This window comes from Haliotis cracherodii, unplaced genomic scaffold (assembly GCF_022045235.1).
Source record: "Haliotis cracherodii isolate W230 unplaced genomic scaffold, xgHalCrac1.p SCAF_10, whole genome shotgun sequence".
In the NCBI taxonomy this organism is placed as follows: Eukaryota; Metazoa; Mollusca; class Gastropoda; order Lepetellida; family Haliotidae; genus Haliotis; species Haliotis cracherodii.
Window position 1 is genome coordinate 18,237,523 of NW_027266265.1, and position 288,358 is coordinate 18,525,880.

At 41.4% G+C, this 288,358-nt stretch overlaps 9 protein-coding genes, 1 long non-coding RNA gene and 1 pseudogene across 15 annotated transcripts; 5 read left to right on the forward strand and 6 right to left on the reverse strand.

Moving 5' to 3' along the window:
- The first annotated feature begins 3,795 nt into the window (after positions 1–3,795).
- On the forward strand, positions 3,796–38,881 carry LOC139454158 (membrane-bound transcription factor site-1 protease-like). Its single transcript, XM_071235694.1, has 29 exons — positions 3,796–3,897; positions 6,282–6,822; positions 7,882–8,033; positions 10,679–10,784; positions 11,207–11,349; positions 13,278–13,346; positions 14,740–14,905; positions 15,332–15,441; positions 15,970–16,086; positions 17,037–17,104; positions 17,509–17,611; positions 18,829–18,905; positions 19,881–19,955; positions 20,627–20,791; positions 20,951–21,047; positions 21,475–21,522; positions 21,810–21,992; positions 22,222–22,298; positions 24,742–24,837; positions 25,259–25,338; positions 25,657–25,692; positions 26,828–26,984; positions 28,092–28,172; positions 28,558–28,601; positions 29,065–29,142; positions 30,078–30,224; positions 30,508–30,630; positions 31,706–31,832; positions 32,987–38,881. The coding sequence occupies exons 2-29, from the start codon at positions 6,627–6,629 to the stop codon at positions 33,306–33,308; spliced, it is 3,243 nt and encodes a 1,080-aa protein (XP_071091795.1). The 5' UTR covers positions 3,796–3,897; positions 6,282–6,626; the 3' UTR covers positions 33,309–38,881.
- Positions 38,882–40,126: 1,245 nt separating this feature from the next.
- On the reverse strand, positions 40,127–126,018 carry LOC139454159 (sodium-dependent dopamine transporter-like). Of its 4 annotated transcripts, none has more exons than XM_071235698.1 (15): positions 125,956–126,018; positions 92,093–92,480; positions 83,625–83,756; positions 81,696–81,933; positions 74,373–74,511; positions 70,149–70,283; positions 55,189–55,292; positions 53,534–53,658; positions 52,276–52,388; positions 50,604–50,741; positions 49,856–49,955; positions 49,542–49,642; positions 46,522–46,701; positions 44,952–45,026; positions 40,127–43,725 (listed from the first exon to the last, which is right to left on the reverse strand). In XM_071235698.1, the coding sequence occupies exons 2-15, from the start codon at positions 92,424–92,426 to the stop codon at positions 43,702–43,704; spliced, it is 1,938 nt and encodes a 645-aa protein (XP_071091799.1). In that variant the 5' UTR covers positions 92,427–92,480; positions 125,956–126,018; the 3' UTR covers positions 40,127–43,701. The 4 variants fall into 4 exon arrangements, with proteins under 4 accessions (XP_071091799.1, XP_071091796.1, XP_071091798.1 ...); XM_071235695.1 differs by lacking the exon at positions 125,956–126,018 and adding an exon at positions 116,753–118,487; XM_071235697.1 differs by lacking the exon at positions 125,956–126,018 and adding an exon at positions 94,508–94,773.
- Positions 63,630–70,092, forward strand: LOC139454160 (uncharacterized). 2 transcript variants are annotated; one of them, XR_011652444.1, is made up of 4 exons: positions 63,630–63,762; positions 66,686–67,194; positions 68,316–68,377; positions 69,113–70,092. It is a non-coding gene; the product is annotated as an uncharacterized lncRNA (long non-coding RNA). The 2 variants fall into 2 exon arrangements; XR_011652445.1 differs by lacking the exons at positions 63,630–63,762; positions 66,686–67,194 and adding an exon at positions 68,060–68,150.
- A 5,866-nt stretch (positions 126,019–131,884) lies between the features above and the next one.
- Positions 131,885–143,382, reverse strand: LOC139454162 (uncharacterized). 2 transcript variants are annotated; one of them, XM_071235700.1, is made up of 10 exons: positions 142,879–143,382; positions 142,006–142,232; positions 141,042–141,177; positions 138,019–138,123; positions 137,311–137,563; positions 135,789–136,047; positions 135,322–135,457; positions 134,255–134,395; positions 133,321–133,484; positions 131,885–132,915 (listed from the first exon to the last, which is right to left on the reverse strand). In XM_071235700.1, the coding sequence occupies exons 1-10, from the start codon at positions 143,317–143,319 to the stop codon at positions 132,774–132,776; spliced, it is 2,004 nt and encodes a 667-aa protein (XP_071091801.1). In that variant the 5' UTR covers positions 143,320–143,382; the 3' UTR covers positions 131,885–132,773. The 2 variants fall into 2 exon arrangements, with proteins under 2 accessions (XP_071091801.1, XP_071091800.1); XM_071235699.1 differs by having other exon boundaries at positions 141,015–141,177.
- Positions 143,383–146,064: 2,682 nt separating this feature from the next.
- Positions 146,065–150,776, forward strand: LOC139453389 (uncharacterized; annotated as a pseudogene).
- Positions 150,777–152,920: 2,144 nt separating this feature from the next.
- On the reverse strand, positions 152,921–171,819 carry LOC139447718 (flap endonuclease 1-like). The gene is made up of 13 exons (XM_071229179.1): positions 171,651–171,819; positions 168,766–168,868; positions 167,712–167,814; positions 166,454–166,517; positions 164,006–164,115; positions 161,247–161,383; positions 160,846–160,912; positions 160,079–160,210; positions 158,476–158,508; positions 157,552–157,605; positions 156,489–156,553; positions 154,588–154,708; positions 152,921–153,657 (listed from the first exon to the last, which is right to left on the reverse strand). The coding sequence occupies exons 1-13, from the start codon at positions 171,805–171,807 to the stop codon at positions 153,595–153,597; spliced, it is 1,209 nt and encodes a 402-aa protein (XP_071085280.1). The 5' UTR covers positions 171,808–171,819; the 3' UTR covers positions 152,921–153,594.
- A 214-nt stretch (positions 171,820–172,033) lies between these two features.
- On the forward strand, positions 172,034–195,383 carry LOC139447722 (probable ATP-dependent RNA helicase DDX27). The gene is made up of 21 exons (XM_071229194.1): positions 172,034–172,126; positions 174,384–174,464; positions 178,067–178,183; positions 178,833–178,935; positions 180,676–180,743; positions 181,591–181,683; positions 183,081–183,186; positions 183,560–183,733; positions 184,758–184,908; positions 185,540–185,639; positions 185,894–186,035; positions 187,360–187,496; positions 188,001–188,099; positions 189,501–189,583; positions 189,894–189,988; positions 191,092–191,298; positions 191,832–191,899; positions 192,735–192,852; positions 193,006–193,102; positions 194,654–194,767; positions 195,312–195,383. The coding sequence occupies exons 1-21, from the start codon at positions 172,034–172,036 to the stop codon at positions 195,319–195,321; spliced, it is 2,256 nt and encodes a 751-aa protein (XP_071085295.1). The 3' UTR covers positions 195,322–195,383.
- A 199-nt stretch (positions 195,384–195,582) lies between these two features.
- On the reverse strand, positions 195,583–196,938 carry LOC139453400 (uncharacterized). The gene has a single exon (XM_071235084.1). It carries the CDS (start codon positions 196,936–196,938, stop codon positions 195,583–195,585), a length of 1,356 nt encoding a protein of 451 aa, XP_071091185.1.
- Positions 196,939–213,271: 16,333 nt separating this feature from the next.
- LOC139454163 (serine/threonine-protein kinase H1 homolog) lies at positions 213,272–243,611 on the reverse strand. The gene is made up of 2 exons (XM_071235701.1): positions 242,421–243,611; positions 213,272–218,583 (listed from the first exon to the last, which is right to left on the reverse strand). The coding sequence occupies exons 1-2, from the start codon at positions 243,306–243,308 to the stop codon at positions 218,203–218,205; spliced, it is 1,269 nt and encodes a 422-aa protein (XP_071091802.1). The 5' UTR covers positions 243,309–243,611; the 3' UTR covers positions 213,272–218,202.
- Positions 243,612–261,403: 17,792 nt separating this feature from the next.
- Positions 261,404–276,710, reverse strand: LOC139447731 (WD repeat-containing protein 89-like). Its single transcript, XM_071229203.1, has 13 exons — positions 276,449–276,710; positions 274,259–274,350; positions 273,256–273,340; positions 272,601–272,650; positions 270,750–270,858; positions 269,409–269,472; positions 269,141–269,272; positions 268,254–268,340; positions 268,041–268,085; positions 266,086–266,168; positions 265,471–265,579; positions 262,724–262,810; positions 261,404–262,214 (listed from the first exon to the last, which is right to left on the reverse strand). Exons 1-13 carry the CDS (start codon positions 276,601–276,603, stop codon positions 262,161–262,163), a joined length of 1,152 nt encoding a protein of 383 aa, XP_071085304.1. The 5' UTR covers positions 276,604–276,710; the 3' UTR covers positions 261,404–262,160.
- Positions 276,711–284,956: 8,246 nt separating this feature from the next.
- Positions 284,957–287,256, forward strand: LOC139447743 (uncharacterized). Its single transcript, XM_071229210.1, has 3 exons — positions 284,957–285,250; positions 286,239–286,406; positions 286,943–287,256. The coding sequence occupies exons 1-3, from the start codon at positions 285,034–285,036 to the stop codon at positions 287,158–287,160; spliced, it is 603 nt and encodes a 200-aa protein (XP_071085311.1). The 5' UTR covers positions 284,957–285,033; the 3' UTR covers positions 287,161–287,256.
- Positions 287,257–288,358: the final 1,102 nt, after the last annotated feature.

Consider the following 288,358-nt stretch of genomic DNA (forward strand, 5'->3'; position numbering starts at 1 on the left):
TCGTATTGATGGAATGCGCTGAAACCACAATTAATGCCAATGTTTTGCCAATCATGGTATGTCATACATAATATACTGATATGGTTACGCCACGTGTTCACGTGTTATGGTCCAATTTAGTCACTCGGTCTGATAAGCTATTGGGGTGCGTTTTAATTCGTATACTCAAACATGGCATGACTGTTATGTCAGCCGTGAGATACAGATCTCGACAGAGTTAATTAGTGAATAATCAACGAGCTACGACGAACTATGGTTTATCTGTCACGGAGAATAAAATACCGGAATTTAGGCACGAGTACCGTAAACATATAATACTAGGCCATGAACACAAATATAATGTTCTATTTATTACCGAAGTGGATGTCTACATACAGAGAGGAATTTTAGTGTTTATCTCACAGGGCCACGTATAGCCATACTATACTGACTGTACTGATTACACTTTTAGTGTCATCAGTACATTCAGTATAGTATGGCTATACGTGGCCCTGTGGTTTATCTATAAGGACAGCAGCGGAACAACAATTTGTCGAAAGGCGTCAAAAATTAAGCTATGACGTCGTTTCTAGTGTGACGTCATTCCGACCTAACATCACAATAAGATTCGAATGACGTCAACAATTCCGCCCGTTCTGACGGAAAAAATACACTGATGTCTCGTGACGTGATATGCCCCTTGAGCACATATGGTTTTTATGAACCCTGATATTTACCCCGATAATAAATAAATATTATTACCTACGACGCCATATTCGAATCATGCTGTGCCGTGAGGTCGGAATGACGTCACACTAGAATCGACGTCATAGCTGAAGATTGTTGAGGTTCCGCTGATGTTGCGACTTGCTTTCCTTACAGGTAAACACTACAATTCGTCTCTGTATGTTGACACCTTCTTCGTTGATAAATAGAACATTATATTCCTGTTCATAACATACCATGACGTGAACATAGTATTATATGAACACGAACATAATATTCTCTATTCATTACCCACGTGGTGTAGATACAGGTGGTAAGATACTAAATCCGTACGTCACACGTGTGTCGTACGGCCGACCACTGCGCCGGAATGTGTTATGTCACACCGGGACTACTTTTCCCATTCATAAAAAAATCGTGAGACGTCCTTCATTTTGCAACTACACGGCAGAACTGATGCAATATCATGAGGGTATGAGATATTTACAAACACTTTATTAAACCACACAAGATAGTCACACGCATCAAATTCGGTTTGCATTCTATATAAGTTATGCATAGAGCTTCCACAGACATTATATAATCGAGCTATAGGCTATCCATTTACATTGTACATGATACGACTACCGATCAAAAGATCGAGGGTCCCCATGAGCGTGACGCACCCGACCACTTTCGCAACTTTCAATTTGATTTAATTTAAAAGGATAAGCGTGGTGAAATGAAGTCAGTTTAAACTATCTGGACAGACATACAGACTTGCTTGGATGATCCTGTTGTGCAATGAGTGTCCCCTGCGAAGCGTACTTTGTGGCGTTGTTTGTTCACGACTGCACGACCAGATCACTCAAAGTGAACCTTTCCGATACAAATCATTCGAAAACTCCGTAGAAGTGTGCCTGAATTCTGATTATGTGGCTCAAAATATCCCAAATGTGAACAATAACATTCCTTATCTCTAGCGTAAAACGCTGTGAATAGATCACGGTTGTCTTTTATTATTCCGGCGGTGACCTTGCCCTTCGTTCGAAGCTGTCACTGAGATACAAGCCGACTTGAGTGTGTTGATTTTCACGTCTTCAGTATAGGGTGGTACAGTTAACATGAATGTCTTTGGCGAACACTCTGATTTCCCTCTTCCAAAATGGTACTGACATGAAACAAATTCAGCTGATAGATCAAGGAAACCGTACCGTTTTCAATGCACAGACGGGACCCCGGCAGTGCGAGTGACCGACTGTTGGTCAGATATTCAAAGTGCGGTGCTAATGTGACTTTTCAAAGTTTCTTATAGGTGTCCTGCGTACTGACAACATGGCGCTTGAATTACCATAAGTTGAAGAAGTTCTTCGAAAAGCATCTTGAGCGTCGGTGCTGTTGTGTTTGCAAACACAACCGGGCAAACATATCGGGGTTCATAAAACCCATATGTGCCCTAGGGCCATTTATCACGTCCCGAGGCAACCGTGAATTGTTTCCGTCATCCGATGGTATTGTTCACGTCATGCGAATCTTATTGTGATGTGAGGTCGGAATGATGTCACGCTAGAATCGACGTCATAGCTTAAGATTTTTGACGTCCTTCGACAAATTGTTGTTCCGCTGATGTTGCCACTTGCTGTGTTTATAGGTAAACACTAAAATTCGTCTCTGTATGTAGACATCTCCTTCGGTAATAAATAGAACATTATATTTGTGTTCATGTCATCCATGTCATACTCCTCGCTCTCGAATTTAGAGTGAGTGAGTGAGTTGGGTTTAACGCCGCTTTTAACATTATTCCAGTTATATCGCGGCGTGTCAGCTTAATGTGGGTGGAAAGCTGGAAGTGATGCAGGTCTCCGACGTTTACCACTTCGGTGAAACCCACGAGCACGGGTATGGTGCTGACAAACCTATAAACATAATCGGGGCGAACCGGGATTCGAACCCACAATCAAATAGGTTTCTGGCTTGCCCAAGGGACGCAACTCTGCACAGCGAATCGCGGCGCCTTACATACCACAATTCTACCCTACATTAACATCTAGTCTCTGAAATAATATTGTTACAGAGAACAAATACAGTTGTTAAATTACAGGTATAAACTATTAATAGATTATGAAGATTAAAAAGATAAAAGATTAAAGAGGGGCCCAGAGACTTTCTTAATTTTCAGATACTGCAGTAATCTAGACTTGCCAAATATTATAGAATTGTATGGGCTGTATTGGATATATTTGTTTCAGGGTCTGTACGACAGACTAATTCTACCCTTGTGTGTAATACTCCTATAGCTGGTTATTGTCCCTGAAGTGGGATAGAAGGTCAAGGTTATCACTTGAACCGTATGTAAAAGTGGGTATTTCACTCGTTGACACTTGTGACAAGCCGATAGTCTACGAATTATTTTGCCGAGTGACGGATAGAGGCGAGTCATGGTAGCTGTGGACGTATTGCCGCTTTTGTTTACGTTTGATTAGCTGTTGTAAACTTTACAGCTTCTAAGTGATATTTCCTACCTGTTGTAACGTCACAACATTCGTAGATTCGATCAAAGACGTATGGATATTGTATATACGTCTTTGATTCGACATTTAGCAATTGCGATGTCACATATGATAGAAACATATATTTGTAGAATTGATCATTCCCATTTTAAAGGTCTGATAACATTATCGATTGGTTGTCTTCTTTTCATAATTCAACTAATTTTTACAACGACTCTTCATTTCTTGGAAGCGTACATACCATCCTACTACCATAAATGCGGTTTCAATAGTAACAATTGTCTTCTGTTGGCGACCACATGGAATATAACAGCTCAGGAGTCGATTTCACGTACGGCACTAATTGAACTCAGTCAAGCGAAACTGACCCCTGTTATAAATATGAAATTGTGGTACAATGAAGTGATTGTCTAGTATCTAGGATATAATCTAACGTGTTTTTGTGGGGTCAACGATATACATAATTTTCTCTGGGTAAAGTGTCAGAAAGAACAACGACCGCCTACAACTCTACAATTCATATTCCGCAAACGTACCTGGATAACTTTTTAATTCTCAGCCAATGGGAAAGTGTCTTACATCCAAGGTTCGGATGAAAATAAAAATATGGAAGAAGAGTTAGTTGAATAGAGCATGAGAAATGTAGCAATAATTGTCTTTGTTTACAATTTACGACCGAACACTGGTGCTCAGTTTACTTCAGGTTTGTCCGGAATTGCATTTCTTCGTCAGTGTTGGATAAAAATTACAATTGAATACCCCGCACGTAAAGAAAGAGGATTGATTGATTTTGATAGCGGTGGAGCACATTTTTAGGAAAGGATTTTAGGTCACTCCCAGATTCATTCAGATCATAAGAACATTTGTTGATTTTGATAGCTTGCTTGTATCATTTTCTGTATGTCTTTTCATTTTGGATTATTTATGTAGCAGCGTAGTACAGATTAACACTGACAAACTCGCAGAGTGCTGGACAATGACATTCAATTATCATGATTATGATTATTATTGGGAAGCATGTGTTCTTATGGTCCTCCTTTTGTCAATGATTGTTATCATACGAAATAGTTTTTGTTTATTTTATGTCAGTATTCAGCATTTAGTGCTGAGGCCTTGAATGCTTTTCATATTAAGGTTATTTTTGTGTACCACTTGGTAATTTCCTCAGATCAGGGTATTGCTAGGTTATCATGGTTATGTGCCAGACTTATGTCAAAAGTTACAAAAATTCAATTTGTAATATTTCTGTTGGTTGGTAGTGTAGGTTTTTCAGATTCGTCATTCAATGAAAATTCATGCCATTTTCCTTTAGACAGTTAGGCTGAAGGGGCTGTTGTCCACACGGGTACTACGGATATATACCCGAGGTATGTTTCTGTGTACAGAAATATTGCCCTAGCTAAAATCAGAATACAGCAATGTACCCAGTACCCTACACAGCCTATGGGTCCATATTCGTCAACCCATAACCGTTGTTCCTGTTCGCCTGATTATGATGCATTCTGGTCATACTGTGCATCAAGGAATATACCCTGTGTATGCTTGTTTCTTACATAACACGCTGGCACAGTAGAATGGATGTTGTCTGAAATCTTTCTACAAATGTCTAAAAGTTGGTTGGTAGTTATCAAAACAATGTCGCAGAATAACAAGAAGAGAAAATCATCAATATCCCAAGTGGCAAATACTTGTCGTAGATAACTATATGAAATTGTTTTGTCATGAAAATACAAAAAATAATTTGTTAAAAATGAATGAGACATTAATTAGTACTTGATCATTATGAATAAATCTTTGTTCACATTGGAATAATTGTGTCAAGTTTGACATAATAAATAGCAGACCCGTGAAAACCAGGGATAGAATAGGTCTTTAGTAACCCATACTTGCCGTAAAAGGCGACAATGCTTGTCGTAAAAGGCAACTAACAGGATCAGGTGGTCAGGCTTGCTGACTTGGTTGATGCATGTCATCATATCCCAATTGCGTGGATCGATGTTCATGATGTAAATCTCTGGATTGTCTGGTCCAGACACGATTATTTACAGATATATCGTCGGAATATGGCTGAGTGCGGCGTAAAACAACAACCCAAACCAAACTGATAAATAGCAGTTAAAGTTAATCACAGCAGGAGCAATCATCTCATTCCAAGTACGAGCATTCTCTAGGAGACTGGGGTAGCCTAGTTTTAAAGCATTCGGTCGTCACTCTGAATGCCTAGGTTCGATTCCCCACATGGGTATAATGGTTGATGCCCATTCTGGTGTCCCCCGCCTTGATGTTGATATTGCTTGAATATTGCTAAGCAGCCTAAAACTATACTCATTCTAGGAGACCTCTCCCCACAAAAGAGCGATCTTCTAGGAACAACATTCTGATAAAATGAGTATCATGTTCTCCCAGTGGAGGTGTTCTTGACAGAGCATTTTCAGGCTGTGGGACAATGTGAGGCTAAGTGCACAGGAATTCAAGGAACCGGTTAAGCGCTCTGCGCAATGCGGAATAAACCCGTCCTAGGGTACATTGCTGTATTTTGATTTTGGCTAGGGTACATTACTGTACACAGAAACGTATCTGGGGTACATATCTGTAGTACCTGTGTCAACAACAACCGCTTCAGCGACAGACATTCACCATAAAATGAACTTAATTGTCAAAGCATAAATCTGATGTTTCTTCATGAAACTAATTTGTAGACAATATCAGCGGTAGAAACTAACATGTTTAGTCCACTAGTCCTTATAATGGTAACATATAGCAAAACCCTTAAAAATTACAAATTTCTACTAGTCCTTAGGATACCTTTACTATTGGCCAGTTTGGCAAGGACTACAAGACTAGTGCCAATTTCTACCGCTGAATATTGGCACCTGTGAAATAACCGATACTGAATATGTCACAATGTGCATTGTTGCAAACCAGACCAGAATAGGTCTTCCACAACCCATGCTTGCCGTAAAAGGCGACCAGTTTTCAAAGTTATTTCCAACACAAAAGGAATCTCTAGATTGGGATGTTATCAACACTGACAGATACCCAGTAGAGATAATAATGGTAATGAATATTTTCTTTCTTCTTTTTCAGATCTATTGATTATTGTTTGAAAATGGCATCTCAACTTTCACCATGGTGACATAGGGGATTTAAGCTCCAATATTCTACAAATTACAGAATGTAGTGGGTCATATTTCAAGATGACCACCAAGTGAAAGGGACAGTTGTGTGTATGTGTGCATTACATCAAGCACACTAGAAGCTCTTCAACTCAAAGCAAGTTAGTAAAGGGTACCACGCAGGTATGATCGAATTGTAATCATGCTTCAGTGAATTGGATAGAAAAGTTTGGCATGAAATTCAGAGGAAAATTAAAACTTGCCCAAGCTTGGTGACGATGTAGAGAGTGATGTGTCTTGTTTGGATTGGATTGAAATGGTGAAGCCAGCCATGAGTGTCCGCAACCCGGGCCTGGTGCTGCTGCTGCTGACGGCAGTGTTGCAGCTGATGCAGGACTCGGAGTGTAACTTACTGGAGAAGGTCACCCAGGCCTCCACCAAGTGTAACATGTCATCCTCCATGCCGCTTCACAGAGTACATGCAGAGTTCAGCAGTGCCATTGTTGATAATGGTAAGATATGATCAGCCATTAGGCCAAAGAAATACTTGTGTTTCAGGTGTTACGTGTCAACTCCCAAAATTGAAACAAAAAGCATGCTAAGTTGACCCATAAATCTGTATGCAAAAGAATTCCGCGTGAAACGAAAAATGGTATACAATTAACAACTGCATTATGAAATTAACTAGGTTTACAAACAGGCTTATTTAGGAAAGCTACGGCAATGATAATATGCGGAAACATCACAAGTGAAACAATTCAAATTTTAGTGTAGGTTTGGGATTTATGAGAGGCCAATATTGAGGCCCAAGTCTGCAGCAAATGTCAGTAAGAATTCCGAAGTTTGAATTTTAAAAATTCCACATTTATGCTGTAAACATGTTTAGGTAATGTTACTTATGTTTTGGCTGTATAGACTAGTCCCTGCTGTATTCCGTGTCCACAAAATACAAATTTTGCAGTTAATTTTTCCTAATTTCTGGTTAGTTTTGCACCTGTTTGACTTTTGGCAGGCATTTGCTAGAACAGCTTATTGAAGCTAATCAGACCACTAGTGTAAACATACAGACATGCTCTTTTGATAAGAAATAATACAAAAGTCAACTTCACTTCAAAATGACATAAATATCTGTTCACACGTTTAAGATCAGCTTTCTACTCACATGTTGAAATTCTGCAGTGTATTTGACGAATTGTGCGGCATATAAATGCAAAATTCGGCACAAGTTCTGCACAACATGTTGTTTTCTGCAAGATAGGTACATTTCTGCACCAAGTGGGCATTTCTGCCAAATATTCCGCGACCATGGAGTCACGGAATATGGAGGGACTGATAGAAGAGACTTGCATTTCACTGACAACAGGACCACTGAACACGCTAAAGAGGCAGAGTCTTAACAGCTTTTCTTTACATCACTGCATTGAATATGGTGAACATGGTGAATGCTCAGGCAAACAATGATGAAACATTTTAAAAAATCACAGTTCTGTCCCAATCTGCCTGCCAAGGGCACTTACTGTCCCATGTTGCTCAACTATACAGTCACTCATGTATACAACTTGATGTTTCAGAATATATTGTATCTTTCAATGGGTACTTCAAGAGCTCTGCCAGGAGAAGGTTTATAACAGCCGCTCTACAGGAATCTGGAATAACATCATGGAAGATAATTCCTCGCATCAATCCAGCAAATGAACATCCCAGTGATTTTGATGTTGTCATGGTAGGTAACAGAACAAACACAATTCAAATTATCTCTATCGCTTTATCGTTTATCAACCCCAGGTATTCAACATTTGTCTTTCAAAGCTAAAAATAAGTTCTTCAAATCAACTCCACAATCAACCATTTGCTCTCTGTTCTTATCGGAAGGATGTGGGTTCGATCCCCGGCTGCGTCATACCGAAAGACGTTAAAAGGTGGTACTTGTTTATTACCCTGCCTGGCACTTGGCATTAAGGGGCTAAAGCAAGTACTGGTTGGTTCAGGTTCAGTGTACATAAGTCTGTCACGCATGTGCATACACATTACTATGTAAGTGCAATAATTTTGGACGCGATGAAACCTCACCTCACCTCACCTCACCTCACCTCACCTCACCTCACCTCACCTCCAGCTGACACGATGTCATCTGGCCGAAGTATTCTATGGTGGAAATGTCCATGGCCATGCACGCACACATGCACGCACACATGCACGCACGCATAAGTGAAATAATCTTGGACGTGACGTTAAACTCCATTTCACCCCACCTCTAAAACTAAAAGGCATTCTTTCGTGAAACTTTGCACACACAAAGAACCTGTTGTCACCTCGTGCCATTTGTTATTTAGGGATTTTAATATTTTTTCTTTTCCGTTTACATGGCAACAAATTTGACTTTGACTCTGTTCCTAGTGGTGTGTTTGTCCGGACCATATCTGCAAAACAAATAGGAATTCTTTTTATGAAACTTTGCACACACAAAGACCAGGTTATCAATTGGTGCCTTTTACTATTTAGGGATTTTTAGAATTTCCACTGCAAGGAGTTTGACTTTGACTTTGATCAGACCTTAAGATTGTCTGGATAGCTATTCACGAGTCAAGGTAACCAAAGTAACAGAAGGGAAATGTTTAGTGTAAACATTTGTATCTTTATTTCTATTAAGCTGCAATATGTAACATTTCATGGGTTTAATGGGAAAGGTGAGCTTCAGTAACTCTTGATAACTACAGTTGGTAATGCAGCAGATTACAGCATAAGCCATGTACCTCTCACTTATATCTTTGCGACAAAGGACCAAACATACAAGCTCAAAGTGCTCAAAGTACAGACAGACAGATTAGATAAGAATACTATTATCAAGTTGGACAGATCCCCATCCTTAGAAATTGGCACTAGTCCTGTAGTCTTTGCCATACTGCCCAATAGTTAAGGTATCTTAAGGACTAGTAGAAAATTTCCATTTTACGGGTTTTGCATTATGTTTCCACTATTGAAATAAATATGTCAGTTTATACCACTGGATCTCTCTTGTAGGACTTGCTGTAACAATCAGATGATTTGTTCTTTTGAATTGGGGGGTGGGGGGGAGTCATCATGTGAAGACTTGTTTTTTAATGTATCATATTGTTAAACAGCCAGTGAGCATGGTATTTTGCTTGCAGAGTTTCACAATCATCAATGATAAGCCAGGAAAGTCCACAGCAGCTATGTTTTTAGCTAGTCATGTGAATTCTCGTATCTGATTCTGATTATTTGTTCTTTTAAGTATATGCCTTGATTTATCATGGTTAAGACAAACACTTTGGTTCATGGTTCAAAGCACCACCCTAGAATTATCCCTGTTCTTACTCTTAAACTTATTTTTCTGGCAGCCAAGGGCTGTATTTTACAAAGCATATTGTCACAATCTGGTTAATTAAGAGGTATGAGGTAAGCACAGGGCTTGAAAAGGCCTTTAATTTTAGAGTGTTTCTTGAAAAGGTCTTAAATTGACAACATGATTTGAAAAGACCTTGAATAAGACCCTAACTAAACACAAGTTTGTTTTTATTACTATTTATATGCGAAATACAAAAGTGCTGATGAAAGTTTGTGAATGTATACAGTAATGCCTCTTCTCGAGGCAAGGGAGTTAACTGACTTTAAAAGTCCAGTTTCCACCCTTGCTGAACAAGGTTGGAATTATTGGGCTCGATCGTAGCACCACTAGTGGCTATTACCAGTTATGTCCCTTCTAAGCCTCTCCTATGGATCAATCAGATTCCACTTCTTGTATCACTTGTGTTTGCTTGACACAAAATGGTGGCGCCCAGTCAGGACAATCTGGTCGATAATCAAGCTCTATATTGTGATAAAATGGGTCTTACATCAAGAAATGTATCAAATCTCGTGAGCACCTTGATTAAAAACATGAAAAAATTTGGAAAATATCTGCTGACAACGATTTGCACAGCGCACATGCTTTACAAATCCTGCTATCGACCGAAATCTGCACGACAGTTTACGAACCGGATTTTGATTTCGGTGCGCGATTTTGATTGGGCTGTGCATAGACTCGTTAGCCCAGCCAAAATGTAACTCCATAATACCAGCCTAGTTCAGCAAGGGTGGAAACTGGACTTTTAAAGTCAGTTTACTCTCTTGCCTTGGGAAGATGACAGTAATGCTGCTTGAGAATGAGTAATTTAAGCTTCTCAGCTGATGTTGCATGCCTTGTTTGCATGATGATTGCTTGAATTACAAGTGTTCTACCAAATGAATGGTATTGCGATCCAGGATCATATTAGCCTTGAATTTGACTTGAAAAAGCCTTAAAAAGGCCTTTATTTTGTTGAAGACAAACCCTGAAGTATTACATTGACCTTGTTTGTATTTTTTCAGCTGAAAGACCAGAACGGAGAAGGTGTTGAAGCCTTGACAGACCACCCACTTGTTAAAACTGTCACGCCTCACAAGAAAGTCACACGCACACTTAAGTTTCTTCCAGGTTAGATCTTGACAATATTATTACTTATTTTGTACTTCTTAACTAATCACTTAAAAGATCCTTGTGCCCTTTTGTCGTATCAGATACAAAATTTAGAATAATTTCAGTTACAGCCTTATAGCAGGGTTCACTCTAGGAATTTTCTGACATGGGCCCTTTATGTGAATATTTCAAATATTACAGAGGTACGCCCATACAGCACAAAGTTAAAATGCCCAATTGTATTTGAATTTGGACCTTTTTTCAAATCTGGGGCCTAAAAGCACAAATTCCTGTCATTGAGTTTGTATATAATTGAAGAGTACCTGTGACACGTTGTCGGGACTAGTCACTTTGTCCCGACAAAATGTCTGGAGTGAGTTGTGGACTAGCAGCATTTAGGTCACGGACTCGCAGTCATACTATTCCACGTCCTTTTCCAGTTGAGGACGATGCGCACAGTGCCAGTGCAGCAGAGCCCAAGCCAGGCTCCCCGTGTAATGGCAGCAGGAAGGGTCAGGCCAACAAGGACTGGTCCCAGTCCTTCCACTCCTCTCGGCCACACAACAGGAAGAGCTTGTCACTGGTGAGTAGAGAGATCTACCGCATCAAAACTACCGCAGATTTAAAGTGTCACTGCATCAGAACGCTATGCAGATGTAAAATATGTTGTTAAACATGGCGACTACTGGGGGCATTGATACATTTTGCTAATCTGTACAATTTGGACCAAGCTCTTTTCACAATAGCACTAAAAAGAGGAATTTTCTGCATATTTGTATCACATTGAATGTTATTTGTAAACCAGCAGTGGCCATTGCCATGGCTTTCATACTTCTCTAGGAGGTAATTATTTTTTAAATATCATAATCATGAGGTTATAACAGAAGAACCTTGAAGATATTACACCACATGGGAAAGCCAGCTCCATTGCAACAATGCAGACAGTACTATTGTAAGTGGAACTGTTGTACTATTGTAAACAGGAGACAGCCGTAAATTACTGGGCCTAGTAAATAAAAGTTTCATCATAGGTTCATGTCTAATGAAATTTAGGTATATATGACCTATTGTTAAGTTTTATAGGGCATGGGAGGCCCAGTTATCTTAAGCCCAGCAATTCGCTGTCCAGAGTTGTGTCCCTTGGGCACACTACTAACCTTTGATCATGGGTTTGAATCCCAGCTCACCCTGATCGTGTGTCTAGGTTTATCAGCACCATACCCTTGCTCGTGGGTTTCACCATAGTGTATCACTTCGAGATTTGCTCCCACATTAAGCTGACATGCTGGGATATACCTGGCATACTGTCACTGTCAGTGTTCGCTGTAGGTCTTTTGCTAGTGCGTTTTTTTATTAAATTTTAGACATTTTTGCAACATGCACTGTTGTCTGTTCATGGTGAATCAAGGGGTATCGAGTATAGCTGTGTCGATGGGTATGCGCATATTTATTTCACCATACTCCAAGACTTCACCGTGAACGCCTAACACCAGAAATTCCATGTGAACAAATCATTACTGATGTATGCAATTAAATCCTGTTATTACACTTATATTATATATCTGTTATGACTGTTCCCTATGTGAAATATATCCGACAATAGCAATCAGCTGTTCCAGAATGCTTCGCTTATGGGTATTACTATTTTACACAGTAAAAGCTGCAACTAAACTGACCCAAAATTGGAACATTGTTCCCGATAAATTATAGTTTCAGATACAATCTTTGTTTACGGTAGAAAGAACTAAGATCTGATTTATTTGATATTGTCTTGCAGAACAGGAAATAGTGTTTTAAGTTGTAGTTAACCTTAATCTAGATTGCAGCCCGTGTATATGCCACAAACTAGAGATCTTGTCATTTTAGTGGTTACATTCAAGAAGCAAGAACGTTGGCAAAAACAAAATACAGTAAACTACGGTTATAACAAACTCAAAGGGACCTCTGATATTAGTTTGTTATAACCATAGTTCGTTATGAGCATGTGTAGAGCATATGTACAGCAAATGGCTGGGAACACAACATAAGTTTGTTATATCAATAAGCGTTATAAGCGTGTTCGTTATAAATGTAGTTAACTGTAGATTTGTATCATGTGATCTCAATAATATGGACCATGACAGCTGGACAGTCACAAAAAGTAGCAATGATGACTAGAGAAGTCTTAGGTGCAGATGGCAGACATGGCAGACATGTAAACCTGCTAGCCAATCACTGTTCGGAGTTGTGAGCACCATCAGGTCAAGATCTATTCTTAAAATTTTGGAATTCCAAATTAAGATTCATTTTCGTCTGTAAAGTTTGATGTGTTTCTTATATTTTTGTGATACACTGATATCAGCAAAAGAAAATTCATTGCATGCAAATCACTCATGCAAAATAACTTGTGCATATTTTGTTGATTTTTATGCGTGTAATGCACACATTTTTGTGTTAACACTAACATTGACTGTTCAAAGCGGTGTTAACCCCAACTCACTCTCTCACTAAATGTTTTCTCTAAAATGACAGGGTGCAGCATATTGGCATGGGCCAACACGGCACAGGTCGAGGAACTTGATGAGATCGGTGCCAAAGCAGGTGGGTTAACCAGTGTGAATGGCTGTGAATGCAACTTTCACTCCAAACTGGGGCTGGGACGATACACCAACTGTGTGATCCGATCCATATCACGATACCTTGCTCACGATCTGATACATGTGACGATACTTGCATGTGCTCTTATCTCTGGTGTGTAAGCCATCTTTTTCATAGACAGGATGGCCAAATACCTGGCACACTAATGATTAAAAGTTGGCAGTGTCAAGCATGGCGCAATGGTTCAAAATATTTACTATTAATTAACGTAAGGTGTAACTTTTATTAAAGAATGCGTTTAAGGTAAGAATCGATTCTTTATACTTTGTGTGAGATTGTGATTGATGCTTGTATCAAGAAGTAAAAAATCGCGATTCACTGATGCATCGGTGAATCGCCTCACTACTACTCCAATCCCATATGAGTATTTGTGCAGTCGCAGATCTTAGTTATCACTATCGCTAAACAAAGATCTGTGAACATCCCATTACGGGTCATATCAGAACAACCTTACATCCGACCAATCAAAGCATCGCTAACCAGATCATGAAAGAGACAGTTAGAATGTGTTTTCTAATCATACAACCTCGAAATTCTTAACAGGGGTTTTTCCGAACGACAGTTACGGCCCGTATGACTGATTCTGTCAAAATTATCGTCTATCTCTCGCTTCCCAGGGATAAACATTGGAATGGAGGAGGTGAAAGCACTGCCATACAATCTCAACAATATATTAGACATTCAGGAATGTTCGTTCGTTCGTTCGTTCGTTCAGTTTTCAAAATTTTAATCGAGAACTGTGTCAACATATTTTTCAAGCGTAGTCTGAATTGGAACTTGCCAGGTTGAAACGAGAGCCGTAAAGCTTGAGAAAGCTGCTTTGTAATTAGCTGATGTCGACTTCTTGTAAGTCATTTCAGTGGTTGGTCAAAGTTCACGAAAGGTCGTACTGACATGACCCATAATGGGATGCCATCAGATCTTTGTATAGTGGCAACGATAACTAAGATCTGATTTTAATGAGATTGAGTTTTTGTGTTTATAATGTTTAATTCTACACTGTAAATAGGGAACGTGTTTGTTAATTCCTGTCTCAGTGGCAGCTGCTGGTGTTGTTCAAGAGCACCTGGCTGTTATACTGGAGACACAGTTGAAACTGTAGTACAGTATATTAGAGCAGTGACTGAATTGTGATTTGCTTGAATATGCATTGAAAACATGGTGACAGGTGTGAAAAAAGGATTTACTCTGTAAATTTGAAGAAAGATAAGTTTGATGCTATTGTATTCCCTTTTTTGTACGTTTTTGTTCTACAGTTGAAAAATTGTAATGATATGTATTGTGTTTCACATAATCTGTATATACATATCCCCTCATTTGCGTGATTGTGTTGCAGATTGTAAGTGCTCTCCAGTCCGAGATTCTGTGGAACATGGGATTCACTGGCGCCGGCGTCAGGGTTGCTATATTTGACACTGGTTTGGCATCAGATCATCCTCACTTTAAAAAAGGGAAGGTCAAGGACAGATCAAACTGGACAAATGAGAAGACATTAGATGATGGTAAGAGATGTACATGAGAAAAAATAATTTAGAACTGAATATTTCAATACAGTGATCTCTCGCTACAACACTGCCTTTAGGGTCCAAATAATTGATGAGCGTTATAGTATACCAGATGGTATATTAAATTGCGTACTTCAGTTCGGATTAGTTGACTGGTATTCCCGGTGTTAGAGATCATGGTGATCAGCTGATAATGTTTTTTTGAGATGGGGAAAACATTGTGTCATTGGCAAACTTGAGTTTATTAAAAATCTAAGTAAATTTTGGGAGCCATGCTTTACTGCACGCTTTATTGAAGAAGGCAATAGCAAGGGAACACTATAATATATGTTGTGATAGATCTTATGACTTTTCAAGCATCTTTAGCATTATGAAAGACTGTTGTTATACTTAAGTGTGAATGTTGTGATGCCATGTTTCCAGGCCTAGGACATGGAACGTTTGTGGCGGGTGTTATTGCCAGCTCTCAGGAATGTCTTGGCTTCGCTCCAGATGCAGATATCTACGTTTTCAGAGTTTTTACTAATAATCAGGTATGGAGTTTTCAAACATTTTCCTTTGGTATTCAGTAGCAGAAGTTCAAACAGAACACAGCTTTACTTTAACCATTATAGCAATATGAAGATAAATAGTGACTGTTTTGAAGATTTTTACTTTCAGTTTGTTTCAATACTAAGCCTGAGTGTCAATATTGGTTCTGAGTTATATACTTGACATGCTGAAGTAATTTTCATTTGCGCACACTTCTAAGCTCCTATTTAGTCCAGGGCGTGGGTGGAGCAATCATCTAGGGCTCCATAATATACCGTTCAGAGTTGTGTCCCTTAGAGAGAATGCTGTTCAGAGTTGTGTCCCTTAGAGAGAATGCTGTTCAGAGTTGTGTCCCTAAGAGGGGGAAAAGGAGACTAAGATCCCAGCTTGTAGGCCTTCGTTTGTCAGCACCTTACCCATGTTTCAGCAAGGTTGTAATTGTCACTTGAGATTTCCTTAGCAATTAATTTGACAGGGGTTTGGGGTGTTTGAATCATTCCCGTTATTGTGTTCTATGACTGTGGTTGCAGGTCTCGTACACCTCATGGTTTCTGGATGCCTTTAACTATGCCATACTGAAGAAGATCAACGTCCTCAATCTCAGCATCGGCGGACCAGACTTCATGGATCATCCCTTTGTTGACAAGGTGATTAGAACTGGTGGTGCTGAACAAACTCATTAAACACACCTTGGACGGAGTAGTGGGTTACAACTCATGATGAGGTCCATCTTTAAAAACACAGGGCTTGTGGTTTTAGTAGAGATAGCATTTGTGTACCACATGAGCTGAGAAAGATCCTAACTACTGCCATGGACATGGTTCTTCATCTGTAACATTTGTTTGTTGGTTGTTTAACGCCGCACTCAGCAATATTCCAGCTGTATGACGGCGGTCTGTAAATAATCGAGTCTGGACCAGACAATCCAGTGATTGACATCATGAGCATCGATCCACGCAGTTGGGATACAATGACATGCATCAACCCAGTCAGCTCATCTGTAACAGTGTAGGTTGTATGATGGACATTGAACAACACATTTTGGCATCTGAAATCCTGTTATCAAAAGATATATGCAGTGATAGAAATGGTATCACTAGTCCTATAGTCCTTGCCAAACTGCCTTATAGCTAAAGTATCATAAGGACATAATTTGCGAGTTTTAAGCTTTTTCCTGTATGTTATTATTATTATAAGGACTAGTGGACTAGACCCATAAAGATCCAGGGTAAAATAGGTCTTCAGCAACCCATGCTTGCTGTAACAGGCAGCCATTCTTATTGTAAAAGGCGACTAATTGGATCAGGTGGTCAAGCTCACTGACTTGGTTTGATGCATGTCATTGTATCCCAATTGCGGTTGTTGAAGTTCATGATATCAGTCACTGGATTGTCTAGTCGAGGCTCGATAAGTTACAGACTGCCATCATATAGCTGGAAATTGCAGAATGTGCCAAATTGTCGCTGTATATCATGTACGACTCAGATCTATGATGGGTCAATTCTGGTCATTTTCTGAAAACTTTCTTCTCATGAAAGTGTTTTTTGCACTTGCTTAGAAAGGCTGTAAGTATGTAACTGATTGTCTGATTGTGCAGGTGTGGGAGCTGACGGCAAACAAAGTCATCATGGTGTCAGCTATAGGAAATGACGGCCCCCTGTATGGGTAAGTAGTCATGTAACACTACAGGCGTGATCAGGTTAACAGTGCAGTGTAACATAGTTGTCAGTTGACAAGGTGATTTCTGATTGGGATTTTAATAAGTCTAATGCATTTATGTTTTTGTATCTGAGGACACCACCTTAAAATATTTACTTTATGTTTTGCAAAGAGATATTAAATATAGCATGATTCAACCATATTCTTTGTATTCCAAATATTGTTTTGTCAAGATGGTCAAGATGAGTATTGCTTCTAGTTATATGTAGACTGCTCCAGTGCAGTGGTGGGGATGATTCTGTAGTGTAAGACAGATTGTGTATTTCATCAGTGGAGGAAGATTTTCATTTGTGTTTAATTCTATGTACAATGCTGATGTATATTACAAGCTGTATGTATTACTTGTGCAGAACGTTGAACAACCCGGCTGACCAGATGGATGTGATCGGTGTAGGGGGTATCAACTTCGACCACCAGATTGCACGCTTCTCATCCCGCGGCATGACCACATGGGTAGGTCATCTTCCTCTTTTCTATGTTCTGTTTGTGCACTGGGGGTCTACGGTGTACAGGATACTCTGTGTTGTGTCCCCTAACTGCTGTAACCTGCTGGTCACAGGTACCAGATATTCCCCAGCCATCATCCTAGGTCAGTCGGTACAATCAGTAGCCATATTTGTGGATTACAACACAGTTATAAACATCTGGGCTTCGCCCTACATTTGACCACCTCTGTGGTCTTGTGGTAGAGTGTATGCCCAGAGAGCAGAAGTTGGGGTTTGATTCCCGGCCACGTCATGATGGTAAAAGGTGTTACTTGTTGTTTCCCTGCCTTGTGTTTGGCATTAAGGGGCTAAAAAAAGGACTGATCAGCTTGGAGTCAGTATACTGTGTCTGAGTTGGTTGTTCATGTTGAACTGCGGCATGGTATCTCAGTGGACTGCAAATTGGTATTAGACCAGACTAGTACAAGCAACCTCTCACACACATGCATGCACATCACTATGTAAGTGCAATAATCTTTAACGAGATGTTAAACCCCATTTCACCTCACTTCACCTCACTTCACCTCCTACATCCAGCTCACACAATGTCATATGGCTGAAGTCCATGTTGGTTAAACAGCAAGATGGTTACGATGATGTCATGGCCATTTCTTGCCCAGAGTGCATAGGTCACAAATCTGGGATAAGTGGATGGGTGACCACCGTTCAATTCAATTAGATTGCACACTGATCAGTTTTAACAGGGTGATCATGTCATGCACTTTGAGCAAAGCAGTGTGGTCGTCAGTACAGGTTCCACAAGAACTTCTTGTACCCAGGTACATATTTGTACCAGTTGTACCCAGGTTCACAGATATACTGGTTGTACCAGTTGTACCCAGGTACACAGATATACTGGTTGTACCAAGGTACATAGTTGAACCAGTTGTACCAAGGTACACAGATATACTGGTTGTACCCAGGTACACAGATATACTGGCTGTACCCACATATACTGGCTGTACCCACATATACTGGTTGTACCCAGGTACACAATTGTACCGGTGTATATGAATGTGCCCAATTGAAAGTTTTCACACAAATAGGTTCCTTTGATTAGAAAAATATGTGCCCCAAGAATGTGGCGAGGAACATTTCTAGTCTGTAAAGCCATGGTGGCTATAAGGTAGAGAGTAGTGTTGATTGTTGTTGTGTAGACTCACCACTGATTGTGTTTTACTTCAGGAACTCCCTGCTGGCTATGGGCGCATGAAGCCTGATATTGTCACCTATGGATCGGCCGTGCGGGGATCAGCTCTCAAGTAGGTCGACAAATGTCATACTGTTGAATAAATTAGGAACGGTTGTGTAGTTCTTCTTGAATGCCTTTAAATTCTCACATCTAAATCAAATGACACATGATGAAGTTCCTGACTGTTAATGGCAAGGTCCTGTTGATTTAGGATGAGTAGCAGAAGAGAACTGACTGTTTAGGAGACATGTCAAGCTGGGATGCTTGTTCTCTCATATATATTTTGATTAATATCTTTGGTAATACATTTATGAATTGAAGAACTATACAATGTTACTTCGTCATCCTGTTTATTTGTTTAGAATACAACAAATATCTAGCATTGTCCATCTCATTAAATGTATATGGTTTCCAGATTGCAGGTGTCTTGTATCATTGCAGTTAATGGGGGATTTTGTTAGTTTGTTGTTTAACACCGCACTGAGCTATATGACGGCGGGCTGTAAATAATCAAGTCTGAACCAGACAATCCAGTGATTGACATTTTGTATATCCACCTATGGAATTGGGATAAGATAGCATACATAAACCAAGTCAGTGAGCCTGACCACCAAATTCTGTTAGTCGCCTCTTACTAGAAATGGTTACTGGAGACCCAGTTCTAACCTTGTTGTTGTTGGTTTGTTGTTTGACGCCGCACTCAGCAATATTCCAGCTATATGATGGCGGTCTGTAATTAATCGAGTCTGGACCAGACAATCCAGTGATTAATATCATGAGCATCGATCCACGCAATTGGGATCGATGACATGCATCAACCAAGTCAGCAAGCCTGACCACCCGATCCCGTTAGTCGCCTTATACGACAAGCATAGGTTGCTGAAGACCTATTCTACCCCGGAATCTTCACGGGTTGAGCTTAATGAGGGACTATCAATATCAAGCTGAGATCTAAATGTTGGTGTCATTGTCTCTCTGTATTTGGGGTAATCATCCACCAATACATTGATCCGATTAACCTACACCTGTTTCTACACTTTCCTAGGGGCGGATGTAGATCTCTGTCTGGGACAAGTGTGGCGTCACCTGTTGTAGCAGGGGCAGTAACTCTTCTTGCCAGGTCAGTCATAGAAAATTTGAAGGTGTTGTAGTGTGCTTTATTATTTCACTTCATGAGAAATATGGTATGTTAGAAGTATCTGATGTAACTCCTAAACAATTAATGTTCTTATGCATTAATTGTTAGGATGTGTATACTGCGTCCTTAGATATAGTATAATAAAACTTTGAACGTGATATAAGGCTTAAAAAACCCCAAAAGAATTAGTACTCAGGCAATGGATTTTGAAAATATAGTGCGGGCAGGCGGGGTATTTTTGTGGGGGGGGGGGGGGGGGGCTGTTCAAATTAGTTTGTAACCAAGTAGACAGTTGTGTACAATCAACCTGGGGAAAGGGTCTCCCTACATAAATGTATTCCTTGATAAGTAAAATACTGGAATACAATTTGGATTTGGAATATTTAAGGATTTATTTTTTATTATTATTTTTTTAAAAAAGGAAACGAAAAAACGTGTGGCGAACTTATGATAACATGGACGGTGCCTGAGAACCAAGACTATTAGTTTTTTAGCCTAAGCCATGATAACAGGTTTGAAAAGGATGGCTAATTTGGTGAAAACTGTCTCAGTTACGACAACTTGTGCCCAATCCTTTCAATTTATACATATACATATTGAACTGATTAAATGCCATGTAACACTATCAACATGTTGTTTATTACAATACTCAGCGCTGTCCTGGACCGGGCAGATGTTGTCAACCCAGCCAGCATGAAGCAGGCCCTGATGGCTTCTGCTCGGAGACTGCCCGATTTCAACATGTTTGAGCAGGGCTATGGCAAACTGGATCTCCTCCGCGCCTACCAGACCCTCACTACCTACAAACCACAGGCCAGGTACCCACATGTCTAATGTAGGGATATCAAGTCAAGAATTATTGACATTAATGACATTATTCTTGATAAATAAACAATGACGTATGATAAAGGTAAATATTTATGTGTTATATTATGTTTAATTTAATATGTATGTTTGACAGTAGACGACTGTTTCAGTTTGAGTCCGAGCTACATCGACCTGACGGAGTGCCCCTACATGTGGCCCTACTGTACACAGCCCATCTACTATGGAGGCATGCCGGTCATTGTCAACGTGAGTGGCACTCCGAGTTCCTTTTGATGTAACACAGATGATGATTTTTTGTCATAAAAATATTCTGATGTTTATTAAAAAAAAATGATTCAGTGATTTGGCTTCTCCATCCCATTAGTGAGGGAGCATTAATCAATGTTGCCGTTTGTACATCACCTAGCTTATGATCTGAAGATAAAGGAACAAACTAACAGTCTATGGTGTGTTCAGGACAAAATGGAGCACAATTTATTTCTTTGTCTCAGTTGTAGAATGCACCATTCAAATAAACACTGATAATTGGCAACAAGTGGGTTACTGGAATCAGGTGCAAGTTCTTTCATGTCAACATATTCCTGAAGAAATGACACATCAGTAAGAATGATTGAATCACATTTTGTTTTAGTTTTATTTGAAATGAGTTCAACATTCAGACCTTTTTTTCCAGGTGACAATCTTGAATGGAATGGGAGTTTCAGGAAAGATTATTGATAAGGTAAACATGTTATTATTACACATAACTCCCTCTGCCTTTTACCATTTCAAGTTAATTTTTCCCACATGTAACCTTGTACAGTTATGGAGCAGTTGGGTAGACTAGTGGTGAAAGAGAATGATGGTCACGGCGAAGTCCCATTCCCTACATGGGTTCAATGTGAGAAGCTTATATGTCTGTTGTCCCCAGCTGGGATATTGCTGGAATAGTGCTACAAGCTGTGTAAAACTGACCTCACTCTCTGTATATTTATGCATCTGTTGTAACAACCGTTTGACTTGTTGCAGCCTAAGTGGGAACCGTACACGCCTCAGTTTGGCAGCCACATCGAAGTGGCGTTCTCCTACTCGCCCGTGCTGTGGCCGTGGTCGGGGTTCCTTGCAGTGTCTGTAACTGTGTCCAAGAATGCAGCAACGTGGGAAGGCATTGCACAGGGACAGATAACTCTTACAGTGGAGTCGCCTGCCGAGGTAATAGATTCATGTCAAACATTACTTCACATGATATGGTGTGCACGAAAACTAACAACAATATGGTGCCAATGAAAACTGTACATCAGATATTGATTATATTCAATGCATGTTTGCAAGTACTGATAAAATAATTGATTGACAAAAGCAGAGATCTGTCAAATTATGACTTATGTTGGTATTGTTCATTTTACAGGATGTGATCAGTTTTATGTTTCATCGATTTCAGAGTGAAGAAAAAGATGTGAGGCAATCTACTGTAAAACTCCCAATCAGGGTCAAAATCATTCCAACTCCCCCACGAAGGTGAGTATTCACTGCCAAGATCCCCTCATCATGGTGTTGATTCCCAGGCTGCCCCAGATAGTATCCCTGATTAGTCCTCACTATTTCTATGCTTGTTGGTTTGCTCCAAAGTGATAAATGCCTGCAACACCTTGGGTTACCTCCCACATTAAGCTGACAATAGTGGGCGCAGGTCGCCTGGTCACCTAATACGCCGATAATTGCTGTGCAGAGTTACATCACTCGGGCACGTCAGAAACCTATGATTGTGGGTTCGAATCCTGGTTCGCCCCAATTATGTTTCATCGGCACCATACCAGTGCTTGTGGATTTCACCAGTGGTAAATGTCTGACACCTAAGGGTTTTCCTCTCCCATTAAGGTGACAATCTGTGATATAAGTGGATTTCAGTTCACAACAGCGTTAAACCCATCAAACTGACTCACTCACTCACTGAGCTTGCACAAATGCACACAATAGCCATCCAATACAATTGCATGATTGATACAAGTAATTATACTTCCAGTACTCAGCTTGCATGCCATCTGTATAGATCTGTGAGTATCTTATGGTACAGGACTTCCTTTCCTCAGTCTCACTACTGTAGCAGGAAGTGAAGGTGCCAATCTCATTAAAATCAGATCTTAGTTTTTGCTACTGCTAAAAAAAGATCTGAAGACATCCCATTACGGGTCACGTCAGAACGACGTTTCGCGAATTTTGACCGACCAATGAAATGACCGACAAGAAATCGATATTAGCCAATCAGAAGGCAGCTTTCTCGAGCTTTACGACACTAGTTTTAAACTGGAGACTACGCTTCGAAACATATTTTGGCGTATTCTCGATTAAAAAAATTAAAACTGATAGGAAGAATATTCTGGAATGGCTTATAGATGGCCTAGATTGTATGGATATAATCATAAAACCCGTAATTGTCGTTCGGAATACTCTGTGTTAAATATTTCGTGGTTGCATGATTAGAAAACACATTCCGACTGTCACTTTCATGATCTGGTAAGCGAGGCTCTGATTGGTTGGATGAAAGGTCGTTCTGACGTGACTCTTAATGGGATGTTCTCAGATCTTTGTTTAGCGACAGCGAGAACTAAGATGTGATTTTAATGAGATTGTGAAGGTGAGAAGTTGTCAAACACGTGCTGAGGGTGTGACTCGGTTATTCCACAAATCAGAGAGTAATATGAAAGAGTAAGAATGAAAAGGAATAATAATTAAAATAAATCAGTAGAATGTAATCAATATGTTTTACTTTTATAATAGGTGTGTACAATGTACAGGAAGATGATAATTATTCCAAGTGTAATAAGATTATGATTCTCTTACAAATGATAAATGCATATGATAAATAGATATTACGTTTTGTTTGTTTGTTGGTAGGTAGGTACTGGTTTACATGATAATTATTGTGTGACACATTTAGTATGTTACGCAATGTAAAACAGACTACACATGTAATGGTATGCCTAACCTGTAGTTGAAATCGGGGAATCTTCTCGACCACAGTGCCACCACTTTCCAGAATAATATCTAACTATAAACTGTACTTTTATAACAATGAGTAATACAGCTATACTATTTACATAATGTGATATTACTCCTACATTTTACACAGAATTAATCACAAAACATTTGAAACATAACCTATTCCGTAAACAGAACTTACACTCTTGTCATTCATACAAGAATAAAGAGACAGAAAAGTTGTATGTTAGTAATTACAACAGCTTACAATTTATAAGCCTAGTTTACTGCAATTACTTCAATAGATTATATAGAGATTAGATAATATTAAACACTTTTAGTTTACAAATAGTACAGGATTAATATACTGCAACAAATATATACAAATATATATAAAAGGTAAACATAGTAAACTCACCTGATTTAAATGGTTTGCTGTCAACTTGTCTGTGCAGAGACAAGACTGCAGACTGAGTACATGCTGTGAGACAAAGGGTTAACTTGGCGGGTCAGCTTGGCCAATCAGTTGAGCACGTCGTGGCTTGGGCTTGTGAAAGGCTTGAAACATAAAGGACACATGAACTACATTTCAAGTATCCTAACCAATAATTATACATTAAAGATAATCACAGAATAGGAAACACTAAATAACAGACACTGAATAATAATAAAATCAATATGTACAAGAGTTATCTCTACCATACTACTCTGGAATAATAATAATAATCATAATCAAAATCATAAAAATGTGTACATACATATATTACGCTAGCCTCCATACATTCTGTGCATGCTCAAAGTGCTACATTATTACACCGGTCATTGGATCAGTGTGCACTAGATTTTTATTCTCAGCTCATAAATCATGTAAATACTTGCTTGCGGTATATAGGTCCTGGGTATTGTAATATGAGATATGATGCACTGGATTTTCAAGGTGGACGTGGCAATCAGTCTCTTGACATGCTTGTGTGTATTTCAGTAAACGTATTCTGTGGGATCAGTACCACAATCTCCGCTATCCTCCGGGCTACTTCCCTCGAGACAATCTCAGGATGAAGAACGATCCTCTCGACTGGTAAAACATCAACATTCATGCTTAGAAAATCTTCTTCTTTTTAACTTGTCTTATGTGATAATGTGACGTAAATTTCTGTTTAATAATAAGATTTGTCTTGTATAGTAGATATTAAAAGCGAAGTATATATTTTACGTATCTGATTCCTTTACAGTAACGCTCCAAGTAGCTTGCTGCTGCCTCTTGACTATACCATGTAAAGATCACTTTAGATAAAGGCTTTTGCTGCTGTGTTGTATTTTTTTTTTCAACCTCTGACCACTGGTAGTGATGTTCAGGACAATATTCTTTTAGGGTTATGCCTCCAAGCCTAGGTTGTCAGTATTATTCTGATCAGCACGCACTATGTCGCTATTTGAGACAGGTCCCAACACCGGGTGTTTTACTAGATTTGCCATTGATTTATTTCCTGTTTGTGCAGGAATGGGGATCACATTCACACCAACTTCAAGGATATGTACCAGCATCTCAGGAGCAGTGGATACTTTGTAGAGGTTCTTGGTGAGGAGGAATGTCTGCACATCATATTCCATCTGTTTCAGATCGAAAAAAACAAATCTCCATCCTGCATGATAGCATTTTACTCTTGCTCTAATTACTCCAAGATGAAAATACTAACGAGTTCTTATCTATGGTACAAAAGACCTTCCAGAGAACTTTTGTTTTCACCATATTTGTATGACTTTATCTTGAGAGTGAAAGTTTTTGCCAAGCACTTGCCATCAGTGTGATATTTTAATTAAATACTTGGAAACCCTGTACTTTTCATTGGCTACATATTAAATACATTTGATTATATTTTCTTTGCTTGTGTTTCAGGTTCTCCATTTACATGCTTTGATGCTAGTCAGTATGGTGAGTGTCATTGGTTATTACATACTCAGTGTGAAAGACTGGGTTTCCTCAAGTTGAGAAAAGTGATGTTTTCCTTGCCATGATTGCAGTGAACATAACACTTGATATTTTGCTGCAGTGAACATAACACTTTGACTGAAATATTGTCACACAAGATCTACCTCCCTGCAAGCTGTCTCCCTTTATCGCAAGTGTCTGGCTTCTTGTCATTTGTGGGGGCACGGGTGGCCTAGTCGTCTAAGGCACCGCGATTCGCTGTGCAGAGTTGCGTCCCTTGGACACATCAGAAACCTATGATCGTGGGTTCGAATCCCGGTTAGCCCCGATTATGTTTCTAGGTTTGTCAGCACCATACCCGTGCTCGTGGGTTTCACCGAAGTGGTAAACGTCGGAGACCTGCATCACTTCGGGCTTTCCTCCCACATTAAGCTGACACGCCGTGATATAACTGGAATACTGTTAAAAGCGGCGTAAAAACCCAACTCACTCACTCACTCTTGTCATTTGTTATTATTCTCTTAAATAAGTTTCATTATAAAGTGTAAATTTCTCATTTAATTCGTCAATCGAGACTGTTTGTTATACAAAGAGCCATTTTTGTTACTTGACCGGTGTGTATTCCTGGGGGAAAGAGGGCTTTGCCACTCTTGAAAATATCTCCTCTCCCCTCCTCACATGATGAGAGAAACATGATATTTCACTCGACATGAAATATCCTCTATATAGAATCATGAGACTGTAATTGATAATGATGAGCTCAATAAGTAGCCCTTTTGAATAATGTGTAATATTTATTCAGAGGAGATGCTTCAGTTGATTCATCCCTGGTGTCCTGAGTTTAGTTTGTATTGTGGAGTGGGGCTCTTTGGTTGCAAGGAAGGGGGATCAGGTGGCAAACATGGCTGCTGAGAGAAGAAAGTTTTACAATATTGATCCTGCTTATTTAGCACCAGTCAAGGACTATAGACAATATTATCAATTATTGTGTGATCATTGTATCAGCCATTTGTTTACCTGCCGAGTATTATGTCGCTATGCCGTGATACAGCTTAGTTGTCAGACTCTGACTTGAGCCAGTATCTACTGTACCTTGATGTCCCAGATTGGTGAGCTGTGTCTTTCATTTGTTTGCCAGGAACTCTGTTGATTGTTGATGCTGAGGAGGAGTATTTCCCAGAAGAGGTGACCAAGTTGAAGCGGGACATCGATCAGGGGCTGTCTGTCATCGTGTTCGCCGACTGGTACAACGTCTCCGTCATGAAGAAGGTTAAATTCTACGATGAAAATACCAGGTATGTGTTCCAGTAATAACACATACTTCATTTTGCTGATGATGGAAGGACAGTATGTGACATTCTATGCATGTTTGATAAGACAGGGAAATAAACACTCACCCATTTTACATCATACGTTCCTGTAGAGATTCCAGGGCAGAATAGGATCCTAGTTTTCCCATGCAAGGGATTAATGAAGATCGGGTGGATACATTGTGTGTCATCATGCCCTGAATCTGTTATGTGAAGGTCATGCAGTTGAGTTTGTGTTGAGTATGTTGTAGTACTTGTGTGAAGGACACCTGGCTGATTGTGTGTCATCATGCCCTGAATCTGTTATGTGAAGGTCATGCAGTTGAGTTTGTGTTGAGTATGTTGTAGTACTTGTGTGAAGGACACCTGGCTGATTGTGTGTCATCGTGCCCTGAATCTGTTATGTGAAGGTCATGCAGTTGAGTTTGTGTTGAGTATGTTGTAGTACTTGTGTGAAGGACACCTGGCTGATTGTGTGTCATCGTGCCCTGAATCTGTTATAGGAAGGTCATGCAGTGGAGTTTGTGTTGAGTATGTTGTAGTACTTGTGTGAAGGACACCTGGCTGATTGTGTGTCATCATGCCCTGAATCTGTTATGTGAAGGTCATGCAGTTGAGTTTGTGTTGAGTATGTTGTAGTACTTGTGTGAAGGACACCTGGCTGATTGTGTGTCATCGTGCCCTGAATCTGTTATGTGAAGGTCATGCAGTTGAGTTTGTGTTGAGTATGTTGTAGTACTTGTGTGAAGGACACCTGGCTGATTGTGTGTCATCGTGCCCTGAATCTGTTATGTGAAGGTCATGCAGTTGAGTTTGTGTTGAGTATGTTGTAGTACTTGTGTGAAGGACACCTGGCTGATTGTGTGTCATCGTGCCCTGAATCTGTTATAGGAAGGTCATGCAGTGGAGTTGGTGTTGAGTATGTTGTAGTATTTGGGTGAAGGACACCTGGCTGATTGTGTGTCATCATGCCCTGAATCTGTTATGTGAAGGTCATGCAGTGGAGTTTGTGTTGAGTATGTTGTAGTACTTGTGTGAAGGACACCTGTGATGACCACCTGTTGACATAGCTTTATATTTGGGATGTTACAGACAGTGGTGGATGCCAGACACTGGTGGAGCTAATATTCCAGCCATTAACGACCTCCTGTCACCCCTTGGAATGGCATTCAGGTATGAAGCTTTGTATGGTATAAGTGTGTATTCTTGCAGGCAACTTTGATAACATTCAAACTCTTTCAGGTTATGCTTCCTTGTTAAATGGATGTAAGAAGGTTTGTGCTGTAAGATAACTGACTACATTCATCACTATATTTGATTAATGATGGCTTGTATAAATTGGAAAGACCAGGACTGTGAAAAATATATTATATATAAGATATTATTGGAAATCGAAAAGATCCTTGAATCCTTTCCCCGTGGCAACATAGCGCTTCAGAATGCTTGGGAAAGGCACTGTATCCAAGATATGAGGCTACTTCAAGTTTTTGCAAGAGTCAAGTTATGTCACATTTGAGTAACTTTGTTGTATCTGTTCATATTTCTCTCCCTCCTCTAGTGATCAAGTGTACGAAGGAGACTTTACAGTAGGAGATCACGACAGTAAGTAAATCAGTGTGATATACTGGTGTTGACAGTTAAGGAAGGGAGATAACTCTTACACTCGTAATTCAGTCCCTGATCTTGACCAGACTGACTGGACCTACTCAGAATCAGAGCGGATCACCCCAGGTTAGAATTGGTCCCTCGCAGCCTAGGCTGGTCATAACCAGGGGCTTAATGGATCAGGTGACTTGGATCAACATGCCCAGATTGCGTGGAATGTTATTCACAATATACAGACTTAAGTGTCTGGTCCAGACTTTTTTATTTACAGGCTGCAAATTATATAGCTGAAATATGAGAGTGGTGTGAAACAACAAACACACATGCACACAGTCACACAGACAAAAAGGGGATCAGTTACACTTCAGGTGCTATACAAGTTATGCTAACTTTCATCTCCTAATGGAATTTCAACATGATCTAGTTCTTGCTATTGATGAAAATGATGTTCTATTTCCAGTGTACTACGCGTCGGGCACCAGTATAGCCAAATTCCCTGAGGAAGGGGTTCTAGTTCTCCAGTCTTTGAAAAATCAAGGTAAGAGTTACACACTTGCTTTAAACCATTCATTGCTCAAGGAATGTATTTTTAGAAAAACAACAGCTTTTACTTCAGATTACCATATACATGTTCACTTATGTTTTCTCGGGTGTAGAATGTTGGCAATAATTGTTAGACTTGCTAACAAAACAGCAACATCGGTGCATCAGTGAATTGATTCCTCCAATCTATTGAAGTCATTATCCATGATAATGTGTGTAGGTTACGAGGTGTTGAAGAAGTGTCCATGTTGATGTTGTTTTCACTCTATATGAAGGTTGCGAGGTGTTGGTGTTTACACTCTATATGAAGGTTGTGAGGTGTTGATGTTTACACTGTGTGTGTGAAGGTTACGATGCGTTGATGTTTACACTGTGTGTAGGTTACGAAGTGTTGATGTTTACACTCTGTGTGTGTGTAGGTTACGAGGTGTTGAAGAAGTGCCCATGTTGATGTTATTTCACTCTGTGTGTGAAGGTTACGAGGTGTTGATGTTTACACTGTGTGTAGGTTACGAGGTGTTGATGTTTACACTGTGTGTGTGAAGGTTACGATGTGTTGATGTTTACACTGTGTGTAGGTTACGAGGTGTTGATGTTTACACTGTGTGTGTGTAGGTTACGAGGTGTTGAAGAAGTGTCCATGTTGATGTTATTTCACTCTGTGTGTGAAGGTTACGAGGTGTTGATGTTTACACTGTGTGTGTGTAGGTTACGAGGTGTTGATGTTTACACTCTGTGTGTGTAGGTTACGAGGTGTTGATGTTTACACTGTGTGTGTGTAGGTTACGAGGTGTTGATGTTTACACTCTGTGTGTGTAGGTTACGAGGTGTTGATGTTTACACTCTGTGTGTGTAGGTTACGAGGTGTTGATGTTTACACTCTGTGTGTGTAGGTTACGAGGTGTTGATGTTTACACTCTGTGTGTGTAGGTTACGAGGTGTTGAAGGGAGACACCAAGATGACGGACAGTGTGCCGGTGCTGGGGCTACATCAGACAAAGATTCCTGCAGGGAGTGGCGGCCGGGTGGTGCTGTACGGAGACTCCAACTGCCTGGATACAAGCCACATGCAGAAAGGTGGGCAGGAATAGACTCACAGTACAAGTCAACAAGCAGATATTTTATTCCTCCACTACTTTAATAAGATGTATTTTTGTGCTGGACTATTGTATCTTGAGTTGTGTCAAGGCACCGACATTGTACCTCTAGTGGGTTTCATCACAAATATAGCTGTGATATTGCTAAATGCTGCATTTGGTTTGTCTGGCCCAGACTGTTAACAAGCTGCTGTGACAGCTGTCGTATAGCTAAAACTCTGACTGATCTGGTTAGGTGATATTTGAGGGTGTGTTTGTTTCAGACTGTTTCTGGATGCTGAGTGCTCTGCTGGAGTATACGGCCTACAACACGTTGCTGCCAATCTTCTCCAACCAGGAGAAGGTCTCTTTGTCTGTGGCTATTGATCTTCCAGAGAGGATGGAAGGTTAGTGATAAAATCATATGGACATTGTCCTTCCTCTTTCATTATTTACTGATTCACAAGATTTATTGTGCTGACTTATGGAATTGGTGCAATCTCATTAAAATCAGACCTTAGTTCTCGCTACCGCTAAACAAAGATCTGATGACATCCAAACACGGGTCACGTCAGACCGGCCTTTTGCAAACTGTTACTGACCAATGGACTGAGTGACAAGAAGTCGACATCAGCCCATTTGAATGCAGCCTTCTCGTGCTTTACGGCACTAGTTTCAAACTGGTGACTACACTTCAAACATTTTTTGACAAATTCTTGATTAAAAATTTGAAAACTGAACAAAAGAACATTCTGGAATGGCTAATAGATGGCTAAGAATGTATGGATTTTTCAGTCATGAGCCCGTAACTGTCGTTTGGAATACCCCGTGTTAAATTTTTTGCATTATTAGAAAACATATTCTGACTGTCACTTTCATGATCTGGTAAGTGGCGCTCTGATTGGTCTGTAATGGGATGTCCTCAGCAGATTTGATTTTAATGAGATAAGAGAACGTCAGGGCTGTAGTTGTCCTGGGTATCCCTTGCTTTTGTTATGAAGCAACTTATATGTGGACTGGGTTGGGTGTGGATTAGAATGTGCTAAAATAAAGGATGAATAAACTCTTGCCTTGCTGATGTAGTGTGTCTTCATGTATAGAATGGACTTAAATAAAGGAACTCTTTGTTGCCCCAAAGTTTAAAAGTTGACAAACAAAATAGTGAATGAGTGAGCATGGTTTACGTCGCTTTTAGTAATCTTCCAGCAATATCACGGTGGGGAAGCCAGAAATGGGCTTCACACGTTGTAACCATGTAGGGAATCGAACCCAGACCATAGGCGTGATGAGCAAACACTGTAACCACTAGGCCCTCAAACAAAATAAATTCTTACACTCAGTTGACTCTGTCTTGTGTAAAAGGAATTAGAAAATACTGCCAGATTAAATATTGTTTTCAAATTTTAAAAGTAATAATGAATGCTATAATTTCATTATCTGTTTATGCTCCCACTAAGTTGCTGAAATGACATCTCTCCCCAGGGAATCATCTACACCGGTACTCAAAGGTGCTGGAGGGACACCTGGGTACTGCTCGTCATCGTCCCCTGCCAACATGTCCACATCTTGTGTGGGCTCAACCTCATCCGCTCAATAAGTCAGCACCATCGTAAGTAACACAGGCTAGTAACCCACCTCTTGTGGGCCCAGCCTCATCTGCTGAATAGATCAGCGCGATCGTAAGTAACACAGGCTAGTAACCCACGTCTTGCTGGCTCAGCCTCATCTGCTGAATAGATCAGCACCATCGTAAGTAACACAGGCTAGTATCCAACGTCTTGCTGGCTCAGCCTCATCTGCTCAATAAGTCAGCACTATCGTAAGTAACACAGGCTTATAACCCACATCTTGTGTGCTGGGCCTCATCCGCTCAATAAGTCAGCACCATCGTAAGTAATACCGGCTTGTAACCCACGTCTTGAGGCTCAGCCACTTCCGCTTAATAAGTCAGAACCATTGTAAGTAACGCAGGCTCGTAACCTATGTCTCGCTGGCTCAGCCTCATTTGCTAAATAAGTCAGCACCATCGTAAGTAATACCGGCTTGTAACCCATGTCTTGAGGCTCAGCCACATCCGCTTAATAAGTCAGCACCATCGTAAGTAACACAGGCTAGTAACCCACGTCTTTCTGGCTCAGCCTCATCTGCTCAATAAGACAGCACATCGTAAGTAACGCAGGCTAGTAACCCACGCCTTGTGTGCTGTCATTGTGACTGACTTACTGGGGCAGTTCTTTACTGACCTTTCTCATCTAATGATGATATGATTTGAACGCATGTGCTGCGTAGGATGTTTCTGAAGATCAAGTTGTGCATCCATACGCCCATGTCACCTCTCTTTTTGAGGAACTATTTTACTCGGCGATATAGCTGGTTGTTGTATGGCTGTCAGTGTAAACATGAAGTCACACGTACTAAATAAAATTGTGTTTAGATCTTGGCCTACATCCTTTGAGGTAAGAAATTGTGGTAAATTTTTTATAAGAATTGACCTTCTCCGACCAGCTCCGACGTTCATACAGTTTGGCCCTCACTCTATGAAGGTTCATACTCCAATGAACTCACACAAAGTGAAGGTCAATTCTTAATTGAGGATCAGCCACACATGCCTGATGTAACTGGAATATATATGGTGACATCATCATTTGAATGTTAACCATGAAATAATATATGCATTAAAACAAGCATCTTCCAAATGACAGGGAACTGTATGCTCCACACTGACATAGGAGAGTATCCAACAATCACTTCCATCTGTTTCAGGAACCTATATCAACATCAGAAACTGATGTTCATTGAGCTGGAACCCCCTCTGCCCCCAGTGAAGGGGAAAGACAATCTACTGAACCCGATCGTGGGGATCAAAGACAAACCCGGGTTTATAGCGGACCCCCAGTATGGAGGACCGCATGTTGTACAGGACACATCTAATGTGTTCCCAGTATTAGCTTTTCTCAGCACTGGACTTGTAGTGCTCTTCTTGTTGAATCAATATTACCGAAGTCGCTCTCGGCCAAAACGGAAGCGTCCTCGACCTCGCAAGCTGCAGCAGCTTATATATGGAGCCAAAGTGCCAGGAGTATGATGAAGTAGGGGGTGTGTCAAAAGCTTGCATCAAATTTTTTCGTGGGAATTTTGGAGCGACAATCTCCAATGGCACTTGGTGGAAAAGATGAGTACAAAATATGCTCCCTTCTTCAAAAGTAAAATGCGAACTTTTGACATGACCCCTACAGCCCTGTGCCAGAGGTTGACATGGAAACCATGTTGTTATTGTTGGATGAATTCACAGGAATGCCAGAACAGTGGAACTAGTTCCTTCTCACATTGGTGAAGTAACAGACTCAATTTGACAAATCAAACCTTTTCTGAACCTCCCTGTTCCTGCCATGTTGTACTGCCATCACCTGTGTTCCTGGCTGCAGACTTAACTTTCAACACTAACAAAGGACGTCTTGTTGGATGTGGCTTGTTTCTCCTTGTGTTGGGAAGGCCCGATTCAGAAGAGGTAAAATGATTATTGTGTGATAGGCAGGATGGCATTTGTGTCATGGCAAGATCACATTTGTGTCATAGCAAGGGTAAGGATTATATTTTTGAGTTCTTGGATTACATGGTAAGTTCTTTGCAATATGGCAAAATCATACTTTGAACATGGTGGAGTGCATTTTGTAGTGTTGGCATTATCTTATTGATACAGAATGTGGTTTATGGTGTGGGAAAATGATAGCGTGAAAGTTTCGTCTACAAGACACTGAAGGCACAGAAAACTGGCTGCATTGAGGACATCACTCCGCTAAACATTCACACATTGTTGATAGCAATATTTTTTAAATGCTATGTTTTGGAATGTATGGGAGTTATATCCTATAGTACAGGATATGACTGCGGTCAGTTCCTGTGGCTTGGGGCTCCATGACCATGAGATCCTACTCATCGTCATCTAAGTGTCAAGGCAGAAGAGGCGAGCAAGTCACTGTTGCTGATGGTTAAGTAATCCTGCTATTGAAGGTCATCCTGACCTGGCCGGAAGACATCAGAATCCGGTGAACATCGAAACTCTCAGTGACTGCTGTTTCATGTTGTCGAAGGTCACATTTTGAAAAGCTTTATCTTGCTTGCATCATCATAAGATCCCATTTAGATCATGTAGTGTTGATACAAATAAACAGGCCATTTTCAGAGGAACTAGGACACACACACATGCAGGAACTTCAGCCAAGTGTTTGGACTCAAGTCACAGGTAGTTAGATTGAGTTGTGTTGAATACAAAACGTGATGTGTGCCTCCAAAGATGAATAATTGAACTGTTGTCATTGGAGCTTGGATGAATAGGGAACCCCATCACTGGACACATTGTGAGACCATCAACTTACCCTGTGTTTGTGTATGCAATAAGTATTGTATTCAATCATGTGCACAAGACATTTCTGACAAGGTATGAGGTGACGACAGTGTCACAGCTATTACAAATGTGATATCTTATTTATAGGTGTTGTGTACGGCAACATGTATTGTACATAGTCCACATGGGATAGCAAGACAAACATAGAATTCATGTTCATGTGATCGTGTGTTGTGGATGTTGTGGGGAATATGGTGACAATTTAATACCTTAGTGAGATTATGGCTTGCTATTTTAGTTTGAAAATTTGAATGTGATTTTCAGTTAGTACAGGGTCATAAAACCATTCTCGTTATATTGCTGCTAATGTGGGACGTATAGAGGAGTATGGAGATATTGCCATTATGCTGTGTACAGAGACAGGAACTGTTTTGCCCATTGGTTCATTGAATAAGTTACTTAACACATATTTTACTGTTCATGGGGACACTTGTTAGGATTTTTGAAGGAAAAGAAGAGATCTTTTTGTGAAATATTATTTTGTCAGTTGCTAGGATTTTAACATGTATAATAACGTGTAAATGATAGTCTCTGACCCAATCCAAAATGGCTACTAAGTGTTTCTATTTTTAACTGTTGAATCAAGTACTTCAGATTAAGCGGAACTAGAAAAGTGTTTTCTGTGGTAACATCATATAGTTCCGTTCTTAAAATACAGATTAATATTTTGCACATTGTGTTAGCTAACCTTGACATGGTCAATGCAAGCTCATGTCATGGGCTTAGTCAGTCATCAGTCTGTCCATCAAGGTATTAACGCTCACCTTTAAGAAACATAATATAATCTTTTCAGAAAATGTTCTACATATTGTAAGGATTCATTTTGGTTACTGAGCGATAATTTCAACTCCATCAATTTAGGCCTCCTAAAACGTCAATATTATATACCAAAAAGTTTATCAGTCTAATTGTACCATAAGACAATATTCATTATGAAATCAATAGTAACATATGAAACAGGTGAGACTACAATTTGTGTCATGTAAGGCGTTTATGTCAGTCTAAAAAGGTTTACGAATTGGATGTCCAATTTCATTATGCGCTTTTGATTGGACTATGCATAGACTCATTAGTTCTGCCAAAATATGACTTCAGAATTCTAGCCCAGTTGGGCAAGAATGGAAACTGAACATTTATAGTTAGTCAACTCCCTTGCCTTGGGAAGATAAGCAGCGTTCTTCCCTATCAGAACATAGCTGCAATACTGGTATAAGCATCCTGACAACCCTGTTGTACAGCGAACATCTTCCTGGGGAGAATCATCTTGGTTCATTGTGCTGTATGAATGTTGAGAACATGTTCATTGCATATTTATTGAAATAAGGTACGCAACTGAGGGTAGTTTCATGTTTTTTTGCAATAATTTATTCTTTCCAGTGTGTTGAATATTTTGTGCCTACGTGATTGAAACAGATTTCCTAATTGACCATGTTGAACTTTTTGTATTTGAGTAGCACAGCGGTAACTAACATTTCTTCTTGAGATATTTTGACCTGGTTGTTTCTTTTGGGCATGAAACTTAAGATTGGCCAGTGGTATGCTTTGGCCAGACACTCTTTTCTTGTCTGAATGTTTCTTATTAAAAAAAATAATAACCAGTGCTATGTTTTGATTAAAAATGTGGTTTGTTTTTTTATCTTTTCTTTACATTTTTGTTATAACATGTATTTTTAGATTTTGGGGGGAATATGACCCCAACATCACAACAAGTTACATCTGCATCTTGCCTCCAAGAAACTAAGAAAACAGGGGAAACACTTCTGTCCTGCCTGACATATTTCATTAAAAATGTTAATCTATCGAAGCAAAAGTAGGCTTAAGAGGTTTCGTTTTCAAAAGATCTTCTCTGAGAAAATGTCTTGAGTGTTTGTTATTACGGACATGAAACTGGTCACGCCAGATGCATGACGTCAGTGTGAGCTGTGTCCAGTTAAAGTATGCCGATAATGTGTTTGGCTGCTCATTGGTGTATTCCAAGATCTTATATAAGCAGGCTTTGGTTATGTATTTAAGAAATGGAAAGGTTAAAATAAACCCAATTCTGAAATTTAAGATTTTTGTGAAATAGAGCAATGAGACTATTGCTTATATTGGCATGCTTTAGACCTCTGTTTGTGTCCTGTACTTTTTTTTATAAACTACTGATGTAATATTTACACATTTGTGTGACGTTATTAACATAATTATTGAATGAATACTAATATTTGAAGTTTAGAGATGCGACCGGTAACTGAGTTTCTTCCAGAGGCGACACCTGGGATGGATAGTTATCGGTCACTGCTTCAAAACATGCAGTTTCTTCCTGTGAAATGATAAGCCTTACGATTTAAATTCTTTTCGCAAGCAATTTTTTTTACAGGATATTCATGTCCAGCGATAAAAACCTGAGGACATTTTTTTTCTGCTCAAGTTATGTTTTTCTGGTAGAAATTATTATTTATTTATTTTTCAAACTCCCAGGTCCCACCCCTCGCCTGTATGATGAGTACTATTGCATGAGTGGAAGTTTTACTGCAGACAATAAAACACATTCAGGCAACACAAGGCCACAACAAATGAATTATGATGTTCTGAATCTATTAATCTCCTTTAATCAGTTAATGTGCAGAGAAGATTTAATGGATTTTTTGTCCTCGAAAACAAGTGTCATTTGAAAAAAACAGATGTTCCCTTATCCCTATGCTTACTTAAGGAAAATAGTATCTTTAGAATACAATGTTAAAATGAATTTGTTGTGGCCCGATTGTTCTGTGCTGCTTTGAAACAATGCTACCACAGTATTTTTTACAGGAATTGCTTGTAAGAAGATATTTCTTGATGTATGATAAGTGTTAATGGAAAAACATGGAATATGATACAAAGAAAATAACAGGTTTCCTTAACATTATGAGAAATGATTGTATCTCTCTATGCTTTAAGGACCATGTTTGTATAGTCCTCAGAAGTGTCCATGTCCATGCAAGATGTAGGCTCTCTATATCACATTCTAGTTTAATTTTGCATTTTATTAATTTTTATATGTATACACATTTTGTTACCCTCTTTTTGGGGCATATTTTAAGTTGCAAAGTAAGTATTTGTCTTTACAACAATGTCAGAATTTTTTATGAAACATAAAATAATAATCATTTTATCTGATAGGAAATTATGACATTTTTGTTCTTTCTCATGAATAATATATTAAATTGGTGAATATTAGAAAGTAATTACTTGATATATGATATTCTTTAAATATGAATCAGTGCAGAAAATGAAATTTTGTATATTAATGTATGTCTCTTTCTATGATGTAATAATAGAGGATGGTTTATTTCTGCAAGAAGACAATCAGTTTATGTAATATGTGATGCTTACCTACCATTGACAATACCTACTTTGACAATGCACTAGAGATGTACTGTTGTTTTTTTAAATTTTCTGCAAGACATAACTCAAAGGAAGAAGTACCTTAAAAATATTGAATTTTTTATCAAATTCAAAATGTCAAACTCTTTACACAATTTATCTTGAGGTGTCCCATTATTTTCATTTAAAAAATGCAGCAGTTGAAACTTTGAGGTGTGGCTGTCTTGTTTAACCTAGCAGCAATCTATTCTTGTCTGTCTTGACAAGAGGTTTGTTGTGTAGAACAATCTGTAAAGCTGCATTGTACATATCATTATTATTAATAATAATTCAGTTAATGGTACACAAATTCCTTTGCCTCTATAAGGATGCAAACAGTCATTGGATTTAGGGGGCACGGGGCCATGATCGTCTAGGTGCTGCAATTCGCTATGCAGAGTTGCGTCCCTTGGGCACACCAGAATCCTATGATCGTGGGTTTGAATCCTGGTTATGTTTCTAGGTTTTTAGCATCATACCCATGCATCACCTTGGGCTTTCATCCCACATTAAGTTGACACGCCTTGATATAACTGGAATATTGTTCAAAGCGGCGTTAATCAAACTTGCTCACTCACTCACTCACTCACTCATTGGGCTTAGTCCCTGTAGACTTCAGAAAATAAACAGTTGATATATTCACCTATATTACATGGGGCATTAAAAGTAATATGTCCTTATCACTTTGTATTGTCTAGAGACAGGTTACTAAAATGATTTTAGCTGTTAGAATTTACAGTGGTTAAGTATCCCCAGACTGCCGTGTGACAAAGTAAGATGAATGAATATGTTGATGAAATTGTATTATGTGTGAAGTCCATTTGAACAAATGAACATGTGAGAATGTTTATACCAAGGGTCAAAATAAACTGGATCAGCTGAAGTTTGTCTCTCTGATTTGTCACTGATGTTAACACGGTCCACCAGGAATGATGTGTGAGTCACTGATGTTCACACTGTCCACCAGGATTTGATGTGTGAGACATGGATGTACACTGTCCACCAGAATCTGATGTGTGAGTCACTGATGTTCACACTGTCCACCAGGATCTGATGTGTGAGTCACTGATGTTCACACTGTCCACCAGGATCTGATTGTGAGACACTGTCCACCAGGATCTGATGTGTGAGTCACTGATGTTCACACTGTCCACCAGGATCTGATGTGTGAGTCACTGATGTTCACACTGTCCACCAGGATTTGATGTGTGAGACACGGATGTTCACTGTCCACCAGGATCTGATGTGTTAGTCACAGATGTTCACATTGTCCTCCAGGATCTGATGTGTTAGTCACCGATGTTCACACTTTCCACCAGGATCTGATTGTGAGACACTGTCCACCAGGATCTGATGTGTGAGTCACCGATGTTCGCACTGTCCACCAGGATTTGATGTGTGAGTCACCGATGTTCACACTATCCACCAGGATCTGATGTGTGAGACACTGTCCTCCAGGACCTGATGTGTGAGTTTCTGATGAAGTTTTTCTCTCTGATTTGTCACTGATGTTCACACTGTCCACCAGGAATGATGTGTGAGTCACCGATGTTCACACTGTCCACCAGGATTTGATGTGTGAGTCACCGATGTTCACACTGTCCACCAGGATCTGATTGTGAGACACTGTCCACCAGGATCTGATGTGTGAGTCACCGATGTTCACACTGTCCACCAGGATCTGATGTGTGAGTCACTGATGTTCACACTGTCCACCAGGATTTGATGTGTGAGACACGGATGTTCACTGACCACCAGGATCTGAAGTGTGAGTTTCTGCTGAAGTTTTTCTCTCTGATTTGTCACTGATGTTCACACTTTCCCCCAGGAATGATGTGTGAGTCACCGATGTTCACACTGTCCACCAGGATCTGATGTGTGAGTCACCGATGGTCACACTGTCCACCAGGATCTGATTGTGAGACACGGATGTTCACTGTCCACCAGGATCTGATGAGTGAGGCACCGATGTTCACACTGTCCACCAGGATCTGATGTGTGAGTCACTGATGTTCACACTGTCCACCAGGATCTGATGTGTGAGTCACTGATGTTCACACTGTCCACCAGGATTTGATGTGTGAGACACGGTTGTTCACACTGTCGACCAGGATCTGATGTGTGAGTCACCGATGTTCATACTGTCCACCAGGATCTGATGTGTTAGTCACCGATGTCCACACTGTCCACCAGGATCTGATTGTGAGACACTGTCCACCAGGATCTGATTGTGAGACACTGTCCACCAGGATCTGATTGTGAGACACTGTCCACCAGGATCTGATGTGTGAGTCACCGATGTTCACACTGTCCACCAGGATCTGATGTGTGATACACTGTCCTCCAAGATCTGATGTGTGAGTTTCTGATGTTCACACTGTCCTCCGGGATCTGATGTGTGAGACATTGTCCATCAGGATCTGATGTGTAAGACACGGGTGTTCACTGTTTAAAAATATAGATCCTTCTCTAAGCCATTTAAAGCTCAGAGCTATCTTTGTGTTGGCGAACTTTCGTGAGTTGTGGTTAACGCTGCTGTGAAGAAATCCCAAAGTGACGCAGATTGTAGACATTCATAATTCACCACTCAGATGCAGCCACGAGCATGGGTTCAGGTGCTGTCAACCTAAGAACCCTATTGAGGGCCAATCTGGGATTCAAACCCACGTTCACGTTCAAGAGACGGAACAATGCACAGTAAATAGCGACAAACCGCTGGGATTCATGTTCAAAATGATGAATCAGAGGGACATGCCATATGGAATGGCTTGTTCGATTGGTTGTGGCAAAATCAAGAAACGAACAGAACAAAGTTTACTACTTTCGTATTTATTTCTAACTACTATACAAAATACCCACACGTTACATTGTACCAACACAATCATCTCTCCCAACAAGATGGCCAGGGGCAATATTATTCTATCCTAAAATATACAGGCAGCTTCGACGAATTCTTGAAGAATATTTCACAATCTCTAGCTGCTGACCGAGCCTTCCTGAAAAGAAACATATCCTAACAATGTCGCCCTCTTCCTTAACAACGGTACGTTTTCTAAAACGGAAAAGAAAGTATAGATTTCTCAATAGACTAAACTGCAACAACGAGAATACATTGCATATTATACAACACTTATCAAATTGTACTCTACGTCAACTATTATTTACACCTGAACAAAAGCTCCATCTTTCATTTTCATATATCCCGAACTTCGATGTATGTTAGATATACCAACATCTGACATTGAACTGTCGAAACCGCCGATATCTACTACAACTGCTGGAACAAGAACATTGCCCTGGATGGCCGCGAGCACTGGGTCATAAATGATGCAAAGAAGCAGAGGATGAGCACTTGGAACGATCTCATTACAATCAGATCTTAGTTCCCGCTATGACCCTGGACCGAAAGTAACTTAGGCATATGCTATGGCTAAACAAAGATCTGAGGAAATCAGAACGACCGTTCAGGAATGTGGCCGTCGAAATGTATTTCTTTAAATCATGCAACCTCGAAAAGATTAACATGAGGTATTCCGAACGACAGTTTCGGGCTAAAAGACAGATTCCGAATGCATGACCCCGTCTATCTTTCGCTTCAATTGGATAAAAAAATGTAAAAATAAAATTTCCTAGCCCGTGGGAAGTACTGATAGATTTTATAAGACGTTCCAGAATGTCCTTTTGTTCAGTTTTCAAATTTTGAATCGAGAACTTTGTCAAAACATTTTTCAAGCCTAGTCTGAAATGGAAACCACCATTTTGAAACTAGTGCCGTAACGTTGCTTTCTTATTGGCTAATGTTGATCATCTCGTTAGTCATTTCATTGGTCGGTCATCGGTCGGTCATCGGTCGGCCAAAGTTCGCGAAAGGTCGTTCTGGCGTGACCAGTAATGGGATGTCCTCAGATCTTTGCTCTAGCGGTAGCGAATACTATCATCTGATTTCAATGAGATTACATTTGAAAGAGCAGTCAAATATAATTATTGCCATTGAACAGTCAGAAAACATATCATCATATAAGATATTTCGATTTCTATATTTCAATACGAGTATGCCACTTTAGTGTGAAAATTAACGCAGGATAGATTTTAAATGTACTTCTAATTTATATCGATATTAAATAGGCGCGTTCCAGGTGTATATGTATAATATGCGCACATCATGGATCCCGGGACACAAGACGCTCAACCGGATGTAAACTACAATATTCGTATGAAAACATCATTGAAACATCAAGTGTTAACATTTTGGTCAAATGTATGAAAATTACAAACATACATATTATTATGAAAGGTATCCAAATCTAGACTGTTATCTACTTAAACACATTGTTCACAACACTTTCTTTGAAACGATGTATAACAATATCACAATGTAAGTACTTTTTACCAAAACAGGTTCTGTATAACCGTTAGTACCAGTACCTTAAAAGGACAATGGGAACCCTGCAAGAATCAACTCATTTGGCCAGACTCGTTATTTCGAATCAGTGCATACTTTTGTTAATCATATACCCAGTTCATAGATCACATATATATGTTATTAATAATGTTATCATATAAACCCGTGGTGATTCTCAAGTTAACTCACGATACCACCACCTTATACAAATCGCGGTGATTCTCAAGTTAACTCTCTAACTTCTATATATTTAAGAGCGCCACTTGTTGTATTTACCTCTGAAGTAAGGCTAATCCACTGAGATACTCCCCACCCGTTTACGTATACATTATATCAATCTACACAAATTAAGACATCACATCACTGTGGTGATACTGGCGCTGTGGGCATGGGATGTAGGAACATTATTTAGCTACCTACCTCACAACCCCAGAGAACACCTACTCCGTGGTAGAATAAAGCTTTAGAAACCAAGGACTATGCCTAAATATCGAATGTTTACATAGCTAGGCATTCTCTGCGTTTCACTGCTTTATGGTGTTCCATGTTTTATGCTTTATGTTGTTGTTTCCGAACAGATATTCCTTATTTTTTTTATCCACTCGGTTTATTCCGTTTCCTAAATAATAACAGCAACCGCGAAGTGATAATGCATTATTTCATCACAAACCGTAAACCCACTTTATAGTTGGTACAACCCGAGAGCTTTTAATGTTAATAAGTTTCATACCGAGCAGCATGTCTATATAAAGGTGACAACTGCCAACAGATTGTGTACTTTTGTAATCACGCGAACGAGTGAAACTAGTAAATCCGATTACAATATGGATTCCTCGCAAAGATAACCGGGACCGAGACGAGCCGAATGGCTGTGAACGGTTCGAAGGAGGGGAAATACGTCACAATATATGATGTGTAGTTTCATCGTTACTTCTAAATGTATTCACAGATTGCGACATATACTCTACCTCACAGCCTACCGCCCTATACGTGTATGCTAGACTATATTCAAATATCAATATTCATCTAGGAATCTAGTCCATCGTTGTGGTCCACATTTGGCCTGTCACTTCCCTAGTTGCACAAATGAGACTTGTACTCGTGGTCCGTCGCCCATCACGCGACAACTCCTTGTTTTTTTGTTTGACAACTTCCCTAGCTAAATGCCCTCTGTTCATGAGCCACACTATGCTTGTCTCCAACCATGGGCAGGTAGACTTCTATAGTTACTATCGCCGTCACGTGGTCCCTCCTGAAGAATGGCGTCTCGAATGGCGTCTCTGGTCTTCATACTGACAGCCAGTGTTCCCTCTGAATAAAATAGTTTATAATTAGAACCAGGGATTACTGTAAACCTGAAAATTTATTTCCTTAGTCTGGCCTTAGTCTGTCGCCCCGATCCTAGAGAATAAATTAAGAAAGGAAGCCAACTCAAGCCTAGTTTGCCTTAGTCTGTCTCCCCGATCCTGGAGAAGAAATCAAGAAAGGAAGCCAACTCAAGTCTAGATTGACTTAGCTCTAGATTAGGCATTGTTCTGGGCTCTATTATATTTTATATTTTGTAGATATATTCTTTTCAATAAGATAACTTTATATCTTGGACAAATGTTAGTCTAGCTTTGCCTGTATGGTGTCATATTCCCGAGGCAAGAGAGTTAACTGACTATAAAAGTCCAGTTTCCACTCTTGCCGAACTTGGCTGGTATTATGGAGTTACATTTTTACTGGACTGACGAGTCTATGCATAGTCCAATCAAAATCGCGCACCGAAATCGAAATCCAGTTCGTAAACTGTTGCGCAGATTTCGGTCGATTGCAGTATTTGCAAAGAACTCGTTGTCAACAGATATTTTCCAAACCTTTTCATGTTTTTAATAAAGGTGCCCGCGTGATTTGATGCACTTCGCGATGTAAGACCCGTTTTATCACAACATAGATCTTGATTATCGATCAGATCGTCTTGACTGGGCGCCACCGTTTTGTTTGAAACAAATGCAAGTGATGGAATCTGATTGGTCCATAGGCGAGGCTTAAATGGGACATAACTCGTAATAACCACTGGTGGCTCTACGTTCGAGCCCAGGAATTCCAGCCAAGTTCGGCAAGGGTGGAAACTGGATTTTTAAAGTCAGTAAACTACCTTGTCTCGGGAAGATGGTATGATGTGAGTTAACATTAAATATGATACTATTGATATAACTTATGTACAAATACTGGGAACGGGTTTGTAGATGTAATTTCTTGTGATGAACTTAAACAAGTCCATGGTAAGCTGGTGACCCTGGGTACAGTGAAGTCCCGTTCACCAGGACCCCGTTAGTTCGGAAACCCCGTCTTCTGAACGATCACTTTCTGTACAGTGTCAACACTTGTCAAAGAAACATACAACAAGTATGTTCCCTTGATTCGTTAAAACGGTGAAAAGTGAAATCGTCCTGATTAACGAATTTCCACATTAATGAATCATGGGTGCAAAACAGTATTACACAGTGAATTAAGTTCTCTGATAGCCGTTCACTATTCTTCTCTCTACTTACCTGGAACCGCTTCACTTGCTTTTTCTGCCGTATTTGTTCATGTTCGCTTTCAGGCGATATACACAAGGCAAATCGCTGAAAAACGTAAAATATCCACTGAAAGTAAACGTTATAGTACAGCGTGCCTTATGTAAACCAACATCGCCTAGCCTCTTAACCTACACCCACAAAGCATTCCTAGCCTACGACCAATGTAACTCTACACTTAGGCTTAGAACGCTTGTTGAATTCAAGCATTTTCTGGGACATTTAATTTGTTTCGATAAAATCCCAGGCATCGAATGTTCTGTTCCTAACCAATTACCAATTATAAGTATATTCATCCACCCTTGCTAACAAATTATAAGTATATTCATTCACCCTTGCTAACAAAGTATAAGTATATTCATCCACCCTTGCTAACAAATTATAAGTATATTCATTCACCCTTGCTAACAAATTATAAGTATATTCATCCACCCTTGCTAACAAATTATAAGTATATTCATTCACCCTTGCTAACAAAGTATAAGTATATTCATCCACCCTTGCTAACAAATTATAAGTATATTCATTCACCCTTGCTAACAAATTATAAGTATATTCATCCACCCTTGCTAACGAATTATAAGTATATTCATCCACCCCTGCTAACAAATTATAAGTATATTCATTCACCCTTGCTAACAAATTATAAGTATATTCATCCACCCATGTCATCAATTATAAGTATATTCACCCACCCTTGCTAACAAATTATAAGTATATTCATCCACCCCTGCTTACCATTTATAAATATATTCATCCAGCCCTGCTAACAAATTATAAGAATATTCATCCACCCCTGCTAACAAATTATAAGTATATTCATCCATCCCTGCTTATCAATTTTAAGTATATTCATCCAGCCCTGCTAACCAAGTATAAATATATTCATCCATCCCTGCTTACCATTTATAAATATATTCATCCAGCCCTGCTAACCAAGTATAAGTATATTCATCCATCCCTGCTTACCATTTATAAATATATTCATCCAGCCCTGCTAACCAAGTATAAATATATTCATCCATCCCTGCTTACCATTTATAAATATATTCATCCAGCCCTGCTAACCAAGTATAAATATATTCATCCACCCCTGCTAACCAAGTATAAGTATATTCATCCATCCCTGCTTACCATTTATAAATATATTCATCCAGCCCTGCTAACCAAGTATAAATATATTCATCCACCCCTGCTAACCAAGTATAAGTATATTCATCCATCCCTGCTGACCATTTATAAATATATTCATCCACCCCTGCTAACCAAGTATAAGTATATTCATTCAACCCTGCTTACCATTTATAAATATATTCATCCACCCCTGCTAACCAAGTATAAGTATATTCATTCAACCCTGCTTACCATTTATAAATATATTCATCCACCCCTGCTAACCAAGTATAAGTATATTCATTCAACCCTTGCTAACATATTGTAAGTATATTCATCCAACCCCTCATAATCAATTGTAAGTATATTTGCTTAACCCCTGCTAACCAAATGTAAGTTTCCTATTCAAGTGTAATGGTTGGATACGTACCTCCTTTAGTGTTCCCTTGGTTATGGCTAGCTTATAGATAGCATAGCCGGGTATCATACACATTGAGGACAGGGCTATCATCCACCCGATGACGTTAGCGTATTCCGGGTACACATAGCGCCCGGTGGCAGTCATGTACTCCAATGGGGTATAGGAAGCGAAACTCGATATCACTATTATCTGAATAGGAACAACATAGTTTATTAACACTTTATGTCAGTCAATACTTTGCTGAGACACTCAATCCAAAGTGATACAATCTATCCAACTACAAACAACATCAGTAGAATGGGGGGAGTTACAATAGAGTTCTAGACATTGTAGTTCAAGTTCAGTTTATTCTCAGAAAGCCCCACCAACGTCGTTACATGACAGAAATTCATATTAATTCATATATGATAATTATATCAAGATGACAGGGGTACTGTACAAATATATAGAGAGATTTACAATGACATAATAATCCTGTTTATCCACTATTCTCAAGGTTTTGTACTTCTGGTCAGATGAAGAGTAGCTTCAAGGCTATCCGTTTGGGACAGATCTAGAGATTAGGTAATTCTGTCTATTGACCAGCAGTACAACTGGACAATGGCAAATAGTGTAAGGTTACTCCTAGGTCATGAATAATACTATCAGCTGACATGGACTAGAACAGAGCAAGGGCAGATAGTTAAGTAAATTTCTAGAGACTGTATAAAACTACCCACAAGGAGTAGAACTGGGCAATGACAGATAGTTAAGTATGTTACTACAGACTGTATAAAACTACCCACAAGGAGTAGAGCTGGGCAATGACAGATAGTTTAGTAAGTTACTAGAGACTGTATAAAACTACCCACAAGGAGTAGAACTGGGCAATGACAGATAGTTTAGTAAGTTTCTAGAGACTGTATAAAACTACCCACAAGGAGTAGAGCTGGGCAATGACAGATAGTTAAGTAAGTTACTAGAGACTGTATAAAACTACCCACAAGGAGTAGAACAGAGCAAGCACAGATAGTTAAGTAAGTTACTACAGACTGTATAAAACTACCCGCAAGGAGTAGAGCTGGGCAATGACAGATAGTTTAGTAAGTTTCTAGAGACTGTATAAAACTGCCCACAAGGAGTAGAACTGGGCAATGACAGATAGTTTAGTAAGTTTCTAGAGACTGTATAAAACTACACACAAGGAGTAGAACTGGGCAATGACAGATAGTTTAGTAAGTTTCTAGAGACTGTATAAAACTACCCACAAGGAGTAGAGCTGGGCAATGACAGATAGTTTAGTAAGTTTCTAGAGACTGTATAAAACTACACACAAGGAGTAGAACTGGGCAATGACAGATAGTTTAGTAAGTTTCTAGAGACTGTATAAAACTACCCACAAGGAGTAGAGCTGGGCAATGACAGATAGTTTAGTAAGTTTCTAGAGACTGTATAAAACTACCCACAAGGAGTAGAGCTGGGCAATGACAGATAGTTTAGTAAGTTTCTAGAGACTGTATAAAACTACCCACAAGGAGTAGAGCTGGGCAATGACAGATAGTTAAGTAAGTTACTACAGACTGTATAAAACTACCCACAAGGAGTAGAACAGAGCAAGCACAGATAGTTAAGTAAGTTACTAGAGACTGTATAAAACTACCCGCAAGGAGTAGAGCTGGGCAATGACAGATAGTTAAGTAAGTTACTACAGACTGTATAAAACTACCCACAAGGAGTAGAACTGGGCAATGACAGATAGTTAAGTAAGTTACTACAGACTGTATAAAACTACCCACAAGGAGTAGAACTGGGCAATGACAGATAGTTAAGTAAGTTACTACAGACTGTATAAAACTACCCACAAGGAGTAGTGCTGGGCAATGACAGATAGTTAAGTAAGTTACTACAGACTGTATAAAACTACCCGCAAGGAGTAGAGCTGGGCAATGACAGATAGTTAAGTAAGTTACTACAGACTATATAAAACTACCCACAAGGAGTAGAGCTGGGCAATGACAGATAGTTAAGTAAGTTACTACAGACTGTATAAAACTACCCGCAAGGAGTAGAGCTGGGCAATGACAGATAGTTTAGTAAGTTTCTAGAGACTGTATAAAACTACACACAAGGAGTAGAACTGGGCAATGACAGATAGTTTAGTAAGTTTCTAGAGACTGTATAAAACTACCCACAAGGAGTAGAGCTGGGCAATGACAGATAGTTTAGTAAGTTTCTAGAGACTGTATAAAACTACCCACAAGGAGTAGAACTGGGCAATGACAGATAGTTAAGTAAGTTACTACAGACTGTATAAAACTACCCACAAGGAGTAGAACTGGGCAATGACAGATAGTTAAGTAAGTTACTACAGACTGTATAAAACTACCCACAAGGAGTAGAGCTGGGCAATGACAGATAGTTAAGTAAGTTACTACAGACTATATAAAACTACCCACAAGGAGTAGAGCTGGGCAATGACAGATAGTTAAGTAAGTTACTACAGACTGTATAAAACTACCCACAAGGAGTAGAGCTGGGCAATGACAGATAGTTTAGTAAGTTTCTAGAGACTGTATAAAACTACCCACAAGGAGTAGAACTGGGCAATGACAGATAGTTTAGTAAGTTTCTAGAGACTGTATAAAACTACCCACAAGGAGTAGAGCTGGGCAATGACAGATAGTTTAGTAAGTTTCTAGAGACTGTATAAAACTACCCACAAGGAGTAGAGCTGGGCAATGACAGATAGTTAAGTAAGTTACTACAGACTGTATAAAACTACCCACAAGGAGTAGAACTGGGCAATGACAGATAGTTAAGTAAGTTACTACAGACTGTATAAAACTACCCACAAGGAGTAGTGCTGGGCAATGACAGATAGTTAAGTAAGTTACTACAGACTGTATAAAACTACCCACAAGGAGTAGAGCTGGACAATGACAGATAGTTAAGTAAGTTACTACAGACTAAATAAAACTACCCACAAGGAGTAGAGCTGGGCAATGACAGATAGTTAAGTAAGTTACTACAGACTGTATAAAACTACCCACAAGGAGTAGAGCTGGGCTGATGAACTTCCAGCAGATCCTCCAGTACAGGTTTGGTCTGCTCCCCGTCATCGCCTCTATGTCGTCACAGAATTGCTTCATGCCTGCATGTTACATGTAAATGTTAGATGGTACGCACGGACGCACGGACATTACAATAATTTTAACAATGAGGAATTTTTGTTTCCAGCTGCTGATGTTTATAAAAATATCTTGCTGTTTCCATATAAAAATGATCGTTATATCCATACAGAAAGGCAAGGTAGGTAACATCTTGATTACATATTCTGAATCGGGTGAACCAGGCATGGACCTACCGTAGAACCAAGAGACAGCTATCACCTGGCACAACACTGTGAACACAATAGAAGTCCCGGCCGCAAAACGATCCAGCATCGTGAACACGTACATTCCTCCCTGAACACAAGACCAGACAGTCAACATTGATATTGGGGACTCCCACACGACACAAGTAATATAGACAATAGGTGAGTGAGTGAGTGAGTGAGTGAGTGAGTGAGTGAGTGAGCGAGCTTTTAGCAATACTCCCCGGCGGGACACACCAGAAATGGTCTTCACACATTGTAGCCATGCGGAGAATCGGAACCGGGTCCTCGGCGTTACGAGCGAACGCTTTAACCACTAGGTTACTCGTCCGCCCAAACATTGCTAAGGCTCAATGGTTGCATGTTTTTTATTCGGAAAAAAATGTATGTATAAAGTTATTGAAAGGTCCCTAATTTTTGCGGACCTCTACCTGCACGTGGGATGGCAGTTCACACCGTTCAGACAAGGAGCGATGCATGTCAGTATGGACCAATGAAAAGACGGTCTACAGACCTCTTGGGACTCCGGGTTAGAACTAGTCCCCAGCAACCTATGCTGGTCGTAAGAGACAACCAAATAGATCAGATGGTCAGGATCGATGGATGGGTTGGATGGATCACTGGATTGTCTGGTCCAGACTCGATTATTTACAGTCCGCCATCATATAGCTAGACTATTGCTGAATGCGGCGTTAAACAACAAACAAACAGAAATGAATGTGGGTCTATATGGACTGACCTCTGTTAGGCAGGGTAGTGCGAACATGAAGGCTGACCCCACCACCCCCAGGGTCAACAGTTCCCGGAAGTACTTGTACTTGATCAGATGACGCAACTCGTCCCTCAGCCCCGTCAGGGGAGACTCGAGACCCCCAAACTGAAACACAAGATGATTACATGTCACTGTCAAGACGTTCGCAATAATATTATATCACATTGTCAAAATGTCTTTCAACTTGTTCATTTACCTTACAGCATGACTCCCCATTTATCTAATATGGACTAGCAGATTATACATTAATAAAGGCTAAATACACTTAGTCTAGCAAATTGTCCATTTTGAATAGAATTTTTAAACACAAAATCAAATAATTGTACTAACAATGAATACTACATTCCTGTCGCTTTGTCGAAAACCACTTTTCAATTTGTGTCTGAGGAATGTTTTAAATATTTATTAAAAGAACTGTTTATATGCCGTGACAAGTCAAGAACATTACCAGCGCCTCGAATCTCATTTAACAACCAGGCAGGTTTTACAATACATGTTATCGTCATTATATGGCTGTAATTGTTGAGCAGCGATGCTAGGTTACAGACAACACAAATAATACAACAACAGTGGCCCATCTTCATAATCTATTAATGGTGACAAGTCACGCAATGCCGACTGGGAATATAAGGAAGACGAAAAGTATTCAGAGAAGCAGCTGAGAACAAATGTTGTACATACAGAGGGTAACTACTATTATGTCGAATATGTTTATGTTGGATTTATAGAATAACCAACGAGGTACGAGTGATTACGGAAAATATGTCACGAGTGAAATTAATGTTTTAAGTTCCTTTAATGTTGGATAAAATGTTTATGCTGGATGATTCGTTTATGTTAGATAGAATATTTATGTTGGATACAATGTTTATGTTGAATAAAATGTTTATGTTGGAAAGAATGTTTATTTTACGTGGAATGTTTATGTTGGATGATTTATTTATGTTGGGTAAAATGTTTATGTTGTATAGAATGTTTATGTTAGAATGTTAATGTTGCAGAGAATGTTTATGTTAGATAGAATGTTTATGTTGGGTTGAATTTGTTTAGAGTAGATAGAATGTTTATGTTCGATATAATGTGTATGTTGGGTAGAATGTTAGATAGAATGTCTATGTTGGATGATTTGTTAATGTTAGATAGAGTGTTTGGTAGAATGTTTATGTTGGGTTGAATATCAATGTTGGATTATTTGTATAGGTAAGATAAAATGTTCATGTACAGAATGTTTCTGTTGCATAGAATGTTTCTGTTGCATAGAATGTTTATGTTGCATCGAATGTGTATGCCTAATAGAATGTTTATGTTGTGTAGAATGTTAATGTTAGGTAGAATATTAATCTTGCATAGAATGTCTATGTTAGAAAAAATGTTTATGTTAGATAGAATGTTTATGTTGGGTAGAATGTTTATGTCTGGTAGAATGTTTATGCTGGGTAAAATGTTTCAGTTAGATAGAATGCATATGTTGTATAGAATGTTGGCTAGATGTATCGCCTGCTACGACACTAAGGATACAGGGACCTCCCCCGGAATCAGCACGGGGTTCAAGCCCAGTATAACAATGAAGACGTATAGCAATGTAGACGTGTCGGTTGTTACTACACTAAGGACAGTACGGATGTAGGCGTGTCCTCACCGCGCTGTCCACGCCCAGGGTCAGCAGCATGAAGAAGAAGATGATGGCCCATCCCGTGGACCCGGTCAGTGTCGCTATGGCCTCTGGGTACACGATGAACACGAGGCCAGGACCTGGAGGTACAAGCATTATAGTCTTACAAACACTTGAATATTCACAATGTATAAAAGAAATGGGTGAAAAAGGATCAAATTACATAATTTTAGTTATTTAAAGTATATATAGAAATGGTTTGCACTGATATTATCGAGAGCGGTTATTTTCTGGAGTTGACGTTATATATTTACGTAAGTCTATGTATGTCATACTGAAGTTGCGAAACGTCATTATTTGTTTATTGCCCGAGCGAAACGAGTAGGATTCATAAATTTATGTGATAACATCACTGAATTTCACTCTTCATAACAGGTTGTAGTGAGTGAAGGCAAGGTGTTTCTTTTCTTAAACACTGTGTCGAAAAGCTAACAGAGTGTACATGACGTCAACAACAGTAGGACATGACGTCATCTCATGGTTAATATGAACTATAAACAGAGACGTAATTTCTTCTTTTTATTCTCAATTTTATTTTTCAATTTGAGAATAGTAAGATGTCATATCTATTCATGACCTCGTATTACCCTATAGAATATACCGTGTGATTGCAAACACCATACTATGCTATGAGAACATACGAGTGACTGTAGGCTCGTCAATATGGTCCTTCGCGAGCTGATCTTTACAATGCACGGTACAAGGCTCCCTGCTATTTCAATGGGATCCTAAACGAGTATTTTAATAATCGCTTGCACGTTTGTAGTATATGCTGGTCCGGATAAGAAAACAGAAAATAGGGAGCTCTGAAAATATTCTTTACCTGTGTCTTCAGTTTTTCTCATTGAAAGGTTATCTAATTACTTTAATACGAACATCGTAATGGTAACGTAGTGTAATACAACATTATACATACATTTACTAAGCTCTATGGATTTCATAGTTAATGTCACAACGTGCTGTCGTCTGTCGCCGTAGCCGAGGTATAGAATTATAGAATGGGATCTCGAGGCCATCCTGAGACACATGTTTTCGGACAAAATTTAAAATAATTTACCCGAGAGTAAAAATAAAACAGTTTTGTTATTTCTAAATATACATAAATCATTACCAACTATCCATTCGTGAAAATAATGAAATTTTTAAACAAACGAGTGACGTCACATATGTGTTTTAAACATGCAGCTAAGCCTCCACATCCAAGAGGCAGAGATGACGTCCCCACCTTCAGTCGCCACCTCGGAGATGTCCTTCTGTGTCCTCAGGGACATGTAGCCGAGGTAGGAGAAGATGACGAAGCCGGAGAAAAGGCTGGTGAAGCTGTTGACGGCCACGGTGATGAGGCAGTCGCTGGAACAAACCAATGTACTTTGTAAGTCACTGTGACGTGTGTGTCATCTGCATAATGGCGACCCAGAGAGATTACTGTACAGCCTCCCAGTACACCTGATTTGTCGTAAGCACCGACTTGGAGTGACGGTTGGTTGTGTGACCTACTCGTATGTCATCGTGCCCCAGCGGCGTGGCAGTCTGCTCATACTATCAATCACTGATTTCGAGTGCTAGGCAACCACAACATAGCTGGTATATTGTTGAGTGCAGCATCAAACCTTATTCCGTCACATCTTCACGTTTGTTTCATATCCCTTTACTCAAACTGATACCCTGGATCCAGCACGAAGTCATTTCAATGATGCACTGACTGGGTACCCGTGAAGACCCGGGTTAGAATACGTCTTCGGCAACCCATGCTTTTCGTAAGAGGCCACAAACGGGATCGGGATGTCAGGCTCGCTGACTTTCTTAATGGAAGTCATCGTACCCCAATTGCGATGGTCATGATATCCTTCAGTAGCTTGTCTAATCCAGACTTGATTTACAGAGCGTCGTCATATAGCGGGAATATTGCTGAGGGCGACGTTAAACAACAAATAAACACACTGATTTGGTGGCGGATGTATCGAAGAACAATCAGATGCACGTCAAAGGCATAATTCATACATTCAGAATTCCCTCATAGAACTGTCTATCTACTCAGAGGTGTCTATGGCTCTATATGTTCTGCTGCACCATGACAACATAATTAATTATGGGTGACGGGTCAGCGGGTGCGCCACGTTGCCAAAGTCACCGACATATATAATACAACCAGCAATGCTTAAACTGTGGTTTGATATGCTACAAAGAGCACAGGAAATCAAAATAATTAAATAAATCTGGACAGTGTGTTTGTTGTTTTACGCCAAAGTCAGAAATACCCCGTCTATCTCACGGCGTATTGTACAGGTCTGAACAGGGATAACTAGTGGTCGATATAATGAGTCTCACGCACTCTAGGTTCTACGATAAAATAACCTCACCAAACCCGACCACCCGACATAAACTGAGGAGCAACAGAAACTACACCCTTCAGTTGATTGGATCACTTGTTTGATTTTCAGGTGAAATATCTAAAGTAAGTGAAATCTTTTCCAAATCATGAACATTTTTTGGCGCTTAGACAACACTCAAAGAATACCCCTACATGGTTTTATATGTTTTAAATATGATTTGATTGAAAACTATCAAAAATACAAAATATAATTCGCATAATACACAACTGCTGGTGGGTATCTCAGACATCTTATCTAAGAAAATGTATAAAGTTGTTTGTTTTTTCGGCACATTTCAAGCATGATAGCGGTCTAGCCCCAGTTTTCATTGTACCACTATATCTGTACACAAACCTACCCAGCCACAGATTAACTGTTGCAGGAATGAGTGAGGTTACATAGGCAGAATCAAACACATTGTCTATTGTCATGATTAAAAGTAGTTAAAGTGTGTTGACCTTGCCGAGAGTTATCGTGACTGTGGGTTAAGAAAGAGATAAAACCTTACCGATAGCAGTTGTTGTTGAACTTGTTGTAACTGGAGTAGGCGATGTGTGTGCCAAACCCTGCTCCCACGGAGAAAAATATCTGCACTGCAGCGTCGATCCACACCTGGAACATATTGGCAGTAAAAATAATGAGTTAGTCAGCTGAGTTTAACGCCGTGTTGAGTGAGTAAGTGAGCTGGGTTTAACGCAGCTTTTAACAGTATTCCAGTTATATCGCGGCTTTGTCAGCAGAGGTCGGATGAAAGCACAGATTGATGCAGGTCTTAGACGTTTACCACTTTGGTAAAACCCATGAGCACGGGTATGGTGCTGACAAACCAAGAAACATAATCGGGACGAACCGGGAATCAAACTCACGATCATAGGTTTCTGGCTTGCCTAAGGAAGTTCTGCGAACTGCGGCATCGTAGATGAATGGGCCACTCGTGCCCCAAACGCCGTTTTGAACAGCATGTCAGTTATATTAAATGTGACGCAGACCTTAAAAGCGTACCACATTGGTCAAAGCCACGAGCACAGATAAACTAAGACTCCTAATCAGCACTAATCTAGTATCTGAACACAGGATCCTGGCACGCCCAAGGGACGCAACACTTTACCGCGAATTGCGGCGCCATAAACAACAGGTGTGCATTTTGTAAATAAGAAATCAGGTACGACAAGGATCCGCTAACCATAGGATCAACTCCCCGCTTCGTCCCGATTATGTTGGGCCGGTAATGACGGTTAACGTCACGTCGTGATATTACTGAAACGACGTTCAAAATGGCGGCGGTGGCTCGTTGCTAATGCATTCAATCCCTGCTTTGCCTGACACAAACTGGTCGCCCCGATATAGTTGCAATAGTGCTTACCGCGGCGTAAAACAACACTCACCTCCCATTCTTTTTCATGTACAGAGTGGGTGATTCACACCTAAGCAATATTCCAGTCATATTTTGGTGGAAGGGATTGGGACTTTAACCCAGCAAGTGGAACCGGAACCTTTCATACCTCTGCACACTTAAAAACATATCTATTAATGAATAGTCAGCCATGCGATCAACCTTCGTAAACACAGGAAGTGTGGCTTATGTATTGACACCACGCAGCTGGTGCACATTATAGCTGGGATCAACCTTACTCTCAGGTAAAGCAAATCTTGTAACAGATCTCATTCAGTCATGTCACCCATACCAGATTCCCGTGAGAGCACATGTCATGCAAAATACCCTGCTGGGCCGTCATACCTGTATAGCAACTGCGTTAAGTAGAAGGCTTTAAATTACGTGCCAGATCTATAAATTTCAAGTGGCCTTGACCTTCTCAAACCTTTACCTTCGATACAATGACGAATGCTAGAGGGTCCTAGACGCTACAGAGTGCAGTTATCTGAATAATATAGCATGTCAAGGTTCTAAGTCGTGCAGCCATACATTATTCTTGTTGTGACCCGTTGCCTCTCGATATACAATCTGTTACACGTTGTGCATATGCAGCGCAGTATGCATAGGTAAGTATAGAGTCTCACTGCATTGTGTGCCGTATTCAGCACCGGCTGTTTATGTCATACACATTTGTGAATAGAAATCGGACCACACAAGGAAAGGTATTGTACAGATAATTAATATTTTAATATGTTTCCTTTCCGTTTCATTATATTATGTTATATAAGATCTACACAATGGTCAGTTTGTGCTATGATAATACCCGTGCTATGGCACATTTGAGACTCAATCATTATAACTGCGTGTTAAGTACATTCGCAATGCCTGTATTCATGCTTCTGAATGACGCCGTGAGGTCACCTTAATCTTGTCATATCTATGAATGTTTATGCATATGTGTATGTATATGTGTATGTATATGTGTTTGTTTATGTGTTTGTGTGTGTGAATGAGTATGTATAGTTATGGTCATTATTTAATTATTGTTATTGATTATTACAAGCACTTTATTCATTCCTGACCCTTCACCACATCCAACTACGAGCTCACATGTAGGGACAATGAACCTGAATATTACAACGCTACCATGGACGACGGTGAACTTGCTTATTCCAAAACTGAGCTGCGTGACAAAGAACAAAGTTATGGCTTCACGCACCTGTAATTGTGAACTAATTAGTGGAATAACAATATGTTAAAATACTGAACACTAGTTTAAACAATTTGATGACGCATTCATATTTCAAACATGCATATAGACAATGCACTGTCACAAGACAGACAATGATATGTACCGACAAAGGCACTTTGGCATGGGCATGCATGCATGCACAAAAACATGCACATGGGCCTATAGAGGTATGCATGTCACGCACGCACATTGTCGCAAGCGAAACCAAGATACACGGCATATACTTGATAGTATAGCGTTGTCTCAACCCCCGAATCCCTTCTCTGGTGTGTATTCTATATATGGGTTTATATACAATGATGTTTACAATATATTATTCACAACACAATTTCCTTGTCGAAAACGTCTCGATAACCTCACAGTCGTTGTGTTATGAATGGCGACTTTCCTGGTCCCAGTATCTGCGACTGACCTGGTTTCTCTCCACAACAATTGAATTTTGGAGTAAAGCCTGGATCGGTGGCGGGGTGGGGGTGGGGTGGGGTGGTGTGTGTGTGTGGGATGGGGGGGGGGGAGGGTGGCGGGGGTGGTACAAGTGGTGACATTGGTAGTCAGGCGTCGTGTCTGTCTACACATTACTCTTGAACAAATATGCTAATACACGCTTCAAAAAAAAAGAAACGCATAGTTATAAGGATATGTATTGAGCGGATGTAACAGTCTCTACACAGAATATGCGTGAACCCAATCAAATGAAATTAGACACAGTGATCGACAAAAGCATTGTCGTCATTGTCAGCATTCATTCAGTTCAGTCATTGCATATGTGTAGCCACAAGGGGGCGTTTGCTGTAAGATTGCGCTGGAAAACCACTAACTGTGATCTACCCGTGTAGGATATGGCTCCCCACACCATGACACTCCCTCCCCCAAATCGGTCCACCTGTCGAACGCAATTCGGCGCAAAACGTTCATGTCAACGTCGGTCTACACGTTGTCTTCCATCCCGTCGTTGAAGAAGAAAACGTGACTCATCGCTGAACCAAACGCGTCGCCAGTTCCTGAAATCTCATGTCTGTACTCTGTTGCACCGCCGGACACGTCGTTGACGGTGTGGACGTCGCAAGACATGTCCAACTTTTGGTCGTCTCGCTCGAATTCCCACTTCCCTCAGACGATGTCTGATGGTTTGGTCGGAAATTCTTCGCATACCAGGCACTTGTCCTGCAGTGTCCGTTGCTGTAGCAAATCGATTCCGAAGGTGATGCAACCGGATGTGCCGATCCTGAGCAGGGGTGGTCACTCTTGGTCTTCCACTTCTGGGATGATCTTGAGTCGAATTAGTGCGGGTATATCGATCCCATAGTCGAGATATGGTGCTTTGGTGAACGTTGAAGTGTCTTGCAACGGCACTCCCCTGCTTCCAAAACGTCCAATGGCGATATTTCGGTCAACTGCAGTTAATCTTGGCATTTTTCGATCTCCGTCCACGTCAGAAAATTCGTAATAAACTGATGAATTTTGTACGGTCTTTTATAGTCAAGTGTCTCTACTCTTGTTTCCAACATTTTGCACGTGCATTGTGCTGAAAACTTTTTTCTGAAAGCAATTTCCTTGCATCCTTTGCATTTTTGCTGATAAACGTTTACAAAAAACATTTTGAGATGTGTTTGCGCGCAATGCACAACAAACATGGCATGATTAACGGGAATCAAACATAAGAATTGTCTTTATGACGATTCCTTGGAAAAAAAATCCAATTGGAATTCTCAAAACACATATGCGTTTCTTTTTTTGAAGAGTGTATTTCTGCTAGATGTAACTTTCTGTTAGGAATGGAAATGTTTGGTTTCCCTACATCGTACAGTGATGGAATAGTGATTCCATTCTTCTCTGTAGGACTTGTAAAAAACAGAATAGGTCCCCACTGCCCCATATTTGTGTTAAGTTTGTTTGTTTTGTTTGTTTGTTGTTTAACGCCGCACTCAGCAATATTCCAGCTCTATGACGGCGGTCTGTAAATAATCGAATCTGGACCAGACAATCCAGTGATTGACATCATGAGCATCCATCTACACAATTGGGATGCGATGACACACATCAACCAAGTCAGCGAGCCTGACCACCCTATCCCGTTAATCTCCTCTTACGACAAGCATAGTCGCTTTTTACAGCAAGCATAGCTTGCTGAAGACCTATTCTACCCGGATCTTTACGGGTAGTTTTGTTTAAGAGCCAACTGTTGAGGACTGGGTGGTTACAAAGTCTGACCTTGGCTGATTGTGTGGCATGATATCCCGACGTCTTTGATCGCGATGTCAACTACTTGGTCAAGTTCATCCAGGTCGCCGTGATTCTTATTTGAGAATTGATGTCTGTGAACTGAAACAACGCCCACTCTCTCACTCATTAATCACTGTTTCAGATGACATGACCCGGGCGGGGAAGCAGCAGATGACGGAATCTACTGGTGTTTTTCACTGAAAGTGTTCTTATGATAATGGACATTTTTTTCATTTCTTGACAAATGAGCGAGACAGACATTTCCCATTTGATGTGCACCAGTGGAAGTCGCTTTAAGGGCGAGTCTTTGTGTGAGGATGGAGACGAGGTGGACCAGGTGGACGGTGGGGGCACTCCAACACTCTCACTTGAGTGTCGGGATCTGGGGGTGAAGGAGCTGCAGCATATGCTGTGTGTGTCGGGGGTGGACTACGACCAGATGGCCAGGCTGGTGGAGAACGTGCTCACGAGGAGCCAGTGACAGTCGAGGGAGCCAGAAACCATCAAAGGAGCCAGGGACAATAAAGTGACCATGACCTTGAACTTCTCTCCACCAACAAACTTGGTCCGCTCAATTACTTCACACAGACAACAGTTTGCACACCAGTACTGTTATATGTTGCAATGAGGCAGTACCCTGTGGATGATGTGAGATGCAATGAGGCAGTACCCTGTGGATGATGTGAGATGCAATGAGGCAGTACCCTGTGGATGATGTGAGATGCAATGAGGCAGTACCCTGTGGATGATGTGAGATGCAGTGATGCAGTACCCTGTGGATGATGTGAGATGCAATGAGGCAGTACCCTGTGGATGATGTGAGATGCAATGAGGCAGTACCCTGTGGATGATGTGAGATGCAATGAGGCAGTGCCCTGTGGATGATGTGAGATGCAATGAGGCAGTACCCTGTGGATGATGAGAGATGCAATGAGGCAGTGCCCTGTGGATGATGTGAGATGCAATGAGGCAGTACCCTGTGGATGATGTGAGATGCAATGAGGCAGTGCCCTGTGGATGATGTGAGATGCAATGAGGCAGTACCCTGTGGATGATGAGAGATGCAATGAGGCAGTACCCTGTGGATGATGAGAGATGCAATGAGGCAGTACCATGTGGATGATGAGAGATGCAATGAGGCAGTACCATGTGGATGATGTGAGATGCAATGAGGCAGTACCCTGTGGATGATGAGAGATGCAATGAGGCAGTACCCCGTGGATGATGTGAAATGCAATGAGGCAGTACCCTGTGGATGATGTGAAATGCAATGAGGCAGTACCCTGTGGATGATGTGAGATGCAATGAGGCAGTGCCCTGTGGATGATGTGAGATGCAATGAGGCAGTCCAAGGGAGCTGATTTGAGTAACAATGTGCTGATACAGGCAAGAGTAACAAGAGCAGTGATTCTTGTTGCCAGGTAGAACTGAGAGAGAAACAGGTCTTCAAAACACACATTAAACCGAGTTTGGGGTAATAAATTCCCATGCATCTTCCCTAAGCAAGTGAGTTAACTGACCATAAAAGTCCTGTTTCCATTGACTTTTATAGTCAGTTAAAGCCCTTGGTCCGTGAGACCCATGAGCAACTAATACTAACACTAAACCGTGTCTCGTGCATAAACAATTGGGACTCGATTGTCCAACAGATATATGCCAAAGTCTCGGACAATTCGACAAGAAGCGGTAATTTCTCGGAACATATCCCATATCCACAAAAACACAGCGACGTCATTGTGTATATACTGTAGCATCCAGCTGCTGAAGGAGCTACTCACACTGATGGGGATGACGAGATAGAGTTTAACCACTCGGCGCCAGGGCAGTGTTGACCCATTTAGTCAACATGACATGCCGGGTTCGAAATGGATATCAAACTTTGTGTTCAGGACATTTTTGTTTGTTTACGACATTGTGCCTTACCGCTGTATTTAATATCTTCATTTTTATTTTGATACGTGGTGTAAGTTGTCAGTGTTACAAACATGGAGTGTGAAATAAAACTGTACAACTGAAAAGGAACTATCCATCGGTATGCAAGTCTTTGTTCATTCGTCATACAAATACTGGTATTAATACACACGGTATAGAGAATGAAACTTTTCTTTTAATCTCTATTTTTCTAACTCAAACATAACATCGGGTTGACGTAATATAGTCTTTAAAGTGTCTCATGAACTTCTATCAAATCTGTATCAAAGACATGTTGATACACACGAAAGAAGTCTCAAATATTCGACATGTATCGTTATTTAATGTTTATTTGGTCTTTAAAACTTAGTGCCCTTTGAGTGTTCCTATATGGGTGACAATTGCTTAGATAATATGCTCATGATGTCAATTGTTTTTAATAATTGGGTTGACGAACAGGTACATATTTTTCAGTGTTAGAAAGTTCATTTGTAAAATCCGAAGTCCCATAAAAATATTAAATCATAACTTCAACCAACATTTTGTTTAAATGATTGCTCAAACTACATATACTTGCGAGCTTATCGACAATCACATTTACTAACATTACGCAATATTTAGCAGCCAAACTGCAGGGCACAGTAAAGTATACACGTGCAAATTGGACGATTACAAACATTATCAAAACGTTAATAGGCTGAAACACTGAAACTTTGGCCCAAAACACAGCTATGATACCCGCACACGCGACACAAGAAATAAAGACGAAGAGTTGATTGATTTGAAGATGGTTGTTACGGCAAATGTGATATTGAAATATGCTTCTTCGATCCTAATCTGTTCGTTTTGCTTAGATATATTCCAGAGATGGTAATTTAGAATATTTGTTATATATTATGATACGATGTTCATTGTTATATCTACATCGGTCTTATGCAGGTAACTGTCCACTTTCAATGTATCGGCTATTCATCTGAACACATGTGACCACACTGAATGAGTGAGTATGGTTTTACGCCGCTTTTAGCAATATTCCAGCAACATCACGGCGGGGGACACCAGAAATGGGCTTCACACATTGTACCCATGTCGGGAATCGAACCCGGGTCTTCGGCGTGGCGTGTGACCACACTGGAGCTGCAGTTCCTGCAGTCCTACTGAACTTTTACTGTTTTTTCGGTGTAGCGTTGCAGTTACCCTATACTATATCCGCTGACAGTGCACAAATGGTCAACATGTATCAACAGTATCTATAGTTTCATAACGGGCATCTGTTCAGTAATATAAGTAACAACATTTGATCGTGGGATCGAATCCCGGTTCGCCCCGATTATGTTTCTAGGTTTGTCAGCACCATCCCCGTGCTCGTGAGTTTCACCGAAGTGGTAAACGTCTGAGACCTGCATCACTTCAGACTTTCCTCCCACATCAAGCCGACACGTCGTGATATGTGGAATACTGTTCCAAACTGTGTTAAACCCAACTCACTCACTCTTTATATAACTAAAGGATGATGTCATATTACAAACCGAATCAGTCTTCAAGGGAACTGAGTGAATGAGTGAGTTGGGTTTAACGCCGCTTTTAACAGTATTCCAGTAATATCACGGCGTGTCAGCTTAATGGGGGAGGAAAGCCCGAAGTGATGCAGGTCTCAGACGTTTACCACTTCGTTGAAACCCACGAGCACGGGTATGGTGCTGTTAACCTAGAAACATAATTGGAGCGAAGCGGAATTCGAACCCACAATCATAGGTTTCTGGCACCCCTAAGGGACGCAACTCTGCACTGCGAATCGCGGCGCCTTAGACAACTGGGCCACCCGTGCCCACTCAGGGGAACTGAATCAAGTTGAATGGATATCATAACAACACGAGTTATTTATATGGCGTTATAAATAGAGTTGTCACGTGAACAAACAATGTAACCGCCATCACGATAATTTGCACAACACAAATACACATACAGCTATCCTATATTTTTCAGAGAGACAACTTCATTGTATCGGCTTAAACTAGACCACAGGGACAGGTTCAGGAAAAAAGGTTTCGGAATCGTGAGCTTATATGAATACTTGAAGACATTTGAGGTTATGATGGAAGTCGACTTTATATTGAATATCCCACCATGAACAAAGCGACATGAGTGAATGCATACAGATCACGTGACATACTCCATCCGCCATGATACTAGGTTTGATGTTTAGCGCGAAAAGAGCTGTTGACGATTAATACATTCACAGGGAGTTATACAAGTTGTGACACTTTTTTTGTGTTGCATTGAGGAGGGTGGACAACGTGCTGTGTTTGTACCGAGTTTAGGTATGTATCGTCCTAAGGTTTGCCGATCTAACTAGATAAGTCTTATTTTATTATCAAGGTCGAGTAAATTGAAAGGATCTAACTAGATAAGTCTTATTTTATTATCAAGGTCGAGTAAATTGAAAGGATCTAATATGCTTACAAACAGAAGCAAGTTTCTGCAAAAAAACTACAACACTGGACTATTCGCATACAATTATAGACTGTGTGTAGAGTATTGTATTCTCCATGTTGAACAGTTTCCGTTCAGTTTCGTTTTAGGTGTAGAATAAATACCGTTGTGTATAAAATTGATATGGAATATGTTATCAGTACAACGAATCCGTCATCACGATATTTTATGTTACATAGATTTGATAATCATATTGAGGACTCTACACATACTTTGCAAACATGCTTTTACGGTGGGGCAGGACACGCTCACCTTTTCGCGAACACCTGGTATCATCCCCTTTTTATAGTTATTCATAAACACATGCTCATGATAAAGTCGGAACAATACATTCGACTCTGCTTTTAGCAGAGATTTTTTATTGATTATGGAAAGTGTTTTGTCGCTGATATTTCATAATATGTGAAATTAACTGATACTTATAGCGAGGTGAAGGAATGGCATCTTCATCGGCATGGAACCGATAAACAAGGTGTCACATTTGGTCCTTTTCTCGGGTTATTGCTGGCATGCATACCGACACAAAGGAAGATGAATAATGCATACACTAGCGCTACGAATGACTCCAATACGTTCGAGTAGAATTACAAGAGTCGAATCACGGGAGAATTACACTTAATGTGCAGAGGTTTATATCTTTAGGGATTCACATGTAGACACTGAACATTGATGTACACATTGTTTGGAAATGGTTGTGAAAATTCAATGGACGTTTGTTTTGAAACTCTTGTGAAACAAGAAAGAAGTGAGCAAAGCTCACATACCCCCGTTATCCCCGCTGGTCAACAACAAATAGTAAATACTTTGTTAATTAATGAAATAGTACATACTTCTAACTGATTTTAACTTCAATGTTTTAAAAACTAAGATTGAGTCCCCCCCCCCCCCCCGCCCCCCAAATCTCCCATGTTACCAGTGTTCACTACGAGGAAGTAGATCACCATGTACACCTTTGAATAAAAATTTGATTGAGGAGTTACATAAGAAGAATTATCAAAAGGACCAAAAATTGTTGATATAAAAACACATAAATAATGGAACAATATCATTTAAGAAAATCAATAAATTAATAATTTCCATCTAGCCTTAACAGATATGGTAAAGAATTCATAAATTCAAACTATCACAAAGCACAGATACTTATGATGATCTACATGTGTTGAAACAATTTTTGAAAATATATAAGCTATACAAAACCAGTCATCAAACTTTCTAAATTCCATCATGAGCAAAAGAGAAAACTTTCAGAATCTTATAAAAGATAAAAAACAATCATAGTGGTTAATGTAGCAAGTTTGCTGAAGCTAGGATACATAATATTGTAAACATGGATCGTACAAAAACTCTACCCAAAATTTATGTTTCAACATGATTCCATGGAAACGGCAAAAATTAAAAAAATCAGAATCTTAAAACTAGCAAACGGCACAAGTACTCATTGTGGTTAATGTGTGTAGAAAGTTTGGTGAAGCTAGGGTGCATAGTTAAAAAGATATAGGCCGTACAAAACACCCACCCTAAAAGTTTAAGTTTCTTAATGTTTCCATGGAAACGGTAAAAATTAAAAAGTTCAGAATCTTCAAACTAGCAAAATGGCACAAGTACTCATTGTGGTAAATGTGTGTAGCAAGTTTGATGAAGCTAGGGTGCATGGTTAAAAAGTTATGGGCTGTACAAAAGTTCGGACGGAAGGACGGACGGACGGAACGCTATATATACCCCCGATTTACATCGTAAACGGGGGTATAATGATGTTTGCTTTCGTTCACAATATGTGAAAGGGCAGAAAATTAGCTCATTTTTACATTATGTTATACATATTTAACCCTGATGTCGACTGACCGGATTCACATACATCTGGTTCATAAAATTACGCAATATGAAACTGATGACATTTTCTTTTTAGTTCCTTGGAATATAAGTAAAGTTTCCTAGGGGTATTAACATAGGTCTACTGGTATATTGGCAGCCATATCAAGCTTATCTCATTTGACCTCACTCTGGTAATATTTTAAAAGTTGATTTTTGTTTGGGTATTCATGTTATCTAAAGAGAATGCCTGTGACGTTTACACTTTGTTAATTGTACTGTGTTGGATTGCAACCAATACATTGTATAGTTTTCGTATTACTGTTTTAGTGTAAACAGTTCTCAGATTGGTGATACAGTTATGAAATTGCCAAACACATCAACGTTTCTTACTTACACTTATAGTATTGGACTAAGTGAACGTATTTGGTGTATGTACTTTTCTTTGCATGATTTGAAAGAACATCAACAATAAAAACATGTTTGCCATTTTCTTTATTGAATGGTATCATGTCAAATTGTAATACATGGTTTCCTTCATGATTAGTTTGAATGAAGATGTGTTGTCATTTACAGATGTTCACATATGTGAAAACGACATTCACTTGTTGTACAGCATTTACCCTTTGATCAAAAAGATTTTCTTATTTTGCCTTTCCAAAACCGCAGGAACGAGCTACAGGATGACAGCTTAAGGCTTTTCGTTCAATAATTTGGGTTACTTGCATTGATCAAGCTGAGCATTTTGAATAATGTATGAATGAGTGATGTCGTTTCATTATCACAGCTTTTCGCGACCACCTGGTGCCATCACTGATTTTCATCATTCATATACTTTTCACAGCTATTTGCCCTGTACGCTAAATGGAATCTGTTTGGATAGACTGGTTGTTTTCTTGCATTGCCAATGTATATATACCCATCTTTATCTCTTCCTTTCAGAATACTATGTATGGACAAAAAGACAAAATGCATTTTAAACAACCTTCTGTGGAGTGTACAACTATGTTGTAAAGATGAGTGACCTTCACACCATCGTGGATGTCGATGGGGAAGCAGTGAGAGCACACAGACCCAACTCTCAACCCAACACAGAACCTGTCCGACCATTGCCAACCACCCCTGCTCCACAGTCTGAGCCCGGCGCTGCCACAGTGCCGGCACATGGTTTCCAGAAATACTTTGAGGATAAATCAGTATTGTGCCCTTCAGGGTCTTCACATGAAGATATTGACGTCATAAGGGGACTATTGGAGCAGTCCCGGTCTACCATCGCTTGATAGACATTCAACATGTGAAAGAAAATGACACCGTGCATTGACAAATTCCCCCATCTTCTTTAGTTGATGGATCCTTACTGTGCTACCAACTTTCAAGAAACTAAAAATTACCAATACTTACACCAGATTGTGCTATTGAACTTAAGGATCCTCATTTCAAGGTTTAAAGAGGTATGTGTTTTGTAACATTTTGTTAATGTTTATGCCATTGTCAAGCTAGTAACTCACCCCGTCTTTGTCTGACAAGCTTATAATTTCACAAGGACAGTGTTCACGTTCAGTATACATACAGTCTAATCACAACAGCTATGTTCACAGTTGCTGAACAACTCTTCCATGTCCTGGCGGGGTTTCCTTCCCCATTTGTTTCGTCATTCTCTCGTCACGTGGAGACGTGTCTCGCTGTCAGAACGGAAATGCTACTATTAATCTGTAACTTTTCTCATTGCCAATTTGTAAACAGAGCAGTTTATTTCACGTCATGTATTCTGTATCAGATTACGTTTGGGCAATCAAGGTTTGGAGGTATTGAGTACTCAGTACTGGATCTGGCAAAATGGACCACTATTTGGTTAAATAGGGGCTAAATATAGACACATGATATTTGCATGGATCTCCTGGTATCCTAATTGCGACAGTACGAACGATAGGTGGATCGACATGCAACACGTGATATTAACAAAACGTAATGTTTCAACTTTTGAAAGACCTTGTTTATGGTGGGAAGATTCATTTAGTGAGCTTCTACCCACCTGCATGCTACCACCACGTGATGTTTGCAAACAACTTTAGTGACCTCTGGCCTTTGCCCATGAAAAAGTATAGTTCTTAAGGGATAGCCCATTTTTTTATGAAATACACATCTCAAGCTCCAAACCAAATATCTCATTTCAGTTTGCTTATACCTGTTACTAATAAACTTGTTCATAAATACAATTGTGACAAATTGTAGAATTGAACGAGAATATCACTACGCGCTGTAGTGCAGCTTCTGCGCGGAAGAATACAATCGCGAATGAAAACAGGCTCAATCGTTTCATTCACTTGGACGCCACTGTATCCTGAATCTTAGAAAGATATAGACAAATGTTCATCTGGAATGACAGCAGATCATTTAAGACCTACAGGTAACATATGGCAACATCAATAAAATTTCTGAATCCTCGTATTTATTTTTTATTCTGTTTGGCAAAATGGCGACACCGAGGATATGAACATGTAATACTTACATTTGTAGCAGTTTGCTAAAGGGTCAAATCGAGTTCATTGTTGGTCAATATTTTTCTTTTCAGGACGCTACAATCAGACCACGTTTTAAGGGTTGCCACGCACGGATGATAACGCTTCCTTCCAGGTAAGGCATCAACACGGAAATATTCAGGCGTCTCAAATTTCCTCCATGACTTATGCCTACTTGGAGAAATGTTTCGACGATTTAATCGAGTTAATAATAAAATATACCTTTTGCCTCTAAACGCACAATCATCCATTTTTGCTGAATGTAGTGATGTTTATACAGATATTTCTTTCCTATTTATGTTAAGTTGTTTATCCTAGTTTAAATCTAGGCCAAATGACTAACGATGTTAACTGTTAGATCAAATTCGCGTGATGCCTTCGGTATCGAGTGTATCCTCTCTCATATTATATGTGTATGTATTGGTACTGAGTCTTTGAATGGCATTTAGAAGTGGTACACATTAGGAAGGGAATTTATGGATGTCAATTTCAGGTGATGAAGGATCAAGCATATACTCCTAAACGTGACGTTCCTCATAATACAGAAGTTGATATCCATAAATTCTCTTCCTTATGTATAAGTACTTACATGGATAATGTCTGTTGTCTATGAATGTGTAGGAAGAAACATATTACACTGTCAGGTGTTTTTAAAACTTACACAAATAATTATGATTTTAATATATTCATTTTTAAAAACATTGACAACACACTTGGCATATAATTTACCTATAAATCATCCAATGTAGTATGGTAAGAAGCCTTAACGTGTAGCAAAAGAGAGCTGTGACCTATATAAGTAAGACATGCTAAGTTATAAACATTAAGTGAATAACATCTTTTTGTTAAGATGGCGGGAGAAGCAGCCCCCATAGCACAGGAAACACGTTCAGATGAGGAAGGCCAAATGTGTGTTAGCAGTTCAAAGAACCTTGGCAGAATGGAAGATCATTTTGAGTGGGCACACACAGAGATGCGCCAAGCACACAAGATGCCCTCAGACCAGACCAACCAGCACCCAGAAGATATAGGGGGACCCTTTGCTATTGTGTCAAGTGGCCAGATCCGACGGGAACCACCTATATCTAGGTCATATTTCATTCACCAATCAAAGGCCTGCAATGAAGCTCACATGGCCATGGCAGAGGAGCGGGATTATGTGCAGGAAGATACAGTCATTGCTTCCCCAAAGGAAGAAGACGTAAATACTTTTTCAATTTCCATATCTGGAACACACTTGCCAGACAACAACAAGGAATATCTACACTTCGTATTCATCCCACCCCTTCAACAGCGCTTCGACTGTGGGCTAAGGTCACTTGGTAGGAGATAAGTAATATAAGAAAGACATGGAAGGACAGGCACATCCAGACTCTGTGTCCAAATTTGACAATGCTTTAAATTTGTTTGAATACCTAATAATTAAATTGTGTTAGCATATTTTATTGGGCTTGTGTGAAGCCAAAGTTACTGTGATCACGGGATAACTGGGAGATTAAGAGCAATTATGACATGGACCATATGCTTATGGTTTTACAGATTTTAAGTGTGTACAGAACAGACACTTGTAAAACCAGATCAAAGACTAATGTGTTATTTTTAATTGGTATTAAATGAAACTGATGTACATCGCATGCAGCTTGCATGAAACCATTTCAATTATTTAAGAACACCAAGACTGCATTTGAAATTTGATTTTGCTTAATCTTTGCTTAAGAACATCAAAATCTTATTTTGTTCATCTTCAGATTATTAAATAGTAGTACATTTTCTATCTTGAAAGAAAAAGGGAGGGGTTTTGTCTTATGTGTTTCACAATTCAATAGATACGAAGATCTATCTGCCACTGATCTTATTATACCAATGGTGCATTGTTCGCTACTGACCTGTGGGTCCCCAAGTCGACTGAGGTTGGGGGTGATGAAGTAGGTGATGCCCTCCTTGGCTCCAGGGAGGAGGGAGCCTCTGACTAGCAGGATGGCCATGATTATATAGGGCATGGTTGCCGTCACCCATACCACCTGGGGAGAAAAAAACATAGAGCATCACAAACTCATGTGTAAAGACCATGTAGAGAAAATATTATTGTTTCAGTTTTAAAATGTATTATTTACAATTTATTCATTTGGCAAACATTACGCCCCCCCCCCCCCCCTCTCATATTGATGTAAATGTGTGTATACATGAGCATATGCTGATTGTGCATGTTTACATGTATCTGTATCGAGTCCATGTGCCTTAATGATCACTTCTCGGATATGGTGCTTTTACTGACGCTTTTGTCGGTCATTTCACACCCTGTACATTGTAAAGGAATCTGAACTTATTTTTAAAAAATGGATCAATTCATTGAAGCCAAACACCTGTAAAGGTGATGCTGGTTACGGGAGGGGAGGGGGTATCATAATGATGAAACGTTAGTATTAGTGTTTTGGTTAGTGCGGTGGGGGTTATTATTGGTGTTGGTGTTGGTTGTATAGTTTTGTTGATTTGTTTGTTGTTTAACGCCGCAGTCAACACTATTCCAGCTATATGGCGGCAGTCTGTAAATAATCGAGTCTGGACCTAACAATCCAGTGATTGACATCATGAGCACCGATGTACCTAACTGGGATACGATGATGTGCATCAAACAAGTCAGCGAGCCTGACCACCCGGTCCCGTTAGTTGCCGCTTGCAAGCACGGGTTGCTGAAGACCAATTGTAAACCGGATCTTTACAGGGGTGTATACATAAGGGTGTCTACTAGCATACTCTTTCTGCTGTTGAATGAGTCTCATACAACTGAGTAAAAAACAACATCGTTCCACTCTAATATTTTTTACAGCCCCTTTACTGATCATTGGCATCATTGTTCAACTACGTGAAAAAATAACAAATATATCGCCTGTAATTGTTTCTGTATTGCAAGTTAAGGTATAACACATATTGCATGTTTGAATGGATTCATTATAGCTGTTTTCACAACACGTCACGCCGAAGACCCGGGTTCGATTCCCGACATGGGTACAATGTGTGAAGCACATTTCTGGTGTCCCCCCGCCGTGATATTGCTGGAATATTGCTAAAAGCGGCGTAAAACCATACTCACTCACTGTTTTCAAAATGTTATGGAACGTTATGTGAAACCTTCTTTTTACAAAGGATATATGTACGTTCATCAGTGGAGAAGAAAAGGAACATTTGGTCTATATATGATCATTTCTATGACAAGCTCACAGGCTTATAATCAGCTGTAAGTATAATCAGCTGATTGACGCTGTGCTTAACACAATGTACATCTCCATCGTACCTTCAGTCGTGTACTGGACCATGTAAGACTGACATACGGTCACACAACACAGAAATATGTCAGGTGGATTACTGGACCATGTAAGACTGACATACGGTCACACAACACAGAAATATGTCAGGTGCATTACTGGACCATGTAAGACTGGCATACGGTCACACAACACAGAAATATGTCAGGTGTATTACTGGACCATGTAAGACTGACATATGGTCACACAACACAGAAATATGTCAGGTGCATTACTGGACCATGTAAGACTGACATACGGTCACACAACACAGAAATATGTCAGGTGCATTACCACAATGTACACAGTAATGTTTTTCAGTCAGTTGCATTTGCCTTTTATTCACGGTTGCCTTATCAATTTAATCTACGTTTCTATCATATCTGTGAACATATTGTTTCTGTTATGCATTTGTTTATGTGTATATATTCGGTCGAGGGTTGATCATTGTTCATCACAAACTCCTTGTTAATCGAATGCGCTGAAGGCAGTGTTTTTCATTACTGTAGAAAACATTCTACACTTATTTGAATACGTCAGTACTTGTATACATATTTGTTTAAATATATTGGATACAACAGGAACTGTTCCGATGTTAAAATATACTTAAAGATACTTTGTCATCAATGTCATCAATGTCATTACTACATAAGTATACATACTTTAATGATGTTATGTGTATTACAAAAGTTATCATATAATGTTAAAATGTGTGTATAATGATACATTGTATTATAGTAGAAAGTGATGGTTAATGAAAGCACGCTGCCTTATACCTGGATGTGATGAAGTGTGAACGATGGGAAACAGGCATGTTGTTCAGTGAAACTGTTGATAACCAATGGAATGCTAGATAGCAACCTGTTCTTATCATAATTGAATGAATGACGCTTGTAAACAATTCCACAGGTCTGTTTTGAAGAGAGATATTCAAATAATTGTTTACACAAACAGGAAACAAACCCATTATATGCTATTTGGTGTACGCCTGGATTTGTAACAGCTGATGAGATGTAGGTGCCAGACTTAGCCTCGAATCGCCTTGCATGGCGTTTTGACGATCACTCGGCGATAATGAATCAGTGATTAAAATTAAACATGACACTGCATGTTTCAAACTGGTGTGTTGACATGTGTATTGCTATCTGCTTCTTCCTGATTAGTGTTAGTGTTTTTACATTCATTTCGTTTTTAGTTTCAACAAAATCAGTAAATGCACCATCGTGTGACCGTATGTATGTGTGTACTTATTCATTAAAGGTGCATGGCTTATAATTCCTTGTCTGAGTTTCTTTCATGTTGGCCATTCAATATTGTTATTTCGAGATTGTTTAGAGATCTGTTCTTCCATGACAAAACCCTCGGATGTTTGGTAAGAAAAGGTTCCCAGAGCCTCATGTTTGTCGAGATTGTTCAGAGATATGTTCTTCCATGACAAAACCCTCGGATGTTTGGTAAGATAAGGTTCCCAGAGCCTCATGTTTGTCGAGATTGTTTACAGATATGTTCTTCCATGACAAAACCCTCGGATTTTTGGTAAGATAAGGTTCTCAGAGCCTCATGTTTGTCGAGATTGTTTAGAGATATGTTCTTCCATGACAAAACCCTCGGATGTTTGGTAAGATAAGGTTCCCAGAGCCTCATGTTTGTCGAGATTGTTTAGAGATATGTTCTTCCATGACAAAACCCTCGGATGTTTGGTAAGATAAGGTTCCCAGAGCCTCCTGTTTGTCGAGTGGACACCGGGTGTCCAGGCTGCGTGACGTGGCTGATTTGGTGTCACCATCGCCCCTGATGACATTGTTTCCCAGCAATGCCACGTTTCATAAAATCGACCTCATGAGGATAAGGATTAGAATAGGGCCCCAGGTCTATAATGCTTGGTGTTATAATATAGTAGGATTGAGTGGTTATATATACTGAGTGGTACATGTGAGACCTTGGCCCTGTTCACAAAGCGATCTAAACGCTTAGACGATCGTAACTACCATACTTTAACATAGACTTACGACAGTCGTAGTGCTACGGTCGCTTTGTGGAACGGGGCCATAGCTTACCCTGTGTTATCTTCATCAGATAAAAGGGGCGGTCGGGTAGCCTGGTGGTTTAAGCGTTCGCTTGTCACACCGACGACCCGGGTTCGATTCCCGACATGGGTAAAATGTGTGACGCCAATTTCTGGTGTCCCCCACTGTGATGTTCCTGGATATTGCTAAAAGCGGCGTAAAACCATACTCACTCATCAGACAACGTGGGACGTTGCTGATATCAGTCACTGGTTTGTCTGGTCCAGATTTTATCATTACAGGCCGCTGTGCCAAATAGCCGGAATATGGCTAACTCGAACGTTTAAAAGCATGTACTTTTCACATACCTGTATATATGGTTATATTTAAGAGTTGTTTGTACAGTTAACTATTTTGTCGAATTGACCAGAGGTCTTTATCTTCTACATCTTTCTTTGTCAAAACGGCTCAATATGTTAATTGTAACTATCACTTATATTTTGAACCATCCTCTATCGAGTTATGAATTGGAATTTGACTAAAAACGTGTCTTTATTTTAATGTTTGTACAATACAAACACTTCGTTGTTGCCCTGCCTAGTTCGGCATTAAGGGGATAAAACAAGGAATGGCTAGGAGTCAGTATTCACCTGAACTGATAAACAATTCCGTAACTATTTAAAATGGTTAATGTCAACCATTTGTCTCACAGAAAGGGAAGGGGGGAAAACAACAATACAACCTTCTACAATGGTTCCCATAATTAACCAGAATTGACATGTTCAAGAAAAACAATACGTACCTTGCCTGTGCTCTTCACCCCCTTCCACAGGCAGAAGTACAGGAGGGTGAAGGTCAGCAGAGTGCACAGTGCCAGCTGCCATCTCACCGGACCAAGGTCATCTATACCAGAACTCTTGTGGAGATTCAGGACACCCCGTCTGTGGGAAACAGAACGCTACATGACCAGGATGCTCGTAAACCGAATACTTAATAACTAATCCGAGGCATAGTGAATACGCATTTAGTTCTATTTATAGACATCAGCACAATATATAGCAACACTCACAATCTTCAGTCACATGACGCGACTGTAGGTCCAAATGTACGCTTATATATATGTGTTTATCGTGATGCAGGGATGTGAATCAGTGATTTTGGCCTTTAACATATTACGTCATATCAGTCATTATACCACACACACAAGTTCACAAGTCCATATCTCCTGGGTTTAAGTTTTATATATGACTGTTGACACATTCAACCCGCACAAGCAACATGAACAAATCGATATAACACAGTGACATATATGAGAATAGAAATATCAGCTTTCGCACAGGTAACTGCCGTGTAGGAACTGAATTAATGCATTTGGCTCGAAGATGGTCGCAATAGAGGCTGACGTCCGAGGTTCGATCCCCGGCCGCATCATACCAAAAGACGTTAAAAGATGGTACTTGTTCTTACCCTGTCTGGCGCTGCGGCTGTTAAACTGCGGCATGGTATCTCAGTGGGCTAGCACGTCGCTATTTATGTGCAATAATCTTGACGTTAAACTCTATTTCACCTCATCTCCTAACAACCGGTCAGTCTTGGTACATATTCTATAAGCGACCCATGCTTGCCGTAAAAGGAGACTAACGGGATCGGGTGGTCAGGCTCGCTGACTTGGTTTATGCACGGTCATCGATCCCAATTGCGTGGATCGATGCTCATGATATCGATCACTGGGTTGTCTGGTCCAGACCCGATTATTTACAGACCGCCGTCACATAGCTGGAATATTGCTGAGTGCGGCATCAAACAACAAACCAACCAACCAACAACATATTCTATATCTATCCTACATATGTATGTGGATAATGGATAGTGCTACTTTTTGTTAGCAAAAAATCTTGTAAACACATGTTAAATAGTCTTACAAAGAACATTTGACACCAAACCAAGAGCCATATGTGGTTTTATTGTTATCTTAAAAGCATCAAACAACCGCCCTGATCCCACAACCAGCGTGCATGCATATTGAAATCCCAGCTAAAGGCCGAGCTGTAACTGTGACGTCATCATAGAGAGACATCCACCATTTTGTTTCGTTTACAGTGCATAAATCTTCATGACAATGAAGTCATTTTCCGTTATTCTCTGTATTGAAGACGCAGAAATGGGTATTGTGTGGGCGTACGACTGCACAAGTTCATCAAACAAACGTACAAAGTGTCATTTCTAGAAATTTTCAAGCGAAAGGGCCGATTTAACGAGGAGGAAAGTTTGGAAAAGCGATGTCAGCGAGGAAGAAAATGGAACCCGCCTGAACATGCTGTTTTGTGTTTCTTGCTTTTAGAGGCATCTGTCTATGAGAGAGTCCACACATACTAAACGAACTTGGTTACGAAAATAAATTTCGCATTTATTGCTACATATAATCCATGACTGACTCCCCTCGTACAACAATTACAAAGGACCATGCACATTGATCATATTACATGTTAAGGTTATATTTTTGGCACAATTTTAGTGTACATAAATTCACATATTCAGTTCCTGGTCTTGTGTACTTGAAACCCTTGTCTGATTCTGCGGAAAGGTCTCTCTTATTGGATTCACAAAATATGCAGGATGAACTTTTCTACATTTTTAGGGTGCCAACCCCTCGTCTCCTGAATCCCAAATACCATCTAATTTTTTACTCTGTGACTCATTTGCTCACCCCTGAAACCGGAATACTACTGAACACAATCTCAAAAGCATTGAGAAAAGGTGCGATTTCAAGTACAATTACTGAAAAAATATCGAAAAAAGTAAATATATGAAGGATACTTTTGAGTACACCATCAATATTTATATAAATATTGAATCTGCATACCATGTAGTAAAATTACTGAGTCCCGCGTACCACATCGCTGAGTACCGAATACCCTCTAAATAGACCCCTGAATCCCGCGTCCCAAAAGGGGATTGGCAGCCTCATTTTTGTACATTACATAAACCTTTCTATATGAAAACAGGGTAGATGATATACATGAAGATGTCTTGGTCATGAAAAATGAAAAATAAAAAAAATACCAAGTACAAATTGCCTCGGGAATGATTTTAGATAAATGTTAACGTGAAAAAAGTATTTGTGTGTCAGTTTTATTTGATACATGTTTATTATCGATTATCATTAATCAGAGGCGGATCCAGTTTTTCTCAAACGAACTGCTTTTACCCTCGGTGAGGAGGGAAGTTTTTACTGGTTGTGGATTTCAAAAGGAGGGGGGTTCGGGGTGGGGATGGTTTACTGCCCCGAATCTCGCCTCTGGATCCAACACTGACGATTATTTCAGTCATTTCCAGCCAAATTCTGGGATAAGTCATTGTTTGACAAAAACTGTTTTAGGTGACATAATCCTGAATTTGGTTACATTTTGAGAGAAATTTTGACAGGTATTTATAGTGTGATATTGTCATTTCATTTGTTTGTTGTTAAATATATTTATTTCATTCTTCGTTTGTGTCTCTCTCTAATATAGGGTAGTCCATGTTATACTGGTGAATGTTTTTTTTGTATTACAAGACGAGTAGAGTCACAGTGCTTGTAGTGAGCTGAATGTACATGTATGCCACTAATATCCTTCTATTTATCTTGTTTGCAAGTCAACTCTCCACTTTGACGCCACGTCACGCGATGACAACTATGCTCATTAACTCTCGGTAGTTTCCGGAGGACGAGTAGGTTTTAACGGGCTTTTTTGTCACAAATATCGAGTTTTATCTTTCAAGATACTTGTTTTAATATGCTTTGTAAATGATTTAATCCCATATTGATAGTTTTCTGTACATCTCCTATAACGCCGCACTCAGCAACATTCTAAAAAAAGAAGACAGCCTGTAAAGAGTCGAGTAAGGACCAGACAATCCTGTGATTGGATGCAGCTACTGGTGATAACTACCCCATGTCTACATCGTCTGAAGGCCTCCATGTTTTGTTTGTTTACAATTACTGGATATAATCAGGCGTAGGTAACCAGTACTTGTACACAACACGGCAGTGTCCCAGACACGCCAGTTGATGGAGCTCCACCATCTATGACTGATGCTATCAGAGAAGCTCTGTTGACTTGTGAGAGACTTTGTACTGAATCAACAGACAGTCGATATCTCTGCATAGATTCACTCTCGTCAGTAAAGAACTTGATGTAAGATAACATTATTTCTGTCAAAACCGAATTAAAAACTATAATGGATTTCATTGTGACCATGAAACATGCACGAATGTATTTCTACAATGTTAAGAAAGTACAACACACGAAAACGTAGTATTGTATTTATTATTTCAAATTCAAAATGACATACTTCCGTTTGTTTCTCAGTGAGTAACAAACTGATTAACGCTGATCTTTTAATGTTCTGTATGATCAGGGTTGACATTACTGATAGACTATGATTTCACAGGTTTGTTTGAGAGAAAACGTGTTTAACAGACAACCAAAGACAACGTGAGTATTAATAATTATGAATTGAACTCCTAATATTTGGGCTACAAAAGTCAAAACTCTTTTATACAGCCTTGGATTTGGATATATATGGGAGAACCAATATGTTATTTGCCCCGAATCATTTACTTCCGAATGTGAAGATCGGTTAAAATTTGCTTACGAACAGGGCTGGCATTGGTCTTTAGCAAATAGTTCTAAAATGTTCCACTATACACTTTTCAAAAATTCATTTAGTCTAGAGTTGTATTTGTCTGCTATCACTATCAACAAATTTCGTGTTGCACTAGCCCAGTTTCGCTGTAGCTCCCACACTCTCCATATTGAGACTGGTAGATACGTTAATACTCCACGAGAGCAGAGATTGTGCAATAGTTGCAACCAAAGATATGTCGAGAATGAATATCATTTTTTATTAATTTGTAACGCTTATGATGAACTTCGTCTTCAGTATTTACCACAGAAGTATTTTGTACATCCTACTCTTGCTAAATTCAATATGCTTATGGCGGTAAACAATGAAACTGTAATTAGAAATGTTGCAACTTTTATATACCATGATATGAATGTTAGACTCCAAACACTAAGCATATAAATGTTAATGATGGACCGAATATTGTACCATGGGCCGCTGGCTCCTAATACTTTATTTCAACAGTCGGGGGGTCGGGTGGCCCAGTCGTCTAAGGCGCAGAGTTGCAGTCCCTTGGGCACGCCAGAAACCTATAATTGTGGGTTCGAATCCCGGTTCGCCGCGATTATGTTACTAGGTTTGTCAGCACCATACCCGTTCTCGTGGGTTACACCGAAGTGACATGCCGTGATATAACCGGAATGCTGTTAAAAGCGTCGTTAAACCCAACTGACTCACTCACTCACTATTTCAACAGTCAAACTAATCTCTAGGTTTGACAGTCCTTGACAAATATATGTCTGACACTATATCCTACTCCGTTTTTTCAAACGATTTTTTGTATTGTAATAACGTTGTGGCTTGACTGGCGGGATAGAAACATTGATCGTGACGAAAGTGGAGACTTCTATTGCTCGGGAGAAACATTCGAGGCACTTTTAGCTTGACCAAGGTCTGAATTTAAATCACTCGTCTCGATTAGTCACCGGATGTGCTACCCATTCCTGTGATACCGGATTCGTGTCAGACTACGTGGATGTGAGCGCTGTTACATATGTTACATGTGATATCAGGGGGATGTTATCAGCCTTTGATATCAACCACACAAATGGTAATCACCTACCCAAATCTCATATGGAGTAATTTATGGCGTTTTGTGGCCGCACTCATCAATATTCCAGCTATATGATGGCGGTCTGTAAATAATCGAGTCTGGACCAGACAATCCAGTGATTGACATTATGAGCTTCGATCAACGCAAATGGGATACGATGACATGCGTCAACCAAGTCAGCGAACCTGACCACCTGATCCCGTTAGTTGCATCTTACCAGAAGCATCTATAGCGTAGTTTACAAGTTCGTGTGATTAGAATCAGTTGCTGTATTTTACGCTTCTTTCAGTATATCAAAGATTGTAAGCTGCATGTGAGAACAAAGCAGGCGATAAAGTTCTTGTATTAGACATTGATCACTTTGGTGACCATATCAGGGAGATTCTTGGATTCGAACATTGGATCATGGCACGCCAAAGGGCCGCAACTCTGCAAAACGACTCGCTGCTTCTTTGACGACAGGGCAGTTCCTGCCTCTAGATGTCATGAGAAAACGTGTGAACTAGACAGATATACACAGATGATGGATCACATCGTATTTATATTCTCGTGTATCAATCCTTTTAAGCATGCATACTATTTGCGACGTGGTCCCCACTATTATTTGTTCGTGTTATGTTTAACACCGCACTCCGTAATAATCAGCTATATGACGGCGGTCTCTTAGTAATCGAGTCTGGACCAGACAATCCAGTGACTGACAGCATGATCATCGATCCACATAACTGAAATCCGATGATATGCACTCAACCACGTCACCTCGCCTGATCGCCTAATCCATTTAGACATCTCTAGCAAGCATGGGTTATTAGAGACGTCCACTATAAGTGACCGAGTGAGGATGGATCTACTCTACTTTAAGCATGACGACGGGGGACACCAGAAATGGCCTTCGCACATCATACCCATGTCGGGAATCGAACCCGGGCCTTCGGCGTGACGAGCAAATGCTTTAACCACTAGGCTACCCGACCGTCCCTCTCTCCACTAAAAACCGTAATACCTAGTCATATAGCCCCCTTGAATAATTACACTATTTCACAGGCCAAGCATCTTAAAAGCAGTCGATGAATCTAAAGTTGCAAATATGAAATGTCCTTCCATCCTTGAACTTGAAAAGCAACATGTACTGTAGATCAAAAGAATCCATTTTGTCATTCTTTGGTGGTGTCAGACGAACTGTTAATTGTTTCCCGATAGAAGAATTAGCATCTTTCACCAACTGAATTGTCATTTCCTCATCTATTACATGTGATTACAGTGTACCCCCGGTTGTTTAACGCCTGGGGTGTGCGTGTCAGTGAGCCTCTTATAAACAAACGCACTGTTTAGCAAGCATAGGTGGAGTTCCATTGTTCTATCCGGCATCCTCACGTTTTTTCTTCAGCTGTTAAAGGTATTCATCGAGCGCTCATTCCAAGCGCTGCTTCATCCCCAAACGAAGCTTATACATTATTGGGCTATTTTCGGCGCATGAAAGTTTTCTACACATTAGTTGTAACTAGTAGTTATAACGCTTGAGTTCTGTGCAGACAGGAAATTCAACGGTGACGTATTTTGGTCACGTGTTACTTGAGGTATTCCTGTCTGTGGGTATCGCTCGATGTCTTTCTTTAATTGATAAAGTTATTTGACCATAACCTTTGAAATATACACTGTCACTGTCATCGGGTTCACCAAACGAAAGAGACAGGATATAAGATACTAATACTGTAAAGAAAATCTATTCCTCATATCCTAATCCCGAAGAGATGTCATAAAATGTATTGTCAGACAGCCTTTTAGTTTAGATCAAGCTTCACCTTTCCCTGTACTTAGAACGCTTTTCAAGCTGTTCCACCCTTTGGCGTCTACATTTCACAACAATCACGTATGCTCTGCCGGCGTAAATTTCAAAGAAAGTCATACACCTCTTGTTTAGAATGATCACAGCAGTCAAATCCTTATTAAAGCTTTCAAATGTTGTTGTTTTTGTAGACATGTGGAGTACACTTGACATGCCTTTGCATGTGTTTGTGACATGTGCCACCGCGGGGCAGGATAAGCTCACCTTTTCGCAAACACTTGGTATCATCACTTTTTTTCGTGATTCATAAGCACATGCTTTTAAAAATAGTCGGAATAGTACAATGGACTTTTTACTAGATATTTTTCATGATTATGGAAAGGGTTTAGTTGCTTACATATAAAACAGATTACAGAAGGTCAATGGAGTAGCCTATGGTTAAAGCAATGGTTCGACGTACCGAAAATCCGGGTTCGATAACCCACAGAAGTGCGCTGTGTAAAGCCGTGATATGGCTGGGGTATTTATAAAACAGCACAAAACAATACTCACCGACTACAATATATTACAACAGTCAGATATATAATATGTTATAATCTCTTTATAATTTGACTTACTCAAAGAACTCCATAGTAGAGGAGACGGACGTGTTGTCGTTGTAGGACCTATTGTTGTGGGTTTCGTTATTGGACCACTCCACCTCCCAACAGTCGGGGCTGTTCCAGTCGTTGTTGCAGGTCGTCCAGGGCAACGTCCACGTGAAGGAGGAGAACAGGTAGAAGAAGCTCCAGCCGATGATGATGTTGTAGTAGAAGGCAACGATGTAAGCCATGAAGCAGGAGGCAAACCCTATACCTGCAACCAGACAGAGAACATTAACACTGAGCTACTTCAAAGCTAGTATGGAACATTGGTGGCATAATGATATGCGAGGGGCACGGGTGGCCCAGTCGTCTAAGGCGCCGCGATTCGCTGTGCAGAGTTGCGTCCATTGGGCACCCTAGAAACCTATGATTGTTGGATCGAATTCCGGTTCGCCCTTGTTTCTAGGTTTGTCAGCACCATACCTGTGCTCGTGGATTACACCGAGGTGATAAACGTCTGAGACATGTATCTCTACGGGCTTTCCTCCCACATTAAGCTGACACGCCGTGATATAACTGGAATACTGTTCAAAGCGGCGTTAAACCAAACTCACTCACTCAATGATACGACGCAACTGGCTGGCTGTGAAGAGTTGCGTCCCATAGTGGTGCAGGGATCCGGTGATCATGTGTACCCGGTTTCTACCATTTATAATCCTTTGTTTCTCAGTACCATAGCATGCTGGGATTCACAAACTTGGACATTCCAAGACTTGTGTAACCTTTGGCTTCAAAGTAAAATGGCGTCATATACATGAAATATTGTTCAAACCGAACCCACCAGCTTTTTGCATGTTTATGTTCGTCTAATACAGACATAACTAACAGCCTCTGGCCGTTAGAATCAATCCTTCACGTGGGGACTTTTACCACTTATGTCATATGACTGTTCCATATTAATACACAATGCCATTTAGAAAGTGATCAAATGTAACAAACGTAATATTTGAGATACCACTTTCTTAGTGAAGTACAAATGTTAGTACTTTATCGGGTTCAGTCCAATCCGGGATTCGACAGACTCGGAGTAGAGCAGCGAATCGACAGCACACAAAGTCAGAGATCTAACCCACTCAGCTTCCGCAAAAATGGCAGTCCGACAACTGGTAGTCTAGATCACGTACTTTGTGTACCCCTCTGACAAGTGGAAATTGGCACGACTCCCATGGCCGAAAGCTATGAATACACAATGCCAAAGTACAAGAATTTGTACGTTACTAAAAATGTGTTATCCCAAATATAACATTGGTTATATAGCATATTATTCCAAAAATCCTTCTATGTATAACGAATATGGAGGGTTTGGCGACCCATGGTACGTTAGATGCAATCTACACATGCGCGGCGAAGTCGGACACTGATAAACATTGCTGCCTCCAATACAATTAGTACAACTGCCATCACTACCACTACTCAATACAATTAGTACAACTGCCATCACTACCACTACTCAATACAATTAGTACAACTGCCATCACTACCACTACTCAATACAATTAGTACAACTGCCATCACTACCACTACTAATATCACTTCTATGTGCTACTTCTATCTCAACTAAACCGGGGTAGAATAGGTCTTCAGCCACCCTTGCATGCCGTATGAGGCGACTATGCTTATGGTAAGAGGCGACTAACGGGATAGGCTGGTCAGACTCGCTGACTTGGTTGATGCATGTCATCGTATCCCAATTGCGTGGATCGATGATCGATGTCATCGTATCCCAATTCTGTGGATCGATGTTTTAACAACCCGAGCTTTCCCCAAGACGTTGCTCATGATACTAATCACTTGTTTGTCTGGTCCTGACTCGATTATGTACAGGTCACTTGAATATTGTTAAGTATGGCGTTGAACAACACACAAAAAACAAACAATAATTGGTGCTGCCAGAAAACGTACCTTTAAACATGGGCGATATCTTCCACACTGTGATAGGCCCCTGTCTGTTGAACTGCCCCATACACATCTCCATCAGGAACACCGGCATAGCTCCCAGAAGCAGGACAGAGAAATAAGGGGCCAGGAACGCTCCTTTAAAAGAACAAATACACCATGTACAAACACGAAATACAACTAAACTGACGTCCAAAAGAAACTTTACCAACTGAAAATATAAATTTCAGACAAAGTATAATTTTTTTTACGATGAAGTCTATCTAAAACACATATCCTAAATACAACAATAGTGTATGCAAAAAATGTTAATCGTCTGTTACATTTAGCGAGATAACACGAGAAAAAGTGAAAAACACGTGCACCACGGACAACTGCAAATGCACGTGCGGGTAAGGGTATAAAACGATTGCAACGGCAGGTCAGACACCTACAGTGATAAAAAAACACAAAAGAAATGCCACGACTCACAGTCAAACAACGTGAACGAGCCTTGGGTATGCCCATATTGCACGAACCTTCGGTTGCTCCCGTGTTGCAGTTACCAACTTGATGCAACGTTACAGACAAACAGGACGGACCGCTGACAGGCCAAGAACAGGCAGACCCAGGGTGACCACGCCCCATGATGACCGGTACTTGCGTACCTTTCACCTCCGAAATCGCTTCCTAACAGTGACGTCATCGGCGACAAATGCCTTAGGTCACAGGGTTAGTCGACAGACAGTGGCCAGGAGACTCAGGGCTCATGGAATCAGGGCTTTTAGACCATACAGAGGACAGCAATTGACAGCGCAACATCGTCGTCTGCGATTGAGATGGGCCCGGACTGTACGACGTTGGCAACGACGTGACTGGCAGAGGGTTGTCTTCACTAACGAAAGTCGATTCTGTATGTTTAGGGCTGATGGAAGACACCGTGTTTACCGCCGAAGGGGTGAACGAACAGTGGCGTGTTGCGTGCAGGAGGTCGTACCATATGGTGGAGGGAGTGTCATGGTGTGGGGAGGGATCTGTGGGCAGGAGAGGAAACCGCTGGTCATCGTTGAGGGAAACTTGACAGCTCAGCGTTACATGGATAACATTCTTCGTCCAATTGTCCTACCATTTCTCCAACAGCAGCCACGTGGTGTCATTTATCAGCATGACAAAGTTAGAGCCCATACAGCCAGAATTGTCACTTACTTCCTCGCAGCCAACAACGTCAACGCCCTGCCGTGGCCTGCACGCTCACCCGACATGTCCCCCATAGAATACCTCTGTGACTTGGTGGATCGTCGTGTTCGACAACGACCACACTCTCAAGCCAACCGACAAGAACTGATCTTGGCCCTCCAAGAAGAATGGCGTCAAATCCCACGTGACCTAATCAGACGTCTTTTTCTGTGCGTCGAAGAGTTCTTGCGTGTATTGAGGCATTTGGTGGTCACACACGCTACTAATGACTTGTTATTGAACGTGAGCGATTGTTTATGTACTCTGCCTATTGTCCATGATTCTGAAAGCTCGCGTTTTGTACCACACCCAACTTTGGGGGGCTCTGACGTCATTCTCGGTCGCGGTATGATTGTCATTTTCAGTGTTGATTATGTTGATATATTGATCTTCTCAATACACTTTACTTAATGCATGTATGTTTTGTTGTTTTTTAGCAAGAGTGATTTCAAACTCTGGTAAAGTTTCTTTTGGACGTCAGCTTATAAGCGTTTTGAACGAACGGGATATAGAGCGAACGCGTTGTTGTACTCCTGTATGAAAGAGGCTTAGGGGATGCCCCGTGGCTTGTGCGTTATATAATGACGTAGGTTGATTCTACCCTTAAGTACCATTTGTGAACCGTGTCGAGATATGACTTACTCATTTACCTCCAGGAACTATTTTCACTCATAGACTGATAACGGCAGCTTGGTTTCTGGTGCCAAGATGGGGATGGCAGGGCCGTACGTTTTTCGAATATTAGTATTTTAATTCCACAGGATACAACTGTCCTTCAGTACAGTTGATGTTGCCCCGGTGTCATGACGTGTAAGTACCGTTACAACCACTATATATGATAGGTATTGTGTTTCTCCATAGTATGTGTTAAACATTGGTTGATATAGTTCACAATGTGACGAAGATGACTGAATGTGACGAGTACTAAGTGACGGTAAGATATGTGGATGAACAACTTCTTTACTCAATTAGGGGCTTGATAATGGTGTTAGAACCTACATCGAAACGTCACTGTAACCAAGAAGTTGTATATTCATATATCGTATCCTCACTTAACGCTAACACACGCGACAACATGTTGAAGGGAAAACAACGTTTAACGAATTCCCTCATAAATCTGAATCAATTAAACAGTGAGTTTGAGTACACACGTATGCAGCTGAAATATCCCTAAATCACACACGTCAAGCATTAAGATATGAAGATAAAATATGTATAAATAGTTTTGGTTCATACTCTATGGGCGAGAGTGCCAAAACGTATTAACGCATATTGAAGTACAACTCTTTGCTGTATCCATAGTTTGGGCATTCATAACAACTGTATCAGCCCATCAGGTGTGTATAAATCATAATCAAGCAGTCGAAGGCTGTGTCTGTAATCATGTGTGTATCTGATCAAAGGTGATATTCTGGTAACGATTCAGCGTTTTTACCATAACTCATTGTCTTATGAAAGGAGACCGGAAACAGAGGTGTGTTCTTTCCCTGTGTTGCATCCGGGCATGTGCAGGGCGTCCAATCAACCAAGATCCAGAAGCGCAAACCGTTCACTCACATCTCTTAACTGTAATGACAGGTGCTTCGCATAAAAAACATCACGCGTTTAGAATTGTTTCCACTCCCTTTCACATGCTGTCCGTTTTTTGTTCTCAGTACAAGCAACAAACAGGTTAATGAGTCGTTCTTGTATTGGAAGAGCGGAAAGGAACAGTGTTGTATATCCCGACTGACAGAACTCCAACACTCCCTGTGGATTATGGTTCGTGTCAGGTTCCATAGTACCGGGTGGGCACCTACACTGAGGTGCCATCACGTCGAGGATTGACGCTCGTAAGCTCGACCACTGTCGGTACCTGACCCGAGTAATTCAGCAGACTGCTAGAATCTAAGCGGGTTTTAGGCTGAACACGCGAATACAAAAACAACGTGACAATTCAATTGCCCTACAAATAGTTTGATCAATAATTATTCAATTTTCAGCAGTCTGGCTCCGACGTTTTATAGATTTGACCGTCAAAGGAAATTGATATACACATGACAAACATGCTCTGAACTGTGTCCCATATTGAAGAAAGGGGTATTAATTATTATCATGTCGACATACCACACCTTACACCATGTCGGCATACCGCTACTACACCCTACACCATGTCGGCATACCACTACCAGACCTTACACCATGTCGGCATACCGCTACTACACCCTACACCATGTCAGCATACCACTAGCACACCCTACACCATGTCAGCATACCACACCCTACACCATGTCGGCATACCGCTATTACATCCTACACCATGTCGGCATACCACTAGCACACCCTACACCATGTCAGCATACCACACCCTACACCATGTCGGCATACCGCTACTACACCCTACACCATGTCGGCATACCGCTACTACACCCTACACCATGTCGGCATACCGCTACTACACCCTACACCATGTCGGCATACCACTAGCACACCCTACACCACGTCAGCATACCACACCCTACACCATGTCGGCATATCACTAGCACACCCTACACCATGTCGGCATACCGCTACTACACCCTACACCATGTCGGCATACCACTAGCACACCCTACACCACGTCAGCATACCACACCCTACACCATGTCGGCATATCACTAGCACACCATACACCATGTCGGCATACCGCTACTACACCCTACACCATGTCGGCATACCACTACCAGACCTTACACCATGTCGGCCTACCACACCCTACACCATGTCAGCATACCACTAGCACACCCTACACCATGTCAGCATACCACACCCTACACCATGTCGGCATACCGCTACTACATCCTACACCATGTCAGCATACCACACCCTAAACCATGTCGGCATACCACACCCTACACCATGTCGGCATACCGCTACTACACCCTACACCATGTCAGCATACCACACCCTAAACCATGTCGGCATACCACACCTTACACCATGTCGGCATACCACACCCTACACCATGTCGGCATACCACTAGCACACCTTACACCATGTCGGCATACCACTACCACACCCTACACCATGTCGGCATACCACACCCTACACCATGTCGGCATACGACTACCACACCCTACACCATGTCGGCATACCACTACCACACCCTACACCATGTCAGCATACGACTACCACACCCTACACTATGTCAGCATATCACTAGCACACCCAACACCATGTCGGCATACCACTACCACACCCTACACCATGTCAGCATACGACTACCACACCCTACACTATGTCAGCATATCACTAGCACACCCTACACCATGTCGGCATACGACTACCACACCCTACACCATGTCAGCATATCACTAGCACACCCTACACCATGTCGGCATACCACTACCACACCCTACACCATGTCAGCATACCACTAGCACACCCTACACCATGTCGGTATACCACTAGCACACCCTACACCATGTCGGCATACCACACCCTACACCATGTCGGCATACCACACCTTACACCATGTCGGCATATCACTAGCACACCCTACACCATGTCGGCATACCACTACCACACCCTACACCATGTCAGCATACCACTAGCACACCCTACACCATGTCAGCATACCACACCCTACACCATGTCGGCATACCACTAGCACACCATACACCATGTCAGCATACCATACCCTACACCATGTCGGCATACCACACCCTACACCATGTCCGCAAACCACTACCACACCCTACACCATGTCGGCATACCACACCTTACACCATGTCGGCATACCACTAGCACACCCTACACCATGTCCGCAAACCACTACCACACCCTACACCATGTCAGCATATCACTAGCACACCCTACACCATGTCAGCATACCACTAGCACATCCTACACCATGTCGGCATACCACTACCACACCCTACACCACGTCGGCATACCACACCTTACACCATGTCAGCATATCACTAGCACACCCTACACCATGTCAGCATACCGCTAGCACACCCTACACCATGTCGGCATACCTCACCCTACACCATGTCGGCATACCACTAGCACACCCTACACCATGTCGGCATACCTCACCCTACACCATGTCGGCATATCACTAGCACACCTTACACCATATCGGCATACCACTAGCACACCCTACACCATGTCGGCATACCTCACCCTACACCATGTCAGCATACCACTAGCACACCCTACACCATGTCGGCATACGACTACCACACCCTACACCATGTCGGCATACCACACCCTACACCATGTCGGCATACCACTAGCACACTCTACACCATGTCGGCATACCTCACCCTACACCATGTCATCCTACATCACATATTATAAATCACTGGTTTGTCTGATCCAGACTCGATTATTAACCGTCCATCGTCATTCAGCTGGATTTTAATCCACTTTATTATTGTGCACTAAAACACGTGCATGTCATCCATACTCATCCTTGTGATAACCAGAGGCTCATAGTATCAATACATGTCTCCATCAACTGCATACATGGTGATGATGCTGTTCTTTATCCTTTGAAAGTCTTGTTTTCAGTTGTGAAAACTGTGCTCACCCGCACTGTCACATGTGTAACGATTCCAGGAGGCAATTCTAATCGATAAATTACTCCCCCGGATCACAGTACCAACTGAGAATAGGAAGTGATGATGAGGTGACAGCGTAGGTGGCTTCGTCGTCGCCAGGGTTACGTCAGTTCATTGAAATTGTTTCTAGTAGTAGATTGCCACTTGTAGTGTCAGAACATGACGGTGTGAGTTGAACAATATTTAGTAGCCTAGGTGTATAATTTACATATACACCATTGGTTAGTGTGTCTCCCTGCAAATACTCATCTTTGCATTGTACGGGTTCTTGCCGTAGTTAAAGGAACACAGACATTGTGGATATTAGAAAGTAAACACTTCTTATAAAGTGAGTGAGTGAGTATAGTTTTACGCCGCAATATCACGGCGGGGACACCAGAAATGGGCTTTACACATTGTACCCATGTGGGGAAACGAACCCGGGTCTTCGGCGTGACGAGCGAACGCTTTAAACACTAGGCTACCCGACCGCTATATAAAATGTATACTAGTATGGAGCTCTGAAAACTCTGAATGAGTCTTCATGTCTGTCTGGTTTTGTTCGATACAGACTGCTTCCGTAGTCTTGTGGCGGAGACATCTGCCCGGAGAGCGGACGGTCCGGGGTTCGATCCCCGTCCGTGTCATACCAAAAGACGGTATAAGATGGTACTTGTTCTTACCCTGCCTGGCACTTGGCATTAAGGAACTAAAAGGACTGGTCGGCTCGGAGTCAGTATACTGTGTCTGAGTGTGATATTGTTAAACTGCGGCCACACAGCCACACACACTCATGCATGCACGTCGCTATATACGTGCAATAATCTTGAATGCGACGTTAAACCCTATTTCACCTCACCTCATATTGATCGGTACAAAATCAGATTTTTAAGAAAATATTTGTCATAATCTGAAGATAAATGTTGGCGGATAACTGAACATCACACAGATCGTGGAGGTTTACTATTTTGCTAAGCAAGATATGTATGGGACAAACAGTGTCATACTCGCGAATTGTGGATTCGAACTAACGATCAGCAGATCCTGTAACGGATGAGGGACGCAACTCTGTACATCATGTCTTTGACAATGAAAGAGGGATTGTGACCTTTGAATGTGTTAAGAGTGTGCGAGTGAGTGGGTTGGGCGTTAAACAATGATGCACTAAAGTCTTATATGTGGCATGTGATAAACTAAATATGTGTTGTCAGTTCTACCAACTGTACAAGCTATTTCTTCTTTTGAATGGATGCCAGTTACATTTGATAAGAGTAAGTGAGTGAGTTTTTGTTGGGTAAGTAAATGGGTTATGACGTGGATTTTGGACAGTATTTTATTGTACCCTGTTAGATAAAAGCGACAAAGCCCTTTCAATATTCATAAAGAAATATCTGCATGAAGCAGAGTCGGTTGTACGATTCCGACTATATCATGAGCTCTATCAAATAGTGATGATACCAGGTGTTCGCGAAGAGGTGAACGTATCCTGCCCCACCGGTGGCACCCGTCACAAACACTTGCAAAGGCACGCCAATATTTCATCCGAAAAAAAACACGGGAACATGTGGCACAAGCCAAAACAGGTTTAGAGACATCCGTGAATCCAGGCAACACATCTAGGGACGTATATATGCCGCATTACTAGATAGTATATAATAGATAATACTACGTAACCATGATTCGCTCATCCGAAAATATCTATCAAAAGGTTTGTGCTTACCGTCCTTCCCAATGACTCTTTAAAATGATACAATCGTTCATGTTACATTCTAATTCATGTGAAGGGTCTTTTGTGTAATCAGTGAAGTCTGTTATTCTCATTAAAGCGGAATTTCATTATGTAGTCAAGAAATTCGCCACTGCCTGCGTCGCGGTGCGGTGCGGTGCGGTGCGGTGCGGTGCGGTGCGTTGCGTTGCGTTGCGGTGCGAGCTTTTCTTGATATTGATACTTTAATTATATTATAATAGGTTATAATAGTCTTTCCCGAAGGCACATATCTATTACGTTTACTGTTATCGCATGTATAGGGGTCAAACAACTGATCGAACTACCGATGCATCACAATTTTCTTCCTATTTCAGCCTTTCTCTAGCATACCCTCTCAACTAAACCAACCATTGTAGCGACAGCCAATGTCACTTCATTGTTTGTATACAGGTACCACGAAAGACAACACAAAAAACCGTACATGCGGTAATAAACTGTAATAATACTTTTTCTTTGAACGACACATATTGATATATAATCATTAGGATAGCTTTCATTGGCATATTCTTCAACAGTTCAACAGTGAACGTTCGTACTCTTAATACGAGATCAAAATAGGGAAGCAGCCTAGAAAAACAAATACACTACACGATATACTGATTTGTAAGAAATGGCTCAAGTATACATGGGCTCAGATATCAGGATCGGGGCCGTCAATGTTATTACCATGTGTTGTAAGACTGCACTTCAGGTAAATAACCTATACTCTGTATAAGAAACTGTCTGTTGTTCCAGAGAGTACTCTGGACCCCGTGGCTAGATACCCGGACCTGATGATTTCACGACTGTGTAAGTTTATTGGCTCGGGACATTGTTAGGCGACACCCTAATGATCCAATGGGGCAAACAAAAGTGGACCAGGGACATTAGAGGTTTGATTTCAATAAAGTAAATTGCATTAAATATGTAATTTTAATACTTACCCCCTCCGTTTTTATAGCACAGGTAAGGAAACCTCCAAACATTGGCCAAGTCGACAGCATAGCCAATAATAGACAACAGAAAATCCATCTTTTTGCCCCAAGTTTCCCGAGGCTCACCGCTCTCAGGGTCATACTCAATCTTTTTGTCACCATCCGGTTGTAACGACTTCTCCGGGGGTGGAATATCGTCCCCCACCGCCTCCTTGTACGTGGGTAGGGTGGGGTCGTGCCCCTCCTCTGGGCTGTGGGCCCCCTCATACTGGTCCATATCCTTCCCCTCCAGAGGGGGTCCGGCGGGTACCGCTACTGATGTATCGTTGGGTGTGTTTTGCATACTGTCCTCCTCGTCTTGTGGACTCAGTTCCCGGATGTCAAGACCTTCCTCGTCCTACAAGAGACACCATATCATATCATCGAAAGTGTGTCATAAAACTATTTGATTACACCAACCGTAAAAAATCAATCCAAATGGTGACCAACTTCTAATTCTGCGTGTGAATATGAACATTAAATCACCACCCTGACACTTTCGTTAACCGCTGTGTCAAAGTAAATAGAGCGTCCAGTCGCAATTGTCACCGATATCAAGAAATCCATGTCCGTATTGATTCGAAACATTTTTTTACACTATAATGTTTTAACGCCTGTTTTTTATCGTACAATATGGTATTATAAGAAACCAAACAGTTGTGTCAGCCAGTCAGATTCAATCAGTCAGAGAACGAAGAGTGGACTTATTTCCCGTCAGGAATTACATCCCCTTAATTCCATAGCAAATATTGATACGGCAATGTATTAAAGAAGATTTACTAATCACCCTATTCCGCGTGTGTATTTCCACTAGATACACACGGAAGCTGGGGCTTGGTTCGTTAATGTATAAATGACAAGAATATAGATGTTTCCGAACATTGACACCAACTTTCATTAACAGACAAATAACCAATAACATGTCGCGGACAGAGGCGGTGTGGGAAACATACATACTGTCACACATGGAGTTGAATAGAATTACTAGTAGACCGAACCCAGTACAGACAAGCGTACATTCATACGTCGAAACTGAAAACTGATTGCGAAAACGATGAAAATTATCACAAATCTTCAAATGTTTAGATGTTCAAATTTCTAAAAACTGGCCTTACTAAAATGAGTAAAAAAAGTACGATGTTTTTAATTTGAAGAGAAAATCTAATTATGATCAAATCCGTTTCCTACAAAAACCTCTAACTTCTGCCTTTTGACACACTTAGACCAAACTTAGTTGAATGAAAAATAATATCCCAGCCATATAAACACATCTGATGATTTTCTTACTCATTATAAAGATCTTTCTCATATTTCGAATGAGCGCCCGATCTGACGGAAGGCATCCGAATGTTTCACTTGCTAGTTTCATCAATTCAGACACCATATACACCCACTGTTTTATGGTCTCTGGTCAGTTATAAGAGATTTGGGGATTGATTCAGAATCAATCTTCCCGTACTGTTTCTTCTACTACAACAACGTATACCACCACTACTATACGTGATGTAACCGCTACGTTACACTACCACTACTACAACAACGTATACCACCACTACTCTACGTGATGTAACCGCCACGTTACACTACCACTACTTCAACAGTCAGTTACTTCTCCCGCCATTGTGCATTCAAATACCCTCATGGCGTCTACAGGGCGGTCGGGTAGCCTAGTGGTTAAAGCCGAAGACCCGGGTTCGATTCCCGACATGGGTACAATGTGTAAAGCCCATTTCTGGTGTCCCCTGCCGTGATGTTGCTGGAATATTGCTAAAAGCGGCGTAAAACCTCACTCACTCACTCATGGCGTCTTCTACCATTCATGTAACAGAGATAGTACCAATCTATACTAGCTACTCCTCCTCCTACTACTTCTACTATTACTACTACTACTACTACTACTACTACTACTGATACTGTTTCTAACACGAAGTCTTCAGATCTATGTTTAAACTACAATCGACTGTAAGTATCTCTCAGCTTAACTAGAAACAACGCGTCATACTCTGAATACTGAGACCTAAATACGTATCCTTACTTGATTCCTGATAACTATTGCGACTCAATTCCGTTTTTCGTTTAGAAGTTGGAGGACCCGGAGGACATGAAACTACGAAGTCCAACCATTGCTATGATCTACGGGTGCGGCAGAGAACAGCGTTGTAAAGGAATACTGAAGAAGTCATAACCCTTCGACACGGTAATGCAATCTCTTTTGTCATGTCTCTATTCACAATACAAACAAATCACGATGACAAAATCTTTCTCATGCTTAATATGTAATAAAATATCCGTGTAGTTTTTGCACAAGCGAACATGTCAATCAGCGACATTGATAACAAATGATATGAAGTGTAACCTGAGCCAGAAGCTTGGATACAGCGTTACCTCGGCAGTGTCAGCTCAGTGAATCGGCTCCACGTTATCCACAATCAATTACTGAGAGTCGAGCAATATCAAATCATAGTATCCTCCGTCACTTGAACGTGTTTGTAGACAGAGCAAAGGCATAGTTTCATACGCTCTTTAAAAATCCTTGAAAACGAAAGTCATTAATTAAGTTTTTCAACCGATGTTTTCCTCAGATATTCACTGTGTGTCACTCGGAGACACCGGGTGTCCTACAACACAGATCATACACCATGTTATCCATACGTGTGTTACATCCTCCGGGGTTCTTAGGGAATGACCACAGAACCAAAGGAGACCAATGTCCACACTGACCAACGACGCTCCTGAGACCTTAACTCTCGAGCCACTGATTCCAAACAGAAAGTCTTCTTCGAATGAGTTTGTTTTAATTCCTTAAACCATCCAAAATGTATTCTCCATCCCGGCACTTGTCAGTAATCAAACAACTCGTAGGATTGTCCAGAAATTGACTTTTATTGAAAAGGTTCCCGACCCCGAACCTTCCAAAACGGCTGAATTGATTGTTTTGTGTGGACCCATTTGCTGGAAACGGTATCTGGTCGACAACAAGTCATCCGTGAAAATATCAACTTCTCTCCATGCAGTGTCCACACGAGTAATAACTTTACTATTGAGTGGGGCCCCTTGCCCGGAGCTGGCGTTTGGTGCCGCCAACCGCATTCAAGCAATTGAACTTATGTCGGATTTCAATTAAAGCAAGTGATCCGTTAGCTAGTGGACGTCTGTGGCCCAGGCCCGCCCTGATTGGAGAAATTTCCATATAAAGAGACCCTTCATAGCCATTGTTATTATAATAGCATTTCATTACCATCTGCGAGACGTTTGCTTTTTTCGCTTAGTAAAACATGTAGGAATTTTTGTGATTGTGCTTTTTGATTATCAGATGACATTTTCCCTTCTAATGGAATCTGAATCAGAGCTTGTTTGGGTCTTTCAATGTGGTTAATGCTAACTTTCTTACAAAGATACCATCGTATGATTCCATTTGTCTCTTTGGTAATTTGATAATTCAAATGTATATATTTTTATTGCTGAATTAAACAGGGTGTTTAAAGTAAAACACATAGTATATGATTAATGTTCTGAATCGCATCAGTATTCTCATTGACACAGTGCTCATTCCAAATCTCCTTCAGAGATTAAAAACAATTACAAGAAACGTGTTTCATACGTTAAACATCTCGTAATTGAATTTGAAGACACAACTGAAAAGTTCAAAGTCCTTGACAATAAACGTTTACGATCTTAAAAGTAATTTCCGGCGTCAAAAAGCTGTGGTATTACTAAGTACACGGTCGCCTTTTCTCACAGGTGGACGAAGAGTTGGGGAGTAAATATTCGAAAATATTAATGTCAAAACCATACAACCTGACTGCATGTGAAGATGTCCTTATCATTCCTCTGTGTTTAAAACTACCTCTTAAATCGCTTCAAGTACGAACGCGGAGTGAAAATTGACGGTGAGAGGTATTAGATTGCAAGCCATGCATCCGCACAAAGAAGTCTTAATGTTGGCCAAGAAGAGCGTCAAAATTTAGTCACCACTTTAGAAGTACTTGTGTAGTGCACGTATTGAGGCAAGGCATAATGGCCTCCCTCTTCTTAAAGACCATTCTATTTGCTCGTTGGCGTGCGATGCTCAGGTGCCGATCGGCTGAGCACGAATCAGCCACATTCGATAATTTCCGTCGGCTGTTTGAATAAGCTTCTTGCCAATTAGTGGAGCCAGTTGACCGCTGAACATAACGTCAAATATGATTCCGATATCACACTGGTGATAGCCTGTTGACCCGCAGTGCAAGTACAGGGGATTGTTCCTGTTGTAGTAACATCGATGCTGGACAGGAACATATTGATGTTTGTTAAGCCTATGAGACAAGGGGTTTGGGCGATCGTGTCATTCTTATGCAATGGACATTTACGGCAATGTTTCTTGCAAACGTTATGGAAAAAATGGTTTTATACTAGTGAGGAGAGTTTAACGCAACGTTTAGTTATATTCCGGCTTACAGGTATCAGAGTGATCATACATCGCAACAGCTTGGGAACGGACCCGTGTCTTTGGCGATGAGTGAACGCGTTAGCCTATAGGCTACTCCAACCTCCCTTGAAACTAATGATATATCTCCGAAAATGTTGTTATTTTTACAAAATATTTTTAATAAATAATATTTTGAATGTGTTTTTGGTTGCATATTTAATTAATTGAAAATCACGTATCACGTGAACCGTGAAGATCCGGGGTAGGACAGGTCTTCAGCAAACCATGCTTGCGCTAAAAGGCGACTATGCTTGTCGTAAGAGGCGACTAACGGGATCGGGTGGTGAGGCATGTCACCGTATCCCAATTGCGTGGATCGATGGTCATGATGTCAATCACTTGCTTGTCTGGTCCAACCTTGATTATTTACAGACCGCCGTCATATATTGGTCAGTGCGACATTAAACAATAAACAAACTTTTCTCTTATTTATTTCGTACATTTCTTTATTTTCATGTTATTAGTATTATTATTATTCTACATGCGAAAGAGGTTTTACGCCCCTTCACCAGTATTCCAGCAACATCACAGCGGGTAACACCAGAAATGGGCTTCACACATTGTACCCATGTGGGGAATCGAACCCGAGTCTTCAGCGTGACGAGCGAACGCTTTAACCACTGGGCTACCCGACCGCCCTATTCTACAAGGTGTCACGACGTATAAAAGGTAAAAGAGTGAAGTACAGGTAAAAGGTGGGTTTTGTTAAAGGCCGTTTCCAACAGCATTAGAGAACCGAACCCGCTAACAGGAATTACAGAGCATCTGGCAATGAATAAAGTTCGTTCCGAGTCTATGAGTAGGGGCGTACAACGGTCGTAAATTAGTGATAGATAATCTGTAAATCCGAGTTTTGAACAGGATATTTAGAATATTTCAATGCGAAACGTCCATAGCCGATATCCATGTAATCGTCGAAAGTAGTTCGGGACAAGCGAACTGTCGACATTTGCCCGTGGTGCTGATAAGGAGTTTACATGGTCAGAGTGAGTGAGTGAGTATGGTTTTACGCCGCTCTTAGCAATATTGCAGCAATATCACGGCAGGGGGCACCAGAAATAGGCTTCACACATAGTACCCATGTCAGGAATCGAACCCGGATCTTCGGCGTGACGAGCGAACGCTTCAACCATTAGGCTACCCGACCGCCCCTTACATGGTCAGAAGTTATATATCGAGTTGATGTAGTTAAATGACAGGACGAGGAAGGATAAGGAAAGATAGGTAAGGAGTCATTTGAACCCACAGAAAGTGTCAAATCTTGATGTTACAGAACACTTGGTATACTAGTATTGGTATGAACATTATCTATGTTGAAATGGCAGCTACCTTTTCTTTCTTACACTTGACAGTTCAGGACTTCTGGGATGATCATGTTCCTAGGAATGGCGTTAATTAGTAACCAAGCTGACTTTTCGAACATCAAGATAAACCCTCACAATGAGCGAATCTGGGATCCAAGATGAATTTGATATCATGTGTTTGAATTGCGGTCTATAAATCACCTAAAATCAGCTAGTGACAAAGACATGCTCATTTTCAATATTAGAAAAACGATCAAAGAAAACCACTAAAAGGAGCCATTTCGACTCATTTGGCATTGCCTATATGTGTTATCAATCGAAAACATGAAAGTGATGAAACGTGCAAAATGTAATTCTATTTCCCATTTATTATTTTTACGCATCCGTGACAAAATTTATGTCCGATGCAATTCCTTGTTTGACTTGTACCATATCGTCCGCTGTTTTTTTTCCAGGTGAACAATTGACTTACCTTTGCATGTGTTTGTGACGGGTGTCACCTGTGGGGCAGGATACGATCACCTTTTCGCGAACACCTGGTATCATCCCTATTTGATAGTGATTTATAAACACACGCTCGTGATATTGTCGGAATCTTACAATCGACTCTGCTTTTAGGAGAGAATTCTTATGAATATTGAAAGGGTTTTGTCGCACTTGTTTACAACCCGGCAACTTTCATAACGATTTCTAAAAGGGATTTCTTAAATTATGCAGATCCAGCGTGTCAAAACGGGCCTTAATCAAACTCTGCATGTCGTTTACCTGTGCATCATGTTTCTGTATGATTTGATAACCAGTGAAAGATGAGGGGTATCCGCCTCATCAACTCGATCGTCAACATCTAACGATATAAAGATGATGCGTTTTTTACACGTTTTTACTCTCAAATTGCATAATCCTTATCAAAATGTGTTATACGGATAACCATCTAGCAGGTGTGTCTTAACATAATTTTTAAAAATGATGAGTCTTATTGGTAATCGTTTATATAAGACAGTTCATTATACGAAACAGAGGACAACGCAGATGTGTTCCTCATAAAACTTGACTCATTAAAATTGACTCAAAAGTTTGACTTTAATTAGATTTTCACATGATGCGAATTATATTGCCATACACACTGGAGCTGACAAATAACTTTGTGATAATTTTAGGCACAAGGGTCCAGTCTTATTGTCGATAATGAGAGTTGGGAAGGAGAATATACATCAGTATCTGTACGGGGTTTCCCTGTTGAATGATCTTGTTAGCTATGAGAAGCTATGAGGTTGTCCGCAACATTTTCAGTTCGTAAATTCTTGTGGTTGTATATCCCGCTTATGACCAATGTATGGAATTTATCATTATGTAATACGCATATTAATTGTATGAAATATTATATTGTGAAATAACATATCTTTGTGATATAAGTGATAATTATCTAAAGGTCTTTAAGATAAAACTCTGCGAACAGAGCGAACACTGCGAGCAGAGCGAACAACGCGAACAACGCGAACAGTGCGAATAAAATCACTTGTGCTGGTCATGCATCATGTACGTGTACGCTGATCATTTGGTGGGCTAGATTTAACAAGGAGTAATGACAATTCGTACACGTGATGATCGATTTATTTATAATGAACTAAGCCTACATTACATTTAACAATACGTATGTGTCCATCTAATAACGGGGGTTGTGGGGTAGCCTAGTGGTTAAAGCGTTCGCTCGTCACGCTGAAGGCCCGGGTTCTGTTCCCGTGTTAAGCCAAAGCGGCGTAAAATCCAACTCACTTACTCTCGCATCTAATTACATGCACAGAAACTTGAAACTTATGTGGTGTAACCAATCTGTAAGTCTGCACAACGCCTGTCGTTAAAACACACGACGTTCTACTAAATAAATGTATTGAAAAACGACTATCACCATCTCCTCACAGCGAGTATGTGGAAACGTAAACACACGTTTCTTATATTAAGAAGGTCAGCACCTGTTCAACCTAGTGTGATGATTAGTTGCTTGTTGTAACACTGCGACGTGCGTGGGTGGAAGATGCTTCAACGCAACTCTAGCCGTTATAGGCATTAGCTGGCTAAACACCACCACAGTCTCTCTACAACATCGTCGACGCATTCCTGTGGTATTTGATACTTGTGGATAGTAACGCAGTACCTAGCAGACAAGAATTCCTTCCATATATATCACAGAGAGAGAGAGAGAGAGAGAGAGAGAGAGAGAGAGAGAGAGAGAGAGAGATACGCTCTTAGTACAACGACACACTGTAAGTACAAAAATGTACTCTAAGTGATGATAAGCTTACTACGAAGATACACCCTCTTAGTAGAAATATACACTCTTCGTACAGGACAGATTCTCATTACAGAGGTTCATTCTCATTACAAAGAGAGGGACAGAGAGAGAGACACACACACATAAAGAGAGAGAGAGAGACAGAGAGAGAGACACACTCGCAGTACAAAGGTACACTCTTACTATGGAGATGAACTTTTTACGAACTTACACTCTTAGTAGAAATATAGACGCTTTAACTACTAAAATGGAACGGATGAGTGAGTTTGGTTTTACGCCGCTTTTAGCAATATTCCAGCAATATCACGGCGGGGGGCACCAGAAATGGGCTTCACACATTGTACCCATGTGGGGAATCGAACCCGGGGCTTCGGCGTGACGAGCGAACGCTTTAACCACTAGGCTACCCCACCACCTTCTGAAATGGAGGAGGGACTGAGTTAGTGCAAACTTCAAAACGTCAAAACTGGATAAGTTTGGAATGTCTGGAGATATTCTATCGGGCCTCACGATAAAACTGTGATAAAACTAATATAAATGGATCCCTGAAGATCAGTGATGATACCAGATGTTCGCCAAGGGGTCGACATGTCCTGCCTCACCGCCACACACATAAAACAAATCATTAAAAAATAAGTGACATTCAAAGAAAAAGAATATTATCAAGACTATCCGCCGATTATTCGTTTGGGGATTTGGGAAAATACCCGTGAAAATTCTATGAATGGACCGATGAAAATCATTGATGACCCCGGGTGTTCGCGAAAAGGGTAAACATGCCTACCTAGCACTCACATAATTTGCACAAACAAAAGTAAGTATTTATTGCCTGACGCCACATAGCAGTACTCCCGCCAAGCGACGGCGGCCTGTGATCAAACCAGACAATCAAGTGATCGATGAATCAGAAAATCCAGTGACACGATAGTGTATTTACTGATTTTGTTGAAACTAATGAGAACAATATGTTAATTTTGAATTACGTCTGCTGTTTATAAGCGCACAGATTCTGCTATTTATAATAGGTACAGAAACACAAGGAATGTATAAAAATAAAATGTATATTCGTTTAGCACCACAGTGACGGGGACGAGTGGGTGGGATGGGCGTTGAGCAGTTTCAGTGTCTCGGCCTGAACACTGCGTGAAAACGCCGTGACGAGATCTCAGCACGGGATAGCATCGCGAATGTCAACCACAAAACTGCTGTAATTACCTAACCAGAACCTTGACGGTGGAGCCTTGTTCAAAAGGTTGTTTGTTTGATGTGTCTTTCAAGGCAATGTGAATTAAATGTATCTAAAGTATCAAAACAACTGAGAAATGTAGACGCCATATGCATGAACTAATGGTATATGGCTCGACATGAAGCGGAAATTCAATATTGGAAAACTGAAGCCACCCCCTTGTCGTACAGAGTGGTACTTATCTGCCTTTTACTAACTTTAAAGTTGCCATCTTGTGAAAAGATACCTGATAATACAGGATTAATCCTGTAAGATTCATCGAAACGCTGCCATAAGAAAGCTATACCACTGGTAAAGACATGTCCTTTGTGATATCAGGACTTCTTGTTACCGTATCTGGCGCTCGGCATTCAAGAGCTAAAGCAAGGACTGGTCGGCTCGGAGTCAGTATACTGTGTCTGACTGGGGTATTCATGTTAAAACTGCGGCATGGTATCTCAGTGGGCTAGCACTATAAATCGGCATCAGTCCGGACTAGTACAAGCAGCCACACAAACACACACACGTACATGCACGTCGCTATATAAGTGCAATAATCTTGGACGCGACGTTAAACCCCATTTCATCTCACCTCACCTTGTGATATTAGGGCAACATATTAGGGCAACAAATAACCAGTCGAAACAGATTAAAGTTAGGCGAATGTTCAAAACAGCTGTGACAATTATATGAATGGACCATCAGTGATGACTTCAGGTGTTCGCGAATAAGATAAGCATGTCCTGCACGTGAATAAACACAAATATAGTGATGTAACTTGCATACGCTCTTACTACAAGCCCACCCCAACTATCGTCAACACCAGAGGCTATGGGCATAACACACAGTGTATCTGTCTTAACAAGGGATGACATATCGCTGCTTTGTTACTGACAATAGTACAATGGAGTGTCACCAACAAAATTAAGGATTGACATTACTACTGACAGCACAGGATTGATGTTATTGATAATAGTCCGATTAATGTCATTGACTGTACAAGACTGATTTTATTGATGACTGTACAAATGTGATGTTATTGATAATAGTCCAGGATCGATGCTATTGATAATAGTACAAGATTGACCTTATTGATAATATGGACATAACATAACCCTATGGCCACGACATACTCCTATGGCCACAACATACCCCTATGGACACGACATACCTCTGTGGCCATGGCGTACCCCTATGGCCATGACATACCTCTTAGGCCATGACATACCCCTATGGCCACAACTTACCCCTATGGACACGACATAGCCCTATGGCCATGACATACCTCTATGGCCACGACATACCTCTGTGGCCATGACGTACCCCTATGGCCATGACATACCTCTGTGGCCATGACGTACCCCTATGGCCATGACATACCTCTGTGGCCATGACATACCTCTATGGCCACAACATACCCCTATGGACACGACATACCTCTATGATCACGACATACTCCTATGGCCATGACATACCTCTGTGGCCATGACATACCTCTATGGCCACAACATACCCCTATGGACACGACATACCTCTGTGGCCATGACATACCTCTATCGCCACAACATACCCCTATGGCCATGACATACCTCTATGATCACGACATACCTCTGTGGCCATGACATACCTCTATGATCACGACATACTCCTATGGCCATGACATACCTCTGTGGCCATGATATACCTATATGGCCATGACGTACCTCTATGATCATGACATACCTCTGTGGCCATGACATACCTCTATGATCGGGACATACCTCTATGGCCACAACATACCCCTATGGACACGAAATACCTCTATGGCCTTGACATACCTCTATGGCCTTGACATACCCCTATGAACACGACATATTTCTATGGCCTTGACATACCTCTATGGCCACAACATACCCATATGGACACGACATACCTCTATGATCTCGACATAACTCTATGCACACGACATACCTCTACGGCCTTGACGTACTTCTATGGCCACAACATACCCCTATGGACACGACATACCTCTATGATCTCGACATACCTCTATGGCCTTGACATACCTCTATGACAATGACATACCTGTATAGCCATGATATACCTCTGTGGCCATGACATACCTCTATGATCACGACATACCTCTATGGCCTTGACATACCTTTATGGCAATGACATACCTCTATGGCCATGATATACCTCTATGGCCATGACATACCTCTTTGATCGGGACATACCTCTATGGCCATGACGTACCTCTATTATCACGACATACCTCTATGGCCTTGACATACCTCTATGGCAATGACGTACCCCTATGGCCATGACATACCTCTATGACTATGACGTACCCCTATGGACACGACATACCTCTGGGGCCATGACATACCTCTGTGACTATGACGTACCCCTATGGACATGACATATCTCTGTGGCCATGACCCACCCCTATGATCACAACATACCCCTATGGACACGACATACCCCTATGGACACGACATACCTCTATTGCCATGACATACTCCTATGGCCACAACATACCCCTATGGACACGACATACCTCTATTGCCATGACATACTCCTATGGCCACAACATACCCCTATGGACACGACATACCTCTGTGGCCATGACATACCTCTATGATCACGACATACTCCTATGGCCATGACATACCTCTGTGGCCATGATATACCTCTATGGCCATGACGTACCTCTATGATCATGACATACCTCTGTGGCCATGACATACCTCTGTGACCATGACATACCTCTATGATCGGGACATACCTCTATGGTCACAACATACCCCTATGGACACGACATACCTCTGTGGCCATGACATACCTCTATGACTATGACGTACCCTTATGGACATGACATATCTCTGTGGCCATGACCCACCCCTATGGCCACAACATACCCCTATGGACACGACATACCTCTATTGCCATGACATACCCTTATGGCCACGACATGGATTATTATGGAAACGTCTGCCAGTGATAGCAGATGCCGGCGGGGCAGACTGACAGGCCAAATGATTCTCAATGTTGAGACATGCGGGCGTGTACAGGGCTTCTATCGGAGGAACTGTTATTTATACAGCTACCGTTTTAGAACATCATAACATTAAGAAGGTCGTGTTTCCTGCTTGTTTGTATGAGAGCATGTTTGTAAACTCTTCTTTATGGTAGATTTCATTTCAGCAATGAGGAAGATTATTTTGGTTGCGTACAGCATTTATCATGTGTAGACTCTTAACCGTCCTCTCATGCAAGAACACTGCTCGTTTGAATGCAGTCTTCATATTATCGATTCCCCAGTCCTCTCTCTCTCTCTCTCTCTCTCTCTCTCTCTCTCTCTCTCCCTCTCTCTCTTTATGTGTGTGTGTCTCTCTCTGTGTCCCTCTCTTTGTAATGAGAATGAACCTCTGTACTGAGAATCCATCTTTGTACGAAGAATGTATATTTCTACTAAGAGGATGTATCGTCGTAGTAAGCTTATCATCACTTAGAGTACATTTTTGTACTTCGAGTGTGTCGTTGTACTAAGAGCGTATCTCTCTCTGACTCAAATGTCTCGGAAGTGCCTCTCTGTTCACTAGATACTCGTTGCTCTTCCCCTGACACCGCAGCATCTCTCCTGTCTCTCACTTCTCTGTCTCTCTTTTCTCTGCCACTCTGACTCCAGTCTGTGTGTTTCTGTGTGTGTGTCTCTCTCTCTCACTCTCTCTCTCTCTCTCTCTCTCTCTCTCTCTCTCTCTCGAAAATGATTCAATGTATGTAAACAACTACTTTGTCAAGTAATTAGTTACAGAGTTTATCCTCGCACAAATACATCTTTACATTTTCTTGAAGTAGCTCAAGACTGGTATGAACAAATATATAGAGGAGGTTGATTGAGGCGGTTTTAATACATCTAATAAGAACATGCTAGAATGTTGTCAAGCTAAATTATCGATCTTTAGCTGCATTGTAGCAATTAATGACCTAATTATACAGCCGAGGCATTTTATATCCAAAAGTTACCATTTCTACAGTTCTTGCGAGGCAAAGCTTGTTTGTATTTTGTCCCTTGACATATGACATTGTTGTCACCGGATGGCGCTATGACCCAGAATGCATTGTTCACATGTTTCAATGACGTCACTGAGATAGTGTCAGGTGCTCGTTAGAGGACATCTTTTGTGAAGTAAAGACACAATTTCCAGAGCCAGGAAACAGGACTTGGGGGCTTTGTATGCTTACTTAAAGGACTCAGTTTAAGCTGTGAGCGTTTTACACCTGATTCTTATCAAAACCTTTTATTTTGGTAATGAACCACTTTAGGATTAGGGAGCATGGGTGATCTAGTTGTCAAAACGCCGGTATTCGCTCTGCAGAGTTGCATCCCTTAGGCGAGACAGAATCCTATGAATATTGGTTCGAATCCTACGTTGGCCGTGTTTCAGAAAGTTGTAAACATCTAAGACCTGTATTATTTAGGCTTTCCTCACTCGTTAGGCTTGTACGTAGTGATCAAACCGAAATCCTGTTCAAGGCGTTATAGAACCCGACTCATTCAGTCTTACAGATAGTGTGGGTTTTCTTCATACATTAAACTAGCGGTTCACAACAAAACTGAAATATTGTTCAAAGCTGCCTAAAAAACTTACATATTTAAATACAGTGTCATAGACGTTTTCAATTTCCCCTTTCCCCTCTTTCTTATCATCTTTCCCCATTTCTTTTCAAATTCCCTCTATTTCGCGTTTCTTAAATATGATAAACCATAACAATTATTTCCAGAGGTTTTGGCAAAGATACGTTATAAACCATACATGCCGAATTTCCGAGTGCATCTGTACTGAACAACTGGCTCAACAGATCGTATCATCATTATGAGAGAGCATTATTTATGTACCTTTGGACAAGCAGTGTCAGATATTCTACGAGGAGTAATATGTTCGTTATCTAATCACCCTGTCCCTAATGCCATTGCCAAATCTGTCGGACTTGAATGAAATAATTCTGGCATTGACAACTTGTACAGCACACAGAGTATCTCGCACAAGGAAATGCAGAGATGGGATCTAAGATGTTCCAATTATGTGCAACCGTCTGTCACATATGTTTCACGTTCTAATAATTCTCGTTTCCATAAATAAGTGTGTGGCCCTTATTACAAAATGAAAGAGACTTGACTGATGACAACGTTCTCTTCTCCAGACAGGCTCCTCTTTCATGCACAAGCAGTTTTTTTGGGGGGACAGCGAGTTTGTGAACTGATGCGCCGAACTAGATATTGTCAATCTCTTTCACAGATACCAGAACTTCTATATAATTCTCACCCCTTCTCACCTTCAGCAGCCTATGTTAATCCCCTTTTCAGGTGAAATTAAGAGACATTGCTTAATATTGGGAATATGGGCAGGTATAGAGTATATTGAAAAACCGAAGCCATGCTGGGACAGAGGGGAATAACTCTACACACAGACCCACGATGTGCGAAATACCCAGTCAGTGTTTCTCACTGGCGGTCTGGTGATCTGTACTGTCGGGTGTGAATGAATTTGGTTTTTAGTAACATTCCTGCAATAACACGGCAAGGGACACTGGAATTCTGCTACCCGCGAGGTCCAGCTATCTAACGCGCCCCGTGCAGAGTGGCTCTCTTTAATGCCAGAATCAGCAAGTGGTTGGTTCGAATCCATTATTGCCCTGCTAATGATCCCTGGTGTGTCCTCACCACTGCTCGAGGGTTTCACCAAATAAAAGCGACAAAACCCTTTCCATATTCATAGGACGGAGAAATGCATAATATGTTATAGGATACTGCACACACACACAGATGTACAACATGCGTTTGTTGAAAATGCGAGAACGCCCATGCAATCTGTCGTCACATCTTGAGAGACTATATTAATCACGATGTTTATCGCTGCTGCTGAAATGGCGTTTGTCAGTCTGAATGATAACATTGATACAAAAGCGTTTCTGCATCAGTTGATAAGAGATCTAGCGGCATCAAATCTGTCAGCACGCTTCTAACATGAACTGAATGTTTTCCACACATCCACGTCATGCCACGTCAGAAATGCTGAGGGACTAACCCGGTGACCTTGTCAGGATGCCGGTCGGCCTGTAACTGCTTAGGGACAAACTGATTAGCTTGTCTAAGTTAAACTGATGATAGTGCTAGTCGTCCTGGAACGTTTTGTGGAAAATCTGGTCGGGTGCCAGTTACCCAGAAAAGTTGAAATAAACATCTGATAGGGTTGTCGTTTCCCAGAAAGACTGTAACGAACATCTGGCGGGTTGTCGGTTCCTAGAAAGGCTGTAACAAACATCTGGTGGGGTTGTCGGTTCCTAGTAAGACTGTAACGGAACATCTGGTGGGGTTGTAGGTTCCCAGAAAGGCTGTAACGAACATCTGGTGGGGTTGTAGGTTCCCAGAAAGGCTGTAACGAACATCTGGTGGGGTTGTAGGTTCCCAGAAAGGCTGTAACGAACATCTGGTGGGGTTGTAGGTTCCCAGAAAGGATGTAACGAACATCTGGTAGGGTTGTAGGTTCCCAGAAAGGATGTAACGAACATCTGGTGGGGTTGTAGGTTCCCAGAAAGGCTGTGACGAACATCTGGTAGGGTTGTAGGTTGCCAGAAAGGATGTAACGAACATCTGGTGGGGTTGTAGGTTCCCAGAAAGGCTGTAACGAACATCTGGTGGGGTTGTCGGTTCCTAGAAAGGATGTAACGAACATCTGGTGGGGTTGTAGGTTCCCAGAAAGGCTGTAACGAACATCTGGTAGGGTTCCCGGTGCCCAGAAAGGCTGTAACGAACATCTGGTGGGGTTGTAGGTTCCCAGAAAGGATGTAACGAACATCTGGTGGGGTTGTCGGTTCCTAGAAAGGATGTAACGAACATCTGGTAGGGTTGTAGGTTCCCAGAAAGGCTGTAACGAACATCTGGTAGGGTTGTAGGTTCCCAGAAAGGATGTAACGAACATCTGGTGGGGTTGTCGGTTCCTAGAAAGGATGTAACGAACATCTGGTAGGGTTCCCGGTGCCCAGAAAGGATGTAACGAATATCTGGTGTGGTTGTAGGTTCCCAGAAAGGCTGTAACGGACATCTGGTGGGGTTGTCGGTTCCTAGAAAGGATGTAACGAACATCTGGTGGGGTTATAGGTTCCAAGAAAGGCTGTGACGAACATCTGGTAGGGTTGTAGGTTCCCAGAAAGGATGTAACGAACATCTGGTGGGGTTTTAGGTTCCCAGAAAGGCTGTGACGAACATCTGGTGGGGTTGTAGGTTCCCAGAAAGGCTGTGACGAACATTTGGTAGGGTTGTAGGTTCCCAGAAAGGCTGTGACGAACATCTGGTGGGGTTGTCGGTTCCTAGAAAGGCTCAGACGAACATCTGGTGGGGTTGTCGGTTCCTAGAAAGGCTCAGACGAACATCTGCTAGGGTTGTCGGTGCCCAGAAAGGCTGTAACGAACATTTGGTAGGGTTCCCGGTGCCCAGAAAGGCTGTAACGAAGATCTTGTGGGGTTGTCGTTTCCCAGAAACACTGTGACGAACATCTGGTGGGGTTGTCAGTTCCCAAAAAGGCTGTAACGAACATTTGGTAGGGTTGTCGGTTCCAAGAAAGGTCGTAATGACTGACAGTGTTGTCAGTTGCCCTGATACGTTGCAGAGGAAATCTAATAAGGTTGTCAGTTGACTTGGAAATTGATGTCTGGAGAACCTGTTGTAATTTGCCCTGATTCATGGAAGGAGAAGCCTGATCAGCTTGTCAGCGGAATTGAAACGTTGTAGGGAAATACACTAGTGCGATTCTCTGCGAAAAAAACCCTGATAAAATTGTGGTTGGTATTAAGATGTACCAGAGAAACATTGATCAGGCTGAAAGGTTGGCCTGATATATACTCAACAACATAAGTTCCTGTGACACCAATATTTTCGTGTATTTTTAAAACAAGTAAAGTTTGGCTTTAAATATTGTAGTACATTTATGGAATCAAGTCACAAAAACGCAACTGCTACAGAAAAGCATGCATTCCATGCAAAAGTTCACTTTTATGCGAGCCCCATGCATTTCGCTACCCAAGAATGGATATAAAAACGTGCGTTAACGGGATTCCATATGCATTGTTTAGCATCGTACTGACAACAACCACTCAGAAAAAAACAAAATTACGCAATTATTCAACATTACGAAACCATTTGGTGTTTATGGCAACGTTGGCAACAGACAAATGCAGTCAGAGACCATCTTCGGAGTGACAGGCCACATGCAACCAATAATCGACAAGGCAACTGGATCCGAAAAGACACCTCCAGCCAGCAACAGTGAAAGCAAGAAGCATCCGTGGCCTTCGACGAATATCTCCACAAACCGTACGTCGTCGCCTCAGATGTGCAGGGATTGTCGGCAGAAGACCCGCCAGACGTCCCATTTTGACAGGAAACCACCGTCAAGCACTTCCACAGTGGTGCAGACAGCGTCTACGCTGGACGGCCATGCAGTGGGGACAAGTTCTATTCACTGACGAGTCTCGTTTTCACCTCAGCCACAGCGATGGACGGATTCGAGCGTGCAGGCGACGAGGTGAACGTTACGTCAATCATTGTGTCATGGAAGAAGACCAGTTATGGTATTGGGTGGGATTACAGAAAGACAGAGGACCCGTTTGATAGTGGCAGAGGGAAATCTCAATGGACAGCGCTACCGCGACGAGATCATCGGCCCTGTTGTTCTACCGTTTTCGCGTCGTCATGGCCCAGGCATTACCTTTTAACATGACAACGCCCGGCCTCATATTGCTCGACTTGCTCAGGATTCAACAAAACACCGTGAATGTCATCCAGGACAGGAGTCTTTTATCTGTTGCAAACGGAAATTGTTTCAGATTTGGTAAAAAACATAACTTTGCATTAAATCTTATTCAATGTCACAGGAACTTTTGTTGTTCAGTATAGTAGAGGGAATATTGATGAGGATAACAGTTCTCCTGCAACGTTTCATAGGGAAAGTCTGGTGGGGGTTTCGATTTCATTCAAAGCAAAAACTGCACTGGTTGATATCCAGGTATCTCCCGCCTACTTATGTTTAGTTGGGTGATGTTTAATAGTTGAGTTACATGAGATGATAGCATTATTATGATGGAAATTAGAATGAAATCGCGACCCCCATATTCCCTGAGACGTCACGCACACGTCACCTGCTGTAAGAACCGTATTAGTATGATGCATGAAATATCGCCTGTGATTTGATGTTTCAAATACATCACCATCGGAAAAAAAACTTTTCCTGTTTGTTTCTTTTTAGCCACTATCAAACATGGGTGTATACTCTCTTTTGCCCGGCAGTTTATATGCATTCGGGCTTTATCGCTGCTTCAAACGCCTCCACACTCTGATGGAAAGCAATTACCCTGAATTTATTCACAACAAATGTGTATGCTCCGAGGTGCCCTGTTGCGTTATAAGGCTACTGACATAGGAGATCCCAATCTGAATCCGTAAAACAAACATTGCAATTTTACGTTCTCCCATGTGGAATGATAAGAGGTCTCAAGTACCCCTAAAACATTTTGCATCTATATATTTCCTCATCCGGTTTGATAACACGTCTCAAGTGCCTTAAACAAAGATGTGTTTGCAATTTTACAGTTTCCTTTGATTTAATCACAGCCTCAACTGCCTTCTGATGTAGCCCTTGTGGTGCCCAACCGATTTTCTGTTTGTCAGTTCATATCCACTTAGCTACATCCATCCTTCTCGCAGGTTTAACTGACAGGGTGAATAAACACCAAGGCTAATATTCTGTAAGCCATCTATCGCGCAGTGTTAAATAAACATTGTGTATAAACGCTATCTCTGATATTATGTAAGCATTACATAAACATTTCATGCACTGGGGTATTATTTTCCACAGTGTTTGTGTTTTCAGTAATCTTACAGACATTAATGTTACTGAAATGTGTAGAGACTGAAGACTACACTTAAATCTTAATTCAAAACAGCTGATGGCTTCCTTTGTGTAGAAATGCATATATCTTCCAAAATGTTTTAAGAAGTGTTAATTGGATTATTTTCTTACGGTAAATGTATAGGAATAATAGGAGTTGTCTACATTCTGATATACAGTTTACCTATTAGCTTCCATTACATTAACAGACTGGAAACCTGGCCATTGTGGGTTTCATAGTTCTTTCTCAGTTCAGTTATTCCATTCGTGGCCGTACGCACCTTGCTTTCCTTTTTGACGATCTCTGTGGTTGAAATTTGTTTTTGTACTTAGCTTTTAATCTGACAACAAACAACGTCATGAATATATTTGTAGCTAAACTTCTTTCTGTCCCAGTGATTGTGATCATTGACTTATGACATACGATGCGTCGGCTCGTCATGGCTCTACCCTTCAAGTCGCAGCAGGGCTTGTAAACCAATGGCACCTCTCGGTCTCATAATGCCTGGACGTGTCTTGAATACCCAACTGGGTGTCTTGAGTCAGCGGGAGAACCGATGTCTAGACAGGGGGTGCGGGACATATATAGCAGATCAAAACTTTGCGCACAAACAAACAAATTGAATACATTCATCCTTGGAAGACGAAGGCAAAATTTCGGCAAGGGTGGAAACTGGACTTTTATAGTCTGTTAACGCCCTTGCCTCGGGAAGATGCATTTTGGAGTTTATATATAGAATGCCGTACGCAGAGTCACTTTAAACGAGGCACTTCTGGGCTGAATGGAGACGTTTACTTATTTGTCAATGTTATTCAGAACTGGGTTTCAAAGGAAGAGTAAACTATAAGGAATGAAGACAATCATACAAATCATTATGACGTGAGGTGAAATGGGATTCATCGTCGCTTTCAGGGTTATTGCACTTATATTGCGACGTGTGTGTGTGTGTGTGTGTGTGTGTGTGTGTGTGTGTGTCTTTTGGTAAGACGCTGCCAGGGTTCGTACCCCCGACCTTCCGCTCTGCGGGTGAACACTCTACCACTAGGCCACGGAGGCACACGCGCACCCACAGCCACACCTACACCTACACCCACACTCACATGCATACGCACACATACATGCACACGCACACGCACACGCACACGCACACGCAAACATCTCATTCAATCATAATCGATTCTTGCCCTTTTACTTACACTCAATTCTTCAGTTGCATGACAGTTAACCCTCGTTTATCCAGACGTACCATTGCCTGCGAAATCGACTTGATTAAGACAATGTTTAAGAACTAGTGCAGACAATCCTTAGAGAAATCGTCCAGAAAAAAAGAGTTTCCAGAATCACGGGGGTTCAATGTACCGCATATAGCTTCTGACACATACCTGAACATATCTGGAATCGCAAGAGTCTAGTTTCTGGCGTCTTTTCAAAAGAAATTTCGTTTATATCGTCAACAAAGTTAACATTTTAAAATGAAATATTGGAACAACATCTCACATATATAATAAACTCGGGTCTGAAATGAGATAAAATCACTGCAATTCATTCATTTATTAAAAATGCCTCCATCATTCTGTATTTTACTTTCTCTACAAACAGCGTCATGACGTCATAGACTTCGCCATCGATGCCAACAAAGATAGTCCTGATTAACAAATAAAATCAGCAACGGCTCAACCATTCTTAACGTGCATGAAATCTCTGTGTTCAAGCCATATCGGCGAATTTAAGATACGCAGGGCAGTGGGTATATCTGACGAGGGTGCAGGTGTATGCGAGATGGTGTGTGTACACAAACACGAGTCTCTGGGTGGGACGGCGGAGTGTGGGGTTTACCTGAGTGCGACCACGTGATCAAACAATTAGCATACGGGCTTGGTGGTCATTAAAAGTACACAAGTAGCTGTATCGTTCTGTGTTTTTCACCGCACTTGATGGCTCAGAGCTCTTGTCGCTGCGGGATGAGTACTTTGGCTTCGGTTTTACATTTTCAAACTTAACTGAGGAGTGTTTTGACTTTTTAATGAACCGTCCAAATGCAAGAAATACTGGTATAAATACAAGGTATAAAACAATACTGCAGTCACGGTATAAAACAATACTGCAGTCATGATATAAAACAATACTGCAGTCACGGTATAAAACAATACTGCAGTCACGGTATAAAACAATACTGCAGTCATGATATAAAACAATACTGCAGTCACGGTATAAAACAATACTGCAGTCACGGTATAAAACAATACTGCAGTCATGATATAAAACAATACTGCAGTCACGGTATAAAACAATACTGCAGTCATGATATAAAACAATACTGCAGTCACGGTATAAAACAATACTGCAGTCATGATATATAACAATACTGTAGTCACTGTATAAAACAATACTGCAGTCATGATATATAACAATACTGTAGTCACGGTATAAAACAATACTGCAGTCACGGTATATAACAATACTGAAGTCACGGTATAAAAACATACTGCAGTCATGGTATTAAACAATACTGTAGTCACGGTATATAACAATACTGAAGTCACGGTATAAAATCATACTGCAGTCATGGTATTAAACAATACTGAAGTCACGGTATAAAACGGTACTGTTGTCACGGAATATAACAATACTGTAGTCACGGTATAAAACAATACCGTAGTCACGGTATATAACAATACTGTAGTCACTGTATAAAACAATACTGCAGTCACGGTATAAAACAATACTGTAGTCACTGTATAAAACAATACTGTAGTCACGGTATAAAACAATACTGTAGTCACTGTATAAAAACAATACTGTAGTCACTGTATAAAACAACACTGCAGTCATAAAACGAATTCGATGACAGCGGGGCGAGAGAAAGAACACACTCAGCATGCAGACACCTGATTCTGACATGTATTACGTTTAATACCCTTTAATCACCTGCCCTGATGGCTTAGTGAGAAAACAGTAGGTTACACATTATACTAAACACGGCATGTGAAGTAGCAGGTTCAATTCACGTCATGGCATTTTCATGGGAAATAATTGATGGTTCTAAACTGCCAAAAATCATCACGGATATGTATACATGTTTGCTGATGTAAAACCTTTTGGTTAGACTATGCCCTGGATATGGATATCTGCAATTGAGTTTTCGGGCTCTCTGATATTTGAAGAAACCTTAAGAACAAAAGGATGACGTCACTAGATGTTTATAAAGCTTCTACACTGGTACACATCATCCTCGATTACCCAGTGTTTCATACAGTGTATCTTTAATGTATTATGATAAATAGAGGATATTTCATGTGTCGAGTGAAATATCATGTTTCTCTCATCGAGTGACGGGGGCAAAGGAGATATTGTCACGAGTGGCGTAGCCACGAGTAAAAATATCACCTTTTCCCCCGTCACGATTTATTATATACTTTTTGTGCAGTTGTCTATTGGAAACCTAAACTTGTTCATTACAAATGTGAAACCTTGAAACGTAAATTCTCCCTACCTCACACACAGGGGCGGTTCACCACCCTTGTATTTGCGACTTGCGTTGTTTCGTGATTGCAAAATCTTAAAGAATCTAACCAAAAGTATCCAAAAATATCAAGGGTCACGACAATACTTTATCATACATTTCGATATGATTATATACAAAATCAATTTTACCAAAAAATATTCTTGAATACTTGGAGACCGCTGAGAGAAGCGAAAGAAACACGCTGGACAAGTAACAAAAATGGCAGTCTCGATTGACGAGTTAAATGAGAGATTTAAAGTTTATGACGAAACATTTTCGAGAAAAGAATAAACGGCTAAAAGTGATATTAACTCCATAAATGACCATCTGTCATTATTTTGCCTTGTCAATGTGGAACTAACGTAAAAAGGACGTCAACAATTGTGTACGGTCTTGACACTTACGATGAAGGGAGACAATTAAAGGGGAAGTAACTCTTGTATGACAATAGTTCCGTCAAAATGTTATGTTCACTGAGTGAAATATCAAGTGTTATGTTCACTGCAGTGAAATATCAAGTGTTATGTGCACTGCAGTGAAATATCAAATGTTATGTGCACTGCAGTGAAATATCAAGTGTTATGTTCACTACAATGAAAATATCACGTTTACCAACTTCAGAAAAATCAGATTTTCACGCTGAAGTATATAATGAATACCCTGCGCCCATTCGACACTGTAACTTCGTTCCGGAAGTGACGAAATCATCTCTATCACTCATGTGAGTCATTTGATTGGACTATTTTTAGCGTCGTGTCATTCGAATCGGCTCAAAATGAAGCTATGGCGGTGAATAGGTTCAGGATGCGTACCTTGCTGCGGTTACCGTATTACATCCCCAGTTCATCATTCACTGTCAGTTTTTCAATACGTCTGGGGATACAGATCGCCACCTTAGAAAAGCCTGCCTAAGATAGCTCTAACAAATAAAGTCTGCGATGGCTCAACCATTCTTAACGTGCATTGAATCTCTGTGTTCAAGCCATATCGGCGAATTTAAGATACGCAGGGCAGTGGGTATATCTGACGAGGGTGCAGGTGTATGCGAGATGGTGTGTGTACACAAATACGAGTCTCTGGGTGGGACCGCGGAGTGTGGGGGGTTTACCTGAGTGCGACCGCATGATCAAAGAATTAGCATATGCGCTATAAAGGACATCTTCAATTAATACGATATTTAAAAAAAACACCCTTTGTATCAATGTCTTCTTTAATCATTTAATAACCCGTATCGGCCATCCTGTACCTGTTTTGGCCATCTGTTATTTGCTAATTCCTTCACACAATCCTGACAGTCAAGCATTTTCCCCCATATTACACAGCCCAGTCATCAATATTATTTAGACGGTTATGCTCATTTCAGCTCATCAAAAGTTAGGTAATGAATTTAATAACATGACTTTCATTTGATGAGTGTCGCTCGCAATGTCAGTCAGACCCCCATCGTATTAACGATAAACAATTTGTACATACAAACAAGATGGAGCTTAACCTCAGTCACATGACTTTCCCTCCCTCAGTGACCTTCACCTTCTGTCACATTGAGCTTACATATCGTTCCTGTTCCAGTTCACGACATTGTAGTCGAGTTCTGTTTGAATAACGCTGAAACCGATCCCCTAGTACAAGCCCATACCCACAAAATGTATACTGGAAGTCTTTCAGTATTTCTGAGAGTCAAATCATCACCATAGCCATCATCTTAATTAGCCATAGGAATGTTATCCAAATTCAAGAGATGCATGAAATATTTTTCTCTGCTTGATTTATCCAAGATTAAGTTCAAAGCGCTTGAACTAAAATAGTGTAGTACCATCACAGCTACTGACATTCATTCCGACAAAACATGTAACTGGAAGATGTAAATGAGTGTATCTTCCACAGCCGAGGACCAGCTCTCCTTACCTTTTGGGGTTTCTGGAGGGAGTCCCGGAGCGACAGCATCTCGGCCAGGTCCAGCATGATCTTCACCTCCATGGCCATGAAGACAATGGACGCTGACCAGCCGGACACCCGTCTCACGCTCTCCCTCCTCCCGCCTTTCTCTACAGCCATCATCGGGCAATAATATGCCAGCAAAATTGGATGGATGAAGTTGTCAAAGTCCACAAAGTTTTCTGACGTATTCTTTGAATTATAACTTGAGGTATCTTCAAAAATATCACTATAGTTCCAGCACAGGTATCCGAACGTATATATTTCAAGGCACAATCTGAGATAATGCCAACCTAACGCTAAGGCAATTTCAGGGTAATTCCTCGAAGCAAGTTTCTGCCTGAGGCAAAGATACATCAACTCTCACTTTAACGGTTTTCAAGACAACCTGTATAATGACATCTATTGTTTCAGTTCAGTCCATCCTTATACGTTCCCAATGCAGATACACGCTATGCAGCAGATAACGCAATGAGGGGAAACCCGCGGGCGTACACGTTGTTAATACTCCAAAGTGCAGATACACATGCAGTATTCATGGAATTAATAACTACAATGTGTCCGTGTTCTTTGTAACAAAGCGCTTATATTTCCGGGGAAGGCATTTTACCCACAATCCTCGTTGGTCATAGTATATTGCGTATGCCAATATCTATCCACTTTTATCCACGGGCTGTCTTCACTTTAATCCACGGGTTGTCTTCACTTTCATCCACGTTTTGTTTTCACTTTTATCCACGGGTTGTCTTCACTTTTATCCACGGGTCGTCTTCACTTTCATCCACGGGTCGTCTTCACTTTTATCCACATTTTGTTTTCACTTTTATCCACGGGTTGTCTTCACTTTTATCCACGGGACGTTTTCACTTTCATCCACGGGTTGTCTTCACTTTCATCCACGGGTTGTCTTCACTTTCATCCAAGAGTCATCTTTGACAACACACGGAGTCTCTATACGATTTCCCTTTTCTCTTTTCCAACACAGCTTTAAGACTAGGACCAGTTACAAATATAAACAGTGTATCTAATTTGATTATCTCCATCAATAATGATGGAGCAATATGGACTTCTGTTGGCTTCTCAATCAAATTACGTGATCATGACTCGGCCGGAGTGCTTTAATGTTTTACACTGAGGGTTGTCTCTTCACATTGTTCAACATATGTTCTATTAAACCCCATGATAAATAATATAGAAGACATTCACCTCAAAATCTGTGCCAACAATACATCACAGAAGAGAATAGAGTCACTTGATAAGAACAGTTCCCCCGAGAAGGCTGTATCCTTTATGTTGATATTTCACCGCTAAGCGACTCGGGTACACATACAACACGTTCGAAGTTGCAAGACTTAATGCACAGAAGTAAAACATGATCACACCAACCAATCCGTTTGTCAGTTACTGACTGCTTTGAACCTGGACAAGTATTGGAATCATTCCTTTGGCATAGAATTGTTGATTGTTTTCTTTGTCCCATCGACTTTAACAACTGTCCTTCAGTACAATCCTCAGTTGATCCTTGAATGTATACTCCACACTTTAGGAGGAATAGTCATTGGTGTTCTCATTAATGGGTCTGACGACAACATGTCTCCAAACATCTCACCACGGTATTACATAACTCCTCCAATTGCTGGTGTCGCCTCGCCGAACGTAACACATATCAAGAATGAAGCGAGAGGGTGCCTCTACCTGCCTTAGATATCTAACCATTCCTCTACGGCTTGGAGGAATTTCAAGATTGCCCCGACGAAAGTTTGAAAAACTTGTTTGTAAGATAAGCCAACCTCGTTACAGGAAATCTTTGACAACCCATCTCACCTAAACTTTAGAGATAAATTGGCGTTACGTTCTTCGAACCTCCGTGTGTCCATGAACTCCACCCTGGGCTGTTTTATTCAGTACTCGAGTGACGTATCAGTAAAACTCAGTTTCACTCAGAAAGGTAACGTTATGCTACTACAATAAACTAGATGTTTAATTATCGATGAATCAGATTTCGTATGTGAACATAAGTCATGTTCACCAGATGGTCGTGGGTTCGAATTTCAATTCCTCTTTGATAGATTCTAGGTTTAGCACCATATATGTGCTCGTGGGTTTCACCAAAACGGTAAGGTCAAGGACCTTGATCACTTGGACTTTCCTCCTACTTAAAGCTGACGCGCCATGATATGACTAAACCCAAACTAAAACTAGGTTAATCGGGTTAATGTATCCCATGTGTGTCAGGCGATGTTCATCCGATTCAAAAGAAGTCATGTCATTATTATTAACTGCCGGGTAAAAGAAAGTATAGCTTGAAAATTGGATTTGATCAAAACAATACACGCGTTTACAAACGTTATTAGCCTGAAGCAGTCCCCAAAACACTTCCAATTTAAAGTCCCAAACTCAACTATGATACCCGTATCAAATACATCACCATCGAATAACCATTTCTTGTTTGTTTCATGTTTAGACACCGTCAAGTATGGGCGTATACTTTCTTTTAGGTTAGAAAACAATCCTGCAGGTTTCTTTGAATGGGTTATTTCTGTTTTGTTTAATTCATAGGCAGAAATATGGTCATGGATTCATCTCGGGCTCTGAAGAGTTCATTCTTGTATATGATTTTCGAAGTTGATATGCTAGTAAGGATAAAAACAATTTCTGGGAAAAGACACCCTGCTACTGACATTAACAGTTGTTTTTTTTATTATTTAGCTCATCGAATAAATATGTTGCACTAAATAACCTCATAAACAAATCAACTCATTTGTCTGGATGTCAGAGAGTAGGCTTGTTAGCGTCCGCTTGGCAGGTCACACAACATTGATATGCACAAGGACAGCTGCACGACTCGTAGGTTTAAACTTCAGCGACTGGTTTTGTCATTACAAGTTTACCGTGGAGCAGCATACCGACACAACAAAGGGCGGTAGTGCCACTCCGAAACTTCCTTTATGACATAACGAGCTCAGGGTCACCCAGTGCAGCATCCCTTACCTCTACATCAATGAATGCATTTTATGCCGTTACAAGATACAGCAGGAAACGTACATCACAGCTTCCCATGGTCGTTACCATAGCATCAGGAAAGATAAAATTCTGTGATATTTTTTTAGAGAAAGGACGAGGTAGGCTCAGGTCCTGCCCACTGGCTCTGTCAAGTTTTAAAGTTGAAAAAACCCTCTAAAACTGAAAAATACATTGGTATATTATGAGACATTCAAATGGCTGAAATCTGGCCTTTTATCCTTCTTACACTTGTGGGTTTGGACTTGGGCTAAGTATATAAGGCCTATTTCAAGAAAACGTATAATTAAATTGTTGACCAAAGAGGAATATTTTGACACTGTAATCTTCATCTCCAAAGAACATTAACCTATGTCAAATACATGCTCATGTTCACATATTAGAAAGAGTATATTTCTGAAGAGTCCAAAAATGACAACTGATAGCCTTTAATTGCGCCATTGTGAAACGAACAAGGCCTCATTGATGTGAACACATCTGATAACCTCATAAGGATTGGGACCACATCCGTGGTCTCGTTGTAGAGCGTCACCCGCAGAGTGGGTGGTCGGGGGTTCGATCAAAAGCCGCGTCATACCAAAAGATGTTCAAAGATAGTTTTTGTTGTTACCCTGCCTGGCGCCCGGCTGTAAGTTATGATAAATATCATGTTAAACTGCCGCATGGTATCTCAGTGTGCTAGCACAATAAAATCGGCATCAGTCGGGACTAGAAGAAGCAGCCACACACACACACATACACGCACACGTGCATGCACGTCGCTATATAAGTGCAATAATCCTGAACGCGACGATGAATCCCATTTCACTTCACGTCATAATGATTTGTAAAGATTTTCTTCATTCCTTATATTTTGCTTCTCCTTTGAAACCCAGTTTTGAAAAGCATTGATAAATAAGTAAACGTCTCCATTCAGTCCAGAAGTGCCTCGTTTAAAGTGACTCTGCGTACGGCGTTCTATATATAAACTACAAAGTGCATCTTCCCGAGGACTATAAAAGTCCACTTTCTAGCCTCGCCGAACTTGGATGGAATTTCCAGGCTCGGTCGTGGCGCCACCAGTGGTTCTTACGAGTTATATCCCTTCTATGTCCTTTCCATTGACTAATCAGATTCCACCTCTCATATCACTTGCAATTGCTTCACACAACATGGCGGCGCCCAGTCAAGACGATCTGATCGATAGTCAAAATCTTTATCAAAATAAAACGGGCCTTACCTCGCGAAATACATAAAAAAAATTGAGCACCTTGATTAAAATCATGAAAACAATATCTGTGGATATTGTCGATACCAGTTGACGGTACACATGCTTTGCAAATCCTTCAGTCGACTGAAATCTGCACGTTGAAATCTATGTTCTTTATGAACCGGATGTCTAGTTTGATGGCGATTTTGATTGGACTATGCGTAGACTCGTTAGAATTCCAGCCTAGTTCGGCAAGGATGGAAACTGGACTTACATAGTCAGTTAACGCCCTTGCGATGACAAATTGTTACTTTCTCAGAATTTGGTTGTGTTGTTTCAAGGAATACTACGTGACACTTTTGGTACTATAAACAATTGAATAAATTACTATTATGCTTTACTACTATATGTTACTGTAACAAAACAAGAAACAAGAGAGATAGTTCTATGGATATACGACTTCTATATTACAATAAATAAAAGCGACAAACCTCTTTCTGTATTCATAAGAAATCTCGGTCCAAAAAGAATAGATCTCACGATTCCAACTATATCATGAGCATGTGTTTATGAATCACTATCAAATAGTGATGATACCAGGTGTTCGCGAGAAATGTGAGTGTATCACATGCAAAAGTAAGTCAGTTGTTCACGGGAACACGGGACATCTTTTTTGTTACTGATTGACAGTATGGTTATACCAGTTCTTCTTTACGGATGCGAAGTATGGGGATTTGAAAACATCTCAACTCTTGAAGGTGTCCATTTCTGAAATATCTTTTATCATGAAGAAATTGTACTCCAAATTTCAGGGTACATGGGGAACTTGGAAGACTCCATCTATCAAACATCGTCAAAATGAGAATGATAAGTTTTGGGCCAAAATTACTTTCCAGGAAATCATCTAAATTATCCTTTCTGATACACAAGTTGTTATTAGTGAATCTGTATAAATAAGCATGCTTGCCCGACAAAGATGCTTTTTGTATCTTTTCTATATTCAAATGTTATATGTTGTTGAAATACTTCTCTACCTCTGTAGCAGCTAATAGCGGCATGAGTTTAAACAAAAGTTCAGTTCAGTCAAATTTGGAAATGTCTTTACTGAGACCTTGGATGATATAATCTGGATGAAAAAAATGCTGAGGAAGAGGTGTGTGTAGTACTTTGAAATCGTCGTAGAAAAAGCATGCTCGGTTGTATCTCACAAGTTGTGAAATCTAGACACCAAAGGCTGGAGCTGCAGGAATATTGCTCGTCATAAAGGGAAAGTTTACTATTGGAAAGTTTAAGTCATTCCTCGTGTCATACAGTCTTGTGGAGAGTGTTTTGTCACTCTGAATCTGTATGCATAGATTTAATATGAAACAGATGAGGCGGTCTCTCCTTAATTTCTACTTCAGGTGGAACAGTAAGGGGAGGGATGTCATGTCATGATGTCAATCACTGGATTATCTGGACCAGACTCATTTATTTACAGACCGCCGTCATAAAGATTGAATATTTCTGAGTGTGGCGTTAAACAACAAACAAATATGATTTCAACAAAGTGGTGACGTGATCTCTGTTAGTCTTAGGCTTTCTTCCCAGATCACGCTGCCACGCCCTGAAAGTGTTGTTAAAGGCGGCGTAAAGCCACAAGGTTCATAACACATCAGAAGCATCTCTTACATTGATTTGTCCTCGACGAGCTCAGCACCATCAGCAGTGTGGTGAACAGTGAATACCTAAGCTCCGTGTAGATTGAAACCTGCATCTGAGTTTAACCACAACAGTAAAAACACAAATACATTTTGAGAGACAACCCCAAATTTACGAGAAAGGATACCTCACTTTTATTACAATTTTATTTGTCGGGGGATTAATTAAGTTGTCATCACTTTTTCTGCGAATAAACACCTCACAAATTACCCGCAGGCGATACACATCTATGGATAGCAGGGTGTGTTTTATACACGTGTCAGTGAAAGATCTAATTAGCTTGAAGGCATTATACCCCGATAAACCACATCTAACACCGACACACCATCCTCATCCAGGCGATACTTGGCAGGATGCTGGAACCACCTCGTGAAAACATGTAAACACTTTCTTTATTTTGAGGCTATTTCCAAACAAAAGCTCTATTTATAATTGATTCCACAATAAAATTATTCATATCTGTCTACGCTCGTAGACGCGCGTTCTCCATCTTATCATTACAGAGGATATTTGAAATCCAGACGGATTCACTTCGTTTTTTTCGTACAGCGTTGATCAGTAGTGCCAAAAGCTGGTATTTTTTCAGCGCAAGTGACTCTTTTCAATATAAGTAGATCAAGATATGTACATTCCAAAGTGACACCATGCATAGATATTTTGTCTTACACAACTATACCGTTTGACGGATTGAAAACCTACTTCAAGTGTTTGGAGTGGAGAATTCAGGTGGACACAATGTGGTGAGTTGTAGAGCAGAAATTCCTGTATACCCTGTAGCGTTATGATTGTGCATTTGTGGCGTGGATTTGGCAAACTGCAAATGTCAGTTATCATCATTGTTTGCGATTATAACTGTGATTATTATTATTGTCATTACTTTTGGTTAATATTATCATTATTATAGTTGTTAGTAATATTTGATAAATATTGTTGTTGAGATCTTTATTATACAATCATGTACAGTGTAATTATATCCTTTTGTTTAAGAGAAAACAGTTGCAAATTTCGGACTTAATATAATAATAATTCACATATTTCTGTTTAGGGATGATAAAGATTACATATTTCGGACTAGGGGTGATAAAGATTACATATTTCTGTTTAGGGATGATAAAGATTACATATTTCGGACTAGGGGTAATAAAGATCACATATTTCGGACTAGGGATGATAAAAATCACATATTTCGGACTAGGGGTGATAAAGATCACATATTTCGGACTAAGTATGATAAAGATACACATATTTCGGATTAGGGGTGATAAAGATTACATATTTCGGACTAGGGGTGATAAAGATTACATATTTCGGACTAGGGGTGATAAAGATTACATATTTCGGATTAGGGGTGATAAAGATCACATATTTCGGACTAAGGGTGATAAAGATTACATATTTCGGACTAGGGGTGATAAAGATTACATATTTCGGACTAGGGGTGATAAAGATCACATATTTCGGACTAGGGGTGATAAAGAGCACATATTTCGGACTAGGGGTGATAAAGATCACATATTTCGGACTAAGTATGATAAAGATACACATATTTTAGTAGATCTTATTCATCAAGAATTAAATCAACATCTGTGAAAAAAGTAGATATATCTTTAAATCGATTATTATGGTTCGATCCATTCTTTGTTCTTAAATATGTCAATGCAGCTGATAAATGATCAGCAAAACAGTAATGCAGTCCAATAACCCCCAATCAGGCGACGTCATAACTTAAAAAATGACAGAGTCAACCATCAGTCAGCTCTGAACCCTTTCGGTGTTCTGTTGAATCATATTTCAGTATAAATTCGTATACAATGGCCATTATTATACCTATTATATTATGTCTGAATGATGAGATCTGATTGGGCCACGTGATCGTGATAAACTACTGTGTAACCCGCCTTGGAGGAGACTACATTTCTCAGGGGAGACATCTCTAAACCTTACATCTCTTATACCTCGCCACGAGCAAATCAGGCTGCACGTGGATTTCTGAAAGGTAGAATAAATCCCTTACACACTCCTTCAAAGTAAAAAGCCGCACGCTTTTTTCCGAGTCAATGGAAGTCGCTTGACATAGCAAGCTAACCTCAGCTCAATCGAATTGCTGTTTTCTATCAAGTTTGAATTTGTTTGAATTCTTTTACAATGTCATATTAGAAGATGTCGGTAAGATAAATCTGTCGTAGCAGGATCACTCGGGGTTGTATGTGTCCCTCGTTAGGTTGGATGCCACTCACTCCGACTCGTGGTATAACACCTAACGCGAACACATAAACCTCCGTGTACCCCTTGTGATCCTGCTACAACTGAATTCATAATAGATTAATAATGATAATGACATCAAAAACCCAACAACCTGTACTGATATGACAGTAGGTATGGTATATGGGCATTACCTCATAGATCACAGAAACAGACATTATTTCAGGATCCATTCAAGACAAGTTCGTATTGTTAGCAAAAGGTCCTATTTAAACAAAATCCAAAAACCCACTAATGTTTGAAAACGCAAAACAAGGCGACGTGATGTGTTCGTCCTGGCAATACAGGAACCAAGCATCTGTGTCTCATACAACATACTAAAGGAACAATGGTGAAACATTTTGACATGTATTTGTCATATTTGTTTTTTTAACAAAGTGAGGGAAACATTCCCATGAAGCCCTGGAGCGGATTGGAAGAATTGGCAGATGAACAACACTATTCATGCAGGCAGTGAGGTAAAATAGTTTTGTATTGCTTAAAGTGGGCGACAAACAGCCTACGGTATTACTGCATTCCTGAGTTCATCCACCATCAATTACAGCAGCACATGTACTTCATCCAGAGAGTGATTAGTTCAAGTGTAGGCTTGCTGGATATGTAACAGGTGGTTGTCTCGGGTGTGAAGCAGTGAATGAGTGAGTAAGTGGTTGTGACAGGTATAAAAATTTAATTAAGTTGCTGTACCAAGTGGTAATTAAACAGGTGGGAGAACGTGGACTTTGTAGACCATAAACGCAAAGAAATCGTAAACGAAAAACTAAACCTTAACGTTCGAATGTACTATCATTCACCTTCCTAAATGTATATGGATGTGTTCAAAAGAAGGATTACAAGATTTATTTGACCGTCTTGCATAACCTATTAGTAACATTAAACAAATATTCTATCTTTCACAAAACAATATCATTCGATTTGCAAGGAACGAAAAACACTATGTTCTCTTCGAGAAAAATATGACAGGCAAATAAATTAAAATCAAAAATGAAATTACACTCACGCATTGCAGATTAGCGCCATTAGAACGTCTGTTTGGAATCAGCACGGCAAACCAAAGGTGTCGGGCAACTTCAGAACCGATGGACCGACCATCTTTACCGCGGTGAACATGCAGAGCAAAGAGCGGATCTCACCAGACTGCCCAGCAGGCTGTACTAGCCATTCTCAAATTTCCATTACCCACAGCGAAATAACCCAATTCTTAAAAGCCACGGAACAGTTGTTTATTTTTTATTCTTACTTCCCACAGAGATGTAATTTCTTAGGTTAGAAATCCTGATGCGAGGGACGTAACACAAACGTTGCCGCTTCTCAGAAGATACACCGATGACCGAAATACAAGCAAGCATAGACATAGTTGGGGATCGAGTTACTGATAATTTAAACCTAATACTTAAACATTTTTCTTATCTCGTGTAATTGTGCTAAATCGGACACTCGCTTTCTTCCCTCCAAGTCACGTTTGATCCCTCACACAGTGATGTGCATAAATTAGTTTAAAATGGTATTGATTTGCTAACTCTAAATATGACAGGAGTTTGTTTAAAGTTGAACGGAATCGTCGTGTCTAGAATTCTCAAAATCGTTTTTCACAAAGTCCTACTTCCTCAAAACGTGTTTTACAATTAAAGAGGTTATTTAGTGACGTGTTTTTCGAGTTCCGGTGTTCGACATACATATAAAACAACGCGGACGGACACGATCGTTGTGGTGGCAAAGTTGACGAAGACTCTTGTGGTAGAGACCTTAGCGAAACATAGACAACAGTCAACGCCAAGATCTTTCTCACACTGACGTTCGTGACAAAATTGTTAAGGATTCTTTCAAAGTAGAGATGATAAAAATCACTGCCCTACATATTGGAGCGACTGTACATGTCTAGCAAGTAATGCTATTTATTGATTTGTTGATTTTCCCAAAGATATGTTTACAATAAAAGCCACAGTTTGCTTATGAAAAGGGTACATACTCATGATAGTAGAATTTCAAATGTACATTTCTAAAATCTATACTTGTATATTAAATCAAAAATATTTTGGCTAAATACAAATAATAATAGATTTAAAAACAATAGATTATGAAGATATATATAAACTTTGGGATGAAAATTATTAATCATACGAAGTAAGATTAAATAGGATTTTTTCGAGGCTGCTTATACTAACATGAGAATGGTTTTACGCCGCTTTTTGCAATATTCAAGTAATATCACGGCGGGGGTCACCAGAAACTGGCTTCACACATTGTACCCATATTGGGTGAAGTCCGAACGCGTTAACCACTGGGCCCTTCATAGTTAGGCTCAGAACCTCTCAGACACAACTCATTGAGAGAAAATAATCACCTAACATATCCTGCATAATCCTGCCTGAACAAAGAACCAATGCTATAATCAGTGCAACTGTTTATCTACGGTTTCAGCTGACAGGACACCTGATGAACGCCACATCTCCCATCAATCAGCTAGCTCCCTTTCACTAGCATTGGAACATGGAATTATTTTCCGAAGACACTTTCAATTGATGGATTTATAAGAAATGTCTTTTAATAATATTTTACCAACCTGTTAAAAAGCCCCTATCTCACATACACGATTTAAGAAATTGCGAACACGATTTAAGAAAAGTTGAAAAATCGTGTTGATTCCTGCTCGACCTTGTGGTTTATGCAAATTTCTTAACCAAACACGACCCTCATACGACCAAAAACGACCCTCATAGGACCTTCATACGACGGAACACGAATCATTACGATGTCCATACGACTACAAAGATAAACGCGATCTCCATACGACATATTTTTGTTTATTTTGGTCACGTGAGTCATGTAGTATATAAGCTACATTGCAAAAGCATTCCTGTGTCAGTCTTCACCATGTTCAACAACGAACAAGACCCGCAAGAAGCAGCTTTGGAGGAGGAGGAAGTACTTCTGGTAGCTATTGCTTTGATGGTGAGGGGTAGGAGGCAGCGTAGGCGTCGCAGAGTGAGGAACGGGAAGAGATTCTGGGTTCGACCATGGCTGTTGAGCTTCCGTTTCGGCAGCCTGAGATTTTGCATGGCTGTAGAATGAGCTTTCACTTTCAGGGGGTTTCCCACGTTCTCACTCAGTCACGTGATGGACTCTTCCGGTCGTATGACAAACTTACGGATTTCGTTGTTCAGGGGTATAGGAGTCGTATGAAAGGCGTATAAAAGTCGTGTTGAATCGTGTTAAAACGTATGAAGGTTGTATGAGTTTCTCCTCACGCTCCCCAACACGACTGAACGCGACTGAACACGATCTTCATACGACTGAACACGATCTTCATACGATTGAACACGACTGTCATACGACCTTCATACGACTGAACACGACTTTTCAGCTCGGTTTAAATCGTGTTATAAATTTTTGCAATGCAAAAATTTATAACACGATTTAAGCCGAGCTGCGACGTCCATACGACCGCGCGCGACTGGCCACGACTTAACACGAATGAACACGAATGAGTGCGCGACCTTCATACGTTCTAACGCGATTTAAGTAAAAACGTTAAATCGTGTTCATTCGTGTTCAGATTCGTGAATGTGAGATAGGGGCTTTACAAACAAAGCGAAAATCATTTCGGCGACACTGGCTGTAACTGAAAATCCTTCACTTCATCGTTTATTATTACTGGATCATTTGTTGAAGGTGAGATGGGGTTTAACGTCGCGTTTAAGATTATAGCGACGTGCATGCATGTGTGTGTGTGGCTGCTTGTACTAGTCCGGACTAATGCAGATTTTGTAGTGCTAGCCCACTGAAAAACCATGCCGCAGTTTAACATGAATACCTTGTTTTAGGCCCTTAATGCCGAGTGCCAGACAGGGTAACAACAAGTACCATCTTTAAACGTCTTTTGGTATGACGCGGCCGGGGATCGAACGCCGAACCTTTCGCTCTACGGGCGGACGACCACAGAGGTGGTCATATTTGTTCAAAGGAATGAAGTTACGGGTTATTGGCGAATAATGGGTTAATGTTTGTTGTTTAACGCCGCAGTCAGCAATGTTCCAACTATATGACGGCGGTCTGTAAATCCTAGTAATCGAGTCTGGACCAGACAATCCAGTGATTTACATCAAGATCTACGCAACTGGGACACGAGGACATCTCTTGGACAATGCAAATAATGCAAACATAATGGCTGAAAAAAACTGACAATCATTTCTTAATGTACAATCTTATTCATTATATGTACGAACTGTGAGCGAGCCTCTTACGACAAGCACAGTTGCCTCTTACGACCAGTACAGTTGCCTCTTACGAGAAGCATGGGTTGCTGAAGACATTCTAAACCGGATCTTTTCGGGTGATATCATAGCGATATGTAAATGTTCCATCTACGGGACTACTAATTGAATTCTTTATAAAATTTCAGTTATAAGATACATGGAGGTATGGTGTGGTATTATGAATATATAAATAAAATATGAATAGCGAAAATAATTAATTATAGACCTCGTTCAAACGATGAGGGCTATAACTTTATTTGACTGTAACTCTTATCTTACGCAGTTTTACGATTTTACTGTTCCACAAATTAATTCTCCCCCATATATTTAATGTATCACTTTATATGAATGTGTATGTTGAACAGATTTTATTATTAACAAGTGAATTTACCTTTGTATGTTTTACTTGTCCCTCATTCTATACAACCCTTGTGACGACGCCTGGGACCATTAAATCAAATAGTGTCTTAAAGGGGGCAATTAAGTAGAGGGGAATGTCCGAGTAACTCTACATTCCTTAAAAATAATGGAGTCGAGGCCCCGCAGGGTGAGTTACAGGGACATTCCCCTACTTAAAACACATCTCTACTCACTCTTACACTTTGACAAAACATTCTGAAGAGCCATAAAACATGCAGTGTAAAGATCAGCTCGTGACGGAGCACGTGCAACAGCGGGAAGAACACAATCAACTCTCCATTCCCCCAAAATAATTGAGCGCTCAAACAATAGAATGACGTCAAAGATGTTTCAATTTCGCCAATATTCACGGATATCGATGGAACAGCTGCATAGTCATGCGCAGTGTTTGCGTATCTTCGCAGAAATAACACATTCTACATCGTCCCGGGTAGCTCTACGCAGAAATTTGCTAAAATTCCCGCGGTGTTTCTGCGGAGGTTCCCCGGGTGTTTTGGCGATACAAAGAAAAAAGGTCATGCGTTTTTGTGTACCTAACTTCCCGGTCTCAAACCAGTGTACATGTCTCTGTACCTATCACTATCACCTGTAATCATTCTCCTGTGCCCCGACCACAGTAATTATATCTCTCTGCCTTAACCAAAGTAATCATTTCCATGTGCCCCAACCACGATAATCATTTCCGTGTGCCCCGACCACAGTAATCATTTCCCTGTGCGCCAATCACAGTAATCATTCCCCTGTGCCCCGACCGCAGTAATCATTTCCCTGTGCCCCGACCACAGTAATTATATGTCTCTGCTTTAACCACAGTAATCATTTCCCTGTGCGCCAACCACAGTAATCATTTCCCTGTGCCCCAATCACAGTAATTATATCTCTCTGCTTTAACCACAGTAATCATTTCCCTGTGCCCCAACCACAGAAATCTTTTCCATGTGCCCCGACCACAGTAATCATTTCCCTGTGCCCCGACAACACTAATCATTTCCCTTTGCCCCGACCACAGTAATCATTTCCCTGTGCCCCGACCACAGTAATCATTTCCATGTGCCCCGACAACACTAATCATTTCCCTGTGCCCCAACCACAGTAATTATTTCCATGTGCCCCGATCACAGTAATCATTTCCATGTGCCCCGACCACATTTATTATTTCCCTGTGCCCCGACCACAGTAATCATTTCCCTGTGTCCCGGCCACAGTAATAATTTCACTGTGCCCCAAACACAGTAATCATTTCCCTGTGCCCCGACCACTGTAATCATTTCCATGTGCCCCGACCACAGTAATCACTTCCCTGTGCCCCAACACAGTTATCATTTCTCTGTTCCCCAACCACAGTAATCATTTCCCTGTGCCCCGACCACAGTAATCATTTCCCTGTGTCCCGACCACTGTAATCATTTCCCTGTGTCCCGACCACAGTAATCATTTCCCTGTACCCGACCACAGTAATCATTTCCCTGTACCCGACCACAGTAATCATTTCCCTGTGTCCCGACCACTGTAATCATTTCCCTGTGCCCCAACCACAGTAATCATTTCCATGTGCCCAAAACACAGTAATCCTTTCACTGTGCCCCGACCACAGTAATCATTTCCCTGTGACCGACCACAGTAATCATTTCCCTGTTCCCCAAACACAGTAATCATTTCCCTGTACCCGACCACAGTAATCATTTCCCTGTACCCGACCACAGTAATCATTTCCCTGTGTCCCGACCACAGTAATCATTTCCCTGTGTCCCGACCACAGTAATCATTTCCCTGTGTCCCGACCACTGTAATCATTTCCCTGTGTCCCGACCACTGTAATCATTTCCCTGTGCCCCGACAACACTCATCAGTTCTGTGTGCCCAGACCACTGCAGGACGATCTGATCGATAATCAATACATATATTGTCATAAAACGGGTCTTACATGGCGAAATGCATCAAATATTACGTGAGGACCTTGATTAAACATGAAAAGATTTGGAAAATATCTTCTGACAACGAGCAAGACCTGCAATGGACCGAAATCTGCACGACAGTTTACGAACCGGATTTCGATTGGACTATGCATAGACTCGTTAGTCCAGCCAAAATGTAACTCCATAATACCAGCCTAGTTCGGCAAGGGTGGAAACTGGACTTTTAAAGTCAGTTAACTCTCTTGCCTCGGGAAGATGGGGATTCTCATCCCTGGATATTGGTGTGTGAGATTGGCCATGCGTACCAAACAACATTTTCTTTACAAATATAGCATTTATTCAATAAATACTGTTCTCGTGTATCATACATTCATCCCTTGACAAACAGTCCTGTGGCAATGAGATCCAACTAAACATGTACAACATACGAAGGAAGCAGCTCTGAATGAAAGTTGGCGGACCATCCAGGTCCAGACAGGAGAAACAATTAGGATGGCTTTATTTCTGTCTATACTGACACACAACGAAACACATAATCAATTTCTAAATCCTGTGTGTTTGTGGTCAAGTCCATCTTGAAAAGCATCGAATGAGATTCGAACCTGTACAATGACATTGTTGTCTTTGATTATCTCATGACAAAATACACAGAATTTGTGGCCATTTTGCCAAATCTTACTGATGAATATGCATTTTCATAAGTGTTTCAGTATATATCTCTAAATAGTTGTACCCACCCCAAACACATAACACACACAATACAAACACATGGTGAAAATATTCAGTGTTTCACGGTGCCATGCTTATGTTCATGGCAACAATCATACATAAGAATTGATCTGATTGATCCCTCAAATATTACCAGTTTCATCAAACAGAATTCTTTTAGTCCTATCATGGATTGACATATGGATAGACAGATGAATAGGCAGATGGATGGATGGATGGATGGATGGATGGATGAAACTATGTGTGAGGTTACTGGGAGGTGAAAGCCTGCTGGGATAGGCTAAAGCTTCCGATTGGGTTCATCTGTTGAAGTATGCGTCCTGTAGGCCAGTTCCTGCTGCCACCAGTCCACACACCAGGAAGCTTTAACATCCGTGTGCAGAGACTGTTCATATTCTGAATGGCATCACATTATAACACCTGTTGGAGTCCAATGATGTGTGGACACTCCTGCATCAGTTTCTGGTGAGGTCCCGAGATGCAGCCTGAGATGCAACCTACTCCTCATCCTCCTCCGACTTGGACCACACATCAGGCGACATGCACATTGTGATGACAAAGATAGCCAGGAAGACGGCCGTGGCATACATAGCTGTGAACTCGTGGTTCGTCTTGGACTGCAGCACAAATCCAATGTACCTGAAACATGACAGTAGTTGATGTACAGTAAGCCTGAAACATGACAGTAGTTGATGTACAATGTACCTGAAACATGACATTAGTTGATGTACAGTCTGCCTGAAACATGATAATAGTTGATGTACAATGTACCTGAAACATGACAATAGTTGATGTACAATGTACCTGAAACATGACAATAGTTGATGTACAATGTACCTGAAACATGACAGTAGTTGATGTACAATGTACCTGAAACATGATAATAGTTGATGTACAATGTACCTGACACATGACTGTAGTTGATGTACAATGTACCGTACCTGAAACATGACAGTAGTTGATATACAGTGTACCTGAAACATGACGATATATATATATATATACGGTCTAACGTAATCAATTCATTATTCTGTTACTACATACCCCATCTTACAGGTGAGAACTACATCGTTGAGACCATCATTGTTGAAGTCCCCCACAAAGAGCGGTGCTGTCGGGGGTGCTGGGATGGAGTGCTGCGCCAACACGTGGCCCTCCTTCAGGTCCACCACACCGATGCCATTGAACCCCGCCACCGCCAGTGTATCCTGCAAGTGAGGACATCATACAACAACCAAGGACACCACAGGACCTTCAGATGGATTCAACTCATGATGGTCATTCAAACAACACAATTCCTCATGGATAGACAGACACCATGTATTAAATCAAAAATGTTCCTACCTGAATAAGAAGTTGCAGTTTTGGCCATAATACATTAACTCAACACCTGTCAACGACTATAAGTAAAGGTCAATTGAGATAAATTCATAAACGCATGAGTACATGTTGGGGAGGGAAAACGAAATAGGTTTGACACAGATACATCCCACTGTTAATGTTAAAATCAATGTTTATTTGTTATCTTTATTATTTCAGTCATCTATTGTTCATACCAAGGTGTCCATTCTTCTACTTGATGACTTTAATAGAAAAGAAAAAAGAAAACACCTCGGATTTGAGCCACAATTACTACCAGATCCTGGCACTACTGAGAGATACCACTCTGTACAGAAGATATACAACAATATTAAAAGTGTCACATCTGATTTGCAATGGTCTTACCTTCTGTCCGAAGACTTTCACCAACTTAGGCTGAACCCCATCAACGTCTAACATTTAACGTAAAAGTGTCACATCTGATTTGCAATGGTCTTACCTTCTGTCCGAAGACTTTCACCAACTTAGGCTGAACCCCCATCAACGACTAACATTCAACGTAAAAGTGTCACATCTGATTTGCAATGGCCTTACCTTGTGTCCGAAGGCCTCCACCAACATTGGCACCTTGCTCAACAAGAAGGTGTCGAACACTTACCTTGTGTCCGAAGACTTTCACCGACATTGGCACTCTGCTGGGCACAAAGGAATCGAAGAACTCCTTGGTGCTCGCCTGTTGTCTCTTCCTGTCTTTCCTCACCGCAGCAGCCAGTGTCGACCATGTTGCGATGGTTTGTGCCTAGCAGAAGAAATAGTGTTTAGGCCATGTTGCATAATGTGGGATATTGCCTGAGTATTTGTACTGCTGCAAGGACTAATGTCACAAAAAATATATATATACCGTAGGAGGCTTCAGTGGTGATTATGCACAAACAATGGGTACAAAGTGTACCTGTGAACTGTGTGGGTAGAGAGTGTACCTGTGAACTGAGTGGGTAGAGAGTGTACCTGTGAACTGAGAAGGTACAAAGTGTACCTGTGAACTGAGAGGGTACAAAGTGTACCTGTGAACTGAGAGGGTACAAAGTGTACCTGTGAACTGAGAAGGTACAAAGTGAACCTGTGTACTGAGTGGGTAGAGAGTGTACCTGTGAACTGAGTGGGTAGAGAGTGTACCTGTGAACTGAGTGGGTAGAGAGTGTACCTGTGAACTGAGTGGGTAGAGAGTGTACCTGTGAACTGAGTGGGTAGAGAGTGTACCTGTGAACTGAATGGGTAGAGAGTGTACCTGTGAACTGAGTGGGTAGAGAGTGTACCTGTGAACTGAGTGGGTAGAGAGTGTACCTGTGAACTGAGTGGGTAGAGAGTGTACCTGTGAACTGAGTGGGTAGAGAGTGTACCTGTGAACTGAGTGGGTACAAAGTGTACCTGTGAACTGAGTGGGTAGAGAGTGTACCAGTGAACTGAGTGGGTACAAAGTGTACCTGTGGAAATGAAAGGCCTGAACCTGGTTTAAGTGTGATGAGCCAATATTTGATCCACTTGACTGCATCATCCACCATGCCACAAAATATACAATAAGAATCGAAAAGGAGCTTTCATAGTCAAAGTCATGTGACACAATTATCATAGAACAGCCTAATCTCTAAACAGAACTTTAGATCAAACTAAATCAAGGGTGAAAATGATGGACCAGATATCCGATACAATGCACTGTCTTCCTACCTGCCAGTGAATGTTTCCCTCCACATCAAAGGAAGACACCCTGCCCAAGCTGGTGACTGACACAATGTCAAATCGGGAGTCAAATGACAAGTGACGGCCAAGTAGATGTGAGATTATTCCCTTCTTCTTGGCGACACTTAAAAGATAGACTATATGTTAGAAAAATTCAATCACAGGCCGAAATATATAGAAAACAAATTAACACATAGTATGTAAAATACATAGTGTACATAATTGGGGTTTAATTGATGCATTGATGTACTGAAAATAATCACCCTCCCCTAAAGCTTGAACAGATTTTTCTTTACCCTCACTGAATAGACAAAATGCTAAAGCACTTAATATTTTATTAGAAAATGTCAATGTTTAACAAAAGTGTATTATTTTTTAGGACTCTCCATATATTTTGGTGACCCTTCCCTGATTTGGTGACTGTCCTCCCTGAAAACAATGTTCCAGTGACCTACTTCTGAGTGATGTATGGTGGCAGTTTCTTGTAGAAATCCTCCTCCAGTGCCCACGACCGTGTCCACACCATCCGCTTGGAGATGCAGACAGCCAGCTGGTCCAGCTTCTCTTTGATGGGCTGCTGGCGCCAGATCTCCAGGTAACACACGGTGTGGTCCTTGTACTGTCCCCACGTTATCCGCTCAGGCTCCCAGTCCCCATCCACGTCCATGTAGATGGAAGAGTCGGGCAGGAACTCCATCCTTGTCATCGGGCGACCTTTGCGTACATAGATATGATGTCACTGTCTTGTGTGTATACAAACAGACATGATGTCACAGATTTGTGTGTACACATACAGACATGATGTCACCGTTTTGTGTGAACACATTCAGACATGATGTAACTGCTTTGAGTATACACAAGCAGGCATGATGTCACTGCTTTGTGTGTACACATACAAACATGATGTCGCAGTTTTGTGTGTATACAACCAGACATGATGTCACCGTTTTGTGTGAACACATTCAGACATCATGTCACTGCTTTGTGTATACACAAGCAGGCATGATGTCACTGCTATGTGTGTATACAAACGGACATGATGTAACCGTTTTGTGGGAACACATTCAGACATCATGTCACTGCTTTGTGTATACACAAGCAGGCATGATGTCACTGCTTTGTGTGTATACAAACGGACATGATGTCATCGTTTTGTGGGTACACATACAGACATGATGTCACTGCTTTGTGTGTATGCATACAGACATGATGTCACTGTTTTGTGTGTACACATACAGACATGATGTCACGACTAAGGGATGAAACTACACAGTGAATTGCATCAACTTAAACAACTGAGCTATCCAGGCCCTCTTTTATGTCAATAAAAGATTGTGATCGTGTGTAAGATCATGGCACACAGTCACATTGTGCAGGTGTTACAAAATACTAATCACTTGTATAACCAAATGTATATTTGGGGCATCTATCCAAAAATTCTTGTTTAAAATATTTCTCATTAACTTGATAGTTCAGAAAAAGATGAGAGAAAGAAGGAGACAAATGGTCCATATTGGCAATCACAGTTGATGAAGGTGTTCGTGTGCAGTGGTCTGCACATTGTCATGCCATCAAGTCACTGATTCTGCCCACCCGATCAATTTAGTTGCCTCTTACATCAAGCACTGGTTGCTGAGGATTCAATGTGTGAAGGACAGGACATCCTCTTATCTTTATGGCCTTAGACATGAAGGAAGTGAATATTGTGTTACAAATGGCTGTTATACATTGGACAGTTTGCTGCAAAATAAAGGGTTGATTGTGTGATCCTATCCGTCGTTTTGCAGAGGTATTCTTCAGCTGCCTGTCAATATTGCATCAATGTTGCAGTAGGGAACACAAATCAGGTGCTCAGATTGTGTGGGGAGTCAAAACCAGGTCCTCATCACAATCAGCTAACACTTTCACCACAAGGCTACCAACAGGCCCTTAACCTTACAGTATCAAAAGCCATGCACAGATGTTCCATAAACTTACCCGAGAGCAGATTGAGTACTTCTACTCCAGTGTCCCGATGGATGACGACAGCATTGGGATTGTCGACATGTTCGTCATCACTGTGAGGTCTCAGGCCACCATAGGCATACCCAACAATGTGCTCTGGCTTGAGAGCCGTGGACTCAAAGGGCTCCTCATCCTCAGCCTCATCATCAGTCTCCGGAACCGGAGCCTCTTTCTGAAAGCGAGCCAGTTTGAACTTGGTGTCCGCCAAGCTTGTCCACATATGTGGCTGAAATGGATCAAAAAGTAGATTATTTTAAAGTCTTAAGTCACTGATTGGTGTAGATATGTGAAGGGAAACCATGACAGATTTACATAGTGAAGGGAAACTATGGCAGATTTACACAGTGAAGGGAAACTATGGCAGATTTACACAGTGAAGGGAAACCATGGCAGATTTACATAGTAAAGATTACATATAATCTACCTGTTTTTTTAACCACTCCATTTTTGCAATCACCTTGGTACACACTGAAGGTCTGTTCCACCCTGGAATCCCCATGGGGAGACAAGCATGGTGTATTGAGGACCTGTTCCACCCTGGAATCTCCATGGGGAGACAAGCATGGTGTATTGAGGACCTGTTCCACCCTGGAATCCCCATGGGGAGACAAGCATGGTGTATGGAGGACTTTTCAGCCCCAATGGCAATACCAGCAGCAGACTGGGTGAAGATCAACTTACCAATAGAGATTTGATCTTGTCCTTATAGTACCTCCAGGGCACCTCTCCCTTGTGCAGTCTGTTCTTTCTAAGCCCCAGCTTCCAGTGGTGTTCCCCTCCATCCTCCTGCACAAAACAACATTGCATACCTTCACAATATATAGAACACAACATTGTACACCTTCACACAGTACAGAACACAACATTGTACACCTTCACACCGTACACAACACAACATTGTACACCTTCACACAGTACAGGACACAACATTGCACACCTTCAAACAGTACAAAACACAACATTGTACACCTTCACACAGTACAGGACACAACATTGCACACCTTCACACAGTACAAAACACAACATTGTACACCTTCACACAGTACAGGACACAACATTGCACACCTTCAAACAGTACAAAACACAACATTGTACACCTTCCCAGTGTACAGAACACAAAATGTACACCTTCACACAGTACAGAACACAACATTGTACACCTTCACACCGTACACAACACAACATTGCACACCTTCACACAGTACAGAACACAACATTGCACACCTTCACACCGTACACAACACAACATTGCACACCTTCACACAGTACAGAACACAACATTGTACACCTTCACAATGTACAGAACACAACATTGTACACCTTCACACAGTACAGAACACAACATTGTACACCTTCACAATGTACAGAACACAACATTGTACACCTTCACACAGTACAGAACACAACATTGCACACCTTCACACCGTACACAACACAACATTGCACACCTTCACACAGTACAGAACACAACATTGTACACCTTCACACCGTACACAACACAACATTGCACACCTTCACACAGTACAGAACACAACATTGTACACCTTCACACCGTACACAACACAACATTGCACACCTTCACACAGTACAGAACACAACATTGCACACCTTCACACCGTACACAACACAACATTGCACACCTTCACACAGTACAGAACACAACATTGTACACCTTCACAATGTACAGAACACAACATTGTACACCTTCACACAGTACAGAACACAACATTGTACACCTTCCCAATGTACAGAACACAACATTGTACACCTTCACAATGTACAGAACACAACATTGTACACCTTCACACAGTACAGAACACAACATTGTACACCTTCACAATGTACAGAACACAACATTGCACACCTTCACACAGTACAGAACACAACATTGTACACCTTCCCAGTGTACAGAACACAAAATGTACACCTTCACACAGTACAGAACACAACATTGTACACCTTCACACCGTACACAACACAACATTGCACACCTTCACACAGTACAGAACACAACATTGTACACCTTCATAATGTATAGAACACAACATTGTACACCTTCACACCGTACACAACACAACATCGCACACCTTCACACAGTACACAACACAACATTGTACATCTTCACACAGTACAAAACACAACATTGCACACCTTCACACAGTACACAACACAACATTGCACACCTTCACACAGTACACAACACAACATTGCACACCTTCACACAGTACACAACACAACATTGCACACCTTCACACAGTACACAACACAACATTGCACACCTTCACACAGTACACAACACAACATTGCACACCTTCACACAGTACACAACACAACATTGTACACCTTCATAATGTATTGAACACAACATTGTAAACATTCATAGTGTACAGAACACAACATTGTAATTTATAATGTAAGGCATGTTGTGTTTTGAATCAGTGACCGGTCCTTGAGGCATGTTGTGTTTTGAATCAGTGACTGGTCCCTCAGGCATGTTGTGCATTGAATCAGTGACTGGTCCCTAAGGCATGTTGTGTTTTGAATCAGTGACTGGTCCCTAAGGCATGTTGTGCATTGAATCAGTGACAAGTCCTAAGGCATGTTGTGCTTTGAATCAGTGACAAGTCCCTAAGGCATGTTGTGTTTTGAATCAGTGACTGGTCCCTAAGGCATGTTGTGCTTTGAATCAGTGACAAGTCCCTAAGGCATGTTGTGCTTTGAATCAATGACAAGTCCCTAAGGCATGTTGTGCTTTGAATCAGTGACTGGTCCCTAAGGCATGTTGTGTTTTGAATCAGTGACAAGTCCCTAAGGCATGTTGTGCTTTGAATCAGTGATCGGTCCTTGAGGCATGTTGTGCTTTGAATCAGTGACAAGTCCCTAAGGCATGTTGTGCTTTGAATCAGTGACCGGTCCCTAAGCCATGTTGTGTTTTGAATCAGTGACCGGTCCTTGAGGCATGTTGTGCTTTGAATCAGTGACCGGTCCCTAAGGCATGTTGTGTTATAAGGAAACTTATAAGGAATTTGGAATAACACCTATGACCATATGTCAGTAATCAAACCAAAGTCCAAGGTAGACATGAGATGTGACGTACCTCTGGTCATTCAAAGAAACACTCATGTTCATTTCAGTCCATTATATTCTCATTCTTATTTCGCTAATGAACCTGTAAATGAGTGGTGAAGAGAGGTCCCACTCAATGAATCACTTGAAGAGACTGACATCAAGGGATCTGACAATGCATGTACATGTATGCTGTTCAGTGTCTACAAGTAGATTTTATGGGGGCTTGAATGTGACTGAATCACTAGTGCACACTACATTTTTGAAGAAGACGCAGAAGGAAAATAAGGATGATGAAAAAGGAATTGACACACTTCTCTCTACATGAAGAGACATTTATAACTGGACAATTATACCATGTGCAAAAGTGCAACAAAATAAGTAATAATATCTGTCTTATATCATCCCGTAATACATGTGAACTTACAATAACACCAGCAATCTACAAATACTTATAACATGTCGTACAACAAGTTTACATTTTCTTCAGTTTGTCCCGAAATGACATGAGTGGTCACGAGAGGCAGGCGTAGCTAACACAAATAATTTGTTATTAGAAACAAGGAATAAAGTGCTAGTGAGACAAGCAACATGCACAAGCAGCACCGAACCTGACGTGAAGAGTTAAATGGCCGTGCCTTGATGTCCTGTCGCTGCTCGCCAAAATCTCCTGGTAGATGACTCCATCGCAAAGACCCATTTCTACCACTGACAGCAAATGTTGAGAAATGCCCTCTGTCCAGCGATTCCTCCGTGTGGTTTCGGAAATGAGCCCTGGAGAAGGGTGAGTGAGTGAGTCAGTCAGTAAGTGAGCTTCATTTAATATCACTTTGAACAGTATTTCAGTTAAAAACAACATGTCAGCTTGATGTGGGAGGAACACCCGAAGTGATGCAGGTCTTTGATGTTTATCACTTTGATGAAACCCACGGCCCTGGGTTTGGGAATGAGTATTGGGCTATGTCCAATTAATGCCCAATGATATTGATATTATGAGCCAGTACAGACTGTGGTAAATATATTTGTAGTAAATGTCAGTGGAAACAAATGATTGAAGTGATAGTAAAATGTAGAGTGCTGCCGGCGGCAGTGAGTAGAAATTGGAGTTATCTGCCCCTGTTTGTTTCTGAACGTGACAGGCTTGATTGTTGAAGAGATTTTGGGGTGGGACAGTTCCTAGAACAGCTGGCTGAACCTAGAGTGACAAGTGGTTGATGCAAGGCCTTTTTCTTCCTGACTTGCATCTTATCCACTAGCAAAGTGCAGATTGGATACCTATTCGAAAACACTGAATTCCTGCCAGTTTCCAACATGTCCAACTCTATTCTGGATTCAAGAACAGAGACAACATTGTTTCAAAACATTTATGCTACTTATTGCTGCTACAACTTATTTGACCCATTGCCTTTTTGATTTGTAAACCTAAAATTGTACACTTGACGATAATTTGTTGATTATTCCTAGATCTTGTGTTGTCATCACTGATTTCACAATTTAGTTGTATGTGAACCGATTTCTTGGTTAACTCCAGCATTTCATTTTGGTCCCTTCGTAGCAATATACAGTTCTCTCTCTACTGGTGCTGCTTATGAATTGACTCACTCGTCTTCCTCTGCTTGTAGATGTGTCTTATGCAGCATGCTGCCTCCGATGATAACGAGTCCACCATCGTTCTTCTTGACGGAGTGTGAGGTGACCAGGACATCCATAGCCTTCATGACATATGCTTCCTTCAGTGCCTCGGACGGCATCAGCGATGTCCTCCACACCAACTCCAGCGCTGGGGTGAAGCACAGTACCTGCCAGTCGGTGGTGGCTATCACTATCACCTGCACAACAGGGGATACTTAGCTTTGGTTTTATTTACACAAATTAGTGAGGTCTTTTGCTGTCAATCATTTATTGCTGAATAATACTTACTCTTACAGCAAACAGCTGTAATTAAAGTTAAATATAATATATATGTTTGCTCTAATCTGAATCAATGGTCATAAAATTCATTTGGATATTCAACATTCTATTTGTTACATAATCAATATAGTACATAACAATACATAATCATCATAGTACATATTAATACATAATCATCATAGTACATAACAATACATAATCATCATAACAATACATAATCATATAGTCACTGTAACCATGGTGATAACACAGTCCACCAGTGAATCATGAATACTTTATGACTTCACCAGCTTACTTCCTGTGAAATGAGACCAGTGAAGATCCGGGGTAGAATAGGTCTTCAGCAACCGATGCGTGTCATAAGAGGGGACAAACGGGATCGGGTGATCAGGCTTGCTGACTTGGTTGATGCAAGTGTGTAGATCGATGCTAATGGTTCAGACTCGATTATTTACAGACCGCCGTCATATCGCTGGAATATTGCTGGGTGCAGCGTAAAGTAACAAACAAACAAGTCATACGTGAACATGAATCATGACATAATATTTCAGCTCTTAGTCTTACCTGAGATCTCACCTGCACCATTGACTGATATGGTTCAGTGAAGCCCGTCCTCATGACGACTGGGCGACTCACTATGTCTCCTTTAGCATTCAACAAAGGCAGAGTTACTTTATGCTTCACAATCACATGGGGTAACGTTTCTTCATCCTTGTCCTGCATCTCGGGCATAGCTAAGATTGTCAGTTTCATGTCACTTGTTATGAGCACTATCTCGTTTACACCATCACTTTCAAGGTCAGTGATGACAGGGGGAGGTAATCTATCCTCATCTGTTGGGTAAGCACCGTTAGCAAACTGCTGGCTCTCAACCCGTTTCCTCCACACTGGCTTCAGGTAATAGGTATCTCCAGCTCGAAACAAGTACACGATCACTGCACAGAGTCCCACAAAACACACATGGTTGAGGGAGAGTCTTCGGAACCTTGACTTCACAGATTCCATATCTGTCTCAATCTGTCATGAATCTTCATCTGACTCGCTCCTCACCAGACAGGGTTCATAACTGAACCTCCTAAAACAGAAGAAACACAGGACATTAGACAAGTGTTTTGGACTGAAGTAAGGAGAGGTGAGTGAGTTGGGGTGAGTTAGGGCCCGACACAAGACGTCATGGGCCTGCAGGCAGGTGCTTGTTTTGAACACTGCTTTCAACAGCATATCAACACTCCTTTCATGTATTCACAATATTAGTAATCATTTCCATTAATTATTCATTTTATCAAAATTCAATCATTAAAAATCAGATTGTTGCAGTTTGGTTTTTTGAAATCACTTGAAACTGAAACAAAAAAAACTTGTCCCAATGACAACATAAAATGGGCTTTACGTCATGCATGCACATGTGTGTGGGACCATTTGTACTAGTCAGGACTTATGTGAGGCCTATACCTCATAGCCGCAGTCTAACAGGGACACCCCACTCAGATACATGATACTGACTCAGAGCCGACCCGTTCTTGTATATTCCCCTTAAGCACAAAGCAAGGTAACAACAAGTACCATCTTTTAACATCTTTTAAATACCTTTTTACTTTGAGCATGTTGAGTCTTACGACTCATCATTTGTACATATACACTGTAATTGCTTTCCTCCCCGTGCTTATAGATAACTCTGTTACTTGAATCCCTTTTCACTGGTCAGTATTCCTAATTAGTAGTATTTCTAACATGATTAGCTAGATTGGACTAGCCCATTACAGCAACAGGTAAGCCCGCTTTCCATTTTTAGTAGTGTGTCTTACAGCTGGGATGTGTGACAGATGGGGTAGAACCATCCTGCCTGCTGGAGGAACATAAGTATACAAACAGACCATACTGAAGCTTGGCCTACATCTAGGGTTGTTTATTGGGAGATTTGTTATGTATGGCATTTTAATATGTGTCACCTTATAAATGTGAGCAAATAACACACGCATTTTTCCCTTTAATTTCATGCACACATTTATTAAACTCATGATTTACATTGTATATTCCATATAAGCAACTCACTCACTGGAGCTGTACAAAGGCCTGGAGATGATTTGAAAGTTCAAAGACTTCATACATTTGTTGATTTTTCCGATACATGCTGAGCCTTTGTCCGTAAATAATAGTTAATCAGCCATAAGTAGCTGAATCGGATACCCAGGTGAATGCCTATGTATAAACATTGCAGGTTATCAATATCATTGAAGACACAGAGTTCAAAAGAGCGATTTCTCTGCAAGCAAATTGCCATCTGAGATAACGATATTTCGTCTTATGAGAAAAACACATAACCTTCGAAAGCAATTATTTTAATGTAAAGACGTGCGGCTTATACACACTAAAATCCTTAATCAACAAACCATGTGAGTATTCGTCGAATTCTGCTTGACTTCCGGGATGTAGATGTCCACGCGAGATTGCGCGTGCATCTTCGCGATGTGTTAATCAAGGAAGACAACTCTTTGATAGCGTACATATAGCACGATATACGAATGTGCGCAGTTTGCGTATTCAAAGACACGCGAAACACAAACTCTAAGTGTTGAATGGAATGACGAGTGTATCCCGAGGCATTCCATTCAACAACTAACACTTGTATGTATGTGTACACTATTAATTCTCGCCACTGATGACACCCAGATTTCTGCAAGAAGCTCGAATCCGATTTTCAATATGACCGCCGTACACAGACACAATATTGACAACCCTTACACTGAAATAACATGGGATGTTTTCGAAAAAAAAAATTGTCCACGAAACCTCTTTAAAGAAATAATTGTGCTTCACACTGTTCGAAAAAAGAAAGAATTGCCTGCCACAAAAATAACAATGTTGCAAGTCTTTAAACGAATTTCTAACTCCGGCTAAAAAGAATATGTCTTAATTAATTTTGCACCTGAAAAATATCTAATCTTGATGCAATATCCCAGCCCTCAGATGGTCTGTTGTCGGTCCCTGATTGGGTCATAGATACATATTAGGCTGGGATGTGTAACTCGGGTACCCTGGTCGGATGGGTACCGAGTATAGGCCCCGGGTAGCCACAGGACTACCCGGACCCGTGGTTAGTATCGTGATACATTATATATTGTTTATTGACAAAAATTACCTACAACTCTATGGTTACACTACAAGTCACTAATTTTCGCATTTCTTTCTGACAATGCACCATTCCTTCTGACTTTTCAAGTGGTTGAATAAGGATAATACTTCAGTGTACGCATGACCAGATCGTTTGATACATGTATCTTAATACATTTTGCCAGGGCTATGGTAAAAAAAATCCCAATCGGACATCTTGTACCTATCTCTTGAGACCTACAGTGAGTACATGGGTAGGGTCGGGTAATAGGGGGTGGGTACCCGGGTAATAAATGTGGACTCGTCCAAGCCCTAATACATATACTGTTACCAAAGAATCGAACTATTTACCAAAATATGCAAACTATCAAATAGGAAATTAATTTATGTGATTGATGCTGACATTTTCTGAATGCAGTGAGCTTCATCAATGAAATAACTTTGGGGCGTTAGAAGAAGTTTGAAGTCAATTCTTGCTCTGACCGGCAGCCAGTGGAGTTCTTTGACGACAGGTGTGATATGGGAGGTTTTGGACGATCTGCTGATATTGCGTGCTGCTGTATTTTAGATGTTTTGTAATTTGGAGAGATCTTTTTACTAATGCCAGATTGAAGAAGCCATCACTATAGTAACTGGACAATGGCCAATGGCACGAAGATTGTATAGTACGTTGTCCTACTAAGTTGCCCGACTTGTTCTTCGATGCTAAGCTGCAAATCAATATGGACTCCAAGGTCTTTAACGAGAGCTGACATTTTAATCTGTGCGTCTCCAGTAGTGATAGTCTTGTCATCAGACTGGCTGAGGTGGTGTTTACTGCCAACTACCATGACTTCAATCCAATTCTTGATAGATTTTGCACAGTGTGTACTATATTGGAATGACACCTGTTGACTGCTTTGTCAAAAGACCCGCGAAGATCCGGGGTAGAATGGGTCGTCAGCAACCCATGCTTGCCGTTAAAAGGCGGCTCTGCTTGTCGTACGAGGCGACAAAAGGGATCGACTGGTCAGACTCACTGACTTGGTTGATGCATGTCAGTATCCCAAATGCAAGTATAGATGCTCGTGACATCAATCATTGGATCGTCTTGTCCAGATTTGATTATTTAGAGACCGCCGAGTGCGGTGTTAAACAACAAACAAACAAAAGTCTCCATTAGCTGAGTGTCATCGGCAAATGAATGATGAGTGTGTCCTAATTGTCAGTGATGTCTGCCACACATAAAATATGAACAACAATGGTCCCAAAACTGATCCTTAAGGAACACCACAGTGTAGGTTGGAGCTGCAGGGTCGCGTATCATGACTGACTGACTTCCTTCCCGCCAGTAGGACTGGAACCGCATGTGAGGTCCACCTTGAATGCCAGCTTGAACATGCAATCTGTCAAACAGAATGTCGTGATCAATAGTAGCACGTGCAGAGGAGGGTTCCAGCACAACCAGAGACGCCATCATGCCTTCTATAATCTGAAATGTCCTGAAGAATCATGCACTTGTTCAGAGTGATTTAATAGGCAAACCCCAGGAAGTTTATGCAGCTTCATCCAGCTTCCGATTAAGAGAGTCATACTGAAAGCTCCTGGGTTAGTTCCTAAGGCCTATCGGTAAAAGTGTAGCAACTGTAGCAAGCATGAAGGACAAACTTGTCAGAACCAAGGTTGTCATTTGTGATAGATGGTGTTCCTCATAATAGATAAACTAGGACTATGAGAAGCTGAAACAACTTGCCTGAGGACAAGATATAGGGATGAAAAACTTCTTTGTTACAATATGGTGCAACGTTGTTTCCGCGTAGGCTCTAACAGTTATCAAGCGAGTAATGTACAGGGTATGCTTGTCAACCATACTCTGTACATCCTTTGCTTGATAAGGGTGTCAGACCCAAAGCGTTGCTCCATGTTGTAATAAAGAAGTTGTTCATCCATAAATCTTATCCTTACTTTATATTCAGAATTTTAAGGTACAGTTTTTTGTTTTTTTGAGAATATCAAATGGGCTGTTCCTTACCTTGGTAGAGGAAGGTTAGGCCTTCAGTTAGTTACATGCTACAGGGAGTAATTCTCTATGGTCAAGTGTTAGTGGTTTTACCTTTACAGGTTGTTGATTTTCTCAGTCATCATTCAGAGGTCCCGTGGCAAGTTGTTCTCCTCAAGGACCCATACAACTATGTCGCATAGTTCACACTATAAGACAAGATCGAGGCCCATAGATAAGGCCTGTATCGCTGTCCTTGATGTTTATGCAATCATGACCAAATATACATTTGCATTGAACATGTATATTATACTGCAAATAATTCGTAATTTTGACCAAAATATGGTTGATACCTATCTATTAGTTCCAGAGAAGAAGTCGTTTAAAGCAATAACGCCAAATTAGCCCAATTTGGCCCCGCTGCTCAATCCCTTCAGGGGGTCAGCCCCTCCATTTCTCCAGTTTGAATCCCCACCACTGGAGAATGCTTCCAACCAAATATGGTTCATATCTATCTCTTAGTTCCAGAGAAGAAATCGTTCAAAGCAATAACGCCAAATTACCCTATTTGGCACTGCCCATCAGCCCCTTGGGGTGTAAGCCACTCCATTTGTACAATTTTGAATCCTCACCAGCGGAGAATGCTTCCAACCATGCGCTGTGGCCGTTATTTTGATATCTTATTCAATTCTGTAAAAAGTTCCGAGAGTATTATCAAGGGTTGCACAAATGTATGCAGGATCGGCTACAATCGGAAACAATCAACATTTGCGACTTTCAGTATCTCCCACGTCCCTCCTTACAGAATGGATGTTTAGTTTTCAGGTTAATTTTTCCACACCCTGAAAGATATAGCGCTTCTACGGTCTGTTTACAGCATCAACCCTTCTCGTTTCTGGTTCGAACTTATCAATTCCCGGATCGACATCAATCATTCGTACGCCGAGAGGCTGCTCAGCTGGTGTGAAGATTACAAAAGCAAGCTTGACACTGTCAGTCAAGACGGTAAGCATCCGATTACTTATTTAGATTAACGCTTTGACTAAAAGGTTCCTGTTATGTTGCTTCGAGCTTTCATTTTGGTCTGTTATCGGCTTTGTTTAATGTCTGTGTCGCTTTATTGTTTTCGGTTTTCAGCCTGTTCCGAGGGTTATGAGGTTCGTCATCTCCTGGACTGCTACCTGAAATCGTCCGATCAGGAGGCTAACCATATTCTCACCGTGTCACGTGATCTGACCGGCCCAGACGGATCCATCCGATCTCTAAAAAGGTAAGAAAACTTCTCACATCTATCCATGGTATTCCTGTGTGACTGCTGACTGTCTCTTTTGATTGAATGATTTAGAAAATGGACAGTATGGTATTCATGTTGCTGGTCATTTCAGATTGACGTCTACTAACAGGAGAGGCGTGTCGTCTGAGCACAAGGACCTGAGCCGGGAACTTCTGTCCCTGACTGAGAGACACATGGCGTGCCTCAAACATCTCCAGGACATGAAGGAGGTGAGTTGTTCTGGCAACTGCCATTAGGATGAAGCGTTAATCGTAATTTGTTTTGTATTCTTAATGCTACTATACACACACGTATGTTTATTGAAGTAGAATACGACAAGTTGGATGTTTTCTCCTTCTTGGCAGAATGGATTAATGGTCATGGCTGCCTCTCACAATTATAAACGGAGAATAAGCGAGCTGAAGGCTGTGCTGGAGAAGGTGGGGAACAAGTCTAAGAGGTCCATATTGGAGAAGAAGGTCCGGACTCTGGAGTCAAAGCTTGACTCACAAAGTCCAATACCAGCGCCTGTTGCAAGAGGAAAGTGAGCTTGTGAACAGGCTGAGAAAGGTGTGCATTGAAAAATAGTGGAGCTTACTTCCGAGTCTTCAGCCTTTCCTACTCATTTCTTTGTATGGTTCCTCTGTTTCAACAATCTTTATCTCGTTTAACCTTCTTTCTCTATGTGACTTAACTCCCCTTTCACTGACACAAACAAACCCGTACATGCACAATGTCATGCAAAACAAATGTCCACTCTTGTTCATGTCTGTCTCTCGATATCTTGTCTTCATCTATTTTGTGCATGTGGATTTATCTGTCAACTTTCTATTACTTTTTGTTTTGTCTTCTATCATTTCTCTATGTATTCCCTGTTTTGTTTATCCCCCTCTCCGCCCACCCAGACCTCTGACCATGCATGTCAAGAAGCACGTGCCCTGCAGAAGAGTCAGTTGGAGTCCTTGGTCTCCAGTCTCAGAGACATTGTTGTCAAGACGTCCTCGTCTGACAACGATGACAGGTACAGCAGCAGCACTGGCTTAACTGTCACGGTATATTGTTCTTAAGTTTTGATGCTCTCTAGATCTCTTCTCGCGTTTATAAGAGACATACTGTCGTTGCATCAGTGTGTATAAATTATACGCAGTTCTATCATTTCTGATTTGATTTTATGTTAATCTTAAGATTGGCTGTATTCCCTTTGTAAAGCCTTGTCAGCTATCCTCTGGTTTGTTTGTATATATGATGCGACTTTCTGTTGCTACAGGACCAGCATCCTAAAAAACACGATTGATAACATAGCTGTCAATGACATCGTCAATGCCACCTGTGATCTGACATCCAAGAAGTACGTCTTTCCAGATGTTCAGGTCTGGCATCTGAAATTTGGCTCCCTGGAGAAAATTCCAACCTCGTTCATCCGAGCATCTGATGTGGCCATTCGACATGACCTGAAGAAAGGCCTGACTGAGGAGAACCGCCTGGCACAAGAAGTCATGTCAGCCATAGGCCAGCAAGTTCACAGGCGCAGATGCTGGATCTCCAAGTCTAGGACCAAGAATGGTGATGACGGTGACATCAACAACAACGAGACTGTCGCTGGCACCTCCCATGGTAAATAGAGCCTTACGTTATATATTGTCCCTCTTTGTGATAACACTTTGTGTTGCCCAAACTGTCGCTTGTGCAAGGAATGAAGATGTAGACCTTTATAAAATGCCCGTGTCTCTCTTCATATGCAGTGGGGGACGACGTCAAGTACACGGGGGACGTGTATGTGCGAGTTGTCTGCCCCTTCAAGCCCACCCACCCTGAGCACCTCCAGTTGAGTCTAGGTGAGTGGTCCCACCCAGCAGTGTCTGCAACACTCATGTGTCGGATGTAGGAGCGCCCAGTTAGTGTGCATGATATTTGTATTTTTGTATATTTGTGTGGTTCTCTTGGGTTAGTGTTACTTTCGTTTCTTGCAGGCATGCGCATCAAGCAAAGTTCCCCGTGGATGTGAGGGGCATGTCATTTGGTTGGTGCCGGTGTGGGCTTGTCGGCCGAAACAAACAGTATGGCTTCTACCCTGCTGACCATGTGATTCTGGAGACATAGACTATTTGTTTCCTCTGCTTCAAACCATAATCCATTTTGACTGTATATATTGTAAAACTGTTTTTATGTCAATACATATAGATAACTGTGTACACATTTTGTCTGCTTCGTTATTTTGTTCTTTCCTTGGGTCTGACAAAGACAAGGAGGCAAATTCAGGACTGTAGAGGCAGGCTGAGAATATCCATCTGGGATTAAGAGTGGGCCTCAGACCACAGTTACACCAGCACCCCCATCCCACCGCTAAGTTTGACCATGAACCGGAAGGAAATCGAAAATGAGATAATATAGTACCATGTATTAATTGGCTGTTCAGTCTGTACCAATGTTTTTAGAGTGACTTGGAATAGCTTAAATGAAAGATTAGACATTGTTGTTTGTTGCAAATCTTTCTTTAGCCACACTCGGTGCAGGGTAATGATTCCAGCTTCCTATGACTTGACCCCAAGTTGAAGGCCGCTATGTGTGTTTCGGCTCGAAACATCCGGTGAGCATTCTTGACAGTGGTTACTGCCGAATCTCGCTGGTGGAGTGAGTGACAAGTGGCAGGTTGGTCAGCATGCAACAGGAGAACTGCTTACAACCGATATTAATTATTGTGGGCTGTCATGTCACTGTAGATAGCAAAGAAGGAAAATATTTGTGGTCTGAGGCCAGTGTTCAACTTCATTTGATCTTGGGGGTCATAGCTGAAAACACAGGGAAGCGGTCGTAAAATGCATGTGGCCGTAGGGGTCGGGTGCATAACATAAGGCCGGGTCAAGAAGGTCGGACTGGTTGATGCACTTTTTAAGTTGTTCCACTTGTCAGGTGGGCTGTAGCAGGCAGACCTGGGTCCACTTAGGTCACCCCTGAGTGCAGGGAGGGACAGACACAGTAGTTCAGAAGAGCAGTGATGGGGCTCATTTTCTTCAATAAAGGGACTATTTCAGTCGCGGACGGTACGAGGCTTGCCGGCAACGCTGATCACTCGCAAGGTTCTGAATGAAATGAGTGACCTTTATTTGGAAAACAGCACAGAGGACACCACCAAGCAGAAAGTACATGCGACTGTTTGTTCCCTTCACAGAAACCTTCCTTGTGTTTTTTTTCTTAACTTCCCAGTGTCTGCGACCATATCGTCTTTACATTTGCTTCTGATTCAATGAGGCTGACAAATTATTAGAGTAAAGAAATTGAGAAAACATTACTGTGCAGAAATGGCAAATCCAAAACCATCTTGAAGTGGGACTTTTAATGTCTCGCTTCTCTCACAGAAAGGATATGTGGGTAGTCACATACTTTACCTAATTACTTAGACTATGTCTTCCAGTGGCCAGAATGTGCTCGGAACTGAGCAGAGATTGTGGAAATTGAAGTTACAAAATGACATTCCATTAACAGGCTCAGTGCTGGTCCTTATGCAGAGAGGGCTGGGGATGGCTTATCTTGAAGAGATATTATATATATAGACGGAGATCAAATTACCAATCAAATCCCACTGTGTAACAAAGTAGTTCCAGAGAAGAAGTCATTTAAAGCAATAACGCCAAAATAATTCTATTTGGACCCGCACCTCAGGTGGTCAGGCCCACCATTTGTACAATTTTGAATCCCCACCACCAAGGGATACTTCCAGTCAAATTTCGTTAATTTCCAATTCGTTGTTCGGAAGAAGTCATATGAAAAAATTGTTTACGGACGCCACGGTATGGCATAAGCTCACCATGGTCCGTGAGACCAGTGAGCTAAAAAAGGGACTTTTGTTGAGTCCATGTTTAAAAAGTTATTTGCCTTTGATGTCAAGAGGATAATAATATATAAATGTTTTGTAACCTGTACATATCCTCAAAGAGTGAATGAGTTGGTTTTAACGCCATTTTGGACATTATTCCAGTCGTATCACAACTGTCAGCTTAATGTGGGAGGAAGCCTGAAGCAATGCAGGTCTCAGACGTTTACCACTTTAGTGGTGCTGACAAACCAGGAGTCAAACCCACAATCATAGGTCGCTGGCATGCCCAAGGGATGCAACTCTGCAAGCCAATTACGGTGCCTTTGACGACTAGGCCACAATTGCACCGCTACCCCCACCATAAAATAATAAGTACAAAAATAAGTGGAGTTATCTTTTCATGGTTTATTGTACAAATCAAATTTGTACAGATTTCTATATACACTCTGGAGACACGAACATTGTGTTCAACAAGTTACACTTCTCAAAACAAGTTAGATATCTCATACCACATGAATGGATACAATCAGGTGAATGCCACAAACTAATGCATTTCCAGCTTAGCATTAGACACCTTAGAAAACATAATCATGAAGTGAACACAATGTTCATTGAATTCTAAAATAATATTAACAGAAATGAACAATCACAGCAAATGTGTTGCTATTAACAACTGATGAGTCCCAACCTTCCTCCAGTGCTCCAACAAGCTGACATCAAGGTCTTCATATTAAGTCTGTCATTGAAGCGTCAACACAATCAGTAGCCTGTCTAATGGTTGTATCTTTATCCTTACATCATGGTGGCCTATACATGAACGATGTCCAAGCAACAACAACCTTGACTCACATAATCTATTTACAGAGCAAATACATCTTGTTGACTCCAGTGACGTCAATGTCCAAGGAGAGAGTGAGTATGGTTTTACACTGCCTTCAGCAATATTCCAGCAAGATCATGGCGGGCGACACCAGAAATGCAGAGGCAAAAGTGACAGAATCCTTAGTTTGTGCACATGAAACACATCTCTGTATTTATCCATTTGATTCAGAAGTGATACTTTCTAAAAAGAAAAAAATCATTTGGCGTAAAAACATGGCACCTCTATCGTCCCTTCTTGAATGAACCCTTGGCTTTCTTCTTGGCGCTCCCCTTCACCTCAGCAGCCTGGAGGTAGAAATACATCATCATCAGTACAAGACAGGTGTCTACAAATCTTCATATAAAAGGATTTAGAGAACTTACCAGCTACACGGTACATGTAACCATTGATTCACAAGGTACATATAATATAACATAATTTATTAATTTGAAGTTTACACGATATACAGCTTTTCCATTGGAGGAGAGGTCGGTCACATGACCGCTAAATTGATGTTCATAAGTGTATGAACGACACAGTTTTTTCCCTGAGACTGTTCTTGAAATGACGTAAACACTAACGGACTACTTACACATGTCTTGGGGAAACCCCTGGGAATTCCCTAGCACGAAAACATACATAAGCGTTCTTTCTGATCTTTTAGAACCTTTATTCTTGGTCTCAGCGTTTCAGTATGCAATGAGAAACGTCAGAACAGCTTGACTGCATGTTTGTTCACGAATATCCAAGAAATGCACATCCAACCTATCATAGTATCGACTTGATCCATGTCTATTCGCTGACTCCATTATTTACAGACCACCATCATATAGCTTGAATATTGCTGAGTGAGGCATTAAACAACAAACAAACAGACAATCCCTCCAGTGAATGAAGGTAGGGTGGGCTGAAATAGGGTTTAACGTTATGTTCAAGATTATTTATCACTTAAATAGCGACATGCATAGGCATTTGAGCGTGTGTGTGTGGCTGCTTGTACTAGTCTGGACTGATGCCGATTTATAGTGCAGTGTAAGATAAATACCCCACTCAGTATACCGACTCCCAGCCAACCAGTCCTTGTTTAGCCCTTAAATGCTGAGTGCAAGGCAGGTTAACAACTAGACCACTAGACCACTGAGGCGTTCTTCCACTAGACCAAGGAGGTGTTCTTCTAAGTGAATCACAGAGACAACTTCTGATGTTAATGAGATTACACAGACACATGTTCCTACCTTTCTCTTGGGCGTGGAGGAGGACGATGACATTACTTTGAAGAATGAGTCAAGTCGACCTTGAGTTGTGCCTTGCTTTGCCTTCACAAGCTTCTTGATGCCATTCTTCATCCTGTCCTCACTGCAAGTAAACCAAGAAATCATTTAAAGCATTCAAACAGAGCAACAAGACAGTGATCACCGTCAGCTGAGTCTGTAACAATGCTTCAAGTCCAGACCCCACACACATGATGCAGTACATGAAACTTGCGTACACTTGTCACCAAGAGAATCACTACAGATCAAACCCAAACACTAACAATGGCTGCAGATAGTATGTATGTAACATGCACTCCTTCGTCACCTGACTACTACTCAACAACCTAATGACAAATACTTGCATCATGAAGCAGCACAGAGATGTACCAATACTGCCATGAAGTGGTCTAAGTGTCCTTCAAGTTTTTGTGTTGTTTGTTTAAAGCCGCTCTCAGCAATATTCCAGCTATATGACGGCGGTCTGTAATTAATAATTGAATCTGGACCAGACAATCCAGTGATTGACGTCATGAGCATAGATCTATGAATTTGGGATACCAAGACAGCGAACCTGAACAAAAAGAAAGAATATCAAATTGTGAAATAAAAGTACTGTATCAGGATATGAAATGTATCATGTCTGAATTGCAGGGGCTTGGGTTCCCTCTTGAAAATGTTGCTTTTCAATTCCTATTACTGCATAATACTTTTCACAATTTCAGGAAGTCATTCAAGTTTACATTTGACTATACCAGGAAGTGCAGCTACACCACTGCAGAAGTATAGCCTCCACCTATACAAGGTTCATACACATAAGGAACACTAAAATTCAAGGCTGTCCGTTCTTAGGCTTTTTAGTTGGGTTATAAGCCTTAGTCTGTCATTATTTATATTTAATCCAGCATATGATATATTAGTCATAACACCTAAAAAGCAGGATAACCATCACAGATTTTCCAACAGGATTCATATTTCACCCAACAACAACAAAAAATTAAGTCTGTCATGAATTCTTCAAGGTTTTTGGCACACAAATCTATCACAGTGATAAATCTCACTTAAACATCTTTGCAACATATTTTTGTGTGCTTTAACACTTTTATTAACAAATATATGTCATTTTGTACATATTCAAAGCTTTTCAAGCTATTTTGGTTATTATCATGGCTGTTCAAGGTTAACAGCTGAAGATAAGACTTTTCAAGTGGCACCTGAAAATTCAAAGCTTTTTCAAGACTGCGCGAACCCTGATCCAAGACGTAGTATCATAGACTCTAGTGGAACCCTGTTTGTCTGTACAATGCCATTCCTAGCTGAATTGTCCGGAGTCCTAAACATGTTTTGTTTGTTGGTTGTTTAACGCCGCACTCAGTGATGTTCAAGCTATATGACGGCGGTCTGTAAATAATCGAGTCTGGACCAGACTATCCAGTGATTGACATCATGAGCATCGATCCACATAATTCAACCAAGTCAACGAGCCTGACCACCTGATCCTGTAAGTCGCCTCTTAGGACAAGCATAGTCGCCTTTTATGGCAAGCATGTGTTGCTGAAGACCTATTCTACCCCGGATCTTCACTGGTCGAGTCCTAAACATGTAGTAATATCCTTCATATGATTTCTTTGAAAGGCATTGAGAAGTGATACACAGGAGGAAGAGAATTTCAATGAGAACACTATGTTTCGGAGTACATACTTACTCCTTCATCAGGTGGTGCAGGAGTAAGCATATACTCTGAAATGTTGTGTTCCTAATAACAAAGAAGCTGACATCCATAAATTCTCTTGCTTTTCCTTCATATGGATGGAAACCTTGCTTGACAGGGTTCGGACTGACAGGGTTTGGACTGACAGGGTTCCACTGTACAAGGGTTCTCCTACCTGAAACCCTTCTGGGTCACCATGTAGTCCAGCAGGGCCTCTTCATCTGGCTCACACCATTTCAGCTGAAACAGGAAACTTATCACTTTCAACTATACTCCAAATCAGTGCCCCAATAAAATGACTGCTGCAGCTACTATGATGCTTAATGTCAGCATCAGAAGAACATGTTTTAATTCAGTTCACACACTTTTAAATTACTTTCAAAACGATCTTATTGTACAATGTTTTATGAAATTCATGTAAACCATTGTTTGGTACTGACCATGTCTGCTGCAATTCACCATTTTTGTTAGTTTATCCATATATTACAGAAACTTTCAAATGGACATAAATAAGAAAAGTCAAGCTCTTTTTTAAAATTAATGAAAACACTTGTAAGAAAAATAATTATCTGCCAACCAATGTGTTTGAAATCCATTTAATCTGAACAATTATTAACGCCTAAAGAATTGACATAATCCTGATCATGCAGATGAAGGAAAAGTCAAATCTGGTCTTAGTGCTCACTACCGCTACACACAGATGTGGGGACATCCCATTAAAGATGACATCAGAACGACCTTCCATCAGAGCGTTGCTTACAAGATCCCAAAAGTGAAAGTCTGAAAGTGTTTTCTATTTGTGCAACCTTGAAAAGGTTAACACGAGGCATACCGAATGACAGTTGCTGTAGTACAACTGATGCTGCCAAAATCTTCATCTATCTCTCAATTCAATGGGATAAACATTTGAAACGAATGAAACTCTCAAGAGCCCATGGGACATACTGGCCGACAATCTCAGACATCTATTAGACATTCCATAATTTTCTTTTGTTCAGTTTTCATATTTTGAATCAAGAACTTTGTCAAAATATTTTTCAAAAGCACAGATGTCAGTTTGAAACTAGTGCCGTAAAGCTGGAGAAAGCTGCTTTCTGATTGGCTAATGTCGATATCCTATTAGTCATATCATTGATCAGTCAAAGTTCACTAAAGGTTCTCTGACATGATCTGTACTGGGATGTCTTCAGGTCTTTGTGTAGTGGCAGTGATTAAGGACAAGCAGAATGACAACCTACATCCAGTGTCTCTGGATCTGTGATTTCTGGCTCCTGAAACAGCACCCTTGCCTCCTGGAACACATCCACAACAACTGTGTTCTCAATGCTATATGTACATGTCAGTTGTATGCAGGAACATGATGAACTGACCTACAGACTTCACAAGATGTTATTGTTAATTTGTTTGTTGTTTAACACTGCACTCAGCAATTTTCCAGCTATATGGCCGCAGTCTTTAAATAATCGCAATTAGGATACGAAAACATGCACCAACCAAGTCAGCGAGCCTGACTACCCAATCCCGTCAATCGCTTCATACAATAAGCATAGTCGCCTTTTACAGCAAGCAATGGGTCTGCACTGCACACTTCCACTAGGATGCATAAGCTAAAGAAATGATGCCACACATAACCCGATCCTTGAAGATCAGGGGTAGAATAGGTCTTCAGCAACCCATACTTGCCGTAAAAGGCGACTATGCTTTCCGTTTGACTTGTTTCCGTTAGGGTACCAGCTGACAAGTGTATTACCTCATCATCCATCTGTCTGAGCAAATGAGTAAGTGGACTTTCTTTAGCCAGAAGCTTCCCATAGTGGGCTGCAAATAATTTGAGTCTGTGTCAGACAAGCCAATGGTCGATAGCATGAGCAACAATCCATGCTGTAGCACAATGAGCCAGGTCTTACATCTTATCCCAATTTTCATTCTTTCTATTAGTATTAGGACTAAGTCTGCCGCAGAACTACTACATCCGTACTTTGCAGTCATTTTGGCCACTGGATCCCCTTTTCATAACTCGCACAACAACTGAGAACTTGTTGAGCACCAACAGACTAATGACACATGGAAAGATTTCGCTCATCTTCATTTGGTAGGATAACGTTTTCAGAGCAATCTTCATCACTGTTTATGTTATGAAAGATTATTTTACCAAGGCATACCTTATACATCCAGTTTTCCGGAATAGTATACTTCTGAAACAAACAAACAAAGCATGACACTTACAGCTACAAAGTTATTAATAAATGTCAACTCTTCATGTACGAGCCTAGAGTAATTCTTTCAACAAACTAGTCTTCTTAAAGAGGATACCATATTCGCCATGTTAAGCACCCTGATGCAGTAAGTCATCCCCGACCCACCTGTAAACCAGTCTGTAAGTAATTAATATGAGCACACCTATTAAGACTGGAAATTTACATGACAGTCTGTATTTTCTTGTGTTGATATGACAGATCTTTTACAGAAATACAGCTGGCCAGAAAGGATATATATCAAAAACGTTTTTGTTTCACCGATTAAGTTTATTTACAACCGAGTAATCTCTGAAAACAAATTTTTAACTTTTGTATAGTTTGAATAAGTACCCCCCTTGGTCAATTTTCTTAGCACCCACAGCTCTTATTACCATGAATACAGTAACAAAAACACATCCATCAGTATAAAAACTACAGAGGAATAGGAAGTTTTCAAAGGCCATAATCAAAGGGAGACAACCATGATAATCCTACAGGAAGTTGACCAGCTAGACTACTTCTGCTGGTATGTGTTCACTGCCTGCTGTTCCATGTTGCCGGCTGACACATGTATGTCCCTGGAGCACCAAAAGGAATCAGCGCACGATTCAAAGATACATTTGTTGTTATTTATAGCATTTGATAAAAAAAAAATATGTAAAAAAATACAAGAAAACAGCGTTATCACTAACCCCCACCATGGGGCACATTAGAATTTTGTTTGTTTATATAGTAGTGAACATAAACTAAAAAATCCCATAAAGCCTCAAGAAGAGATAGGTACTTGGGCCCTTTAATGTCATCAGAAAAAATGATTAAATGTCAAATTAATACACATAAAAGGCCCCCTCTCTGGAAAAAATAATTCAGTCTCGATAAGTATCTCTTAGATAGCTAACTTCAGTAGTTTCTGAGAAAGCATGTCCCCATTGCATGCAATATGCACCAAGTAAAAATAACATGGATCAAGGGCCATAACTCTGCAAAATAAAATTGATGGCACCAATTTTCGAAAGTCTTGACAAGTATCTCTCAAGCATGCAAACTTTCATTTATGTAACTTATGTAGTTTCTGAGAAAGCTTGTCCCCAAGGAGCAAGGGACATAATACCAATTTTCAAACTCATTTGAGATCATGACCAATAACATCAGTGTGTAAAATTTCATTTCTAGGACTTCAATAGTCTGTGAGAAAATTTGTGCCCTTTGAGCATTGTTGAGCAGCAGAAGGACGGACTGAAGGAAGGAAGGATGAACTCCCGCCCAACTTCATGGCAGGGGATCATTAGTATTGTGTCCTCGCTAAACTCCTACCAATTTCAGTCTATGTAACCATAACAACCAACAAGGACACTTATGATGCTGACACACTAAGAATCACAGTCGGGCAAATCTGGATTTTGATTCTAGGTCCAGCAGATCCTGGCAAGAGAAAGGTACCCAACTCTGCACAGATACTAAGACCACTCCCAGGGCCCGGCATGCCCTTGAGCTTGCTGTACATAGAGAGTACATTAAGAAAGTTTACCTTCTTATCAAGATGGTCTAGGATGGTTTCTATGGATCTGTGCTGTTTGATCAGCTCAATGGCCCGCTTAGGGCCAATACCTCGGATAGAGTCGCAGTAATCACATCCAAGCAAAATACACAGGTCAATAAACTGAAACAAAGAATGTGATGAATGATGCTCTGGGGGTGCTTATTGGGTTGGAGGAAAGATGAACTATATTAATGTTTTCAAAATATTTGATAAAATAAATATATAAAGAAATATGATGTTGTTAGAATTGGTCTGCAACCCATGTTTGTCATAAAGGCGACTAACGGGAAGGGGGGTCAGGCTTGCTGACTTGGTTGATGCATGTCATTGTATCCCAAATGCGTAGACCTATGCTCATGATGTCAATCACTGGATTGTCTGGTCCAGGCTTGATTATTTACACACTGCTGTTATACAGCTGGAATATTGCTGAGTGCGGTGTTAAGCAACAAACATATACAACGATCAACATGATCACTGCAATGAAATAAGAAAGATGGGTTTTAACTGTTATGACAAGCATGTCAGGTATGTGATCACAAGTCAGTTTCATCACGAGGAAAGTCCAAAGTGATGCAGGTCATAAATAATCATAGAGTAGCTACATGATGCCAGAGGTTTATCCAGGATTCCAAACTGGGTTGCAAATCAGACCTTTGAATCTGATACCTCTCAATAGAAGGAAATAAGGAGTAATTCCTGTGCACTTACACTGGGCTAACCATCACCCTGTCATGAGAAATACAAACACTCACCTCATCTTGAGACAGACTCAGTTCTTCTAACACTCTATCTAAATGTATTTCTTTGATTGGCATTTTCCTGAAAGAGAGTATTGAATCAATATGTTTTGTAATGATATTATGTGAGAGGTAAAACTGACGTCTATAATACAACTCATACCAGTTGTATACGAATAGTGTCAGTTGCGACATCATCACTACAATGGCTGCCTCCTTGCTAACAACATGGCTGTACCACCAATCTGTGTATTACATACAGTTACATAATTTCATCATAACATTATCACCTCATTTGCAAAGAATAAGATTCAGATCACAACAGCTATGGTTTCAGGGACATAGAAGTACATAAACAGGTCGCACTTTAATCCATGGCTCTGTCATCATAAACATCTCCAAAGAGAGGCACTGACCTTGCTTCACTGAACGTGAGATGTCTCAGCAAAACTTTAGATCCAAATGTCAAGGCATCCATGTCCTCTGTCCCTGCCGCAAACACTTTCCCAGCTCTGGCCAGGGCGGCACACTGAGCCTCTGCCTCGCAGGGAGCCTGGGGGACACAGCAGACAGGTGCATACATGGGGACACAGATAGACGGGGGGAGCCTGGGGGACACAGCAGACAGATGCATACATGGGGAGACAGCAGACAGGTGCATACATGGGGAGACAGCAGACAGATGCATACATGGGGGTACAGATAGACGGGGGGAGCCTGGGGGACACAGCAGACAGGTGCATACATGGGGAGACAGCAGACAGGTGCATACATGGGGACACAGCAGACAGGTGCATACATGGGGGTACAGCAGACAGGTGCATACATGGGGAGACAGCAGACAGGTGCATACATGGGGAGACAGCAGACAGGTGCATACATGGGGAGACAGCAGACAGGTGCATACATGGGGAGACAGCAGACAGATGCATACATGGGGATACAGCAGACAGGTGCATACATGGGGACACAGCAGACAGGTGCATACATGGGGAGACAGCAGACAGATGCATACATGGGGAGACAGCAGACAGGTGCATACATGGGGAGACAGCAGACAGGTGCATACATGGGGACACAGCAGACAGGTGCATACATGGGGACACAGATAGACGGGGGGAGCCTGGGGGACACAGCAGACAGGTGCATACATGGGGAGACAGCAGACAGATGCATACATGGGGGTACAGATAGACGGGGGGAGCCTGGGGGACACAGCAGACAGGTGCATACATGGGGACACAGCAGACAGATGCATACATGGGGACACAGATAGACGGGGGGAGCCTGGGGGACACAGCAGACAGATGCATACATGGGGAGACAGCAGACAGGTGCATACATGGGGAGACAGCAGACAGATGCATACATGGGGGTACAGATAGACGGGGGGAGCCTGGGGGACACAGCAGACAGGTGCATACATGGGGAGACAGCAGACAGGTGCATACATGGGGACACAGCAGACAGGTGCATACATGGGGAGACAGCAGACAGGTGCATACATGGGGAGACAGCAGACAGGTGCATACATGGGGAGACAGCAGACAGATGCATACATGGGGATACAGCAGACAGGTGCATACATGGGGACACAGCAGACAGGTGCATACATGGGGAGACAGCAGACAGATGCATACATGGGGAGACAGCAGACAGGTGCATACATGGGGAGACAGCAGACAGGTGCATACATGGGGACACAGCAGACAGGTGCATACATGGGGACACAGATAGACGGGGGGAGCCTGGGGGACACAGCAGACAGGTGCATACATGGGGAGACAGCAGACAGATGCATACATGGGGGTACAGATAGACGGGGGGAGCCTGGGGGACACAGCAGACAGGTGCATACATGGGGACACAGCAGACAGATGCATACATGGGGACACAGATAGACGGGGGGAGCCTGGGGGACACAGCAGACAGGTGCATACATGGGGACACAGATAGACGGGGGGAGCCTGGGGGACACAGCAGACAGGTGCATACATGGGGAGACAGCGGACAGGTGCATACATGGGGAGACAGCAGACAGATGCATACATGGGGATACAGCAGACAGGTGCATACATGGGGACACAGATAGACGGGGGGAGCCTGGGGGACACAGCAGACAGATGCATACATGGGGACACAGATAGACGGGGGGAGCCTGGGGGACACAGCAGACAGGTACATACATGGGGACACAGATAGACGGGGGGAGCCTGGGGGACACAGCAGACAGGTGCATACATGGGGGTACAGATAGACGGGGGGAGCCTGGGGGACACAGCAGACAGGTGCATACATGGGGAGACAGCAGACAGGTGCATACATGGGGGTACAGATAGACGGGGGGAGCCTGGGGGACACAGCAGACAGATGCATACATGGGGACACAGATAGACGGGGGGAGCCTGGGGGACACAGCAGACAGGTGCATACATGGGGGTACAGATAGACGGGGGGAGCCTGGGGGACACAGCAGACAGGTGCATACATGGGGGTACAGATAGACGGGGGGAGCCTGGGGGACACAGCAGACAGGTGCATACATGGGGACACAGATAGACGGGGGGAGCCTGGGGGACACAGCAGACAGGTGCATACATGGGGACACAGATAGACGGGGGGAGCCTGGGGGACACAGCAGACAGATGCATACATGGGGACACAGATAGACGGGGGGAGCCTGGGGGACACAGCAGACAGGTGCATACATGGGGGTACAGATAGACGGGGGGAGCCTGGGGGACACAGCAGACAGGTGCATACATGGGGGTACAGATAGACGGGGGGAGCCTGGGGGACACAGCAGACAGGTGCATACATGGGGACACAGATAGACGGGGGGAGCCTGGGGGACACAGCAGACAGGTGCATACATGGGGGTACAGATAGACGGGGGGAGCCTGGGGGACACAGCAGACAGGTGCATACATGGGGGTACAGATAGACGGGGGGAGCCTGGGGGACACAGCAGACAGGTGCATACATGGGGGTACAGATAGACGGGGGGAGATGGGAGCAATATAATAATAGAATAAAATAAATTCCCTGACAGCTGGCTCTCCATTTCTTGTATTTTAATATATACTGATTCGAAATAAATAGTACCTTGTTAAATAACTAGATAAAGACACAGAAGCAGATCTACCAACATGAGTTGGCCTGTCTGCATACCCACCTCAACATACGGAATGCCCATCAGCTTGAGGAGCTGTTTACAGTCTTCATTGTGTTGTTTAGTGACTTTCACTAGGCGACGGTTGAACTTATCAATGTTTTCATCATCACCTGCAAGTTCAGTAAAAAACAAACTTGAAATTAAGATAACTTATCACAATCCAGACTTGGATTGTAAGCTGCAAGGAGACAACCCACACAAGCATATTTAGCCCATTTCAAGCCAAGTGAACTAAACGGTCTTGTAGTACACATTGTTTCAATCCCATGTGGTACTTTCACACAGCCTTTATGTCCAGACTGTATACAATACAAAGTTCCCAGTAAATTAATGTTGAAAGTTCCTTGCCAAGGCTCGAAACCCTACACCATTAAATCTCCAAGGGACCTATAATGTTTAATTCCCCACAGATTGCAGATTATTCTCTGAATCTGTTTCAAAGCCATGAACATGGCACAGGCATGCTCTGACTGCTGACAAGTCAGTCATCTCACCCATCAGAATACTAGAAGTAACAGTCCTTGGTGCTACCAGTAAAGGGAAGTCCCAGTCCTTGGTGCTGCCAGTAAAGGGAAGTCCCAGTCCTTGGTGCTACCAGTGAAGGGAAGTCCCAGTCCTTGGTGCTACCAGTGAAGGGAAGTCCCAGTCCTTGGTGCTACCAGTGAAGGGAAGTCGCAATGCTCGGGGCTACCAGTGAAGGGAAGTCCCAGTGCTTGGTGCTACCAGTGAAGGGAAGTCCCAATGCTTGGTGCTACCAGTGAAGGGAAGTCCCAGTCCTTGGTGCTACCAGTGAAGGGAAGTCCCAGTCCTTGGTGCTACCAGTGAAGGGAAGTCCCAATCCTTGGTGCTACCAGTGAAGGGAAGTCGCAATGCTCGGGGCTACCAGTGAAGGGAAGTCCCAGTCCTTGGTGCTACCAGTGAAGGGAAGTCCCAATGCTTGGTGCTACCAGTGAAGGGAAGTCCCAGTCCTTGGTGCTACCAGTGAAGGGAAGTCCGAGTGCTTGGTGCTACCAGTGAAGGGAAGTCCCAGTCCTTGGTGCTACCAGTGAAGGGAAGTCCCAGTGCTTGGTGCTACCAGTGAAGGGAAGTCCCAGTGCTTGGTGCTACCAGTGAAGGGAAGTCCGAGTGCTTGGTGCTACCAGTAAAGGGAAGTCCCAATCCTTGGTGCTACCAGTGAAGGGAAGTCCCAATCCTTGGTGCTACCAGTGAAGGGAAGTCCGAGTGCTTGGTGCTACCAGTAAAGGGAAGTCCGAGTGCTTGGTGCTACCAGTGAAGGGAAGTCCCAATCCTTGGTGCTACCTGTGAAGGGAAGTCCGAGTGCTTGGTGCTACCAGTGAAGGGAAGTCCCAATGCTCGGGGCTACCAGTGAAGGGAAGTCCCAATCCTTGGTGCTACCAGTGAAGGGAAGTCCCAATGCTCGGGGCTACCAGTGAAGGGAAGTCCCAGTGCTTGGTGCTACCAGTGAAGGGAAGTCCCGGTGCTTGGTGCTGCCAGTGGGGGAAGTCCCAGTCCTTGGTGCTGCCAGTGAGGGAAGTCCCATGGTCCTTGATGTTTGCTGATCACGTATTTTGAAACTCGGATCCCCTAAATCAGTTTCAACATCAGGGCAACATGACTCTCAAACACTGCATCCATTGCATCTCCAAAAATGACAGGCAACCAGCCATGTCACACGTTGTCAGCAGCCTTTCTAACAATCAGTATGGGGTCCTGGATACCTACTGTTCAGCAACATTCTAGCTGTAAATATGCAAGTCTCGACCAGACAATCCAGTTATTGAAATCTTGAGCATCGATCTACGCAATTCGGATATGATGACATGGATGTAAGCAAGCCAGAGAATTCGATCCTTTTAGTCACCTCTTTGGTTGCTGAAGACCAATTCTACCCAGGATCTTCAGCGGTCCACAAATTGAGACAATACAGGGATTTTTTTATTACTTGACCATCTCTTGTTCTGTTTTTCAAACTAATATATTGATGTCATGGTAGAGCCATGACAGAATGAAGAGGGTTCAAAGGATCACCCAATCCCATTAGTCACCTCTTACAACAAACATAGTCTCCTCTTACAACAAGCATAGTCGCCACTTACGACAAGCATAGTCGCCTCTTACAACAAACATAGTCGCCTCTTACGACAAGCATAGTCGCCTCTTACAACAAACATAGTCGTCTCTTAAGACAAGCATAGTCTCCTCTTAAGACAAGCATAGTCGCCTCTCATGACAAACATAGTCGCCTCTTAGGACAAGCAAAGGTTGTTAAAGACTAATTCTAACCCCGATCTTCACCAGTGTGAAAGCATGGAGTATGTGGGACCTATACTGTCCTGGACCCCTGGAGAGACCAGCATGAGGTACGGGGGCCCATTCTAACCCAGAATTCCCATGAGTAGACAAGCATGGGGCCTTCTGCCCGGAGTGAGTGTGAGACATTGCACTGACCAGCTTCCTCAGCTTTCTCCAGCCCCTTCTGTGCCTCCTCCCTCCTCTCGGCTCTCTTGGACAGCTGTAACAATGGAAACGATAGACATACTTCTACACCTAGTGCTTCACAAGCACCAATATGTCCATGCAGGGGTCCGGAAACGGTCATATGCGCCGCACATGTCCGATTGGGAATCTCAAATGTCCAATTTAAGATATTGCTTACCGAACATTTAAATTTTTCTGTCCGGACATTTTAAAAAACAAACAATGCTACCTTCGGGGTCCAAATAATTGATGAACATTATCGTATCCCTTCAACAATTCAGGTAAATAAACAGGTATTACAAACTTGGTCAATAAAAGTATGAAATTTGATATAAAACATCACTAGACATGATGATTTTACCATTTAAAATGTATCTCCTGCTCTTAAAGGCATTGTTTTATATGCATAGATTAAGATTACCACGTGTATTTTCTCGTAAACTAAGCCGGAAATATCAATCAGCTGTGCACAGGTTTCCTCCCAATCTACCGGTGATTCAGTTAAAACGTACCCAATGATACAACTTCAAAGAATTTTAATGCAATGGTGGGAAGAAATTGTATCTGAAATTATTATTTCATCAGGAATAATATATTCCAATATCGTGTTATTTTAGTTGCAGTTTCCACCATATACAGTGGTCCCTCGCTACAATGATACAAGTTGTTTACCGTTCATATATATCCATTATGTTTTCCCTGTTTGTTATTTGTTAAGCTTTAACTGTCACATTCAATGTGAATGTAGTCTACTTACATGAAAATATCGATCAATAATGGTAGTAACAGATGCTATGAGTGAAGAGCCAATCACAATTCATTACACAAGTACAGAGTGATTCAGTGGCTTTCAGTTTTGACCAGCACTACGCGCATTCATACACATTCATGCAAATATAGATACACATTCAAGCCAGCTTAATTGGTTTGATACGGTTACTTGATCCGAATCAAAAGGAATGACCGCCGTGTTGTGACAGCAACTACATGTGAGTTGACAGTGTCGCCTCAAATTGGATTGCCCACTAATTAAGAAAATAAACTTCGCTTGTGGTTCTCTTTTATTGCATGCATGCGCTTCTAAGATCAAAGGATGTATAGTGTGAAAAGTTAACTAGTAGAACAATCGTATTTCCGGGGCTTGCCGCAGATGTTTTCAAACAGAGTTTTAGAACTCCATTCAACGATAAACGGTTCCCGTACCCTCCCCTCACATAACTGAACCAACCTCTCCTGACTTCATCTCTGGGGGCTTCCCATCAAACACATACACCGGCTTGATTCCGTTCTCAACCATTCTGATTGTCCTGTAGAACATCCCCATCAAGTGACTGGAAAACACAGTGAAGACTCAGCTTGACATGTATTAAATCAACACTTTTGACATTCAATATCTTGACAATACAGACAGCCAATCAAGAGAACACAATAAAGACATATCAGCATTGCTTCCAACACTATTTACATGATTTAGTTTGTCACTGAACACTGTAGACTGCACCATTCCAGCTACATCACAGCAGACTGTAAATAATCAAGTCATTGACAGACAAACCAGTCATTGATATTATTGGCAGCAACCCAAGGCCTCAGGGTATGAAGGCATGCAGTCTACTAGTCTTCAAAGCCTGAACATCTGCACAGCTCTAGATAAGCTGTGTATTTGCGTAAAATATGCATTAAAAAACCTGTTAAAAACCCAGACAAATCAAAACTAGCGTATCAAATATGCAACAAAAACTATAAACATGATAAACACACTACTGAGTATTAGATAAAAAGATTGCATATACATATTAAAACTGTCAGATGAAATTATTGTGTAGATTCCAATTGAAAAGCACATCATGCTCTGATTGGTGAATGACCTCTAGGGATTCTTATTAAACAGGTTTTCAAGTAAAAATACCCAAATGTCAAGAAACAGGTGGGTAAAAAATATTTTGAATACCCTCCCAAAATTGTGGATTCCAAATCAAAATCAAACCCCTGGGTACTATACCCAAATAACTAAAAGCTTATCTGGAGTTGCTCACCTGATCCATTTTGTATCCTCTAACAACAACCATGGGTTACTTGGGTCCATCTCTCACTGTATACTGATTGAGTGCTTTGACCGCTGCCAATGACCCATTAGAAAACATGACCCTCCATTTCCATGACTTCTGGGCAATTTGTATCATGGCCCAATAATTTTAAAATACAAAACATTGTTTTACAGGTAATGTTTTATTTGACCCAGTGATACACATGACTATTTTTTATAACAAACAGAAATTTACCTGGTTGTCTCTCCTTCTTCATTCATGAGCTGTGAACCATCAGATCGGACTGCAATCAGGAACTGGTATATGCTCATAGAAGCGTCAATTGCCACTTTCCGACCTTGAAAAAATCAGAAAGGTTGTTACCTTATCCAACATCCACTAGACGCTAATACAGAGTTATTATTCATTGTGTATGCATTGTTTCCTCAAATTACATTGGATTAATTTGTTAAACGATAAAAGAGATAGCTTACCCATACCCTACGTCACGACTAGCCCTAATGATCGCAAAAGGACGCACTTTTTCAGATCCAATTAACGCTGCGGGGCTCAAACGTGCTTCACCTGCTTACAGGCTTCGCTAATTAGTACATTAATTAGCCGACGCTCTACCACTGGACCAAGAGCCCCATCACATATAATTAGTGCGCATGTAACAGGTCACTTGCACCTCATTAACACGCATGCACAGTTAAGTAAACATTGAATTGCGCATGCATGTTCCCAACGTCACACCCGTCCCCATTCATCTTTTTGAGGAAGCCACACCTACCCTTGTCCATTAAAATGAACAACCAATCGAGGGACGAAACGTGTTTAAACGTATTATACTCTAAAAGGATTACCCTCATTGGATTATTGGAAACATTGTAAAAAGGAGCCTTGCCCTAATCTGAAAGGAGTGTCAGTTCCCTAAGATCGAAAAAGGTGTGTTGGATCGCCAAGGCGTGCCAGTTCCCTCTGATAAAAAAAAAAGTGTTGGATTGCCAAGGTGTGTCAGCTCCCTAAGATCGAAAAGGGGTGTTGGATCAGAAAGGAATGTCAGTTCCCTAAGATCAAGGAGGGGTGTTGGATCTGAAAGGCGTGTTAGTTCCCTCTGATCGAAAAGGGGTGTTGGATCGCTAAGGAGTGTCAGCTCCTTGAGACGAGGGCGGGTGCATTCGAGAGTGAGCCACGGTAACGGTTTAGCAAGATAGCGTGGTAATTGAGCTATTGGGAGAGGGTGAAAATGGGCCTGTTAAACTGCATTGTTGCCCCAGAGCCAATTACAGCTATACTTATAGTGGGTTATAGCTCAAACGGCACCTCAGCAAAACGGCACCATGCAAAAACTGCATCCGACTAGAGTGAAACTACTATTGCCTGGTGAAAACGGCACCTTATTTTTCTTTCACCTCGGTACTGAAATAATGACATTAAACTCATATGGTCACTTGCAAACACAAATAACTGTGAAATGTTAAAACAAGTTTAGGCAACAATGCAGTTTACCGGGCGCAGCCCGAGCTCTACCATCCGCTGAATTACCGCGCTATAGTGCCACCGCTGTCTCGTTATACCGTTACCGTGCCTCACGCTCTGGTGACTCTCGCTTCACGATCCAACACCCGTTTCCGTCTTAGGGAAACTTACACATCTTTCAGTCAAACACCCGTTCTCGGTCTTAGGGAAACTTACACAACTTTACGATCCAACACTCGTTTTTCGGTCTTAGGGAAACTTACACAATTTTACCATCAAACACCCGTTCTAGGTCTTAGGGAAACTTACACAACTTTACAATCCAACACCCGTTTTTCGGTCTTAGGGAAACTTACACGTCTTTACGATCCAAAACCCCTTTTCGGTCATTAGGGTGAGCTGGCTTTGGGCAAGGGTTAGTCATAAATTCTTACCTTTTCAAGCGTTAATACAGTTAATCCCATTGGTCGGTCATGTTGACATAAACAATTGCGGGTGTGGTTTCAAGAAAAGATGAATGGGAGAGCGGGCCGTGACGTCACACGCATGCGCAATTCATTGTTTACTGAATTACGCATGCATGTCAATGACCTGTTAAACGAGCACTGATTACATGTGATAGCGCCTGTGGTCCAGTGGTAGAGCGTCAGCTAATTAACGCATTAATTAGCAGAGTCGTTGAGCCTGCGAAGCGCGTTCGAGCCCCCACAGCGCTAATTGGATCTGAAAAAGTGCGCCCGGTAAAGTGCACTACTCCCCAAGTTTACATTAGAAATTAGCCTCTACTCCAATTTACTCGACTTAACTCAGCACACTTAAACGTTTGGTGAAAACATCATATGCTCGGAAGTCTTATGTACCTTTACTCAAATTAACTCAATGTTAAGCTGAAACTGTTTTTACTTAGTATGACACAATATATATTATTCATTATATTATTCATTATATTATTATGAAACTGTGAATTCATAACCGTGGAAGACAAGACAATGACAATGTAAACAAAGCATATACCATGTAAACTACAACATAACGTAATAAAGCATGTAAATAAAGCATATATACTACACCCCTTATAGTTAGCTGCACCCCTTATAGTTAGCTGCACCCCTAAAAGTTAGCTGCACCCCTTATAGTTAGCTGCACCCCTTATAGTTAGCTGCACCCCTTATAGTTAGCTGCACCCCTTATAGTTAGCTGCACCCCTTATAGTTAGCTACACTCAGTAAACTGCATGGTAAAACTTCCACCATGCAGTATCCCCCCTCAAAAATATATGTGATTAATTGAGCAGCAATGCATATATATTTTGGATGGGGGATACGGGCGGAAGTCTTTCCAACTGCTTTGTTACCCTTTCTATTTCTACTGTGACTTTAAGTAAATGCAGAAGCCAAGAAGGAATCATCTCGATCACAGATGACATCGTTCCTTATTTTGTCAGCATGCAGACCTGACAGGGTAACCTGTCTGTCATACCGCCAAGGCGTCACACATTAGAAGGTATATGGTTCTGATCATGCTAATCCCATCGAGGGATTCGGAAATTGTATGGCCGCTACAGAATGACTATCACGAAATATCGGTTTGTTTACAAACCAACACCGCGGTGTCTTAAATAAAAAAAGGTCGATTTCGAAGGCTATTATTAGACTCACCAAAGTAATTCTTTATCTCATTCTCCTTCATTGAGCTTGGAGCACAGTCTCCGAGAAGTTTTGACAGACCATGAATACCCATAGCTAGTGATGTTGTGCTAAATTGGGTTCTTGATCCTGATATGACTAAAGTTCGCAAATACCTTATGCTGAACATGCAAACTCGCGCCACAACTTATCCAGTAAAGCGGGTGCATATTGTTTCCTATTAAAATATTATTTTTACCCTCAAACAATTCACATAACACTTTTTTCATACTAAAATAAAGATAAATGTTTAGGGTACTGTGATACTACGTCAATATTACAGGCTACCACACGAACATGGCAACAACAGAAATACGACAATATGTTTAGTATTAGCTTTACACAAATAATTGAAAATGGCCGACTTACACGCGTTGGGATTAATTGGAACTATAGAAGAAGATGAAGATATCGATGTAGCTCAAGAGTCTTCAGCTAGCGAAGATGAGGTAAAGGGGGAAAAGCCGACATCAACTGTACTTAAAAAAACAGGATCTATCTGCACACCAAAAGTCACTTTGTCCATGTCAAAACTTAGGCTGCGCACAAATCAAAACACAAGCACGTGTCTGATTATTCGAGATAAATACTGCATGGTTCCACATCATGCTGGTGTTCCATATTGGGGTAGATTTCATTTTTTCTTAGAAATGGAGCAAGTTAAATTGACTGCGCGCTTAGAACTTTGTGCAAAGAAAAGGAAATTGTCTGACGAATAACATTATCGGCAAGAATTCGTTCCGCACAGCTCGCACAAGAAATATTGTTTCGTGGACACTTGTCTTACATCTCACCATTGTGTACATGGTGTTTAGGGCTATGCTACCGATTGCAGGACTGCTAATTCTTAGCGTTGCTTTAAAGACGTAAGAGATAATAATAACAAACACATCCTCATGAATAAGATTTTTATTGAAAAAATAAAACACCTCCCAAACTGATGTTGCCCTTGTTTTAAAGAAATTAGAATCTCATGAACGTCCTTTCAACACACGCAAAAGTACAACCAATAGTGTGTGGTAGTGTGTGGTAACAATGCAGTTTACTGGGCGCAGCCTACTGTAGCACAAATTGGCCCAGGCTGATGACCGCATCTCTCACTTAATAGGGCTGTAGGTGAATTCACTGTCATGGAGAATTTGTACCCTCTCCTAACTCGTAGACAACATTCACGGAGAACTCGTAGACAAAACAAATACAACAGAGAAATGAAAAATGATTTATTACTGATTATATATAAATGTTGAATTATTACACAGCAGATGTATTTCAAATCTTAATTTTTAAATGAAAATAGATACTCTATCATGTTTATTAATTTCCTCAACATCAACATAATCCATTCGCAAAATTGTTCTTTCAGCTTGGATATACTTACCTTTGAAATATTCGAAAACAAAATAACAGTACCGCAGCCAAACATATGTCGTTATCCTATGAAAACAAATAATAATCAGTCGCAGACATAACTTGTACGCGAGACGGCTCTGCTGTCTCTTGTATGCAAGACGCGCGCGATCCGCAGTACTCAGTGAAGCGCTTGATACTAATTAATTCAATCACCGTGGCTGTGCTGTCATCCGTGACCTCAGCGAAAGTAATTAAAGCGCTATGTAAAATCATCCACTGCCGAGAGCGACCACAATCCACCCAAGGTCATGACTGGCGGGTCGCATGTGCATCGAGGCATCCGCCTTCCTATTTCCACATACCCTATTTTCAAACAGTTAAGACATGTCAACATGTCATTCTGGCCTGGATACACTTGAAAGTGTACACGTCAAAGTTAGCGATCAGTTATCGCAATTTTTATCATGTTATTTCTGACATATTGCGATAATACAGTACTCCATTCCACCAATCCCTTACTGAATGAAGCTCTTGTCCATAATACTGTTGTTGAGAGAAGTGAAAGACTTGGATACAAATTATTAGTAATTATTATCATTCAGTTCCAATTTAAAAAATGTGTCTTTGAATTCACTCTTGGTTTGTATAGAAATTCACCGTAAATTGTGTCTACGAGTTGGAAGTGGCTACAAATTCACCGTTTCCCCTTCATTGATCTTGCGTGCCTCTTTGATCCCTATCGTTAGTTGTGTTAGGGTAGGTGACCCCCTAACTCTATCCTTAGCCCTTGGTACCCCTTTCCCATCAAGCATCCATTTACTATGATTAGGGTTAGGTACCTTTTCCGATCAAAAGCTCCTTCACGATCATTAGTGTTGGGCACCACTTGTCAGTAAAACAACCATTAATACAATCCTTAGGGTTAGTTGTGAGGTAGGGTATGGGTTAGCTATCTTTTTTAATGAATGAATCCAATGTAATTTGAAGAAACTCTCTACAATTTGTATCATGTTTCGACTTTGGCAGAGAAAATAGGTAATCAATCAGGTGCTAATTTGACTTGGTATACAAGCAATACTGGTAATTGTTTGTGATAGCGCCTGTGGTCCCGTGGTAGGGTGCTAGCTAGTTAGACTGATTCATTAGCCTAGCTTAGCTTCAAGCTGGCAACATGAGTTCCATCCTCCATACTGCGCTATTTGAAATCCGAAAAAGTGTGCACGGTAACCTTCTCCATTCCCTCGTATGTTATCAGGGTGAACTAGAGATTCTTCTTGTCATGTTTGTTAATCGTATTATTATCCTGTTTAACAATTCAGTGTATAAAAAGAGCAATACATGTTACCTTCCTGACAGGGAACATCAGTGAAGCAGCAGAAGAAGAAGAAGAAAGTGGGAAACAGTGATTTCAACAGCATCTTTTCATTTACAGATCAGGTAAAGTAGTTACAGGTGGCCATGGTAACATGTATTTCCAAATATAGCCCCTTTTGATCACTGTGTTCTGTCAAATGTTTGGTTTCTATTTGGTTAATGTTTGTTAACAGTGATTAAGACAATCTTTTAGTGATGTATTTAACATGTTCAGGTTAACTTATTCACAAATTTGTGAACCTTCTTCATCAACTATCAATACCGATCATGTGGAAAGGCAGCTGAATATGTAAGGAAAACCATGATGGCAAATAATAACTTCATGAGAGTTACGAAGCTGTGCTCCAGAGATCATTTTGTCCTTAAACAAGAATAAAGTAATAATGAAAATGTGGTAACAGTTTCACAGGTTTATTATTATCAGCTAGTTGTAAGTATAGATGACAATAAAAAGGATCAAAACCCCAATTTACACTGACAATGTTCACTGATTATTTACTCCAGGACAAATGTACACGCGGATTAGCTAAGTAACTGTATAACAGAAATGAAGAGAGAGTAGCTAAATCTTCACTTTGACCATCTTCCCGAGGCAAGAGAGTTAACTGACTATAAATATGAGAAAAGTTCAGTTTCCACCTTTGCCGAACTAGGCTGGTATTATCGAGTTACATTTTGGCTGGACTAACGAGTCTATGCATAGTCCAATGAAAATCGCGTAACGAAATCGAAATCCGGTTAGCAAACTGCCGTGCAGATTTCGGTCGATTGCAGGTTTTGTAAAGCATGTGCACCACCAACTCGTTGTCAACAGAAATTTTCCAAGTCTTTTCTTCTTTTTTTATCAAGGTGCTCATGTGATTTGATGCACTTCGCAATGTAAGACCCGTTTTATCACAGTGTAGATCTTGATTATTGATCAGATCGTCTTGACTGGGCACCGCCATTTTGTAAGTGATACGAGAGTTGGAATCTGATTGGTCCATGGGAGTGGCTTAGAAGGGACATAACTTGTAATAACCACTGGTGGCGCTAGGATCGAGCCCAGAAGTTCCAGCCAAGTTCGGCAAGGGTGGAAACTGGACTTTTAAGTCAGTTAACTCCCTTGCCTCGGGAAGATGCATTTTGACAACACCACCAATTAAGTCGGCTTCGACCAAATAACACCTGAGAGTTAACTCTACGCTCTAATGAGTGAATAACCTTAGCTAGGTTAAATAAACACTTAAAATAAATCTCTTTGATAATGAAATGGATAAAAAACGCATGAATAGCAAACTAGTCTTTTAGACTAAAAACTCAGTCACTTTGACTGGGCAAGGAAATTCTGAACTTCCCCATAATACAAGGTACTTGACCAAACTGTTGACCTAAGGAGAATCTAGACTCACAATCTTTAAAAAGGGAACTTGACCAAAAGAGTACCTTGACTCCCAATTGTAAATAGGTACTTGACCTAAACTAGGCAATCACAGGAAATTTGGTCATCCATGGATTGCTAGATAAACGGAGTATGAACAACCCTAGCTAATAAGTTCAGCTCAATACAACCAGAGTAAGTTAACATACTCTCGGAAATGCTAGAAAACTGCTTTTTGTCTGTTAAAAAAGGATACTATTTTTCACAGACTGTTGCTATTGAAATATCGAGTAACTACCAATCGCCCTACCTGTGGTTTGAAGTATTTCAGTCACAAGGAGTCCTATCGCCAAGTTTACAGGAGACAAATGCAAATGAAAACAGGAAGTTTACATTTATTCAAAGTCCAATGATGGCAGTCTGAAACAGACCATAGAAATATGCGCACGTGACTCTGTTATAATGATGATAATGTAGTCTTCATAAAACATCTAATCTACACAAAACTCATTTGGAGAAAATTCTAGATGTGCATCTCTTAAAATGACAAAATGACGATGTGTTTGTTTTGTTAACAGTGCTCCCATGAAGCTTGTTACATTACACTTGCATGGCCATAACCATGGTACACGATATGGAGTCTGTACTGGGAGATGTATATAAGTTCTTTACACTTTAGAGAGATAGAGGGAAACCATTTATTAATTTAGATAGGGTGAATTACCGAACTGCCCAAGCTATTGGGTTTTCAATTCATACCATCAAGTCTACAGTATGATAAATAAAACAAAACAGGTATAGGGGTGGCTTCAAAAACAAAACTGGGCCGTAAAAGGATATTAGACAGCTTTGATTAGTGATTAGGCGTATAGTGTACAAGCTTTATGAGCAGAAGGTAACCCTGACTTGTAGTAGAATTTGGGAGGAATTAAAGATACAATTGATGTTAACTGCACTAACTATTGCTCTCCAAGAGATGGGATTTTGATACACTGGGCATGGCGATGAAGAGCACTTTTCAGGGGAAAATATTCCATCCTGTCTATGAGGTCACATTATCTCCGAACCATTCATGACTACGCAGAACGGCACAACATGGTTACACTGTGTTAAGTACGCAGTCAGACATTGTGAGCTCAACCCTGTTGTGCCCATCTTGGCTAAGTGTAAAGGGTTTGTGGCAAGGATAACGCAACATTTAAAAGTACAGATTCATGTACGTCATCAGCCGAGATAAATGCTACCTCAAGAAATCATCTGTAGAACAACGAATACTTCTGGATTCCAAAACCACAACCTTCCAATACTCATCCAGTTTCATAGCTCTTAACTATACTATCATGTTTCCAAGCAAATATAATGCAGTACATATCCTAAATTTCTACCCCATCAACACACGTCAATTAAGTACAATAACAGCAATATTTTGAGACCACCCCCAGCTCGGTGACATTTGCACCTTTGAGAATTCACAGGACAGTGTGAGGTCACCTCGGGACAAGTGTTAGGTAATTAACTCAGGTTATAGGCCATTTCATACATGCATGACAACACACAAATATTTTCTAAGTTGATCATCATTTTACCTGTAAAAGTACATTTTAAGCATAATCACAGTGTCAATGAGGACAGGCTAGATTAGGGCAATTTGCGTTAGTTTGATATATGCACTTTTTATAGTCTTATGACTCGAATTTTTTATCAACTGAATCCAGAAAAGCAGTTTTCTAGCATTTCCGACAGTACTTTAGTACTACATAACAACTGCCCCATACGTACCATGAACGAAACCCAAGTTTGAAATGACCACCCAGTAGGAAGACGACCTGTAAATGGTCTAGTGATCCCTGTCGGTCAAGACACATGATTTTGCCAAGGGTTTTCTACGTGTGGACCTCGGAGAGAACAACCTGTCCTGTTCAGCCGTGGGAATGCTATATCCTGGTAAAGTAACCAAAGTGTGTTTCCTAACATAGGGAAAACCTAAATAGCAAACTTAGTACTAAGCCAATACAGAAGATGCAAGTTCAAAAATAAAGCGCAGAACATAAGCTATCCAACGATACCACTAAAGATTTACAACCAGATATGTACAATTATTGAGGTGGCAAATGCTCATGCTTGATGGCCACTGGTTTGCTTAGAACTTGTGGTGTAACAAAACATTCATTCACTCACTATGTATATGTGATGAAGCACCATACATTAATTACACAAAATGTACTACAGTATTATATAGTACAGTGTTCTAGATAGTTTGTTTGCCAGCCATCATGGTTATTGACTTTAATTCTTTTGTCCACAGTATGACATTGCAGACACGTTTGATCCAGATGTTGTGCTCAAAATGGCCAAGAAGAGAAAATCTGCTTCATCTCTTGATGACAAAATAGCGGAAGCTCGTAAAAAAAGAAGGAAAGCAGTATGTAAACATTCTTTTCACCCTACTCTTTGGCAGTCCTTGTGGTTTAGTTTCTCTGTTCACCATATTCACAATGATCACAACTGATTGAAGGAATGCCAGAACGATAAACTTTGGACTGTGATATTCTTGATCTCCTTGGTCTAATACCTGCACAGGTGGCCCCATCATCTGAGGTGTCTCAAATTGATGTGTTGATCATTGATATGATCGTGGGTTCATATTTCCCATTTGCCCTGAGAGTCGGTTTGCTGCACATTAATTGTGCTCATGCGTCTCAACAAAAGTGGGATTGTCCAAGACTTGTATCACTGGAAACTGAAATACTTTTTCAAAGTGTTGTACTTACTCCCTCCTTCTCTGGTTCCTTTAATGTTTGGGGTTAAAATGTTTAGAAATCTATGATAGTTTACCATGTCTCATAGCTATCCTGGAACACATCTGCAAGTTTGATGTAGCAGATGGGTCTCAATGAAATTTGGTTTAGGTCTGTCAGAGACCCATTGACTCTTCAAAAGAAAGGTGTTTAAAATGATTGTGCCACTGTCAATCTTTCTGATTCATTCAACAATCATGATCTGGTGTAATGTCCAGCCTCTCCTTGGAAGTTGCATGAATAAAACATAGGACCTATAATGTCATGTTTCAGGATGTTGATGAGAATGGTAATGCAAATAGCAAGGCTGGTAGTGATGAGGAAGTGGAAGAAGATATGGAGAGTTCCTCAGAGGAGGATGAAGATCTCAAACCTGGTGAGTCCATTCCTATAGTCATGATAGTTGTATATATGTATTTCTATACCCGGTTTATAGAATACTCAACAAGCTCCCTTGTAATACCATGTTTATGAAATGACTGAATAGATATGATATTTGACGAGTGAAAGTGAATGAGATATCAGAATTATTCATAAGTTTCATAAAATTGGTATTACTCGGGAGCGAGTTATTGAGGTGTTTAGGATTCAAAATTGTACAAATGGTGGGGCTGACCCCCCAAGGGGTTGAGGGGCGGGGCCAAATAGGGTTACTTTGTCTATATATTTAAACAACTTCTTCTCTGAAACTAAGAGATAGATATCAACCATATATGGTTGTAAGCATTCTCCGGTGGGGAGAATTCTAAATTGTACAAATTGAAGGGCTGATCATCCCCCAAAGGGCCAAATAGGGGTAATTTGGTGTTATTGCTTTAAACAACTTCTTCTTTTGAACTAAGACATAGATATCGACCATATTTGGTTGGAAGCATTCTCCATTGGTGGGGATTCAAAGTAAAGATATGGAGGGACTGAACCCCTCCCCCCCACCCCCCACCCTGGATCCTGGATCATAACATACAAACAGTTCAGATCTTTATGCTATATTTGTATCTAGAGAAATACATATTCATGCTGTCAGATTTGCCATCCACCCATTTTAAATGCTGACAGTCAAAATTACAAAATATTTGCAGTAATATATATTGGTAAATGTACAATGCAAATCTATATTTTGTCATGATTGCGTAAATATCCAGATGAGCGATACAGGTCCTATGGGCCTCTTGTTTTAATTTCTCTGTTGTGTGTGAAAAGGGCAGACATCTATGCTATTCACAGCATAATCCAATTAGTTTAACAAAATAATACTTCAAACAAGTCTAAAGTTCACACGTATTAACACATGATTAATTTAATACCATACAATGGACCACCTTCTGACATCAGGGGTCCTTTCCACAAAACTATCGTAGCTGTAAGGTTATCGTAACTCACATAATTTTACATAGACTTAAGACTGTCATTGCACTACTATTGCCTTGTGGACCGGGATCACAAAGTTTACAATCACGTCACGAAACCCTATGACATAATTTGTGAAATTATGTTGCAAGAAACAATGCCATGTGACTTCAGCCTAGCAACAGGGTTGCTGGGGTCATCGAGTGTGCATAAACTCTCAGTGATCTCTCATCTCGCAATGTCATTAAATTTGCCAAGGGATGTTGAGAGTTTTCAATATTTGTTTGTGAATCTTGTTCCTGCAATACATATGAACATGCTCTGGTTTATAAACACTGTGTAAGACCTGCTTGTTGTTCTTGAACAGGTTATCTCTTGACGGACGAGTAATAAATATGAGATGGTCATGATAGGCAAATTGTTAAATTTGGTCCAAAATTGTAGCCATTTGATCCATTTTCCTTTTGTCATTTTGAATTGGTCCAGTTATCAGTATGATCACAATCCATCCAAGCTCAAACATTTCAAATCATTAGTTTTGATTATTAATGGCCTAATGTGGTTAATTCTTAGTTTGAAGTTTGAAGGAATTTCTTATGTCAAAAACAAAATGTTGAAATGGATTAAGATGGTTAATATGTTCGACATGACGGATTGGAATACTGCTTCACACTGAACATGGAGTCGGTCAGTAGTTCACACGTCCTGTGTGTAATATCCTGTTCATGATGTTGGGAGGGCAAGTACATTGATTAACATTCATTTTCAGACATGATTAGAACAAAAGAGAAAAAGAAGAAGAAAAAGAAGAAAGATATCATTGCAGAAGAGGAAGTTGTGAGTTGAAATATTACTCATACATTATTTCCTAACACTGATATATAGAAGTTATCACACAAGTGTGTTTTGGCAAAGTAAATTTTGCAAGACTTGTAAGTACATCACACATGGTTCAGCTTGTAATCGGAATTACCTCCCCTCACCCCCGTACAACCAAGCTCCTCCCCAGCGTGTGACACCTTCGTTACACTCTCGATAACATCGTTGCCACCAGTGTGGGCACGGCCATTTCAAGAATCTTGAAATTTTCCCTCTAACCCCAAATGTAGTAATGTTGATACTTTTGTTTATGTCTTTGAAAATGCCGTCATTCGTTGAAAAGGTTTACGACTGACCATATTTCTGAGACGAATTTACCTTTTTGTTTGTTTGATCAGATTGTTTCGAGATTGCAGACTAATTGAACATCCCCAACTTCTTCCTTACATTCTTACTATAGCAATAACATGATAGTAGAAATGAAATAGAAATTCAAAGTGACAAAGAAAATAATTCAGCTGGGGTAAGCATATTCGGCGTCACCACAGTCATCACTTGTGTGCAAACATAACGGTCAGTCGGCTGCGAGTTCAACTTCATTTTATGGTTGTAGCCACCTATCACAGTAGGGAGCTTTGACTGGTGGCAGCGATAGTATAGAGAGCTCCGCAAACGGGGTATTGATGTGAGGAGCTTGCCGTACAACTTCCCTTGCAGTTCACTGAACGTAGGAAACTTTTGATGTGTTTGACCTTCACATTCAGACAAATAAAGCTGAGAACTCTGCATTGTGATATATCTGATGTATGTCAAATATAGCAGGACGTCACTGTGTGAAATTGTTTGAGATTGTTTTTTGTTGCAGGAGAGTGAGAAAATTGTGTTTTCCGAATCGATTGATTCCTTTGATGATAAGACTCTATTTCAAGACATGCACATATCCAGGCCCCTTCTGAAGGTGAGTCACTCTGTCAGCCGAGACTGTCCTTGTAGAGGAGCCACGGACATAACTGCTCAAGTGAACACATCAGGCATCTGTGAACATCTTTGTTTGTTGTTTTAGGGGCGGTCGGGTAGCCTAGTGGTTAAAGCGCCAAAGACCCGGGTTCGATTCCCGACATTGGAACAATGTGTGAAGCCCATTTCTGGTGTCCCCTGCTGTGATATTGCTGGAATATTGCTAAAAGCGACGTAAAACCACTCACTCACTGTTTGTTGTTTAACGCCGCACTCGGCAATATTCCAGCTATATGACAGCGGTCTGTAAATAATCAAGCCTGGACCAGACAATTCAATGATTGACTTCATGAACATCGATCTTCGCAATTGGGATACAATGACATGCATCAACCAAGTCAGCGAGCCTGACCACCTGATTCCTTTAGTCGCTTCTTACAGCAAGCATGGGTTGCTGAAGATCTGTTGTAAGCTGGATCTTCACGGGTTATGAAAAAAGTATGAGTCAGTGTTATGTAACTGTGTGGAAGAAACAATTTAATTTGCTGTAAGATTGTATACATTTGATCTCTACTGATGCGGATGTAGGATGGCCCTGTGGTGTAGGGTGTTGCAGTTCATTCTGCAGAGTTTAAGCTTTAGCCAGGACCCGCTGGTCGTGGGTTTCACCTGGTCAACGTTGTTTTATCAGCAAGTGATCTGCCATCTTTCCAAGGCAAGGGAGATAACTGACTGTAAAAGTCCAGTTTCCGCCCTTGCCAAACTAGGCTGCAATAATGAAGTTTCGTTTTCGCTGGACTAACAACTCCATGTGTGGTCCAATCAAAATCACGTTACAAAATCAACATGCGGTTCATAAACAACGTGAATTTCAACGTGCAGATTTCTGTTCACTGCAGCATTTGTGTACCGTCAACTGGATGTTGACAGATATTTTCCAAATCTTTTCATGTTTTTGATCAAGGTGCTCATATAATTTGTTGCACTTGGCGGGGTAAGACCCATTTTAATACAATATAGATCTTGATCATCGATCAGATGGCCTTGAGTGGGCACCGTCATTTTGTTTGAAGCAAATGCAAGAGATGTGAGAGGTGGAATCTGATTGGTCAATAGGAGAGGCATAGAAGGGACATACCTTGTAATAGCCACTCGTGCCGCTCCGATCGAGCCCAGAAATTCCAGTCTAAATAGGCAAGGGTGGAAACTGGACTTAAGAGTCAGTAAACTCTCTTGCCTCGGGAAGATGACTCACAGTAAACTTTGGAGAGGACAGAATCATGGAATATAGCCCTGAACGTGTGTCATGGGAAGTTTTGAAGTGGGAGATGAAAAAATATTTGTTGCTATATTTGTTGCCCTTATCTCAATTTAATAAATGTCATTCTGATTCTGCAGGCTCTTAGCGGAATGAAGTTTGTGAGGCCCACCCCTATTCAGTCAGCCACTATACCCATAGCCCTGCTGGGTAAAGACATCTGTGCTTGTGCTGTCACAGGGTCCGGTCAGTATGTCAAACAATCATTTGGTTATCATGGTTATAGTGAAAGTTTCTTTATGTAACTTTTTTAAATAACAGGTGTTTTATTTTTAGGTTTTTGCTCTCAGTCGTTTAATTTAACAACCTGGTCCTGCAGATAAAGCGAAATAGAAGAATTTTTTGTAATACAAGTGAAATAATCTTCTTTCATATATTCGATTTTTTAGAAAACGGTTGTTTTTGTAAACATGGTAAAGGTAGGAAAACCCCCCAAACAATTCATAATTCTGTTAATTCGGTTTTCTATTTAACATTCTGGGGTCCCCTGCTTTGATATTGCTGGAATATTGCTTAAAGCGGCGTAAAACCATATTCACTCACTCACTCTATTTAACAGGTAAAACGGCAGCCTTCATGTTACCGATCCTGGAGAGACTTCTGTACCGTCCGAAGCAAACATCAGTGACCCGTGTGTTGATCCTAGTGCCCACACGAGAGTTGGCAGTACAGGTCCACACCGTGGGCAGACAGCTGGCCCAGTTCACCAACATCGACCTCTGTCTCTCAGCTGGTATGTAGGCCATTTGGTCATGTACATGTACCTGATTGTCTTAAAAATGTTTGCTCTGAGTTGTACAAGATTGATGTTCCCAACTTCTGGATCTAGGGAAGAATAAATCATCAGTACCCCTGCTTGTCACAACAGTTACAAGTTTATGAAATATAAAGTATTTAGATGAGTGACCATCAAGAAAGACCGTAGCAATTCTTAGCTTTGATCATACTCACAACGGCTTATCACCCCCCAAGGGGCTGAGGGGCAGGGCCAAATAAGGTTAATTTGGCGTTATTGCTTTAAACAACTTTTTCTCTGGAACTAAGAGATGGACATCAACTATATACCTTTGGAAGTATTCTCAGGTGGTGGGAATTCACAATTGTACATATGGAGGGGCTGACCCCCCAAGGGGCTGAGGGGCGGGGCCAAAAAGAGTTCATAACTAGGACACAGTTAAGATCCCCACCGTCCCATGTACAATTGCTGAGTATAATGAGAGGAATGCACATATGCTACCAGGACTGGCCCTTCTGTTCATCTGTCCGGCACTCCTAAAGGAGTTAGAACCTTGACCTTAACATGCAAACCAATATTATCCCCACTGTATAATAAACAGACACATTGTATACATTTGTTTGTTATGAAGGGAATAAAACATTTATGCCAATAGGATTCGCCCTGGGATTCAGCCTTGCCTCTGGAAACTTAGACCCTGGATCATAACATGGAAACGGTTCAGATCTCTATGCTACATTTGTATCTAGAGAAGTACACATTCATGCTGTCAGATTTGCCATCCACCCATTTTGAAAGCTGACGGTGTCAAAATTACGAAATATTTGCAGTATTATATACATGTACAATGCAAATGTATATTTTGTCATGATTGCGTAAATATCCAGGTGAGCGATACAGGCCGTATGGGCCTTTTGTTTAGAGACCACCGTCACAAAGCTGGAATATTGCTCAGTACAGCATTAAACAACAAACAACAAACAAACAAAGCTGATTTCCTCCCACGTGTCTGTGTGTGCAGGTGGCCTGGATGTGAAGAGCCAGGAAGCTGCACTGAGGATGGGTCCCGACATAGTTGTGGCTACTCCGGGACGACTGATTGACCATCTGCACAACGCTCCCAACTTCAGCCTCAGTAACATCGAGATCCTTGTGCTGGATGAAGCCGATAGGTAGGCAGCCTGCACACCATGAATAATCTCTGAAGATGGTTGCGGTAATAAGGTATTCCTTGTTATCAGGCATTGCAAAAACAGAAAACAACTAAAAACAGCATTAGGCAAACTATAAAGAATAATGATTGATATTGCTATCTAAAACTGTATTGAGTTTGTGATATATTCTAATAAACAGGAGCTGTTTTGAAATACCAGTGTGCATTGGAAACATGATGTATCTGTAGGAGGGATTTAACTCTTAATTTTGTGCATTTCAAGAAAAAAATAATCAACTTAGTTCCATAAATATAACTAAAGTAGTAGCTATGTTTGTTGTCTTGATGATCTTACGAAGATGCATAGTAAGTATCACCATTTTGTTCATTTTGTGATACTTGTGTATACATCTTATGCCCATTGTTTGTATTCTACATTCATTACAAGATGTTCATTTCATGTAAAATATGTTTATAAAGACCATATTAATGTGTGTCATGTTGGAGATTATGTAGTGCTATTAACCAGTGTATGGAGATTGTGTCCCCTCCTTGATGGGACCTCGGGACCATTGGATGCCTTTAACAGGACAGACTTGAACCCGTGTGCCTAACACCGTCTCTGAAGCCCTGTTGTGTTGTGTTGGCAGGATGCTGGATGAATATTTTGCAGAGCAGATGAAGGAGATTATCCGTCTGTGTAGTCTACAGAGGCAGACCATGCTGTTCTCAGCAACCATGTCGGAGGAGGTGAGGCCTTGACTAGCTGCTATTTAGGAGTCCCGGACGTTTATGTCACCGTCCAATTCAGGAGCTGAAGTTGCTAGTGCATGAAGCGAGGACACTGTAGTCAATCGTATAAAGTATTGTTTTTATGAGATATCATGGTTATTGACTTCCTGGTTATTCCACCCCAAACTGAAGTAGCCTATTTTAAGCTGTATCAATCTCTAAGCAGCTCTGCAGAGAGTGGGTGTGTCAGTGATAATGTGTATCTTCTACAGGTGAAAGACTTGGCAGCAGTGTCCTTAAAGAACCCAGTGAAAGTCTTCATGAATGAGAATACTGACGTAGCTCTCGGTCTGAGACAGGAGTTCATCAGGATACGGCCCAACCGAGAGGGAGACAGAGAGGCCATTGTTTCAGGTAGGATATCCGTATATATATCATAGCTATCTGATACTCCACTTTACTCTCCAACACCTGTTGGGTGTCATACGTGGCCACGAATTCCTCCCACAGTAACATTCTTATTTAGACCAATGATGACTGTGCACCAGCCTTCACAAGCATGGTCAGGGTGCATATTAAAGAATAGAGTTAAAGTTTTTATAACCTGTAGTTCCAAAACTATTTATCTTTAAGTTTACCAAACAATTTGAACATGTAGGCACACAGTGGTAATGTTTTCTGGCTGGTGCTAAAATAGTAACAGTGGCAGTAAACATCCCATGAAGCATCTTCGCAAGGCAAGAGAGTTAACTGACTATAAAAGTCCAGTTTCCACCCTTGCCGAACTAGGCTTGAATTTTGTGGCTTGATCAAAGGACCACCAGTGGCTGTTACGAGTTACGTCCCTTCTACGTCCCTCCTATGGACCAATCAGATTCCACATCTCATATCCAATGCATTACTTCAAACAAAGTCGTGGCACCCGGTCAATACGATCTGATCAACAGTCAAGTTCTATATTGTAATAAAATGGGTCTTACCTCACGAAGTGCATTAAATCACTTGAGCTCTTTCATTGAAAACATGAAAAGATTTGAAAAATGCCCAACACAAAAAATTTAAGCCTAGTTCGGCAAGGGTGGAAACTGGCCTTTTTAAAGTCAGTTAACTCACTTGCCACAGGAAGATGCCCATAAACTTGTAACTGTCATACAGATTTCGGTCGATTAAAGGATTTGCAAAGCATGTGCACAGCCAACTTGTTGTCAGCAGATATTTTCCAAATCTGTTCATGTTTCTAATCAAGGTGCTCACGTGATTTGATGCATTTCGCGATGTAAGACCCGTTTTATCACAATATAGATCTTGATTATCGATCAGATCTTCCTGACTGGGCGCCACCATTTTGTGTGAAGCAAAATTCAAGCGATAAGAGAGGTGGAATTTGGTTGGTCCATAGGAGAGGCTTAGAAGGGACATAACTGGTAATAGCCACTGGTGGCGCTACGATCGAGCCCAGTAATTCCCGCCGAGTTCGGCAAGGATGGAAACTGGACTTTTAAAGTCAGTTAACTCTCTTGCCTCGAGAAGATGGAAATATTGCTGATGCTGGTATTAACCAACATTACTTCAGCCATCTAATATATTTTGAAAATCATGTGGCACAAAGTCTCCATAGAATAATGAAAAGAGTCTTCCCCGTGATTTTATCAGTTTGTGAAAGGCCATCCGCTGTGAACCAACCTTGTTGTCTGTTTAGCATCTCATGTCCGGCTCATATATGCCCATTTGTTGCCAGCGTTGGTGACCCGCACCTTCTGTGACAAGTGTATGGTGTTCATACAGACAAAGATCCAGGCTCATCGCATGCACATCATCCTGGGGCTCCTCGGTGTGAACGTCGGGGAACTCCACGGCAATCTCTCACAGGCTCAGGTAAACATTCCACACCTCGCTTGCTTGGCACAGAATCAACATCAGCAGTCAGTTTCTAGGAGAGATGTCAGCTGAACTACATTTGTCACAAGTTGACTATTGGGCCATCAATGCCTTACAACATCGCACCAGAGATATTTCAGCCATATGGCGATGGGAACAATTCAATGATTATTAAATGCTTATCTTCTTCAGAGGTGTAGGGCGAACTTTGATTTCAATATTTGAATTTTCTGTATTAATTCTTTTACTTAGAATTGTTTACTGGAAAATTTATGTGACCTATAACTTGAAAACTGCCTTGTGGATTCTTTTCAAATTTAGGGAACAGTTTCCATACTAATAGGTGAGGTGCAGTGCAAAGTTTGATTTCGATAAGCAGATTCCAAGAAATAGTGCTTATTAGTCGATGTAGGGGGTATTAGTTCAGTGTTTGTTCAGTGTTGTTATTGTTGTTGTTGTTTGATAATCATGTGATGTTATTGTTGTTATTTGTTACAACAGAGACTGGAGACCTTGAAAAAGTTCAAGGATGGGGACATAGATGTGATGCTAGCCACTGACCTGGCCTCTCGAGGACTGGACATAGATGGGGTCAAGACGGTCAGTAGAGATAACAATTAACAGGCTGAAAAATTCTGACATGCCACACATGCCAGATAGTACTATTAATAGTGTGATTACTCTTGTTTTCAATAAATATCATCACAAATACCATGCTTAATTTTATTTTCACATCCAGAGTTCTGTCCCTTGTCCTTTATGCACAAACTTTTCCAAATTAACTCCCTTAGTCTTTTGAGAAAATCTGTCATTTTGTCTGCTTATGGAGTTTGAAAAGGTTTAGTCTGATGTCATTTTAAGATATGTTAATCTATTTTCCCCTCCTATGACTTCTGTGTGATCCAACCTATACAAAAATATTCAAGATGGCTACTGAAACAACAAGACAGCTGAACTTACTATGATGAAAATGCACCACCAGGTGTCAAATAATTATTCTATGGCGTAAATCCTATGAAATATATGACGATACAAACCGGATGCACAATAGAATCACAAGACAAATTCACTCAGAATCAACACAAGTGAGAATCAAGATTTTTATGCTGAGAGATCACACAGGTGTATCCACTGTGAGTGACAGCAGTAATGTGCTGATCCATGATGTCATCACTTCCGTGGTCACATGGGAGCTGTGTGATAGGGTTGTCCTCACAGCTAGTTGAAATAACTTGTTCAGTAAGACTTTACACAGCTCTTCTTTCTGTCAACAAAAAGCAGTAATATGCATAAGGATTAATGCAGGATAAGTTAAAAAATATGACTGCTGGGTTTTACCTTGACCTACAAAACAAGAGATCCAGGGGATCCCAAATTATAAATTACAAGGAAAAGTAATCAAATGGTGTACCTCTGCACAGCAAACTGTGACACCTTACATGACTGGGCCACCTTCTGGAAGTGATTAGGAGCTTTGAATAAAAACAACTCACTCACTGTTGGTGTGTGTCAAGTGTTAAATGTACAGATTATGGTCCAACATACCAATAACTGCTGATGCATCTTCAATGAACTGTGGTTTGTCAGCACCATACCCATGCTCGTGGGTGCCACTGGAGTGGTAAATGTCTCTTTGAGCTTTCCTCCCACCATAAGCTGACATGCCGTGATATAACTGGAATACTGTTAAAAGTGGCGTTAAACCCAACTCACTCACTCACTCACTCACTCACTCACTCACTCACTCACTCACTCACTCACTCACTCACTCACTCACTCACTCACTCTCACTCACTCACTCACTCACTCACTCACTCACTCACTCACTCACTCTTTGAACTGTATGAACCACATTCCACATGGGCAAGATGCATGCAGCATGGTGATATGAACATACTTCCAGGGATATGTGTATAGCAGTATTTTGGGGTGCCATTTCATGTCCGATTTTTTAGAGAAATTTCCTTGTTTTGTGAGAATTTTGCATCTGTTTGTTTGAAGGTGATAAACTTCACAATGCCGAACACCATCAAGCATTATGTCCATCGGGTGGGGAGAACGGCCAGGGCTGGGAAGAGCGGAAGGTATGCAGCTGGCTCCTTGTGTCTGCTGTGTCATCTGCTTCTCCAGAACAGAAGACAATGTTTTCCTGAAAACTTGCCTATATATATTTATCTTAATAGCAGACACACCAAAAATGTATGACAGTAGTTGGAAGAAGTTTCATGAAGACATAACTTATGTATGCTGTTTGTCTGTTTAACCTAATAAGGCTTTTAAGTAAAATTCATTTGATAAATGTTTGGAATGTTGTCTGAGAACATTACTTGTTTGAAATTCTATTTGGCATTACTGAGTTTCAGGAGTATTGCTTAACAAATTGTTCTGTTGTAGATCTGTCACCCTTGTTGGGGAAAAAGAGCGAAAGATGTTGAAAGATATTGTGAAGAAGGCCAAAACACCCCTGAAGAGTCGCGTGGTGCCACTTGGTAGGGCAGGCACATCCATGCTTGTTTTCAATCAATCATGCAATCTCATTTAATTCCAATCTTAGTGCTCAGTTCCGCTACACAAAGATCTGAGGACATCTGATCTATCTTTCATCCAGCCAATCAGAGCATTGCTTGTGAGATCATGAAAGCCAAATTTGTTTGGTGGTCGTGCAACTTCGAAAATGTTAAAACAGGGTTACGGAACAACAATTACAGGCTGTCAGACTGGTTCCAAATGCTGGACATCTTCTATCTCTCATTTCAATTGGATAAACATTTGAAATGGAAAAGACTTTCCATAGCCTGTTGGAAGTACTGACATACGTTCTTGGCCATATTTTAGGCTTTTCAGAATATACTTTTGTTCAGATTTCAAATTTTGGTTCAAGAACAAAATGTTTTTCGTGAGGTTGTTCTGAAATGGAAGCCATTTAGAAAGTAGTGCCATACAGCTTTAGAAATCTGCTTTCTGATTGGCTAAGACACATGAAGATTCGGTAGAAGAGGTCATCATCAACCCATGCTTGCCGTAAAAGGCGACTATGCTTGTAGTAAGAGGCGACTAACAGGATCGGGTGGTCAGGCTTGCTGACTTGGTTTGATGCAAGTCATCGTATCCCAATTGCATAGGTCGATGCTCAAGATGTCAATCACTTGATTGTGTGGTCCATACTCAATTATTTAGAATCCGCCGTCATATGGCTGGAATATTGCTGAGTGGGGCATTTAACAACAAACAAACAAATCTTATTGGCTAATGTCAACTTCCTGTTAGTCACTTCATTGGTCGGTTAATGGGATTGTCGATGATGATTATCTAATAGACTCTAATACAATTTTGATATATGCTTATAGCCATTTTACAGTTATAAAATACATGTTAGAATTCTTTTTCATGTTGCTATTTTTTATTATAAAATTTTAGAAATATGTATAGTTTTTGTAAATAAATTGTATTTTGGTTGATTCATCATTACTTTTTGCCAGGCTGTTGACAGACTTGTGGGTAATGGAGATGGAGTTCCTGTCACATACATAGTGTCTGTAGGTCTTGTATGTTTCCATCAGTCTGTACTCTGGCCATGTGTGCATGTTTACAGAGGTGATCAGTCGGTTCCGAGACAAGATTGATGTGTTAGAAGAAGACATCAAGGAGATCAAGCGTGAGGAGATTGAAGAGAAGGAGATGAAAGCGACAGAGAATAAAATCAACAAGGCCAAGAACCTGCTGGAGGCAGATCAGGACACCCGGGCTCGGGGAAAGAGGACCTGGTTCCAGTCCCATGGGGAAAGAATGGCAGAGAAAGGTGGGAGTAATGATGGGTTCCAAGATGGGTTAGATGATGGATCTTAGCAAAGGAAGATCACATATGCCCTTTTTGGTGAAGGTAATATTAGAAGTTGGAAATGACAGGATACATAAAATGTTCTTGAGATTAGGAACTCCTCATTAATATTTGGTTTTGTGATATGGGCGGTCGGGTAGCCTAGGGGTTAAAGCGTTCGCTCGTCACGCCGAAGACCTGGGTTCGATTCCCGACATGGGTACAATGTGTGAAGCCCATTTGTGGTGACCCCTGTCGTGATATTGCTGGAATAATGCTAAAAGCGGCGTAAAACCATACTCACTGACTCACTGGTTTTGTGATACAGACATGGGATATGGTCTTTTCTGGAATTAAGAAGCCCATGGTGATTGGTTGATTAGAAAGATCATCTGACATGTCAGAGTAAACATTCTGAGTTCAGTGAGATTGGGATAACAATGCCTTGAGTTTAGAGGGGCTGACATTGCAATAAGAATGCAGCAGTTCAGTTCATGCTCAACTTCATGTTTCAGAATCACTTAGATTGGGAGATTTCTCAAAACAAAAGAAGGGAAAGAAGACAACTGCAAGGAAACTTACAGTAAGTTACTGTTCCATCACTTATTGCAGGGAATGTTTAAAAATTCTAAGTCACTGAAGTATGGACTGCACAACTAAACAAATAAAGTTATAATGGTCCTGATATTGTTGTCTCAGAAGCCATGTAAAGTTATAATGGTCCTGATATTGTTGTCTCAGAAGCCATGTAAAGTTATAATGGTCCTGATATTGTTGTCTCAGAAGCCATGTAAAGTTATAATGGTCCTGATATTGTTGTCTCAGAAGCCATGTAAAGTTATAATGGTCCTGATATTGTTGTCTCAGAAGCCATGTAAAGTTATAATGGTCCTGATATTGTTGTCTCAGAAGCCATGTAAAGTTAGTCCCACTGCCAACCTGAACTTAGAACTTGAATGGATCGAAGCTGGGACAACTTCCAGCTGGACAAAACATTGACAGCAAGAGTCACCCAGTGCTCTTGGATGCTGCATCCTGCTGCGTGGGAGTAAGATCCCTTAGCAGTGCTTGGGATTGGATTGGATTTACTCCAACATTAAACTGACACGCTGCTTAAGCATAAATACTTTTAAGGTGTCATAAAATTCCAACTCACTCACTCAACCAGACACGCCTGACTGCCTGACACAGTGTCCTTGCAGTGATAGGGTGTGGATCACTGCATATGCTGGGATAGCACATGGATAGCATCTCATGCTCTTTGTTCAGGGCAAAACACCTAGGATTTCATCAACGCATAGGCTGCTGAATATGGAGAGTTAACATAATAACACTCGCTGTGGCTGGGGTAGTCTAATGCTGACCTGATGTCTGCTGCAATGAACAGCATTAAGACCACTTGTATTGTTTTCCTTCAGCCGGAAGACCGGGTTGGTTTTGAGATCACAAAGTCTCAGATGTATGCAGCCAAGGTCTCCAAGAAGAGCAACAAGCCAAAGAGAATCCGCATGTTTAACGAAAATGAGGGAAGTCAAGGTGGGAATAGAACAAGTATAATGCAATAGGCAATAAATTGGGTTATTAAGCTGTGTCTTTGATGATATCTGTAAGAATTTTTGTGAGATCTGTGTTTCTTTGGGAGTTTTATAACTGTTCTGATGCAGTGGTTTAATCTGTCTCTGTCACCAGGACCCAAAACCAAAATAAAGAAGAATAAGAAGAAATCATCTTTTGACCTGGAACTGACGAGTACAGGGAAGTCTGCTGTCAAGAAGTTCCGTGCTGGGTAGGTCAACTTTATCCATAGCAATGACTGTGATCACAGAAAGTAATTACATAAGATTGACTCTCAGACAACTATCAGGGAACACTTATCTGTCACAGGTAACCACATGGGAACACTGACTGTCACAGACAACCACATGGGGACACTGACTGTCACAGACAACCACATGGGGACACTGACTGTCACAGACAACCTCATGGGGACACTGACTGTCACAGACAACCTCATTGGGACACTGACTGTCCCAGACAACCACATGGGGACACTGACTGTCACAGACAACCTCATGGGGACACTGACTGTCACAGACAACCACATGGGGACACTGACTGTCACAGACAACCTCATGGGGACACTGACTGTCACAGACAACCACATGGGAACACTGACTGTCACAGACAGCCACATGGTAACACTGACTGTCACAGACAACCTCATAGGGACACTGATTGTCACAGACAGCCACATGGGAACACTGACTGTCACAGACAACCTCATGGGGACACTGATTGTCACAGACAGCCACATGGGAACACTGACTGTCACAGACAACCTCATGGGGACACTGACTGTCACAGACAACCACATGGGAACACTGACTGTCGCAGACAACCACATGGGGACACTGACTGTCACAGACAACCACATGGGAACACTGACTGTCACAGACAACCTCATGGGAACACTGATTGTCACAGACAACCACATAGGAACACTGACTGTCACAGACAGCCTCATGGGGACACTGACTGTCACAGACAACCACATGGGAACACTGATTGTCACAGACAACCACATGGTAATACTAACTGTCACAGACAACCACATGGGGAAACTGACTGTCACAGACAACCTCATGGGGACACTGACTGTCACAGACAACCTCATGGGAACACTGAGTGTCACAGACAGCCACATGGTAATACTAACTGTCACAGATAACCACATGGGAACAGTGTCACAGACAACCACATGGGTATACTAACTGTCACAGACAGCCACATGGGGACACTAACTGTCACAGACAACCACATGGTAATACTAACTGTCACAGATAACCACATGGGAACAGTGTCACAGACAGCCACATGGGGACACTGACTGTCACAGATAACCACATGGGAACACTGTCAAAGAGAGCCACATGGGGACACTGACTGTCACAGACAGCCACATGGGACAGTTTCACAGACAACCACATGGGGACACTGACCCATGAAGATCTGGGGTAGAATAGGTCTTTAGCAACCCATGCTTGCTGTAAAAGATGACTATGCTTGTCGTAAGAGCGGACTAACGGGATCGGGTGTTCAGGCTCGCCGACTTGGTTGATGCAGGTCATCGGTCGCAATTGTGTGGATCGATGCTCATGCTATCAATCACTGGATTGTCTGGTCCAGACTCGATTATTTACAGACCTATGCTGAGTGCGGCGTAAAACAACAAACCAACCAACCAACCAACATGGGGGACACTGGATGTCACAGACAGCCACATGGGGACACTGACTGTCACAGACAGCTACCTGACTGTGAGAGTTCCATGTTTCAGGCCATCATACCAGGAGCGCAAGGAACTGGGGTTGGTGGGGAAGCAGAACCAGAAGCAATCACAGAGCAAGAAGCAGCCACAGAGTAGGAAGCAATCACAAAATAAAAAGAAAAGGTATTTGATACACTGGCACAGTGATCGACCCTGTGGGTTTTCAGGATTAAAATTTGTCCCTAACAACCTAAGAGACGATTCAATGGTTAGGGTGTTCAGACTCATTGTTCACCACTCAAATATCAATCAGTGAGTTGACTGGTCCAGTTCCAATTATTTACAAGCCACCATCATGTAGCTGGAATATTGCTGAATGTGGTGTTTAACAAAAAACATACAGAACCCAGGAGTACCGAAGCATGAGTATGGAGTCATGTTGCCTTTATATGTGCAGGATATGGCCTAACTGGGTTTTCACATTTTGTGCTGTGATGATGTCCTTGCCTTCTTCATAACATCCATTTGCTGAAGCAATACTGAAGACAACCTAACAATCAAGACTGAAAATGAATTTATTTCCTCTGAATAGCAAATGTAGTGATACCACTGCTAGTTTCTGGGTCAGAATAAGGATATTTGAAACCTATGATTGCCAAATTCAAGACGTCCCTAAAAGAATGGTTCGTTATGAGTTAAAAATATAGTTGAATTTTTTCTCTTGCAGGAAACGCTGAAACCATATGTCAAGCAATGTTTGTGTGTACAATTTGTAAAATAAACAAGATATATCATAACGGATATTTTGTTGTTTTGAATTAAAATTCAGCTGTAACTTTATCCATTGTATGCAAAAATACTGAAATTAATGTCATCAGAAACAATCCTTCTGTATTTATTTGTGATTCACAGGACTGTTGAAGTAGATATTTAAAAAAAACATTCTCATGATAGATGATGGGACAGACCAAGTTACACAGCCATCATACAGCTACTCCTCACCTGATGACTAACATATCACGAGATACACAAGACGACCCGAGGGGATTCTGGGTAATGTGATCGGGGGCTGACCAATGGTGAAATGTGGTCGGGGGCTGGCTGATGTTGAAATGTTGTTGGGGGATGGCCGATGGTGAAATGTGGTTGGGGGATGGCCGATGGTGAAATGTGGTTGGGGGATGGCCGATGGTGAAATGTGGTCGGGGGATGGCCGATGGTGAAATGTGGTTGGGGGCTGGCCGATGGTGAAATGTGGTCGGGGGATGGCTGATGGTGAAATGTGGTTGGGGGCTGGCTGATGGTGAAATGTGGTTGGGGGCTGGCAGATGGTGAAATGTGGTGGGGGGCTGGCAGATGGTGAAATGTGGTGGGGGGCTGGCTGATGGTGAAATGTGGTGGGGGGCTGGCTGATGGTGAAATGTGGTGGGGGGCTGGCCGATGGTGAAATGTGGTCGGGAGCTGGCTGATGGTGAAATGTGGTTGGGGGCTGACCAATGGTGAAATGTGGTTGGGGGCTGGCTGATGGTGAAATGTGGTGGGGGGCTGGCAGATGGTGAAATGTGGTCGGGAGCTGGCTGATGGTGAAATGTGGTTGGGGGCTGGCTGATGTTGAAATGTGGTTGGGGGCTGGCTGATGGTGAAATGTGGTTGGGGGCTGGCTGATGGTGAAATGTGGTGGGGGGCTGGCAGATGGTGAAATGTGGTCGGGAGCTGGCTGATGGTGAAATGTGGTTGGGGGCTGGCTGATGGTGAAATGTGGTTGGGGGCTGGCTGATGGTGAAATGTGGTTGGGGGCTGGCTGATGGTGAAATGTGGTTGGGGGCTGGCTGATGGTGAAATGTGGTGGGGGGCTGGCAGATGGTGAAATGTGGTGGGGGGCTGGCAGATGGTGAAATGTGGTGGGGGGCTTGCTGATGGTGAAATGTGGTGGGGGGCTGGCAGATGGTGAAATGTGGTGGGGGGCTGGCAGATGGTGAAATGTGGTTGGGAGCTGGCCGATGGTGAAATGTGGTGGGGGGCTTGCCGATGTTGAAATGTGGTGGGGGGCTGGCCGATGGTGAAATGTGGTGGGGGGCTGGCTGATGGTGAAATGTGGTTGGGAGCTGGCAGATGGTGAAATGTGGTGGGGGGCTGGCCGATGGTGAAATGTGGTGGGGGGCTGGCTGATGGTGAAATGTGGTTGGGGGCTTGCCGATGTTGAAATGTGGTCGGGGGCTGGCCAATGGTGAAATGTGGTTGGGGGCTGGCCGATGGTGAAATGTGGTTGGGAGCTGGCAGATGGTGAAATGTGGTTGGGGGATGGCTGATGGTGAAATGTGGTGGGGGGCTGGCAGATGGTGAAATGTGGTCATGAGCTGGCTGATGGTGAAATGTGGTCATGAGCTGGCAGATGGTGAAATGTGGTGGGGGGCTGGCAGATGGTGAAATGTGGTCGGGAGCTGGCTAATGTTGAAATGTGGTCATGAGCTGGCAGATGGTGAAATGTGATGGGGGGCTGTGAATATATAATGTAGTTGCCATTTGGAATTTTGCAAACAAAAAAGTCTTACTTTTTGTAGAAGAGGATTCTTTGGGCATCATCAGAACATATGAAAACATTAAATGTTCGGGTTTCCAAGGAGAATCTTTAGTCACAAAGGCTATACTCTTGACTAACATATTCTGCTATGATGCAGGCATTTACCTAGGTCCTGGGGAGTGTCAGTAATAAATATTGGGGTCCAGGCTGGCAACATGTGGCACAGTTCACTTGATTTCCAACAATTATACTGATGACATATAACTGTGCATGCTCAGAAGCCTCTCTCCTATTAAAGGTGGGGACTTCAGTTTTAAGTTGAAGAAAATGAACAATTGATACACTGAACATTGTGTGTATTTCTTACCAGAATAGAAATGTTTGTTATATGTAATATGCAATTGACAACTTTGATAAATTGGATGCACAATCTGTACACCAATGTTGTACAGCCCTGTGAGTATAGATATTTCTCCATGTTATCAAGGCCTTCATGCCCCCACCCTACTGCCACCCCTATTGACTTAAGTCTCTTATCTTTTCAATCATAGCTCAACATACCTGGTATTAAATATATTTAATCAGGTGTGAATAAATCTTATCTAGATGACTGTCAATGCTCTCCCACATAGCTGACTATTGATTAGTGTGTCAAAGAATGATCTAAAAAATGGCTAATTACTTCGTCTTCTTACACATCAATGAAATGTTGTCACTCCACAATAATGAGAGATGCACGGCCTCACAACACCAGTGTCAGGTACCATACCACACAACACCAGTGTCAGGTACCCTAGCTACCGCACAACACCAATGTCAGGTACCCTAGCTACCACACACCACCAATGTCAGGTACCCTACCACACAACACCAGTGTCAGGTACCATACCACACAACACCAGTGTCAGGTACCCTACCACACACCACCAATGTAGGGTACCCTGCCACACAACACCAATGTCTGGTACCCTGCCACACAACACCAGTGTCAGGTACCCTGCCACACACCACCAATGTCAGGTACCCTGCCACACAACACCAGTGTCAGGTACCCTAGCTAGCACATAACACAAGTGTCAGGTACCCTAGCTAGCACACAACACCAGTGTCAGGTACCCTAGCTACCACACAACACCAGTGTCAGGTACCCTAGCTAGCACATAACACAAGTGTCAGGTACCCTAGCTACCACACAACACCAGTGTCAGGTACCCTAGCTACCACACAACACCAGTGTCAGGTACCCTAGCTACCACACAACACCAGTGTCAGGTACCCTAGCTACCACACACCACCAATGTCAGGTACCCTAGTTACCACACACCACCAATGTCAGGTACCCTAGCTACCACACACCACCAATGTCAGGTACCCTAGCTACCACACACCACCAATGTCAGGTACCCTGCCACACAACACCAATGTCAGGTACCCTGCCACACAACACCAATGTCAGGTACCCTGCCACACAACACTAATGTCAGGTGCCCTAGCTACCACACAACACCAATGTCAGTTACCCTGCCACACAACACCAATGTCAGGTACCCTGCCACACAACACTAATGTCAGGTACCCTAGCTACCACACAACACCAGTGTCAGGTACCCTGCCACACAACACTAATGTCAGGTACCCTAGCTACCACACAACACCAATGTCAGGTACCCTGCCACACAACACTAATGTCAGGTACCCTAGCTACCACACAACACCAATGTCTGGTACCCTGCCACACAACACCAATGTCAGGTACCCTGCCACACAACACCAATGTCTGGTACCCTGCCACACAACACCAATGTCAGGTACCCTGCCCCACAACACCAGTGTCAGGTACCCTGCCACACAACACCAATGTCAGGTACCCTGCCACACAACACCAGTGTCAGGTACCCTGCCACACAACACCAATGTCAGGTACCCTGCCACACAACACCAATGTCAGTTACCCTGCAACACTACACCAATGTCTGGTACCCTGCCACACAACACCAATGTCAGGTACCCTAGCTACCACACACCACTAATGTCAGGTACCCTAGCTACCACACACCACCAATGTCAGGTACCCTAGCTACCACACAACACCAATGTCAGGTACCCTGCCACACAACACTAATGTCAGGTACCCTAGCTACCACACAACACCAATGTCAGGTACCCTGCCACACAACACTAATGTCAGGTACCCTAGCTACCACACAACACCAATGTCTGGTACCCTGCCACACAACACCAATGTCAGGTACCCTGCCACACAACACCAATGTCAGGTACCCTGCCCCACAACACCAGTGTCAGGTACCCTGCCACAAAACACCAATGTCAGTTACCCTGCCACACAACACCAATGTCAGGTACCCTGCCACACAACACCAGTGTCAGGTACCCTAGCTACCACACAACACCAATGTCAGGTACCCTGCCACACAACACCAGTGTCAGGTACCCTAGCTACCACACAACACCAATGTCAGGTACCCTGCCACACAACACTAATGTCAGGTACCCTACCACACAACACTAATGTCAGGTACCCTGCCACATAACACTAATGTCAGGTACCCTGCCACACAACACTAATGTCAGGTACCCTGCCACACAACACCAATGTCAGGTACCCTGCCACACAACACCAATGTCAGGTACCCTAGCTACCACACAACACCAATGTCAGGTACCCTGCCACACAACACCAGTGTCAGGTACCCTGCCACACAACACCAATGTCAGGTACCCTGCCACACAACACCAATGTCAGGTACCATACCACACAACACTAATGTCAGTTACCCTGCCACATAACACCAATGTCAGGTGCCCTAGCTACCACACAACACCAATGTCAGTTACCCTACCACACAACACCAATGTCAGGTACCCTGCCACACAACACCAATGTAGGGTACCCTGCCACACAACACTAATGTCAGTTACCCTGCCACACAACACCAATGTCAGGTACCATACCACACAACACTAATGTCAGGTACCCTGCCACACAACACTAATGTCAGGTACCCTACCACACAACACTAATGTCAGTTACCCTGCCACACACCACCAATGTCTGGTACCCTACCACACAACACCAATGTCAGGTACCCTGCCCCACAACACCAATGTCAGGTACCCTGCCCCACAACACCAGTGTCAGTTACCCTGCCACACAACACCAGTGTCAGTTACCCTGCCACACAACACCAATGTCAGGTACCATACCACACAACACTAATGTCAGGTACCCTGCCACACAACACCAATGTCAGGTACCCTACCACACAACACTAATGTCAGGTACCCTAGCTACCACACAACACCAATGTAGGGTACCATACCACACAACACTAATGTCAGGTACCCTGCCACACAACACCAATGTCAGGTACCCTACCACACAACACTAATGTCAGGTACCCTAGCTACCACACAACACCAATGTAGGGTACCATACCACACAACACCAATGTCAGGTACCATACCACACAACACTAATGTCAGGTACCCTGCCACACAACACCAATGTCAGGTACCCTGCCACACAACACTAATGTCAGGTACCCTGCCACACAACACTAATGTCAGGTACCCTGCCACACAACACTAATGTCAGGTACCCTGCCACACAACACCAATGTCAGGTACCCTGCCACACAACACTAATGTCAGTTGCCCTGCCACACAACACCAATGTCAGGTACCCTGCCACACAACACCAATGTCAGGTACCCTGCCACACAACACCAATGTCTGGTACCCTACCACACAACACCAATGTCAGGTACCCTGCCACACAACACCAATGTCAGGTACCCTGCCACACAACACCAATGTCTGGTACCCTGCCACACAACACCAATGTCAGGTACCCTACCACACAACACCAATGTCAGGTACCCTGCCACACAACACTAATGTCAGTTACCCTGCCACACAACACCAATGTCAGGTACCCTGCCACATAACACCAGTGTCAGTTACCCTGCCACACAACACCAGTGTCAGGTACCCTGCCCCACAACACCAATGTCAGGTACCCTGCCACACAACACCAGTGTCAGGTACCCTACCACACAACACCAGTGTCAGGTACCCTGCCACACAACACCAATGTCAGGTACCCTGCCACACAACACTAATGTCAGTTACCCTGCCACACAACACCAATGTCAGGTACCCTGCCACACAACACCAGTGTCAGGTACCCTGCCACACAACACTAATGTCAGGTACCCTAACACACAACACCAATGTCAGGTACCCTACCACACAACACCAATGTCAGTTACCCTGCCACACAACACTAATGTCAGGTACCCTACCACACAACACCAATGTCAGGTACCCTGCCACACAACACTAATGTCAGGTACCCTGCCACACAACACTAATGTCAGGTACCCTGCCCCACAACACCAATGTCAGTTACCCTACCACACAACACCAATGTCAGGTACCCTGCCACACAACACCAATGTCAGGTACCCTGCCCCACAACACCAGTGTCAGTTACCCTACCACATAACACCAATGTCAGGTACCCTGCCACACAACACCAATGTCAGGTACCCTGCCACACAACACCAATGTCAGGTACCCTGCCCCACAACACCAATGTCAGGTACCCTACCACATAACACCAATGTCAGGTACCCTACCACACAACACCAATGTCAGGTACCCTGCCACACAACACTAATGTCAGTTACCCTGCCACACAACACCAATGTCAGGTACCCTGCCACACAACACTAATGTCAGGTACCCTGCCACACAACACCAATGTCAGGTACCCTGCCACACAACACCAATGTCAGGTACCCTACCACACAACACCAATGTCAGTTACCCTACCACACAACACTAATGTCAGGTACCCTGCCACACAACACCAGTGTCAGTTACCCTACCACACAACACCAATGTCAGGTACCCTGCCACACAACACCAATGTCAGGTACCCTGCCACACAACACCAATGTCAGGTACCCTGCCACACAACACCAATGTCTGGTACCCTACCACACAACACCAATGTCAGGTACCCTGCCACACAACACTAATGTCAGGTACCCTGCCACACAACACCAATGTCAGGTACCCTGCCACACAACACCAATGTCAGGTGCCCTACCACACAACACCAATGTCAGGTACCCTGCCACACAACACCAATGTCAGGTACCCTGCCACAAAACACCAATGTCAGTTACCCTGCCACACAACACCAATGTCAGGTACCCTACCACACAACACCAGTGTCAGGTACCCTGCCCCACAACACCAGTGTCAGTTACCCTACCACACAACACCAGTGTCAGGTACCCTGCCCCACAACACCAATGTCAGGTACCCTGCCACACAACACCAATGTCAGTTACCCTGCCACACAACACCAATGTCAGGTACCCTGCCACACAACACCAGTGTCAGGTACCCTGCCCCACAACACCAATGTCAGGTACCCTGCCACACAACACTAATGTCAGGTACCCTACCACACAACACCAATGTCAGGTACCCTGCCACACAACACCAGTGTCAGTTACCCTGCCCCACAACACCAATGTCAGGTACCCTGCCACACAACACTAATGTCAGGTACCCTACCACACAACACCAATGTCAGTTACCCTGCCACACAACACCAATGTCAGGTACCCTGCCACACAACACCAATGTCAGGTACCCTGCCACAAAACACTAATGTCAGGTACCCTGCCACACAACACCAATGTCAGGTACCCTGCCACACAACACTAATGTCAGGTACCCTGCCACACAACACCAATGTCAGGTACCCTGCCACACAACACTAATGTCAGTTACCCTGCCACACAACACCAATGTCAGGTACCCTGCCACACAACACCAATGTCAGGTACCCTACCACACAACACTAATGTCAGGTACCCTACCACACAACACCAATGTCAGGTACCCTGCCACACAACACCAATGTCAGGTACCCTGCCACAAAACACTAATGTCAGGTACCCTGCCACACAACACCAATGTCAGGTACCCTGCCACACAACACTAATGTCAGGTACCCTGCCACACAACACTAATGTCAGGTACCCTGCCACACAACACCAATGTCAGGTACCCTACCACACAACACCAGTGTCAGGTACCCTGCCACACAACACCAATGTCAGGTACCCTGCCACAAAACACCAATGTCAGTTACCCTGCCACACAACACTAATGTCAGGTACCCTGCCACACAACACCAATGTCAGGTACCCTGCCACACAACACCAATGTCAGGTACCCTACCACACAACACTAATGTCAGTTACCCTGCCACACAACACCAATGTAGGGTACCATACCACACAACACCAGTGTCAGGTACCCTAGCTACCACACAACACCAGTGTCAGGTACCCTACCACACAACACTAATGTCAGGTACCCTGCCACACAACACTAATGTCAGTTACCCTGCCACACAACACCAATGTCAGGTACCCTGCCACACAACACCAATGTCAGGTACCCTGCCACACAACACTAATGTCAGTTACCCTGCCACACAACACCAATGTCAGGTACCCTACCACACAACACCAATGTCAGGTACCCTGCCACACAACACTAATGTCAGTTGCCCTGCCACACAACACCAATGTCAGTTACCCTGCCACACAACACCAATGTCAGGTACCCTGCCACACAACACCAATGTCAGGTACCCTACCACACAACACCAGTGTCAGGTACCCTGCCACACAACACTAATGTCAGTTACCCTGCCACACAACACCAATGTCAGGTACCCTGCCACACAACACCAATGTCAGTTACCCTGCAACACTACACCAATGTCTGGTACCCTGCCACACAACACCAATGTCAGGTACCCTAGCTACCACACACCACTAATGTCAGGTACCCTAGCTACCACACACCACCAATGTCAGGTACCCTAGCTACCACACAACACCAATGTCAGGTACCCTGCCACACAACACTAATGTCAGGTACCCTAGCTACCACACAACACCAATGTCAGGTACCCTGCCACACAACACTAATGTCAGGTACCCTAGCTACCACACAACACCAATGTCTGGTACCCTGCCACACAACACCAATGTCAGGTACCCTGCCACACAACACCAATGTCAGGTACCCTGCCCCACAACACCAGTGTCAGGTACCCTGCCACAAAACACCAATGTCAGTTACCCTGCCACACAACACCAATGTCAGGTACCCTGCCACACAACACCAGTGTCAGGTACCCTAGCTACCACACAACACCAATGTCAGGTACCCTGCCACACAACACCAGTGTCAGGTACCCTAGCTACCACACAACACCAATGTCAGGTACCCTGCCACACAACACTAATGTCAGGTACCCTACCACACAACACTAATGTCAGGTACCCTGCCACATAACACTAATGTCAGGTACCCTGCCACACAACACTAATGTCAGGTACCCTGCCACACAACACCAATGTCAGGTACCCTGCCACACAACACCAATGTCAGGTACCCTAGCTACCACACAACACCAATGTCAGGTACCCTGCCACACAACACCAGTGTCAGGTACCCTGCCACACAACACCAATGTCAGGTACCCTGCCACACAACACCAATGTCAGGTACCATACCACACAACACTAATGTCAGTTACCCTGCCACATAACACCAATGTCAGGTGCCCTAGCTACCACACAACACCAATGTCAGTTACCCTACCACACAACACCAATGTCAGGTACCCTGCCACACAACACCAATGTAGGGTACCCTGCCACACAACACTAATGTCAGTTACCCTGCCACACAACACCAATGTCAGGTACCATACCACACAACACTAATGTCAGGTACCCTGCCACACAACACTAATGTCAGGTACCCTACCACACAACACTAATGTCAGTTACCCTGCCACACACCACCAATGTCTGGTACCCTACCACACAACACCAATGTCAGGTACCCTGCCCCACAACACCAATGTCAGGTACCCTGCCCCACAACACCAGTGTCAGTTACCCTGCCACACAACACCAGTGTCAGTTACCCTGCCACACAACACCAATGTCAGGTACCATACCACACAACACTAATGTCAGGTACCCTGCCACACAACACCAATGTCAGGTACCCTACCACACAACACTAATGTCAGGTACCCTAGCTACCACACAACACCAATGTAGGGTACCATACCACACAACACTAATGTCAGGTACCCTGCCACACAACACCAATGTCAGGTACCCTACCACACAACACTAATGTCAGGTACCCTAGCTACCACACAACACCAATGTAGGGTACCATACCACACAACACCAATGTCAGGTACCATACCACACAACACTAATGTCAGGTACCCTGCCACACAACACCAATGTCAGGTACCCTGCCACACAACACTAATGTCAGGTACCCTGCCACACAACACTAATGTCAGGTACCCTGCCACACAACACTAATGTCAGGTACCCTGCCACACAACACCAATGTCAGGTACCCTGCCACACAACACTAATGTCAGTTGCCCTGCCACACAACACCAATGTCAGGTACCCTGCCACACAACACCAATGTCAGGTACCCTGCCACACAACACCAATGTCTGGTACCCTACCACACAACACCAATGTCAGGTACCCTGCCACACAACACCAATGTCAGGTACCCTGCCACACAACACCAATGTCTGGTACCCTGCCACACAACACCAATGTCAGGTACCCTACCACACAACACCAATGTCAGGTACCCTGCCACACAACACTAATGTCAGTTACCCTGCCACACAACACCAATGTCAGGTACCCTGCCACATAACACCAGTGTCAGTTACCCTGCCACACAACACCAGTGTCAGGTACCCTGCCCCACAACACCAATGTCAGGTACCCTGCCACACAACACCAGTGTCAGGTACCCTACCACACAACACCAGTGTCAGGTACCCTGCCACACAACACCAATGTCAGGTACCCTGCCACACAACACTAATGTCAGTTACCCTGCCACACAACACCAATGTCAGGTACCCTGCCACACAACACCAGTGTCAGGTACCCTGCCACACAACACTAATGTCAGGTACCCTAACACACAACACCAATGTCAGGTACCCTACCACACAACACCAATGTCAGTTACCCTGCCACACAACACTAATGTCAGGTACCCTACCACACAACACCAATGTCAGGTACCCTGCCACACAACACTAATGTCAGGTACCCTGCCACACAACACTAATGTCAGGTACCCTGCCCCACAACACCAATGTCAGTTACCCTACCACACAACACCAATGTCAGGTACCCTGCCACACAACACCAATGTCAGGTACCCTGCCCCACAACACCAGTGTCAGTTACCCTACCACATAACACCAATGTCAGGTACCCTGCCACACAACACCAATGTCAGGTACCCTGCCACACAACACCAATGTCAGGTACCCTGCCCCACAACACCAATGTCAGGTACCCTACCACATAACACCAATGTCAGGTACCCTACCACACAACACCAATGTCAGGTACCCTGCCACACAACACTAATGTCAGTTACCCTGCCACACAACACCAATGTCAGGTACCCTGCCACACAACACTAATGTCAGGTACCCTGCCACACAACACCAATGTCAGGTACCCTGCCACACAACACCAATGTCAGGTACCCTACCACACAACACCAATGTCAGTTACCCTACCACACAACACTAATGTCAGGTACCCTGCCACACAACACCAGTGTCAGTTACCCTACCACACAACACCAATGTCAGGTACCCTGCCACACAACACCAATGTCAGGTACCCTGCCACACAACACCAATGTCAGGTACCCTGCCACACAACACCAATGTCTGGTACCCTACCACACAACACCAATGTCAGGTACCCTGCCACACAACACTAATGTCAGGTACCCTGCCACACAACACCAATGTCAGGTACCCTGCCACACAACACCAATGTCAGGTGCCCTACCACACAACACCAATGTCAGGTACCCTGCCACACAACACCAATGTCAGGTACCCTGCCACAAAACACCAATGTCAGTTACCCTGCCACACAACACCAATGTCAGGTACCCTACCACACAACACCAGTGTCAGGTACCCTGCCCCACAACACCAGTGTCAGTTACCCTACCACACAACACCAGTGTCAGGTACCCTGCCCCACAACACCAATGTCAGGTACCCTGCCACACAACACCAATGTCAGTTACCCTGCCACACAACACCAATGTCAGGTACCCTGCCACACAACACCAGTGTCAGGTACCCTGCCCCACAACACCAATGTCAGGTACCCTGCCACACAACACTAATGTCAGGTACCCTACCACACAACACCAATGTCAGGTACCCTGCCACACAACACCAGTGTCAGTTACCCTGCCCCACAACACCAATGTCAGGTACCCTGCCACACAACACTAATGTCAGGTACCCTACCACACAACACCAATGTCAGTTACCCTGCCACACAACACCAATGTCAGGTACCCTGCCACACAACACCAATGTCAGGTACCCTGCCACAAAACACTAATGTCAGGTACCCTGCCACACAACACCAATGTCAGGTACCCTGCCACACAACACTAATGTCAGGTACCCTGCCACACAACACCAATGTCAGGTACCCTGCCACACAACACTAATGTCAGTTACCCTGCCACACAACACCAATGTCAGGTACCCTGCCACACAACACCAATGTCAGGTACCCTACCACACAACACTAATGTCAGGTACCCTACCACACAACACCAATGTCAGGTACCCTGCCACACAACACCAATGTCAGGTACCCTGCCACAAAACACTAATGTCAGGTACCCTGCCACACAACACCAATGTCAGGTACCCTGCCACACAACACTAATGTCAGGTACCCTGCCACACAACACTAATGTCAGGTACCCTGCCACACAACACCAATGTCAGGTACCCTACCACACAACACCAGTGTCAGGTACCCTGCCACACAACACCAATGTCAGGTACCCTGCCACAAAACACCAATGTCAGTTACCCTGCCACACAACACTAATGTCAGGTACCCTGCCACACAACACCAATGTCAGGTACCCTGCCACACAACACCAATGTCAGGTACCCTACCACACAACACTAATGTCAGTTACCCTGCCACACAACACCAATGTAGGGTACCATACCACACAACACCAGTGTCAGGTACCCTAGCTACCACACAACACCAGTGTCAGGTACCCTACCACACAACACTAATGTCAGGTACCCTGCCACACAACACTAATGTCAGTTACCCTGCCACACAACACCAATGTCAGGTACCCTGCCACACAACACCAATGTCAGGTACCCTGCCACACAACACTAATGTCAGTTACCCTGCCACACAACACCAATGTCAGGTACCCTACCACACAACACCAATGTCAGGTACCCTGCCACACAACACTAATGTCAGTTGCCCTGCCACACAACACCAATGTCAGTTACCCTGCCACACAACACCAATGTCAGGTACCCTGCCACACAACACCAATGTCAGGTACCCTACCACACAACACCAGTGTCAGGTACCCTGCCACACAACACTAATGTCAGTTACCCTGCCACACAACACCAATGTCAGGTACCCTGCCACACAACACCAGTGTCAGTTACCCTACCACACAACACCAGTGTCAGGTACCCTGCCCCACAACACCAATGTCAGGTACCCTGCCACACAACACTAATGTCAGGTACCCTGCCACACAACACTAATGTCAGGTACCCTGCCACACAACACTAATGTCAGGTACCCTGCCACACAACACCAATGTCAGGTACCCTGCCACACAACACTAATGTCAGTTGCCCTGCCACACAACACCAATGTCAGGTACCCTGCCACACAACACCAATGTCAGGTACCCTGCCACACAACACCAATGTCTGGTACCCTACCACACAACACCAATGTCAGGTACCCTGCCACACAACACCAATGTCAGGTACCCTGCCACACAACACCAATGTCTGGTACCCTGCCACACAACACCAATGTCAGGTACCCTACCACACAACACCAATGTCAGGTACCCTGCCACACAACACTAATGTCAGTTACCCTGCCACACAACACCAATGTCAGGTACCCTGCCACATAACACCAGTGTCAGTTACCCTGCCACACAACACCAGTGTCAGGTACCCTGCCCCACAACACCAATGTCAGGTACCCTGCCACACAACACCAGTGTCAGGTACCCTACCACACAACACCAGTGTCAGGTACCCTGCCACACAACACCAATGTCAGGTACCCTGCCACACAACACTAATGTCAGTTACCCTGCCACACAACACCAATGTCAGGTACCCTGCCACACAACACCAGTGTCAGGTACCCTGCCACACAACACTAATGTCAGGTACCCTAACACACAACACCAATGTCAGGTACCCTACCACACAACACCAATGTCAGTTACCCTGCCACACAACACTAATGTCAGGTACCCTACCACACAACACCAATGTCAGGTACCCTGCCACACAACACTAATGTCAGGTACCCTGCCACACAACACTAATGTCAGGTACCCTGCCCCACAACACCAATGTCAGTTACCCTACCACACAACACCAATGTCAGGTACCCTGCCACACAACACCAATGTCAGGTACCCTGCCCCACAACACCAGTGTCAGTTACCCTGCCACACAACACCAATGTCAGGTACCCTGCCCCACAACACCAATGTCAGGTACCCTGCCACACAACACCATTGTCAGGTACCCTGCCCCACAACACCAATGTCAGGTACCCTGCCACACAACACCAGTGTCAGTTACCCTACCACACAACACCAATGTCAGTTACCCTGCCACATAACACTAATGTCAGGTACCCTACCACACAACACCAATGTCAGGTACCCTGCCACACAACACCAGTGTCAGGTACCCTGCCACACAACACTAATGTCAGGTACCCTACCACACAACACCAGTGTCAGGTACCCTGCCCCACAACACCAATGTCAGGTACCCTGCCACACAACACTAATGTCAGTTACCCTACCACACAACACCAATGTAGGGTACCATACCACACAACACTAATGTCAGGTACCCTGCCACACAACACCAATGTCAGGTACCCTAGCTACCACACAACACCAATGTAGGGTACCCTGCCACACAACACCAATGTAGGGTACCCTGCCACACAACACCAATGTAGGGTACCCTGCCACACAACACTTATGTCAGTTACCCTGCCACACAACACCAATGTCAGGTACCATACCACACAACACTAATGTCAGGTACCCTGCCACACAACACCAATGTCAGGTACCCTGCCACACAACACCAATGTCAGGTGCCCTAGCTACCACACAACACCAATGTCAGTTACCCTACCACACAACACCAATGTAGGGTACCCTGCCACACAACACCAATGTAGGGTACCCTGCCACACAACACTAATGTCAGGTGCCCTAGCTACCACACAACACTAATGTCAGGTACCCTGCCACACAACACCAATGTAGGGTACCCTGCCACACAACACTAATGTCAGGTGCCCTAGCTACCACACAACACTAATGTCAGGTACCCTACCACACAACACTAATGTCAGTTACCCTACCACACAACACCAATGTAGGGTACCCTGCCACACAACACCAATGTAGGGTACCCTGCCACACAACACTAATGTCAGGTGCCCTAGCTACCACACAACACTAATGTCAGGTACCCTGCCACACAACACCAATGTAGGGTACCCTGCCACACAACACTAATGTCAGGTGCCCTAGCTACCACACAACACCAATGTCAGGTACCCTGCCACACAACACTAATGTCAGGTACCCTGCCACACAACACCAATGTCAGGTACCCTGCCACATAACACTAATGTCAGGTACCCTGCCACACACCACCAATGTCTGGTACCCTGCCACACAACACTAATGTCAGGTACCCTGCCACACAACACTAATGTCAGGTACCCTGCCACACAACACTAATGTCAGGTACCCTGCCACACAACACTAATGTCAGGTACCCTGCCACACAACACCAATGTAGGGTACCCTGCCACACAACACTAATGTCAGGTACCCTGCCACACAACACCAATGTAGGGTACCCTGCCACACAACACCAATGTCAGGTACCCTGCCACACAACACCAATGTAGGGTACCCTGCCACACAACACCAATGTCAGGTACCCTGCCACACAACACCATATTGCACTGATGTAAGGTGCTCAGAAAAATGGGGAACTCACCTAAAGGAAGGGTCGGTCGTTCACCTGCCCAGATAACTACTGGTGAATGTAGCTACTATATCTTCCTTGACAAATTGCCTGGCTGACAGGCTGAATAGAGTCTGCTTTTCAAATGATCTTCAGAGATTGCAAATAGGAACTTATCATTTGTGAGGAGAAATGATTTACCGATACATTTCTCTCGTTTTATTTGTTTCTTGCATCTGATAAACCATTGACTTTCATAAAACTGGCCATCAGCAACACATACTGATGTAGGGCTTCTCGGTTTGCACCAATGGGTGCCACAGTTCTAGTGTCCTATCATGACATGATGTATTGGTGTTGGAGTGGGTGGTTTTTTTGGGGGGGTGGGGGGAGAGTCATGAGAGTCATAGTGAGTGAGTTTGGTTTTACATCGCTTTTAGCAATATTCCAGCAATATCACGGCGGGGGACACCAGAAATGGGCTTCACACATTGTACCCATGTTGGGATTCGAACCTGGGTCCTCGGCGTGACGAGCGAACGCTTTAACCACTAGGCTACCCGACCGCCCCCTGGAGAGTCATGAAAAGATTATTTTTCTGACTGTTTTGCCACAGATTCATGGATCTCATGTTTCACAACAAAGTGTATAGTTACAACCATAGCAACCAACCAAAACCAATTAAATTATGGCATCTGATGCATACTTTCAACATACCAGATGGGATCATACCCTACAACTCATCCAAGGGTGAGGTGATATGGGGTTTAATGTTGTGTCAAAGATTATTGCACTTATATAGCGGTGTGTGCGTGCATCTGCTTGTCAGGACCGATTTAATAGTGCTATCCCACAGAGATACTATGCCGCATTTTAACATGAATACCCAGACACAGTACACTGACACCGAGCCGACTAGTCCTTGTTTTAGCCCCTTCATAGGGTAACGGTGTGACAACAAGTACCATCTTTTAACGTCTTTTGGTGGGACGTGGCGGGGAATCACACTCATGATCTTCTGCTCTCCCACTAGACCACGCTCATCCAACCAGAAACATAACACAATTGTATACAATTAGAATTCTGCAATAACAAAGAAGTAAATAATGTCATTGCATAGTTCACGCAGCATACCCAGAACAGACGAAGCTCTAGCCACTCAGCTGAGCACCCTCTATCACATTCTGAAGCTACATGTCATGATTCTTGTGAGGAGCAAGGGCTGTTCAATGCAGCAGTCAGCAGTATTATGGCCTGGAAATGATGGTCTAACCAAACCAGTCACAGAAGATTGAGCATCAACAGTTTTGAAGTACGATGATTGTTGTTTAATGATGCACTCAGCAATATTCCAGCTATATGATGGTGGCTTGTAAATAATCAACTCCGACCAGACAGTCCAGTGTTGATGTTGTGAACAATGACCCACACCATCGGGGTACAATGGAACTCTCTCAACCAAGTCACCGAGCTTGACCACAAGATCCATTTGGTTTGCCTCCTCTGACCAGCATTGGTTGCGGCCAGGGGCATATTCCACAATTGCTTGGTTTAAATAAATCGAGAGACACAGACAGAACTGTTCTGATACAATCAGATGCCATGTTTATGTTAGTATGCAGATTAGCTTTGACATCATATGGCAACATGATACATAATGCCCCATTGTTTGATAAAATGAGGTAATTTTCATTTAACAGCAATCCTTCATTTTATGATAATTCTATCTATTTTAGCTATAATAAGTATGATGACAAGCAAGCAACCAACCCAGTCAACGCGACCCTATTATTTGTCAGCTCTCTGAGCTAGGGTGCTGAGGACGTATTCTGACCCCGAATCCCCCAGGGTACATCTTCTGACTGGAAGTGAACACATGACACACGTATAGAGGATATACAGATTTTATTAAACTTAACACATTTTACAAAATTGAACGTAGCAAAATTTGGATCTACATTGCACTACTACATAGACTAACCTCACAGTACAGGAAGGGCCTATTGTCTGTAAGTATAAAACCATTGATAAATATGCGTAAAGATACAAACACAGTGTTCCCAAGTAGTCATCTTTTTCATTCCCCCCATCAAGAAGCAATTTGTGACTATTTTCCCATGAGACCACTTAAATGTTTTTCAATTAAGGGGAGACAATTTAAACCCTTGATAGTGCAACCCTAATGTACTGTACATTTTTGTTTTCTTGCGTTCAGACAAGACATGCAAAAATAATATATGATCAAATCCAGGGAGCTTGACATGATAGAACACTTCCTTATTAACCGCATTATGCCAACAATTGGATAATTGGGGAAATTTTACCGAGCAAAACGTAACAAATATTACACGAAGGAAAAATCTAGAATCTTTGAGCCTTAGGTTATTCTGCATTCTGTGCATTGCTCCTGAGACAAATGGCTTTATAAATATCTACGAGTTTTCATACACAATATAACTACAGCAACTGATGGACGGACGGCAAGACATTATCAAAATATCTTTAAATCACTAAACTTGTGGAATAAGCTTATTTGTCAATGATACAGCATCATTCCACAACATAGTACAATCCATAGTGTACTTTTTGTTTCTTAGAACAATTCAAATCATTTTCAGAAAAAAGGAAACGCTCTCCAGAAGGCCCAAGATAAAAGTTTCTAATGCAAGTTACAATTTCATACATTTCTTTGAAATCACATCACTTATTATATATTTCATGTTTAAATTATATGCATGACCTTTGACAAAACAGCTTGTTCTACATAAATCTGTTTAAATGTTTAACTGATAACTAGTGCAGAATGGTCAAAACGTGACCTGTTGAAATTATTTTCGAAGACCTTTTCTGATTGACAATTGATATTGTTAACAATGCACAGGCAACTCTTACAAAGAAGTGCTCCTCCTTAGTGCAAACACAACCCCTGTCAGAACCAACATCCCTCCCCACCTAAATATATACAGCAAGAATTTCAAACAAATTCCAATTTTCAAAAGAAATAAAGTCAAGTACTAAATTTTCACAAAAATTTGAAATACTGGTATGCATTTCTTTTAATACAATTTTTACCCTACAATACATGAAAGGGAGAGCACTCCTTCATATAGTAACAATGAAATGTCCTCGCACAACACAGGCCTGTTTTACCCTCATGTGCCCACCCCCAGCAATATGGCCGCCATATGTACTGCTTCAAACAAAATGCCAGTGATATTAAAAATTGAAAGGGTTCTCGTATTTACAATTTCTCCAAAAGTAAATAATATCATCCATATTCTGAACATAAAACTCCATCAAAGTTAAAATATAAATTAGAAATTGAAATCAATAATGACAAAATATAGGCCATCAACATCACCTTGTATTGAGGCATACACCACTGACAATGTCAAAGCATGTTACCATGGTTACCCTTGAACTAGCATGAGGCCATGTGGACTGTGGAGAAATGCATTTTGCTTCATGAACAATGTTAGCCTGATTGACACAGAAGGCACAGGTGACGACAGACAATCAACATGTTCTATTTACATACACATATATGTACAAAACATGGTCAAACAACATTAACAATGTGAGCTAAGAGCAAAAATTTAAGCAACAATATTACCTCATCTCTTGACGGAGAGCATAAATATCAATTGAGTTTTCAACAATCTGTAGTTTTCTCTTTCATTTAATGTATACCCATCTGTTCCCATCCACTGTCCAGGAAACAGATACAAGGGGTGCAATGATACACCAATGCTTAGTGCATCATGATACTTTGTGCCACGATAATATTTCAAGCAATATTTTCCGACAAAAAAACAACAAATTCTCAAGCCATTGATAATTTGCTGGACTCAAGACTTACTTCATGTGTCTGAGAGGGACCTATGTTGATTCCCATGAGGATGGAACACGGCTCCCATACTATTCCCCAACAGCATGTACAGGAGTTCTGCATGAACTATAATCTACCCCAGCAGAGTTGAAACATGGCTTCCTATGATGGCAAGTGTTGAGTTTGTATGTATCATGTATTGTATCGTGGCCCGATACATATGTATCTCATCCCACTAAGTGTATCATTACAACCCTTTAAAGATATCTGTGTCTGCTCATGTTAGTTATTAAGTAGTCGGACATTTCCAATATTCAAAGTGAAAGACATGGACAAAAATTCGTTGAGTTTCATCTTTTGTGATCAATATGCTCAAGAGTTGTAAGTGTGAGACATCACAGATCCGTGACTAGAGAACAAAAATGCATGACATTAATGGTTCTTGCAAATGTACATTAGCAAATTCTTTTCAATAGAAACTACAGAGCTTTGCCAAATTAAACAACGGTATGAAAAACTATGACTCTAAAATTATTATTATTTAGAAGTAAGTTCCTTCTTTAGGAAATATGCATGACATAGTGAACATGTTCTAGCAACAGATTTGATCAAACAGACACAAAATTTTATTAAAATGAAAATCAAATTATTCAAAGAAAATGACCAAGTACTCTGCCAAGTTTAGATTTGATGAGAATAAAAACCACAAAAATAAGGATGTATGGCACATTGGAATAACAAATAACTATATCATGAACTACACATTGTTTCATAAAAAATATATTAAATAAATGTAATACAAACTAAAATGGACGGTTCATTGAGAATTGGCACTAGAAATAAACCCATTAAAGTTTAGCACTAAGTACTAAAAAAATAAATATCACTTCATGTTATTAAGAAGAAAGAAGTTCTTGAAATAACAATGGCTTCCCACCAAAACACTATGAAATAACAAACAATACCAATTTCAACAACTTTGATTCAACAGCTGTTGCAAGCACTATGCCTAAAGAATGTACTCAGACCTACAAAGACTTAAGTACATGATGTCCAGCCTGTTACCACAGCAACCAGGCAGAACATAAAATAGCAACAAAACACTGTGTCCTGGTTCTACCCAGATAAAATCTTATTCCACAACAACCTTTCCTCACAGACATGCATGTCTTAATGAACAACAAATTCAACAGTTGGACGGTTAGAATCCTTTTCAATATGTCAATCATATTTACCAGAAATGAAATTACATTGAGTGTGAGTTTACAAACTAAGAGAGAACTGCACAAGTTTTATCAAATTTTAAAAGGCACTTTTAATGCATTGCTGTGTGATAGAACGAAGCAAACCAGTCAGTTTTGATGACAGAAGTTTCACATACATCAATTTCCTTCTAGATCAAAAACATCAAACAAGTATTCATGAAAAGAGGAGCAATTATAGTTTTGACAGAGCTGACATGAGATAATTTGCTCTACTGACATACATGATATATACATTAATACCATACAAGAGGTAGAAATGGATCACATTAAACAAAATTGGTGCTGATGAATAAAGACAATATACATGTATTACACAGATGTAGTTGCACGCATGTTTGAAAAGGTCACATGAGCAGGGCAAAATGTACACAATAACCAATCAGATCAGCCAACAGATTTCGTGCAGATAATTGTTCCAATATATTCTTAGCATAGTTACTTCAGATCATGATAACACGGACCTAACAAAACATTACATAAATGTGGACAGATATCAATTTCAGATTTGTATTCAACTTTTAACAGAAAAAAGTTAAGCATGGTCATAACATACAAAAAAGTTTGTACCGAATGGACAAAAACAAAATACTAAAACCCCTTTCTTAAGTAAAGCATTACTTTTTAAACAAGATCACTCTCAATGAGTAAATATAGTTTCAGGAAAGCAGTCCATCTTTAAAGCTTATGGCTCATGAGCATGTTCAAAGCAATAATCTACAGGAAAAATCTGAGTATTTAATGATGTCTTGTATCACCTGGGTGTGTATCTCAAGTACAGAGATAATTTCATATCACAAGGCCTTGAAAGAGTCTTTGACAAGTAGTTTCACAAGCAGTAAAACTGTCAATATTGTGGATCAATGTGTAACGTCACAAGGAAAGATGAGATTTCGGCCACCACTGCCAACTGCGTCAGTCGGCATGATGTCCATCTTTCTCGAAAGGTGCTTGCTTGTCTCATGTCTTGGTTTCTCCTGGACTACAATTTCTTCCAAATCCAAACAATTATTCAACCAGAAACTGAACAACCATCATAACCCCAAAACATTAAATTAATCTTCATAATTCATATCTCTTTAATATCAGTCAAAATTGTTGTCAGAAGAAAAAATCTTCAATAATTATGCTGGAGTTATTCCATATGATCTCTTCCTTCAAAATGAAAATTGGTTAGACTTTAGTCTGGTCATGCTGACATCCTATGAGAAAGGAAACCATTGTGTTAGTGGAATCAGAGGAGAAGAGGCTGGCCAGCAACCTAACTCAGACGACAGTGGAACATTACTACTGATTCCATCCCGAGTCCTGCCTGTACCAGTCACATCCCCAGTTGGCTCAACACAGATCAGGGATGTCCCGGTGGGAAATAAGTAGATCAAAAACCTTAGTGTACAGGTTACAATCAGCAAAATCCATTTTTTGAAATAAGTTTTCTGTACAATATCACATCTACTGACCAATCACATCCTTGCCCTTGCAGCCGACTGTCCAGTCACATCTGGCACATGCTACTTGCCTGACAACATGCCGTTAGAAGCTGCCGACAAATGTCCTCGCACACAAGAGAGGCATACTTGTAGCATGATGGTTTTGGGAAAAGTCAATATTCTGTACACATTTCTCATGATAAATACACAACTCCTGAGATGGCAATTCAAAGTTAAGCCAGGTAGCAATGAAACTGATAACCCAGCTTTAATGTCAAGAAACTGACAATACTTGGAGTTACGTTCGATGGCTGTAGTTGCTATGGTGACTGCCAATTGATGCAATGTCTGCCTGAACTTCAGGATCTTTGTGAAGTTCATCAATCTCTTCTGGCTGCACACGGCGATGGTCAGACCGAAGTGACCTTGCCGACTTGTTGGACTTGTTACTTTTGTTGGACTTTGTCGATTTGGCACTTGTACTATTGGCATGCAGGGACTGACGATGCAACAGGTTTTGGCTAATTGTGCGATGGAGATTCTTGTTACTTGATGAGGCAGCATTTGTTGTGATCCACGGGTGTTTCAAGCACTGTGCCGAAGTGCCACGAGTATCCGGATCCAGAACAAGAAGCTTGCTGATGAAGTCCTTGGCTAGTGCAGACACATCCTTCCAATGCTGAAACACACACAACACAGTGTTTTACAAATAAATTATGTATGAAGACTTCTTATCATTAAACTACAGAGTAAGACATTTCACTAAAAGAAAAAATCTACAGAAGATTTCTATGTATAAAAATGAAGAGAGTTTAGGGTTACATAATGCCATATCAGGTCAGTGAGACCGTAAAGAATGAGGAGAAAAAGCTCCGTAACATGACAATTTCAGGATGGAATTGTGGAGTCAGGAAATTAATGGAGACCTATATTTCTAGTCATTAACTTGATGCAAATATTGGCACGAACATGAATGCCAATTCCAGTTGTTTGGAAAAGATGCAAGACTTTGACTCATCGTCCCAGTCATTCCCAAGACAATGGGAGTTAACAGACTTTAAAAGTTCAGTTTCAACCCTTGCAGAACTAAGCTGGAATTATGAAGTTACATTTCGGATTGACTAACGAGTCTATGCAGAGTCCAAGCAAAATCCCGTAAGGATATCGACATCCTGTTCATAAATAACATGGCAACTCCTGCACTGAATTCATTCGATTGCAGGATTTGCAGAGCATGTGTACCATCAAGTGGGCGTTGACAGTTATTTTCCAAAACTTTTCATTTTTATAATGAAGGGGCTCAAGTGATTTGATGCACTTTGCGAGGCAGAGCCTGTTTTATTACCATATAGATCTTTATCATTGATGAGATCGTCTTGACTAGGTGCCACCATTTTGTTTAAAGCAAATGCAAGTGATATGAGAGGTGGTCAGTAGGGGGGACATAGAAGGGACTCGTAATAGCCACTGGTGGCGCAAAGATGGAGCCAGGAAATTCCAGGCTAGTTCGGCAAGGGTGGAAAGTGGAATTTTAAAGTCATTTAACTCCCTTGCCTCGGGAAGATGAGTCCCAGTGAACTTAACACTGTGAACCCACTCCCGAATAATATATACCCAACAGAGCCAGCCAGACGATGAGACAGCATGCATGACCACACCTCCACTATCCTTCTCCCCTCCAGTGATCAACAGCAGATATTCATACCTTTACCATATACAGTCTATGATAAATCACATCTGATCAATTTTACATAACCTTTCAATAAATGCAATACAAATCACTTTTAAAACCTTCCAATAATAAGCTATTCAAGTATGAACATCTAAACAGCAAGTACACAAATATCAAGGAATCAAGTGTTTTAATCATCACTATTTGACATATAACAAATCTTATATTTTGATAACATTTTCATAGTAAAGTACAAATTCTAGTACTTTTGTGGGTTGAGTCCCATCCAGGAATCGAACCCACACACAGAGAGTGAGGCACATAATTGCCAGCACACAAAGTCAGTATTCTAATCCACTCAGCCATGTTAATTGACATAATAAAAAAAATGATGTATCAAAATACATGTGTTATTGATCTTGGGGAAGGTTTGGTACTGAAACTGAAGTGCTACTAAACAAGGCAGACCTGGGAAGGAAGACCGCCCCCCCAATGTATGAAGCTGACTATACCTGGGCTTGTGAATGGGGAAAAGAAAACAAGAGTATTTTAGTTCTGACTCTACACAGGAATAGATCAGTGTGGGTTAGGAGCAATTATTCACTCTCGAGATGCCATCATATGTTCCTGTAACTCAGAATGACCCTGCTTCACAGTGCCTGCCATACAACATGCAATACCTCCAACATTAAGTCGGGACCAGACCTAACCTGACAGTGGCAGTGAGCCTCAAGCTGCCTTCCACTTGGTGTTGTATTAGCAGACACTGCAGCCTACTGCACAGTCGGGGGGGAGGGGGGACAGGGGGAGGGGCAGCAGTTGGCAGCAGGGACTTGGCTCACAACATTGAGAAGGAAACCCACTCTATAGTCCATTCCAGTCAATAACTACATGTGTTGTTCAGGAACAAAAGAAAAGGCTTATATTGTACACGGTAAAAACCATCATGACATCCAGTATTTCCTATCATATCTCTTGTACAACCTCACTTCAAAATACCAAGTTCAGATGAGTGACTGTTACATATTGTAGAGCCAAATTCAGCTCAGGTCTGGACGTAATCAGTGCCCAGCGTGAAATGGATGCATGGCAATTAGTTACTAGAATCATCTGCTTAAAAAAACCTGTGAAATAGCAGATGAGTAACATATTTGAATGACCTGAATAATTCATAAATTGACCCAAGCATAGCTTCTCTACTAGTTTACTTGTAAACTATAATACTAATGTGCTGATTCATGGATTGTGACAATCATATTGTAACCCCTTCATCACACATCTATACTGTCAGAAACATGTCACCTAACTTCTTTCTATTACAATACATTATTGGAACAAGGATTTCAAAGAAAGTATGATATGCATAGAGGGATATTACACATGCAACACATTTGTATGTGAATGCTGCCTTTTGTGAAGATGAGAATTTATAGCCATACACTATACAAGCATGAACAGCGTCATACAACATGCCGTCTACTGATAGCAACGCCTTGTAATGCCTGCAGCTTGATCAAAACAGTGATATACCAGAATGTGTCTTCAATTCTGGATAGAGTTCTAAGCAAATCAGGGAAATTGTCAAAATGGTGAGAGTGCTGTTTAACATAACAATATTCCAGCTACATGTATATTAGAGTGGCCTGCAAATAATTGAATCTAGGACAGACAATTACTGCCTGTACAGTTTGTTTGAGAGCTATCGGCATTGAATTCTGTCAACAGAATTAGTTGCTACCATAGTAACCTCCCCTTGACATGAGTCAGTCGAGTCCTCAGTGGATTGTTAACCAGTACCACAAGACACATATTATGTATCATACTGAAATGGATTCTCAGATACCCAGACCCTGTGAGATTGTAAAATACAATTTAACTACCACTAAGACATGAAACAACCCACACCATCAAATTGATAATCCACACAATCATAAGAAAATATAATGACAAACGACCTCATGACACAGTATGCACATCTATGCATATAGCATCACAATGTTATTAATGAACTGTTACATCTACGGTGCAACACCGGTACATCATTGGACACATTAAATATGTTAAAGACATTATTGACAGATAAATACATTCTTGTGCAAAGATAAACAAGAAGACAAAATCATTGATATCCCTGGTCTTTTTAAATATGTGTATAGAATCACATTACGTATATCACATACCTCATACAACAAACGTTACCGTAACCGCCATATCAAGCCCCCTGCTCCAATATTAAGTGTTCCCTGGCCAACTTTTAGATCAATTTGTAAGTTATCTCTACAAGGGACCCTTCAAAGGCCGAAAATTTATACGACAGTCCATTTTTTGTGTATATTAGATATTTTACAGAAAACAGCAGTGCAGAAGGGATACATACTTGCCCAAAAGTTTAAGTTTCATCAACATTAGAACAAAGTAGGCTCACTACCACTCAATCTCTAAAAACAGATTAAACTTGTTGTGTACAGTAAAAAGAGCTCCCCTTTGCCAATTTTAAATCCTTCAATTTCTTCCACTACGTCCCAAAGACATAAATCAGTAATGGTACTTTTATTAATAGAGCAATTCTTTTGACAGCAATGCTAACATATTTTCAAAACTCAAAAAACATAATTCCATAACAAAATATCCTGCAAATGAATATATGATGTATGTTGCTGATCTTGCTTTCGATTAAATACTTATTAGTTATGACCAGGGGCGTCTATTATGGTTATTTCACTATTGCAATAATTCCCCACACTATTGCAATAGAACTGTTATAAATATAACAAGAGTTTGCCACTAACGTGGCTATATCCCTCAATAGCAAAAGGCACCAGTTCAGCATGTACCTGACAGACCTGCAAAGTTTGATGAAAAAATATTGAACGGTTTATGAGTTATGCTCCGGGAGCGAACTCTACCCTCACAGAACCTAAGTCCTTCGTTGGGCGGGGGATAATAATTATTTTAATCAGAATATGTAATAGAAATGAACAAAATATCACTTACAGTTATTCCTCCATATATACTCAAACCAAAGGGAAGTAACTCTAATCTGAAGTCGTAATCCTTGTTGTCAACACATGGCAGTTGTGAAATTTGACTGTAAAAACTTACTTTTCTGATGCATAGATAATGTTTTATTTATAACTAATTGCGACTTTTGAAACTATCAATTGTTAGCCATACTATCAATACCACTGGGGTTTCTAAATTCCCATCAATATAGTACAATCGTAGGTCAAACAGTTGCAATACATTGATAGTTGATCCACTATTACACTTCTCATTACGAACCACATCCAACTGTCAAGACACAATGTCACACATAAACTAAGCCACCAAGCCTGTCCACCAGATGTTAACGACAGGGTTGTATGGTGTATATCTTACGTGCTTACAAAGTTTCATCAAGAAACACTCAATTGTTTAAAAGATATCTTCCACAATGTGAAACCCTCATCAAGCTCAAATGAGTCCCAACTTGTTATTGCACACAAAAATAAAGAAACTAAAAATCCTGAATAGCAAGTCTTGAGTTCAATGCAAAAATAAAGTATATAAAGTTTAATCAAGAAACAATGAACTGTTTGTGAGTTCTGCTCCAAAACAAAAACGATCTTCATTTGAACCAAAGCTCAATTTGTTGAAAGGATTCCTGAATAGCCAAAGGCACCAGTTCAGAGCATTCCTGATGTGTACACAGTTTCACAAATAAATATTCAACAGTGAGTGAGTGAGTGAGTGAGTGAGTGAGTGAATGGGGTTTAACGCCGCTTTTAACAGTATTCCAGTTATATCCAACGTGTCAGCTTAATGTGGGAGGAAAGCTCAAAGTGATGCAGTTCTCAGACGTTTACCACGTTGGTGAAATCCACGAGCACGGGTATGGTGCTGACAAACCTAGAAACATAATCGGGGCAAACTGGGATATGAACCCACAATCATAGGTTTCTGGCATGCCAGAGGGACGCAACTCTGCACAGCGAATCGCGGTGCCTTAGACCACTGGGCCACCCGTGCCCGTGACAGACAGACAGACAGACAGACAGACAGACAGACAGACAGCATCCCCTGCAAATCTTTCTTGGGGCGGCGGATAAAAAATGTACATGACTCACTGTCCTGTGTTGTGTCTATTTTACCAACTCACTGTCCCTTGTGTTTATGCTACCAACCCACCATCCTGTGTTGTGTTTATGCTACCAACCCACTATCCTGTGTAATGTTCATGCTACGAACTCACCATCCTGTGTTGTGTTTATGCTACCAACCCACCATCCTGTGTAATGTTTATGCTACCAACCCACCATCCTGTGTTGTGTTTATGCTACCAACCCACCATCCTGTGTAATGTTTATGCTACCAACCCACCGTCCTGTGTTGTGTTTATGCTACCAACCCACCATCCTGTGTTGTGTTTATGCTACCAACTAACTGTCTTGTGTTTAAGCGACCAACTCACCATCCTGTGTTGTGTTTATGCTACCAATTTACTATCCCATGTTGTAATGCTTGATTATGCTTTCAAATCACCATCCTGTGTCTTTCACATGATTATTTTAGTCCCATTTGATTACCAAAGTTACCAATGTAAAAGTAGAAAATTCTTTCTCACAACAATATTCCAATAACAAAAACTGTTCATTCACAATGTCCTAGTCACTACATTCAAGCACTTCCTACCTGTCACTACTCAAAGTCAACATCCGGTATCTCGAACAGTTACAAAATTAGAATCAAGCTTCCCATAATTGTGACACCTGAACAAATATGACAAGAGGTTTCACTTTTTACATAGTGCCATATGTTGAGAAACTAGACGCCTGACTGCAACAGCGCATTTCTTATGCCTCTGTTACGCAACAGGGAAGTTCAGCCCTCACCCATCCTCTAAACATTTACAATGAAAAGCCAGGAACTGTCAGCAGCTTTCCTTCCAAAATAATACAAGCCGTGACCTAGAAAACCTAGTACAGTGAGTCTGGGAGTGAGGAAGGCAGGCTGCAATAAGCAGCCTCTTGTTAGCCACTTGTTCTTATCACCCATCCCCCTACAGCGCATGCCAGTCTCAGAGGGAACTGTCTTTATTCTCAGACAACTAGCCCTAATCACACAATCCCCAATCTCCTACAGATTCATCATCATGTTAAACCATTTCCGCTCACCTCGTACAACGGGCGGGGTACCAGAGAAATATGAGGGAGGGGTGAACTTTTTCTTGTTTGGGCAGGGATGATGGGAATGTTGAAGGCCCCTCTAACAGGATCTAGCAGCACCGCTTGCCTGGAACATCGGAAGCCAGCTCAGATCAACCTGCAGGTTGTGTTTCAAGATGGCTGCCATTGGGGTCAAAGTCTACATTGTAGTACAATGTGCCACAAAGTGGTGTTTTGTTACAGTGTGAATCTCCTCCAGCATCCAGTAGGAGGGTGGTGAATGTAACAGCACAGAGTTAAGATGGTGGGGAGTGAATGGAAGAGCCGGACTGACTAATTCCTCTCCTAAAGAATATTGCTGCTATCAGATGGAAATGTCTATGGTTAGTCTACGTGATGATTCACATCTCCCTGTTTTGAAACATGAACAGAGGATTTCTATCCACTTGTGTAATCAGTGACAATCTCCTTGTCTAGCTACTTGGATGAAAGCATGGCTGTATGTTGTAACTTTTTAACAATGACAGCACAAATAAATGAACAATACTGGTTGGGGAATTTCAATGTGGAAGAAGCATGATTACATCACTGCGTTTTTGTGAAAGAGAAGTTGTTGTTCTAATGTTGAATAAATGTCAAGTTTTATGGAATATGATTTGGATACAGTTCATTCACTGACATACATAGAAGTTATTAGAACAGATAGATATGGGACTCTATGTAGGACAACTTCCATAATAAAGATAAATAATAAACTAGTGGTTATCCATAAAGTTTCATGTCTGGATAACAGTTTTGATAACAATTTCTCTCACTGTGGCAAAGCAGCCACATGTGTGTTCAGCTGGGCTCAATCCATACTGAAGTTAAAATAAGATAATTTATCACAATACAATACACATCTCAATATATTTCACAAGAGAGTGGAAGATGCTAATGCTTTCATAAAACACTGAAAAGTTTATGCGAAGTTCATTTGGAGATCAAATGATAATGATTTAAGATTTCATGTTAACATGATTTACAGACTGCTGGAACATTGCTGAGTGTGTTGTTAAACAACAAACAAACAAAACATTTGTCTGAAACTAATTAGGCATTTCCATATTTGTGATTACAGAATAATCCACTTGACACAGCCAAAAATACTGATCAATTACATTTTGTATAGCCTTATATGTGCTCTGATTCCCCTTTTGATTCAGGGTGCTAGAATCATGATAATCAGCCCTGCAGCCTTCGAACCTCTTGATTCAGGGTGCTAGAATCATGATAATTAGCCCTGCAGCCTTAGAACCTCTTGATTCAGGGTGCTAGAATCATGATAATTAGCCCTGCAGCCTTCGAACCTCTTGATTCAGGGTGCTAGAATCATGATAATTAGCCCTGCAGCCTTAGAACCTCTTGATTCAGGGTGCTAGAATCATGATAATTAGCCCTGCAGCCTTCGAACCTCTTGATTCAGGGTGCTGGAATTATCATAATCAACCTGCAGCCATCTAAAACTCGGCACTAAGGCCTGAACCATGATCAGTTAAAGTTTTCACTGTTTTCAGAATTGATAACCTGAGTAAAAGATTTTCTATTATTTATGTTAGTTATTGCTTGTGATAACTCATTTTAAAGGCAGTGTCCCTTATGTATTGGTTTATATGAACAATAAAGATTTCTGGATAGAAACAATACTGCTGTAACTTATTCATCCAACATGCAAGTGAAAACATGTTGCCATGGAAACACTACATACACAATCAATTTGTTGAATTGAAAACGTGTTTCTCTCTATCATGTCTATGAGAATGCTTGAGGTGAGGTGAGGTGAGGTTAGGTGAGGTGAAATTGGGTTTAACGTCGCGTCCAAGATTATTGCACTTATATATATAGTGACGTGCATGTGTGTTTGTTGCTGCTTGTACTAGTCCGGACTGACGTTGATTTATAGTGCTAGCTCACTGAGATACCATGCCGCAGTTTAACATGAATACCCCACTCAGACACAGTATACTAACTCCGAGCCGACCAGTCCTTGTTTTAGCCCCTTTATGCCAAGCGCCAGACAGGGTAACAACAAGTACCATCTTTTAACGTCTTTTAGTATAACTCGGCCGGGGATCGAACCCCGGACCTTCCGCTCTCCGGGCAGACACTCTACCACAAGACCACGGAGGCGGCGAGAATGCTTGAGGAAGTGCTATGATAATATCAGTGATTATCAACTTGATGACATGAGCCAAAAATAGTCATACCAACTTAACATTCAGTGTTTCTGGTGACTTTTTCAACTGCCAGTTGAAAGGACCGTCAACAATAAAAGATTCTGGTCCTGACAGCTATATTCAACAGCCATGATTTCAAAACATTACTTGTTGAATAAAGAACATTAATACACAACTCTAGGCCTTACTCTGGTTATCACTCATGACTTTCAAGCTTTCGCAAGCAAAGAAGGAAGAGAGTGCAGTCTACTTGGACATCCCTTCCATTTAAAATGCATGCGCAATATAATCTCAGACCATTTGTTTCTACTGACGAAACCCAAGAATATATAATCCAATGACAAGACACCTCAGTAATCAGGGCAGAATGAGTCAGTTATAGTGAGTGAGTGAGTGAGGGAGGGAGGGAGGGAGGCAGTGAGGTTTAACGCCGCTTTTAACATTATTCCAGTTATATCATGGCGTGTTAGCTTAATGTGGGAGGAAAGCTCGAAGTGATGCAGGTCTCAGACCTTGACCACTTTAGTGAAACCCACGAGCACAGGTATGGTGCTGACAAACCTAGAAACATGATCGGGGCGAACCAGGATTCGAACCCACAATGATTGGTGTTCTTGCTTGCCCAAGGGACGCAACTCTGCACAGCGAATCGCAGCGCCTTAGACGACTGGGCCACCTGTGCCCCCGCGTCAGTTACAAACAGATACACAAAACACCTCTCCCATGTATACAAAGAAAGGATAAAACACCATGAAATATATGCTTATGTTATTTTTTCACCTGTTACAATGTTTGGAGAAGGATCATTCTGTCGTAATCATACTTATTTCAATAATATTTATGCCAATCTCCGGGATGGACAAGTAAAATATGACTAGTCAAAAATAAGTAATTATGGGCAAACAGAATCTCATACATGGGTGAATCCATGTCATGTTTCACATTGCTCAACCTTCAACAGTTCAAGGAGAAACATTAAACTTTGTCATATTTTGCACCCAATAAAAAACATTTTGGTAAAAACATCCTATGCCCAGCAGTCTAATAATACACTGAATGTCAGGTGCCTATGTAACAAACTATGACCTCAGGCAATTGTCAAAATCTACTTGAAGCAGTTGAAGGCTCCTTGTCCAGAATTACAGACACACAATATACTTCAGGTTGGGTTTTCTAATTTGTAAACATGTGTGTTGCAACTGGGTTTCCACTGGTGATATTAGCTGCTTTACCTTGCGCTATACAGAATTTCTTCAGTTGCACATTATTAATAGAGATAATATGCTAAAATGTACTGCTACAAAGACACCTCAGACAAATCTACTTATCTCCTGATAAAGAGTAACAAAGAAAATACCTTACTCAATATGTGTGCAAGTGTTTTGTGAAAAACCTTTAAAATGTTTTTGAGCTGGCTCTGAAAAATGAAGATTGTCCTCAGAAATTAAACTTCAAAATGCCAAAAGGCCAACTCTTATTTTGGGTCAATAAGTTTCACAGAGTTTCTTGAAGCTATCAGGAATGTTCTCCTAACTCTGTAGTTGATATGTCACATTTCAATGTGGAGAGAAAAGAAAAGAAAAGTTCTAATTCTATGTAACAAATGGAAACAATATAACACTTCACTAGTGCATAGAGGCACAGACAGATTGACATTCCACACATACATCTTGACTACATGCACATTAAATTACATAATAACTTATTGGGAGAGTTGAGGGAGTGACTTCTGTTTCATGCCACTGTGAATTGTGATTGTTATATCCTCGTGTGGCAGCTTGAACCGAGAGGAAAGCTCAAAGTGATGCAGGTCCAGGGTTTATATGGGGGTCCTGTAAAGTAATGAAATGGCACAGTGTATTGTACATTTAGATAATTACTTTAGAACCTGGATTGAAGCAATGTGGACAGTGGTCATGATTGATAGATGAAATTACAGAAATCCATAACTGCTCTTGATGCTCTGTGGGTACAATGAAAAATGTTGTGCACAATATATTCATTTTCTGCATCCAATCTCCACATCTATGAGTCACGGCAATCCTGAGGACTTTGCAGTTTACCACTAGTGAAACCAATAAGCATGGGGATGGAGCTGACAAACATAGAAACATAAACAAGGAGAATCTTGGATTCAAACCTACCATCATAGGTTTCTGGCAAGATAGCGAGGGACACATACACCTTTGAAATGACTGAATTGGCACAGTGTTACACCATATGTCAGTACACATAGCACATACTAACTTGACTACAATGAAGAATACGAAACAAGGAAGAAAACAGCTGAAAATGGGCAGAGATGATTTGCAAAATGGCTGCAGTGGCAGCCATCTTTAAAACCAAATTAGAATTCTCTGAGCAAGGTTGATAGGATCATATACACACTAACTTCCAGTGGTTTCACCTGAAATGTAAATGATGGACTCCGTTGAACCTTTGTTTCAGGTAATCCAAAACTTCATATCTTATTGAAATTGGACGCAGATCAAATAATGAAAGCCAGGAGTAAACCAAGGAACATAAGCTACTTTATCTTGGTAAGAATAGCTCAAAATACCCATAGAAGCCCCTTTCCTCTGCATTACACCATATCATGGAATACCAAATGAGAACCATGTGGTCATATTAAAGGATGTGAGGAAACATGTCCGTAACAGGCTTCCATACTACTACTGATCTTTGTTCTGCTAGCTTTGCAGCATGCCAGCCATCGGTGGCCTTCCATAGACTTACTTTCAAAGGAAACATCAACATGGAGGTTTGAAGAACATATGGTCTGAGTTCGGTATCGGTTGTCTGTGGTGCTGCTCTTTTGAGAATGATTAGAAAAAGAATGCATTGTTCAACGATTCCAACAAATGTGATATGCACAATGGCCAGCATCAGTTACTGGTCCACACCTCAAGCAGGAAATTTAAGTTGCTTTACATTTTTTGCAATCAAATATGGAACTCTGCAAATGGCATTACAACTTTTGCTGACGGGGAAATTAATTTGCAATACAATTGGTGAGTTAACTTGGGTTATCCAGTGTTCATTTGTCAAATTGACAAACACAGTTCAGTAAGATTAAATCCCACTCCAGAGTGTGCCTCTAACCTCTTGCTTGATACTTAAAGAAAAGGTCAAATTCTGGCAAGTAAACTTGACCATGTTAAGTGTACAAAAATCAACAAGGATTGTTTCCAGAACACTAGATCAGTCATGGGACAGCTCATGACAGTAATAACGCTGTCTGGTCACAAGAAAGAACATTACGTTACTTCCTTCAGACGCAAAATTGAACAGTTCACATGCTTTATCCCTTCTTACAAACTTGGGATGTAATGATTCACTATTGTACTGATGCAATGATATTATTCTCAGAAGATATGATATGCTATCCACACAGAATCCATATTTTAATCCCGTTTCCTTTCACACATCGAACATTTAAAACAGCAATGGAATGAATTTCTTGGCAAAATGGGTCTTACCTACATCTTGATAAATAATTTTATCATTATTAACTTACGGTATATCCAGTGATATCTAACATTGTACATAGTTCTTAAGACTTAAATTCTGTTCTAGTTACATCTAACTGCTGCTGACACTCAAGTCTTATCTGAAATAAAGTATTGATTGAAATAAGACATTTATATTTTCAAATATGATACAAGATACTCAGGAAGTTTTAAGCCTTTTTCATGGGTGGGGGACTGGGGGGCTACCTAAAGTTGCATAATCATTCCCACAACACTACAGCTGGTCAACTTGTAACATGGCTTATTCCTCGGACATGCCTTAGGAAAGTAATGATGTGCTATTTCCTCAAAAACAATCATTTTGAAATTATTTCAGAATAAGATCATACTCATACACATTACACACAGAAAATACATGACTTGTTGTTTTCATGAAAAGTACTGTAACAAAACCTTTAATTACAAACACCATTTGATTATCAAACATGTCCGATCAGGGAGATCAATAATACTGTCAAGGATCTAATCATGCTAATATTGCCTTAGTCACCTTCTTGAGACATCAACATTAAACAGCTACTGACACATGAATATTTTAACACTTATTCAAAGAATGTCTTCATGTCTTCAAGGTATTCATAGAGCACTGAACTGCCTGATAGATAAACCAAGTCAATCTGTACTAAGTTACATGTCTAATGTCCTTGAAACTTTATTGAATATGGGCTTAGAAAATAAGATCCTTTAATATACAAAACTTATGTTTTCATAACTGAGCCAATATATGCAGTAAACCAGAACCAAGAATGCAGACAGGTCTTTGTTTACACAGGAACCAGGTTCATATTATTCTCTCCAAAGCCTGATGCCTACCCCAAGGCGGGAGAAATATGAAAATCCTGAAGTTATTTTTTGCCTGCAGATATCTGGCAAACTAGAACAAGAACATTCTGATCTGTCTGTCAAAAGCAACATTACCCACACATATTTACAGTTAATTATGACTCCTCTCAAATCTCATTTGTTCTGTAACAAAGTATTAACATGATGAAGAGTAACTAGCTTTCTTCCCTCCATATCAGTGAGAGTATCTAAGTAATGGGAATAGCTTTACAGCTTTCTTCCCTCCATATCAGTGAGAGTATTTAAGTATTGGGAATAGCTTCACACCTGTCTTCCCTCTGTATCAGTGAGAGTATCTAAGTATTAGGAATAGCTTTACACCTTTCTTCCCTCTGTATCAGTGAGAGTATCTAAGTATTGGGAATAGCTTCACACCTGTCTTCCCTCTGTATCAATGAGAGTATCTAAGTATTAGGAATAGCTTTACACCTTTCTTCCCTCTGTATCAGTGAGAGTATCTAAGTATTGGGAATAGCTTTACACCTTTCTTCCCTCTGTATCAGTGAGAGTATCAAAGTATTAGGAATAGCTTTACACCTGTCTTCCCTCTGTATCAGTGAGAGTATCTAAGTATTAGGAATAGCTTTACAGCTTTCTTCCCTCTGTATCAGTGAGAGTATCAAAGTAATGGGAATAGCTTTACACCTTTCTTCCCTCTGTATCAGTGAGAGTATCTAAGCATTGGGAATAGCTTTACACCTTTCTTCCCTCTGTATCAGTGAGAGTATCTAAGTATTGGGAATAGCTTTACACCTTTCTTCCCTCTGTATCAGTGAGAGTATCAAAGTATTAGGAATAGCTTTACACCTGTCTTCCCTCTGTATCAGTGAGAGTATCTAAGTATTGGGAATAGCTTTACACCTGTCTTCCCTCTGTATCAGTGAGAGTATCAAAGTATTAGGAATAGCTTCACACCTTTCTTCCCTCTGTATCAGTGAGAGTATCAAAGTAATGGGAATAGCTTTACACCTTTCTTCCCTCTGTATCAGTGAGAGTATCAAAGTAATGGGAATAGCTTTACACCTTTCTTCCCTCTTTATCAGTGAGAGTATCAAAGTAATGGGAATAGCTTCACACCTTTCTTCCCTCCGTATCAGTGAGAGTATCTAAGTAATGGGAATAGCTTTACACCTTTCTTCCCTCCGTATCAGTGAGAGTATCAAAGTATTAGGAATAGCTTTACACCTTTCTTCCCTCTGTATCAGTGAGAGTATCTAAGTATTGGGAATAGCTTTACACCTTTCTTCCCTCCGTATCAGTGAGAGTATCTAAGTATTGGGAATAGCTTTACACCTTTCTTCCCTCCGTATCAGTGAGAGTATCTAAGTATTGGGAATAGCTTTACACCTTTCTTCCCTCTGTATCAGTGAGAGTATCTTAGTATTGGGAATAGCTTTAGACCTCTCCCTTCAGTTTCAGTGTGAGTATGTAAGTATTGGGACTAGCTTTAGACTTACATAACATAAATGCCTCTTAAACACAAACAAATAGTTCAATACCCAAAGTCCTAACCATGCTGACAGTCACCCTATCATGCAGGTGCACACTGGGTAAATGAACACTTGTCTATCACAAGAACAGTCCATAGCAGGTCAATGGAACCCTCAAATCATGAACTTGAGCTCCCAATGAAAACCATAAATCTTGTTCATTGTTTGAGTTCCACACTTGACTAAACAAAAAGTTCCATCTGAAGCTACTGGGTACTGTAGGCATGTTTGCCCAAAGTCCAACAGTCTGTTTACACATCAATGCTCAGTAAGAAGTATGTTATAAACATCTTTTGACAAGAAAATATTCTTTACTAAGGATTTGCTAATACAAGTACTGCCAACATTTTACCATTGCCAAAACAACCAAAATATCATGAGTAGGAGTGATAGTGAGTGAGGGAGTATGGTTTAACGTTGCTTTTAGCAATATTCCAGCAATATCACGGCTGAGGACAACAGAAATGGGCTTCACACATTGTACCCATGTCAGGAATCAAACATGGGTCTTCGGCATGACAAACAAACGCTTTAACCCCTAGGCTACCCGACTGCTCCAAGTGAGTGAGTGAGTGAGTGAGTGAGTGAGTGAGTGCAACATAGCATTGAATCATGTTTCAGTTTCATCACACTGAGATAATGTTAAAGGAAAGTCCAAACTGCTGAAGGTGGTGTGTTCTGCCAACAAACCAAGTATTATTCCTGATTATTATCATAGTGAATCTGGGATGTAACCCAACTTTCATCAGATGCTGGCTTTAATAAGGGGCACAATCCTGCAGTCAGTTGCAGTACCGTAAACCACTTGGTCACCTCTCTCTGGATTTTTAGGAAAATCAGCACTTAGGATGATGATCACAAACTTATGTTATGTCTATTAGACTAAGGTTTAAAAGATATCGGCAGTGCCACCTTGTTTGATGAATCCATTAAACAAGCACAGTGTTTAGATATATATATTAATCTAGCATATACTCACTGACATAATGTCTCAATTTAGCACTTGGCACAAAAAAATAGACTAAGACTTCCTCTTGAAGCATAGTGCCCTGCATACATCACCAACAGCTATACCATTCCTGGCTATCAAGTATTCATATCTCGACCACAGCAACCAGAGGAAGATGGTGTTATCTACAAGAAATGTAGCATACAGAATGCAGACACAGAAAACAACCTAGACAAAACAGACACAGCCCAGACAATACAGACACATCCCAGACAATACAGACACAGCCCAGACAATACAGACACAGCCAAGACAATACAGACACAGACCAGACAATACAGACACAAGCCAAGACAATACAGACACAGCCCAGACAATACAGATACAGCCTAGACAATACAGATACAGCCAAGACAATACAGACACAGCCCAGACAATACAGACACAGCCCAGACAATACAGACACAGCCCAGACAATACAGACACAGCCCAGACAATACAGACACAGCCCAGACAATACAGACACAGCCCAGACAATACAGACACATCCTAGACAATACAGACACAGCCTAGACAATACAGACACAGCCCGGACAATACAGACACAGCCCAGACAATACAGACACAGCCAAGACAATACAGACACATCCTAGACAATACAGACACATCCCAGACAATACAGACACATCCTAGACAATACAGATACAGCCCAGACAATACAGATACAGCCCAGACAATACAGACACAGCCCAGACAATACAGACACAGCCAAGACAATACAGACACATCCTAGACAATACAGACACATCCCAGACAATACAGACACATCCCAGACAATACAGACACAGCCTTGATACAGTCACAGCCTGTAGATAGGACTATTTTTTTCTTTACGAGTAACACAAAAGCTACTCAACATATGTCAACTGTATATTTAAATACAACTACTAGGGCTGCTACAATTCACTCGTGTATTCGGTGAATCGAACCGTATCCATTCATCAATTTAATTCGTTACTCATGGCCACTAGAATCGAATATTTATGAATATGCAAGCGTGTGCATTTACATAAAAATACCCATAAGAACATATTATATCCATAGATTTCTTTAAAAGTCAACACTCTTGTTTATCCTATTTGATTTGACAGTATTGTTGTAAATTGTCATTGTCACATTTGAGCAGATGCTAGTACCTGGATAAGTGCAGTATATAAATGTATAATATATTAATAATCAACAAACCATGTCAAATAATTTATGCTGTTATTGTTTCAATGAATATAACAAATAATACATCAGCTGCTGACTTGTTATTGTATTTGTGAATTGATATCCGTATTCGTTACCCTATATTCGAGTTACGAACCGTATTCGCCTCATTGTGTATTCGTTGCAGCCCTAACAATTACCAAATCAAAAATTACCAAATGTTGAATAGTATATTAGAGGTAACTGCAACACTGAGTGAGTATTATGCTGCTTTTAGCAATATTATACCACTTACAAGGCTACCATACAGCACCACCATAACTATAACCTGCAGGAAAGTCGTGGTCTGTCTCCTAGACCATACAGAATACATTAAAAAAGGATGCTGTGGCAAGTCTAAATGTCTCAGCTCTGGTCTGGGCTCCATTTGGATGTCTTATATTTAGTAGACATGGACTGTTGAACAAAAGAACTTTATTTCTTGGAGTTAATGTCAGTCTGTGATAGTCGGAGAGATCCTAAAAACAGAACTTCTATAACTTTAATAAACATGCTGCCCTGAGAATAATAAACCATTATAGCCACCACAGCACTACTTGTGCAATGTAGTGATGGTAAACATCATCACCTAGAGAGGTATTGATTTGAACAACTCTCCATGCTTCTATATTCTTGGCTCCATCGATTACTTCAAAGAAGATGGCAGTAGGCTCCAAATACCGCCCAATGAAAACTACATTCAATCAATTATGAATCACTTTCTTGTTGGTGACAACCATCATTTGAAAACACCAGTTTAAGGCATTTGGATGGCTATCTAATATTGTACATAATTGATTTAACAAAATTTTCATGACAAATGTATGTGTTATCCTGAAAATCATTGTAAGTGGACCAATCTTTGAACCTTCACAGGGATATTTTGAGAATCAAAACCGCTACTTAATTATGTATTATTTTGTACTGGGGATATCAAATTACGCTGATATGATCAACCCTGGCAACATATATCAAAGGTGGGTAAACTGTCCGACACCTTGTCAACAATTAAATTGCCTAACAACCCAATTATATCCAATTACTGTGCCCTCTTAACACATTGTTGAAAATAGGAGCAAAGCAGTTTTGGTTGATTGATCTACGACATCAAAACGACTAATTACAGCCTTCTAAGATCCAACAGGAACAGCTACAAATCATCCCAGTTTATCAGGGCCACGAAACAGCTTAGTGAAAGTTGTGTGCATCATTCAGAATCACAGAAAAATGGAGAGTTAGACTTTGGATACAAGAATCAAACTCGAACTGAATAGTTTCAAATAATGATGAATAACTCAAGAGTATCTAATATAGTACTTCAAACCACACATGTAAGTCTTGCGTCCTTGTCAACACCTCACCTAAAAAATAACCCCACAATCACTTCTAAAATATTTATTTTGTTTTGTGAGGTTTCTAATTCAAATTGGTTTAGTGAGTTATTTGAGATTAACATGCTTAGAACAAAACTTACATAATGTTATGATGTGTCAGTCAAAAGTGACACATATTTGAGCCAAATACTACTTTGATTTCCCAAAGTTTGTGCAAAGAATGGCCTTCGCACATTGTACCAATATGACAAAGGAATGCATCTGTCCTTTCTTTGTAAGGTCAGTATTTCAAAAAGTTAATGTCACTTCAATGCTGGCCAGAGATCTTTGCTGAACATACTGAAGGATAGAACTTTTGGACAGTTACCTCAAGTCTTTAAACTAGAGTGTGGTATCATTTCTTCGCAACAAAAATTTCAGGTCAGCCTTCAAAATTCATGCTGGTCAGCTAGCCTGAGGCTACTGAATGGTGATGTGGACAAGAAAAATTCCAATGATGGTGGTAGTCTTCACTTACGATTGGGACTGAATAAAACTGACAGAAAATATAAACATATACAGAAAACTAGGGTTATAACAAACTCAAGGAGACCACTTACTTTAATTCGTTTTAACCGTAGTTCGTTATAAGCACATCTACGGCATTATAAAAAGCAAATTGATGGGATCAAGAAATAGTTTGTTATATCCATCAGTCGGTCATAAACATAGTTTTCTGTCACAAGATGTAGTCACATGAGTAATTTTGCACATGTGTAACTATACATACATGTGTATAAGTAAAGTTACCATGGTTACTGTGCGTTTACATGAAAATTTACAAAGGTATGGAAATAAAGTATGTAAATGGTGTAAGGTGCATGTTCATTAGCCTGTTAACAACAATCAGCATGAAAAGGTTGTTTTCCAATCAAAGTCGATTGCGAAGAGAGTTATCCTACCACTCAGGACATCCCATTACAGATCACGTCAGAACGACCTTTCGCGAACTTTGACTGACCAATGAATAAACTAACAAGAAGTTGACATTAGCCACTAATACTCCGTTCACATGTATACAGGCGCATGTGAACGGGGTATTAGAAGATGATCTATTTAATATCTGTTCTTTTGCCAACACCAAACAAATTGTCAACAGTTGCCAACTTTTATGTGTATATACAGAGTTGAGTGGATGGTGTTTTCTTTTGGTTTCAAGGAGTCCAAACTTTCTGTACAAATTTAATCAAACATGTTGCTTCATGCAAAAATTTCCAGTGAAGTAACTCTCTTCTCATTCAACTTTGATTGGAAAACAACCTGTTTTGTGTTGAAAATCGTGAACAGACTGACAAATATGTGTGCCTTACACAATTTACATACTTTATTTACACACTTAAGTTGATTTTCATGTGAACGCATAGTAAATTTACATATACACACGTATGTATAGTTACTTACGTTAGTAAATGTGGAGCATGTGAACGGGGTATAGAAAGCAGCTATCTTTAGCTTTGCGGCACAAGTTTCAAATTGCCAACTTCCATTCAAGACTAGGCTTTCAAAAGTATTTTGAATCAGTCAACAGTTGTTTTGTGTTAAGCTTTCGAGGTTGCATGATTAGAAAACATATTCTGATAACAATGTAACAATGTTTTTTGTTTTTGTTTGTATCGTTATCCATCGTGTAGTTGTCCGATATTTTGTCTTGTCCAAGCAGGACTAGCTACAACTTCTGAGGACCAGTGGTTGATAATAATCCTTTGGACGAATTTCTAAAGCTGCAGGTATGCAAGAAGAGGAATGCCGTACTCAGTACTATTACAGCTATATGATTTATCAAATCTGGACCAAACAATCCCGTGATTGATATTAAGAGCATATGATCCATGTTATGAGGGTAAGACGACATGCAATCAAACCAAGTCACTCAGACTGAGAAGGCTTTGAAGTATAACAGCACAGTTCTAATTGCAGCACATGTCATCTGCAGTTACCTCCAGCCTAATATTTTCTGTCTAACCAGTAACATGTGTCACAATAAGGATGATGTTGGTCCAAGACTGACCCACCTGAAACTCCCAGGACTCGCCTACAACTCCTGGGACTCACCCACAGTTATTCCCACCCACAACTCCCTGGACCCACCCACAACTCCCTGGACCCACCCACAACTCCCTGGACTCGCCTACAACTCCCTGGACCCACCCACAACTCTCTGTACCCACCCAAAACTCACTGGACTCGCCTACAACCCAAAGTTACTCCCACCCACAACTCCCTAGACCTACCCTCAACTCCCTGGACCCACCCACAACTCCCTGAACCCACCCTCAACTCCCTGGACCCACCCACAACTCCCTGTACTCGCCTACAACTCCCTGGACCCACCCACAACTCCTGGGACTCACCAACTCCTGGGACTCACCAACTCCTGGGACTCACCCACAGTTACTCCCACCCATAACTCCCTGGACTCGCCTACAACTCCTTGGACCCACCCACAACTCCAGGGACTCACCCACAGTTACTCCAACCCACAACACCCTGGACTGATCCACCCACAACTCCTTGGACTCACCTACAACTCCTGGGACTCACCTACAGTTACTCCCACCCACAACTACCTGGACCCACCCACAACTCCCTGGACCCACCCACAACTACCTGGACCCACCCACAACTCCCTGGACCCACCCACAATTCCCTGGACCCACCCACAACTCCCTGGACCCACCCACAACTCCGTGGACCCACCCACAACTCCCTGGACCCACCCACAACTCCGTGGACTCGCCTACAACTCCCTGAACCCACCCTCAACTCCCTGGACCCACCCTCAACTCCCTGGACCCACCCACAACTACCTGGACCCACCCTCAACTCCCTGGACCCACTCACAACTCCCTGAACCCACCCACAACTCCTGGGACTCACCCACAGTTACTCCAACCCACAACTCCCTGTACCCACCCAGAACTCCCTGGACTCGCCTACAGCTCCCTGGACCCACCCACAACTCCTGGGACTCAGCAATAGTGACACCCACCAACAACCACTGGAGTAATGCAGGAAATAGCTACAGCAAGAGGAAAGTGTAGTTGAGGTGCATCACTGATGGTGCATTATACTTCACCACAAAGGGCATACTGCACTGTCTTGCAGGACACGACTCATACTAACTTCTGAGTAAAAATGTCCCAAGCAGTCAGCTGTTGAAATGAACATTTACTCCATAGATTATGCAATTAAATTCCACCCACTAATTTATGAGGTGGTTGAACCCTAGTATTCCGAGTGATAAATATATATGTGTTTCTGCAGCTTATCAGCAAGTTGTTAGCACAACCATTCCACAGATTGTAGCCCGCTAACTGAAGCGAAGGACCAAGCACCTGCCACCAATGATTCATTCAAGACATTCTTAAATTATCATCTCTGTTCAGATTTACTTTTTGTTTGAACTTGCGATACAAAGACGAATTGTTGCAAACAGGTCAAACCATACAGGTTGACACTGAAGCCGTTTACAAAACTATGAATGCCGGGTCCTTCTCATATATAACACCAATGTCAAACTATACAATTTTAAAGGTCCCTAGATTAAAATACTATGGCAGATAACCCCAAGGACCCCATGACTCCTTTTAACACTGCTGAAGCCTACAAACTGGTATCAATCAGAGATTTACTTGACTCACAAATGCACATCCAGTATGCACTAATGTAGAGAACAGACGCAGAGAAAAAATATACTTCATCGGATGATCCCAAAGGACGCACAATAATACAGCACATCAAGAGCAGTCATGGGTGTTTATTTTTTCATCCATCAATCATAACTACTGTTCACATTACCATTGACTCATTTCAGTCTCTAACATAATTATCAAAATGAAAAGTACACTATACTATTTCATTAATTTAAAGGACCCCATAATGCCTCGAAGGACCCTTAAAATTAATTATTAGGGGTCCCTCTGGACCCCCACTTTTTTAAGTCAAAATAAAACCCTCCATTATCAACGATTATTTTGTCCATAACATCAAATCCTTCACATATTATAAAGTATGGTGTTCTTGAACGCCCACTGACATTGGATACAACACATTGATAAATTCAATTGCTATTGTTTCCGTGTCTCAACTTTGAGGTCTATAACTGTTATGAACATGTTCAGTAGGAACTAATTTTCTGCGATATGATCTTTTAACCAAGTTCATAAAAGTTATATGTGCACCAGTGCGCAAATATCACTTTATGAACACCGCGGCAATAGTGGCATCATTCGAGTCCTTTTGTGACGTAAAGTTGGAATGACGTCACGCTAGAAACAACGTCATAGCTGAAGAAAGTTGACGTCATTCTACAATTGTGGTTTACAAAGATGGCTGTCGAGGTCAGTGCATTTTTCCGAAGTGGAGGTCAAAAGGATCAAGAAGGGTAATAAAGAAATTACACTTGCATGTGTGTCAATATTTTATGAAACTTGTGCAAGAATTCATGTGTTACCCTCACTCTGACACATTTTGTAAAATCAGAATGACACACATGCTCGTATAATGATCTCTGTCTTGACCATGTTGACATTGTCTCAGCTCTCACGCTCAGCTCAGCGTGTTCTTAGTTCTTGCACACTTGTTGGATTCAAGATAGACCAATCATGCCCTATTGGTCAAAGAATGCCAGTCCTTGATACTCCAATCCTATGACCCAATTAACATGTCCACTTAAAATATGTATATCAATGATCCATGATCACACCACTCTAATCAAGGTGGAACATTACCTATGTTAATTAACCTACTTGACCTATCGCTAAAGAGATTACCACAACGAGCTCGAGTCACACCTGTGGTTTACCAGGTCTGTAACAACAGGAAGTTAATCGCCATTAAGCAGATTGGATTATTGCGCCTAAGGTTAAACAGACATGCAACATGTTAACAACAGAAGCTAATGATCTGGAACTTGAATACACAGACTGGTGTGCTTTGATCTGACCCAAAGGTATGTATCTAGATGACAAGTTCATGCCCCTATGACACAGTATCAGATTTCCTTCACAAGAACATGGAGAATATAAATTCCAGTCATTATTTAAAAACAAAAACATAATAGTTATGTTCACGTTTCTGACATCATAAGCTTAAAGTTATACATCTAATTTTCTATCAAAAGGAGTAACCTGACAAAGGCGATAAGTTGAATTGTGCTAGTCAGATGCATCTCATGACGCCTATCTCTCCAAAGGTATTGATGTACCATTAACACATTATTCAACATAACAGCTGCTTTAATGTCCTTATCAAAACAGATTATGAATGTTTTACATAAATATTTGAGTACTTCCTGTTATTGATAATTGTCTCCTACAAGTTGCATCTAGTGATAGCGAGCGTTCCTGTTGACATCTCCCCAAGCCCACAGACAGGTGGCTTCAACATTGTTAAAGGATGGTCATCACCATGTGTTTCAACACGGAATCAGACCTATCCTTTACAACAGGTGACATTAATAAAACCATGAGCTTTCTTCTGCACTACCAATAATTTCCATATTTTTCATGGAAACATTACACTAAACTTGCTAAACAATCTTTCAGAATGTACTTACAACATAAACATGATAAATTGATTCTATCTGCTGTTACCAACATGTTGGTAGTGAAAATGGATAGTGGTACTGGTAGCATTCATGAAGAATCTGTAGGCTACTGCAACTGCATGCAGCATTTGTGAAAGACACTTGTCAGCTTTGACAGTCAGCTCCAAACTCTCTTGTCTGTTACCTGCTGTGCATGCACTCTGTTTTAAGTCTAACCAATGAGCTTTTGGATATATACTTAGTGGTGTACTGATACAAAGTGTACCTGCACATACATTCCATTCATTCGATGCATAATGCAATCCAAGTATATTACACCAGAAAATGTTTTGACCGAGCTTATAACCTTGCAACTTATCATGGCGAGATACAAGTACCAAAATGTAATCGTACATAAAAAAACAAAACAACATTATGTTTTCTACAGGAAAAAAACACCCTATATAAATCCCTACCACATTTACATGTGCGCCATGTGTTATGGCACAGTATTTGTTTACCTCTCCAACATAGGTGAACTTGGCTTTTAGGATGAGTCTGTACAGCCTGCTTCGATTCTCATCATCAAAAGGCATGGTTCCACTAAGCAGTATATAGGTTATCACGCCCATTGCCCACATGTCAACCTGAGTTGTGTAGGGCTTTCGGGCCAAAATTTCTGGTGCAATATATTCGGGAGTTCCACAAGTAGTCCTCATGTAGTTTTCTGGACCTTTTCTCATCGCACTGAGTCCGAAATCTGTGATCATTATTTTAGAGTCATGACCAGGATGATAGTAGAGCAAATTTTCTGGTTTTAAGTCACGGTGGCAGATACCCAAACCGTGTAAATATTTCACACCATCAAGAACCATGTTCAAAACGCGAGTTGCGTCTCTCTCTGTAAAACTTCCCTTGGCAATAATCCTATCGAAAAGTTCGCCTCCAGTGGCTAATTCCATCACCATGTACACTTTCTCTGGGGTTTCAAACACCTCCACTAATTGTATTATGTACATGTGTCTCACCCGCCTCAAAACATTCAGTTCAGACTCGAAAACTTCCTTTCCCTGTACTCGGTCTATCATCTTGATAGCATATGGTTGTTTGGTTACCCTATGCTCGACTCGAACAACACGGCTGAAACTTCCGCGACCGATTAGGGCTTTTATGTCGTATTTTGCCGTTACCCTAGGGTCAAACTTGTCTCTGTATTTTTTCACCTTTTTATTCGCCCGAGGGGCCCCGTCCTGGTTAGCCCGGGGGTTAGGCGACTGCTGAAGTTGTAGGGTGTTTTTGACGAGTGGGTGTCCGCTGCGACCGCTCTTCTCCTGCCCATATTGTACCGTTTCCACTAGGTGGGCATTCGGTGGAGTTTCCGGGGCTAATTTAGTACTCACGCACCCCATAGCGTGTCGAAACAAAGGACTTTGTCCAAATTCATCCCCTCGGTGTCATCGGAGGAGAACAGCCACCCGCATTTAGGAGAAAATAACGGAAGAATGTATCCTAATTTCGGCTCCACATGGGATCTTCCATAGTTCGCTCTTCTAAAGAATACGCCGCTGTGCGCCTGTTTACGACGCATGAAGAAAATAGTCCAACGGAAGCAAATATATGGCGTCCTCCTTCCTGTGCTTGGGATTTGTTTGCAAGCCCTTTTACGCCTTTTAAGCCTTAGTATATGCTTATTGTGATACTGCACACAGATTTAATGTTATCTGTATTTTACACAAATACAGCGGAGAAATAATTGGAATAAACAAGTACTTCATTGTGACACGGTCAATGCAGTCACGTGACTACATGACGTCACAAGTTGTTATAACAACTAAATCTACTATCATTTACAACGCACCGTAAAGAATTCAGTGTCAAGTGATAACAAATGAAATAAGATAACCGTTATGTATTAGTAGCTTATCAATAAAACCAGGTTTTCGAAGGATTTGGAAAGAACTCTCTCCGTTGTAAAAGGGATAGGCAGGCCCATGTAATCCAATCATGAGTCAATCTTCACCTCAGACAGCGCGAGTACAAAACACGTATAACGGTATATAAACAAGTTTCAAAAAGCCTCTTGTTCCTTGCTAAATCAGCTTATTGTAATTTCATCAAAAACGCGTTAAACTTCAGATAACCTTTCAAATAGCGTGTTTTTATTAGATGTAATTCAGATGCAAGATCATACAACTTTCTAAATAGAGCGTGTGATGATGTGCGGTGTGATTATTTAATTTAAAAAGTAAACATTAATATATCTATACAGCATTGATGTTATTTATAGGTCTATCTTATTATACAACAAATATTGTTTTGCTTTTTTTACCGTGTGTTAGGAAGATATAAATACACTATGGTTTGCGTTGGTGCAGTCGTACGTGGATTTTCATAAGCTTGTAATGCATTGTATCACATGTTTTAGGCACGTCGTACACTAATAATCCTTATGGCGTTTGTTCGATACTTGTACAGTTTCATTTATATCCATATATTACAAAGCTGATTGGTTTCATGATTGCATATCATGAAAGCTTTCTGTAGAATTGACAGGTGTGTAGAGTGAATATTATATATCACATGTTTGATGATGTGATACAGAGTAATAGAAATAAATAAAGTTCAATAAAGTTCAAAATGTCCACACAAATAGACTCGAATGTAGAATATATCGTATAACGCACACTAGATGTGTAATAAATAAAATATATCATACCGCTTGTCTCATCGCGATGAAACATTATTAATAAATGTTCCAATATGTTATAATTATTTATCTTTGCTGCATACTAAAAATGAACGTATTGATCATGCTGTAACACACTGAGCAACATGGTGCGTCGTAGTGATATATATTTACCGACATGTTACCATTGTTTATTTCACACTTGTGCTGCAGTTATCAATATTGCTCGCAAGTTTGTTTGTTTGTTTGTTGTTTAACGCCGTACTCAGCAATATTCCAGCAATACTCAGCAATATTCCAGCAATATTCCAGCTATGACAGCGCTCTGTAAATAATCGAGTCTGTACCAGACAATCCAGTGATTAATATCATGAGCATCGATCCACGCAATTGGGATCGATGACATGAATCAACCAAGTCAGCGAGCCTGACCACCCGACCCCGTTAGTCGCCTTTTACGACAAGCATAGTCACCTTTTACGGCAAGCATGGGTTGCTGGAGACCTATTCTACCCCGGAATCTTCACGGGTCTGCTCGCAATTAAATATATACATTGAAAAAATATGTTTTCGAAAAGCATGTATTTCTTAGCTGGATGAAACAACTCTGAAAAGAGGGAAAACATTCCTACATACATGCCGACGTCTTTCGTCATCATAGTTATAAAAGACATTTCGAACATATTTGAGATCGTGACCAATAACCCCAGTGTGAAAAAAATCATTCTCTGACTTAAATTGTTGTTTTTTTGCGAAACTTTGTCCCTATTGACAAGCGGATAAACAAAAGGACTTCGTGGCCGGGGATAATGATGATCTCATTTTAAGCCCATGAGCGAAATAATGCAGAGGCTGCGCCTACTACATTTCCGGGTCGTGACTACACCCTGCAACCAGTGCTGGTCGTGAGAGCGGATCGGGTGGTCAGGCCTGGTGGCATGAATGATTGAAGACATGTAAACATACCCCGATTGCTCATAGTAATATCACTGGTTTGTCTTGTCCTAACTAGATAATAAACAGACTAACATCAAATTGCTGGAATATGGCTTAGTGAGGAGAAAAACTACGAGTACTATTATTATTACTACTAATTCGACGCCGACTACTACTACCAGTACGACGCCGACGACTACTACTAGTACGACGTCGACGACTACTACTACGATGACAACGACTTCTTTTAAACATGATGACAACAATAATGCTGTTAACTTTGTAATTTGATGATATCATTATTGTGTATCCTGCACGTGTATGCCGTGCAAACATTGTAGCTATGAAGTAATGTAAATCAAATTTTCAAACTGATATACGTATAATAGTTAAGGAATTGTATGTGTAAATTCAGATTTGGCGTGTCCTCTTAAAAATGAGAACACAAATTAAGGAACTAACGTAAACCAATAGACTGCCATCTAGTCTCCGAAATATAATACATAAATTATAACCGTGTTCGTTATAAACATAGTTTACTGTATATATTTTACAGAAAAAAATACTGTTATATTATTTTAATACAATACAATAAAAGAGAGCCCAGAGACTCTCTTCATTTTCAGAAACTGCAGTAATCTAGACTTGCCATCTATTATAGACTTGCATGGGCTATTTTGGATATATATTTGTTTCAAGGTCTGTATGCCAGACTAATGAACCAAGCGAGAATACGCAACCGTGTTGTGGTTAATATCATAAGTTTGTCGTTAGAATACGACACTGGTATGTATGTAAATTATGTACAAACGTGAATAGGACGCATGTTAAAGACGTTTACCATTACAAAGGTACCAGAGTCGCTGTTGGAGCGCCGCGGAGTAATAGGTGCCATGTACCGACTGAATGGTACAACTAGTGGGGTGGTGCAGTTCTTCAATAACAGGACATTCGCCAGCGTCTGAATACACTTCGGTCAAACAGCGAAACGTTATTTGTACAAATGTAAGTGGTATACTTTTGTGGTGCGTGCAGCAGTGTCACTGGATCTGTATAGAGTAAGTGAGTATGGCTTTACACTCTTTTAACAATATCACGGAGTTACAAGAAATGGGCTCGACTCATGTGGGAAATACACCCTGAGACTTTCGGCTACCCCACCGCTCAAGTAAGAACTGCAACGATACCCTGCGATTCAATGCATATCTCGATGTAATAATGTCGCGACACTTGTCGGGAATGGCTCGAAATTAAACAGTTGAGTGAGTGAGTTGGGTTTAACGCCGCTTTTAACAGTATTCCAGTTATTTCGCGGCGTGTCGGCTTAATGTGGGAGCAAAGCCTGAAGTGATGCAGGTTTCAGACGTTTACCACTTTGGTGAAACCCACGAGCACGGGTATGGTGCTGACCAACATAATCGGAGCGAACCGGGATTCGAACCCACGATCATAGGTTTCTAGAGTGCCCAAGGGACGCAACCCTGCACAGTGAAATGCGGTGCCTTAGGCGACTTGGCCCCCGTGCCCCCGTGTCCCCCGAAATAAAAAATATTTGAGCGACAATGAGTCTTAGAAACCTTTAATACCGCGCCCATGTCCAAACACAGCATTTTACATTTCTTATGTATATACCATGAATACATCTTCAGAATCTCGTTCTTTTATCGCTACGTGACCTTTCGATACTCGTATGGTGGCACACATCGCGATGCACTGGTGCATTATCCCCCATCCCACGGGTATCTTCGGTTATATTCAACGATGTATAGCAAATGTGTATATAGTTCCCCTGCAGAACCGCCTCCGTGGTCTAGTAGTAGAGCGGAAGGTCCGGGGTTCGACCCCCAACCGCTTCATACCAAAAAGACGTTAAAAGATTATACTTGTTGTTACATTGCCCGACCCTCGGTATTAAGGGGTAAAACAAGGACTGGTCGGCTGGGAGTCAGTATACTGTGTCTGAGTGGGGAATTCAGTAGAGGCGCGGGGTAGCCTAATGTTTAAAACGTTCTCTCGTCACGCCGAAGACCTGGGTTCGATTTTACCACATGGGTACAATGTGTGAAGTCTGTTTCTGGTGTCCCCCACCATGATATTACTGGAATATTGTTTAAAGCGGCGTAAAATCATACTCACTAATTCAGTTGTGAACTTAGAATGAAGTGGTTGCGAAATTAAAAATAGAATTGATACTCGGCTTCCAACCATTTTTTTGTAGCGAAAAAAACCCTATTACTCATTTTAATCATTTAGTCAACACAAAGACAAAGCCAAAGGGTTTACAATGTGTGATTACGTACACACACGAGCACGCTGTGATCGTGCGTTCGTTAGCCCGCAAATAAAATTTATGAAGTCCTAGGTCCTACAGCTGGCTGTCATGCATGTCAGACGCCATTAAAAGGCCACAGCAGGGACTGGCGTTTGTATACACGACATGCCCCACATTGATAACGATCACCGAAGTCCTGATCTTTATAATTAGTGCATTTACGGGCCATTGACCAATTAAGATAACACGATTTTAAACAGATTATTTCGGACGGTAATGATTTATTATTGAATGAAATTGGGGCAGTGGGGCATTATAGGGTGTTATCTAGTATAAGGGAACAGCGGAGCATAGCGAAGTTACAAATGGACACCACAACATCAATATGTATACATTGCCTCTCTGGGTTACATTCTTTGTAATGCAGCAACGTCGATGTCGGATATTTAACGGACATATACTGAGCCCTCTAAAACACAGGCCAGACTGTGGAGGGGAGGGGAGGTGAAATGTGTTGTGCCAGTCTGGACTAATGTCGATTTAATAGTGCGTGCGTGCGTGCGTGCGTGCGTGTGTGTGTTGTGCCAGTCTGGACTAATGTCGATTTAATAGTGCTAGCCCACTGAGATACCATGTCGCAGTTTAACAGACTACCCCACACCGTATACTGACTCAGAGCCGACCAGTCCTTGTTTTAGCCCCTTAATACCGGGTGCCAGGCAGGGTAACAACAAGCACCATCTTTTAACGTCATTTAAGGTATGACGTAGCTGGGGATCAAACCCCCGATTTTCCGCTCTCCGGACGGACGCTCTACCACTTGACCACGGAGATGGTCGTTACGTTACCGAGGTTAGAATGTGAAAAGAGCTAGAGCTTTTGTACGATCGGGCCGAGTTTTAGGATAAGTTATTTATGAGAAAAGAGATTTTTCTAGTGGGTTCGATTACGTTCGGCGATTCCATAAACATGTCTAGACAACATAATCAGTGTCGGCCAACCGTGCCCACTTTAATAGGTATAAATACTTAACCATGCATGTATATGCGGTACCCCATGGGTGTACTTACGTACTCACTATGCCAGTATCACTACACATTTTGTAGTGACGTATATACATATTTAATGTTTAATCCCAATGCTCTGGCAGTGGCTGTAGGTCTAACATCATTCGTGCGAATATAACTTTTTTAGAAGTACTGGAGCTCACCTGAGTTTCTGAGCAGATTTGTGTTTCATCAGTGGCTACAACACATACGAATAAGAACAATATAGAAAAGAATGTGTCCATATATTGACTGTACCAAATTACTTAACACACATTATTACATGACCATGTATTTGGCTGGACAATAGGCAACAACTGTGGATATCCTTCCACAAATGAGTGAATGAGTTAAATTTAACACCACTTTGAACAGTATTTAAGTTATATCATTGATGTCAGCTTGATGTGGGCGTAAAGCCCGAATTGTGCAGATCTTATAGACGTTTACCACTTTGTAAACCCGGATATGGTGCCGACAAACAGAGAATCATAACGAATGCGAATCTTTAATTCAAACCCACGAATCTGACACGACGAAGTGGCGCAATTCTGCACTGGAAAGGCCCTTAAGATGACCTGGTCATCTTCCCCCAAAGAGCACATTAACTTTGGACGACGATGCAGTTGCTTCCCCTAGGTATTCTATAGAAAACAGAATTATTCAAATCAAGTTGGGGACAAGCGATACTTGTACACATATTTAAAAGTTAACTACGGCCTTGGATATGTACCTTGCATGTTTGCGCGGTACATTGAAAGAATAAAAGGGCCTCAGCCATGAATCCGACGTGCATGTGTAACATATAAGTAAACTTGGATAAACTAGGAACATACTTAGGTAGACAGAGGTTGCTCGGTGTGCCCTGTCGCATGTCACTTATCATTGTTGTTTTCTGCTGGGTGGTGTGTAGCCTTGTGGTTAAAGCGTTCGCTCGTCACGCCGCGTCCCGGTTCAGTTTCGAAAATGAGTACAATGTGTGAAACTCATTTCTGGTTTCCCCCGCCCTATTACTGGAATATTGCTGAAAGCGGCGTAAAACCATACTCACTCTACTGCCGGTGCATGCCGCCATAATTTAGTTGCAATGGCGGCTGACAAATGACAGCACCCAATCACCTGTACACTCTATGATCATTTGCTTGTCCAGTATGTCCAATAACACCAGCACCGATACCCCAGCACCGATAACATACAGGTTTTATTAGAATTGAGTGTGCTGTTAGATCAATCAACTGGTAAATATTTCAGTGGCCGTGACGTGGAACCGATCGTGATAATTTCTCTGCACTCGGCCCTGTAGGAATCACCATGCAAACACTACTTAAATGGAATCTGTGAACCCAGAAACGCAATTAGTAGGCCGTACGTAGTGTAATCACTGATCACATGTTCTGATTGACACACTCAAAACATTACTAAATAAATTTAAAACAACAAAGAACAAAACAAAACAAAACAAAAACCTCATCAGACATGAAAGGTGGGGATTCAGACAGGGATAGGAAATTAAATGTGTGTGTGTGTGTGTGTGTGTGTGTGTGTGTGAGAGAGAGAGAGAGAGAGAGAGAGAGAGAGAGAGAGAGAGAGAGAGAGAGAGAGAGAGAGAGAGAGAGAGAGAGAGAGAGAGAAAACAAACAACAAACTCTCACTTCCAGTCTATCGCAGGAACGAACGGGAACCAGTTTATGTATGCATATATACCTGACATACCCCGATATTAGCGTACTTGGCTACACGGATATATCGTATTTGTTTTATAAGCCTGTATACCAGTTTCCGCCCCATGTGTGGAATAACCCATGTGCTCGTATATATGTATATCTCTAATACTGTTGGCAGCGACCTTGGCCAAGCGGTTATAGCGTTCTTTCAATATGTTAAATGACAACGGGGGTTATCGAAGCATGTGTTAATCCATCCTTTATATTGTGAAGCACCACATTCATCACATGCAACCGTACACACATAGTCCACCATTTACCCCCCAACCGACACGGGACAAGCCCCTTACAATAGATATGAATCATCGCCAAGGCAGATACCCACCACACACGTTGTATAGTGAAAGGCTTCCTTCACATGTAGGTAATGCATTGTTGAAACACAAAGTTGAACTGTAAGTATAGGATAGGAACAGGGCGAAAACATAGGGGTGTATTAAGGTAGGCCATACCACAATGGAAGCAGGTCCAATTATAAACACACACCATATCTTTTGTGATATATATTTGAGGTATATCAAGAACCATTGTATTTGTAATATATTGGGTTTTTTAGTAGTCAGAGCAGAGGGAAACAAGACTGAAGAGGAATGGGATATGAAAGCACGCTAGGGGAAGCCATATAGAATTTACTGTATACTTGTTATATTTAAGAGGTCGTATTTGTCACTCATATATATCAGCATTTGGTAATAATAGAATGTGTAAATAATGCACGACTACTTGAGGGACAGACCATTTGATATCCTTGGGTGCAGGGGTGTGTGGTTGTTATAGGGTCGTATTCATATATATTTGTCCCCGAAAATGCTCGAAAGAAATAATCATGCTTCAGACTATTGACAAATTGTCAGTCCCCCAAATAAATTCATGCTTTTTTTAAATATCAAGGCTCATAGTTTTAATAAAAAAAATATGTTTTTTTGTCTCCACACAGTATCCCACAAGTTTTCTGTATTGTATGTTTACAAGGTACTGACATGTTGTTTATCAAAACCTCAAGAAAACACAATGCATATCCAATAAACCTCAGTTCAGGACAAGCCGAAGAGTTATATTAGATGGCATTGTCAATAAGGATTCGGTCCGGTAATGAAGTCACACAGTTTCATTGTCCGAAACGATATCTTGAGTTTTCAATACATGGCTTTGTGGAAAGGAACCCCAAGCGTGTTCTGTGTGAAGGCAGTTTTTGTTTTGTTTGTTTGTTGTTTACTGCCGCACTCAGCAATATTCCAGCTATATGACTGCGCTCTGTAAATAATCGAGTCTGGACCAGACGATCCAGTGACTGACATCATGCGCATCAATCCACGCAATTGGGATACGATGACATTCATCAACCAAGTCAGCGAGCTTGACCACTCGATCCCGTCAGTGGCCTCTTACGACAAGTAGATGAGTGTAAGTGAGTTGGATTTAACGCGGCTTTTAACAGAATTCCAGTTGTATCACGGCGTGTCAGCTTGATGTGGGAGGAAAGCCCGAAGTGATGCAGGCCTCAGACGTTTACCACTTTGGTGAAACCCACGAGCATGGTGCTAACAAACGTAGAAACATAATCGGGGCAAACCGGGATTCGAAACCACAATCATAGGTTTCTTGCGTGCCCAAGGAACGCAACTCTGCACAGCGAATCGCGGCGCCATAGACGACTGGGGCACCCGTACCCCCAGAAGATGGCGTGATAGAAGACACATGTATCTACAGGGGACACAAACGACTGCAGAGTAACATAATATATAACCAGAGAGGTCATACATATCCTTTTAGTTATCTATTTTTTTTCCACAGAGCATACTTTCCATACAATGGGATTTATTTTCCTAACACGGGTAGAATTTAGATAAAACAAAACTATTACATAATCTTCAACTGATCATATCGGAATTATTTAGGTCGGCAGGGGGCAAGAAGAAAGGGCTTTAAACACTGCACTCATGTGAGGAATCACAACCTCGATGTGAACTGTGATGTGAACTGTGATATTAACTTTAATAACTGAACTCTAAGTGGCGAATATGTTAAAACAATGGATTTAAGGGATGGATGAATTAAAATATTGAATGAAATAAGGTAAAAGAGGGTATCAAGCATCTTGAGTCATTTCTTTTGTCTATAATAAGACAAGTCCATTTTCATGATAGGGGTTAATTACCTGATTAACATGTTCCAACCAGGTATGACATTGTTGTTTTAAGGTGTCTCACAACTGGGCTGTCTTACTTATGGGAGGAGACCAACCCGGGCATTCGGCATGACAAGACAATGCTTTACTGTTCGGCTGTTCAACCGCCCTCGGATCAGAGTGAGAGTACATGAAAGTTTAGGTCCGTATGGAGAAATATCGGTCAGTCGGTAAGAAACACGAACATATATTAATGAAAGCTACGAAAAGACGGAGCCTTAAACTACATTCCCAGTAGGAATATAAACATGCGTTTATATCTTAATGTCTCCTCATTCGTCACAACTCGCCCTGTTCCGTAACCTGTATTCGGCTTGTTCCGGAGTAACACGAGTTGGTTACGAATGAATGTCTCTTATGGCAGAACGTGCTAGTAATAGAGTTATCTCCCTTGACCATGTTGTTCGTCTACTCTATTACGTCATTTGTTATTGATGTATAAATATCCACACGGGAGCCATTGTCGGGCTTCGCTGCTTGCATTTGTAATTTGAAAATAGTTAGTTGTGTTTCCCTTTTACACTCTTGAAATCAGCCGCTAAACTATACAGCATTTATGAGATCACAACAAATGAACTGATTTGTGAAAGACAAGTTGATATTGAATGTGATTGTATCTCATGAAATAATTAAAACGTAATTACTTTTATGTTTTTTTGGTTCGTTTCATTCTCATAACATAATGGATTTCAAGTGCAACAACAGATTAACAAATGTTTTGATGTTCCCAGAGATGTGAAACTGTTTTTGGGGTGAGTTGGGTTCGCGAGGCTTTTAACAGTTCAGTTGTTTCATGGCGTGTCAGTTTACCGTGGGGGGCGAGACGGTTGGTTTGTTTGTTCTTTTACGCCGCACTCAGCAATATTCCAGCTATATGACGGCGGTCTGTAAATAACCGAGTCTGGACCAGACAATCCAGTGATTGAGATCATGAGCATCGATCCACGCAACTGGGATCGATGACATGCATCAACTGAGTCAGCGAGCCTGACCACCCGATCCCGTTAGTCGCCTCTTACGACAAGCATAGTCGCCTTTTACGGCAAGCATGGGTTGCTGAAGACCTATTCTACCCCGGATCTTCACGGGTCGGGGGCGAGCCGGAGGTGGTGCAGGTCTTCCGTGACACCCGTGAAACACGGGTCCGAGGTGAAATCCGTGAGCACGGGTATGGTGCTGGCAAACCAAGAGTAATAATAAGGGCGAATCTGCGATTATAGGAGTCGGGCACGCCAAATAAAGGGACGCAACTCACGTTAAGATTGGCCTGGTAACCGCTGATAATCGGTAAAAGTACCGGTATTGAACAATGAGTGAGTGAGTAGGTCGGAAACTAATTCTTTCTTTTAAAAGAAATCCCGGCACCATTCCAAGAATGTCCAAAGGTCGGCCCTTTTTTAATAATGAGTGAGTATGGTTTTACGCCCAGAAATGGGCTTCACACATTGTACCCATATCGGAAATCGAACCCGTGTCTTGGGCGTGACGATCGAACGGTTACACCAGTAGGCTACCCGACCGCCCCTGTATCGAACAATGAATATGATTAATAAGTACCGAATATCTTAATTTTCAGTGCAGCGATGTTGTGTAGAGTTGCTTCCCTTAGCTTCCTTGAGTTCAAACCCTGAACTTGTTTGTAAAAATAAGTCGACAATCTTATGTTTGGTGTCAGAAGCAACCTTTAAAACCAACTCACAATAATAATAATAAAATGCACTGACTAGATATTCTTTGAAAAAATAGATACATGACGTTAACCGTTCGGAGGAGAAACACGCTTCGCCTTATCATGCTGCAGGAGCTTACATCTACAAGATAACAAAGGACATTCTGTTTTCAACAAGGCTCCGTGTCCTGAACCTCACGCAATTCCTCGAGTGCAGGAGAGTCGGGCCTGGTTCTGCACGCAGCACGCAATAAGTCGCCGCGGGGGGTGCCCGCAACGTGCACACGTTTCCTGTGCAGATATTTTCCTTCTTTGCGAGACAAAGCATCGTGCGCCACAGACCGATCCTCATTTCCGGTGCCGAAAGAAACTGTTTGCTTCAAGTTGTAACGCCCGTCTCAACTATGCGTTTTATGTGTGTATTTTTGTGAAACACGTTGATACAATTCACCACAAAGGTTTATTTTTACATTTGTTAATATGATAAAACTATTACGTTATTGCAGCGTTCATTACTCAATTAGTGATAGATGTGGAGGTATCGCCATTGCTCCTTGATATTAACCCCGTTGTAACATAGTAAGTATTTTACGGAAATAAGATATAAGAAATTATAGATATAATTTGCGTTTGAAAGTGAATCCATCCTAAGACGTATATAGAATATACGTCCGGGATCCATCACATTATTTTATGATGTTATCTGCCAATCAAGTCCTTCGACATATTAGTGTGCTCACTAGGACACAACACTAGACAACCACAACACTCTCTTTACCTATCAAATCATATATGACGGTGGTTTGTAAATTATCGAGTCTGGACGAGACAATCCAGTTGTTGACATCATGTGCATCGATCTACGCAATTGGGATACGATGACATACATCAAACAACTTTTAACCTGAGAATTAAGAGCTCCTAGATCATCACTATGCGGAGTTAACCACCATTCACTTACTTGTTATTTATAAACAATATTTTTATTGATAAAATTATGTCAGAACCGATAAACAATGAATGACTGTCTCATCCAAAGAGACACAAAACAACGATTTGTAAATTTACTTTGAGCGGTAGTGACATTTTAGCATATGCAGGATCAACACTATTCCGAGAAACAATCGCACAACTGAAGGCACTGACGGCATGTGAAGCTGAAAATGTTGTCACTGTATGAACTATATTGACGAGATGACAAACCACTTTAGTTCAACAATACGTTGTCAAAGCGATATTATCGATCCCTCGTAATCGATAATGAAATATGGCCGTATTAAATGTCAACTGCATCGTCCATGGTGGAGCATCAACTATACATGCATGTTTACTCAGTTGAAGCTGTGCTACGCGTTTCAAAAGTAATCCCTGTACTGGGCGTTTTGTTTCTTCTGGGGCGGTAGAAGCGGAAAATCAATATCTCCTACTGCATCTTTATGATCATCAGACAAAGCGACCGAACAAAATAGAATCTCCTTCTAACCTTTTGTTACTTAATATGGACATGGAGTGTGTGTGTATGGTTTTACGCCGCTTTTAGCAATATTGCAGCAATATCACGGCGGGGGACACAGGAAATGGGCTTCACACATTGTACCCATGTCGGGAATCGAACCCGGGTCTTCGGCGTGACGATCGAACGCTTTAACCACTAGGCTACCCGACCGCCCCAATATGGACATGAAAGGAATTGAAGACTAAGAAGATAAATTAATAAACTTTGCTGAAAGTATTAAATGTCCAACGAGTCTGCTTTAGGACAAGCACAGTAGGGATTCCGGGTTCGAACTGGTACCCAAAAACCGTGGACTGTTCCATGGATCGATGGTCAGATATCGATGACAGTTTTGTCTGGTCCAGATACGACTTTTTACTGTCCGTCGCCTTAAAGCTTGAATATAGGGCAAGGTAAAACAACAAACAAACAAGTGACAAGTCAGTCGTGTTTTTGAAACCACTTCCTTGTATGCTGCTATACGTCTTTTATTCCAAACGTCATGCACCACACTGCTGCATCTGAGAAAAGTTTCCTCGCACACAACCCAAAAACATTACAAAATACTAACACTCGAGTAGATTGTAAACAACCCTTTTATATGTGTTTGTGCTTTGGGGTTCGTGCTGTATTTATAAAGTATATGACATTGTATATACCATAATTATGTCAAAAGCATTATTTTAAAAAGTTATTCACATAACGTATACATCAAGCACACGTTTAGAGAGAACTTGTTCTGACACTAGTACAACAATGGCTTGTAATAGACAATACTACTTGGCAATGTCCGTCCATATCCAGAGGGAATGTCCACAGTCTAGATGAACGTATGGAAGGTAAGGCAAATAAGTAGAATAAAAATCAGGAAATAAAAAAAGTAAAAAGTTATTCTGCCATGGCAAGGCAAGGTAGTCGGATGTGGCTGGAGTTACGACCCCTAACTGTCAACACTTCTTTGTCAAATAAATCAACGAGTTCTTATACAACAGATTTCGGGTCAGCAGTGAAAACATTTTTTTTAAAATTATAATATTTATTATTATTATTTTTTCGGAGGATCCGCCAGGTAAATGAAAAGGCCTGGTATACAACAACAGCCAGATCTATTTCCCATTTTATTGTGTGGTTCTATTGTCCAACGCCAGGATGACATGTAAACGAGACACTGTCAGAGTGGTATTACTTATCTGAAATCACGACGTGGACATCAATAAGTCGACATTTGCTACCACCAGCAGTTACGTCCCCTTGATTATCGTAAACGTACTTGGTTGAGTACCAACGAAACTTGAATACTTGAAGTTGAGAGTGATCGACGGTTTTCAGATTTAGATCAATTTGTTTTTATCCCTATTGGCTTGGCATGGGGTCTGTATCGCTTCTATGATCCTGAATACGATAAACCCAGGGCACTGCAAACACTGTTGGTAAGCTTATCATCAAGTTGGAACGCGCGCAGTGAATGTTAACAAGGATTTCATTACTCGAAAGTCTGTCAAACGTCGGATCAACACAATAGTGGATACGAATAACAAGTAAACAGTGAAAGAAAAAGACTGATAAGAAATCGCCAAAAGGCATATTTGTCTATAACGACAGTCACATGTATAAGAAGATGATAAGTGCATTACAATATAATATGCTAGTAATTCTGAATTGATCTTGTTTCATTGATATATAAGTAACAAGGACTGCGAAAAACTGTAACTTTTGTAATCACATCTTATGAACCATTTAGTGAATATACACGTTATCTTTCACACTGCGCGGGTAGCCTCTTGGGTATGCAATACACTCGTAATCTCCCTGTGAACCAATTTAACCTGTGAGTAGACCGTTTTCTTAACTCTGCTTAAAATCCTGTTTTCGTCATTTCCTATTTGCACGTGTTCATGTTCCTCCCAAGTGTATCACATATCCCATCTCACAACAGCGATACTTATGTCCAAGTTGTACAACAAGTGAGGTGTAGCACCTTTTCGCAATACAGAGTCCATACTCGCGATACCTACATGCGACCAGTAAACAAATACATGTAAACACACCTGTGCGCATGCTGTAGTGTAAAGGCTACAATGAATATCATCATGCACAGTGTTGTTATACTATTGGGTTTCTCAAGCAACACAAAACTAATTGGACAATTATAATTTATTATGCGTATTTTATCTAGAGCTCTATATGGGGAAGCCTAGAAGTTTAGGCATCTAAGTTGAAGAAACTGCATGGTTCGATCGCGCACGTGATTACAATGAGTAGAATATTTAATCTTGGACCCACTACATGTCTTGTATGATGAATTAGTAAATGTTGTTTGAAGTTTGAGTCGTCAGAAATTTTCAACCTATAACATGGCGGCCCCAAAGCGATCCCAGCGGAAAGATTATCGTATATCGTAACTCTTATTCTGTAACACCCAAGACAAGTCGTAGCAGTAAGATCGCTTTGTGAAACAGGTTACGGGAACTCCCACGGGAGTGAATCGACACATGCATAGTTTAGTCACAACTCGTGACAAGGGAGTTTACAACTGTCCAACACAGACATATGCGCTTATGCAAGGACTGCGCGCAAATATAGATGTCTGTCACATCCTAACTGTCTTGACCTTAGTCCGACTCACTGTCCCTGAACCATTTTCCCTTCCGCTCATCCCTTTCAATATTGCAAAGAGCCCTTAAAGAAGCAAATCTCGATTTTCCTCAAGTTCATGTTCAAAATTTCCTTTTCACTAGATCTCCTTTTCAGATTATCTGTTATCTGTTCCTATCAAACTTATATATTTTCAGAGACTAAGCGTTGGGTCTGTTTTGACTGTGATGTGTTTCATGGGCAGCACCGTTATACATGTATGAACGAGGGTGGGGTTTCAGGTAAACTAGAATGTGGTAACACAAGAAGGGGTCCATGCAAATCACAAATCTGGTAACCCCAGAGGGGTTCCAGGCAAATTCAAATGTGGGAACACCAGAAGGGCTTCAGACAAACTCAAATCTGGGAACATCTGAACGGATTTCAGACAAATTCAAATCTGGGACCTCAAGAAGGGTTTCAGACATATCACAAATGTGGGAACACCAGAAGGGGTTTCAGGCAAACCCAAATCTGGGAACCAAGAAGCGTTTCAGGCAAACTCAAATGTGGGAACATCTGAATGGGTTTCAGGCAAATTCAAACATGGGAACACCTGTAGGGTTTCAGACAAATCACACATGGGAAGCTTATTCCAAGCTTTTGTACAACTAGACTTGGTAGCTGCCTTGTTTTAACACACGAACACGTTTCACTGTCTCTGAGAGAGATCCAGTTTCGGACATAGTTGGTCTAAATTGGCTGTCTATTCCAGTTTCCGACGTACAATGTAGTTGGTCTGCACTGGCTATATTTTCCAGTTTCCGACGTGGTTGGTCTAAGCTGTCTATCTAATGTCTAAATACAATTCTAATACAGCCTTTGCTTCAAATGGAAATGTAAGAGAAAACCACGCTCTGCTACCATGGTTGCATACTTTGATAGCTTTTCGCACTGTTCCAGTGGTACTACAAAATGGCATCAGGATCATTACAGTAAACGCTTTGTTGGATGATGCAAGGTGTCTTTGCAGTGATAACTGCTTACCCAAATGGTGACAAATTGAGCAGGAAAGTAGCTGCAAAATGCAGAGTGGTGCCACTGAAAGCCATCAGAATACCCAGTTTAGACATAACAGCAGCGATTCTAGGGCTACGATTGGCACTGAATATCACGGAAGCACTAGATGTTAACTTGAAAAAGGTGGTCTTCAGGTCAGATAACATGAACTTGTTATGCTGGATTAGAAATGACAGCCGAATTTTCAAACCTTTCATTGCCAACAGGGAAGGTGAAATCCAGGATGTTACAGTCCTTCACAGTGGAGACACAGTCCTACAGAAGCAAATGTCCCTGGCTTGATTAGTCGAGGTGCAACAGCTCAAGAGTTGGTAGCTAGTTCATGGTGGTGGTCAGGCCCCTCTTGTTTAGTAGGAGATGGCCAGAAACTGTGTTGGATCTACCAAGGTAGATGATCAGATAGAGATGAACAGAAATAGAATTCAATCTGCAAGCTTTCTTTCTGTGCCTTTTAGTCATGGCGTGGAGAAGAAGCATGAGTGTAAGCATGGGTTCACAGGCTCTTTCACAACTGTGTAGCATCAAAAGATGATAAAGTTGGAGAATTATCACTAGATTATAAGTGACGCTGAACACAGAATCATCCTGAATGTGCGTGGGGAATCTTATCCAGAATATGTATCATTTACGGCCAAAAAGCCATTACCATCAGGGTAAAAAATCCTGAACCTTCATCCTCAGCTGGATGACAATGGGCTCATGAGGTTAAAGGGATGTTTTCCAATGTACTGAATACTTACCTCTAGATACAAAATTCCCAGTCATTCTGCCCCAAAACAGCTGGGTGACAACGCTTATTATCAAGCATTATCATGAAGAAACTAAGCATGTCACAGGAACAAATCAAACATTAGCTTCACTTTCAACAAGGTAGTGGATTACCTCTGGTAGAGAAGCGGTTCAGTCTTGGGAAATGAGATGTAAATGTGCCTGTTTCCCGGATGCAAACAAAGCAGGTGCCTCACTAAGGACATTCCACGGACAATTTCTGGACATTTGTGAGAGCACTGGCCCATGTAAAAGAGCTTATTATCGATTGCTGCTGCCATACTGTATTGTCTTTTGTAATTGTGAATGTAATCCTGTGTGTTTCAATATAATTTGTTGATTTTTCATTGATCTTGTGTGGTTATGTACTGATGTCACAATTTAGTTCTGTAAGTGCCGACTTCTGGATTATTTGTTCCCGCTTCAACTTTAACTTCAACAGGAAACAGAAAACCGACTTTATTTTTACACCTAATTTAGTTTTAAGTTGAAATGATAATTTTATCTGTCCAAAACTGGAATATGAATCTATGACAACAAGATCCTTGCAGATAGCGGCGCCATGGAATACTGGACCCACTGGGCCTCTCATAGTGAACTGAAGAACAACACAACAAGAAGCAGAGAAACATGAAAGTGTCGAAAACGTTTCATGCTTTATTAAGAACAGCATAAACAGAAAATAACAACAGATTTGTTGTGTGTTTTTTCATAATTATACCAAGTCAAACATTGCTAAATCTTTGAAAGGTATTAATAATGATAATATTAACAACAAGAGACGCAGATGCAGATGGTGACATTGATAGGGTAGCATAGTCATCAGGATCCACAGCATCTTCTATTCCACAATGCAAGACAACCACATGTTGACAAGGCTTACATTTTGTCAATCTCATTAAAATCAGATCTTAGTTCCCATTACGGGTCACGTCAGAACAACCTTTCATCCGACCAATCAAAGCGTCGCTTACCAGGTCGTGAAAGTGACAGTCGAAATGTGTTTTCTAATCATGGAACCTCTAAAACGGTAGCACAGGGTATTCCGAACGACAGTTATGGCCCGTACGACTAATTCCGTCAAAATTATTGTCTGCCACTCGCTTCCGTTGGATAAATATTTGAACTTAGGAGGCATTGCACAGTACGTGGGAAGCACTGCCATACAATCTCAACCATATATTAGACATTTTGTTATGTTCGTTTGTTCAGTTTTCAAATTCTCAATCAAGAACTGTGTAAACATATTTTTCAAGCATAGTCTGAAATGGAAGTCGCCAGGTTGAAAAGAGTGCCGCGTAGCTCGAGAAAGCTGCTTTCTAATTGGCTGATATCGCGACAGAGAGAACCTAGATCTGATTTTAATGAGATTGACATTTTGTTTATTTCCTTTTAATGCTGCACTCAGCAATACTCGAGCCATGTAACAGCTGCCTGTAAATAACAATGCCTCAACTACACAATCCACAGATTGATATTATGAGCAGCAATTTTCGACATCGGATTTCGATTACTCGCCTCAACCAAGTCACACACCCTGATCAACCTCCCTTCAAAAAGCATTGGTTGTTGGGACCTATATTCTAACAAGACAAAAGTCTTTACATTGTTGATTGGTATTGAAGCACATCCAGTGCATGTTTATATTTACGAGGCATTTCCCTGTAATTCAAAAAGCCAACATGTGCTTGAATTCTCAGATTAAAGAAATCTGTTTGGGATCTTTTAAGAATGTTCTTTTCAAAATATGTTGCAAAATGAAACTTAGTGTTGTTGAGTGATCCTGGCTCAAATACTTCGACTTCTTCCCTCTCCTGAACAAATCATAGCTTATAAGGTTGTGATGACCGTCCTTTTCTTTTTAACTTGGCTCTGCTCTAAAAACAAAAAAAAATACAAACAATTATATTTATACACTGGTAAGAATTCTTTGATGTAATTTCAATCCAGGAAAATAACTAATGTAAAAAGACAGTCCAACATTTTACTTGAAAATTAGACCATGCACTAGAGTTATAGACTAAGGGAGGTAACTCTAAAACGTGATTAAAATGATTGTATGGTTTGTATGCTTGCCTGGTGGTAACATTTGTCTTTTTTTTGTTCAGGTAGCAATATTAGGCTCTATCACGATGGCCTGTAAATAATATAATCAGGACCAGACAAACCAGTGATTGATATTATGAGCAACATCCTACGCTGTTGGGGTACAATGACGTGCAGTCCACCAAGACTTCAAGTGGTGCAAACAATAATATCTCAACTTCAGTATGTTTCATAGCTTTTATCACCTTATTTGTTAGGAAATAATAACCAAAGTCACTTTTCAAAGGTTTGGTTGAATTCTTCAGAAACTAGTTTGGAACTGAAACAGCCGAGCACTTACCTTTGATGTGACTTTTGCCGAAGGTTTGGTTTGAGTTGACCACAGACACAGCAGGGAGTCTTCCCCTCCTGTCACAAGGCTTGTAGTCTGGGGAGAAGTAACACTTTCATGAAGCCACACTCATGGGGGGTTGGGGGATGGGGGATGGGGGTTGGGGGGTGGGGTGTGTGCGTGTCAACAGCCGAAGGTTGGAGTTCTGTGATTAGATGGTACCGATAAATACACCGGAGTGTGTTGACCCACTGATAATCAACACTTGGTCACGTTCATATGCCAGTCATGTTCCAGAGTATCATCATCCAAGTGCCAGTCTTGCTCACCATCAGGTCAAAGTGTCGGTCAAATCCAAAACACCGTCAGGTGCACAACTCCATCAGGTCAAAGTGTCGGTCAAATTCAAAACACCGTCAGGTGCACAACTCCATCAGGTCAAAGTGTCGGTCAAATTCAAAACACCGTCAGGTGCACAACTCCATCAGGTCAAAGTGTCGGTCAAATCCAAAACACAGTCAGGTGCACAACTCCATCAGGTCAAAGTGTCGGTCAAATCCAAAACACAGTCAGGTGCACAACTCCATCAGGTCAAAGTGTCGGTCAAATCCAAAACACAGTCAGGTGCACAACTCCATCAGGTCAAAGTGTCGGTCAAATCCAAAACACCGTCAGGTGCACAACTCCATCAGGTCAAAGTGTCGGTCAAATCCAAAACACAGTCAGGTGCACAACTCCATCAGGTCAAAGTGTCGGTCAAATCCAAAACACAGTCAGGTGCACAACTCCATCAGGTCAAAGTGTCGGTCAAATCCAAAACACAGTCAGGTGCACAACTCCATCAGGTTAAAGTGTCGGTCAAATCCAAAACACCATCAGGTCAAAGTGTGAGTAAAGCCTAAAGGTCAGGTGCACAACTCCATCAGGTCAAAGTGTGAGTAAAGCCTAAAGGTCAGTTGCACAGCTCCATCAGGTCAAAGTGTGAGTAAAGCCTAAAGGTCAGGTGCACAGCTCCATCAGGTCAAAGTGTGAGTAAAGCCTAAAGGTCAGGTGCACAGCTCCATCAGGTCAAAGTGTGAGTAAAGCCTAAAGGTCAGGTGCACAGCTCCATCAGGTCAAAGTGTGAGTAAAGCCTAAAGGTCAGGTGCACAGCTCCATCAGGTCAAAGTGTGAGTAAAGCCTAAAGGTCAGGTGCACAGCTCCATCAGGTCAAAGTGTGAGTAAAGCCTAAAGGTCAGGTGCACAGCTCCATCAGGTCAAAGTGTGAGTAAAGCCTAAAGGTCAGGTGCACAGCTCCATCAGGTCAAAGTGTGAGTAAAGCCTAAAGGTCAGGTGCACAGCTCCATCAGGTCAAAGTGTGAGTAAAGCCTAAAGGTCAGGTGCACAGCTCCATCAGGTCAAAGTGTGAGTAAAGCCTAAAGGTCAGGTGCACAGCTCCATCAGGTCAAAGTGTGAGTAAAGCCTAAAGGTCAGGTGCACAGCTCCATCAGGTCAAAGTGTGAGTAAAGCCTAAAGGTCAGGTGCACAGCTCCATCAGGTCAAAGTGTGAGTAAAGCCTAAAGGTCAGGTGCACAGCTCCATCAGGTCAAAGTGTGAGTAAAGCCTAAAGGTCAGGTGCACAGCTCCATCAGGTCAAAGTGTGAGTAAAGCCTAAAGGTCAGGTGCACAGCTCCATCAGGTCAAAGTGTGAGTAAAGCCTAAAGGTCAGGTGCACAACTCCATCAGGTCAAAGTGTGAGTAAAGCCTAAAGGTCAGGTGCACAGCTCCATCAGGTCAAAGTGTGAGTAAAGCCTAAAGGTCAGGTGCACAGCTCCATCAGGTCAAAGTGTGAGTAAAGCCTAAAGGTCAGGTGCACAGCTCCATCAGGTCAAAGTGTGAGTAAAGCCTAAAGGTCAGGTGCACAGCTCCATCAGGTCAAAGTGTGAGTAAAGCCTAAAGGTCAGGTGCACAGCTCCATCAGGTCAAAGTGTGAGTAAAGCCTAAAGGTCAGGTGCACAGCTCCATCAGGTCAAAGTGTGAGTAAAGCCTAAAGGTCAGGTGCACAGCTCCATCAGGTCAAAGTGTGAGTAAAGCCTAAAGGTCAGGTGCACAACTCCATCAGGTCAAAGTGTGAGTAAAGCCTAAAGGTCAGGTGCACAGCTCCATCAGGTCAAAGTGTGAGTAAAGCCTAAAGGTCAGGTGCACAGCTCCATCAGGTCAAAGTGTGAGTAAAGCCTAAAGGTCAGGTGCACAGCTCCATCAGGTCAAAGTGTGAGTAAAGCCTAAAGGTCAGGTGCACAGCTCCATCAGGTCAAAGTGTGAGTAAAGCCTAAAGGTCAGGTGCACAGCTCCATCAGGTCAAAGTGTGAGTAAAGCCTAAAGGTCAGGTGCACAGCTCCATCAGGTCAAAGTGTGAGTAAAGCCTAAAGGTCAGGTGCACAGCTCCATCAGGTCAAAGTGTGAGTAAAGCCTAAAGGTCAGGTGCACAGCTCCATCAGGTCAAAGTGTGAGTAAAGCCTAAAGGTCAGGTGCACAGCTCCATCAGGTCAAAGTGTGAGTAAAGCCTAAAGGTCAGGTGCACAGCTCCATCAGGTCAAAGTGTGAGTAAAGCCTAAAGGTCAGGTGCACAGCTCCATCAGGTCAAAGTGTGAGTAAAGCCTAAAGGTCAATACTATCAGGGAGAGTCAAGTCCAAAGGCGAGTCATGTCCAGTTGTCATGGACATCAATGGAGCTAGCCAACATAAAGTGTAAGTCAGAGGCAAAGACTGTAGCTAACCTGAGCATCCCAGTCACAGCAGCGTACCCGGTCCGTGTGTCCGCCGCTGCCGAGAGTGTGAACCACCTTCACATCATCCTCTACCACCTCCAGAATCCTCACATCACCTCTGAACCATCATACAAGATCAGCTATACAAAAACGATTGCTTTGAACTAGATTAAGAGCTTCAGACAAGCTGCTAATATGAAAGGTATCTTAGTGGTCTGATTACATTTCAATTCTCAGGACTTTTTATGTCCTGTTGTCCTCATTTGAACTGCTTGAAATATCTGGGGCTGGCTTTGTCACCAATAATGGCAAGGTTGTTAAAACAAATAAAAGATACCCACACAAGACAACCAATATGGCCACCTTAATAAATGTAAGTGAGTGAGTGAGTGAGAGAGGTTTTAACCTATTTTTAACAATATTCCCGCAATATCAAAGCAGGGGGTAGCAGAAATAGGCTTCACGTATTGTACCCATGTGGGGAATCAAACCCTAGTCTTTGGCGTGAAAAGTGAATGCTTTGACCACTTGGCTACCCCACCGCTCACCCATATGTCCCTGCAACTAGTTAGAGACAGGAACTCACCCATATGTCCCTGCAACTAGTTAGAGACAGGAACTCACCCGTATGTCCCTGCAACTAGTATGTCCATGCTGTCACACTCTGGCTGAAGCAGGTCCACGATGTAGTCAACAGAGGCAGCCCCCTGGAACCACAACACTGATACTTCAACACCAGTCACATCACCCTGACATTCTCAACACTGATGGATTGCTGGACAGAGTTCATATTTACATTTTGGGGGGATAGAAATGTAATTTGTTTCAAGTGTGTCATAGGGCATTATATACACTAACGAGGTGTAAGTATACACTAGCGAGGTGTAAGTATACACTAGCGAGGTGTAAGTATACACTAGCGAGGAGTAAGTATACACTAGCGAGGTGTAAGTATACACTAGCGAGGTGTAAGTATACACTAACAAGGTGTAAGTATACACTAGCGAGGTGTAAGTATACACTAACAAGGTGTAAGTATACACTAGCGAGGTGTAAGTATACACTAACAAGGTGTAAGTATACACTAGCGAGGTGTAAGTATACACTAGCGAGGTGTAAGTATACACTAGCGAGGTGTAAGTATACACTAGCGAGGTGTAAGTATACACTAGCGAGGTGTAAGTATACACTAGCAAGGTGTAAGTATACACTAGCGAGGTGTAAGTATACACTAACAAGGTGTAAGTATACACTAACAAGGTGTAAGTATACACTGGCGAGGTGTAAGTATACACTAGCAAGGTGTAAGTATACACTAGCGAGGTGTAAGTATACACTAGCGAGGTGTAAGTATACACTAACAAGGTGTAAGTATACACTAACAAGGTGTAAGTATACACTAGCGAGGTGTAAGTATACACTAGCGAGGTGTAAGTATACATTAACAAGGTGTAAGTATACACTAGCGAGGTGTAAGTATACACTAGCGAGGTGTAAGTATACACTAACAAGGTGTAAGTATACACTAGCGAGGTGTAAGTATACACTAGCGAGGTGTAAGTATACACTAACAAGGTGTAAGTATACACTAGCGAGGTGTAAGTATACACTAACAAGGTGTAAGTATACACTAGCGAGGTGTAAGTATACACTAACAAGGTGTAAGTATACACTAACAAGGTGTAAGTATACACTAGCGAGGTGTAAGTATACACTAACAAGTTGTAAGTATACACTAGCGAGGTGTAAGTATACACTAACAAGGTGTAAGTATACACTAACAAGGTGTAAGTATACACTAGCGAGGTGTAAGTATACACTAGCGAGGTGTAAGTATACACTAGCGAGGTGTAAGTATACACTAACAAGGTGTAAGTATACACTAGCGAGGTGTAAGTATACACTAGCGAGGTGTAAGTATACACTAGCGAGGTGTAAGTATACACTAACAAGGTGTAAGTATACACTTGCGAGGTGTAAGTTTACACTAGCGAGGTGTAAGTATACACTAGCGAGGTGTAAGTATACACTAACAAGGTGTAAGTATACACTAGCGAGGTGTAAGTATACACTAGCGAGGTGTAAGTATACACTAGCGAGGTGTAAGTATACACTAGCGAGGTGTAAGTATACACTAACAAGTTGTAAGTATACACTAGCGAGGTACAGACTCACTTTGGTAAAACTCACGAGCACAGGTCGGCTGCTGACAAACCAAGGATGATAGCCAGGGTGAAATCAATAATTGGAACCCCTGATCATTACATTCTCCACAACTGAGGGGCAGACCAGCAAACTGCAGGAACTTAGACCAATCACAACCTCTTTCTTCAGAAGACAGCTTCTCTACAGGTGTGAATTATCTTATGGAAATAAAGAGAACATTTGTGTGTCCATCATACAGACTTTGTGAAACTTGTGCCAAAATTCATGTGTCAAAAATACACCAATGTTCTGACACTTGTTCCTTAAGTTGGTTGGATACACACTTCTGTAATGTCCAAACTATGACCATATGAGTAATCATCAGGTTTTAACATTTATCTTGGAGGAAACAGATACCAGATCGGTTTTCTCACCTGTAGTTTATCTTTTACATCGTTAACTCTCGCTTGTTCATCACCCTAAAAATAAAACATGGCAGATTCAACAGAGTTTTAAAATAATGCTACGGTTCTGTAGTTCACCCAGATATGTAGTCAACATCAAAGCATGAAAAGGGATGTCCACTCTCTCAAGTTACTGGTGGCACAGATGTTTTTATATTTTCTACAGACGTCTCCCTAAATCACCTCGACTGTGTCCCACACATGAAACGTGTCTATAGATGTCAAACAGTAGATTTCTGTTCGTCTACTCCCGTACCAGCCAATCGAGTTCTGCAAAACAATGCATGTAATTAGCAGCTTGTATTAAACCTTTGCATTTACATCAATCTTCTTACCTTGATCTATCTTTTTCATGCTAAACGTTTCATACACTGGACAGATGGTACATGGTTGTGTTGAGTTTCTGTTAAAGTCTAAATACAAGAGAATCCTCTCTGTAATGTTAACTTAAACCCAATGGAGATTCCGAGACGCTTACCACTTTGCTGAAACCCACGATCATGGGTATGGTGCTGACAAACCCAGATAAATTTAAAGAAAGGTGATATGAAAGGGGGTTTAACGTTGTATCCAAGATTTTGCACTTACATAATGACATGCATGCACGTGTCTGTGTGTTGCTGCTTGTTCGAGTCCGGACTCATGCCAATGTTATAGAGGTAGCCAACTGAGATACCATGTCACAGTTTAACATTAATACCCCACTCAGACACACTATACTGACTCCAGTCCTTATTTTAGCCCCTCAAAGCCGAGCACCATACAGGGTAACAACAAGTACCATCTTTTAACGCCTCTTGGTATGACACGGCTTGTGATCGACCCTGGACCTTCTGCTCTCCTGACAGATTCTGGTCACTAGACCACAGAGGCGGTCAACTTAAACAAAATGAAATAAAAAAGAGGTCCTTTAACATGTTCGTTGTTCAGTCAAAGATCAAGTCTTCAAATGTGAGCTGTGCGTATGAGTGACTAAGAGTTGGGTTTTACACTCTGTTAGCAATAGTTCCAGTGTCCATATGCCCAGTGTATGAATGAAAATGAAGGGTATTATTTCAAATGGCACATACCACAGAACACTCAGCATTGAAGGTATAGAGCAGGGCATCATCCTCGCTGGTCTGGGAGATGTCAAACACACAAACGAGGCCACCTACACACGCTGTTGACAGGCGGTCTTTGTCACTAGGGTTGAATCTCACCTGAGATAGTGGAAACAGATTTTCAAATGTAAGTTGTAACCATGGTAACAAAATTTCTTAGCTTTCAACTTTTCCTTGCTATAAACTCAAACTGATACAGAAATGTCCAACTTGAGATATCAACTGCTACTCTCACCTGAGTTATGTCACCTTGATGAGATTCGCCATAGCATCCTAAGCATTCAGCTTTCCGCCGGTCCCTGCAGTGAACAGCAGTAATATTCAGGAAACGTACCAGCTCAGAATACAGCAAAAAATGTATCCAATCTCATATTCATGTCGGATACTGAATCAATATGTTACAAAATGTGAAAACATGAGTTCTGGTAAAAACACTGAACAAAGTCGTGCAGTATGGCATCAGTATAGCTTGGTGCACTGAACTGTTCCTTTTACTACCTTGTAAGTAATTGGCAGATTTATAAAAAAACACTTAAAAAGATCTGTACAAAATGAAATACTTCAATATTAAATCCAAAAAGAGATTGTTCACAACTGACGTTGTACATGTCGTAGGGCATTGAGTAACCCCATAGTCAAGGTCCCCATACTGTCAGCTTGCACTCGGATCTAAAGGACCATAGGTGGACTCCTGTCACAGGTTTCCGACATTTTATGGCCACTACAGACACTTTTGCATTGGCCACTCTGCTTCTATCAACTCACTGAGGCCATGAGAGTGTCACATCTTCCTAAGGCAGGGGAGTTAACTGAAAGTCCAGTTTCCACCCTTGTCAAACTAGGCTGGAGTTTCTGGGCTCAATCGTAGCGCCACCAGAGACTATTATGAATCATGTCCCTTCAGTGCCCCTCCTATTTACCAATCAGATTCCCCCTCTCATATCACTTGATTTGCTTCAAAGAAAATGGCGGTGCCCAGTCAAGATGATCTGATTGATGATCAAGATATATATTGTAATCAAATGTTTCTTACCTCGTGAAGTGCATCAAATCACGTGAGCACCGTCATTAAAAACATGAAAAGATTTGGAAAATATCTGTCGACACCCAGTTGACGGTGCATATGTTTTGCAAATCCTGATGTAGATCGAAATCTGCATGTTGAAATCCATGTTGTTTATGAGCCGGATGTTAATTTTGTACGAGATTTTGATTGGACTATGCATTGACTCGTTAGTCCAGTCAAAATATAACTCCATAATCGCAGACTAGTTTGGCAAGGGTGAAAACTCTACTTTTACAGTCGACAAACTCCCATGCCTCAGGAAGATGGAGAGAGTGACTGAGTGAGCTTCATTTGAACAGTATCTCAGTTATCAGAACATGTCAGCTGGGGTAAAATGAGCACAGGTGTGGTGCTGACAAAACCAGGCGCAACAAGGGAAGTAACTCTGTAAAGTGAATGCGGTGCTACTAGGCCATGCATTTCCTTGAGAGTGGGTGGTTTAAGAGGCAGCAGACTTAAATAGTTGAGTGATGCAATATTTAGAATTATTTGAAGTTTTTGATTTCTCACCAAAATAAAATGTTGGCACTGTCATCGTCCTCCTCGGTCCCTGCACACAACAGCTTGTCTGTGCAGTCGACGTCCAGACAGGTCAGTTGAGGGCTCACTGTGGCAGGTGCTGCAGGGGAGATAACTGTGCTGACACAATGCCTTGAGTGTGTGAGTTGGGGTCAACACTGCTTTCAACAGTATTTCAGTTTTAATTTATATCATGGCTTAATCATAAGTTAATATGGGAGGAACCAGTCAATACTTCATTGTTTTACAGCTTTGTAAAATTCCATGAGAACCACAAGTGTTGAGAGTTGGTGAGTGGACTCTAGTACAAGGCTAGCAAACGCCGGTAGTGACCAGGTCATATACATACATACACCCGATACACAAGTGTCCAAAAGTGTGGTGTCACCCTGGGCAAGTGACTTAGTTCAAATGTGCCTCTGTTCACCCAGCAGAGAAGGAATACCCAAAATGTGAGGTGACGTAAAACCTTCTAGTGCCTGCAAGCAGCATGGGTTGTATACTCCCCAGGGAGTTGAGAATGATAACTGGAATGCATACATAGCCACTCATCAGGGAACAAATACAAAATTGTCTGGATAATAGCGGTAAATAAATGTATAGTATAGCAATAATAATTAGCGGTATGGTGCTGACAAATCAAGGATTATAACCTTGTACAATGAGAATGGAGATCAGCAAATCCTGACATGGCTAAAACAAACTGTGATGCTTCAGACCTCCTGGCTGCCCATGACATCTCCTTAACCACATGTAAATATACTTTAATCCCATATTTGGATAACAATTTACAATAGGGTCTATATCATTAAATGGAAGCAAATTTTTGGAAAACACTGCAAATACTGATCAAGATATAACATCAGACTCAAATTGGAATGGAATGTTTTCTTTGTAGAGATGGATACTTGATGAAACTAAACTTTGCAAGCACTAGTGTTGATCTTTGTGGACAGTACAGGAGAATCAAGATAACAAATGTCCTGGATCTTTGTGGACAGTACAGGAGAATCAAGATAACAAATGTCCTGGATCTTTGTGGACAGTACCGGAGAATCAAGATAACAAATGTCCTGGATCTTTGTGGACAGTACAGGAGAATCAAGATAACAAATGTCCTGGATCTTTGTGGACAGTACAGGAGAATCAAGATAACAAATGTCCTGGATCTTTGTGGACAGTACAGGAGAATCAAGATAACAAATGTCCTGGATCTTTGTGGACAGTACAGGAGAATCAAGATAACAAATGTCCTGGATCTTTGTGGACAGTACAGGAGAATCAAGATAACAAATGTCCTGGATCTTTGTGGACAGTACAGGAGAATCAAGATAACAAATGTCCTGGATCTTTGTGGACAGTACAGGAGAATCAAGATAACAAATGTCCTGGATCTTTGTGGACAGTACAGGAGAATCAAGAAAACAAATGTCCTGGATCTTTGTGGACAGTACAGGAGAATCAAGATAACAAATGTCCTGGATCTTTGTGGACAGTACAGGAGAATCAAGATAACAAATGTCCTGGATCTTTGTGGACAGTACAGGAGAATCAAGATAACAAATGTCCTGGATCTTTGTGGACAGTACAGGAGAATCAAGATAACAAATGTCCTGGATCTTTGTGGACAGTACAGGAGAATCAAGATAACAAATGTCCTGGATCTTTGTGGACAGTACAGGAGAATCAAGATAACAAATGTCCTGGATCTTTGTGGACAGTACAGGAGAATCAAGATAACAAATGTCCTCTCATGCCTATTTGAGGATTCGTTTCATGGTCGAAATATGATAATATCAGACTAAGAAAAGATCGCACCTGAAACACTTATCCTCCACTTACCTGAAAATGTCTGCACTTCCTTATCCATCCCCACACGGAGATCCCAGCATCTGGAAAATAAATGATATGTTTTTACACATTGTTCATTTCTTGGCTTACACTCAGTTATTGTGTGAAATATTTGTGTGTGTAGGTGGGAAATACAATAATAAACTGACTTTTCAGAATATTTGTTTATGTTCTTAAAAATGTTTTCTAAATATGTTGCCATGAATTTCAACTTGTAGTTAAACAGAGGAAAAGAATTTTGAAACAATCAAGACATACAACATGCACAAGCACTTGATTATCACATTTCTCAAGTTAATATCTTTTGAAAAATAAGTGGTGGGGTGCTTTTCTCTTTCTGATTTTATCATTTTTATTATTAAACATATTTTATTGTCCAAAAAGACAAAGGGATTGGGCACAAGTGCAGCACTTTTTACAACCTTCTCCCTTTTCTTCTGATTTATGGTGCATGTTAAAAAGTTTGTACCAATTAAGTTGTCACAATCAGTTTCATTTTAGACTTACATGAACCAGAAATAAAGGGATTTCATAGACATAGAGACATTACTTCTGATTAATCAAGGCCTGAGAATAATAAACATTTGTTTTCACGTGAATATTTACAAAGGTGACAAAATGCTGTAGATTACTTCACAGGACCAACCTGAGAGTCTCATCATGAGAGGAGGAGAATAGCAGACTGGGCTCTGTCTTCCCAAATGTGACACCAGACACCACATCAGTGTGACCTGAACACAAGGGAGACAACTTGTATTGACTACAGCTTGTACAAGAACTCAACACTTTTACTTCCTGTGGCTCAGATAACATGGGCATCAAAATAAGGTTAATTAGGCAGTCAGAAATATTTTACAGGAAAATATGTTATTCAGTTCTTGGCCATCTGCAAGTACAACAGTGAATGAGGGCATCAGATGTCAAGTTATGCATGCTGTGTGTGTGGATGTTAGTGTTACTTATCATGCTTATGTCATAACATGCAAAAGCTATACTTTGTACATTTTTACATTATAAATAATATTTCCTGGGCAACTGCTTATTTGTTCAATACAGCCTTGAGCCAAAACTTTAAGTCAAATTCTGACAAAACTTCAAAGCAGTGCAGTTTTACCATGTTTACCATGGCGAGTTACAGGGGTGCAAATGATATGGTTCTCATTACCTGATTAAGCTTAAGTTGAGGTGCTGACCATGACATTTCTTCAATGTGGTAACACTGTTCATGATAAGACAATGTGCACACATTAACACACACCAAACTTGCCAAACACTACTGACTTTACATTGGACCCGTGAAGATTCCAGGGTAGAACAGGTCTTCAGCAACCCATGCTTGCCGTACAAGGCGACTATGCTTGTCGTAAAAGGCGACCAACGGGATCGGGTGGTCAGGCTTGCTAACTTGGTTGATGCATGTCATCAATCCCAATTGTGTGGATTGATGCTCATGATGTCAATCACTGGATTGTCTGGTCCAGACTCCATTATTTATAGACTGCCGAAATATAGCTGGAATATTGCAGAGTGCGGCATTAAACGACAAACTAACCAACCAACATTGGTTTTCTTACATATTCATTATATTTTGAAGCTAAGTGAAATGGCACCACAACAATATTTTGCTCCGATCTCATTACCATGCTTACCTTTAATGCTTCCAACATTTGCTAGATCTACTCGGCTGTATATCCTGATGTTGTAGTTACTACTAGTTGCTGCTAGACGACCATCACTTCCACTGAAAATACATCAATCAATAAAGGATGAAATGATACATCGGTGTCCCGAAGCATCATGCATTTTCACGTGATATTATACACAATATGATGCACTTTCTAAGATAACTTACTTGTTTTAACTACTCGTTTAATGACCCCCATCACAGCATTTTTGTTGGTCAAATATTGCAAAATGTGTTGTAATCAGCTGTGATAATTAGTTTTTCAAGTTCACTTCTTAAAAGAGCTGCTATGAACATGTGTCCACAGCCAGCTTTTCCTTTGGCACCTGTTTTGAAATATTCATAGTCAAGAAGTTTCCATGAGATTTGATGTAAATATGCGTATCGCGTGGTATGTATCATAGTATGTATTTTATCGTGACCTTACTGTATCATTTCACCCCTATCAATCACTAACCATGCTAACGAGACCATAGTTTTAAAGATCTTGAGGAAGTGAAAAGGGGTTTGAACATTATATCAGTTTTATGGCAGGTCAGCTGAATGTCGGCCGAGACATATCACAGCATGTTACCCAGTAGTGCACATGGTGCAGGTAGTAAAAATGTACCTTCTGGTGAAATCTGCATGCACTGCCGCTGGCATCATGTTTGTTTGTTTGTTGCCTAACGCCGCACTCAGCAATATTCCAACTATATGATGGCAGTCTGTAAAATAATCGAGTCTGGACTAGGCAATCCAGTGATTGACATCATGAGCATTGATCCACACAATTGAGATCGATTACATGCATCAACCAAGTCAGTGAGCCTGACCACCCAATCCCGTTAAGTTGACTCTTATCTATGACAAGCATAGTCGCATTTTACGACAAGCATGGGTTGCTGAAGACCTATTCTACTCCGGATCTTCACGGGTCCACTGGCATCATGGGTATGGTGCTTACAAATCATGTAATCAGTGCTAACTAAGATTTGAATCCATGACATGGATTCTAGCCATGAGTCTTAGGCAATATTTGGCTTGAGCATGTTGAGGTCATGGAGTAGAGTCCATTCAGCATAAAATATAAATACTGCTGTATTTCCAACTCCAGGTATCTGAACAAGGTGTGAAAGTCATAAACTAAAAATAATCACTAAAATAATTATTTTTACCAGATATTGCAAATCAGCTGTTAATCTGATGGGCAAACAAAGTATACTGTAATTGATGCAGTTGATGTTTGTTTGATGTACTTACATTGATCAAAGACGTACATAGATGTATGTACACCTTTGCATTGATTAATGAACATTTTGTTTGGTATATTAATTTTACCCAGGTCTGTGATTATTTTGTCTTCCTGATATTGCTGATAGTGAGAGAAGTTCAGTTTGCCATTTTATTTGAAATATTCCTTGGTCACTAAAATAAATCTTTTATGAGATGTAGTTCACTGAACATACAGATTGTGAAATGCCGAAATATTTTGTAACTTCATGCAACACATGCTTGTCGAAAGACTAATGGGATCGGGTGATCAGGCTCGTTGACTTGGTTGATGCAACCCCAATTGCGTTGATTGATGCTCATGATATCAAACACTGGATTGTCCCGATTATTTACAGACTGCCATCATAAAGTTGGTATACTGCTGAGTGTGGCGTTAAACAACATACACAAACATCAGTAGGTGGATCCAGAAGGGGGGCCCAAGGCACCATCCCCTTTGATCCTTTGGAACCCAGTAGAATAGGTCTTCAGCAACCCATGCTTGTCGTAAAAGGCGACTAACGGGATCAGGTGGTTAGGCTGGCTGACTTGGTTGATGCATGTCATTGTACCCCAATTGCGTGGATTGATGCTCATGATATCAATCACCGGATTGTCTGGTCCAGACCCAATTATTTACAGACTGATGTCATATAACTGGAATATTGCTTAGTGTGGCGTTAAACAACAAACCAAGCAGCCAACCAACCTTTGGAACCCCCCCTTTTAAAAATGCTGGATCCGCCCTTGAACACACAAACATTACTCATACTCATGGGCTGTTATCAGCTGATTATGGGCGAAATCATGAGGATCTTGATGATGGGGTCATGAACTGTAATTTTGATAAACGTTCTCTGTGATTAAGATGTGCGAGTATTTGTTCCTTTGATTTAAATACCTTTTCTGAACAGCAAAGTCCAGTACATAATCTGGTTCAACTTTGGCTACCGACAAAGCAGACTTCTCAATCAGTTGCAATCTCTTCAACTTGTCTTCTAAATCCGTCACTTGTAATCTCTCCATACTTTCCTCTACTTTTGTCTCAAATTCCATTGTATAAAACAGCTGTGGCGTTCTCCCAAATCACATTTTCCACAGTTGTTTACAAATCAACGTGATCAAAACAAATCACACGTGAGTTAGAAAGCTTCCATATTGGATCTCTAAAATCCGGGTGACCTAATTCTACGCACCAGATATTAACCGGACGAAACCAAAAGTAAAGTTTGCTGTGAAATTCAAACTTATGGGCAATCATCCATTGTTCATGACGTCTCAAATTGATCACATTACGTCGTATTAACAATAGGACTCAGAGGCCACATACCGATATCGGATTACTTCAGATCAGTGAAGTTTCTCTGTAGGGTTTCTTCATTTTCAACGAGTAACATACAGTATAACTTGGCACCTCGGACTATTTGTCCCTCGTGAATAAATGCTGCAAGTCCCTCGCCAAATGCTCGGGATTACCACCCTTCCTTCACTCGGGACAGATAATCCGTAATTCCTCGTAGTTCGTTGGTTAGTGTCTAGGTTTTGAGTGAGTGAGTGAGTTGGGTTTAACGCCGCTTTTAACGGTATTCCAGTTATATCGCGGCGTGTCAGCTTAATGTGGGAGGAAAGCCCGAAGTGATGCAGGTCTCAGACGTTTACCACTTCGATGAATCCCACGAGCATGGGTATGGTGCTGACAATCCTAGAAACATAATCGGGGCGAACCGGGATTCGAACCTACAATCATAGGTTTCTGGCGTGCCCAAGGGACACAGCTCTGCACAGCTTATGGCGGCTCCTGAGACGACTGGGCCCCCCGGAATAACAACATACACTGATACATCTGTGATATTACCGGTTTATATGTGTATAAAGAGCACCAATTCCTTTTGAAAAAGGGGCGGTGGGGTAGCCTGTTTGTCAAAGCGTTCGCTCGTCACGCCGAAGATCCGGGTTCGATTTCCCACCTGGGTACAATGTGTGATATTGCTGGAATATTGTAGATTGCTAAAAGCGGCGTAAACCAATACTCACTCCATTGCAAAATGCGGATCAGAAAGAAGTTTGGAAACATTTTCGCAGATTAAGCTTTTCGTATGACGGTAATTTATTTATATGCCTGATGACTATACACGTCTACACGTGAGTATACGTTGATTGTTTTTGGTATTTATGCTCATTGGTACAAGCTGTAGCACAGTACATGGGCTTAACTACTTTAATTTGACAGTGGACTTATGTGAAGATCGTTAACTGGGGCAAACATGCAGGTTTTCCATCTGAAGTATATATGGTCTGTGGTGAAACTAATGAACGACACATTTTGACGTTTATCGGACTGTATTATAGACGTGACGTGCACTGACGGACGACTTCAATAATCGTTAGGACACCATTGGGGACGTCGTATTAACATATGGCATTCATTATAGTTTGACCCTCACTCATAGAAGGTCCGTGCTCCTTTGAAGACCCGTGAAGATCCGGGTTAGAATTGGTCTTCAGCATCCCATGCTTGCCGTAAAAGGCAACTAGTCCTGTCGTAAGAGGCGATTAACATGATCGGTTGGTCAGGCTTGCTGACTCGGTTGATGCATGTCACTGTATCCAAATTGCGTGGATCGCAATCACTGGATTGTCTGGTCCAGACTCGATTATTTACAGACCGCCCTCATATAGCTGGAATATTGCTGAGCGTTGCGTTAAACAGCAAACAAACAAACAATCAAACTCCATTTAACTCACACAAAATGAAACTTTAAAGTCAATTCTTTAATTATTTTTGACGATGCATTGTACGCATCATGCATTGTGTTAACTGTTCTTGAATTAAAGGCGCTCGGTGACGTCATCAATGTATGTTTAGAGTGATTTACAATTACGTACGTTTGGGTGTGAGTAATTAACTATGAATCTGTTGCTTCCAGTGTGTCTGTTTACACGTGTTAAGCGATATAAATGTATGCATTCATCGATGGCATTGGCGTTAAAATTGGGAACACGTCCCTTTTGAAATAAATATTGTTTTAATGTCGAAAGCACATGAGACAAAGTTAGAGAATTGATCCTATATCCTTGTAAAATATGCTGTAAAAACAAAAAGCATACTATTCATAAATGTAGACAGTAGGACACATATAATATACAGTGCGAAAGCGATGCAGATAATCTCTACGTTTTACAGAACGGACAATACACAGAAACTGTCAACAAATTAATTAAGGCGCTCGGAACCTTTTCGTGACTGTACATACACAGTTGTAGAGACTTCAACAGACGTGCTATAGATTCGGGAAGAAGTGGTTTCGTAGAACGCGGGTTAACTGAAAATGGGAATTCCGTCCGATACCAAGAAACCTGCCTGCCGATGTTTTTGATTATAGCTGCACCAGGAACACATCCTCCGTCCCGACAACATGTAGGTCAGAGTGTCAGCCAGGACACGGCTGTATAGGAATTACGCAGCTGCGTCATATACCGGAGCAGCATGCAACAAGTCGGGGGTCAAGCGGTCAGCTCAATCGCTGACCAGGTTGCAGAATGTGCAGGTTGTGGGTTCGAACTTTGAAATCGCCAAGTGTTCGAGCTTCTTGATCTGTGCCACTTTGGTACTTTCTCACACATTCACAAAGGCTAGTCTGTGATTCAGACCCTGACACAAATAAATCCAAAACAGCCTTTGCAAGTCTATAATAGTCGGCAAGTCTAGATTACTGCAGTATCAAAAAGTGAAGAGTCTCTGGGCTAATTTTTATTATATTTTATTAAGATAATTAAGATAGTTCTTTTTCAGTTAGATATGTTCATTTCAGAGACCAGATGTTAGTCTAGCTATATGCCTCCATATTTGTTTTGTAGGATTCGAACAGTTCGTGATCACATGAAGCCTCCAAAAGAGAGTACACGTTGTTTAAGTGTAGTTATTTATATAGTTGTATGGTTATATATGAATATATGTTCCTATTCTCCTGATAATGTGTTTATTAGTTATTAGTTGACGCAGTAATTACATATCGTTTTACTATCCTCGATATGGGCATTTGTTGAATTGAAGTCTTACAGGTGACCTTTCGTGTGTTGCATTTGTGATGTATAAGGCACCGTCGGCATATATTTTAATAGAGAATGGGGAGTGCCTAACAGCACACACATCATTTGTGTGCCAAGTTTAATGAGCACACGGAAGGAATGAAAATGAGTCCAATACCGGTTACATCGTTAGAATATTTGCTCTTCCCATGCAAGTTAGTCTTTTTCGTCTGCTTTGCCACAAAGTCCGGCTGAACACTCTGTATTAATCTCTGCTAATGTAGCCCGACATGGAGTCGTTGTTTTACAATTTGATCAAATAGACTATCCCAACAAAATCTATTTTACATAAAAAAACAAGCATATTATATGCAGGTACACGTGTAAGTGACTGCTTGTATATTAGGTGCCTGTAATTCTAAGTCATGGAATCTAATCCCTAAATGACTCTCTCTCTCTCCCCACACGGCAATTGTTCTGATTGATGTATTGAAATGTGTTCTTCTTGTTTAAGGTGAAAATACATAATTAAAATTATACAACACTGAGATCCTTAGATCAATTCTAACTGAAATGAGTGAGTGAGTATGGTTTTACGCCGCTTTTAGCAATATTCCAGCAACATCACGGCGGTGCATCAACGGAAATGAGCCAGCTGTACTATTTTAGAAATGATCAATAAAGAAAAGGACATTTCTGCAATCAGCGAAATACGCATCAGTCGGAAAGCGCACGTTAAATCGCCAAAGTAAGTAAGTAAGTAACATCAGCAACAACAACACATATTCAGATTTTTAGAGACGGTGTGTGCTTCTTTATTATAGACATATAGCCTATTGATAAATAATAATGGACATATAGTAATCTCGTCCTGATAGTAAAATCACCAGCTAAAAAGGATGTGAAGATGCTAAAGAAAGCCAAACAATAACACTAACATAAAAACAAACATTACTTTGTTGTGACCTAAACAATACCATTCTACTACTACAACCGTCTCATGCCTTCAAATATATTGTGCAGTGTTACAGAAAGTGTGCCTCGGTTTGTGACAACTATGCTACGCAACTCGACGTTTGTAGAAGAGTCGCGGTGTTTTAATCTGTCACTATATTTGCACAGATCGGGGTGTTGCACGTAATCAAATTCAGGGGAGTGTGGACAACTGATGACGTAAAGCAGCTGAACAAAGAGTGTCTACCGTTCCCCTCAGTATATGTACACACGGTCTGTTGGTGATGTAAACAGCTGACGTAACACTGGACTCTTAATGGTTAAATTGTGGTCAGTTGCCATGGTGATAAGATATGGGTAACCAAGCAACACCCGGGGACGGGAAACATGTGATTGACGAACACATACCATTTTGTTACAAACCATTTTACACAGTGTATAGCACGCCACCACCACCACCGCCACCACCATCATCATCATCATCATCGTCATCGTCATCGTCATCGTCGTCATCATCATCATCTTACTTACTTTTTAAGAAGGTTTGCTCATAGTTAAACATTCAATCTAGCACACTTTACCCTTGATAACATCTTTTAATTCTGTGGAGGCCCGTTTCTCGGTCAAAGTGGAGAAGAAAATGAATAATAAAAAACATAAATACAACGACAAACAAGTTTTCCTATCTGTGAACTATTTCTCTTTCAACGGAGAGTTTATAAGACCCTCTGCTTTACGAATATACCATACGGATACGAGTATACAGTCACACACCGTTGTGTCGAACTTTCATGTGTCGAACTAAGGGCTGACTCGAAGTAAAAGCTTCGTCTCTGTGTATTCCTTCTTTATTCAGCATTTCCGTTGTGTCGAACCTCGAATAACTCAAAGTCTTCCGAGAATGCATCTTGTCTGGATAGTAAGTAGTATACGCTTTCAGCGGCCTGTTTAAAGAGATCGGCCTAGTAAAAACCTGTAACATTGTATGCGAGTTCGTCAGAGGATCTTAATCGGTTTAAACTAGGATTCGAACTCATGTACACAGCGGAACCTTGCAGTTCTTTGCACTAAGAGTTGGATTTGAAATTGCGATCCTCATGTTCCTTGAGACGCCACGGGCACGTCTCGCGTTGTGAAATACTCATTGATATGATGTATGTTATATCGCCTGTGATATCCCTACAAAATACGTATACATAATACATTTTAGACACCATCAAACATGGGTGTGTACTTTTGCACTGCAGTTCAGTTAAAGGTGTCGTCTCAAACAGAATGGCAACTGGGAACGCCGTGGATGTATTTTCCCGCATACACATTCACATATGTTGCTGTATCATTCACAGCCGAGTCAGGAGTTGAATCCCAGCGTCTAATTATGATACCATGCATGTTGGTGTCACTGCAGGTGGAAACTGTTTAAAAGACCGGAGTCACTTTGAGATTGTATAAATGAAATACTGATTCATAAACTAAACTGATTCACAACCCAAAGCCTCCTTTATTTCTGACATTGATTAAGATTTATGGCCGAGGAGCAACAAAGGTATTACAGATAACGTGGGAGTGAGGCTATTCCTTGAACCTGGAACCAGGATGCTCTATATTCCTCAGAAATAAACATTAAGCATAAACACTTCTCAATGTATCTTAGACTGACACGCTTGTGCAGGATTGCCAGTGTTTTTGTCATGTCCAATACTTCATTACTTTGGTATTCATGGGGTATTCAGATATTGTTTGCATCTGAGTATAAATACGCGTTATGTGGAAGGGTTGTCCTCGTTAGAAGATAAGGGACATCCCATCCCCGCCCCGCCCCACCCCACCTTCATCCCACTGAACATTCATGTTAATGGTGACAAAAGTATAATTATTAGAAAAACAAGTTTCGTTCCAGGCTGCAATGAACGACATCCTGAGAAACCTAAAGACTGTGCACGGCTGCCTCGCCTCATTTTGCAGAAAGCCCTTGTTTCCTGTATACTCATTCCACATCTTTCAGAATTATATATTGTATTCAAGAAGTCCTCCTCATTATGTATATGAATTTGGTTTGACTGATGTCTGCAACTGGACTTCTGTTCACTCGCTGTGACTCTCTTTACCTTTGACAAACAACACAACAATGTATTAAAACGAGAGTTGGGGAATCCGCTCGCTTAGCAAAGGTACCACAGTACACGACCGACCTACACAAGACCTGAGTGAATAAACAGTCAGTTTATTAGACAGCCATAGAATCTTATATATTTTCAGTCAATTAGAAATGTTTACAATCAATTATTATAGAATGTTTACAATCAGTAATATATATGCGAAGTTCATGATGAACGTGATATAAAATGATTACACAAGATAAATACAACATTAGTCACGATATATATTCGTAAAGTACACAACGTAATACAACAGTTTACATATGACTGAATCTGGTTTACCCGACACACTCTAACTTATACATTACCCGAGTGGGCATTCACACAAGATACATTCAGTTCAGCCACATACATATCCCAAACGGTAAACAATGTAATTACATTAACAGAATTGGCATTATCTATACACAGAAGTAGTACAATGGGATACACAGGTATGACATTTTCCGTTACAAAACAGACTTGAAGTATTGCCAAGGGTAATATCATATAGTTGAGATTTAACATATTTCAATAAAATAACGTGAGTGAAAAAACAGTCAGTTAAATAGACAGCCACAGATGAATTGTGACTGTCTGTCGTCCGTCTTTATACCTATTCTAGCCACTACAGATAATCTCGCTTACTGATTAAAGTTGTTAGTGGCGCTATCTATAGACAACATTATATACATGTAATTGAGTATGATCGAGGCATTAATGATAAAGGTGTTTCCGAGTGAACTTTAATAAGAACAATAGTTTACCATTTCCTGGTATGCCACGTATACGTGTTATTTGTTAAGGGTGGATGGTGAAGATATTAACGTCTTATATGTGTTTGCATATTCTATCAGACCAGCACCATGAGAGATGCGGGTCCTGTCCATATGCGTTATCCCGTTGACCATTGGCAGTCTAAAGAACGTGGTCGTTAGTTGTAATATTCCCTTATTTCACAATTTCCAATTCTTAATATGTGGCATTTAATGTGATCAAATATTTGTCACACTTTGTTCATTTTCCCCATGTTAATAAATGTAAAGTGCACTCAAAGCGAAATATACATGATCGCCCTTTTTATCATATAGTGATATCTACGAAGCATATAGCTCAAGAATTCAAGTGTATGACTGTACAAACTGTAATTTAATTGATACAGGCCTTGGCAGTGGACGGCCGCACAACCCCAGACTACGATGTGTTCCGCGTTTATGACACATTTCTCCAAGAAGATTGTCTGGACTGACAGATAGAGTGCGTCATGTCGAGTCAACAACAACGCATTTCGCTGTTGATGTAGTGAGACAACACCCGTGAACCATATTATTTTGTTTCGTGTTTAACCCCATTGTGCTGGTTTTGAGCATCATCATACAGCTCATTTACATATCAGTGTAAGACTATATAGGCTTTATTAGAAGACCGGGTCTTGTGTGCTGGATATAGTGTATTAAACTTAGGAACAAATATTTCTTAAATTTTGAATATTAGAATTATGATTAAGCCTAATCGTCCCAGTTTTATTAGCAATTACGAAAAATGCAGATATTGCAAGTTCATTAGTAACACTTATTGGAATAGTAACATTATCTCAAATACAAAATATAATATTCAGTAATTGTCCATATTTGAAAATGTTTTGTAATAGGTAACGAAAAGGATAGACCTCTGTTTTTAGGTACGTATACTTTCTTTCAAGGTCAATATTTTTCTACTGATGAATACAATTGCTTCTTGTCGTTTGATATCTGTAAATGAAAAATATTAATTACAATTACGTTTTTTTGTTATTAATCATTGTTCCCCATTTATAATTTAGCACATATAACATATTAAGTCTACTATGGAATGATAAAGCCAAGATATGTTATAAACCTTCAATAAAGAAATTACACTTTGCAAATATACGTTGTAAATATGCATTGTTGGCATACATTTTGCAAACAAAAGTGCGGTGCAACTTTTTACGGACGGTTTCTGGGAAGTTTCCTTTTTTGCGACTCAGCGAAAGTTCCTGATAAACGTTTAAGTGATATATTTTTGTGTCACGTGATTTACCGAGACAAAGTATGTTTACTTATGTATTTTTCTGAGAGGTCAAAGGTTACAGCTTGGGCAAGAAACGGGGATTTCCGAGAATCAGTTATGAGTCACAAATCGCTCATTCCATCTTCTGCCGGGACCAACCAATCAAAAGTGGGTAGCCATTTTTAACCAATCAGAAGAAATGACTTACTAAGAGCAGACGACAAGATGGAATATCCGGTTCGAGTATTGTATATAATGGTAGTTGGTGTTGTTGGATTTTATTCCGGCCCCACCATTGCTAGAGTGAGAGACAAAGTTGGGAAACATTAAGAAGATGGACGCCAAGCTCTTGCTCCTGTTTGTGTCGTCTGCTGTACTTGCCTTGTCGTCCGGTGTCAGCCTTCTCACAACTAAAGCTCCCGATGTCGTCACCCCCGACACAAACGCCGTCGCCCCTGCATATTATGATGGTGTCGACCTGAACACTTTGTCGGATGATGAACTTAACGCCCTCGTTGACGCCGAGGACGAAATACTGAAAGGAGAGCTAGGTGAGTTCTAGTGTATTTACTACTCGACATCCTTGATTTTCCTTTGTATTATATCCCCAATGCATTAGTTATCACATTCGTATGGAGATGCAATGTAAACTGGATAATCGAGGAATATATATGGACACCTGATATTGGAATATATGTACTGAGTTCTAATTATGATATTCGATGGCCTCAGATCGCGTTTTGGCATGTTTTGTTTGATGTAGTCCCGCCATCCTTCTGTCGCATTGTTACGGATTGTATTGTGGCGGTTTATATAGCGCCGTGTCGTCTCTGTGTCAAACCTGATAAATGTTTACAGAATCTAAAACAGGCGCAGATAAAGTTGGACTGGAATTGTTAACAGTATATGGTATAGGTGATAATTATTTTTATAACAATCTTTACATATGGGGAATATACAAGTAAAGAAATTGCGTTCATAATTCATGTGGTAGCCATTTCTATACTTTTTGCCGTGAGGAACTGATAATTGTCAGTTATCTGTCTTCAAAGCCGCGTTAATGAAGTCACTTTCTAACGAGAGAGCGACTGAGAAACATGCAGTTCCTCGTCATAAGAATGTCAAGAATATGTGGAAAACAGTTATCATGTGAATTATTTCGTTTCAAGGAATGCCACTTCATTATTAAAGCAATATTACCATAATTTGTCATTATTAACAGTATATACTCCCTCAGCCGTTAACTCGATTCGGTTATAGGGAATCATGAGGACTTATAAAGAGACTAATAAATTACCCATCTAATTACTTACCACCAGTTTTTGTGTGTGTGAAAGCATAAAACTCGAAGCGGCTAACCACATTTGTGTGGGTCTAGTGTGGGGATTTTACGCGCGCTCTTCTAGATTCAGTTCACGTTGATACTGGACCGTGTGATGTGTACAGTTTTAAGAAGTCAAATCATGGCTTATTTTGTGTGCACAATTGCGACTGAGATTTTAAATGTATCTATTTATATGTATCATTTGACCATTTCAGATATCAAGGCCTACCTCAATGCCGTTGCCGACAAACCCCGCCTCCACAAGCGATGGATCCCACTGGCGCGTGCTGCCTTCTCTGTGGGGCGTTCTCTGTTCCGTAGCTTCTCCCGGGGACGGGTCTCACGGAGCGGGTCGAGACTCACCCGGCAATATAATCGTCGAGGTGAGATTAATATCACTACCATATATCATAGATGTCCACATTCTGGAAATGTTGCGGTTTTTCTGTTTTAACACTGAAACAGGTAATACTGTAACAACAGCAGAAACATCTGAATCGTTAGCAGGAACAGAGGCTGAACGCGGCGTACAGCAGTACTTCAGTTGTTTGAACTTCACAGTGTTTTAGATATTGGGGGAGTAAGCTCCTGTAGCCGTTTACCACCAAAGCGCAGATGTAGTGTTGCTTGTTGTTTAACGCCACAGTTAGCAATACTCCAACTGAATGACGGCGGCCTATAAAACAATCGTCTTTGGTCTTTGTAGCTTGGTAGCATCGAGAAACCTGGTAGCAATAGAAATATCATTATCACTATTATTACCTGTATAACGGGTTCAGGATAAAGTCGACATTTCTTCATCAAAGTCGAATTATAGTGTTTGTTCATATTCATAAGCATTTTTATACCCAGTAGATTTTCTTGACAAATGCACTTGAACCCATATATCTCAGTCATTACATTTTGAATATGTTTTCAGGGAATTATGGTGATGCTGTTCGCGACTTCAACAGACTTAGCCCTAGCAGTACTCGTCCCATCACTGGCAACAAGAACCTGCAGGGTATCACTGGCACGATGGGCCGACACCGTGTTACTGTACGCAACACAAGCAGCAACGGCAGACCCACTCTGGAAATCCGCTCCCCCAAGGCAAACGGCGGCTCTACCGTCCGGAAGTTCAGATACAACGATTAAAATGTATGATCGAGTTGGCATTTGCCAATTCAAGACAAGAAATAAATCCAGTCAATGGGGCACTTGCTTAACGTTTCGAACAAATGGTTATTATGAAGAAACTTTTTCATTGTTTATATTTGATTACAACTGTAAGTAAAGTAAATTTTAACTGAAACATTTAATAATTCATAGTAAGCTTGTGTCCATCTGACATCAGAAGTGAGAGTGAACGTGAAGTTGAACGAATGTTACACATCTTAGATTGATATGTCATAAGCAAGGAAGACTGTAGTGAACGAGTAAATGTGCTTTGACGAGTTCTTATATTTTTTTGTATGTGTATTTTCTTAATAAAAATGATCTATTACATACCTTTTCCTTGTTGACTTTGCATAATATCGTTAAAACAAATGTACCTAGTTCAAAATTGATGCCAATACATGATGAAGGCGGAAGGTCGCTTGTACGATCCTCTTCCGCGTCATACCAAAAGACGTAAAACATGGTACTTGTTGTTACCATGCCTGGAGCTCGGCATTAAGGGGATGAAGCAAGGACTGGTCTGCCCGGAGCCACTATACTGTGTCTGATTGGAGTATCAATGTTAAGCTGTGGTATGATATCCCAGTGGGCCAGCACTGTAAAACCGACATAAGTCAGTCGAACAGTGACAACAGTCAATATAGTTCCAACTGAAATCTATTTCTTAGACAGTGGCGTAACGACGTGTATGTAAATATCAATTGCCTACACATGTTTCTATTGGCCTTTCGCTACAATCCATCGGTCCGCCCGCTTGAGCAACTGCCCTTTATCAGTTCAACACTTCAGTATCTTAGACTATTGTTTGATTTTCTGCATATTCCCGATGGTTAATCCCGATTCGATCGCCGCCTGACAAGGGCGATGACGCATTGTGTTTTGGAAACACTGAACCTATTCTTTTAGCATATATTTGAGTCTTTATATGTATATGTCCACAACATACGCCGTTTTTATCCGTTGTCTTTAACCTGCCGAGAAAACTTCTCATTATATGATAAAGTGAGATCTATGGATCCAGAAATGGATTAGCATCTCAATAGTCTCAGTCAGGGTCTCAACTCTTCCCCAATGAATGTACTGTCCCACAGACTGCACAACACGTATAAGGGATTTATTCTCCCGCTAAGAAATATACTTCCCGAAGGCGGGATACACGTGAAGATCACGTGAA

Excerpts from the sequence above, each read along its gene's own strand:
- LOC139453400 (XM_071235084.1), bottom strand. The coding sequence starts at position 196,938 with ATGACCACATTTCACCATCTGCCAGCCCCCCACCACATTTCACCATCA.
- LOC139447731 (XM_071229203.1), bottom strand. The coding sequence starts at position 276,603 with ATGGAATTTGAGACAAAAGTAGAGGAAAGTATGGAGAGATTACAAGTG. Across the intron at positions 272,651-273,255 it reads TCTCATGATGAGACTCTCAG|ATGCTGGGATCTCCGTGTGG; the intron begins GTTGGTCCTGTG and ends TTTATTTTCCAG. Across the intron at positions 270,859-272,600 it reads GGAAGTGCAGACATTTTCAG|CACCTGCCACAGTGAGCCCT; the intron begins GTAAGTGGAGGA and ends TCTCCCCTGCAG.
- LOC139447722 (XM_071229194.1), top strand. The coding sequence starts at position 172,034 with ATGGCCGACTTACACGCGTTGGGATTAATTGGAACTATAGAAGAAGAT. Across the intron at positions 185,640-185,893 it reads CAGCAACCATGTCGGAGGAG|GTGAAAGACTTGGCAGCAGT; the intron begins GTGAGGCCTTGA and ends TATCTTCTACAG. Across the intron at positions 191,299-191,831 it reads GGAAAGAATGGCAGAGAAAG|AATCACTTAGATTGGGAGAT; the intron begins GTGGGAGTAATG and ends TTCATGTTTCAG.
- LOC139454158 (XM_071235694.1), top strand. The coding sequence starts at position 6,627 with ATGGTGAAGCCAGCCATGAGTGTCCGCAACCCGGGCCTGGTGCTGCTG. Across the intron at positions 13,347-14,739 it reads TGAGATCGGTGCCAAAGCAG|ATTGTAAGTGCTCTCCAGTC; the intron begins GTGGGTTAACCA and ends ATTGTGTTGCAG. Across the intron at positions 20,792-20,950 it reads ACCTACAAACCACAGGCCAG|TTTGAGTCCGAGCTACATCG; the intron begins GTACCCACATGT and ends CGACTGTTTCAG.
- LOC139454159 (XM_071235695.1), bottom strand. The coding sequence starts at position 117,139 with ATGTATCTTTGCCTCAGGCAGAAACTTGCTTCGAGGAATTACCCTGAA. Across the intron at positions 83,757-92,092 it reads GTGCTATAAAAACGGAGGGG|GAGCGTTCCTGGCCCCTTAT; the intron begins GTAAGTATTAAA and ends GTTCTTTTAAAG. Across the intron at positions 43,726-44,951 it reads AGCAAGTGAAGCGGTTCCAG|AGGGAACACTGGCTGTCAGT; the intron begins GTAAGTAGAGAG and ends TATTTTATTCAG.
- LOC139454162 (XM_071235699.1), bottom strand. The coding sequence starts at position 143,319 with ATGGAATCTGTGAAGTCAAGGTTCCGAAGACTCTCCCTCAACCATGTG. Across the intron at positions 138,124-141,014 it reads CATTTAACTCTTCACGTCAG|GAGGATGGAGGGGAACACCA; the intron begins GTTCGGTGCTGC and ends TGTTTTGTGCAG. Across the intron at positions 133,485-134,254 it reads TGAAAGTCTTCGGACACAAG|GATACACTGGCGGTGGCGGG; the intron begins GTAAGTGTTCGA and ends CCTCACTTGCAG.
- LOC139454163 (XM_071235701.1), bottom strand. The coding sequence starts at position 243,308 with ATGGGGTGCGTGAGTACTAAATTAGCCCCGGAAACTCCACCGAATGCC. Across the intron at positions 218,584-242,420 it reads AGTTCACCTATGTTGGAGAG|CATTGGAAGGATGTGTCTGC; the intron begins GTAAACAAATAC and ends TGTGTGTTTCAG.
- LOC139447718 (XM_071229179.1), bottom strand. The coding sequence starts at position 171,807 with ATGTTCAGCATAAGGTATTTGCGAACTTTAGTCATATCAGGATCAAGA. Across the intron at positions 167,815-168,765 it reads GAAGAAGGAGAGACAACCAG|TCACTTGATGGGGATGTTCT; the intron begins GTAAATTTCTGT and ends TGTGTTTTCCAG. Across the intron at positions 158,509-160,078 it reads TAGACCATCTTGATAAGAAG|AAGTATACTATTCCGGAAAA; the intron begins GTAAACTTTCTT and ends TGTTTGTTTCAG.
- LOC139447743 (XM_071229210.1), top strand. The coding sequence starts at position 285,034 with ATGGACGCCAAGCTCTTGCTCCTGTTTGTGTCGTCTGCTGTACTTGCC. Across the intron at positions 285,251-286,238 it reads AATACTGAAAGGAGAGCTAG|ATATCAAGGCCTACCTCAAT; the intron begins GTGAGTTCTAGT and ends TGACCATTTCAG. Across the intron at positions 286,407-286,942 it reads CCGGCAATATAATCGTCGAG|GGAATTATGGTGATGCTGTT; the intron begins GTGAGATTAATA and ends ATATGTTTTCAG.